This window comes from Ahaetulla prasina, chromosome 2 (assembly GCF_028640845.1).
Source record: "Ahaetulla prasina isolate Xishuangbanna chromosome 2, ASM2864084v1, whole genome shotgun sequence".
Classification (NCBI taxonomy): domain Eukaryota; kingdom Metazoa; phylum Chordata; class Lepidosauria; order Squamata; family Colubridae; genus Ahaetulla; species Ahaetulla prasina.
In genome coordinates this window covers 241,617,238-241,905,595 of record NC_080540.1, presented here as the reverse complement: position 1 = coordinate 241,905,595, position 288,358 = coordinate 241,617,238, and the positions used below count along the sequence as shown (strand labels likewise).

General features: G+C 39.1%; 5 protein-coding genes across 12 annotated transcripts; 3 read left to right on the top strand and 2 right to left on the bottom strand.

Annotated features, from left to right (window-relative positions):
- The first annotated feature begins 8,123 nt into the window (after window positions 1–8,123).
- On the top strand, window positions 8,124–19,413 carry LOC131190718 (uncharacterized). Its single transcript, XM_058168073.1, has 7 exons — window positions 8,124–8,348; window positions 9,714–9,803; window positions 13,991–14,070; window positions 17,509–17,617; window positions 18,125–18,220; window positions 18,919–19,029; window positions 19,351–19,413. Exons 1-7 carry the CDS (start codon window positions 8,217–8,219, stop codon window positions 19,411–19,413), a joined length of 681 nt encoding a protein of 226 aa, XP_058024056.1. The 5' UTR covers window positions 8,124–8,216.
- A 69,824-nt stretch (window positions 19,414–89,237) lies between these two features.
- SEMA4D (semaphorin 4D) lies at window positions 89,238–211,098 on the top strand. Of its 7 annotated transcripts, XM_058166130.1 has the most exons (17): window positions 89,804–89,975; window positions 102,682–102,859; window positions 136,532–136,608; window positions 182,812–183,191; window positions 185,972–186,117; window positions 188,731–188,793; window positions 190,743–190,841; window positions 193,615–193,708; window positions 194,339–194,452; window positions 195,118–195,269; window positions 197,857–198,032; window positions 198,123–198,279; window positions 200,229–200,451; window positions 201,945–202,060; window positions 204,234–204,406; window positions 207,224–207,267; window positions 208,815–210,702. In XM_058166130.1, the coding sequence occupies exons 4-17, from the start codon at window positions 182,915–182,917 to the stop codon at window positions 209,729–209,731; spliced, it is 2,751 nt and encodes a 916-aa protein (XP_058022113.1). In that variant the 5' UTR covers window positions 89,804–89,975; window positions 102,682–102,859; window positions 136,532–136,608; window positions 182,812–182,914; the 3' UTR covers window positions 209,732–210,702. The 7 variants fall into 7 exon arrangements, with proteins under 7 accessions (XP_058022112.1, XP_058022115.1, XP_058022113.1 ...); XM_058166129.1 differs by lacking the exons at window positions 89,804–89,975; window positions 102,682–102,859 and adding an exon at window positions 89,238–89,781; XM_058166134.1 differs by lacking the exon at window positions 102,682–102,859 and having other exon boundaries at window positions 210,560–211,098.
- Window positions 211,099–211,276: 178 nt separating this feature from the next.
- Window positions 211,277–223,532, top strand: LOC131189758 (uncharacterized). The gene is made up of 3 exons (XM_058166135.1): window positions 211,277–211,631; window positions 221,727–221,930; window positions 222,541–223,532. Exons 1-3 carry the CDS (start codon window positions 211,277–211,279, stop codon window positions 222,816–222,818), a joined length of 837 nt encoding a protein of 278 aa, XP_058022118.1. The 3' UTR covers window positions 222,819–223,532.
- A 3,659-nt stretch (window positions 223,533–227,191) lies between these two features.
- Window positions 227,192–255,707, bottom strand: SECISBP2 (SECIS binding protein 2). Of its 2 annotated transcripts, none has more exons than XM_058166125.1 (18): window positions 255,553–255,707; window positions 252,572–252,720; window positions 251,413–251,656; window positions 250,762–250,930; window positions 250,061–250,293; window positions 248,837–248,900; window positions 248,292–248,449; window positions 247,670–247,819; window positions 246,364–246,465; window positions 244,528–244,665; window positions 244,235–244,373; window positions 242,516–242,685; window positions 240,976–241,147; window positions 239,421–239,580; window positions 234,987–235,207; window positions 234,655–234,809; window positions 229,579–229,777; window positions 227,192–227,315 (listed from the first exon to the last, which is right to left on the bottom strand). In XM_058166125.1, exons 1-18 carry the CDS (start codon window positions 255,580–255,582, stop codon window positions 227,206–227,208), a joined length of 2,763 nt encoding a protein of 920 aa, XP_058022108.1. In that variant the 5' UTR covers window positions 255,583–255,707; the 3' UTR covers window positions 227,192–227,205. The 2 variants fall into 2 exon arrangements, with proteins under 2 accessions (XP_058022108.1, XP_058022109.1); XM_058166126.1 differs by having other exon boundaries at window positions 252,572–252,717; window positions 255,553–255,699.
- A 2,397-nt stretch (window positions 255,708–258,104) lies between these two features.
- Window positions 258,105–260,067, bottom strand: CKS2 (CDC28 protein kinase regulatory subunit 2). The gene is made up of 3 exons (XM_058169963.1): window positions 259,897–260,067; window positions 259,016–259,143; window positions 258,105–258,536 (listed from the first exon to the last, which is right to left on the bottom strand). The coding sequence occupies exons 1-3, from the start codon at window positions 259,953–259,955 to the stop codon at window positions 258,484–258,486; spliced, it is 240 nt and encodes a 79-aa protein (XP_058025946.1). The 5' UTR covers window positions 259,956–260,067; the 3' UTR covers window positions 258,105–258,483.
- Between the last annotated feature and the right edge of the window lie 28,291 nt (window positions 260,068–288,358).

The following is a 288,358-nucleotide window of genomic DNA, read 5'->3' as shown; positions in this document are numbered from 1 at the left end:
CACGCTGCTCGTTTGCATTTCTATGGAGACCTCACACAATAGCGGGAGGTCTGGCGTGTGGCAGTTTGGAGGGCAGACAATTGAGGCTTTCTCTTCATAGCTGCACTGTCCACCTGCCACTGGCTGAAGATTTGCTTTGGACTGAAGGGTGGAGGGAGGTTTGCGAGGAGGGAGGGAGGGGGGCACAATTGCATTACTCTCTTGGGTCGCCCAATCTGCTCCTGCTGATGAATGTCTCCACTTGCGTGTGCAGACACACGCACACACATTTCCAAAGTGCAATTGAATTTGGAGGCCTTCGGAGCACGCGATCCGTCTCCGTCTCAAAAGGCTCCGTTATTCGGCCTTTGTCTTTGCCCCGGGGCCCCCGTGCTTTCATCAGCCTTTGTCTTTGCCCCTAGGCCACGCATTCAGACATTGCAGGACATCGTTTAAGCACACTTGGCCTGTGGCCCTCTCCGCTTGACTGGGCCAGTCTTAATGAAGTGGAAAGCAAAAAAGGGCTCTACACCTGTTCTCAAAAAAAGGTGGGCTCCCAACTTCGTCTTTGCAAGTGAGAAATGAAGATTCAGATCCAAGTGAAAGGAAGTTCTCTTCTCGGGGGAGACCATGATTCTTTTACTGAATTCATTGCAACAAGGTATAACAGGCGCCAGCTAGGAAGATAGGAGGCATATCTTGGACGAAGAAATGCTGACTCAGGAATTCTGGGAGTCCACAGGTTGCCCACCCCTGTCTTGAACAATGAGGTTATCAGTGGCTTGTAGGCTATGCAGGATGGCTAAATATTCCAATGTTAGTGAATGGGGAACAAAAGGTGCAAGTTTTATACTGTCCTCCTGGCCTGCTTATAGAATTTCCACTGAAGGTATAGATTGTTCTTCAGGCTGGAAGAGTATTCTTTGCAATTAATGAGGGAGAATCCAGTTGTTTCTTTATTGAATTATTATTTTTTTAAAAAAAATTCAAATAGAGAAAAGAGCACAAATAATTTCTTTTGAATTAAAGAAATGAACATCTTATTCATACTGAGGTCTCTCCCCTGCTGATTTTTTCACCTTGCCTCTTAGCTTTCATTTCAGCAATTTTAGGTTAACAGCGCTACCTGCTGGATGATTGATGCACGTCTTTCGGATTGTAATAATTGACTACAACTCAAGTTTGTAAGAGAAGAAAAAAGCCTCCCAGTGGATAAAATGCAGGCTTTATTCTGCTTACAGCAGATTAAAAAGCCCGCGTTAATTCTTTTTGCAAATTCTCCCTACCCTCTGGGGTTTGTAATCTTTTTGTTCTGGCACATGAAAGCAGTGTCTCTATGTATTGGCTCCTTTGAAAGGAGAATCTTTGCTATCTGAAATAGAATTGTGCCATCTTGTGGATATATAAGATATACAGAAAAAAAATGGATGCAATTTAGCTTGCAAATTCATAACCAAGTTCTGTTGAAAATATGCTCCCAAAAGTATTTCAATTACATACTGTAGATAAGAAATGTCACAAGTTTATACAGTCAATTTATGTAGTCGTCTGGTCCTAGCCAGCACTCTCTAAAAAGAAGAGAGGCAGGTGGAAACTTTCAATCAGAGCAATCGTACTAAAGAGCAAATAGGACCACAGACATTTATCAGAGAGAGAGAGAGAGAGAAGTATGCTGGTCTCCCACCTCCACAGGTATCGTGCCAAAGTGAACTTAATAACCATGTGAGGAACCTAGGGATCCAAATGTTGTAAAATGATATATGGCTTTTAGAGCATAGAGTATTTAAAGAAGGAATTCAAATTGTCAGTAATAATTAGCAAGACTTTACCAATACTAATTAGTATGGGGGGGGGAACCTGAGGACTGGGTGATTTGCAATTAATGCAGTGTGGATTAAGTCATGCATTTGAGCTTAGGGGAGTGAGGTCTAAACTCTGAAGAAACCAGTTTCTTCCACTGAAACAAAGGTAACTGAACTATAGCAAAGAAATATACAAATAAGAACTTATTGAATCTAGTTGTTTCATTCAATTCCCAAGATACCAGCTGTTAGGGAGAACAAGGTCTTAAGGAAGAAGGACATCATTTCAAGTGTAAGAATGTTTCAGAGAAATGGTCTTTGGATGATGAACTCATTCTATCGTCTTTTGGAAATGGACAACTTTTGGTTGTGGGTAGCTTAATCATTACAAATTATCTTTGAGTCAAGATGAGAGTTTTAGTTTAGTGTTTAGTTGCACAAGAGAACAGATATTTTCTGTAACAGAAGCTTGGTAGCAAAAATTGAAATAGTAGAACTATGAATACTAGACACAGACTTTAAAGAAAGAACAAGATTTAAAATGCTATTATATTTATATCAAAGAAAGTATACAATTTATTGTAGTAGAAGACGTTGCAAGACAGAATCACAGTAGATTGCAGTAACTGGCCACCCATATACCTTGGATCTAGAAATATATCTGATCACATGCAAATTTAAGAAAAAGAAGCCAGAAAGGCACTTAAAGGAGAAATTATTGGAATATTGATTTTTACATATATCCTCCCATAGCTTTGGAATGTTTATGCTCAGGCTGCTCTCTCAATAATCATGGAAAAAGAGGACATGTCCTTTAATGCAATTTGATTCGGGAATTCTGGGAATTACAAAATTAGGTTTGGCTTAACCTTTGGATTGGTTTATACAAACAAACTGAAGTTGTTAGATTGATTTCTTTGTTTTCATTGTTAAAATGATATTGTTTCTCATGTTAAACAAATGCAGGCGATGCACGATAATACCATTATTATATCATATTACTAATATCAAAGAAATTGCATAGCATATTCAGTGGCCACAAATTAAAACAACAGATCCAGATCACCTCTAAGAATCTTTTAAACTGGGTTCAGATTGGAAGATGGAACAGTTGGTTTTCTGCAAAAGCAATTAAAGTGCACAACTAAGATCAATAGCACAACATGTGATATTACACAAAGCTCAGGCATTTGTTCACTGGAGAGAATTTTATGTTTGGCTCATTCATCTAAGAAAGAAGTGCTGCATTTGATTTCTTCCATCTACAACAGTCAAATAGTAAGGCTAGAACTTTAAAAGGCATATTTAGAGGTAGGTTGAGCAGATGGGAAATTGTTCAGAGACCGTATGCTTTGCCTGACCTAAAACAAATGACACAAAAGAGAGGTTTCAAAGGTCACCAAATGACTTTTTCTCGGTCTGCATTTCTCTGGCTATAAAAGGGCCATTAGCGAACATTTTTTAGAGCACTGAGAGAAGGAAAAGGAAATAATATATTCAACAGGGACATATATATCTTCCCTTTCTGTTGAATATGATACAACCACCAGCATCTGGGTTAAAAACAAAAGGCATGTTGGTTTTCTTTAGCAGAACCTCAACTGGAAAAAATGAAGAGTTCAGTTCACATTTATTTCTGAGTTAATTAATCAGTGGGTATGCCTTTTCATAGAATCAGAAGAGAGCATTTAGGACATCAGATCCAATTTCTTACTCCATGCACCTTTCCAACCTAAAACATATACAATAGATGCATGCTTGAATGTATCCAAAGAGGGGGTGCTTACGGTAATAAATAAATAAATGGAATTATTAATAAACAAGTAATATAATTATTCATAGAAATTCATCCTGATATTACAGTTACAGCCAAAGCCTAATTTCTAATTCTGTTCAAACTTAAAATTTCAAATTGTAATATAAACAAAGTATCTTAAATCTGACACTTGATTCCAATGTTGAACTTGGTTACTGTTAATGTCCCAGTTGAAGTGGAGTCTACCTTTCTGTAATTTAAACCAATTATTCCAAGAAATGTTGACCTTTTATGTAACAAACTTTCAGATACTTTATAAGTTACTTGATGACCCTCCTTTCAGTCTTCTCAAGGCGAAACTGCCTTAATTTCTTTATACTTTCTTCATAGGACATAGTTTGCAAGTCTCTGCTCATCTTCTGGGCCCTTCTTTGAGCACGTTTTAGTTTGTCCAACTCATTATAAAAGTGTCCAGTTTTGGCCACCCTACTTGAAGTCAGTTCTGCCCAATGCAAATAAAATGGAGTATCATAATATGGACTAGACCAGGGGTCTCCAACCTTGGCAACTTTAAGCCTGGAGGACTTGAACTCCCAGAATTCTGGGAGTTGAAGTCCTCCAGGCTTAAAGTTGCCAAGGTTGGAGACCCCTGGACTAGACTCTAGTCACAAGAGGATGGTGCAGCATAGAAAAGAAGGAGACATTTTAAAAAAGTCATTATACAGCACCCTGAACATGGATTTTTTTTAAAAATAGGGGGGGGAAACACCTTGGGGCTAAACAGGGTAAATGCTTAAAGTTGCATCAGCTTGGTAAGGCTATTGTGACCTCTTTTCTGCTGTGTCACCATTATGATAAGGTCTCCATTGTGAAATCATCTTCTGATCTCCAGGGTCAGAGAGGCCCTTTGATAGTCTTCTGGGCCAGTTGGATCTGTGAGCTTTTGAATGACTTCTTTTCAATATGTTATTTACATATTTATCATTATTGATTAGCTAGGATGCTTGAATTTATATATGTATGTATGCGTTTTTTATTTATCCATTTTCTTCATAAAGGGAGTAATTTATTCCCTTGATTTATTACATTACCATTTTACAGCTATTTGTTGATCATGTATAAGTATTTATTATTTAGGTCTGTTTGTTGATTGGTTGGTTTGGAAAGACAAGACAGTGAAAGATACACAAAATGTAAGTACAATTTTTAAATGGCTTCTATATTCCAGAGCAGTGTGGAAAAGGAGATAAGAGCAATAGCAGTCATAGGGAGCCTGAATTGTCTGTTCAAATACATTTTTTTCCCTTCTGTGGCTGCTCCCTTTGACAGCCCCCAATTATGAGTTAAGAGTTCTTCTCTCTGTGGAGATACATTCAGTGGTGGGATTCAAATTTTTTAACAACTGGTTCTGTGGGCGTGGCTTATTTTGAGGTGTGGCTTGGTGGTCATGTGACTTGGTGGGTGTGGCTAGCTGGTCATCTGACTGGGTGGGTGAGCCTAGCTGCTCATGTGACCGGGTGGCCCTGGCTATGGGCATAGAAACTACTTAGAGGGCTAAAAAAAGTCATTTCTGACTGGTCCTCGCACTTATGACCATCCTCACATTTATGCCCATTGCAGCATTTTTAACAACCATGTCACTCATTTCACAACTGCTTCTCTTCACCACGGTTACAAGATAGGGTGCAAAATGTAAAATGTGAGGACAGTTGTAGGTGTGAGGACCGGTTAAAAGTCTAAGGACAGGTCAAAAATAACTTTTTCAGCCCTCTGAGTAGTCCCTATGCACAAAATGCTGCAACAGGCATAAATGATGACCGGTCATAAGTGTGAGGACTGGTCAAAAGTGCGAGAACCTGTCAGAAATCGCTTTTTTTCAGTCCTCTGGGTAGTCCCTATCTGCATAGGGACTACCCAGACGGCTGAAAAAAGTGATTTCTGACAGGTTCTCACACTTTTGACCAGTCCTCACACTTATGATCGGTCATCATTTATGCCTGTTGCAGCATTTTTAATAACCATGTCATTCATGTCACAACTGCGGTGCTTCATGTGACCGGTGGCCCTGGCTATGGGCATAGAAACTACTTAGAGGGCTAAAAAAAGTCATTTCTGACTGGTCCTCGCACTTATGACCATCCTCACCTTTATGCCCATTGCAGCACTTTTAACAACCATGTCACTAATTTCACAACTGCTTCTCTTTACCACAGTTACAAGATAGGGCGCAAAATGTAAAGTGTGAGGACAGTCGTAGGTGTGAGGACCAGTCAAAAGTGTGAGGATAGGTCAAAAATAACTTTTTCAGCCCTCTGAGTAGTCCCTATGCACAAAATGCTGCAACAGGCATAAATGATAACCGGTCATAAGTGTGAGGACTGGTCAAAAGTGCGAGAACCTGTCAGAAATCGCTTTTTTTCAGTCCTCTGGGTAGTCCCTATCTGCATAGGGACTACCCAGACGGCTGAAAAAAGTGATTTCTGACAGGTTCTCACACTTTTGACCAGTCCTCACACTTATGATCGGTCATCATTTATGCCTGTTGCAGCATTTTTAATAACCATGTCATTCATGTCACAACTGCGGTGCTTCATGTGACCGGGTGGGCATGTCCAGGTGGTCATGTGACATAGCTTCTTTGCCCTAATGACTGTTTGCTGCAATGTTCTTAAGTGTGGAAAAAACAGTCATAAGTCACTTTTTCAGTGCCATGCTTGTTAAACCAATTACCAGAACAAATCCATTCTCCCTCCCTCTTTCTCTCCATCTCTTTCTCCCCCTTTCTCTCTTTCTTTCCTTAATCTCTTTCTCCCTCCCTCTCTTTTTCTCCTTCATCTTTCTCCCCCCTCTTTCTCTCAATCTTTCTCTTCTTAATCTCTCTTTCTCCCTCTCTTTCTTTCCATCTTTCTCCCCCCTTTTCTCTCCATCTTTCTCCCCTTCTCTCCTTCATCTCTCTTTCTTTCCATCTTTCTCCCCTCTTTCTCTCCTTAATCTCTCCTCTCTCTTTCTCTCCTTCTCCTCCTTCTCTTCTCTCCTTCTCCTCCTCTTTCTCTCAATCTTTCTCTCCTTAATCTCCTTCTCCTCCTCTCTTTCTCTCCATCTTTCTCCCCTTTCTCTCCTTCATCTTTCTTCCCCTTTCTCTCAATCTTCTCTCTTCTCCTCCTTCTTTCTCTCCATCTTTCCCCCTTTTCTCCTTCATCTTTCTCCTCCCTCTTTCTCTCAATCTTTCTCTCCTTAATCTCTCCTTCTCCTCCCTCTTTCTCTCCATCTTTCTCCCCTTTCTCTCCTTCATCTTTCTTCCCCTTTCTCTCAATCTTTCTCTTTCTCCTCCTTCTTTCTCTCCATCTTTCTCCCCTTCTCTCCTTCATCTTTCTCCTCCTCTTTCTCTCAATCTTTCTCTCCTTAATCTCTCCTTCTCCTCCTCTTTCTCTCCATCTTTCTCCCCTTTCTCTCCTTCATCTTTCTTCCCCTTTCTCTCAATCTTTCTCTCTTTCTCTCCTTCATCTCTTTCTCCATCTTTCTCCCCCCTTTCTCTTCTTCAACTTTCTCCCCCTTCTATCCTTCATCTCTCTTTCTCTCCTTCATCATTTTCTGCCCCCCTCTTTTTCTCCATCACTCTTTCTCCAGATGGGGTAGGGTAGGCTGGCACTGCGTGGGTGGGAGGCGGCCGCAGTACAGTCCTGCTGGGTTGGCAGCAGGCTGAGGCGATTTATTTATTTTTATTTATTTATTTAATCAAATTTTTATACCGCCCTATCTCCCGAAGGACTCAGGGCGGTTTACAGCCTGATAAAAACACAAGAATAAATACAAGATAAAACACTATTAAAAAACTTATTACATTAGGCCAGATTTAAAATTATAATTAAAATAATAAAAACCCCATTGACACACGCTTCGCTGCCCACCCGATCCAAGCTCCTCGCTGGCTGCGCTTTAATCGCTGGCTAGAGAGACGCTTGGATGCAGGCACGCTTCTGTCAGATCGGATCCATGCACCTCACTGCCCACCCGATCCAAGCGCTGTGCGATCCAAGCGGCCACCGACCGAAGCCTGCCTACATACAAGCGTCTCTCTAGCCAGCAATTAAAGCGCCTCGCTTACCGGTGTCTGCCGGTGGCCGCGTGGCGCTTGGTTGGGGTGGGCAGCGAGGCCACCGACCGAAGCCTGCCTGCATCCAAGCATCTCTCTAGCCAGCGATTAAAGTGCCTCGCTGCCCACGTGGCCGCCGACAGACACCGGTAAGCGAGGCGCTTTAATCGCTGGCTAGAGAGACGCTTGGATGCAGGCAGGCTTCAGTCGGTGGCCTCGCTGCCCACCCGATCCAAGCACCACGCGGCCGCCGACAGACATCGGTAAATAATGGTGGGGAGGGGAAGGGCAAGGGGTGGGGCGAACCGGCAATTTAACAAATGGTTCGGCCGAAATGCCTAGAACCGGCAGAATCCCACCACTGGATACATCCCAACACAATTAAAGATAGTGACATACCCGCAATCTCAAATCCCGAGGAAGCATCTGCAAAAAAATCTTTCCATTAGGATCTTTCCATCATACTTGATGTATTGAATTACAAATTAATTGCTGTTGTGTACTGTCAATGAAAGTGCATTAATTCCTGTTGCTCATTCTCTTCCCCTGTTGTTCTAGGATAGAAGTGTGGTCCTTCTTTCGCAAAATGACATCAAAGGTTTCCCCACTTCGGAAAGAAGGAAAAAATAATCAAGAAAAACACACCAACAAACAGGATAACGGGGGGGATATTCCACCAGCATATTCCCCTGATATTCAGATAAATAATGGAGAAAAGGTATATTAAAAAAAACCCTCTCCCGATGGGTGGCTATTCTGGGGAATGGCAAAGTGGTGCAAGTTAACATCACACATGTCATGACATCATTGTACAAGTGATGCAAGTTATATAACCTGCTTCCTTTCTAGACTGACATAATTTACATAATTCACAACAGGTGTCTGATCTCATGACTCAGGTGGCATCACTACTGTACATTTATATCTCTCCCCAGTAGTATAGTAAAAATAACAGTAGGGCTGGGGGGAAAATATTAACTACTGGAAACTTGCACTGATTTTCTAGCTAAGTGTCAGCCTATGCCTACCTACAGCTGCAAAACTGCAGCAGATTTATGGTGGCTATTCTCCTTAGCCAAATCAAGGGATCCTGCTTCTTGGGAAGCAGCTTCCTGCTTTCCTGGTGATAATGGCAGCAGAAAGTGAACAGGAAAGCTGGCTTCCTTCTTCCTTCCGGTAAACTGGTTAATTCAGGTTGGGTGAAATTTTGCAGTCATTTGTTGCTAAACTGTTGACACTAATACAACAAAGAGAATGTTGTGTGGTCAGTGAAATGTGGCATTAGCCATTTGAGGTGACTGAATTTCTGCCAAACAACAGCATTGAAATGTGGATTCCCCGTTTGGCATTTATCAACTGATTTTAGAGGACTATGATTAGTGGCTGAATTAGCTAGATTTTACATTCTGTTGAGTATCAGGTCAGACTTCTACATCAATGGGGATTGCCATCTTGTGTTTTTAATTACCTGCACTGCCTGTGCATTTACCAATTATAACTCTTTTCCTCTCTTTGATGTATAATTATATAAGAGGTAAAAGGATGTCGTCTTCATTTTCTTCCACTAGGTCATGTGTATTCCCAATATCATTCTTAATATTGAATTAAAAATAATTTGTAATAGGTAATTAAATACATCTGTGAAGTTATATGTGGCAATATGTCAAAAGCACATGGTGGACTTATTCATTAATTTTGCTCGATTCTCTACCTCCCAAACAAGGAATTATGTGATTAATGAGATAGCTGTAACAGAACAAGACTTATATACCGCTTCACAGTTCTTAATATCCCTCTCTAAGCGGTTTACAGAGTCGTCTTATGGACCCCAACAATCTGGGTCCTCATTTTACCAATCTCGGAAGGATGGAAGTCTGAGTCAACTTTGAGCCGGTGAGAATTGAACTGCCGAACTGCTGGCAGCTTGCAGTACTACATTCTAACCACTGCACCACCACGGCTCAGGAAGGAAAGAAGGCAAAAATCTGCACCAACTTCAACCTAATATAGTCAATAATTATAAAAAGCATACTTTGATCCTTTTTAACTTTCTGACTAAAATTCTGACTTTTGTAACTTCCAGGGCATTGATATATTTATCAACTTTTTGAATGCCATGAATACGGTCTATGGCCCACTGGCAGAAAAAGGAAAAATAGTAGAAACAATTGTAGTAAGTGCATTCTTCTGTACCATTTGTACCAAAAGTATCAGAGCTATGATGATATCAGTCATATAATGGTAGCCCTCAGGTAACAGTAGAACTTGGGATCAGAATTTCTGTAGCTACGTGCTGTGGTCATAAAGCACGATGTCAGATAATTTCCAGTTGCCATTGTTAAGCAAATCACTACAGGTTGTTAAGCAAGGGCATCGTGTTTCCATTTGCAACTTCCTGCCAGCTTCCCTATGCTTAACAACCTTTGTTAATAAGGTCAGAAATGGTAATCTTGTGGCCATGGGATGTGACCGACATAAGTATAAGAACTGGTTGTGAGAATCACTTACTCAGCACATTGTAAGTTTGATCAACTATAAAAGTTTATGCACACAGAAACGTATGCCTGCTTACCTTGTGTGAAAACATTGGTGATCAGTTTAGAAATACCAGTTTATTCTGTTCCTTTGGAGAAGAGAAGGTAGTAGAAGGCAATGAACAGAAAATACCACCAATATGCAAAGTCACTGATGTAGGTGAACATTTTTGGATTGATCCCAGTAGCCTAATAGGGGATGTTACAAGTTAAATGTTTGAGGTTTTGTTTTCTTTGATTACCAATAACCAGGCAGACCCAAACCCAAAAGACACAAAGCATGAAAATTTGCACAATTGATCTGATCTTTGACTGTCCCTTCAGTGGCTGGTGTGGGTGGAGATGTGCATGCTTGTTTTACAAAAGGAAAGCTTACAAAAACTAGTACAGAAATGAATATCAATAATAAAACAATTTTCTATTTACTATACATCTATTTACTATAAACTATCTACAATATGTGCTGTAAAGTCCAGTTTCACTATATTCCCATCTCTTACTTTTTTATCTATATTTATGATTGTCTTCTAAATTTGTGTTGTTTAATCCCTGTATATCTCTATTGTCACTTTGTATACAGATATATAGTACAATTTTCCTATAAATTCAGTCTGTCTTTTATCTTGTCTTTTTTTTTTTTTTGGTCTGTCAAATTCATCATTTTTTCCCCGTCCTGGTTTATTCTCGGCTGTTGATTCTCTTGCTCTCCTTCCCAGGGAAACAGCTTGAAAAACTTTTGGTTTCAGCCTATTCATTTTGACGCCAGTAGCTGCAGAGACCCATGGCAGCCATCTTGTCTTTCCTCCTCCTCTCCTCTTCCCCCTTCTCCCTGTCTCTTCTTAATGCTGCTGTTTCATTGGTAACTGCTGTTTGATTGACAGCTGGGTCATCCTGACAATGGGTGGGGGGAAGCCAAGAAGAAAGGAAAATGGGGGCTCATTCAGTCTCTCCTTCCATAGGATCCAGGATTCACCTCTCTTAGGTCTTTCCTTGAGGGAAGGGGATTGGGGGCCAGAGGTTTTTGGTGCGGTCAAGCCAAGTTAGAGGTTCCTGTCAGAATCGGATGGAGTTTACAGCAGAGATTGCAGCCTGATGGTGAATCATGGATAGTGAAATCTCTCCAGAGAAAGGAGCAATTGTGAGATTGCCTATAATACTCCGTACAGCTGCTCCTCATTAGTAGATGGCAGAAATTGAGGTTTTTGTGGTTGCTTTGTGAGTCAAGCAACTGGGAGTCAAGGGATTCCATCTAAGCTCAGAGTCTTAATACAGCCTTTATGGCAGGGGTGAAATCCAGTGGTGAGATTCAGCCAGTTCGCACCACTTCGGGCGAACTGGTTGTTAACTTTCTGAGCAGTTTGGCGAATTGGCTGTTGGAAGAAATCATTAGGGCAGAGAACCGCTTGTTAAATTACTTGAATCCCACCACTGGTGAAATCTACTCACCTTCCTTACCGGTTTGGAAGTGCACGTGCTGCGCAGACCTCACATGTGCGTGCACATCCACAGAAGGTTAAAAAAAACATTAAAACCAGGAAGTAATGACACCTGGGTGGGTGGGCGGAGCTTTGCTCCACCATCGCTACCAGATCACCGAACCAGTGCCCACAATCACTACTGGATCGCGCAATCTGATCCAAACTGGGAGCATTTCACCCCTGCTTTATGGACAAAAATGGCCTCATTTTTTAAATTGTGTTTGAAATGATTTTTTAAAATTGCTTTTGAAATATTATGAGCTGCAAGTTTTGATCATATTCACTGGTTAAACTGTTAAACATATTCTCTTTTGTGAAAGAAGCTTAAATATGAGTGTAAGGATTTAGAAAAATATTATGTTTTGGAATGAAAAGCAAAAGGGTGTGTAATGTATTGATTCTGGAAAGTTAAAAAATGCATTAAGGAACCAGTTGGATTTGGAATAAGAATTGAAATTAAGTACAGGTAGACTTCAACTTACAAACACAATTGAGTCCAAAATTTCTGTTGTTAAGTTAGACATTTTTTAAATAAGTATTGCTCCATTTTACGACCTTTCTTGCCACAGTTATCAATTGAATCACTGCAGTTGATATGATGTGAATCTGGCTTCCCCATTGATTTCACTTGTCAAAAAGTTACAAAATGTGATCACATGATCTTGGGACACAGCAACAGTCATAAGTATGAGTCAGTTTGCCAAGCATCTGAATTTTGATCACATGATCATGAGGATCATGGTAAGTGTGAGAAGTGGTCATAAGTCACTTTTTTCAGCACCGTTGTAATTTTGAACAGTCACTAAATGAAATGTAAGTTGAGGACTACCTGTATAAGAATCCTACCCATGGGGAACTAGTTATTTTGTTTTTGAGGGAAAAATTGACGGGATTTTGAATGTTGGACACTAGAAGAAGTCAGAAGAAACTAAAGATTACAATTAAAGGAGAAGAATAACAGTGATAGCACATGATAGCAGTATTCCAACATCTAAGATGCTATCTCAAAGAAGAGGAGGTCAGTCTATTATTCAAAGTACCTGAAGGCAGGACAAGAAACAATGGATGAAAACTAATCAAGGAAACAACCAACCTAAACTAAGGAAAAATTTCCTGACAGTTAAAACAATCAGTGAAATGGCTTGCCTCCAGAAGTTGTGCGTGCTCTAATACTGGAGGTTTTTAGGAAGAGATTGGACAACCATTTGAAAAGGTATATAGTTTCCTGCTTGAGCAGTAGATTGGACTAGAAGACCTCCAAGTTACCTTCCAGCTCTGCGGTTCTGTTCTATTCTATTCTACTCTAATCTTATCTACTCTACTCTAATCTACTCTGTTCCGTTCTGTTCCTCAGAATTAGAATAGTGATACAACATGGAACAAAACACCTTAGTGTGTAGAGATGTTTATGGAGATCTGTAAACTATGGACTCTGAAAATAATTTTAATAATGTCAAACATCATAGATGGATGGTGTGCCATTGTTGTTAAAGAAGAGGAACAAACTTTACCAGATAAGACTGAAATGTATTTAAATGTGGATTTATACATAACAAGTTGCAAGAACAAAAGATGAGATAGTGGGATATACAAATGAAACTGGGTCATTTTTTGATATGGACATATCAAGGACATATAAATATTAACCAAAAAAGTAATTTGGATATTTTTTTTAACTTAACTTAACTTACAAAGCAGTTTTGAAGGATTTGCTGAGAGGAGACAAAGAGAAGATGAAAAGAATGTTTGGGGACATTATTTCAAAGATTAAAAGACTTAAAAATACAGGGAAAAAATATAGAGTTGGTTTAATTGATCAAATAGACATATAGTTAAAGTAGACATGTTTTCAAGTAATTTTTTTTTGAACTTTTGCTGACTAGGAGTGAATGACAATGCTCTAAGATTGTCTTTATAGTTAAGATGTGAGTTATCATAAAAAAAGAGAGCATCTATGATTTTTAAGATACAGTAATAAGTTACCTAGTTCTTTGCTTTTCTATTTCTTCCCCCTTTTTCTTTTCTGTTTTTTTAAAATATTTTTTAGTTTATATTTTTAATTGCAATCATTAATAAAACCATTTCTTTAAAAAAGGGAAAGAAGATTTGGCCATTAATTTTTGCTTCTACTGGTATGAAAACAGATTTTGGTGCAGATTATTTTCTGTGGGGGGTGTGGAAGTCTGGAAAGAGAACAGCTTCCTAAAGAAAAGAACATCTAGAGTAGACTATCTGTAGTATTTTCTGTTTTGGAAATGCTGGAATATCCTCAAGAAGTTGTAGGAACATGGGCCAATGCCTGTAATAGGCACAGAATTAATTTTCTCTTTTCTCTTATTTTATTCTAGGAAACCTTGGAGGAACACTATAACCACCCTCTTGTTCTTTTTCTTCTGATAAATTGTATGAATGCAGTTGCTAACTTAAGGTGGGTTTTATCTTCAACAGTCCTTCTATAAAGAATATTAAAGTGATGAGTTTAAAATTAAAATTAGTTCTCTGGGTGACAGAAAGTTTTGCTTTTCAGGAAAATAACCAGAAGTAAAAAGGAAAAACAGCTAACAAATCAATGAGGACGTACCTTAATATCCATAAATGTTGACAATTCAACAATTGATGGCAATAAATCGAATATTTTCCAAAGAACCAAATTTGGTTCTTCCAACGGATTTAAAGATAAATTCTGGATCCTCAAACTTATTGTTTACAACAATATGTAAAAAGAAAATGTGCCTCAAGCAACTTCGCCTCCTCCCCCTACCAAAATGGATCAAGTCTGTTCATTTGTTCATATAAAGATTTCTAATCCCTTTTCTATGATGAACACACACAAAATTGCATGTATTGCAAAAATGCAAGAAAGAAAATATTAGAATATGTACTGCATATCTACATGTAAGCAGAATAATGTTGATTTCAACAGAGCTGCTCCCTCACAAGAAGGAATATGAACTGGGGAACTGGAAGCATCACGGCGATACTGGTTGGGAAATAGCGAAACTCCGATGAGCTTTGCGAAAACCCAACCAGACAAACCGCTGTCGGGGGGGTCTTCGGACCGGAACCGACTTGGAGGGACGGGGAAGAGAGAGAGGTGCCTCGGAAGACCAAGAGGAACAGGCAAGTTCCTTGAAAGGTCAAAGGCAGCTCTTTGATCCGGTGGCAGGGGCCATTGAAATGGCCGCTACAAGCTGGAGCAACCAGGCTAAGTTTTGAGCAGGAGTGGTGATTGAATGGAGTATTGTTACGGGGTGAGCAATTGGCTGACTCACAGGTAAGGAGACATTTTTAAAGCTTGAAAAAAGTCCCAACCCAAAATTAGCAGCTAATTGGCACACAGGAATTCAAAGTGAAGGGAAACAAAAAACAAAGAGGAACTTTAAGATCAAAGCCCTAAAAGAAAAACTTTCCATCTGGATTTAAAATTGGACTTGGAAGAAATTAAAAATAATAAAAGAAAAAGAAAACTGAGGAAAAGCATTCTTTAACAACAAAAGTATTTAATTGAAGAAAAGGAAGTAATTATCTTTGTGGATTAACAATTGACATTTTGTTGCCGGGGGATTTGTGAATTGGAGAGAGACATCTGCTGGTGAAAAGAAAGCATTGCATTACTTAGACCACCGTGGGAAACTACCTTGAGGAGTATTTGTTTAAACAGCTGGAGCATGATTTCAAAAAGGAGTGGAAAGAATAAAGATTCAAACTGGAACGGTTTAAATGTACATTTGAATTGGACATTATTTGGAAATAAAAGAAAAAGAAAACTGAGGAAAAGCATTCTTTAACAACAAAAGTATTTAATTGAAGAAAAGGAAGTAATTATCTTTGTGGATTAACAATTGACATTTTGTTGCCGGGGGATTTGTGAATTGGAGAGAGACATCTGCTGGTGAAAAGAAAGCATTGCATTACTTAGACCACCGTGGGAAACTACCTTGAGGAGTATTTGTTTAAACAGCTGGAGCATGATTTCAAAAAGGAGTGGAAAGAATAAAGATTCAAACTGGAACGGTTTAAATGTACATTTGAATTGGACATTATTTGGAAATAAAAAAGAAAAAAGATATGATATGGACTTGAATTTGAATTATACATAAGCTAAAATAATAAATTCAAAAATCCTTTATCTTTAAATTGATAACATGGAGAGTTGGGAGCATGAGTATGAGGAACTAAGAGAGATGTTTCAAAAGGTGCGAGAAGCGTTTAAGAGAAATAAAGAAGCAGAGGACTGGTTAGAATATAGAAAAAAAGGAAAAAGAAAATATGAGTGAGAAGCAAGAATACAATGTTGAAAAGGAAATGAAGATAAAAACATAGATGATTACACTGGGATTGACAGTGACAGAATAAAAATGGATAGGGGGAAGTATCTCTCCAAAAAGAAGAGAGGAGAAGGAAATGGGAAAAGATTGAGGGGGAAAATTAAAAGAGTAAAAATTAGAGAAAGGAGGCAGAAAGGAAGATACAAGAAAAAGAAAAAGATAAGAGAATGGGAGAAAGGGAGGAAAACATTAAGTAATGGAATTCTGGAGAGACTGAAAGAAAATGGTTAAAAGGGGAAGAAAAATGAATAGCAGAAAGGAAATTAAAACATCAATAGGTTGATTTAAGGGAAGGATATTAGTAGTAGAAACTGTATGTAAGAAGTAAATTAGAAGAAATATATAGATTATTGTAAAAGGGAAGTAAGCAAGGATGAAATGAAGTGTATGTAAGAAGCAAAAAAAAAAAGAAATACACTGTTTAATGGAAAATGGAGTAGATGAAATGTGAAAGATAAAATGGTTTGTAGGTGAAAATAATGGAAAGTGAGATATAAAATTGAATAAAATTGAAATGTTAGTAAATGATGTATGCTAATGAAAGAGAAAAATAATTATTGAACTGGGAATAAGAATTTAAAGAAAATGAGAGGTGGAAGATTGAACTAACTAAAAGGTTGTAAGGTAAAAATGAAATAAGTGAAAATACATTGTTAATAATTAAAAATATATGAGGGGAATTTTGAGAAATACACTCAATAAATGGAGGAAAAACCGGGGTTGTCTGGACACCATAGTGAAAAATACTGAACTGAAAATGAATATAGCAATAGAGAGAGATAAGAAGGAGTAGAGAGACGGAAGAAAGGGAGAAGGAGAGAAAGAAAAAGAAGAAAGGGAAGAGGGGAGGAACAACGGGAGGGGAAATAAGAGTAGGAGAGAAGGTTAGATAGGAAGGAAGAAAGGAGGGGGAGAAAGAAAGGGGAAGTAGAGAAGGAATAGGAGAGGAGGGAAGAAAGTAGGAAGGATAAAAGAAGGGAGGGAGAGGAAAGAAAAAGAGAAGAAAGATTGCTGTAAAACAAAAAAGATGAAATGGAAGAAAGGCAACCTTGGACATGTTTGAACATATCAGGATAAAAACTGAATTATCTAAAAAATAATAAAAGAGAATATATATCAGGAAAATTGGAGAAATTAGAACTTGAGGGCGAAAGAAGATGTGATTTATATAAACAAGCATAGAAATATTAAGATATGATTAAAAATATGGAAAAAGAACACTTTGGCAGAAATTGTAACTAAGTAAAATGTATTTGGATATGTTAAGTTGTATAAGACATGATATGGCCAATACTCTGTTCATAAAATATGTGGGTGTGTGTGTGTGGGGGGGGAAATCAATAAAAACTGATTAAAAAAAAAAAGGAATGTGAACTGTCTAGGACCATGGTCTTATAGCAGATTCATGAGCAGATAATTAGGCTTTGGGCAGCATCAGGAGCACAGAGTCTCTCCTAATAGCAGACTTTCTGTATATGTATATAGTTACAAGCTCTGGTCAGCATCTTGTTAACTCAGAATCTCACACCTCCTGCCAGCAAAATCCAGCCACCCATAACCCCAGACCTGGAAACACGGTTGTTGAATATTGTTTTAAGACGTCTCATAGGAAATGGACCTGAACGGCAACTAGAAATCTGTGATAAGGTAAATTTCTATTAAAATTGAATATATTATAATGTGCATCTATGATACTTGTCTGATTAAAAGTACAACTTTATATTTAATATTGAACTAGAAGGGAATTTTGCATCTTTCCGGTAAAGTGAAGAAGGCAATATACATACTCCACTATTGTTACCACATGATTCTTATGGAATAAATCTTTTTCCAAAATAGGATTTCATTTCATGAAGCAAAACAATCTAGTTTTCTATAGCATATTCCTGAGAACCTATTTGGCACAGGGCTTTAAGATAATATTCTGGGAGACCATGAATTCTAATCCTGATTTAGGCATAAAGCCATCTGGATAACTTTGAGTCAGTCACTCTCTTTCAGTCCCAGAAAAAAGGCAATGCAAACAACTTCTCTAAGCAATCACCAGAAGTCAAGACTAACTCAAAAGAACAACCACCACCTGCATAACTCAGATGCACTATTTCTAGAGAACAACCCTATAATTCAGCAATGATTTGCTCTGTTTTCTTGCAGACCCTATATAGACAAGCTTCCATGGCTTTTGCAGCAATGCTTAAGGGCTTGTTGGCTGAGGCACCAACAATAGAGCATCTCCATAACATCCTGGGGGTAAGTATTTAACAAAGATGAGGGTGAATAATAGTCTGTAAATAGATAGGGAGGGGTCAGCAACCTGCGGCTCTGGAGCCGCATGTGGCTCTTTGTCCCCCTCTGCTATGGCTCCTCAAATATACGTCACAACCGCCAATGTGCGACAACTGCTGGCGGGTGATTTATTGAGCTTTTCAACCCCCGGTAGGCCAACCATGGATAAATCTAAGAAAAGAAAAGTTTAAGAAGAAAACAGAACGTTTAATTCAACTACATATGCTAGCTTCGTGGCCACTCAAGAAATAGTCAGGCATGGGAAGGGTTTTGTGGCTCCCAGTGTTTTCTTTTCTGCAGGAAACAGGTCTTAATGGTTCTTTCAGTATTTAAGGTTGCAGACCCCTGAGACAGGAAGAACCAACCAGGTTCTTAAATCTCACTTCAGCTTTTTGTGCTGTAGGAACAGAACAGAATAAGTGCCTGAATTGTTCTGAATAGGAATGCTGGTACAGTTGGAAGGACCTTGGAGGTCTTCTAGTCTAACCCCCTGCTGAGGTAGGAAACCAATGAGAGAGCAGGCTTGGCATGTGTCATCGAAACTTTTCTGGGCAATGATGGAGGGGACCTCTTTTGGAAATTCATCTTTCATGTTGCAGCTAACCCCTGGAAAGACATGTGATTAAATTATTCTGAAATAGGTTTTTTCCCTTCTTCCATAGCATTTCACAAAGTACATAACATCCAGCAATCGTCTAGAAAAAGTCCAGGCTATTAAGGCCACCAATTATCTATTTATGGAAGCTTATCATAACCTTGGTCTTCATTATGATGTAAGTACCTCATCTTTGTACATGAACCTGAAGATCTAGGATGGGAAACAATTATAGAGATGAGTTCAAAACATCTCTGCTTCCACTTAATCTATGACATCTACAGCAATGGAGGGCGTTCCTAGAGATGGCTTTACAGGCTTTGATGCTTCCCATTTGGAGAAGGCAAGTCAAATTAGTATTTTTCCAGGCAAACCTTAATTAGCAGACCAAAAAAGTAATAGGAATAGAAAATTTATTATTGTTGGATAGAAAGTAAAAAGTGTTCAAAGGTTGGTTGAACACTTCTAATTCTTCGTTATTTTCTCTTCATTCTTCCAGGCTTATGAAATGAGAGAATATTTGGGGAAAATCTGGCACTGTCCGAATAAAGAAAAACAATGAGAAATTTTTTTCCTCCTTATCTACCTGTTTTCTCCCTCTCTCTCTCTCTCTCTCTCTCTCTCTCTCTCACACACACACACACACACACACACACACACACACACACACACACACACACACACTTTTTGTTTTCTCCTCCTTAATTTCTTTGGTCCTACCTGCCAGCTTTCTCTTGGTTTTCATATCACAGAGGATTCACTTCTAATCCATTTTTCTTAGCTGAAATGAGATAATTATATCCTTTAATAGCCAAAGGCTCAGATTACAGTTTGGTGTCTATAGAGTGTTCCTCTGCTACCCAGCAGGCTTTCTGTCTTAAGATTTTTTTTAAAAAGTTGATTGATTCTAAGTAAATTGTGTGTGTACATGCATGAATTTAGGATTTTTTTAATTTTTTACTTTCTGTGATCATCATCAGCAGGAATGCCTACAATATACTTTCCAAATTCCACGTGTCCCCACAGTTCTAAAAGGAGCTAGGAACTATTGCTGCAATGTTCTAGCGCCCAATCCACATTAGGGATCAGGGATGTCCATAGGGAGCGATGAAAAAGTCAAGATGGCAGCCGTGCACATAAAAACCAGCTAAAGCTTTGATTGCACTGTCACAGCTGCTATATTGACTTTTTTGATCACACCTTGTAGACACCTTGCAAGAGCTTCTTTGGTATATTTGAGTTCAATATAAAGCAGTATTTTTTTCAAGTGCAGTTGCAACTTAATGGGTAGATGACAATAAAAAGTAACTTAATAACAATAACCTTTTTTCATGGGTGGTTTGGATTTGATACGCTCAGTTCTGATCATTTCTTCATATGGGGAGAGGTAGAAGAGAAAACTATAATCATCAAATTTTATACTATACATTATACAGGTAGTTCTTACAATATTTCATTTAGTGACCATTCATAGTTACAACAGCACTGAAAAAAGTGACTTATGACCATTCTTCACATTTATGACCTTTGCAGCATTCCCATGGTCACATGTTCAAAATTTAATGCTTGACAAATGGTTCATATTTATAACGGTTGCAGTATCCTAGGGATTTGTGATCACCCTTTGTGATCTTCTGACAAGCAAACTCAATGGGCATTCCAGAGTCATTTAACAACCGTGTTACTACTGTAGCTTAACAAATGCAATGATTCGCTTAACAACTCTGGCAAAAAAAGTCATAAAATGGGACAAACTCACTTAAAAATTTCACTTAGCAATATTGTGGTCGTAACTTGAGGACTACCTCAAGTACATTATATGAAGACTGTTTTCCCCTACAACTATCTTCTGTCAACCTGAGATTACAACTGTGGTCACTACATTAAAAAAATATATATTTTTTTCTATTCTATGAAGAATTTTTATTACCTTCATAGTGACTTGATTTCCTGCTACTAACCACTAAAAAAGATTGCCTAGAGAGGAATTTTCTAATGAAATGAGTCTGATTAATGTATTTGGCTTCAAATTTACTCTATGTCTCTCATGGGCATCTTTTCGTCAGTAGTTCACATTTATCTTACCAGCTTGAAAACATTTAGACCACAAAATCCAAATTAGAAATGTAAATGTTCAAAGGTATAAATGTTCCAGAGTACTTCACTCCTATAGAAGTTTGGGGTCAATTCCTCTGCAGGGCATGTTCCTTTGTTGATACACTGCTTTTTCTTTCTTCCACCTTCCAATGGTATAGATCTATAGTATCTCCTGCTCAAGTTGGGGGTTGGACTAGAATAGGGGTCCCCTACCCCCAGGCGGTGGCCTGTTTGGAACTGAGCCACACAAGCGGCCAGCAGGCATGTGCACATGCGCGAACCCTCCATCACATGAGCAATGTCCACTTCGGTCACGTGCTAAATTCCCCTCATGTGAGAGGCGGCTGCTTGCACTTTCCCGCCACTCACACAAATGGAGCTGTACGCAATCACACATGCTCACCTGCCACCCGCAGGACCTATCCCCTCTCCCCCCACACCCCGTGCAGGTCCTCCAAGCCAGAAAAGTTGAGGACCACTAGACCAGAAGACCTCCAAGGTTCTTCCAACTCTGTTATTCTATGTTCTATGTTTCAAGTGCCTGAATTGTTCTGAATAGGAATTCTGACATGAACTGTACTACCGGTAGTATCACTTTCATTTCTTTATGGATTCAATTACATGCTGGAATAAGGCTTAAGATAAATAAGTGTAGTGCTTTTAGGGTGAGCTAGGCTTAATGTTAAATATCACTGAGGTTAAATTTATTGCAAAAATTAGTGCTATGATGCATATTTATGGCTAGTGCTGGGTTTAAGTTACAGTTGAGGCTGATGTTGTTACTAATGGAGCTGTGGCTGGGATAAGGGTTAAGGTGAGAGGGCTCAGATTTATATCATCATGAAAACCATCTCAGCACACATAAGAGGCAATGCAAAAGCCTTTTTACATGTAGATATAAACATCTGTAAAGGACGCAGTGGCTTAGTGGCTAAGACACTGAGCTTGTTGATCGAAAGGTTGGCAGTTCAGCGGTTCGAATCCCTAGTGCTGCATAATAGGGTGAGCTCCTGTTACTTGTCCCAGTTTCTGCCAACCTAGCAGTTCGAAAGCACGTAAAAAATGCAAGTAGAAAAATAGGGACCACATTTGGTGGGAAGGTAACAGCGTTCGGTGTGCCTTTGGCTTTTGTCATGCCGGCCACATGACCACGGAGACATTTTCAGACAGCGCTGGCTCTTCGGCTTTGAAACGGAGATAAGCACTGCCCCCTAGAGTTGGGAACGACTAGCACATATGTGCGAGGGGAACCTTTACCTTTATCTTTTTTTAACATCGGTAATGATTGTAACACGAAGAATGTAAAAGACATTAGAGGATGATATTAAATAAAAATGTATTGAATAAAACTATTTTGTGAGAAGCAAAGTTTTGGGTTGGTTTGGTCTTTTTATATTCCTCTTTCACCATGATCTGACAAAAATTTTCCTTAACTAGAATACTTACATTAGTTTTTATATTGTGAGGTAAAGACAGCTTTGTTTGTTACCCTTGGCATCAATTTAGATTTGTTTCTTTTCACTGATAAGCAGAACTGTTCACATATATATGGTATATATTTTTAAATGCTATTAATATCCTTGTAGGGAGTAATGTGGAAAATCTTTTTCAGAAAAGAAATTTGTACAATTGTAGAATTACAACTTCTAGGTATTTCAGCTTTAAAATGGTACCGCACTAAATTTCCATTAACTCCATTGCTTTCCTCTGCAACACTATCAATTTCATAGCATATGGTATACTATTGAATCTGAATTATAAAGAAAATTCCAAGTTATATAGTCAATGGAGATTACTCTCATTTTGATATACATAGAACCATCTCCTTTGGGTGCATATTTATCCTCAGGTGTTAATTCCGCATGATCCAGTAGTATTTACTAAGTAAACATCCCTGGCTAATTCCTTGATAATAAATACTTAATAGAGCTTTTTTTTTTAATAGAGCTTTTTTTTTAACTTAATAGAGCTTTTTTTTGAGCATTCAGTTATAGAATAACAAACTTTATCATCAAAGTCACTCATTTCCTCTTAAATAACATTACTCAATTTCCTCTTCATTTAGCTGTGTTTGATTTTAATTCCCATTATTACCCATCCCAAAGATCATGCTGGTAGGAATTCCAGTAAATGAAGTCCAAAACTTCTAAAGTACCAACTGAGGATGGCTGCCCTATAGCATGGAAAATGAGTCTATTCCAGTTTTTCCTGTGTCATACAGAAATATAGCTCTGTAACTCCAGTATGTCAAGATCTGACCTGGCTACATAAGCTATTATTGATTCCCTAATCTATTGAACCTTAATTTAATTACACATAGACTATGCTACTGCAAAAAAGTTTCCAGTTGCCAGGAGACATGCTAGGGAGGGGGGGAAATTGATTTTCTCAGGTTGAAAATATAAATACTATATTTGACCATTAGATGGCAGAAGAGGCATATTCTTTCTTAACAACAAATCCCAGGAATATAATGATTTAGGGTGTTACAGCCTGAAAGGAATCACTTTTTAATAAACCTTTAATAAACCTTTAATAAACCACCTTTCCTAAAATGTTAAATGAACACCCAAAAGTTTAAATGTAAAACAGCCAGATTCACTTTTACTCCATTCCTAGAAAAGCTTTGGTTTTATTTTCATGTTATTCAATCTATAAAGTTCTAAGTGAAACATTCTATCTTATTCTAATAAAGGAATCACCACACTTGCGCGAAGTATTTCACTGATATATAGCACAATCTTATCCAATTTTGTCTACTGATATATTATGGTGTGTGTATCTCACTTTTCACGTAGGAGCTCAAGAAGGTAAACTTGAGGATTTCATCCCATGTTAGTTTCATAATAACAACCCTGTTGGGAGAAATATCCATCTGGGTTCAGTTCCAAGTGGGAAGATAGACACTGGAAACATGGAGACTGCTTGGAAAGATGGTTTAATGGTGGACAAGACCACATGGTTTGAGATCTTGGGCCAAAAAAAGCACATGGTTGAGAGAGGGAGAAAGATTTATGCCCCCTGTTGGGCTTTGAACTAGCTTCCTATTCCTGTGGCAAGAAATATATCCTGATTGGTTGTCAGATTCCCATGGGGCCATGTCGGTTGTCTTGAGTTCCATGCTTGGTTGAATCTTGCTGGGTGAGGTCATCTTCCCAGGTGCCATGTGGTAAGGTGGGTAGAGGGCAGGGGTGAAATTCAGCAGATTCTGACAGGTTCTGGAGAACCAGTAGCGGAAATTTTGAGTAGTTCAGAGAACCGGCAAATACCACCTCTGGCTGGCCCCAGAGTGGAGTGGGAATGGAGATTTTGCAGTATCTTTCCCCTGCCATGCCCACCAAGTCACACCCACAGAACCAGTAGAGAAAAATTTTGAATTTCACCCCTGGTAGAAGGCTTATCCTATTATGTCCTGAGAGTGAAAGTCTTTTGTGTTGTAGATAAGCTGGCCCAGCCTTTCTGGGGCTATTAGCAAAGGTGGGGACTGTTTCCAAGAACATGTTTCTCCTTTTCTCATCTAGGGAAGTATAATATTCTGCCTTTTTAATATTTCCTAGAATATTTCATTCTTTTAGGAGAGGGGTGGGTGCTAACTTTCTACACCCGTATGAAGTGGTTGGGCTGTAAGATAATACGTCTGTAAACTCTTTAGTTAAGTTGAACCTGAAGCTGGATTTCCTAGTCCTGTTGATGTGTTGTCTAAACATGACTATGTAAAGATTGGAAATAGAGTAAGTAGTTGGGAATGGCTAACCTCAGTACCTTAAACATAGCACCAAGAGCTTAAATTGGCTTTCACTTTAACAAAACTCTTCAATGAGAGGAAAAATGAGGGTCCAGAATAAAATGTAACATAAAGTTCTGGACTAAGCATTGGAGCTCCTGATCTGACAGAAATAAGCTAACCAAAAACAGTCAGTTCATAATGTTGGCTGAGTTGTACACAAGGAAAACCCTTTTTTTTTAAAAAAAAATTGTGGTTCTACAAATGCTTCGTAGAGCATATTTACTTACGAATAAACATGCACAAGGTTGTACCCATATGCCTTAAAACACTGTCCTGTTAAATGAATCAAGTATTTAAACTTTCCCCTGCCCATTAAAGCTTTTTTCAAGTTGTACAGATTCATTCTCCAAATGTTGAAGTCACAGACGTATTGCTAACTTCTGAATGTGCAGACAATTAAATGATTATGGCTCCCATTTGATGACTGCCAAAGATGCAACACAATATTCACAATCTGCTCACTATGTAGATCAAACACACTGGTGATAAGGTTCCCCGGAGTCTACTGAACCTTGTGTGACATCTCCTCAGCTAAATAAAAAGCTGTGAGTAATGTTCAGAGACTTCCATTTTAAAGGCCTAATGATGAATGGATTTTGAGTCAACAGCTGCACTAGCAGCTGTAAGTACTGGTAGGAGGCTGTCTTGGCATAAATATGTAAGTTATCTGTCTAAAACTAAGAAACAAAGAAAACACTTTAATATACTGTTTCTACAGTAAGACGAGGCATACATTTTGTGCTTTCATATCAGAACATTACTGTTAAGTTCGGGAAGTAACGAGGCTGGAGACCAGGGAAGTGACAACAGCTCTTTAATATAGGGTGAACCCAGCAACAGGCTGGGGCAAAAACCTCTCCTTTTATACAGTTCTGTTGAGGCTTCGCCCAATCAGCAACGTGCTGATTTCCCGCTCAAATATTTAAAGGCACAACTGTTAATACATAACACTCCTCCCCTCCCAGAAAACACTTGGTCTTATTTACATATTTATTCACATGTTATTTTTCGACGTAGTCACGCAAATAACCTGGGCGTCTCCTAGTTCTTTCTGACCTGCGCGGTTCAGTTCTGGGTGGTGTTTTGAGCTGGTCGGAGGGGCTGTTTTCTCCTCCCAGCTCTTTCTCTGGGCCATCGGGCTCTGGATTATTGGCCGACTCTTTTTCTTGGCCATCCGGCCTTGGATTAATTTTGGAATTTTCCTTGCTGTTTCCCTCGGGGACCTGATGGCGTCGCTGGAACTCTGGGACCTCAGCTAAGTCTTGCGCCTCCCCCGGGTCATTGTCGGCTGTGGATTCAAAGTGGTATTGGTCATTACCTGTCTCTGTTGGTTTGGTTTGGCCAGTTATTCGTTTCCTTAACTGATCTATGTGGCGCCGCCACATTCGGTTGTCTGGTAGCTCTACCACGTACGATTTTGGCCCTGTTACTTTTGTTACTTGTCCGGCGACCCAACTCGGGCCGTCCCCATAGTTTCGGGCCCACACCCGGTCGCCTATGCTCATTTCCCTTGTTTTTTCTAGCTCCCCCTTGTAACCCTCGGGTGTGTAATGGGGGTTCAAACGGTCAAGTGGGCACCGAGTTTTCGTCCCATTAGCAATTCGGCTGGGCTTTTCCGTGGCTGTGCTTGGGGTCCTGTGCTGGACGGCTAGGAAAAAGCCTATTTTGTTTGCCAGTCACCTGGCTTGAGCCTGGACAATGCCTCCTTAGCGCTCCGGACGGAACGCTCTGCAAGGCCATTCGACGCAGGGTGGAAAGGTGCAGAGAGGGCATGTCGGATGCCTTCCTCTGCCAGGTACTCTTCACACTGGGCTGCCGTGAATTGGGGCCCATTGTCGGACACCAGAGTGTCCGGCAACCCGTGAGTTGCGAATAGGTGGCGCAGGGTTGCGATTACTGCTTCGCTGTGGTGGACTTCATAAGTATGATCTCTAACCATTTGGAAAATGCGTCCACCACCACTAGGAACGTTTGGCCGTGGAAGGGGCCAGCAAAGTCAATGTGGATTCTTGACCAAGGCCCTTGGGGCTTTTCCCATTCTCTGACTGGGGCTGTTGGGGTAGCGGTCTGGACTCTTGGCAAGCTTGGCATTTCCCTACCCTCTCAGCAATCTCTGCGCCCATGAGTGGCCACCATACATAGCTTCTAGCTAACCCTTCATCCTTACGATGCCTGGGTGACCTCGTGGAGGAGGTCCAATACCTTGCCCCTTAACTTAACAGGAATTATTACACGATCACCCCATAACAGGCACCCCTTGAGCCGAGAGCTCATCACGCTTTAACAAATTCTTTGAACCGTTGCCCGGCGCAGCTGGCCACCTCTCTGTACCCAACCGAGTACAGTCCTTAACACAATGTCCCGGTATGATGCCCGAGCCACTTCCTTTGATGTGACTGGGCCAGAGTCCAACGAGTCAATAAGGAGGATGGGTGTCCCGGAGTGGGGTCTTCGGTCGCCCCTGGCAGTGGGCATCGGCTCAATGCGCCTGCATGCCCCACTTCTTTCCCGGTCGATGCTGCAGCTTGTATGAGTAAGCGGCTAAAATATAGTCCATCGAGTCAAGCGTGGCGAAAGTGCCACAGGCGTTGGCGGTCGCCAGCCAGTAATCCCAGTAACGGTCTGTGGTCAGTCACGATTTCAAAATTCCGCCCAAAGACATACTCATGGAATTTTTGACCCCTGATACAATGGCTAATGCTTCTTTGTCTAATTGGCTGTAGTTCCTCTCTGGGAGGACATCGTTCTAGAGTAGAACGCTATAGGGCTTCTGTGCCGTTTGAAGTCTATGGCTGAGTACAGCCCCACCCCATAAGGGGACGCATCGCAAACCAGCACTAGGGGTAGTGAGTCGTGATATTGGATGAGCAGGCTATCACTTGAGAGCAGGTTCTTTACTGCTTCAAAAGCCCTATTTTCTGACTTTCCCAAGACCAAACAGTATTTTTCCTAAGAGCCTATGCAGCGGTTCCAACGGTTGCTTTGTTCTTTAAAAGACCGCGTAAAATTAACCAATCCCAGGAATGCCTGCAGCTCTGCTTTGTTTTTGGGCGCTGGAGCCTTCCTAATTGCCTTAACTTTGCTCTCAGTAGGGTGAATTCCTTTCTTGTCTATCCGTAGCCCAAGAAATCGACCGATTCGACCCTATCTGACATTTATTTGTCTTGACTTTTAATCCGCTGTCCGGAAAATGCTCAAGACCTTTCTTAACCGCTCCCCAATTCCTCCATGTTTTCCCTGAAATTAGGACATCATCAAGTAGGGAACTACCCTGGGAGCCCTTGCAGTAGTCGTTCCATCAGGTTTTGGAACAGCCCTGGTGCCACACTAACCCCAAATTGCAATCGGTGCACTTGAATGCCCCCTGTGCGTCACAATCGCTTTGGGCTTCGCTGTGCGGGCGTCTACTGGCAGTTGTTGGTAGGCTTGGGCCAAGTCTAACTTTGCAAAGACTTGCCCTTGCCCCAAAGAGTGCAATAAATGTTGCACCACGGAACCGGCACGCTTTTCTGTAAGGCTTTGTTAAGCGTCGCCTTGTAGTCAGCGCAAATTCTAATTGACCCGTCCGATTTGATGGGGTGACGATTGGCGTCTCCCACTTTGCGTGATCGACTGGCACCAAAACCCCTGATTTATGAGCTTGTCCAGCTCCTTATCAATTTTTGGTTTTAGGGCAAAGGGACTCTCCTCGCCTTAAGCCTAATGGGGCTACCTGGGGTCTAAGTTGAAGGAAATAGGGGTCCCTTGTACTTGCCCAGGCAGTCCTTGAAGACATCTTCGAACTCGTTAAAGAGAATGTCTTTCAAATTGCAGTCACTTCTGTAGATGCCAGTCACCCCATGCCCAGGGCACGAAACCAGTCTAGTCCCAACAGACTGGGCAGAGTTCCTTCGACGATCGTGATGGGCAGGGTCTTTTGTGAGGGCTGCATCGACTCGGACGGAGGTGGTCCTCTAACAGGGATGCGATTCCCTGGTAGTCGTGGCACTGTAGCCGCTTGTGCTTGCAGATGGCGCCGCGACGGACGGCAGCGACTTCGCCAGGGTGTCCCAGGACATGATGGTGATCGCTGATCCCGTGTCCACTTCAAGCCTGCACCGTACTCCCTCGATCTTGGGCTTTGTGAAAATCTTCTTCCACTTTGGTTGAGGCGCGCCTATAATGACAGTCGTTTGGTTAGACTCGCCTTTTTGTTTGAACCAATCGCGGGCCGCCTTTCCGGTTCCGCTTTGATTGGCCGATTTGAATTTTCGGCGGAAGGTTGGGCCGCCTGCAAACCTGAGCTATGTCCTTTCTTCCCACACCGCCGCATCTTTTAAACCTGCAGCGTTGGCGCTGATGTTGCCTCCGCAGCTTCCGCACTCGCCACGGTCCTTGTGTCGCTCGGTCCGGCAGACCCTTCCTCATCCTCGCCTCACCTTCGGATTCGGACTGAATCTCCTCCTGGTGTACTGGCGTTGGCTTTGCGCCGCCTTGGATTGAAGAGGCTTTGCAGAGTCTCTGCTGCTTTAGTAGACATTTCGTGTGCTCTGGCCTCGCCCAGAGCGGTGGCTAGTGTCAGGTTGCTCCTGGCTAGCAGTCGCCAGAGGCGGATGTCCTTGACCCCTCGGATGAGTTGCTCGAGTAGCACTCGCCTAAGTCTCGGTATCCGCAGTCCTTGGACGCCTTCAAAGCGCCATGTAGTCACCGATGGACTCGCCCTCCATCTGTCTACGTCCGAATTCAAACCGCTGCACGTATTTGGACGGCGTCGGTGCGAAATGGTTCTTCAGCAAAGTCTGCAGAGTCGGCCACGATACCGATTGTATCGGCGTTGGCTCTGCCAGGGCTTCCGCAATCTCGATTACCTCTGGCCCGCAAAGGCTTAGGAAGGAAGCCCGCTTGCGGGTATCAGGGATCCCTGTAGTTCGTTGGCTTCTAGAAAGCTTTCAAACGGGTCATATATGTTCCCATTTCTCCTTGCCGGGTTGTACGGTGCGGGTGGCGTGTTTGCCATTTCCGCGTTTCTGCCCTGAGGTTGCTGGGTTCGGGACTAGCGTGCTTCAGCTCGGTTCTGGTTCTCCTTAGCCTCGAGATCCCACCTTCGTCGCCAATGTTAAGTTCGGGAAGTAACGAGGCTGGAGACCAGGGAAGTGACAACAGCTCTTTAATATAGGGTGAACCCAGCAACAGGCTGGGGCAAAAACCTCTCCTTTTATACAGTTCTGCTGGAGGCTTCGTCCAATCAGCAACGTGCTGATTTCCCGCTCAAATATTTAAAGGCACAACTGTTAATACATAACAATTACATTCATCAAAACATCATTCAAGAATATTAAATGTCTCCACACCGCGTGTAAACTGAGAATTTGATATCAAAGAGATAACCAAAAAATGAAATTTTATGCATTGTAAATAATTATTTGTAGCTATCCAAAAGATGTTAATCAGATAAACTCCTTCTAGAGAAAAATGCTTTCTTTTCTTTTCTTTTCTTTTCTTTTCTTTTCTTTTCTTTTCTTTTCTTTTCTTTTCTTTTCTGAATCATTTGGAAATTTTCTGGCACATTTCCAGTAAGGCTAATTGGATTCAGAGTAGATTTAGATTGCATTAAAGGCTCTTCTCAAATTTGCTGGGAAGAAAAAACATGCAAATGTGTGCCTCATATTTGGGAATTATAAATTCCAGCTGTTATGGTTACATTTTTATATTATTTATCTACAGTATTGTCTTTATCTATACCAGGCGTAGTCAACCTTTTTATACCTACCGCCCACTTTTGTATCTCTGGTAAAAGTAAAATTTTCTAACCACCCGCCAATTCCACAGCAATGCGCCGTGTATCGTTGTCTGCGCATGCCTCTCGCGCATCGTGGATTGGGTTGGGGGGGCGCCAGCTACCAGCTCTGCTTGTCTGTTACAGCTGGGTGGTCTGGGGGGAGATGCGTGAGCTATTCTGGGATGAGGCTCTTTCGTCTGCGGTCGCACTATAGCGCCATTTAGTTTCACTTACGTAACGCGAACTAAACTGATGCGCGGGTGATACAAATAGTATATTTTCAGAAATTTAAATTGTCACGGGGAATTTTATGAAAACCTAATGAAAATGTTATTAAATAATGCTATGAATTTTTTTTAAAGTCAATTAAATTAAAAAAAAGGAAAGTGCTTCAGTATCGGACAAAACCCCTACCACCCACCATGAAAGCTGGAACGCCCACTAGTGGACAGTAGGGACCAGGTTGACTACCACTGATCTATAGCATTTTTCTATGCTCACTGGCCTCTAGATTGGTGGAGTACACTTCTCATGGCATATAATAATGTAATATAACATATATGGAAGATATTAAGCTGGGAAAATCTGCTTTAAAGACTAAAAACTGTTGTAAAGTTAAGCTTGATTCCTAGTGACTCTATGCACAAGTCTAATTAGATCCTTGCCAACAATGTGGAACAATATTTCTGCTGCCTATTTCCATTTTTTAAAACAATTCTCCATAAATCATATAGGAGAAGTAAAAATAGAAATCTTCTTATACTCTACACTAGATATTTGTCCAGATCAGTTCCCCTATATTTACTTTAAAATAATATTTCTCAATTTTGGCAAGTTTAAGATATATGGACTTCAACACCAGGAATTCCCCACTCTGCACATCTTAAAGTTACCAAGATTGGGAAACTGTTTTAAAGTAAGACAAGATACAATATACAATTAACTGTGTCTTGACAATAGCATGTTAAGAGTGTCTTGTATCCCTTTGCTTCCATTTAGTGGTTGATTGGATTTCTGCAGCCCACATCTGGTAGAGTTTATTTTATTTTTGTCAATCATATATAAGATAACAGGTAAAAGTATAAACATAATTTGGATACATGAAAAGAGTAAGTAAAAAAGGAATAGTAGGACAGAGACGGTAGGCATGCGGGTGCACTTATGCACACCCCTTACAGACCTCTTAGGAATGGGGTGAGATCAATATTAGACAGTTTAAGCTTAAAGTTTTGGGGGTTTGGGGAAGAAACCACAGAGTCAGGTAGTGCATTCCAGGCATTGAACACTCTGTTGCTGAAGTCATATTTTCTGCAATCAAGTTTGGAGTGGTTTACCTTGAGTTTGTATCTATTATTTGCTCATGTATTGTTGTGGTTGAAGCTGAAGTAGTCATTGACAGTTAGGACATTGTAGTAAATAATTTTATGTACTATACTTAGGTCAGACTGAAGTCTGCATAGTTCTGAATTGTCTAATCCCAAAATTTGGAGTCTGGTGGCATAAGGTATTTTATTGAGAGCAGAGGAGTGGAGGATTCTTCTTGTGAAATATCTCTGGACTCTCTCAATTGTATTTATGTCTGATATGCAGTGCAGGTTTCAGACAGATGAGTTGTATTCAAGGATTGGTCTAGCAAATGTTTTGTATGCTCTAGTTGTTAGTACAATATTACCAGAGAAGAAGCTGCACAAGATTAGGTTAACAACTCTTAGTGCCTTTTTGGCAATGTTAGGTAGCCCTAATCATAGTGAAGATAGCATTTTGCACAAACTGCTAGCACTCAGCAATTATTTCCTTGCTCTAGTGGCCTGCTCTCAGGTATTGGTGCAAACATACCTTGGGAATCTTAACACCAGAATCCGCCCCCACCCCCCGCATTCGAAGGCTGCAAGAATAAAATACTCAGCACATTTTTATCTTGTAGCCTTCCTGAGTACACTTTAGAGTCCTTCTTTGAGGGGGGAAGTATGGTTCAGAAATGTGATTGATAGAAAATAAATAAATAAATAAATAATAAACAAACAAACAGGAAACTGATGGAGGTTTCATATCTACTGCACATATTTAGTTGGCTATGCCTGAACAATGAAGGATGAGAGTGCCAGCAGGGCTTCCCAAGTGGAAGGATGGAGTTTCCCATTACTTTTCTCCTCTATACCCTGATGTGGAGTCATGCATGCATATGCAAACACACACAAAATGCAATTTCCTCCTTCCCTCCTTCCCTCCCTTTCCCCCATCCTCAAATTATGTAATTTTCAGGCAATTTTATGAATATTATCCGGGACATCTGAATTCTCTGAGACCAGATTGAAAATATGGGCATCTTTCAGGAGTGTTGAGGGGCTGGTGGGGGGCAGACGGCAAGACAGAATCATGTATAAAAGAGGTGTAGTACAAACTCCACATGCCAGTATGCAGATTTTGCTGATTTCCCCCCTAGATGGCCTGGGAAACTTTCTCCCCTTCCAAGCTGTTGCCTTGAAATGAGATTTCCTCTTTCAAGGAAACAAATACAAATGGTTTGTAATGAATAGATTCCACAGTTCAGACCAAATTGCTGTCTAATAAGCATCAATAAACAACGGCGCCAGATGAAATCAAGAACAGAGCTTGGCTACTACACCTGTTCTAATGAATGCAAAACAAATAGCATATCAAACAAATAGCATATCACCTAAATGTGCATTGCGCTCTCAAAAGGCTGCTCTAAAACATCATTGATTTAGGAGGTAAGAGGTTTCTGAGACTCTATGCAGCTAATTTGTGTAGGCTGCAACCTCAAATCTTGTGACAGCTAAACCTGTACGTTGAAGAAATTGGAGCAAGAATGAACTTGCTTGAAGTAGACACACACTTCATTTGATGCAGCAAACTATTATCATTCCAAGTCAGCTGGATATGAAGTTGTATCATTAAAATCATTTCCTACCTCACCCATGGGCTGTTCAACCCTTCACAGCTAGATGATATACAATTAAAGAATGTATTGCCTGCAGCGCAGCCACACCTTGGTTCAGTCAACTAAAGATTAGTATGTCAACTCGGGCCCCCTGCGCATATTTTGAAATTTACTACCCCTGCAAAATTGCGCAGGCACACACCCAAATTTATATTTGGATAGACATTTACTCAGAAATAAGTCACAACCAGCTAGGATTTTAAACAAAATGAACACATACATTGTTCATCATGTAAATCAGAAATGGCACTTCTTTGTTCACAGCAGGGAAAGTATTGGACAGGTTAGCTCACCTCATGTACTCGGTATGCCTATATTATGAAAAGTTTGATTAACTTTCAATTAACCAGAGGAATGGCTTGCCTCCAGAAGTTATAGGTGCTTCAACACCGGAGGTTTTTAAGAAGAGATTGGACAACCATTTGTCTGACATTTGTATAGGGCTTCCTGCTCGAACAGGGGTAATCTAGAAAACCACCAAAGTCCCTTCCAATTCTGTTATTCTGTGTGAAATTTATTTATTTATTTAATCATATTTTTATACCGCCCTATCTCCCAGGGGACTCAGGGCGGTTTACAGCCAAGTAAAACATACATATAAGTACAAGTTAAAACCCCAATTTAAAAACTTATTAAATACGGCCGAATATTAAAACCACAATAAAATAATAAAACCCCATTAAAACCAAATTTAAAATGTAAAATTCTAGTCCAGTCCTGCGCAGATAAATAGATGTGTCTTAAGCTCGCGGCAAAAGGTTCGAAGGTCAGGAAGTTGGCGAAGTCCTGGGGGAAGTTCGTTCCAGAGGGTGAGAGCCCCCACAGAAAAGGCCCTTCCCCGGGCGTCGCCAGCCGGCACTGCCTGGCTGACGGCACCCTGAGGAGTCCCTCCCTGTGAGAGCGCACGGGTCGGTGGGAGGCAATCGGTGGCAGTAGACGATCCCGTAAGTAACCTGGCCCAATGCCATGGAGCGCTTTGAAGATAGTTACCAAAATTGAGCGCTGCAAAGGCCACAGGTAGCCAGTGCAGTCTGCGCAGGAGAGGTGTCACATGGGAGCCACGAGGGGCTCCCTCTATCACCCGCGCAGCCGCATTCTGGACCAACTGGAGCCTCCGGGTGCTCTTCAAGGGGAGCCCCATGTAGAGAGCATTGCAGTAATCCAGACGAGATGTCACGAGAGCATGAGTGACTGTGCACAAGGCATCCCGGTCTAGAAAGGGGCGCAACTGGCGAACCAGGCGAACCTGGTAAAAAGCTCTCCTGGAGACGGCCGTCAAGTGGTCTTCAAAAGACAGCTGTCCATCCAGGAGAATGCCCAAGTTGCGCACCCTCTCCACTGGGGCCAATGACTTGCCCCCAACAGTCAGCTGCGGCTGCAGCTGACTGTACCGGGGTGCCGGCATCCACAGCCACTCTGTCTTGGAGGGATTGAGCTTTAGCCTGTTTCTCCCCATCCAGACCCGTATGGCTTCCAGACACCGGGACAGCACTTTGATAGCTTCGTTGGGGTGGCCCGGTGTGGAAAAGTACAGCTGAGTGTCATCAGCGTACAGTTGGTACCTCACACCGAAACCACTGATGATCTCACCCAGCGGCTTCATATAGATGTTGAACAGGAGGGGTGAGAGAATCGACCCCTGCAGCACCCCACAAGTGAGGCGCCTCGGGGTCGACCTCTGCCCTCCCGTCAACACCGTCTGCGTCCGATCAGAGAGATAGGAGGAGAACCACCGATAAATGGTGCCTCCCACTCCCAATCCCTCCAACCGGTGCAGCAAGATACCATGGTCGATGGTATCAAAAGCCGCTGAGAGGTCTAATAGGACCAAGGCAGAGGAATAATCCCTATCCCTGGCCCTCCAGAGATCATCAACCAAAGTGACCAAAGCCGTCTCAGTGCTGTAACCGGGCCGGAAGCCGGACTGGAACAGGTCTAGATAGACAGTTTCATCCAGGTATCGAGGTAATTGACATGCCACCACACTCTCTACAACCTTCGCCGCAAAGCGAAGGTTGGAGACCGGATGATAATTACCTAATACAGCTGGGTCCAGGGAAGGCTTCTTGAGGAGAGGTCTCACCACCGCCTCTTTCAAGGCGGCCGGAAAGATCCCCTCCAACAAGGAAGCATTCGTAATCGCCTGGAGCCAGCCTCGTGTCACCTCCTGCGTGGCCAGTACCAACCAGGAGGGGCACGGGTCCAGTAAACATGTGGTGGCATTCAACCTCCCCAGCAACCTGTCCATGTCCTCGGGAGCCACAGGGTCAAACTCATCCCAAACAGCCTCAACAAGACAGCCCTCCGACATCTCACCTGGATCCATCCAATTTTGATCCAGACCATCCCGAAGCTGAACAATTTTATTGTATAGATAACCACTAAACTCCTTGGCACATCTCTGCAACGGGTCATCCCGCTCTCCCTGTTGAAGGAGAGAGCAGGTCACCCGAAACAGGGTGGCCGGGCGGTTATCTGCCGACGCAATGAGGGAGGAGACGTAGCAACGTCTCGCTTCCCTCAAAGCCACTAGGTAGGTCCTACTATATGACCTAACTAGTGTCCGATCAGCCTCCGAACGACTGGACCTCCAAGAACTCTCTAGGCGTCTTCTCCGGCGTTTCATCTCCCTCAGCTCCTCAGAAAACCAAGGAGCTGGTTGAGATCTGCGCTGGGTCAGAGCCCGCAAAGGCACGACATGGTCTAAAGCCCCAGCCGTGGCCAGTTCCCAGGCCGCGACTAGTTCCTCAGCCGTGCCGTGGGCCAGACCCTCAGGGAACGGCCCAAGCTCCGTCTGGAACCTCTCCAGGTCCATCAGGCACCTGGGACGGAACCAACGTATTGGTTCCATCTCCCTGCGGTATTGAGTGGCGGTCAGAAAGTCCAGGCGAAGGAGAGAGTGATCTGACCATGACAAAGGTTCAGTGACTAAATCCCTCAAGTCCAGATCCTTCAACCACTGACCAGAAATAAAAATCAAATCCAGCGTGTCTCCCCCAATGTGAGTAGGGCCATCAACTACTTGGGTCAGGTCCAAGGCCGTCATGGAAGCCATGAATTCCCGAGCTGCTGTCGACGACATGCCGGTCGATGGCAAGTTAAAGTCCCCCATGACAATAAGTCTGGGGGTCTCAACTGCCACTCCAGCAAGCACCTCCTGCAGCTCGGGCAGGGCAGCTGTCACGCAGCAAGGAGCCAGGTACGTGACAAACAAGCCCATCTGACACCTATGGCCCCACCTCACAAAGAGGGATTCTCTGCATCCCATAAGGATACAATTCTATTAGTGCCGGACGGAGCTTGGGCCACTTCCTGAGGGTCTGGCTCACGGCACGGCAGAGGAACTAGCCGCAGCCTGGGAATGGGCTGCGGCTGGGGCTTTAGACCGTGTCGTGCCTCTGCGGCCTCTGACCCGGCGCAGATCCCAACCGGCTCCTTGGTTCTCCGAGGAGCTGAGGGGGATGAAACGCCGGAGAAGACGCCTAGAGAGTTCTTGGAGGTCCAGCCGCTCAGAGGCTGATCGGACACTAGTTAGATCCTATACTAGGACCTACCTAGTGGCACTGAGGGAAGCGAGGCGTTGCTACGCCTCCTCCCTCATTGCGTCGGCAGATAACCGCCCAGCTGCCCTGTTTCGGGTGACCCGCTCCCTCCTTCACCAGGGGGAGCGGGATGACCCGTTGCAGGGACGTGCTGAGGAGTTTAACGGTTATCTATACGATAAAATCGTTCAGCTTCGGGACGGTCTGGACCAAAATTGTGGCGATTCGGACGGGGCGTCTGAGGGCGGTCTTGGTGATATTGTCTGGGATGAGTTTGACCCTGTGGCTCCCGAGGACATGGACAGGTTGCTGGGTAGACTGAATGCCACCACGTGTTTACTGGACCCGTGCCCCTCCTGGCTGGTGCTGGCCACTCAGGAGGTGACACGAGGCTGGCTCCAGGCGATTACGAGCGCTTCCTTGTTGGAGGGAGTCTTTCCCGCCGCCTTGAAAGAGGCGGTGGTGAGGCCCCTCCTCAAGAAGCCTTCCTGACCCGCTATTTTAGGTAATTATCGTCTGTCTCCAACCCGCTTCGGCGAAGGTTGTAGAGAGTATGGTGGCATATCAGTTTCCTCCACCTGGAGGAAACTGTCTATCTAGACCTGCTCCAGTCCAAGCCCGCCCGGTTACAGCACTGAGAGGGCTTTGGTCGCGTTGGGGGATGATCTCTGGAGGGCCAGGGATAGGGGTTGTCCCTCTGCCCTGGTCCTAATAGACCTCTCAGCGGCTTTTGATACCATCGACCATGGTATCCTGCTGCGCCGGTTGGAGGGACTGGGAGTGAGAGGCACCGCTTATCGGTGGTTCTCCTCCTATCTCTCCGACCGTCGCAGACGGTGTTGACGGGGGCAGAGGTCGACTCGCTGCGCCTCACTTGTGGTGCCGCGGGGTCGATTCTCGCCCTTCTGTTCAACATCTATATGAAGCCGCTGGGTGAGATCATCAGTGGCTTCGTGTGAGGTACCAGCTGTACGCTGATGACACCCAGCTGTACTTTTCACACCGGCCACCCCAATGAAGCTATCAAGTGCTGTCCCGGTGTTTGGAAGCCGACGGGTCTGGATGGGGAGAAACAGGCTCAAGCTCAATCCTCCAAGACGGAGTGGCTGTGGATGCCGGCATCCCGGTACAGTCAGCTGAGTCCACGGCTGACTGTTGGGAGCGAGTCATTGGCCCCGATGGAGAGGGTGCGCAACTTGGGCGTTCTCCTGGATGAGCGGCTGTCTTTTGAAGACCACCTGACGGCCGTCTCAGGAGAGCTTTCCACCAGGTTCGCCTTGCGCGCCAGTTGCGCCTTTCTAGACCGGGATGCCTTGTGCACAGTCACTCACGCCTCGTGACGCCTCGCCTGGATTACTGCAATGCTCTCTACATGGGGCTCCCTTGAGGCATCCGGAGGCTTCAGTTAGTCCAGAACGCTGCTGCGGGTGATAGAGGAGCCCCTCGTGGCTCCCGTGACACCTATCCTGCGCAGACTGCACTGGCTACCTGTGGCCTTCGGTGCTCTTCGGTTTTGGTGAACATCTTCAAAGCGCCCATGGCATAGGGCCGGGCTATTTACGGGACCGCCTACTGCTACCGAATACCTCCCACCGACCCGTGCGCTCTCACAGAGAGGGACTCCTCAGGGTGCCGCCGGGCGCCAGCAGTGCGTCTGGCGACGCCCAGGAAGGGCCTTCTGTGGGGTCCGCCTGGGCGAACTCCCCGGACTCCGTCAACTTCGGACCTCCGAACTTCATGCTTAAACGCATTTATTCATCTGCGCAGGACTGGGTTAGTTTTTTAAATTTATGGGTTTTAATTGGGTTTTTATTATTTATTCTAAATTTTTAATTTCGGCCCAATTGAATAAGTTTTTTAATTGTATTTTAATTGTGTTTATATTGTAACATTATTGTGTATTTTATTTGGCTGTGAACCGCCCTGAGTCCTTCAGGAGAAGGGCGGTATAGAAATTTAAATAATAAATAAATAAATAAAATAAATAAATAAAATAACTAAAGGTAAAGGTAAAGGTTCCCCTCGCATATATCTGATAGTTGTTGCCGACTCTAGGGGGTGGTGCTCATCTCCATTTCAAAGCCGAAGAGCCAGCGCTGTCCGAAGATGTCTCCGTGGTCATGTGGCTGGCATGACTCATCGCCAAAGGCGCATAGAAAGCTGTTACCTTCCCACCAAAGGTGGTCCCTATTTTTTCTACTTGCATTTTTACGTGCTTTCGAAACTGCTAGGTTGGCAAAAGCTAGGACAAGTAATGGGAGCTCACCCTGTTACACGGCAGCACTAGGGATTCGAACCGCCGAGCTGCCAACCTTTCGATCGACATAACTATGAGTGGGTTATTATTCTGTATCCTACTTTTTTCTATATCTACTCTAGTTGTTTATATCAACCTATAAGTATGAGCCACTCCTCAGAAAAACCAGAAAGGCTAGGTAACCTTTTTATGGAGGCATCCCTGCATGCATTTTTTTTCCTCACCCACATTATTTTTCACCCCCTTATCGCAGTGTTATTTATGTGAAATAAGATGGTGGTGTTGCCTTTGCTAATTGTAACCTTTCTGAACATCATCAGTTGATAAGATATCTTCTGCCAAACACCCCATTGGTGTGAGTGGAGTAGGTTTTGAAATCTGACTACACCTGCAGAGGTCAGGCTTGCTATCTGTCATTTGATTACCTCCTCAAGCCCAATGTATAGCTGATTGCTGAGTTAAGGAATGCTGCGTAGTAAGGCTCTCCCTCTTTACAGCTTCCCTAGCCTGACAACTATTTTGTGTAGAGAGCTTGTTTTGAGGTCACACTTAGCACTTTTTGTGTGTGTGTGTGCCAAACCTAATGTCAAAACAACTCCATCCAGGTCATTGGAACTGCCAGGTAAAGCAGGATAACATCATTTCTTTGTCCTCCACACCTCCCAAATCAGCTACTTGGTGGGCTTGTTTTGAGTGTGGATTTAGGATTTATTTTATTTATTTATTTATTTTATTTATTATTCACACTTTTATACCGCCCTATCTCCCTAGGGACTCAGGGCGGTTTACAGCCACTTAAAAAACATATATATATATATATACAGGATAAAACATTAATTTAAAAAACTTATTACATAGGCCGAATATTTAAAATAGAGATATAACTAATAAAACCCCATTTAAAACCAGATTTAAAATTTAAACATTTAAAAATTTAAAATTCTAGTCCAGTCCTGCGCAGATAAATAGATGTGTCTTAAGCTCGCGGCGGAAGGTTCGAAGGTCAGGAAGCACTTCCAAAACACATTAGATTGTTGATTTGAATACTGGGACATGGATAGCAGGAGAGCCCAATTTGAAAAAGCAATTTCTTCTAGCTCCCCAAATTTAGCTTCCCCAAATTGGTCACCACATTACAAAAAAGATGCCAAAATTTTGGAAAAAGCGCAAAGCAGAGCAACTCAGATGAATAAAGGCCTGGAGACTAAAACATATGAAGACCAATTGCAAGAAAAGTGTTTCGCTAGTCTGGAGAAAAGACAGACTGGGGGAACGTGATAACAGTATTCCAGTATTTGAGAGGCTGCCACAAAGAGGAGGCACTCAACTTGTTTTCCAAAGCACCAGCGGGCAGGAAAAGAAACAATGAATGGAAACTAAGGAGAGAAGCAACTTGGAATTAAGGAGGAATTTCCTAACAGTGAAGACAATTAACCAGAGGAACAGCTTGCCATTAGACGTTATGGGTGCTCCATCGCTGGAAGTTTTTAAGAAGGGACTGAAATGCCTGAAATGGTATAGAATAGAATTTATTGGCCAAGTGTGATTGGACACACAAGGAATTTGTCTTGGTGCATATGCTCTCAGTGTACATAAAAGAAAAGATACGTTCATCAAGGTACAACATTTACAACACAATTGATGGTCAATATATCAATATAAATCATAAGGATTGCCAGCAACAAGTTATAGTCATACTGTCATAAGTGGAAAGAGATTGGTGATGGGAACTATGAAACGATTAATAGTGGTGCAGATTCAGTAAATAGTCTGACAGTGTTGAGGGAATTATTTGTTTAGCAGAGTGATGGCCTTCGGGAAAAAACTGTTCTTGTGTCTAGTTGTTCTGGTGTGCAGTGCTCTATAGCGTCGTTTTGAGGGTAGGAGTTGAAACAGTTTATGTCCAGGATGAGAGTGATCTGCAAATATTTTCACGGCCCTCTTTTTGATTCGTGCAGTATACAGGTCCTCAATGGAAGGCAGGTTGGTAGCAATTATTTTTTCTGCAGTTCTAATTATCCTCTGAAGTCTGTTTTTTTCTTGTTGGGTTGCGGAACCGAACCAGACAGTTATAGAGGTGCAAACCTCTAGGACAGTGATGGCTAACCTTTTTCCTGTTGCTTGCCAAAAGGGGGGAGGAGCGCGGGGGGGTCATGTGCGCGCGTGCCCACACCCATAATGAAATGCCCCCACATGGCCTGCCCCTGCACATGTGCACATGACATCTCCCACTGCGCATGCGCGCACACACCCCCGCGCATGCATGCCACACCCCACGACATTTGTTTTGGGCCTGGCAAATCTCCCTGAAACCTTCTGGGACCAAAAACGGGCTGCAGGGGGTGCCGCTGGAACCCGGAAGAATGTCAGTGAAATGCCTCCCCCAGACCGCCACCAAGAACAAGCCGGCTCAGCCACCCCACCTCTTTTGCCAAGGGAGAGCACCTGCTTCCCGGCTAATGTGACTCTTACCCTGGTGCCGGACAGACATTCCTTTGACAGTGCTGCTTTCCCCCCCCCCCGGTGGCTAGAGAGGGGGTGGCGGGGATTCTCTTGCAGAATCCCAGTCACAAGCGCAGGGTGAGAAGCGCCGCATAGTGCTAGGAAAGTAGCAGGGGAAACGCTGCTTTTTCCCCGGTGGCTGGAGGGGGGGGGTGGATTCTCTTCCAAAATCCCAGCCACAAGCGGCAGGGTGAGAAGCGCTGTGCAGCCCCGCAGCCCTAGGAAAGTAGCGGGGGAAATGCTGCTTTTTCCCCGGTGGCTGGAGGGGGGGTGGATTCTCTTCCAAAATCCCAGCCACAAGCGGCAGGGTGAGAAGCGCTGTGCAGCCCCGCAGCCCTAGGAAAGTAGCGGGGGAAACACTGCTTTTTCTCCGGTGGCTGGGGGGGGGGGGGGATTCTCTTCCAAAATCCCAGCCACAAGCGGCAGGGTGAGAAGCGCTGCGCAGCCCCGCAGCCCTAGGAAAGTAGCGGGGGAAACGCTGCTTTTTCCCCGGTGGCTGGGGGGGCGGTGGATTCTCTTCCAAAATCCCAGCCACAAGCGGCAGGGTGAGAACCAACATGCAGCACCAGGAAAGAGAGTGGCATTGCTGCTTTTTCCCCTGTGGCTGGAGAGGTGGTGACGGTAATTGTCCTCCTGAATCCCTGCCATCCCCTCCCCAGCCACCGGGGAAAAAGCAGCATTCTTTCTGCTGCTTTTCCCGGTGGCTAGAGAGGGGTGGCGGGATTCTCTTGCAGAATCCCAGTCACAAGCGCAGGGTGAGAAGCGCTGCGCAGCCCCGCAGCCCTAGGAAAGTAGCGGGGGAAACGCTGCTTTTTCCCCGGTGGCTGGAGGGGCGGTGGATTCTCTTCCAAAATCCCAGCCACAAGCTATTTTCCTAATTTTTCACTTTCTAAACCAGCTCCAAGCAAGCAGTTCAGGCGACGGCGCAAGAGCTGCTGAAGTTGTGTACTTGTTGTGTCTTGTCCGCTCTCACCGCAACCGGGGTCTGCTTATCTGCTTCCGAACGCTGAAGAATGTCCTCCCGGCCCCAGCCCTGGCTCCATGCCCAGACAGGCTGAGGAGGGGGCATCTCCCGGCCCCAGCCCTGGCTCCATGCCCAAGCAGGCTGCAGAGGAGGGAGCACCCCCCGGCCCCAGCCCTGGCTCCATGCCCAGGCAAGAGAACAGCTAGACTCTCCTCCACAGCATGTGAGCCTGAGAAAGTTTTTCAACAGCTGCTGATTGGAGTGACCTCGCATCAGAAGACTGCAGGCGGAGGCAACAGAAGGAAGGAGCAGGCCTTAATGAGTGCTGAGTCATGGAGCCACACCCCATGGCCTATATAAAGGATCTGCTTTCTGGCAGTCTCTGAGTCAGGCAAAGTCGAACTTATCTTGCTGAAGTCACTTTCTGGTCTCCTGCCTGCTCTGAGGACTTTGCTAGGACTTTGGGCAGAGCTGCAGAGGTAAGCCTGATTCGGATTTCCCTGACCCGGCCGTCAGCGGAGGAGTGGGACATGACAGTACTGCTTGCTTGGAGCTGGTTTGGAAAGAAAAAAAAATGCAGCCGAATTAGGTGGGACACGCCCCCCCAGATCTCTCCAAACAGGTCTCCCTATGGTAGCCTCCCCGCTGAAAAGCTTTCCTGTTTCTCCTCTACCTGCATGCTGTTACCAGCTCTGCACATACACACATCCTAAGACCAACAAGACCCTTTGTTGTTGTTAGTTTCGAAGTCATGTCCAACCCATTGCAACCCCATGGACAACGTTCCTCCAGGCCTTCCTGTCCTCTACCATCCTCTGGAGTCCTAAACTCATGCCTACTGCTTCTGTGATTCCATCCAGCCACCTCGTTCTCTGTCGTCCCCTTCTTCTTTTGCCCTCAATCTTTCCCAGCATTAGGTTCTTCTCCAGTGAGTCCTTCCTTCTCATTAGGTGACCAAAGTATTTCGGTTTCATCTTCAGGATTGGCCTTCTAAAGAGCAGTCAGGGTTGATCTCCTCTAGGACTGACTTGTTTGTTCGCCTTGCAGTCCAAGGGACTTGCAGGAGTCTTCTCCAGCACCAGAGTTCAAACGCCTCAATTCTTTGGCGCTCAGCCTTTCTTATGGTCCAACTTTCACAACCATACATTGCAATTGTGAGAACCATAGCCTTGACTATACGCACTTTTGTTGGCAGGGTGATGTCTCTGCTTTTTAGTACGCTGTCTAGATTTGCCATAGCTTTCCTCCCCAGGAGCAAGCATCTTTTAATTTCTTGGCCGCAGTCCCCATCTGCGGTGATCAAGACCCTTACAATGGTAAGAAAGAGGCATTCAGAGAAATCGGGAGCTTTGCCGAGAGGGCTTCCCAGGGTGGTTAGTATGTGGCCAGCCAGGCCTGACAGACCCTCCCTCCAGGCTCCCCACCCCCCGTGGCAACACACCTCGATCCTGGGCAGCACCCTGCCACACACACCCCCAGGCCTCCCCCTCCCCCCTCAGACCACCTGCAACTTACCAAAAATTAGGAAGGCGATGGCAGTCAAGCCCTGTGGTGACAGGAAGCAGAGAGAAATGAGAGAGCAGCCAAAAGTCCAGCCTCACACATGTGGTAAATAGGCATATGCATGCTGGGAAAAAAACTTTTAGGTTCTGGTGCAGGCATGTGTACTGGCCAGCTAGTCTGATGTGGTATATGAACTTCGGGTTACGAACCCAGAAGACAAATGGCCGATGCTGCTTGTGCCAGGCAAAATGGCTCCGCGTGCCACTTGTGGCACGAGTGCCATAGGTTCGCCATCACGGCCCTACACCATTTTAGACAAATGGTTATCCAACATTTTCTTAAAAATTTCTAGTGTTGGAGCATTCACAACTTCTGCAGGCAAATTGTTCCACATATTAATCGTTCTAACTGTCAGGAAATTTCTCCTTAGTTCTAAGTTGCATCTCTCCTTGATTAGTTTCCACCCATTGCTTCTTCTTCTACCCTCAGGTGCTTTGCAGAATAGCTTGACCCCCTCTTCTTTGTGGCAACCCCTGAGATATTGGAACACTGCTATCATGTCTCCCCTAGTCTTTCTTTTCATTAAACTAGGCATACCGAGTTCCTGCAATCGTTCTTCATATGTTTTAGCCTCCAGTCCCCTGATCATCTTTGTTGCTCTTCTCTGCACTCTTTCTAGAGTCTCAACATCTTTTTTACATCGTGGTGACCAAAACTGAATGAAATATTCCCAGTGTGGCCTTACCAAGGCATTATAACGTGGTATTAACATTTCACATGTTCTTGATTCTATCCCTCTGTTTATGCAGCCCAGAACTCTGTTGGCTTTTTTGGCAGCTGCTGCACACTGCTGGCTCATATCTAAATGGTTGTCCACTAGGACTCCAAGATCCCTCTCACAATTACTACTATTGAGCAAGGTACCACATATATGGTACCTGTGCATTTTGTTGTTGTTTTTTGCCTAAATGTAGAACCTTACTTTTTTCACTGTTGAATTTCATTTTGCTAGATAGCGCCCAATGTTCGAGTCTGACAAGATCCTTCTATAACTTGAGCCTATCTTCTGGAGTTGGCTATTCCTGCCAGCTTGGTGTCATCTGCAGATTTGATGAGTTCCCCATCTATCCCCTTGTCCAATGACAACTGGAAGGAAGGGAACACTGTAGGAGAGGAATAAAGTGTGTATACAGAAAACGAATAGAAGTGTGCATGGACAATAAGTAACTTCATCCTCGCAATTTGTTCAAAAGACTACAGGGTGATATACTACACATTAAATCCTAATTCACTCAATGCTGATACTGTCAATCCTATACATTACTGTGTGACTTTTCTTTTTTACTTAAAGGCTCATCCATAAAGCAGATGGGAACCATACTGATGCAGTCATCAAATAATCCAATTCCTCTGCAGCTTTTAACCTCTAGGTCTTCTCATTTCAAATGCCTATCCTTAGAAATGTTTTTTTTTTCCTTCATTTTTTTTTTCTTCCCACAAAGTTAAAGACTGTGTTTTGGGCAGCATAATATCTATAGAGGTTTTCCTTGAAACTAAGAACAACTTTTTATATTACAGAGTACTGGATGCTTTAGTTATTTTAGCAAAGCCTCATCGTTAAGGATGGTGCAGAGAGCTTGCTTGTTTGTTTTTCTAACAATTTTTGTTTTGTTTTCTGTTTTAATGCTGTGTGGAAGAAAAAATTCATTTTACTTCACAAAAGCTGCCAAATATTCTTTTTAAACATTAAGATGTAACCAAAAGATTGGGTCTGGGACAGTAGAAGGACAGTTTAAATCGGCTCGCAGAGATTTCCATTAGGAAAAGAATGGGTTTTGCTACAATTAAGCTAATCGAATCAGAGAAACACAAGTAGAGTCTTAGGTCATCCTGCTACCCTGTGGGGCTTGTGCCTCAAGGTTTTGTGTTTTTCCACCAACCTAATTTCAAGCATTCTGATCTGCTAATACTTATTGTTCTTTGATAAATGTCCACTGGAGTGAATAATTTATGCTCCGTTGTATATATATTTTTCAAACACGAGGCCTAAAAACCTCTTCCATTCACTGAATTGCAAACCAAGCAAAATTATCAGCAACCCGTGTAACCTCCCCGATTCCCTCTCTCCCTCCCTCCCTCCCCGATATTGCTCTGCTAGGAACCTGAAGGCAGCTCCCTTTCAGGGGGAAAAAAACGAAGTGGTTATTAGAGACCAAACGTCAGCCTTGAATTGACTGTGTTACAGCATCAGTTGTTTAATATTGCAGGGTATCTTCTAGCATATATTTTTGTCCTTGTGCAGGTTATAATCATGTTAGCAAAGGCAAACTACTGGCTGTTGAGACACTCCCTTCCCTGCCTCTAATCTGCAGCCAATGACATCTGGTGAAATCCGCAGAGGCCGAGCTAACAATCTCATTTCCATGCATACCATGGCAAGGAGAAGGGATTATGCTGGCATTCCCTCGGAGGTGTGGACCTGCTGCGTTAATTGTTAACCCGCCCTGTAGACTCTGCATCAGCTAAGGAAGAGAGGAAATTGGTTATTTGGGTGCTTCTATGCCTTTACAGCACCTTGAGCTGAAAGAATCTGGAGAGGAAAAAAAATCAGATAGAGTCTGGTATCACCTTTTCTGACTAATACATTTTATTAAAAGGCATAATCTTTTGTAAATAAACATTCACTGTAGGTGGTATTTTCATAGCAGTAGAGGAAAAATAAAAATTATCTTCTGCTAGTGGCTGAATCCAAACAACATGCCTGACTGATATGTGGTTGGCTTGTTTGTAGTCAAGAATGTGATGTGGTATGAGCCAAGCCAACTAGTTATTTCAATAAGCCATAGTTAACTTGTCATGTAAACACAGCTATTCCAACTCCACCTGCTGTTAGAAGGATTTATTTTTTTAATGGTAATTTTAGGCAGAATTGCCTATAAAAAACAACTAGCAGAAGAGCAGTTTTTCCCTAGCAGGTGATCTCTGAAAATGTTGATCTACAATTCCCATTCCCATTTTCCAATTGTGTGTGTGTGTTAATATACTATATTTAAAAAAAACCCTCCCTTTTTATGACCCTGTAATTCCTTAATTCACAGTAGGGTCAGAGCAATTGGATGGAGCTGAGTGTTTACTGACTGGATGCCCTTCCTGATGCCACATGGAATTTGCAGCAGATGTTTTTTCTTTGCACCTTAGGATAGAAACATTGGCCTCTACCTAGGCTTGAATTCTCAACCTTCCGACTAGGAAGCAAGTGTCTTTACCACTAGGCCACCAGACCGCTATAAATATACTATACATCTATATCTATATAACATATGTATATACACAGACAAATACACAGACATATAGACACACATACAACTTGACTGCACTTTATATGCCACTGAGAGATATGAGTGAATTATATCTAAAAGTGTATAGTAGATAAAAAAATGTAAAAAGTTCCCCTCGCACATACGTGCTAGTCGTTCCCGACTCTAGGGTGCGGTGCTCATCTCCGTTTCAAAGCCGACGAGCCAGCGCTGTCCGAAGACGTCTCTGTGGTCATGTGGCCGGCATGACTCAATGCCAAAGGCACACGGAACACTGTTACCTTCCCACCAAAGGTGGTTCCTATTTTTTCTACTTGCATTTTTTATGTGCTTTCGAACTGCTATGTTGGCAGAAGCTGGGACAAGTAATGGGAGCTCACCCCGTTACACAGCAGCACTAGGGATTCGAACCACTGAACTGCCGACCTTTCGATTAACAAGCTCAGCGTCTTAGCCCCTGAGCCACCCTTGTGTAATAGATACTCAGTAGTTATTTTTATATTAATGACTAAGGCTTAAAATTATGGACCAACTATTACATATTTCAACTGATATAATTCCAAATGAATAGAGAGAGAGATCAATGTGGCCATGTCTTACCTACAGCAAAATAAATAAATTGTAAAGAATCTTTGTGAAATTGCTTAAATTAAATCAAGAAACATCAGAAGACTAAGAAACAAGCACTGACTTCTATATTGCTTTTGAGTGAGGGGAGACTTCCTGCCATTTCCTTTGAAGATAAAACCCTTCTGAAACTTAACCTGCTGAGGAAATCAACAGCTATATGTCAACTGCTTTTTTTTAAACTTCTCTTTAAGATTCCATATTGTGTAAACCCCGTCCCAATTAAGGGGAAAAGATTTTAAAAGATAGGACAGGTTTCATGTTCTTCATTTGAATGCAAGGTTTGAAGTTCCACCACAACTCTTCAGAGGTTTCAAAAATCAGAATCTGAAAGCAAAAAGGCGGCCATTCTTCTCTGTGTAAGTTTTACAGCAGTGATATCCATTATCCCTGAATGCATGACACCTTCTACTAGCAAATTCATCAACCTAAAAAAATACCATCTCAATTATGAACTGCAGATATGGGAGAGCAACTAACATTAACTAATCTCAAAATGTAAACTGGGTTCAAACTTATTAGTACTTTATGAGGCACCATCAGAAAATGCCAAGCTGGACTGGAAAGTTAAAAAAAAATCCAGGAAGACAACAATGGCAAATCACTTTTATATTTTTGCCATGAATGCAACTGGTTCAGGGGTGAAATCCAGATTCTGGATGGATTTAGAATGGACTTCAAGCCATTGTCTTTTGATATAGAAGTGACTTGTTTCTGACAGAGAAGCAATCCAAACTGTACATTAGCTAGGGATATGGAAGAGTGAGAAAGCTCTTTGGCCTAATAAGCAGCCAATCAGGTGGATTAACCTGCAGGTGCCCAGTCTTGTTCACATAGTGGTGAGATAAATGAGGGTGCACTATCCTGATTGGATTGCAATATCCATATAGCAATAGCAATAGCACTTACAGTTATACCGCTTCATAGTGCTTTATACAGCCCTCTCTAAGTGGTTTAGAGTCAGCCTATTGCCCCCAACAATCTGGGTCCTCATTTTACCGACCTCAGAAGGATGGAAGGCTGAGTCAATCTTGAGCCTGATGAGATTTGATCTGCCAAACTGCTGGCAGCCGGTGATCAGCAGAAGTAGCCTGCAGTACTGCACTCTAACCCAGTGGTGAAATTCAAAAACTGGGCATGGTGTGGCTTAGTAGGTGTGGCAGGGGAAACATATTGCAAAATCCCCATTCCCACCCCACTCTGGGGCCAGCCAGAGGTGGTATTTGCCAGTTCTCTGAACTACTCAAAGTTTCCGCTACCGGTTCTCCAGAACCTGTTAGTACCTGCTGAATTTCACCCCTGCTCTAACCACTGTGCCACCGCAGCTCATATACTGTAGCAATGAAATTAACTTCCCATCCTCAGTTTTTACTCTCCATCATTTCCTAGTCAAAGATGCTGGCAGACTTTCCAAACCTGGTTGAATGATGTGGAAGTTGGAAGATCATCCTCTTAACAGTAAGGCAGAGGCCCCTTCTGGTATATTTTCACCTTGTGAGATAAGCCAGTAAACATAAGATTTAAACATTAAAATTGGGATGCTGCTTCCATTTTTCTGATCCTACATTGATAAAGGGCAGAGGTTTTAATATGGAAATACTAAGAATAGAATAGAATAGAATAGAATAGAATAGAATAGAATAGAATAGAATAGAATAGAATAGAATAGAATTTTTATTGGCCAAGTGTGATTGGACACACAAGGAATTTGTCTTGGTGCATATGCAACCCATTGTCCTGCCCCACTGCACAACCACATTAACAAGTATTTCCAAGCAATCTCAGTGTGCAAGGGAACATGTTCCTTTAAAGATGGAAAGGAATTCACATTGATGAGAGAATAGAGGAACAAAACAGTGAGGCATGAGATAGCATAAGAAATCATGTAACACCCTCCCTCCCAATGTTCTAACTAAATGTATAAACCAAAGCAAGGTAAACCTATTCAGGGTTCTTGATATTTATTTTCTTGTCCAGTGACTTCAGATACAAGATACAAGCTAGGAACCTCAGGAATAGGAAGGAAAAACCCAACCACTATGGGCCTCTGGCTAGGTTCTGTGCTGTTCAAAAGGGATGACTTTAATTGACAGATGTCTGTTTCCTTAGGCAATGAAGTAATTATTGTCTATTTTTTTTCTTTGGTAGGTGTGAATGAGCCAGGAAGTAGCAACTTTCTGCCAGTCAACTTTGTGTATTTGTTGCAAAGAAATGTTGGCAGAAGTGAATTGAGAGACCAGACAATGAAATAGCTTTCCCAGACAATTCAGAAGAGGTTTTAAGCATAGCTGGCCAGCTAGGATTCAGTTTCCTCGCAGAAAGGTTAAGTTAAAACAAAATATATTAGAGAACACCTACCAAGGGATTGATGGATAGAAGAAGCTGGCTCTTCACTCCTGCTGTAAATAACCTCATGTTCAGCCACATCTATAGACTTGTTTTAAAAAAAGCAATATCTGTCTATATGAACATGATTATGCCTGCCAAATTACATGGAGGTTAGGGAAGTTAATACTGTGGGAATGAGATAAAAAAGATATTTGTTGAATAAAATAAAACAATATAATATCAAGAATAAATAGGTAATGAATGAATGTGTATTGAATAGAAAAGTGACCAGTGAAAAATAAGTACTGTAGGGTTGTTGGTCATACAGTCTAGAGAGAATGAACGAGAGAATGAATAAAAAATAAGAAAGGAAAATCTGGAAAGATTGTGGTTAAAGGGAGCTATGTGATCTTCAGAAAGGAAAACTGAGAGGTTCATGAAAGAGCATGAAAAGTCAAGGATGACTTGCAAAGACAGGAAAATATGGACAGGTATACAAAATGGTTTGGAGTAAACCAGCTTTTGCTGTATTTCTTACCCTTTTATATCTCATGCCATAATTAATTTGGCTGCTAAGTTGGGATTTCCCACTTTTGTTTACAGAAGACAAATAGGTTTGTGATTATTCTTTGCAATGCTCCATGCCAAATCTATGTGTAGTGTCTAATCTTAGAAGCAATTAGACTACATGAATGGTACACAAATCTCTTTCCTGAAATCCAAAGCACACAGTGGTTTTTTCCAGCAAGTGGCAGGGTTGCAATCCATCTAACACTTGTTTTTAAAGCTGCAGCTAGAAGAAATTAACACACCCATCTTAAATCAAATCATATTTGCATTTACAATACAATAGCCAACATTAAGAAGCACAAAACATGTTTATGGATAAATTATGGATAAATTATATTTTTCTTCCATCATTTCATGCACATAAGCCCAGTATGTAATTCTGCCTCTTCACTTCCACTATCCGCTGCTTCTTCACTTTGCATAAACAGGATTAGATTTGCTCTTGGTTTCATTTCCTCAACTATACTATTATAATATAGTTAAATGTGTCAATGTATTTCTTATTATATGTAAGCTGTTTATGAGGCATATCTTGGGTATTTGAGAATAGTACTTTACACTCATTCCAAAACTATGTTCTCAGGTACAAACCTAGCACCTATCTCCAACTCTATATCGTTTCCAAGGCTGACCTAGGAGCTGCAGGGACAACTGCATAATTGTAAGAAAAGATGGCATCTTTAAAGATTTGCAGACAGGTATCATATATGTGCTCCAGTAGTGAAATGTAAAATTTGTTACTACTGGTTCTGTACTGGTGTGATAATTCTGGGGGGTGGGGGTGGAGGTAATGTAACTGGATGGGCATGGCCAACTTTTTTTTTACTACTTTTTTTTTTACTTTTAAAAGCATTTTTTCTACAACCTCTTCGGCCAAAGAGGTTGTTAAAAAAATACTTTTAAAAGGCTCTGGAGATCCCAGCTGAGTTGCCTGATCATCAGAGGCTTTTCTTTTCTTTTAAAAGCATTTTTTCCCCTTTAAAAGAAAAAAAAAGCCTCTGATGATCGGGCAACTCAGCTGGGATCGTCAGAGCCTTTTAAAAGCAATTTTTACAACCTCTTCAACTGAAGAGGTTGTAGAAAAAAATGCTTTTAAAAGGCTCTGATGATCTCAGCTGAGCCGCATGATCATCAGAGCCTTTTTTTAACTTTTAAAAGCATTTTTTTGCCCGAAGAAAAAATGCTTTTAAAAGTTAAAAAAAAAACTCTTATGATCACATGGTTCAGCTGGGCATGGGAGGGGTCAAGGATATTTGCTACCAGTTCTCTGAACCACCCACTGCCATCACTACCAGATCGGGCGATCTGGTCTGAACCGGGAGCATTTCACCCCTGATGTGCCCTAAAGTTCTCTTTGGCCTTATCCATCCATCTGACCATCCATCCATCTATCTATTCACAGTAATTCATATCTTCCAACCCAGGACAGGGTTAACTTTAAAACAAAAAAGCCAAAAAAAAATGTTACATCATACTGAAACTTTATAGAGGTTAGCTAGCAATTTGTCACATGCTCTACAGGCAGGTTGCTTTCTCCAGGAACTGTTTTCAGGCAGAGCTGTATTACCTTTGTGCATTTAGCTATCCAAAAACCCATGGTTCTTGTTATACAATTTCCATTAAATCATCTAATCCTGTTAAAACCAGCTAAGCTTGTGGGCATGTTCATGACACGTGGTAATGAATCCTACAAATTGGCAGGTCTTGAGCCTATTGCCAGTGAACTTAATTGGGTAATTTCAATCTTTTAGTATTGCACTCTGATGATTCCACGTAAGATGTTATGCAAGAAAGACTTCCTATTTGTTAAATAACAAACCTATACAGAGATTTCTTTTTAATTAGCATGAGCAGATCTGACTGTGTGCTATTGAAATGAATGGCAACCCCTCTGCATATGCATTAGAGTGCCTGAATCTATATAGACATTGTAGTTTGTCGAACTTATGACTACTAAAGAAATATGATAAATTATTCTGCAAAAACACAATAACTGCATAAGCTAATACATTGGGATTCGCATTTCTCAATATGAAGCTAATGGAGCTACTACAGTCCAAAATGCAAATTAAAAACCACAAGGAAAAATGTACTTCCTGTTTTGGAACCTGATATATGTTGGCAGCAACATACCCAAAACATTCGCTCTTCTTCCTCCATCAAAATAATTAAAATAACTGATTAGAAGAACTTTTGTTATCACATAATTTTAAAGCAATAAATGGAAAAAACGAGTGCATTTTCCAAAACATTGTTTCTCAAGCTTTCTGCATGCATCACTACATTTGTTTAGAAAATGTGAATACCACTGACTGAAGCCCACCCTACCTCTGAACATCTTTGACTTAAAGAGCATAGAATTTTTTTTTTCCTTTGCAAATAAGACAGTGATAATGGTGGAGTGATTTTTAAAGGTCTGTTTAATCATGTTCAAAATATTCACTCCAAATGTACTTAAATTATTTTATCTACTTCGTACCATAGACACTACTATTAGCACAAACTTGCTGGAATCTTTGAGTAATAAGGAGTTACAAGCAAGTGGATGTCCAGTCCAATAAACTCCCATTTTAATATATTCATTTTACTGGAACTGCTTATGCAAGGTCACAGTTCCACTTAATAAATTATATATGGATTCACAGTTAATAACTGCAATTGAAATCTGTTAGCTATTATCAGTTTTCTGAATTTTAATACTCAGTCTTACTTGTAGTGTACTTCAGAAACCATCTGACTGCTAGTGATTGCTAGAAGGCTGGATTGGACCGCCAGATGACCTATCTTCTCAGTATCATTCTTGTAGCCTGTCATTTTTAAATCCACTTTCAAATCAGTTTCAGCCGTGTCAGATAATACTTGTTCCCAGTGGGGGGATTCAAGTAATTTAACAACCGGTTCTCTGCCCTAATGATTTCTTCCAACAACCAGTTTGCCGAACTGCTCAGAAAGTTAACAACCGGTTCTCCCGAAGGGGTGCGAACTGGCTGAATCCCACCACTGCTTGTTCCCCTTCCATAATATTTTTAAATACATTCTTTCTATAGATGCAGATATTCTTAACATTAACATCTTAACATTCTGGGTCCGTTGTTATCTGGATCCTTAGTCCATGTGTAATTTCCAAAAACCAAAGTTTTAATTACCCTGTTGCTGTTTATTCCAGAAAAAAATTGGTCAGTCCTTCATTTTTTTGTATTTAAAACTGGAAACTTGCTGATCCAAAGGTTCCTAATAGCTGAAAACCAGTTAAGTAATTGGCAGAAGTGATTAGTAAAAAAGATATGCTAACCCAGCATCCTTTCAAAGGCGCTGACCACAGTTTGAGGAAGATGGCCATCTTATTCTCTGCCAATGTCCTTAACCCACCGGTGATCACTGTCTTTTGGATTCCTTGTGGGGAATACTTGTCGGCTCTTCCCTCTGCCATGATCATCTGCTGAGCTTTTGGGGGAGCTGTCTTCAAGTTTTCTCTTTCTTCCCCAGAAATCCCCCATGCTAGGGGTGTCTCAGTAAAGCAAACTGCATGAAGTGCAGGCCAGGCCATTGTTCAGAGCCAAAATGTTTTTTTAAAAAAATGTCATGGATGAGCCTGTTTTCTTTTAACAATTGATATATTCAGTATACCTTCCTACTGATGTATGCTCTCTTTCTCATTTCTAGCAGTTTTCTTGTTTATAGCATCCTGCTCCAAAGATAGTCAATGAAACAGTATGAATAGAATAGAATAGAATTGAATTCTTTATTAGAATAGAATAGACTTCTAGAATAGAATAGAATAGAATAGAATAGAATAGAATAGAATAGAATAGAATAGAATAGAATAGAATAGAATAGAATAGAATTCTTTATTGGCCAAGTGTGATTGAACACACAAGGAATTTGTCTTAGGTGCATATGCGCTTAAGGAGAATAAAATATATTCATCAAGAATAAAAAGATACAACACTTAGTGATAGTCAGGGTTATTAATAAGCTATCAAATCGTACTAGGAAACAAATAAAAACAATATAATTGAAAGATATAAGCAACATGGTTATAGTAATAGGTGGGAAGAAATAGATACTAGTAAGGAAGAGAAGAATAATAGTAATATTATTTGACAGTGTTGTGGGAATTAGAATTGTGGGAATTGTGGGTTAAGCAGAATGATGGCATTTGGGGAAAAATTGTTTTGGTGTGCAGTGCTCTATAGCGTCTTTTTGAGGGTAGAAGTTGAAACAATTTATGTCCAGGATGTGAGGAGTCTGTAGATATTTTCACAGCTCTCTTTTTGACTCGTGCAGTATACAGATCCTTAATGGAAAGCAGGTTGGTAGCAACATTTTTTTCTGCAGTTCTAATTATCCGTTGAAGTCTGTGTTTGTCTTGTTTGGTTGCAGAGCCAAACCAGACAGTTATGGAGGTGCAGATGGGAAGACTCAGTGATTCTTCTGTAGAACTGAATCAGCAGCTCTTTGGACAGTTTGAGCTTTCTGAGTTTCCACAGAACGAACATTCTTTGTTGAGCTTTTTTGATGATGTTTTTGACGTTAGGTGACCATTTTAAGTCTTGAGATATGATAGAACCTAGAAACTTGAAGGACTCTACTGTTGATACTGTTAAATACATTTAATTTAAATAATTATATATTTAAATACTATTAAATATACTGTTGAATACAGTTAAGAGCTATTCCTACTTGGCTATATAGTAGTAAAAAGAGAGAAACTGTCATTACTTAGAAATATATACATTTCTTAACTTTCACAGTTGCAATATCGTGATAATCCGGCTTCAGCCCAGATCTGATAGCTCTAAATATGTTGTTAAAGAGTTCTGCTTTTTTTGCCATTACTAATTAGCTCCTTTTATTCCAGGAAAGTTTAGCCTGCTTGTGTGGTTGCAAATACCAATGTAGGCAACACCAAACTCAGCCTTATTGTCTTTTTCTGATTAATGAAAGACTGGAGCTTTCATATTACAGGTAGTCCTTGACTTACAACCATTCATTTAGTAACCATTCAAAATTATAGCACTGAAAAAAAGTAATTTATGACCTTTTTCACATTTATGACCATTGCAGTATCCCTATGATCACATGATCAAAATCGGGATGCTTGGTAACTGGTTCATATTTATGATGATTATGGTGTCCTGGGATCATGTGATCACCTTTTTGCGACCTTTTGACAAGCAAAGTCAATGGGGAATCCAGATTCACTTAACAACCAGGTTGCTAACTGATCAACTGCAGAGATTCACTTAACTGTGGCAAGAAAGGTCATAAAATGGGAGAAAATTCACTTAACAACCTACTTGCTTAGCAACAGAAATTTTGGGCTCAGTTGTGGTTGTAAATCAAGGACTACCCATAGTTAGTACTGGGAATGGGAATAGGTAGTCCATCTTTGCGATCCCTCCTTTCCCTTGCAGCTCTTGTGCTTTTCAAAGAGTTCTCAGAAAACTGAAATGCCCTCTCAAATCTTCTGAGAGGCTGACAGAATAAAAGAGAAGAGACAAAAATGCATGCATGTTTCCTAGAGTTCATGGAATCCAAGTCAAACCCTTGATATCTAGGGAAGATCAAAGTAATCAAATATTTGTAATTGTATGACAGCAGTTCTTATAGCACATAACTGTTCTTGTGTTGTTGCTGGTCTCTGTGAGTTAAAATAAATGCTATGTGAACATCTGTGGAGCCTCAATTATTATGGAATAGAATAGAATAGAATAGAATAGAATTTTTATTGGCCAAGTGTGATTGGACACACAAGGAATTTGTCTTGGTGCATATGCTCTCAGTGTACATAAAAGAAAAGATACGTTCATCAAGGTACAACATTTACAACACAATTGATGGTCAATATATCAATATAAATCATAAGGATTGCCAGCAACAAAGTTACAGTCATACAGTCATAAGTGGAAAGAGATGGGTGATGGGAACGATGAGAAGATTAATAGTAGTGCAGATTTAGTAAATAGTTTGACAGTGTTGAGAGAATGATTTGTTTAGCAGAGTGATGGCCTTCGGGGAAAAATTGTTCTTGTGTCTAGTTGTTCTGGTGTGCAGTGCTCTATAGCGTCGTTTTGAGGGTAGGAGTTGAAACAGTTTATGTCCTGGATTTGAGGGATCTGTAAATATTTTCACGGCCCGCTTCTTGATTCGTGCAGTATACAGGTCCTCAATGGAAGGCAAGTTGGTAGCAATTATTTTTTCTGCAGTTCTAATTATCCTCCGAAGTCTGTGTTTTTCTTGTTGGGTTGCAGAACCGAACCAGACAGTTATAGAGGTGCAAATGAGAGACTCAATAATTCATCTGTAGAACTGAATCAGCAGCTCCTTGGGCAGTTTGAGCTTACTAAGTTGGTGCAGAAAGAACATTCTTCGTTGTCCTTTTTTGATGATGTTTTTGATGTTAGCTGTCCATTTTAGATCTTGCGATATGGTAGAACCTAGAAATTTAAAGGTTTCTACTGTTGATACTGTGTTGTCTAGTATTGTGAGAGATGGAAGTATGGAAGGATTTCTCCTAAAGTCTACCACCATTTCTACGGTTTTGAGTATATTCAGTTCCAGATTGTTTTGGTTGCACCACAAAGCTAGTCATTCGACCTCTCATCTATATGCGGATTCGTCATTGTCTCGAATGAGACCAATCACTGTTGTGTCATTTGCGAACTTCAGTAGCTTAACAGATGGATCGTTGGAGATGCAGTCATTGGTATACAGAGAGAAGTGGGGAGAGCACACAACCTTGGGGGGGGGCTTGTGCTAATTGTACAGGTATTTGATGTGATCTTGCTTAGCTTCATCTGCTGCTTCCTGTTTGTTAGGAAGCTTGTGATCCACTTACAAGTCTGTTCCGGTACCTGTAGCTGGTTTAGCTTAGTTAGAAGAGTGTCTGGAATGATGGTACTGAATGCTGAACTAAAGTCTATAAAGAGGACCCTTGCATAGGTCTTTGGAGACTCAAGATGTTGTAGGATGTAGTGCAGAGCCATATTAACAGCATCATCTGTTGATCTATTGGAACATAACACACCAGATATCACGGTTGTTGAGGGCCGAAGCGTACAGTTTATTGATATCGCTGTACCAAGAGATGCCAGAGTCAAAGAAAAAAACTGGGGGAAAAAATCACGAAATATTGCGACCTGGCCATCGAAACTACACAGCTATGGATGAAACATGTAACAGTGATGCTCATTGTCATTGGGGCACTTGGTACCATGTCCAAGAATTTTACAAAACACATCAAGAAATTGCAGCTTCCTGCAATAACACCAGCGGAACTGCAAAAAACTGTGCTACTTGGAACATCATACATTTTAAGAAGATACTTGGTTGATACTTAGGATGCTGGCAGCAACCTGTATCAACCATTAGCACCAGTCAATCATATTTGTGACATATTTTTAAATGTTCAGTTGACTGAGTTTCATATTTAATGAATAAAAGAGATAATAATAAGAATAGTAGCAGCCTTATTTTGAGGAGTAGGGATAAAAAGCCTAGTAAAATCAATCCCAGGAAGCCTCTATCTCAACTTGTCAGTATCATCTTCTACTGCTCCAAACCCAACTCAACCCAAACCCAACCAGAAGTAAGACCATTTTTGAGTTAAGAGGAAAAACAACCCAAAAACTGCCGATTGTTGGAAGCAGCTCCTTGGAGGTAATAGTCTACTTTAGTCAGAAAAAGGCCATTGCATCAGCCAATCCAGAAAGGAATAGCTGGGCTTAGATAGAAGTAGAACATTCTGAGGTCAAACCCTTTGCTGGAGCCTGTTCATACGCTGAAGCAATATCTGAGGTAGCTTGAAATCAGTTCCTGCTCAGTTACCTGGATAAATTGAGAGTTCCAGCAGAAGTCAATTTGCTGACTTATTTGTCTCATCCTCTGTCTCTTGCTTCAGACATGGAACCAGTAGTGGGTTTCAAATTTTTTTACTACCGGTTCTGTGGATGTGGCATGGCTTGATGGGTGTGGCAGGGGAAGGATACTGTAAAATCTCCATTCCCTTTCCAATCCAGGGGAAGGTTACTGCAAAATCCCCATTTCCTCCCAATCAGCTGGGATTTGGGAGGCAGAGAATAAATGGGGGCGGGGCCAGTCAGAATTTTTACTACCGGTTCTCCAAACTACTCAAAATTTCTACTACTGGTTCTCCAGAACTGGTCAAAACCTGCTGAAATCCACCTCTGCATGGAACCCTTTTATCTTTGGACCAGAACCATTTAATTTGTTTCCTAGCTATCTCCAGCATGAACTATTTTTTTATTATTATTCTTTACAACATCTCCCTGCCTCCCTTTCTTTGAGTAAACAGCAGAGCTGGCCCTTCAAACTGGGTGGATATCAACACCACTGTTTTAAAATGAAAACTTGGGAATATGTGCAGAAGATACAATCTGTACTCACTCTTTGCTTATCTAGATCAGCTCTGGAGTAACAGACTTTCAAGTGGCCCCAGCTGCCAACTGAGGCAGGTACCAGCATATCTACCTGTTAAGTAATCAGCCTCTCTATGCAACACAGTTTTGCTAATGAAAAGGCAAGAACTGTTTGTAGAGATCATTTACTGTAGATACACATACAAACCAAGTAGTTTCACATTATCAGTTTGATACCCAGCCAGCCACCTGCTTATAGAAATTCTACTCTCTACCCAGAAATGGTAATATCTCCTGACAATGTAAAAACAAGCACGCCCTTTTCAAAACCAGAACTTGTTTATTTGCAGTAATTCATAAAGTTTAACTGTCTTTAAACTCTGTTTGCTGTTATGTATCTTTCATTTCCACTTTGGCCTTTTTGCATATAGTGGTCTGGCTTTCAATAGGTAGAAAAGGTTTCTACTTAGAAAAATTTAACCGAAAAAAGGTTAAAATTAGAATAAGGGTGGAGGGAACTTTTTTAGAAATGAAAAGATTCTTTTAATAATGAAGTCAAGGAAACCAGAAAAACAAATTGATTTTTGCTTCATTTTAAATTTAAAGTAGTTGAATCTGAATGTTGGTACTTGGGCCCAATCCAGAGTAATGTACATACATCATTGGACAAAGTTCTAGTAGACATTCCCCTCCTCACTTCTAACCATTATCATCATTTTAGCTATTGTCTATCCCAGGGGTCTGCAACCTTAAACACTCAAAGAGCCATTTGGACCCATTTCCCACAGAAAACAGTGGGCGCCACAAAACCGGGGTGGGCATAGCCAACTCAATGTCACTCCCACCCAGTTACATCACACACACCCAGCCATGCCTACCCGGGTTTTGTGGCTCCAGGTGTTTTCTGTGGGAAAGGGTCTCTCTCTCTCTCTCTCCCTCTCTCGTTTTTCTCTTTTTCCTCTCCCTGCCTCTCACTCACCTCTCACTCGCTCACTCGCTCACTTGCACTGTTGTTACTTTGTCATGCTGTTGTTTATGGTCAGTCTTTATGATCTTCTCAGAGCAACTAAGTAGTCTATCATTTCCTGAGCTTCTTTGCAGAGGTGGCATTTGCTGCCTTGCCTATTGCTGTCTTCTCAATTGTGGTTTTGTATACATTTCTTCTTATGGTTTGGTCTTGGGCAGCCAGAATTAGGCACTCTCTCTCTTCAGTTTTCCTGCTCTTAGCCATTGCCAGTTCTTATTGTTATATGCTTGGCCTGCTAGCTTGTTTTTTAATGTCCTGTAATACTTTGCCTTGCTATGTCTATTTTCTAGTCTTCATTTGGTCTTTCTTGTAGGCCAGTTTTGGTCTGCCAATACTTAGTAAACTTCATGATATACCAGCTTCAGTGCATCTTCTTCACTGTCCTTTAGATATTCTCCCAGTACCCATTTTTCCTTCTTCAACTGTATATATGTAGGTCTTTGGTTATTAGGGTTTTCTCCCGCGTAAAATTAGAAGTGTCTTGGCGACGTTTCGACGAAGTCTCATTCGTCATCTTCAGGCTTCAGCTTCGTGCTTCTGGGAGCAATGTGTGACTGCAGCTGTTTCTTCCTTTTTAACTGCTAGTGGGGGTTTGAACTGATTGGGTGGGAGCTTGGCTGTGCTCTGATTGGATGGGGTTTTTTTGTGTTCTGATTGGCTGGGGGTGTGTCCTGTTTGGGTGGGGGCTTGGTTGTGCTCAGTCTAGTCTGTGCTGCAGGGGATTTGAGCTGGTGAGCTGCATAGCTGTTGTTTGGCTTTGTGGTGCTACATCTTCATAGTGGGTGTCAGTCTGCTGCAAGAATGGATTGGAGGGGTTTGAAATGGCTAATGTTGCAGCTGTGGTCTGGCTTCTGGTCCTTGGTCGTGCTTCATGATCAGTGTGGGTTTGGGTCTGCTTTCTGGGTGGATGTGGTGGTGACATCCTGTGTGGACCTCGTGAGTGTGGGTCTGGTGTCATTCCTCGTGTTAGGGACTCGTTTGTCAATAAGGGTGGGTTTCCAAATGGCTGGTAGGCGGAGGTATCATCTCGTTTGTTCATGCTGTGTGGCGTTTTCTCAATGGCTTCTCTGATTATTCTGTTGTTAAAGTGTTCAGTTTTGGCGATAGTTCTGGTCTTTTTAAAGTCAATATCATGTCCTGTGACTTTAAAGTGTTGGACCAGGGAAGAAGTTGGTTCCTCTTTTTTGAATGAGCCAAGCTCCCACCCAATCAGTTCAAACCCCCACTAGCAGTTAAAAGGAAGAAACAGCTGCGATCACACATTGCTCCCAGAAGCACGAAGCTGAAGCCTGAAGATGACGAATGAGACTTCATAAACGCCGCCAAGACACTTCCAATTTTACACGGGAGAAAACCCAACAACCAAAGACCTACATACAAACACCCGTGAAAACCTCAGAAAATAAATATATATATATATATATATATATATATATATATGAAGAAGAAAAGAAAACAATAGGACAGAAACATGGGGTGAGGTCAATAGTAGAAAGTTTTTGGTTAAAGCTCACAGAGTCAGGTAAAGTATTCAAAGCACTGATGATTCTGTTACAGAAGTCTATTCATGGAGCTTAGCGGACTTTCTTTTTCCCCCCACATTGCATCTTTCAAAATGTTGCACAATTTATCCCAAACTCAAATCTAGTTACTCTACTATCGCCATTCACACATCATTCAGTTATCACCTGCCTATGGATTCCTATTTTCATACCTACCCACAACACTGTAAATTCATATTTTGGACATAGGCTTTAGGACTTTTGTTTATAATCAAACCTACATCATCACTTTCCTGGATAGTTTCATAAAATCCAGTACAGGCCATTTTCATTTAAATGAATTATATTCTTCTCCTTGCTCTTAGTTTCACAACTATGCAATATGTTTTATTTTCATTTTACTTCCTAATCCATGCTGTTTATCATGTTTGCCTCTTACACTTCAAGTTCCTCCTCCATATAACCCTTTTTTAAGATACAGGTTGTCCTTGGCTTACTATCACAATTGGGACCAAAATTTCCATTTCTAAGCAAGGCTGTTGTGAAGTGAATTGTGTCCAATTTTATTTTTATCACCATGATTGTTAATTGAATCAGTACAGATGCTAAGCAAATCATGCAGTGACTCTGGCTTTGCCTGTTGATGGGGGAAATCACATAATCCTGAGACATTGCAATACATGCTGGTTGCCCAAGGACTGAATTTTGTTCATGTGACTGTGAAGATGCTGCAACAGTTGTAGTGCAAGGACTGGTGATAAATCACTGTTTTCAGAGCCATTGTAACTTCAAACGCTCACTAAATGAATGGCTGTTAAGTCAAGAACTACCTATGCAGAGTTGATCTTTGTCTATTATATAATAGGATTATACTCCAAGAAGAATACAGGATCAGGACAAAAAGCTTTAAAATACATGTACTGAATAGTTTTATTAGGTCATATTAAAAGATAATAATTCAGCAGAAGTATTCACAGAGGTTTTCGAGGCTCTAACAAGGATTTGGGGTGGGGGGACATACTGGAGGCTTCATTGAGCCATTGAGATAGAAAAACGCCCACACAGCATAAACAAACGAGATGACACCTCCCGCCTACCAGCCATTTGGAAACCCGCCCTTATTGACAAACGAGTCCCTAACACGAGGAATGACACCAGACCCACACTCACGAGGTCCACACAGGATGTCACCACCGCACATCCACCCAGAAAGCAGACCCAAACCCACACTGATCATGAAGCACGACCAAGGACCAGAAGCCAGACCGCAGCTGCAACATTAGCCATTTCAAACCCCTCCAATCCATACATGCAGCAGACTAACACCCACTATGAAGATGTAGCACGACCACAAAGCCAAACAACAGCTATGCAGCTCACCAGCTCAAATCCCCCTGCAACACAGACTAAACTGAGCACAAACAAGCCCCCACCAACACAGGACACACCCCAGCCAATCAGAGACAAACCCATCCAATCAGATATATATATATATATATATATATATATATATATATATATATATATATATATATATATATATATATATATATATGTATATATATATATATATATATATATATATATATATATATATATATATATATATATATGTATGTATATATATATATGTATATATGTATATATGTTGTAAATGTTGTACCTTGATGAACGTATCTTTTCTTTTATGTACACTGAGAACATATGCACCAAGACAAATTCCTTGTGTGTCCAATCACACTTGGCCAATAAAATTCTATTCTATTCTATTCTATACTTTGTATACTTGCAATATTTCGTGATCATTATTTTCATTGATAAGCAGAGTCTGTCAACATAGCTGTGTGGATGAAGGGGATGAGTCATTGTCTTTATTTTTCTGATCTCCCTGTCGAGGCTTTTTCGTTCTGCTTGAGTCCAGTCCACTATTTCAGCTGTGTATCTAATGACTGGGATTTCCTAAATGTTAATTGCCTTGATAGTATTTCCACTACTGAGTTTGGCCTTTATGATTTTCATTCTCATGATATATTCACTTTTAACCTTCTTGACTTCGGTGTGTTTGATGTTGTCAGCTTGAAGGATGCCCAGATATTCACAGTGATTGTCTTCATCCAGGCCCTTGATGTGATTTTCATAGGGCATCTTGTTTCCATCAGTTTTCACTATTTCCCTCCTTTTGATGGTGAAGGTGGCACTTTTGTCCAGTCTAAACTCCACCACAATATCTTGGCTATATATAGGGACAGTGTTGAGTAGCAGTTCTTTTTCAGGTGGTGTTTTTCCATATAGCTTCAGATCATCCCGATTAAGGAGATGGGATAGCCTGGCAGATGTTTTTGATGTTTGATAGCCATGGCCTGAGTTATTCAGTATTGTTGACAGAGAAACCTGTGCAATGACAAACAAGTATGATGATAGTGAGTCTCCTTGAAAGACTCCTCTTTTGATATTAACCTCTTTCAATCTATCACCATTGACTGGCAACTTTGTTTTCCATTGTGCCGCTGATCTTTAAATAAAGTTTCTGAAGTTTCTACTGACTTTTGTTATTTCTAGACAATTGAGTATTCAACCATGTGGCAGTGAGTAAAATGCCTTTTTTGTAATCAATCCAAGGTACATTCAAGGTGGTCTTTCTTCTCTCTCAAAATCATCTTATCAATTAGGAGTGATCTTCTGTCTGTTCCCCCATTTTTTGACAACCATTCTGCTCAGGTGGAAAGAACGTGTTTTTAACTAGACACTATTGAATTCCATCAGCTACTATGCCAGTTAGTAATTTGAAAGTCATAGGTAAGCTGGAAATAGGTCTCTGGTTGAATGCTGTTGCCACATTTATTGTATCTTTCATTATCAGATAGGTTTTACCAGATGTTAACCAATCTTCATTTCATACCTCCTTGTAGTATGTTGTTAAACTGCTTGGAAATAAGTGGGTGCAGACCAGCCATATGATGTCAACTAAACTCTATGCAGTTCATCTTCATCTGATGCTGACCAATCCTGGTTCTTCCTTGCCCTTTTCTCCATTATGTATGTTGTTGTTATAAGTTCTTCAGTGTCTTTATTCTTACCTACCTCCTTTATTCAAGCTGCGTTCTAGTTGTATTATATTTCTTTGAATTGTCACAACTGCAGCAAGAAATTGCATTGTTTCTTCTATGGTAGGTGTTGACTTATTAACACTACGGTTTCTTCATTGATGGATTGCTAGAAATTTTTCTGATTTGGCTAAAATTGGAGATTTGACCTAGTGTGCAATTTGAGGTTTCTATCTTGGCTATAGCTGTTATTTGCTGCTTTATTGTTTCCAGTGCTTCCTTAATCTTCCTTGTTTCTAGCCGATATTTATCTGGTATTCTTTAGTCTTCTTGCTCTTTAGCTTATTTTCTTTCATGTGTTCTAGCTGGCTTGCATCTGATCTTCGCATACTGATCTTATTTTCCAGCCTGATTTTCCATTTTGGTTGTGTACTGATTGTCTGTTTTTCTTCTTACATAGTATAATAGCTTTTCACAGTTACTTAGATTTTAAACCATGTGGCATCTATCAAAGTTGCTTCTGCTCCTTGCAGGCTTGTACCCTAGCACCCAAAAAAATGTAAAATTGTTTTCAACATCATTTATTTTTGCATTGCAATCTTTTAAGACCTATTGTTCACCATTTTTACATGCTAAGCAACTCTTCCAGTCAAATAGAAAAGCCCATTTTAAAACCAAAAGCAGAATACATACTCTTATTCATGTAAATTTACAAGATAATAGCCCAATAAAAGATATTATCATTTTCCCATTACAACACTGAATGTTTATAACAATGTTGAAACAGTTTAATCCTACCACAAACCTCACCCTCCTCCCTCACTATTATTTCAACATTTGGCATTTGGATCTTGCAACTTCAATGCGACCTCCTCCATATTTACATGCAGATTCTGCAAAACAGAGATTGTAGCTTCTCCTTTATCTTTCAGAAGAATTCCAAGATCTGCTAATCAAAATCAAAATGGATGTGGAGTGAGGGAGATTGTCTCTTCCAAAATCAATAGTATCAATCTTCCAAGAAATTCCTAGGTCTAAAAAAAAACCCGCCAGTAGCAATTCAATTGATCTCTCTTCCTCCAGCACCCCTAATAATTCTCAGCAATTTATCAATTGCTTTTTTGTTTGCTTGTCTTCTTGTTCCTATCATGAGTGTTTTAATCTCTTCAAAGTCCAACATTCATAAACAGCAGATAATTATTTTCAGAATCAATATAATCAAAAAAAGTTGGGCAAATCAAGTCTTGCTTTTTTTTCACATTCCAAGCTAAAATGGCAATAAAGGGCAGTATATAACATTTGAATTGGGGAGGGTATATCTTAAGGGGCCAGTAGAAGATAAGGAAGTCACTGACCTTACTGTGCCACTGTCATCCTCATCAATCATATTCTTTATATGGTAAGGTTTATGCCAGAAGAGGAAAAATTACACCAAAAATGCAAAACTTAAAGACAAGTTTTTTCAAACTTGTATCTTAGATGTGAAGAACCCTGAGTTTAGAGACCTGAACTTTTAGTTTCTGTATTTTGTTAAATCACTAGGAATTAGCAATACTTCACTGATTCTGATGCAAATTAATGTTAGAAAACAAATGTCACCTCTTAGCTTTTAGCTGGGATCCATCTTCCTGTTGGGTAAAACCATTAATCTGTGCTGTAAAATCTGGAATGTTAGCAAACCAAATTCTGGCATTCTACTACATAAAATAGGTGACCAATAGAATAGAATAGAATTTTATTGGCCAAGTGTGATTGGACACACAAGGAATTTGTCTTGGTGCATATGCTCTCAGTGTACATAAAAGAAAAGATACGTTCATCAAGGTACAACATTTACAACACAATTGATGATCAATATATCAATATAAATCATAAGGATTGCCAGCAACAAGTTATAGTCATACAGTCATAAGTGGAAAGAGATTGGTGATGGGAACTATGAAACGATTAATAGTAGTGCAGATTCAGTAAATAGTCTGACAGTGTTGAGGGAATTATTTGTTTAGCAGAGTGATGGCCTTCGGGAAAAAACTGTTCTTGTGTCTAGTTGTTCTGGTGTGCAGTGCTCTATAGCGTCGTTTTGAGGGTAGGAGTTGAAACAGTTTATGTCCAGGATGCGAGGGATCTGCAAATATTTTCACGGCCCTCTTCTTGATTCGTGCAGTATACAGGTCCTCAATGGAAGGCAAGTTGGTAGCAATTATTTTTCTGCAGTTCTAATTATCCTCTGAAGTCTGTGTTTTTCTTGTTGGGTTGCAGAACCGAACCAGACAGTTATAGAGGTGCAAATGACAGACTCAATAATTCCTCTGTAGAATTGGATCAGCAGCTCCTTGGGCAGTTTGAGCTTACTGAGTTGGCGCAGAAAGAACATTCTTTGTTGTCCTTTTTTAATGATGTTTTTGATGTTAGCTGTCCATTTGAGATCTTGCGATATGATAGAACCCAGAAATTTGAAGGTTTCTACTGTTGATACTGTGTTGTCAAGTATTGTGAGAGGTGGAAGTATGGAAGGGTTTTTCCTAAAGTCTACCACCATTTCTACGGTTTTGAGTGTTTCCTGGCTCGATTTTAAGTGCTGGTAACAAAGTCCTATATCAGTGATGGCGAAACTTTTCAGCACCAGGTACTGGAACGTGCGTACATGTGTGAGTGCTGGAAATCTGAAGACCAGCTGGCCAGCACCCATATGGCTGTTTTTTGTCCGTTTTCAGGCCATTTTTCTGGCTGTTTTCTGGCCACTTTTCTGGCTGTTTTCAGGCCACTTTTGGGGCCATTTTCAGCCCGTTTTTTGGGCCATTTTCAGATCATTTTTCTGGGTGTTTTTCAGGGTGTTTTGGGCCATTTTCAAGGTTTTCATTTTTTTCATTTCATTTTCATTTTTTTTAGGATGTTTTCAGGGCATTTTACGGACCATTTTTAGGCCATTTTTCTGGCTGTTTTTGAGGGTGTTTTTGGGATGTTTTTGAGATGTTTTTCTGGATGTTTTCGGGGCATTTTACGGGCTGTTTTTAGGATGTTTTTCAGAATGTTTTTGGGGTGTTTGGGGGGCATTTTTGGCCCAAAAAATGGCCTGAAAATGGCCAGAAAACACCCCCAAAATGGCTTGTTTTTTGGCCCATTTTCCAGTGCTCCAGCGCCCACGAAAACCTGCTGGTGACAGCATGGTGCCCACAGAGAGGGTTCTGCGTGCTACCTCTGGCATGCATGCCATAGGTTCACCATCACGGTCCTATGATATAGTTCCAGACTATATTATGCCCCACCTTAACACAATTGAATTCCCTATCTGGGAAGAACATTTCAAGAAAGCCTGCTAACAGTTCCCATTCTATCTAAGGCAGAGGTAGGGAATGATGGCCCTTTAGGACTTGTGCGCTTCAATTCTCAGAATTCTGGGAGTTGAAGTCCACAAGTCATAAAAGGGCCCTGACCTAATCTAAGGTTGCAAGGACATATATGAGACAACAGGATTTGTATGTGGTGGCCCCTGTACTTTGAGACTTCCTACTGCTGAGATTTGCAATGTCTCTTGCCTCTTGACATTTAGAAGATCATTGAAGACAGTTTTATTTTATCTACTGTGTTTCCCCAAAAATAAGACCCTGTATTATATTTTTTGAACCCTGAAATAAGCACTTGGCCTTATTTCCATGCGTGCAAAAGCTCGATTGGGCTTATTATCAGGGGATGTCTTATTTTGGGGGAAATGGGGTAGTTAAAAGTTATATAAGTCCATCTGAAGGGAGATTTATTCTTCTTATATAATTTTATATTAAGGTTTTATTAGAGATTTTAATTGCAATAATAAAAACTAATACAAGTTAAATTCTTTATTCTTTATAAATATTTTATAAATAAATTATTGATTATTGATTTATTTAACATATTTTAAAATGTTCACAAGTTGCAACCTACTCTTTTGATTTGTGAGGCTATAAAACAAATAACTATTTCTTTTCTCAGTTGTCTTTTCTCAAGGCAAAGCATATCCCGATGGCCCAGTTTCTCCTCTATACCTTAGCTGTCTTTTTTGCTTTTTATCTTCTTTATCTTTCTTTGATCTGCTCCAGTTTGTATGAATCCTCATTAACATGACCAGGCTAGACATATCCCCAGTGGTAGATTCTAAGCAGTCTAAGGCACTCAGCATTGCCAATATTCTCATGCATACCTGATGTGTGGTATGAGACTGTATCTCATATATCAGGCTCATGCTAAATACTGCTACAACTTTCAAAATAAATTTTGGCAACTTTTAGCATCTAATAAGTATTAAATACTATTTTAAGACCTTAAGACAAGCTCATTAACATATTAATTCTCTTGTTTATTGGACACCTCTGAATGCTTGAGAAGAATTGGGTGTCAGCATTTTTATAATACAGATATAATGTTTTGAGGAGAGTTTGTTACATATGGCTTGGTCCTTTTCTACAGCTGTTCTGTTTTGGTCTGGTAGTCAAACTATTGTTAATATAATTTTGTCAATGAAAAACAAAATTTAAAAATGTTAATGTGATGTTAAACTATTGGAATGTAAGAAGTTAGCACCCACCCCTCTCCTAGAAGAATGAAATATTCTAGGAAATATTAAAAAGGCAGAATATTATATCTCCCTGGATGAGAAAAGGAGATATATGTTCTTGGAAAGCAGCCCCCACCTTTGTTAGCAGCCCCAGAAAGACTGAGGCATCTTATCTACAAGACAAAAGGCTGGGCCAGCTTATCTACAACACAAAAGGCCTTCACCCTCAGGATGTAATAGGATTAGCCTTCTCCCCATGTCATCACATGGCACCTGGGAAGATTACATCACCCAGCAAGATTCAACCAAGCCTGGGATTCGACAACCTACAAAGTCTCCCCTGCATGGCTCCATGGGAGTCTGACAACCAATCAGAATGTATTTCTTTCATAGGAACAGGAAGCAAGTTCAAAGCCCAAGAGAGGATATAAATATATCTCACTCTCCATTCCATGTGGTCAGCTACCCAGCACTTCAAACCATGTGATCCTGTCCACCATTAAACCATCTTTCCAAACAGTCTCAATGTTTCCAGTGTCTTTCTGCCCACTTGGAATTGAATCCAGATTTCTTCCAACAGGAATTTTGGGATATTAAACTTGGAATTTATTAGTCTGACCTTAAATCCAAGAACATGGTTTTGTTTTGTTAGAGAGTGACTATTACTGTACTTCAGCCTTAAAATATTGGATTGAAGATATGTGTTCAATTTCACTCTTTGAAACTGGGTCTTTGCTAATGAAAAAGATCACTATTCCATATGGCAAGATTTAATTTGTTGTTTAAAACTGAGTTGCGCTGTAAATCTATTGTGGTAAATGTAGGTTGATTCTATTTTTCTTCTTATTTGTTTGTATTTGTCCCCACCCCCCAATTTTGGTAGTATACATATTATAGTTACATAATTTTAAAATTTTGAAAAATCCCTCTCACTTCCTATTTCTTCTTCAGTTTATTAATTTTATTTATTGCTTAAATATCAGGTAAGATTAGCTTCCCAAAAGGCTTAAAATTAGCAAATGAACATTACATGTAGACAGGTAAATTGTGAAAAGAGTTATTTCTGAGCAAATCTTGTGGTGATAGTCCAAACCATTTTTCTTCCATGGAAAAAAGCAGGAATTACAGGTAAACTGGGTGACGATGGACAGAATAATCAAACCTCCCACCTCATCTTACTTAACTCAGTGTATGCAAATAAAATAATGCTTTATATTAAGTGATGAAATGCAAAATGTTTGTTAAATAAAATGCTTATATACCCTGTTTAACATTGCCAATGTTTTATCCAAGAGACCTCCCATGAATTTGATATTTAGATGCAGCCTGAGTCCTCAACATTGCTTTTTGCTGCAATGAATCAGATATATATTGAGCATTTGGCAATGTTAACCATATTCCTGGGTTAATGTGCAGAAATACACATAGAATAGAATATAATTCTTTATTGGCCAAGTGTGATTGGACACACAAGGAATTTATCTCCAGTGCATAAGCTCTCAGTGTACATGCAAGCAACAAGTGATAAATCATGGTCACAAACATAAAATACAAACATAAATCATAAGATACAAAACTCAGTGATAGTCATAGGATAAAAGCAATCATAGGATAGAAACAAACAAACAATAAGTTATAGTCATAAGATGCTAAAGGAATAGGTAATAGGAAAGACGAAAGACGAAAAAGATAATAATAATATAGCCCTACTATATGGTTTGACATCCTGGGGCAGGGGTGTTAAACTCGCATTGTCATGGCGGTGGAATTTGATGTATCACAATTTTTTTCCCTTTACTAAACTGGGCATGGGCATGGCCAGCACGTGACACATCCGGTCCATGGGCCGTGTGTTTGACAGCCCTGTCCTAGGGCACAAGATAGTGTTGTGGAAATTAGTTGTTTAGACAGTGACTTTGTAAAGCAGGTTGGGATATGGACCAGTGAGGCTTCACAAAACAGGAAGCAGTATTGTTTCTATTACAGCCAGCCCCAATAAGCGACATGCTTATTTTTTTAAAAAAGGAGAAAACTAGTTGGCCTATTTAATATCTTTTATGTGGAGTAAGTATTATGAAATGGGCAGCATTTCCCATCATCTTTGCTTTAGACATAAAAATAATCTTTTGTGGGCAACTTTACTGTAGCAGACCAACAGTAAGGAAGTGGCTTCATATAAACTATCCACTGAACGCCAGTAACCAGGCAATATACTGTATATTTATTGTAATTCATTTGTTGTAATTCTTGAGATATTGGCTAAACGTAAAAAGTCACAAACAGATTTTATATCTGCTTTTTTAATTGTACTGCCATTGTGAAAATTATTGTACCATTTGAAAACAGAAAGAAAACAACAAATAATAGAGATAGAAAAGGAGGTTGTCTTTTTGGTTGGGTTTTCTTCAACAACTGCTTACCAAATGAAAAGACTTACTGGCAACTAGTACATTGATTGTATGTTACTTGCTACATACTATACTACTGGGTTAAGTACAATGCATTTACAGTATTATTCATAAAGTTGCCCCCAAAATGGATCAACTATAAAATTATTTTCAAATTCTTGATTAAATTTTGACTATTAGATATTCAGTTGTATTTATTTTGTTTTTATTCAAGTCTATTTATTTTGTTGAGGTGTTTTTTTTCTTTTTCTTTCTTTTTCCTTTCCCCACCCTCTAACACAGCGCAAGAATGCCTGAGGGATGGGTTTGTCTCTGTCAGTGAATACAAACAACACAATGATCTTTTCTGGAGCCTTTCTCTGCTTCATACACAGATACCCTGTTCAGCTATGGAATTCTGGCAAAAGAAGAAGAAAACTACTAAAAATAAAATAAAAAAATAAAAAACCCAAGTGGAGCCCTGTGGCTTGAGTTGGAGAGACAATAAATGTCCTACAATATACATAAGAACCTTCATGTTTGTGCCAGTCCAATTTTGCTAAAACTACACTTGTACAGCTACAGATTACAGATAAATAAAAGCATGCTTGTTTAGGTAGCAATAAATTGCCAGTTTAGCTAATTGCAAATGCTAACACGGATCAGACCTGGTTATTAGTAAGATGGGAAACAACCAAGCAATCCTAAAGCTATAGGCTAGATTGGGGTAGAAAACCACCAAGAAAAGCTCAAAACACCCATACAACAGATACACAAACCAACAAAAAAACCACAACATTATTTGTTGCCAAGAAATCTTATATAGATAAGTCCCTGGAGTTAGAAGCTGCTGAGCTTCATTTAAAGTGTACAATAAACAAACAAATAAAGGTTGTTCTGTATGATACTCAAAAATAAATATTGATTGGTTATATGTACATGATTCAGCAAATTTCAGTCAAAAATCCTCTCCATGGGGATAGTTCTTGGTATGTCATGGTTCAGTAAAGCAGCTTGAGTAGTTTACACAGATATATTTATTTTCCAGGAAGCATTTATTTGCTTTAGGTTTAGCTTAATGCTTATGCAAAGAGGAAAAAAGATATTTAACTATTTCCACTGTACAAAAAAAGAGTGCAGATTTTAAGTGCAGTTCTCCAGTTTTACTGTTTAATCTCAAGGGGGCTGGGGGGGGGGAGACGGAAATCCTAATAAAAATTTCCTTACTTCATTTAGTTAAGCAGAGGAATCTTTCTTTCAAACAATATTCCTATTTTACTAAATGCAAATCTACCAGGAAAAAAAATGTCTGAAATAGTTTCAAAACAATGTGCACTTTCCTTAGTGACAATCCACCAATTAAAAGTGGCCATTGTCAATTACTCCACTCATTAGTAGCCAGTAATTACTTAAAACTTCAAATGCATAAGTTGCAGTTTAAATCATTAAAACTTGTAAGCATTGTAGCATATAAATCTTATCAACAGTTGAAGGTGAAAATAAAAGTAAACAGGAGAACTCTATAAAGAGAGAAGTAAAAGCCTGAATAAATTTTCTTTGATATCCACAGAATTGAAATCTAGATAATCCAACTCTTCATGACCACAGTTATAGGACAGAGGTTAAGCCTAGTTGTGACCATTGATGATTCCTAAAAGGTACTAAGGAAAGTAAATGTTGTTTCTGCAATTGAATGAGTAAAATTTAAATGAGCTACCCATAAATTCTGAAGAGTTTTTCCAGTCTTTTCCAGTTTATTTTTTTATGCATGGGAGATTCACTCTACATTTTATGCCACAATAAAATGTTCTTTTATGTTTTGTAATAGCTCTTCATCAAAGGGCTGATCCTTATCTTTCTGAGTCTATTTTATGAGTCTGCGGCAGTCAGAATTCTGTTCCCAGAAGATTTGTTTGTTCAAGACAGTCCCCCAGAAATAAATAAATAAATAAGTCCTTAGCAAACTATCATGTAGCATTGTATTTAATTGATGCTGGAGAGGTAATGAGATAGTGCACTACTGTTTGTTCTTTCAAATAAGAAACTCAATAAACGCTAGTGGGGGGAAAGTAAAGTCTTTGCCTGACAATAATAATAATAAACCTCTTCCCATTTCCAGAAAAGCTTCTGTAACTCCATACTTGATGGAACAATGACCTGGTTTTGCTTAGGCAAAAGGGATTCAATTAATAGGGCAGCATGTTATATCAGGTCTTTGCATGCCTCTCAACTGAGGACAAAGATCACAGAGACTGAAATCCTGCCAACACAACAAAGGCAGGTTAAAGGAAGGGAACAGATGAAAAGGAACTCTTCCTTTCCTTTTTATTCGCTGGGCTGTTTATTTTATATATATTAGCAGTTTGTTATGTAAGTGTAATGTTACATTTATCAATTTTATTCAATTTCCTCAAACGTGTTCCTAAGCTTTACAGAGCAAACAACGTGGTGCGTTACAGGGCTGAAGCACTTTTATACAATCCTGCTTTACTGTACCCACTCTTAGCATTTTGAGCAGATTATTCTTCACTGAAAAGTATGATTTCAGTTTTAATTTATTTGTATTTTGCCAAATCCAAATAGACTCACAGATTTATGAGACAACTGACAAAAACACCGGTCATTAAAAAGTTCACAGTAACTAATTAACCAATAAAACTATAACTGACAACTGATGAAAGCTACAGTAATACAATGGAAAGTTATAATAACAATGATAAATAAAACAGATAATCACTAATTCGAATAAAATATCAATAATTAAATCAATGTGAGCAATTCAAAGGGAAATAAATTAAATATGGCAATAATGAATGATTCAACGAAATGATCTTTTAAAGGATTTTGGCTTTAGTAGTTCCTAAAATATTAGAAGGATAAAGCAAGCCTTAATTCTAAGATGAAGACATGCCATATAAATCCAGACTATGAATTCCTGGCCTCTCCTCCCATTATTTCATGAAAGGATGGTACAACCCAAGAAGAACATATCAAGTGGACCAAACCAGATAAGAGAAATAGTTCTATAGGTACTACTGTAAATACTAAGACACATACAGCTTTATAGTTTGAAATAGTCTGTATTGAAATAATCTATATTCTAGAACTTTTGATAATCAATGAAAAGTTCAAAGCCAAGCAGCTTTGGTTAAGCAGCTATATTTTATATACCAATTACAATTTCAATTTAATTTATACCAATTAGCATCAGATTGGACACAACTTTGTTTTCTGCTGCTATCTTAAACTAAGGTCTAATCTAGTACATCAAGAGTTTATATTTTCAGGTTATACAATTGTTGCAAGGAATTGTAGCAAATTTATATACCTGCTATAAGACAACATTTGAGTGTGTGTACCGGCACATGTATGCATTTCTTTATAATTGGTGGAGAATTAACTGTCTACTCGTGGAAGCAATGTTGTTTTTTGGATTTTGAATTTGCAGTTCTTATAATATACCTACAAATACTGCTGAAAGGAGCTTCAAGTGATAATGATAATGAAGATTCAGCTCTTCATTCCTGTCAAGTTGTCAACTTATATTTTGTTATGTTGATCCATAAGGAACTAATATGAGAGAGATACATGAATAAGAGTTCAATCACAGATTCAGATGTCCTGTCATGCAGACGTTTTTGAGTTTAATCTGTCCCTTGAAAACAACAAACCAGCATTTGATGCCAGCATAGGATAAATTTTAACAGAATTTTCTTTCATGTGTTGATTTTATATTTATACAAAATTAAAGTTTATCAAAACATCAGAGCTATAGAAAAGAGACTGATCGTTACAACTCAGTCACACATGCGTCAGCATTCATCATTTTTGGGCAGACTTTCCCAACCTAGCATGCCCCTTTCTTGATGCATTACATGCATTGCAGATGAATTGCAACTCTTATTCTTTTTGGAACTGTGGGGTTTGTGGCTCAATGCATTTGAAAACAGTAGGTCAGGGAGGGTTGCTTAATATGTCCCAGTAAAGGTGGCAGTCTTGTTTTTCTATTCACTGGGACGTGAATAAATCAAGCTCACAAGTGTCACTTAGAGCTTCATTCCCTCGTTTTCTTGATAGGGAATGACAAGTGTGGAACTTTGCACTTGTCAGAAATTCACACACTAAACTTTTTCATCTGATGTGATTCCACAAATATATTTTGTTCATTTTAAACAGCAGACTGCTAATATTCTTTGCTAGGAAAATCCTATTGTCTGTGTATCAAAGTCCCAGCCACTGGGGAGTTGTTTTTCCCTTGTTGCAAACAGTTAAATATTCTGCAAATGAGATACTTGCATTGAATTGTCCTTCCTCCACTAGAATTTTCAACATTGTCACAACTAAAATGTTTGTCATTTTGGTGTGTCGTTCCAATTTGAGAGTCTGCCATTACCAAAGCCTATGGGCATAATAGCTTCTATTCAGAGTGTGAGGACTTTTTATATATGTACATTCAGGCTTTGTAGATTACTTTAATTCAGGTTTTCATTATTAATATCTGTTGTATCTAATGTGCAGAAAACACAGTATTTAATTAAAGTATTTTTATTTGCCTTGGGATATAAGGCTCCTCTGAAACTTTAAGATTAAGAGATATGTTCCAACTGAACCAAACTCTGAGGCACTTATTCATAACTATTTAATATAATGTGTGTAGCTTATAATGGCATTTAATTACATTTTCTATATTTTAGAGGTTAGTTGGTTAGTTAACCAAACTAACATTAAAATCCTAGCTTTGCAAGATTCAGCAGAAAAGCTATGATTACTGCCTCTACCTGACTTGTCTGGTCAGTCATTAATCTTTTGAAATGTCTGTGGTTACTTTAAAGTATTAGTTAGGAGTCAGCTCCATGTCACACATCATATTATTAATGATCTTATCACTACTCATTCTGCAGAGCATGACTGAATCATAGAGCTAAAGGACCAAAGATGCGTCTTTGGATTAGACAAGCTAGAATTTAGCTGCCTTTCTTTTATGACACATCTCTTGGCATCATGAGGAGACAAAATACTGATTTTTTTCAACAGTTTTCAGCTGTATTGTCTTAAGACTGACACAGCCAGGTACTGAATGGTGATGTTGATTATTTTGCAGTTCCAACGTATTTTGTAAATTTTTATTCTTGCTCTAAAAATACAATGAATATTGGGCAAATGACATTAAATTTTGCAGCTGAAGCAAATGAGCACAATATATATTGCAAGATGAACAGAAGATTATGAGTTGCATCTAGGAATTCAACTTGAGCTTAATAAACATATTTCTGCTTTCTTACTAGGAAAAATAGAGGTTGTCACAGTAAATAGCCTCCATTCAATTTGGTAGGGTAAATGTAGGTCTGCTTTTGCACCTCTCAAATTTAATCATTGGAATTTTTCCTCTGCATGGGGGCATCCATGGGGCAGGGAGGTGAATAGTCAAAATGGCAGAATTAGTATATTTATTTATTTATTTATTTATTATTTGTCAACAAATAAGAAAACAAGTAACAGAGTAGACACAGACATGGACACCTGAAAAAAAATTGGCAAAAAAAAGGATATAAATAGGCAAAACATAGCCATAAACACATAGAATGAGTACATATAATTGGGAACAGTAGGACAGGAACAGCAGGCATGCTGGTGCGCTTATGTACGCCCCTTTAGGGACCTCTTAAGAAACATGAAAAGTCCACAGTAGACAGTTTACGGTAAAAGGTATGGGGATTAGAGAGACTAACAACAGTATCAGGTAGATTGTTCCAGACATATACTACCCTATTGCAAAAGTCATATTTTCTACAATTAAGATTAGAGCGAATTACATTGAGTTTAAATCTATTGATGGCCCTTGTATTATTATGGTTGAAATTAAAGTATTCATTTACAGGTAGAACATTTTATTTATTTATTTATTTATTTATTTTTCAAATTTATATACTGCCCTATCTCCCTAAGGACTCAGGGCGGTTCACAGGCAGTTAAAATACATATAAATACAGATTAAAAAACAACAATTAAAAAACTTATTCTATTGCCCAAATTTAAAATAGTATAAATAATAAAAACCCCTTAAAACCCATAACTTTAAAATCTAATCCAGTCCCGCGCAGATAAATAAGTGTGTTTTAAGCTCGCGACGAAAGGTTCGGAGGTCCGGAAGTTGACGAAGTCCTGGAGGGAGTTCGTTCCAGAGGGTGGGAGCCCCACAGAAGGCCCTTCCTGGGTGTCGCCAGGCAGCACTGCCTAGCTGACGGCACCCTGAGGAGTCCCTCTCTGTGAGCGCCTGGTCGGTGAGAGGTATTTGGTAGCAGTAGGCGGTCCCGTAAATAGCCCGGCCCTATGCCATGGAGCGCTTTAAAGATTGTCACCAGCACCTTGAAGCGCACCCGGAAGGCCACAGGTAGCCAGTGCAGTCTGCGCAGGATAGGTGTAACACGGGAGCCACGAGGGGCTCCCTCTATCACCCGCGCAGCTGCATTCTGGACTAACTGAAGCCTCCGGATGCCCCTCAAGGGGAGCCCCATGTAGAGAGCATTGCAATAATCCAGGCGAGATGTCACGAGGGCGTGAGTGACCGTGCATAAGGCATCCCGGTCTAGAAAGGGGCGCAACTGGCGCACCAGGCGAACCTGGTGGAAAGCTCTCCTGGAGACTGCCGTCAAATGATCTTCAAAAGACAGCCGTTCATCCAGGAGAACACCCAGATTGCGCACCCTCTCCATCGGGGCCAGTGACTCGCCCCCAACAGTCAGCCGAGGACTCAGCTGACTGTACCGGGATGCCGGCATCCACAGCCACTCTGTCTTGGAAGGATTGAGCTTGAGCCTGTTTCTCCCCATCCAGACCCGTATGGCTTCCAAACACCGGGACAGCACTTCGATAGTTTTGGTAAATAATCTTATGAACTAAGCATAGGTTGAACATATGATTGAACCTTACCCCCTTTATAACATGCAACACATACATGTAAAAAGATAGAGATTTGGTGGAAATTATAGGTTCTTCAGTTCAAAGTAAAAGGCATACAAGGCTGATCTGATTGGTTTTGGCTGAGATCTTTCGAACAACAACACATAATAAGCATGTCTGCATGTTCAGGAGAACCTACAGAGACCTGTCCTTGAAAATTACTCAGAATCTATAGATGATCCAGAATGTGGCACTGCAGGCAATGTAATCCAAGGTGCTAGATATTACTAGATATTACTTCACAGTAAAGCCCTTCACAGTATAGAGCCTGATTACTGAAGAAATTTCTGTAACAACTTTTGCCTGTCTGATAAGATCCAACAGAATGGATGTGCATTAGGTGCCCTCTATGAAACAAATATTATCTAGTAGGATCTTGCAAGTGTGCCTTTTCTATCATAGTGCCTGCTTGCTTGAACGGTAACCCCAGATATCTGTATGGCTCCCTGCTTGAAGATGTTCTGGAAGGCACTGAAAACTTTGTTATTTTCTTAAGCTTTGTGGGTAGGGTAATGGTGAGCCCCTGTAAAGTTTTGTATGGTTTTATTCTATATGGCTCCTCTTTTAGGAGGAAGGCACACATCTCTTTGTTTTTTATCCTTGCTCCTTTATAGTATAAAGTACCCAAAGTTATTGGGAGTTGGTTGTTTTTAAATCTATATGAATGAATGAATAGAATAGAATAGAATTTTTATTGGCCAAGTGTGATTGGACACACAAGGAATTTGTCTTAGTGCATATGCTCTCAGTGTACATAAAAGAAAAGATACGTTCATCAAGGTACAACATTTACAACACAATTGATGATCAATATATCAATATAAATCATAAGGATTGCCAGCAACAAGTTATAGTCATACAGTCATAAGTGGAAAGAGATTGGTGATGGGAACTATGAAACGATTAATAGTAGTGCAGATTCAGTAAATAGTCTGACAGTGTTGAGGGACGAAGAGACTCCTTAGTAAACTGTTACATATCCTTTCAGTTCAACAAAACAGCATGGAAAATTTGTCATTGAATCACTACTCACTTGATATATTCTTTTGAGCTGGTCAGTGACCAGCTGAGTCCTAGTTCCATGCCCTCAATTTATGTATCCATACCAGAAAAGTTAGGGAACATTGCATAGCATGGCTTCTGAATTGCTATAAGTCTATAAATTAAAATGGCCTTTGCAGAGAGGTCTAACCTTAGGGTGCCGTCGGCCAACCAATGTCGGCTGGTGGCCCCCAGGGGAAGAGCATTCTCTGTGGGGGCCCCGGCCTTGTGGAACGAGTTGCCAGTGGGACTCCGTCTTCTCCCTGATCTTCGGACCTTTAAGCGCGAGCTCAAGACTTTCTTTTTTCACCAAGCGGGGCTGGCTTGATTGATTTTAACACTGAGGGTTTTTAGTGGGTTTTTAACAGGGTTTTTATCTTTTGTAATTTTTTATCTAATAGTTTTAATTATACAGTGTTTAAATTAGATTTTTAAACTTGTTATTGTATTTTAATATTTTTGGATTATTGTTGTTTTATTTGTTGTACACCGCCCTGAGTCTCCGGAGAAGGGCGGTATAAAAATGTGAATAAATAAATAAATAAATATCTTTCCTTGATGTGCCTCTATGGGTGTGTTTATTTTTACTTCATGTTACAATTGTGTGGGGTTTGATTACATGTGCTCTGAGAAATAGGCTGCAATCCACTCTAGTTGATGTGATTACAGGTAATTGGAGAAATGAGGCTTAGAATGGAGCAATAGACAACATTCAGAATTGTTGCTCATTGTCTTTTCCAAAGGGATGCACTGATGACCTTTTTTCTGAGTTTTTCAGTAAGTATTCAGAAGCTGACCAAAAAAAAAAAAAAAGATTAGAGTTCAAATATACAGCTTTAAGAAATATCTACCCCATTTTTGAACTCAGTTTTTTTTCTGATAGCTTCTTCAAGCATAACCAAATTTGTCCTGTTCCATTCTGGTTTGAAAAGTTAGTCTGATGAGTGTCTGAAGGCTATCAGAATCTGGATGGAACAAAACATGCTCAGATTAAATACTTTCAGGACTGAGTTGCCTTTTGTCAATAAACATTGAGACAATCCATTAACAATGATATACAAAACAACAAAATACCTTATACCAATAGACTTGAAATCCTGGGATTAGAAAATTTACAACTCCGTCGACTTCAACATGACCTGTGTTTAAAACACAAAATCATCTATTGCAATATCCTTCCTATAAAAGACTACTTCAGCTTCAATTGCAATATTACAAGAGCAAAAAATAGATTCAAGCTAAATGTCAACCGCTTCAAACTTGATTGCAGAAAATATGACTTCTGTAATAGAGTTGTTAATGCTTGGAACTCATTACCTGACTCCATAGTCTCTACTCAAAATCCCAAAATCTTCAACCAAAAACTGTCTACTATTGACCTCACCCCATTCCTAAAAGGACTATAAGGGGCGTGCATAAGAGCACAAAAGTGCCTACCGTTCCTGTCCTATTGTTCTCTTCATTATATCAAATTAATATAGTTATTGCATATTGCATATATATATTTCTTCAAGATATGTTGTTTTATCTTTGACAATTGTTTGTGTATACTGTTGTGACAAAAAGAAATAAAAAAAAATGATGCTGGTAGTTAGTCTCGATGGAGTTGTGCTTTACCTAAAGGAAGTCTGCTCTGCAATTTAGTAGCTCTTTTGGACTAAAGCTGTTGCTTAATCCACAGGTGGAAATAATTGGCCAGGAGAGTATCATTTGGTGCATCAGTTGACCAGGATGCCTTGGCAACAGTAATTCACGCCTTGGTCATCAGGTGGTTGGAGTACTGTGGTGCACATAGTTGGGACAGTCTTTGAAGACCCTCGGGTAGCTCTAATTAAAGCAGAATGCAGTGGCCAGACTGCTAGCGGAACAGTCTCTTCATTGCAAAGTTGCTGTTCTGCCTTCCTACAGTATTAGCTTAAGGGCCCAATTCAAAATCCTAGTTATTATTGTAGGAATTTAGCACCATCCCCCTCCTAGAAGAATGAAATATTTTAGAAAATATTTAAAAAGGCAGAATATTATATTTCCCTGGATGAGAAATGGAGAAACATGTTTTAAAGACAAAGCAGCTCCCTGCAACTTCCTGCCACCCCCCACCTTTGTCAATGGGCCATTAAAGCTTCAGCTAAGCTCACTCATTTCCCCCCACCTTTGTCAATGGGTCAGAGGTAGAAACTCATTCTCCCCACCTTTGTCAATGGGCCATCATCATCTGCAACATAATAGGACCCATCTAGCAACAGAAACTCACCACATGATACCTGGGAAGATTACATCAGCCAGCAAGGCTAGCTAAGACTCCCACCCCCTGGGAGTCTGACAACCAATCAGGATACTCTTCCTGTGCCCCAGGAAATTCAAAGCTCAGAGAAAGCATAAAGCCAGGGAGCGCACAGGATCTCAGCCCTTTTCTGTTCAGGAACTCAAGCCATGTGATCCTGACCACCATTAAACCATCTTTCCAAGCAGCCTCCATGTTTCCAGTATCTTTGTCTCCACTTGGAACTGAACCCAGATGGATATTTCTTCCAACATTATTTATAAAGCCTTTTTAAGGATAGCACCAGCTTCTATAAGGCCCTGTCTTGCCAAAGTTTACCGTATCCATGTAGTATGGTTGTCTCATGAATCCTGCTTGGAGCGCCTCCTTTTTATAGATTAATGGGACCTGGATGAGGTAGCAGGCCTGTGAGATGCATCATCCTTTAGGAAGACTTTCTAATCTTTGAGCTCCAGTTGATTGGCTACGGACATGTATCTGAAATTTCTCTGCAATGTCTGGTATGTTACATTAATTTTTATAATTATATACTTCCCCCAGCAAGATGATTGGATCAGTTAACAAAGTAGGCAAATCAGCACATTAAATTCATTAAAGTAATATAAAGAGGGGTGCCATGGGATAGAGTGTCTCAAACCTATTTACATAATTTCCTTCTGATGTTCACTTGACTTGGAAACAATATTTTTAAAATCCACCAGGTTCTTCACAAACTAAGAGGAAAGGCCACTAATGTAGTGTCTTCCCTCTTTTATGTTGCATGAAAACAAGTGTTTCTGAATGTTTTTCATTGCTTGGGGGGAAATGTCACATACAGTTTGCTGGAAAGCAGTTCAAGGAAAAGAAATTAAGAAGTATAATGATAAGGACTAATGACCCATAGAAGCTTCCCACTCACTGTGCTGGCAAATCTCCATTGCCTTTCAGACCTGTGGCTCATAACACCAGCATTTCCTTACAATGAAGCCCAGAGTAGGAACTGGGATGAGGCAAGAATGCCTCATACTTACCTTCTCACCCCTGAAAGCACAAACTGCCCCTTGAAGGCCAGGAAACCAGCCTTACCATTTCTATAGTAACACTTGCTAGGCTTTCAAGAGACTTCCCCATTCAACTATAAAACAGCTTGACACAAGAATACCACACAATTGCAAAGGCCAGTGAGGATGCTACGCAAATGGCTAAGACTGCCTTGTCATCTGGAAAGCCTTTTCTTTGAAATGAAAAGTATTTCAAGACTACACTTAATTGCACTGTCATTGCATTTACTTAGTTCCATAATGTGGGCTTTCATCAAAGATAATTTAAAATGTTCAACCCTGAGAAATTGATGGCAGAACTTTAGCTGACTCTGCACAATCACATTCACATCAAACCATCCCTGAATGTGCCTTTAGCTTCTTCGTATTGTTTTATCCGCTCCCTGTAACTCTGAAGTCCAGTTTGTTTGTTTAAATGGAACAAGTTACTAGACATCATTATTGTTTGCCTTACTCAGGAAATGAGATGATCTGGGAAAGTTTCCAGCTATCGACTGAGGCGTTCCACTCTTTCCAATACTGTATTCCTTCCCTTTGTCTCTATTCCCTAACCTTGCTGCTTCTTGCTCACACTATTTAGCAATTAACATTGATAAAACAAACACTACTTTCGATGGAATTTCTTTCACCAAAGTTGTTTTCACAACTGCCAATGCTGACACCATTAGCACTACATGGCCAATCTAGTGCTACAGTAAGATTTCCTGAAAAAATATAAGGATATGAAGCAGTGGTGAAATCCAATTTTTTTTTACTATGGGTTCTGTGGGCATGGCTTGGCTTGGCAGGGGAAGGATACTGCAAAATCTCCGTTCCCACCCTACTCCAGAGGAAGGATACTGCAAAATCCCCATTCTCTCCCCGCTCCTGGAGAAAGGATATTGAAAAATCTCTGTTCCAACCCCACTCTGGGGCCAGCCAGAGGTGGCATTTGCCGGTCCTCTGAACTGCTCAAAATATCTGCTACCAGTTCCCCAGAACCTGTCAGAACCTGCTGGATTTCACTCTTGATATGAAAAATATTGTTATCATCCTTATAGAAATCCAAGCACTTTTGGAATACATGTGTAACATGAAAGGGATTATACAGAGAAAACAAGAAAACACAAGATTATCCAAGATACATAGAAAAGGGACAGAAATAGGTTCTCCTCTTTCTTCGTAATTCTGGGGCTGTTTCCAAGTGAGACTTTTAACATAAAATTGCCTTACTTTGGTGAAACCATTATACAGGGAATCCTGATAATATCTCCTACTTACAAGTCTCTCATGTTTTCCTACTGCTTTTTCCATCCTTTTTTCTTACCACAGAATAACCCATTAGGGAAGGTGGGGGGAGGCATTGTTACACAATGTCCTTTGATTGGTAGCATTAGGAATCCTCTTGAAAAGGTCAATAAAATTGATTGGCAGATTCAGGATAGATAAAAGAAAGCCATTATTTGGACAGTGCTTCAGCCAAAAGACACAGTGATTGCAACTCATTTAGATGCCTTTAAGAGAGGATTAGTATAGCTTTGGAAGACAGCTCTATTAAGGGATATTTATGATACATGAAACCTCCTAATTTGAAAAAAATATCATTTGCTGAAGAAAAGCTAAGAACATTCTGTTTTCATGCGACATTTGTGACTTTCATAGAGGTATCTAACTGGCCACTCTGGGAAGCTGGTTTGATCCAGTAGTAAGGCTATCATCATCTTTTTTTAATCAAACTAGTAGTTACCTAATTTAGAATATTTTCTCTTCCTGTGGTGAATTGTGGCTTTCAGGCAGAGAGGAAAGAGGAGAGGGGGGGGAAGACATGTATAATTTGCTTCTACTTTAATTGGAAATTCACTTTACTAGATTGGTCTGTTTGTTTGAATTTGTGGGAATAAACTTAATGGAAGCTATAGTGGTTCTCCAATTTTTCACCTGGACACATTCGACAGATACGAGTTTAGCCTCAAGTGTGCATCAGATTCTAAATTCTAATGATCAGTGTAATACAAAGTGAATTGCCATGAAGTTTCCGTATCAGATACTTAAAAAATAAATTACTATTAGTCTTTGCCCAAATAATCAGTGTAATACAATGTATTGCCCTGACGTTTAAGGCAAGCTTTTTATAAGCAGAGGCACCTGTAAGATCAAAACTGTCATCAAAACAATGCAAACAGTATTGCACCATCATGATGAAAAACATACAAGAGGGCTATGACCATTTAATGAACAAGTGTTGAAAAAAAAATTACATTGTTAAATACACTACTAACTTTTATTGGCCTTTTAAATTCAAGAGAAGTATGACTCTTCAGTTAAACTGACCTACAACCAATCCTCACATTTATGACTGGTGCATTGTCCCCATGGTCACATGAACCTGATTCTGGCATTTGACAACTATTTACGATGGTTGCAGTATCCCAAGGTCATGTGATCTCAATTTCCCACCTTCCTAACAGGCTTCCAACAGAAAAATCGGTGTGAGAAGTAGATTCGCTTAATGATTGTGTAATTTCCTTCACCACTGCAACAAAAAAATGTTGTAAATTGTTTAGTAAATTCACTAAACAACCGCATAGCAAAACAAATTCTGGTCTCAAATGTGGTTTTGGAAGCCAAGGACTATATGTAAGGGTCATTTGCCTCTCCTTCTCAACTCCTGCCCCTGAAAACACATCTGCCTATCAGTGACCAAGCAGAAAGGAGAGAAAAGGAAAACATAATATCTTGATCATTCTTACACTTATTTCTATGGTTTAGTCACCTCTGAGGATTAGCCAACTTTATTCTGTGGAAGCTAGTAAATGGTCAGTGATGTAACTAATATGCAAAATTTCCAACAAGCAGGATGGTATCATAATTTAACTATTTTGTGAAGATGGAAAAAGCAGACTTTGTTAACAGGGAATTTCCCCTATGTCTGAGAAAAAAAGGGAAATGAAAAAGAGACCGAAAGCCAGAATTAGTAGTATGAGAAAACTCAAGAACAAATTGACAAGAGATACTAAATATGACTCAATGGTACTACAATAAAAGCATTGCCCAGTGAAATAAAGCAAAACATGGTAATTCACACTTTGCTTGTACTTATTAGGGTTGATTGGTCTCTGGCATGTTCTGTTTCATTTTTGTTTGCAAATGCCCCCCCCCCAAAAAAGCCTCTGGTGATCCAATCAGATAAGTTGGGGCATAAAGACCCTGAAGGCTAAAGATTTTTTCACCCCATTTTTAAAATAAAGTCTCTGCGAATCAGAAGGAATAAGAAACAAAAGTAGAATAGCACAGAATAGCTCCACTTTGCAGCAATGCAAAGTGACACTGTGGTTAGAACTTCCACCTAACCTCAAAATGACCGTGCTTCTATGTTGGGATGATACAGTAAGCAAAACCACAAAATAGTATGGTGTGCCTTATGAATATGATCTATGTCTGGGTCAAGCCCTACTTAACCATCATGCTCATTAGATAATTGGGCAACTCATCTTCTTGTCCTAATCTTGCTCAAAGAGAGAATTTAGGAATAAAATGGAGGGGTGAATATAAACACCATCTTAACTATTTTGAAAGGAAAACACAATATACAAATGATAAGTCCTACCCTTAATATTTAAAAGGCCAGCAGTATATACTGTATTTAACAACTGAATTATGTTGAATACTGTGACAGCCATATACACCATAGATTGTTTGCTCCACTCCCCCCTCTATTTCGTTTAAGAGTTGCATATTGAAATGTTGTGATTTTAAGAAAAAATCAAACAAGAGTGGATTTAGTTAGTACTTGAATAAAGAATAATATAGATTAGACTTGAAAAAAGTGACAATGACACACACATTTGGATAAATTTGACTTTTTCTACAGTTTTGGCAATAGGCATGTTCTATGTTTATCAACCTGGATATAGGCAGATGATTTTTCTACCAAATCAGACTACTGACACATCTGTTCCATTATTGGAGAACCTCTGGTCCTCCAGAATTTGCTGAACTGTAATATCCTATATCCTCCACTGCTAATCCTAATGGATGAGTACTTGGCGTTTGGTGACATTTGGAAGGCAAAAATACCCTCTTCAGTATAGTTCTAAATCTTCCATGCCTTTTGACTGTCATTGGCTCTTCTGGGTTTAAGACAAAAATATTTCATAAGGTAAGAATAGAATAGAATAGAATTTATTGGTCAAGTGTGATTGGACACACAAGGAATTTGTCTTGGTGCATATGCTCTCAGTGTACATAAAGGAAAAGATACGTTCATAATAGGAAATGCAAAACATGCACTCTACCATTTAGCTTACCAATTCACAGTAATGATGTGAAGATATAGCAACTGCATTTTCTGGCCAAAATGCAGATTTTAAATGCACAGAAATGTGACTGGGGGGGAAAGGATAGTTAGCAACCTTAACATGGCACAACTACTGTGCCAGATTCAGTGGAACTTTGTATCAGTTTCAAAAGCAAACTCTCATACTTTCAAAGTATTCTCCGGAAAAAGGTGATTAAGACACAGAAAAGTTTGCTTAGCAAACATTTGAAAAAATATAAGGTTGCATCACATTCTGTTAGTAAAACAACAGTGTATTCTGGAAGACCAGATTTGGATGTTACCTGTTGTGTAAAAGTATATTTTTCATCATAAAATAAACTTTACTTGCCCGTATAGGGCTTTTTTAGGAGGCTTTGCAACTAATACAGCAACTGTAAATTTTTACAAAAATTGCTAGTCAGGAGAAAGTCACTAAAGATTGGTTTTTATTTTCTCCATTTTACCAGCAATAGGGCAAAGGCTTGAAGACTTCTGAGGGAACAGACTTCCTGAACCAACAGGTTTACTACAGGTGGTCTTCAACTTACCACAATTGAGCTCAACATTTCTATTGCTAAGTGAGACATTTTTAAAGTGAATTTTGCCCCATTTTACGAGTTTTCTTGCCACAGTTAAGTGAATCACTACAGTTAAGTTAGTAACACAGTTGTTCAGTTAATCTGGTTTCCCCATTGACTTTACTTGTCAGAAGGTCGCAAAAGATGATCTCTTCACCCGAGGACACGGCAACCTTTATAAATATATATAAATGTTACCAAACATCCAAATTTTGATCACATGACCACAGGGGTGCTGAATTGGTTGTTAAGTGTGAAAAATGGTCATCAAGTCACTTTTTTCAGTGCTGCTGTAACTTTCAAATTTTTGTAAGCTGAGAAGTACTTGTATTCTGGTTTACATTATTAGCAAGGATAAGCCAAGATTCTCCCACATCTGTGGGGCAGGTGTGTAACTAGCAACTAACAGGACCATTGGAATAAAGATTGTGCGAGCAAAGTCTTAACAGACGACCAGTTGAGTCTAGTTTACCAAGAAGCTCGCAGTTTAAGGAGCAAGTGCTTCTTTCTTAATATTTCTTTTCTCAGGATTCTGGGAAATGGAGGCCTTTTAGTCATTGAACTTTCGGGGAGGGGGAGGGGAGAAGATGGCCGCGTTATGGGCAAACGGTGATTCAAAATGAGCACCTCCTAGGACAAAGTGTAAATATATAACAGCAGAAACAACTGACGATTATGGTTGCTTGCCTTAGCATACAAACGCTCCTAAAAAAATTAAGGGCGCCTTTTTTTTCTCTTTCCCCCCCAAACTTTTAAGTTCTGTATACTAATAGCAAGAAAATAGGAAATGCTATTCCCCCGCCCCTATGAGGAACGGACCATTCCTGAGCGATCCTTGATCCTTGTTTGCAACACACCTACGTTGTGCAATACCTTCGCCTGTCTGCACTCAGTTCCCAGAAAAATCACCAGACAGACCAGTAACAATAGCACGTGAATCGAAGCCTTTGCTTTATAAGCAAAGGGCTGTTGCAATCTTCTTTTTTTGGGGGGGTGGGAAAGAGAGCCAAAGATAGATGGATGCGTATGACTGTGGATCTCTCATAATCTCTCATAGTCTTCCCGGTACGAGCCACCTCCCTCCCCAAAATCGACTTTCGCTCATAGGATCTCGAAGATCGGTTGTTGGCTTATTATCATCATCATTATTTATTACGATTACGATCCTGATCGGAATTGAATGAACGGAATGGGAAAGGAGGGAGGAAAAATCCCAGCCTAAATAAATCCAGTCTTATTCCCTCTGTGATTCTCCTCTCCTCAACCCCTGCTTTTTAAATCTCCGCCCCCCACCGCTACTCAAGGCATAGCCCCCCTTTCTCCAGGGGCTTCTCTCCCCGAAGCGGATCGCTGGAAGGCAGAAAAGCTGCTGTGGGCCGCCCGCTGTTGCATTGGCTCGCTCGGCCTCCTCCTCCTCCTCCTTCGCTGGAGCCACCGCCGCCATATCTGCGGGGCAACCCAAACTTGTTACACACTGGCACCAACTCCTCCTCTTTTCTCGGTGCGGCCGGGCTCCTTTTTATTTCCCATCAATTGACGTGCGGGCGGCGAGGCCCGGCTGAACGGTTCCTTACAACCGGGGGCAGCGGCGGCGGGGGGCGGGTTCTTTACAAAAGCCGCGACTAGCGAAGTTGGAAGGCGGCGTAGCAGGTAAGCTCCTCTCCGACGTATCCCATGCGTGCCGCTGACCGCAGTCTCCCTCTTTCAAGCCTGCTGCAGCGGAGCGCGGGGGCGGGAAAGGGAGGAGGAGAAAAGAGGCGGCGAGGAGCAGCAGCAGCTCTCCGGCTTTGCAAGCCCCTTCAGACACTGGAGGATCTTGTGAGAGCGGCGAGGCTTTTGCCCAGGTTCGTATTTGCACAACGCTGGAGCTCGGGGATCGTGGAGGTGGGGGGGAAAGAGAGGGTATTTTTTTTTGAGAAACACCGGGGCGACGTAGGCATTTGAAGCGAGCTGGTGGATAGTAATCGGTGTGCGGTCGGTTGTAGCTACGGGAGAGGCGGGGTGTCTGCATTGGAAATGTATCCCCCGCCAGGCGTGGAATAAACAGATCCTTGGCTTAAAAAAAGAGGGACAAATCGGACCCGGGAACGCAGAAGGTGTTTTTTTCCCTACATGATCGGAAACAAACGGTCTTTGGAAAATGGTAGTGGGTTTGGTGGTCTTTTTTTCCCCCTCCCCTGATCTAGTTTGCAGGGAGTGGCGGTCATTTGGCAGTGGCGGGCGAGTATAAAGGAAATGTGGAGTTGCAGTGGCTGGCCGCCCTAGTTTTCTACTACGGAGAGTGGTTGGTAGACCCATGATATTTGAAATACATCTCCTTACCCTTCCCCATGTGGGGATCGCCTTACAACGAACACCAAAACGTTTCCACTGCTTAATGGATTAGATTTGGAGGAAGAAAAAAAGACAACCAAGAGTGCTGTGCTGCATTCGTGCGTTGGGAAGGGGGGGGGGGTTCTCACTGGGGGGGGCGTTTTAATTGCTTTGGGGTCTGCATTTTCTATTCAGTTTATTTCACTCTTTTTCCATAGGATGGTTGACGCCCCCTCGCTTTGCTTTTGCCCAGAAATGTCTGATGACGTGACCTTTGGCTTTCTTTCTTAGAAATCGGTGTTCATAGGTTCACCTGCCTTCTATAATCTCCAAAAAAAAAAACCCTCCCTCTTTTTAATAGTCTGAATCGTGCAATCCCCTTTGTGTCTAGGGTTCAATGGAAGACGTGGATTTCCACTGTTGCTCTGTCATGATTTACTGAGGCCGCTCAACCTTACACTGTCCCTAACCATTTCAAAGACCTTTTCTGCTGCCCCAGTGACACTTTCTTTCATAAGGCGAAGGTTGAAAGGAAAGGACCCTTTGTAAAGATGGAGATAATATTGGAGGTGGGGGTGGGGAGATATACAGGAGGAAACAATCAATGTGAAATCCTGTTATGTTAGCTTTACATTTAAATTTGAGTTATACCATACTGCTACCTTAAATTTCTTACGCTGTTATTTGTTACCTTTTCGTTTATGGAGCTCAAGAGCGAAATGCTGTTTCTAAACAGGGGTGGAGAACATCTGGTTCTCCAGATGTTTTCTGAACTAGAAGCCCCAGCAGGTGTGGCTGGCATGACCAGTGTGAAGGATGCTGAAAGGTGCAGCTCAGCAATTTCTGGAGAACCCATTTCCCACCGCTGTGCTGAAAGTGGTAGCCTCAAACTTCACTAGATTTATTGGTTTTCTTAATGGTAGTAATAATTATATATTTTGACTAGTCTGTGGATAGATTTGTTTTTAAAAGAGCGCCTAGCTATTTTAAAATGCTGCTTTACTAAAGAGAGTAAAAAAGAGAACCTTCCCTGACCTGGGACCTTGGCACATTTTGTGCAGTGGGAGTTGGTATTATTTGGAGTTGTAATAATATCCTCAGGAAGCTGGGATGGATAAAGCAAAGAGCGCCTTCTCAGCCTGTGTTTCTTCAGGTCATGAATAGAATGTTTTGGAATTTGCTGTTTCAAACAGAGGAGGGGATGTGGAGTGTGGTTGAGCTGCACCTGTTGTTCACATGGGTCTATCCTCCAGTGAGTTCTTGCTTTATTGGCAAAAAAAGAAACAAACCCTTCTATAATTCATGAGCCTGTTTTTACCCACTCCTCAAAGCCTGAAAGAACTTTATTAATCCTCACGCTAAACTGCATTCTATCAGTGTGTTATTTTTTTTTCTTCACATTCATTCCAATTAAGTTTAATTTGGCTATTATTTTAAAAATGTGATCATTTGGTGTGGTTGGATTTTGAACCAAACTCTTGGCAGTGATCCTGACATTAAGGCATGGAAGACATGACATTGTTCTAAATGTATTTTATTTATTGATTTTTATACATTAGGTTGTATCTCATTTCCGGGTGAGCTTCCATGGCTGTGGTTGTCCCTGAGTTTCAGCTTAGTAGCAGCTTAGACATTGTACCACATTGGGTTCTGATGGACTCCAAAGCGGATATAAAAACTTCGCTTATAGCTGTCCCTTATGTGGGTGTGATCTGATGATGCTGTGTAACTCCCATATGGCAGTTTTGCATCTCCGCAAAAAGTACTATGTATAACTTTTATACCACAAGGAGTGAATATTGCTCAGCATTAAAAGGCTTTGTCACGTGGGTGGTGCTATAGTGTAAATAATCATGTGGCGTTGTGGAAGAGATCTTTTTAGCATTACGCACAAAGTTTGGTCTTAAGTGTGCTCGTTGGTCAGAAAATGCGTTTCTTAAAAAATTAGCATCGTATTTTTGAACGGTTGCTAAATGAGGTAGCTGCCAAACGAGGAGTAACTGGTAGTTATAAAGCAAAGGTTACTATTTTCGTGTCTTAGTTTTACCCCAGATAAAATATGAACACATCACTGCTTATGCATTAGATCATGGGTCTCCAACCTTGGCAACTTTAAGCCTGGGGAACTTCAACTCCCAGAATTCCTCTGGGGAATTAATACCTCAGCCAGGATTAAAGTTGCCAAGGTTGGAGACCCCTGCATTAGATGGTATGCTATGAGGGATTATGATCGGGATGAAATGCTCCCGGTTCGGACCTGAGCCGCGTGATCGTCAGAGCCTTTTTTTTACTTTTAAAAGCATTCAGTGTACACTGCGCATGTGCGCACGCAGCATGCACGCACAGCCAGAGAACCGGTAATAAACTGGGTTAGATTTCACCACTGATTATGATGGTGCAAAAATTTATTACATGACAGGGATAAATCAGGCAAGCGATTAGTGTAACAAACTGTGAAGGCGGCTACAAATGGACCAAACATGATATTTAAGGTTGAATAAAAGGGAATAAGATATAAAAGGGATTCCTTGGTTTGAATGGCCTTAAGCCTAACCCCCCTGTCTGTTTCAGTGAAATAATAAATTATAGTCTAGTGGCCTTCAACATTTCCAAATACAACAGTAATGTCTTATCCTAATTAGTTCCATAATGGTCTCCAGGTTTTGCTTTTTTGCTTTCTCTCTTTTCTGTCTTTCAAAGGTTTGAGAAACATCTGCATGTTGCATGGAGGTTTGGGAAATCTTTGAGATATTGAGTAGGGGGCTACATGCACATATTTGCATAAATTCATGTCCACTAGACTTAATAGTATAAAGAGACTAAAAAAAGACAAGGAAACTGTACTTGTATGAAAAAAAATTGTTTCTGATATATCTCTTTTATTAAAAAGAAAGTCTAAACAAAAATTCTGTAGTTTCCCCTGTCATATCACTGAGGAGGGGGTCTAACTTGCTAGACAATGGTATTAAAATAGGAACACAGAAATTACTAGACTGTGAAAGTTTTATTTTAGCACTTGGAGCTGGAAAAACAGGAAGAGCTTTGTGCAACCCCTAATGCTAACTGCATGCATTCATTTTTGAATGAGATGTTTTTCTCTCTCAGTGATGTCCCTTGCTTCTTATAGAACAATGAACCAGTTTATAGATAAGGCTAGCAGACTTCAGTCTATTGGTTGCAGACAAATGTAGATTTATGTTTTTTAATATTGCCTTTATTACTTTTATAAATAACTCAAGGCAGCAAACATAACTATAATAATCCTTCCTCCTATTTTCCCCACAACACCTTGTGAGGCTGACAGAGAGTGTCTGGACCAGTCATCAAGTTGGCTTTCATGCCTAAAATGGGATTTGAACTCACAGTCTCCTAATTTTTAGCCTGGTGCCTTAACCACTAGATCAAATTGATAAATGTATGAAGTAGCCTTCCCCACCCTAGAGTCTTCAGTATATATTACTCTGTAATATCTATCTTCTCCATCTGGTAGAAAGTAATTTTTGCAGAACATTCTTTTTTTTTTAAAGATGCTTTCTTGAGCTTTCACACAAATTAAGTTTTATTGTCTTGGCTTCAAGTTCTTTTCCTTAACTACAGAAAACATACCAGAAATTATTTTCTAGATTAAAGCATAAAATGGCTTGGGATCTCCAAGCCTGGAAGGCAGGTGACTTCCAGGACGTTCAATGAAATAATTTGCTCTTAGGAGTTTGCTTACTCATTATATTTACTGGAGGATCTAGTTCAATTCAGTACTTCAGATCCCTCCACCAGTCTTCACCTTCATGCTAGACATACAGTCTTAAAATGTCCTGAGGGCACCTGGTTGGGAAAGACTTCTGTACTGTTTTGATTCCTGTTATTCTATAAGGCAACTCAGCCTGATAGAGGATCTGTGTAGATCTTTCTGGTTATGTAATTCAGTTTCAGGCCACTGAGGAAATTATAAATGGGTACATGCCGTTCTACAATGCAGCTTTCTCATTGTTTTCATACCTCTGTCTCCCAGTTTGTTCTGATACCTTTTTGTATCAAGTTTTTTTTTGGGGGGGGGAGTTTCTCCCCCTGAACAAGTTAAAAGATCCAACACATAATTGGAAATGACATCTAATAATACTGAAGTTTAGTGGAACAAAATTTGTCATGAGTTGCTCATACAAAGACAAAATCTATTATCTCTTAAATTATTATCTTGAGTTTTAGTTAAGATATCCTAAATTGGTCATGTGGGAATATTTCATTTGCATTTTCATCACCTTTCATATCCATCAGTTTTATTATTACATTTTTACTTATTATTTTTAGTTTTAATAATGTGATGTGAGACATCCATAGGCTTTTGAGTAGAACAGAGTAAAAATGGAATAATACATAATAGTGCAGAATAAGTATGTTGGAGTAAAGTTGTGCTCTTACTAAGAAGGAAATTTTCCTCTTTGATTAAAATTCTGCCTCTGCTCTAAACTTTTTCTCTGCTGCTACGTTGTTTTTCCAATCATTGAGTGTGGGAGCTTAATCATGTGACAATGGCTAGCATACAATTAATTTTGATGCTACAGAGGTGACCCATATGAATGCCTTCAGATATTTTTCTAGATAAGAATAACTTTCCACAGTAAAAGGAAACACAAACATACTATATTCCACGACATTTAACAAGTGAAAGTTCCTTTCTGATCAAGAAATAACAATTAGTTGTATTCTAAAACAGACTATTTGTCCATTATTTAATCAGAAAGAATGTCTCATGCCCTGATAACACTTGTGAAAAACAAAAGATGTTGCAAAGTGTACCAAAATTTCTGTCATTGTTTTCCCAGAACATTGTATTCCACTTTATCAGTTCTCTGTACTTTTGAGAAATAAACTTTGACTTAGCAGTTTAAGAGAGAGACTATTCTACCCACCATCATGTTTAAAATAGTACGGTATTCATAGGTAAATAATAAAACATTAAATCACGTTATCTAATTTTGCTGAGAAGAACATGTATAAACACAGTAAGTACAACATTCCCTTTTTAAGTATAGTCCTATTTCTAAAATGTTATATTTAATCTTTGTCTTCATTGTGTTGAATATAGGCATTTTGCACAATTTACCTGCTACACTTCAGTAATAGCTTGTAACTTAGTAAAATACTCAGATTTTAAAAGTTGAATGGTTAAAAGATTTTTATATGCAACTTTATTCTCACTGACTGCACTGGAGGTTCATGCAAAAATAATATTTCTTAGCTAATAAATTAAAAGTAAGAGATGTCATTAAATCCAGAAACACATTAACATTTAAACCACTGCTAAACAATGAGTCGTAAAGTGTGACTGATAATTTAGTAATAGCATTCCTTGCTGTCGTAATTGCCATTGTTAACTGAATCCCGCAGTCGTTATACAAGGCAGCTTCCTGATGGCTTCCCACATCAAGTCAGTGGGGAAGTTGCAGGTCCCAAATGGCTCACAGACAGGCTGGCAGGCAAGGCAGGTAAGTGGGTAGTCCCAGGTGGGTGTGAGGGAGATGAGGGTGCACTGAAGGGTAGATGTTGCTGTTGAAGCTTGAGTGTAGAAGGGCTGGGAGAGAGTGAACACGTGTTGGGACTTAACCTAGTGACTTGCAACATTTCTTGCTGGTTTTCTCATTAATTATCTGGGAAGATGGTAGGGAAGGTCACAGGCTCCTGTAACTATCATATGTGCAAACTGTTTGGTAAGCTCCCAGATCACAATCGTGTGACTGTAGGGATGCTGGGACAGCCATAACCCTGAGGACCAGTTGTAACCATTATTTGTTCAATACTGTCACAACTTCAAATAGTCACTGAACAAATGGTGGTAAATCAAGCACTACCTGTAAGGCTTTAGAAGTCAAAATCAGTGCTTTGAAATCTTCTTGGAAACCTACTAGCAGCTATACAGCCTCCACACTTTAGATCATTGGTAGTCAACTGGGTCCCTACCGCTCATTAGTAAGCGTTCCAGCTTTCATGGTGGGCGGTAGGGGTTTTGTCTGATACTGAAGCACTTTCCTTTTTTTTAATTTAATTGACTTTTTAAAAAAATTTCATAGCATTATTTAAAAACATTTTCATTAGGTTTTCATGAAATTCCCTGTGACAATTTAAATTTCTGAAAATATACTATTTGCATCGCCTGCGCATAAGTTTAGTTCACGTTACGTAAGTGAAACTAAATGGCGCTATTGTGCAACCGCAAACAATAGACCCTCATCCCAGAATAGCTCGCGCATCTCCCCCCACATCACCCAGCTGTAACAGACAAACAGAGCTGGTAGCCAGCGCCCCCCCAACCCAATCTACGATGCGTGAGAGGCATGCGCAGACGACGATACACGACACATTACTGTGGAACCTGTGGGGGGTTAGAAAATTTTACTACTAACAGATACAAAAGTGGGCGGTAGGTATAAAAAGGTTGACTACCCCTGGTTTAGATGTTACAACCTTGAAACAGTTGTTGCCTATCACCAGGTGGGTTGCTGCATTCTGCAGCAATTAGAAATGTCCAAGTAGTCCTTAAAGGTAGCTGCAAGGAGAATAAGTTGCAGTAATTCACTCTCAAGCTGGTGAGGGCATGAGTGGTTGTCCCCAAAGGTTCCCATTTCAGAAAGGATTGCAATTAGTACGTCAACCAATACTATGCAAATGTTCTCCTAATCAAAATCTCCACACGGTGATCAAATGGAACCTATGAATCTTAAGATAAATCATAAACCTATTTCTTCAAGAAGAGTACTGTCCACAGATGGCATAGGAGCCTCTGCTCAACCTCAGCTTTAACAGAAGTAACAGAGTTGGAGATCTTGATCAGAAAGAGACCTCGGAAATCTTCCAGTCCAACCCCCTTCTCAAGCAGGAGACTTGATACCAGTGATTCTATACCAGACTATACTATACTCTATACCAGACTCTATATGGACTGAGTGCCCAAATGTGTGTGTACACGCGAATGCGCGCCTGAACTTGCAAATGCCCCTGTGCATGCACCCCACCCCCGGTGCATGCATGCGCCCCACACATCACCCTTCCCCCTGTGCATGCGTGCTTGCCTCCTGCGGATGCCTGTAGCCCCCTGCATGTACATGCAGCCCCCGCATACAGCTCCCCACATGCGCCCCTATGCATGTGTGTGCAGCCCCCTGCAATGCCCCTGTACAGGTGCGCACAGCCCCCCACATGTGTGTAGCCCTCCGTGCATACACAGCAGAGACTCAAAGACCAGCTGGCTGGTGGGAAGCGTGCGCACATGAGCGGCAGAGCTGAACTGGGGCAATGGCTCACTTGCCACCTCTGGCACGAGTGCCATAGGTTCGCCATCACAGCTCTATACCATTTTAGACAAATGGTTGTTCAGTCTCTTCTTAAAAGCCTTCAGTGATGGAGCACCCACAACTTCTGAAGGCAAGCTCATCTGCTGGTTAATTGTTCTTACTGTCAGGAAATTCTCCTTAGTTCCATGTTGCTTCTCTCCTTGACTAGTTTCCATCCATTGCTTCTTGTCTGCCTTCTGGTGGTTTCGAAAATTGGTTGATCCCATCATCTTTGTTGCAGCCACTCAAATGTTGGAACATTGCTTTCCTGTCACCCCCAGTCCTTCTTTTTAGTACCCAATTCCTGCAACCATTCTTCCTATGTTTTAACCTCCAGCTCCTTAATCATCTTTGTTGCTCTTCTCTGCACTCTTTCCAGAGTCTCAACATCTTTTTATATATTGTGGTGACTGAAACTGGATGCAGTAGTGATACTAACGCTAAATGTGATCTTGATTCTGTCCGTATGTTAATGCAGTGTAGTATTACATTGGCTTTTTTGGTGGCTGCAGCATACTGCTGGCTCATATTTAAGTGGTTGTTTATTAGGATTCCAAGATAGCTCTCACAGTTACTCCTGTTGAGCCAGGCTCCACTTATTCTGTACCTGTACATTTGATTTTTCTTGCCTAAGTGTAAAACCTTACTTTTCTCACCATTGAATTTCATTTTGTTAAATAGGACCCAGGGTTCAGTTATGTCAAGATCCTTTTGGATCTTGACCCTATCTTCTGGAGTGTTGGCTATTCCTGCCAGCTTAGGTCATCTGCAAATTTGATGAGTTCCCCTTCTATTCTGTCATCTAAATTGCTCTGTCTTACTAAATTCAATTGCAGTCAGTTCTTATCATCTAGTCATTAACTACCTCCAGGCATCGTGTAAAATTGCTCACTGAATTTTCTTTCTGGTTTAGGGTAGAAATATATAACCGGTAATATACAGGTAGTGCTTATTTAGAGACTACAATTAAAAGTTACAACCAACTCAGTTATTCAGCAAAGTTGTCACTAAGTTAAACTAACTGTGCTTAAGATCTTACTTTAGCTTTCCTTTGTTTTAAAGACCTATGAAAGTTGTAAATATGAGTTTCATTATTGTGGTAACTGAATGGTCATTAAAAAAGGGAATCACTATGTTAGGACTTCCTGTATACTGATCATGCTTCAAGTGAATAAACTCCCCAAGGAGTTTCATGTAGACATTAAAGAACCGGAAATAAACTGAGGCTTGTGTATCCCATACAGGAGGGGCCATGAATTCCATAGCTCTCCTCTTATTATCATTACGTGAAACCAACCAGTCAGTGGGTGCCAGGCCCAGTAGGTAGACAAGATCAGAAAAGGTAAAATTACTTTATTGATCTTGGCTACAATAATAGAATCTTGAAAGCCTGATTGTGCAATATCTTTGTCCCTTTCTTACACTAGTGCAGTGGTCCCCAGCACCTGGGCTACAGTATGTGCAGCTCCATTTGTGTGAGCAGTGGGTGCATGTGTCTGCTGCTTGTGCAAATTATTGCTTAAGCAGCTTTCAAATGTTGTTATTTTTCTGGACTTTACCCCACTTCCTCCTTCAAGGCAAGAAGCATGACCCCCTCTGTCTATGAGCCACTTATCACTTCTCTATTCCAATTGTACCCCTTTAACCAGCAGAGCAAAATCAGATACAGATCTAATTCATAGGTGGCTTTTGAGTACCAAAACCTGTCTACTTCCTGATTTCACAAGGTCAGAAGAAGTCCAGCTTCCTTGCAAAATTTGATTTAATTACCTCAGTTCCTGTTCATGCTGGTAGTCATTGAAGCATGCATTTTTAGGCTGTACAGCTTAGCACTTTTATGAACAAACATATAATATACAAGCTTTGAAAATTGTTTAATTGAAAAGTGAAAATCTCCCTCACACTGAGAGCTTCTAGTGATTTCGTACACACATTCATGCAATTTTCTGGACTTAACAGTATGAAATGGTTTGTTTGACTTCTCCATTTAGCCTAAATTCTGGTGGTCTCCTATCAGAATCCTAAATGGGCCTCATCCTGCTTATGTTCTGAGCCCAGATGTCTACCCATTTTGTGAGGCAGATTCATTGTGTAGTAACAGAAAATGTTATTTGATATGCCTGCAGTTATCAAGCAACTGGTTTCAACCAATGTATAATTGCACAGATTGTCCTGCTCCCCCCCCAGTATTTATATTGTCCCCTCCTTCCCCCTCAGTATTTATACTTTTAGTTGCTAAATTGCAAGGGTTTTGTCTTCTTGCTCTTTCTTATTGTTCAGAGTTTATACTGTAAAATAAACAAATAATTGGCAATGTGTAAATATCAGAGGTGGGTTTCAGCAGGTTCTGACTAGTTCTGGAGAACCAGTAGCGAAAATTTTGAGTAGTTTGGAGAACCGGTATTAAAAATTCTGATTGGCCCAGCCCCCATCTATTCTCTGCATCCCAAGTCCCAGCTGATTGGGAAGAAATGGGGATTTTGCAGTAACCTTCCCCTGGATTGGGGAGGGAATGGAGATTTTACAGTATCTTTTCCCTGTCACACCCACCAAGCATTGCCACGACTACCAAGCCATACCCACAGAACCGGTAGTAAAAACATTTGACACCCACCACTGGCAAATATGGTGTTTGCACATCACACCTAGAGTTTATCTTACTGTTAATTAGTGAACACAGCTCAGTCTTGCAGGCCTATTAATATATGACTTGTTAATAACAGAGACCCTTAATTTTATCTAGTTACAGCATGAAACATATTTCTAAGAAATTATCCTGGAATATAGTTTAATTTATTTGTGGGTAAATATGCTTGGATATATACTCAAATGCATTGAGTATCAAGAGCTGTGCAATGGTTAGAATGCAGTATTGCAGGCCAATACTGCCGACTGCCAGCAGTTTGAGTCTCACCGGCTCAAGGTTGCTCAGCCTTCCAACCTTCCGAGGTCAGTAAAATGAGGACCCAGATTGTTGGGGGGCAATATGCTGATCTGTAAACCGCTTAGAGAGGGCTGTATAAAGCACTATGAAGTGGTATATAAGTCTAAGTGCTATTGTGATTTTTTTGAAGGCTGATACTGAGTAAGAATGATTTGCATAAGCATGTATTTTGTTCTAAAGAAATAGGTATCGTTTCTGCATTTTGCAATACATTTATCGGTTTAATGAAACTGGCACACAGCTATTTTCTAAGACAGGGTTTTCAAGCCTTTGAGGCCCCAGAACATTTTCATAAAAAACATGTAGCCTTAATCTCTTTGATCAATAGATTTTGGAGATTTTGAACGTCAGCTGTCAACCCTTTCTGTTGTACCTTAGAGAAAAATCTATGGGCATCCCTGGAGCAGTGTCCATATGAAAGTGGATGGCTGAGTGGAGTGTGGGTCTCACCCCCCCCCCTTATTGCCTTGTGAAGACTTTAACACTTGTGCCAGGGACTAAAGAGTAAAAAATCTCAAACATACTCACCATCTCCTCTTGCCGCAACACTGCTTTTCAGTGGTGTCCATAGCAATTGCTCTAAGAGGCTAAAGGGAAAAAAACTGCGCACTCTACAAGAGGCTAAAAGAAGAGGGTTTTTTTTTCCTTCTGTGGCACTAATTTTAGGGAGCCTAGTTTGAGAAATAAAAATTCTAGGACATTATCTGATGGCATGTATGCTTGCTACAGTTAAATACATCCAGTTCAATGGAGAAAAGTGGGCAAAATCCAAGGAAAATGTAAAGTCGAAACGTTCTTACTCTTTTAGATTTGAGCACTTTTGCTTGTTTTATCCAATAATAATAAATAATATATAAACTATGTTTCTAAAGTACATACAGGAGAGATACACTAATGTTGGGTAATCCTGTATATAATTTAGAAATTATTTTCCTTGGGTATGGAACAAATGAGTGTTTCTATTTTACTAATTGCATAAGCCACATAGATGACAAATATATTTTGAAAAGCTATTGGAGCTTTATTTCCTGATGAAATTCTGGGAATATTTTATTGTGTCTGGTGAGTTATATGACAGAGTTATGGGCAGTCCTCACTTAGTAACTGCAATTGGGACTGGCAACTTTGTCAATAAATGACTTTAGTTGTAAAGTGAAATATCACACAACTGCACTTGATTTACAGTTTGACTGTCGGTTTGTTTGACTGGCGTCAGTTTGATTGGCGTCATGAAGCAAATAACTCATTTGGGAGTAACTGCCAGTTTGCCCCTCCCCCATGACATTGCTTGTCAGAAGCTGGGTGTGAAGGATGCAAATGGCGATTATGTGACTGGACCACTGTACTGCCATAAATACACTCTGGTGGCCAAGTGCCCAAATCATAATCACATGATCACTGGGAAACTGACACCTGCATTTTTGAGGCCAGTTTTAAGTCCCCTTTTTCAGCAATGTCATAATTTTGAATGGTCATTTGAGTGGTCACTAAGCAAAGACTATCTGTATTGGACTAATGCACATGAATATGCTAGGAATTGAAAGATCTCTGACTGATTTCTGCTTGTACTCTTTCATAGCTCGGTGTCTGCAATATATCCTGAACTAGTTCTGACTAACTGAGTTTTTAGGAATATTTAATGTTTGTGCAAAAGGAGGGACAGGGTGAAATATGAATGACAAAAATGTAAACAATTTTTTATTTATTTTAAATAATTACGGTAAATTGCATTGTTCAATTGTCCCGCATTGAGTTGCCTGCAGCCAGTTGGCCATGGTGAGTTGGCCGTGGTGTATTGGCCATGGTGAGTTGGCTGTGACAAGTTGTCCCATTCCAGCTTCTAATGGTGGTGGTTGAAATTTTATTTATCAGACAGTTATATAACAATATTAAGGCATTGATAGCATCTTAATATATAATAAGGACCTTTTCATCTGCTTTTTTTATCCTCTTTCCCTTTTCCTTTAGTGGTGTTCACTTGCAGCTGATCTGGCTTCATGGGTGTGATGTTTGCGATTACCAAATCCATATCTCAATTGATGTCAATTATTTGGGACTTAGGAGAGGTCATTATATGATAAGATTAGAGCAAGCTGTTGGGAACAAAAGTACTGTAGAAGCTACAAGGATCTTCTTTCCTTTGAAGGTGCTGATTTTAACCCTTTTGTATAACAATTAAAAAGTATTTGTTGCCTTTTTCTCCTTCCAGGTTCAGGTTCCTTTTATGTAGCAATGAAGGTTTGATTGAAAATAGGGAAAGGAATGCCAAATCAGTAAAGAAAAGATATTTGAATCCAGAGAAAATAAAAAGCTTCAGAAAGAAAATAAAAATATTTCCCCTTTCATTGGCTTATGCTTAATTTGAAGTAGAGAAGGATTTTGACAATTTTAATGAATTATCATTGTTACGGTTAGTCAACAGTCAGACAGATGATTAGACTGGATTTTGCATTTGTGTCCATCTATTGAGGCCTTCCCAAGGATCTTGCATAGGCAAATATTATTTGATTATATCATCAAATAAAGGTCTATTATGGGTGTCAGCAACCCACAGCTCCAGAGCCACATGTGACTCTTTGATCCCTCTCCTGCGGTTCCCTGCTGTGCCGGTTGCGCGACCTGCCCCATAGACATACATGGCTGAAGCGCCCCTAGCGTTTTCTCAGCAATGCCTGCAACCGGCTGCTTTTTGAGATTCCGCGTCCTTTGCAGGCACCTCTGTGCCAGCTATGGTCCCCTTCATGTCAGCTCAGGAAGGAGGGGAACGTGGAGGAGCAGCCGCCACCGCCAGATGCAGGGAGGCAAGTAAAGCTACTTTTTGCAATTGACTGAAAGTGATTTTGTCAATGCCGAGGGTGTTCGTCACATAGTGCTCCAGATGTTTGGGATTGCACCTAAGATACCTATCATTATTGGCACTATCTTTGGCTTTTATTTATTCTATTATTTTTTACTTCTATTTTCAGTTTGAATTCTAAAATCCTGAGCACTTTCGCTGCTTCTTTTGCTATCATTTTGTCTATTTTGTGGTCCCCCCATGTCTTACTTGCAGGCAGATGGTATTTCTTGCGGATGTTCCAATGCATAGTTGTTGCTACTTTGTCATGCCGTTATCTGTAATCGGCTTGTGCGATCTTCTTGCAGCAACTAACTAGGTGGTCCACTGTTCCTTCAGCTTATTATTATTAACATCCATTAAAGTTCTTTTTAAATTGCCTAATGACTCTTACCTGTCTCAGAGGCTGACATCTTGTTTCTCTCTGTTTTACTGTTTTTGTTTTTTATTTTTCTATTTAGTGTTCTTGCTGCAGGGAGGGGAATATGCATGGAGTGTGCTTTTGGGTGTGAGTGATTTGCATGATAGAATGCTTGATATATGCAGGTGGGGGCCCATTCGTCTTGTAAATGTGGTACCTTATTTTCCAGGCAATTAATTTTAATTAGTAGTTATTAAAATGATTATTCAGTTAGTATAATTTTTCATCCTTGCCCTGTCTTCTGGCAGAGGTGTATGCGTATGTATATAAATACAGATGCATACACATTACCACACACAAACACATGCAAATGTGTCACATGTACATATTCATTGAGTGGAGAGCAGAGGGAGTCTCTGGGATTGATTTCAACTAGGAATGGTAACCTGAGGGGAAAGCTGGCCTTTGCACATGGCTTCCATCTATGTTCATATTTCTTCTTTCTATTGTTTCTGAGGTCTTACATTCGGTTCTCTGTGGGGGCTCCGGCCCTGTGGAACGAACTACCTGTGGGGCTACGTCTTCTCCCTGATCTTCGGACCTTTAAGCGCGAGCTCAAAACTTCTTTCACCAACCAGGGCTGGCCTAATGATAAATTTTAATTGAGGGTTTGTTAGTGGGGTTTTTAAGGGGGTTTAATTTGGTTTTATAATTTTACTTATTTATTTTAAATTCTCAGCTCATTGAATTAGATTTTTTAATGAATATTGTATTTTAAATTTTTTGATATTTATGTTTTATCTATGCTGTACACCGCCCTGAGTCCTTGGAGAAGGGTGGTATAAAAATACGAAAAATAAAATAAATAAATAGTGTGCTTCATCAAGGCAAATGTGCTACATAGAGTGGGGGGTTACAAGGAATTTTATTTTATTTGCATATAAATCTTTCTAAGAGAAGCTGACACATCCCTAAATCTTTCATAGAAAATATAGGGGTAAAAAGAACTGAAAACTTCAAGAATAGTTCTGAATAAGGGATTATCTAGAACAGTTTGAATTTCAATTTACATTGGAAAATATTTTGACATTAATTTCTCACACATAGTTTTAACTCAAGCACCTGAAAATATTCATTTAAGTTTCAAATTGCCAAATATGTCCAATGCAGAATTAGAATTAGCAGAATGGATAGTTCATACCCATTCCTTATTATCAATGAATGAGCATGGGTAGTGGTTTTTGGTTGGGTTTGTTTTTTTGGAGAAAGGAATTGTTGGAAGAAACACCCATCTGGGTTCAGTTCCAAGTGGGGAAAAAGACACTGGAAACATGGAGACTGCTTGGAAAGATGGTTTAATGGTGATCAGGATCACATGGCTTGAGTTCCTGAACAGAAAAGGGATGAGATCCTTTGCCCTCCCTGGCTTTATGCTCTCTCTAAGCTTTGAACTTTCTGGGGCACAGGAAGAGTATCCTGATTGGTTGTCAGACTCTCAGGGGTTGGGGGTCTTAACTAGCCTTGCTGGCTGATGTAATCTTCCCAGGTGTCATGTGGTAAGTTTCTGTTGCTAGGTGAGTCCTATTGTGTTGCAGATGATGGTCCATTGACAAAGGTGGGGAGAATGAGTTTCTGCCTCTGGCCTATTGACAAAGGTGGGGAGAATGAGTGAGCTTGGCTGAGGCCTTAATGGCCCATTGACAAAGGTGGGGAATGGCAGGAAGTTGCAGGGAGCTGCTTTGTCCTAAAAACATGTTTCTCCATTTCTCATCCAGGGAAATATAATATTCTGCCCTGTTTAATATTTTCTAAGATATTTCATTCTTCTAGGAGTAGGGTGGGTGCTAACTTCCTACAGAATTATTGGATTTTTTTTTCTGAAAAAAACCCGTACTGAATTACTTTTCCATTGAATTTTTTTTAACTCTGCAGTGTAAAATTGAAGGAGGAAGAGACCTTATCCAATTCGTTCCATAATGCAGCAATTCAGGAATGGCAGCAGGTGTCCAGAGATTACCCATTTTTCATGTACTGAATCTGCACGTAGAATTTATGTTTTAGCTACATGGGAATGCTTTTCACAAAGAAAGTCCTTTTTGATGTTTGAAGTAATGAAGCATGCAATCATCTTCTAGGCCTTTTCCAATTTCTTTTTAAAACTATTGGCTGATGTTTCAAATCATACTGGTAGAAAGCCTATACAGTTTGAAATAAGAATACAGTTCTTATTTCAGAGTACAGAGCTTTAGTGTTATTTTGGTAAGTATATTTAATGCTTTGGTACCATGTCAGACTATTTTTAAAAAGCTTTAAAAATAAGTGGGCTATGGGAGAGCACCTCATGTAGATGTGTGCAATCAAATCTCCTCTTGGATTGACAGCAACACAGTTATTTTGGGGAAGGTTTTCTGATAGCTGTTACTCTGCCACTTCCTGTGGGGCTGAAAATGACAGGTGAGGACAGGAGTTAATGGTTTTCGGTGTCCTCTGTTGGAAAGATTGTATTTCTTTCTGTCAGACAGAATATGGGTATGAGTAACTTCAGTAATTTGCTAGATTATGTTTAAGCATGCTAAAGTTTATGCACATATATTTTCAGGGCAGAAAATGTGTTTTGAAATCACTTCCATAGAACCTTTGGATTGGGACACGGTTGTGCCACAAAGACAGGGACACTTCCCATCTGGCGATGTGGGTTATTGACATACAATAACGGTTAGAAGAATTATTGTAATAATTGGAATGAATCTTTCTGGTGTTCAGGTTCTCTCACAGCTCTCTTTGTCTCTGCAAAAAGAGGGATTTATGGCCCTTCAGGAATTACAAGAAATACCCAGAGCTTCTGTTCAAAGTGTTTGTAAATATCACAGACTTAAGGTGATTAAGACAGTTGGAAACATTTGGCATCTTAAATATTGTAACACCTTTTCAGGATTTATTTGCTATATGTTGTAAAAATGAAAGTTCTTCTGAATCAGAGGGCTGGAAAAGACCTTAGAAGTCTTCTAGTCCAACCCCTTCCTCAGGGCAGAAGCCTTCCCAGTCAAATTATTATCCAGTCTATTCTTGAAAACCTCCAGTGATTTAGATATATTTAGTTGCAGAGGCCCCACTATCACTAGCTAATACAATCTGGGAAGGTTTATATGCTGGCCATGAAGTTGAGAACACACGAGAAAACCGAAGACTGGTGATTTCTGAGCTGTGATTTGCTAAACAACTCCCAACTGGCTCAATTCTCAGAATACTCTAAACGAGGGGTCTCCAACCGTTCAGACCTCAGGGAGCACTAAGTTCATAATTTTAAATCCCACGGACCACTAATATGATCTGCCTAATGACCGGCTGGGTGGGCATGGCTAGGTGGTCATGTGACTGGGTGGGTGTGGCCAACTCCTCGCCTCCGCGCCTGGGCTCCTTAGGTCCCCAACAGGAAGCAGTTGTTGGAGCTAAGCAGCCACCATGAGAAAGAGCAAAAGAGCTCAGTTCAAATTGGATCTGATCCAGGGGTGAAATGCTCCCGGTTCGGACCACATTGCCTGATCCGCTAGCGATGGCGGGCGGTTAGGAAAACCAGTAGCAAAAATCCCTGCCCCCCCCCATGTCCAGCTGAGCCGCGTGATCATCAGAGGGTTTTTTTTTACTTTTAAAAGCATTTTTTCTTCAGCCGAGTTCTTTGGCTGGATGCTAGCCAAAAAACGGGGGGGGGGGAGTCCATTTTTCCTCCCAGCAGGTTTCAGGGAAACTTCAGGGAAGCCTACTGGGAGGAAAAACGGACCTCCCCCCCCCCCGTTTTTTGGTTTGCCTAGCACAGCCTGCTGGGCGGAAAAACGGACTCCCCCTCCGTCCGTTTTTTGGTTTGCCTAGCAGAGCCTGGTGGGAGGAAAAATGTATTCCCCCCCTCCATTTTTTGGTTTGCCTAGCAGAACCTGCTGGGAGGAAAAACGGACTCTCCCCCCTCCATTTTTTGGTTTGCCTAGCAGAGCCTGCTGGAAGGAAAAACGGACTCCCCCCCACCCTCCCATTTTTCAGTTTGGCTAGCAGAGCCTGCTGGGAGGAAAAATAGGGTGTGTGTGGGGGGTCATTTTTGAGAGAAAGAAAGGCAAGGAAGGAAGGAGTACAAACCTGGCACTAGAGGCAGCTTCAGCGGATAATCCAGGGCTGGAAGGGACCTGGAGGTAATCTAGTCCAACCCTGCTCTATCAGGACATTGCTAGTGAGTTTCTGTCTTTTGATCCCCCAGTCACATAGCCACGCCCACCCAGTCACATGCCCCCCACCAAGCCACGTCCACAGAACCGGTAGCAAAAAAATAAATAAATAGATTTCACCCCTGATCTGATCGAGAAGGAGGCTCAGCGGAAGCACCTCACTGAGGACTATGAGCACAGACTTTCCAAGCAGAGGGAGGACCTGCGGGAGTGCAAGACCAGGTACCGGCGCCTGGAGGCTCAGTGGGCTGAGATGGTCAGCCAGTTCCAGGCCATGGAACAAGGTCCTCCGGCTCTTCACCACCAGCGGCACTTCCCTCCAGCCTTCGCCCAAAGCCCTACACCAGGAGGCCGAAGCAGATCCCAAGTCGGAATTTCTGCCCCCCCTCTGACCCACACAAAAAGACCTTGAAGGGAGAGACTCTGCAGCAACACAAATGTTCATTGCACATATCCGTCCCAGGGGCCGTAGTTTGAGGACCCTTAATTTAATGCAATGTTAAAAATGCAAATAATTTTTTCTGCAGACCACCAAAATTTTCTCATGGACCACCAATTGGTGACCACTGCTTTAAACCAGTATTTCTCAATCTTTTTCTCTGTATTTCTCAACAGTACTGGCTGGAGAATTCTGGGAGTTGAAGTCCACATGTCTTAATTGTTAAGACTGAGAAGCATTGTTCTAAACCATAAACTATACAAATTTATAGTATGAATTAGGAAGTAACATTGACTGACTAATTTGCTGCAGAAATTCAAATAGAGAAACTAAAAACTGTTAATTTCCAATTAGCAAACACAGACGCTTTTTAAAGTAATAGCCATAGTCTGGACTTAGCAAGTTTGCATACAGTATAATACCTTCATAATTATAGAATCGGACATAGCAGACAGCTTTTGAAACTGCAAGGTCAAATGTTGGGAAGAAAAAGCTTTAGGTGGTGAGAATTTTGTGACATTTATTGCCCTCAAAACTAACTTGTATGTGTCATCAAATAATACATGTTGTGTTAAGTACTCCTTTGAGGCTTTTTGTCATGCTTACCTTATGCCAAAACTTTTTATAGGATTTGTGGGGAGGAGCTAGATTTCAAACAGTAGTGCTTTTTATTCTTTTAAACATTAACTTTTATTTTCATCACTTTGTCTGCATGGTTTTTGCCTACTTCCTTTTCTGGCAAGCTGGTGCAGTTTGCAGCAGAATGCTGATTGTATCAGTGCTTGCTGAAAAATATTAGAATATGAGATCAATTATTATTATAGATCTTTATTATGTACAAAATAATTTCGTTGAATATAATATGGGGCTGGTAGATTGGAGTCAATAAATGATTCAGGTGTCCCAAAGGTGCTTTTTCAATTGGACTTTCTTGTTTTCTTTTGAAGACGTTTCGCTTCTCATCCAAAAAGCTTCAGCTGAAGAAGCTTCTTGGATGAGAAGCGAAAAGTCTTCAAAGAAGCATAAGAAAGTCCAGTTGTCTCTTGAAAAAGCAAGTTTTGGACAGCTATGACCTGGATGACTGGGAATCACTGGGAACTTTTAGGTGTAAGTTCATGTATATTTTTACATCACTTTATCAAGACAAACATTATGTCACATTAAAGATCCAGAGGTGTTTACAAAGACTTCTCATTTTTTTTCTTTCTCTTCCCTGTTCTTTTCTTTCCCTATAATGCTATACATAAACCACAGATTTGTCTGCTGTTGATTCATATGTTCCATATTATGATTTGCTGGTTTGGGTTTAATGTATTGAGTTCCATTGCTGTCCTGTCCTTTTGTGAAATGGTCTGAACTCAGAACTGTCCAGTTTCATGCTCAGAATATTATGAGATTGGCCAGAATATCATTGGAGTACTACTGTTAATTTGTAATAACCCATCATGAAATTGAAGAAATTGTTCTGGGCTCAAAACTTGTACAACTCTAAATTTTAAACATCCCAAATCCTATTTCAGTCATGGCTTTATTGTTTTGAGAGGAGGAGAAAATGATCTGGGTTAAATCTAGATTTTCTGATTTAAGGGTTTAAAGGTTTCTGTCTTGAGGTTTTAAAACATTAGCATGTTGAAGGAAAAAAGAAAACTTCACTTTCTATGACCCTTTAGTCCCTAAAACAGGGGTGTCAAACTGGATTTTTTTCAGGGCCGGATCAGCATTGCAGTTCTCCTCTGGGTTGGCTGGGGTGGGGGAAGGGGAGACGGGATAGACGCTTCCTACAGCACTTTGCTGGCCAAAATGGGCCATTCAGGGGCTGTGTGCAGCTGCCGTGCATCCCATTTTTGCCCTGGACAGCCTCCTGCAGCACTTTTCCTGGCAAAACAGCAAAGTTTCGGCTACCAGAGGCACTGCTTTGTCCTTTGCTATTTTCAGGCCAGCACCACAAGCCAGATTTAAGCACCCCATGGGCCAGATTCGGCCCATAGGCCTTGAGTTTGACACTCCTGCCCTCAAACATATTGAAATTGATGCTGATTTTTCATTGCAAATGAATGATCATTTTAATTAGTTTAAATCCCTAAAGGAGCTTGGGTGATTGATAGTTCCAACTTTACGTTCCAACTACTTCCTTAGTTAGACTAGGCTAAAAATGTATATCAGTTCCAGAATTGCCTATTGAATGAGAGCTGAAACTTTATCTTCCCGTGCTCCTCTCTCATGGACCCATGTTAATAATCTGTGTCAAGCAGAGATGAGTGATGTCTCCTTCCTCACATTGCATTGGCTTAGAAGGGAAACTTTCATAATTGCAAAAATATGAGATGATCACAAGTTCAATCCCTGAGATTTCCTGTCAGAAAGATCTACATCAAAGTGGGGCTTGATGGACAGATATTAAGGCATTTCTGAAATAGCATCATAAGCAGTCAGAATTTATGGGTTTGTTATTATGTACGTATTTCTTAGTTCTATATCTCATTTCTTACTTTATTTGTGTTTGAAAGGAAACTCATTTCTAAAGCAGGATGACAGCTTTTTCTGTTTGTTTGCCAAATTAATGATTAATTGCTCTTGGTCACTTGCCCAAATTTTGATGTGTTTTGCCTTGATTGAAACTTACCATAATTTATACAAAATTCCTATGAATTCATCTTAACTTTTGGAGTAAAATGTACACTTTCTATTTCAATAATCACTGTTCTGATAGTGTTTGTACTTTCTTGTCCCTGTTCTTCGTTCTATTCTGATGCATAATTTGTCAAGTGCAGCTGACTACTCAAGGAATACTTAGAATTTAAGGAGAATGTTTTATTGTATCAAGTCATTATCACAAATTTATTTTATTTACATTTAAGAGCTACTCATGTCCCTCCCAAAGGGACTCTGGGCAGAGTACAATAAAATATTAAAAACATAAAAAACAGTATATAAAGTTTGAAAGAGCCAAGGAATGTTAAAAATTAATTAAAAGACGGGAAGGGCTTTCAGGGCACTAACCAGCCTCATAGCTACATGCTACATTGCACACCCCACGAAAGGCCACAGAGCAGTGGTGAAATCTGAACCGGTTTACTACCGGTTCGCTGGCTACGCCTGCATGTGCGCAAGCACAGTGTGCACCATGCACCAAATACACGCCAAAAGAAGACATGGGGTAAGTAGAACAGTGCGCCAGAGGGCGGTGATCAGCTGTGACACGCAGTCTTTTTTTTCCTTTTAAAAGCATTTTTAAACAACCTAGTGCCGAAAAAGTCTCTGATGATCGTGCAGCTCAGCTATGAACCACCTGCCGCCATCACTACTGGATCGGACAATCCAGTCCGAATCGGGAACATTTCACCCCTGCCACAGAGCCATCTTTTTACACCTTTACGGAAGACGAGGAGAGGGGGGCCCACCTCATTTCACTAAATAGTTGAACAAATACCATTAAAGGACATCTTGGAGGATTAGATAGAACTTATATCTTCCTGCTCATGTCAATCTCTTAAAAATTCTTGGCTGAATTTCCCCCTGTAATTTTCCTGGTGAGGTAGGTTCATGTTTTACTTTATGACATAATTTATTATATCCATAATTTATTATATACTTATTGTTGAATAAGTAACTTGGTACACAGTAACACTAAGCTAAAGATCCTCATTCTTTTGAGCCAGATACCACATTTTGAATTTTGGAAACATGTTATATAATCCCTCAAACGATAACAGTTTATCAGTAGGTAATTTGATTAGTTTACTATGTGCCATTTCTTATAGAGTCTCTTTCTGCAATTGAACTTCTTTTAGGCATTTTCTGCATAAATATATATATTTTCAAAAGACTACCACTTTGGAGTCGCCTATGTTTATTTTCTAAGAATATGCAAGATGATAAGTGATATATGCAAGATGCAGAATTCTTACTGAAATTAATTATGTCTGAGATTTCATTTTTCTGTAGACTGTCAAGAACCATTATCTAAGCAAAAGCCACCCAGAGTCACTGGTTGAGGTGGGTGGCTATAGAAGTTTAATAAATCAATAAAAGGAACTGATTTTTTAAATCTTGAGTCTATCAAGTCAGGCTAATATCATGAGAGACTTACCTCTTTACAAAATGGCTGCCACGCCACAAAACATTCACATCTTGAGAATGGATGCGTACACAATCTATTACAGTACAGGTATCTTTTCATTTAGCACTACCTTGTTCAGCAGCCATTTATTTCAGTTATGGTAGTGATGACAAAGTAACTTTATGACCAATCTTTGGATTTATGACCTTTGTAGGGTGTAAACCCAAGGAAAGCTGAAGTAAGATCATAAGGACATTAACTTACAACCACTTTGCTTAATCACTGAGTTGCTGGTCCCAACTACCTATAATGGCACAAAATAGGCCATAACGGGAATGTGTATGAAAACAGGAAGGGTTCATGTGTGTCCATTAATTTACAACATATTTTGTGGGAAGTTTCATGATTTAAAAGAAATCTCTCATCTGATAATGTGAAATCTTGTTTATCAAGAAGACTAGATTGGCTAATATTTGATACTGGCCCTACTACTTTGAAATGATTCTGCCAAAAGGTTGACACAAGAGTTTAAGACTTGGAATTGTTTTCCATAAAGCTGTGCAACCTTACTAATAGGATTGATTGATTGATTTGATTTCTATAGCTGCCCATCTCAACAAGTGACACCGCATTATAAAATGTAAAAACAAAAGTAATGTTGTGTCTGCGCACCCCGAGCCGGGCCCCCTGTCAAAAAGGACTCGGAAAGTGAGGGGGAAGGGCCATCAGGACTTACCTCTGGAGCACCGGCTCCTCTGGCTCAGCTCCAGGAGCCAGAGGCAGGCCAGGTAGAGGAGATAAAGAGGCCTCCGTCCCCTGACTCTCCCCACCCCAGGCCACGCCTCCAGACCTGGCTGATGGCAACCAGGCCTGGCTAGATCCCAGGTTTCGGAGATACGAGAGGCGACTACAACAAAGGAAGGGGTGGGGCAGGCCTAGAGAGTGTTGAGTCACGGAGCCACACCCCACAGAGTATAAAAGCAGCCCTGGCTGCTCTTCTGCTCCGTGATGAGCAAAAATTGAGCTGAACTCTTTGACTCGTGGAGAATTGAGCTGAACATTTGGCCTGGATTGCTGACTTCCTGGTTGTCCGGCAACCCCAAGATAAGGGAGACTTTGGCAGGCAGCTGCAGATTCCCTGCCAGGACTGATAGCAGCTGTGAACTCAATTACTGGCTCGTTTAGCCAGCTCGCGTGGCTGAGGCCAGGAGGGGACAGAACAAGTAAGGCAAATATGTTTAATAATAGTGAGCACATCCACTAAATACTTTCCTTGTAAAATAAATGCATATACAGTATATTAGGATTACCAGATCTAGACCACAAATATAAATGACCTCTAGATGGTGTCAGAGAGTTTGAGGTTCATATCTTTTTGCTGCCATCTTGCCGTCAACCAAATTGATTTTTGCAGTCCAGGACCAATAGTCTTTTATCCACAATTATCCAGACCCTTATATGTATTTCAAGTGAGAATCTTATGCTGCATTAGGACATATTTTTCTGTTGGTGGGCAGCTTTAAAATAGTGCTGGGAATATGATAATCGACGTTTATTCAATTTCTAGATGGAAAGTGAAATATTTTGGAGCCAGTATATTTCTCTACTGAATAGAGAAAAAAATGCTTCTAATTGCTCCTTTTCTGGCAAGTGATTAGAGACTGACACTGACTACTTCCAGTGGGAATCTTACAGAATTCATTTGGAGCCAGAGAGATAATTACGATATACAGTTTAAGAGAGGAGACAGTGAGGCCCAATTACATTTTTGTTTCCATTCTTACACAAATGAACAAAAACTGAGCTGCTTAATGGGTAATTCCCTGTGCAAGATTTAGATAACAACCCAACATATGCTTATTATGTATATTAAATTTAAAGAGACTTAATAGACTCTTACTTAATAGGCTTGAGCTCCGCCAATTAGGTCAGTGATTTCAATGATAGATCGTTAGAAGAAATGTCATTAGAATTCAGTGAGGCTTTTTAAAATCATAAATGTACTTTGGATTATTAGCAAAATTCAATAACACATAGGGATTACTTTGTTAACTTTAATTTATTAATTTAATATAAAATGTGATAGTGTGATCTTCTTCCCATCATAATTTAAACAGCGTTGCCAAGGTAGGTACAGTCACAACGAATGTTTGACCTTTCTCTTCAATATTGGATTTGTTTTCCTTTAAAGAAAGTAGTATTGATTCAAATGCTGTTAGACTGTAAGGGATTTAAAATTTAAAATAGTCTTTAGAATCTTGTCATTCTCAGGAGTTTTCTCAGGCTCTTTCCACTCGATAGCAAATCTCAGTTGCCTTGATCCAAGTAAGCCTTTATCTTCAAATGGTCCAAACAAAACATGAAACAGTACAGTTTATTGCTGTATAAGACGCTGAAAGCATTGGTATTTGCATAATTCTGCTCAAGTAGAAAGATTACAAGGAACCAGGCTAAGAACCATGCAAATAAAGGTTATTATTAAATTGCATTAGGTTCATAGTTATCCCAATGTAGATTCTTTTCAAACATTTGATTTGCGTTCATGAATTAAATATTTTTGTGCATTTAAGCTGCATGAGAAACAGCTTTTAAAAAATAAAATTATAATTAAGTTACCAAGAAAAGCATTTCATTTAAAACAGAGGCTTTACTGAGGATTGTGTTTGTGTGTGGGGGGGAGGAGAGGGAGAATGTTATGGGCTAGGGCAGTGATGGTGAATCTTTTTGGCACCGAGTGCCAAAAAGGGAATGTGTGCGCTTCGCATGCACGCACTTCACACATGCCGCAACTTGGAAGAGCTGCTCAGGGACTATGCGCCCCCCCCCCCAAAAATGAATTTCCAGTTTCTGGTGTGCACATGCGTGCCGGCCAGCTAGTCTTTGGTTATTGGCACACATGCACGTGCGACTATCAGCTGGCTGGCGCGCATGCTCAGGCAGGAAAATGGAAGACCAGCTCTTCCAGTTTCAGGCACTGCTGCACACATGAAGGCCAGCTGATCGTCACCAAGCGACATGGCTCCGTGTGCTACTTCGGGCATGCATGCCATAGGTTCACCATCACGGGTCTAGGGTTTATATAACAAAAATATGACTACAAAATTGGATAGGATGAACCTACTGATATTTAAGTCTTTTCAGAGTGAATTAATTTTTTTTTTAATGCACAGACCTTTCAGTAAAGCAAAGCATTTTGACATAATTTAGGCTTAGTATTAAGCCTGAACATTTTCCCTTCTGATGGGATCAAAGAAGATTGAATTTTTTAAAATTTCTTTCTTTATTGACCACCATTTAGAATAAAAAAAGTAACATTAACTATACTAATTGATTCATAAAATATAGTAAAGATTAGATGAATTACTACATTGTCCTAAGCCTGTAATGGTGAACCTATGGCACGCATGCTGGAAGTGGCACGCAGAGCCATGCTGCCCAGCACATGTGGCGTCAATCATTCCTCTTCCGGGTTCCCAGGGCACACATGCGCACCAGCCAGCTAGTCTGCTCGTTACTAATGCGTGTGTGACGATCAGCTAGCCTTAACATATTAGTGTGCATGGGCACCGGCATGCCATCATCGCCCATATGCAGCCCTGGGACATCCACCCATTGCCAGCCAGGAGCACTGCTGCCAGTCGCTCCCTTGCGCCTGGTTGCCTGCCTGCCTCACCACCGCGAGGAAAGGCCCCGAAGTTGCGCTGCCTGGGATATACATGGGCTGCCACAGGGGGAGGCCAGGTATGGCTGGCTGGCTGGATGCTGCCCGGAGCGTGAGGCTGGCAGGAGGAGGAACCGCCGCTGCCTCTTAGCCAAAGTGAATAGCCTGCTGCTGCAGCCTGCCGTTGCCCTCTCTCTCCCGCCAGCTGCTCCTGCCACTACCAGGGAAGCGGCTGTGTGGAACTGCCACTAGGGGTGAGGGGGCGGCAACAAGGATGGGCGGGCTGGGGCTTCCCTGTCTCCCCACCCAAGCGGGCTTCTGGCATAGCCCCAGGCCTCTGGGGGGAGGGAAGGATGGAAGCCCCGGCCTGCTGCTCCTGCCGCTGCCACCCCCTCACACCCAGCAACAGTGATTCTCTCTGCCCCGCCAGGAGCAGCTGGCGTGGCAGAGCGGGCGATGGCAGGCTGCAGTGGCAGGCCATTCGCCAGCTAAGAGACAGGCTGCTCCAGGAAAAGAAGAAGTCAGCGGGCAGGCGAGCTGCTCCAGGAGGACTGGAGGAGAGCACAGCTCCTCACTCATGGAGATCCACCAGCGGGGAAGTGATTGTGGTAAGAGATGCGCCGGCCAGGAAGTGGTCATGCTCCCTGGCGGAAGAGTGTTGCACAAACCTTTTCTGGAGTGAATGGCCTGCCCGCGCTTTGCACAAGTAATACAATCCCTAGCACCCAGATTAAGCCGAATCCAGACTATGTTAGCATGGTCTTTTATTACTTTATTCTTTCACAGTTCCCAACAAGCTTGGTCATTAATCAACCTTGTTGGCTGGGAATTATGTGAATTAATGTGTCTGAAAAGTCAGAGCAAAGTAGACTTAGTAGTGTGTGAAGTGGTTTCTCTTAAGGAGCCAGAAACTGACTAGAAGAATGTAGAAGTACCGGTAATTAAGTTAATACCATCTAGAAAATTCACCACCATGGTGGTTCTGATCACATGAAGACAGTTGCAGATACTTTTTCATAAGATCAGGATTTTACAAGGGAAAATTTAAATTTTTTAAAAAGTTTTCAGAGTTCAGTTCAAATAAATAAGGTGGAGAGAAAGATTGATAGTTCTATCTTCCTTTTTTCTCATTAAAGCAAAATTGCTTATATATTAAGCTTTAAAGGCCAAAATGTCTTGATAAAGTACGTCTGCCTGAAATGTGTTTCTATAAATTAATATTAGTTCATGCAGAAACTGTGGTAATACTCGGTAACGAGAATACTTCTTGTCTATTTTTAAAAGAGTTAAATTTAGGATAACTTGTTTTAAATGTGTGCTACAGGCATGTCTCTAGTAACAGGGCTTTAGCATGTTTAATTGATCGGAACTATTATATTCATTCTCTCCTTTTGATTGTAGTAGGAGAAAAGAATATCTTTTAATATGCTTAAAAATCTATTCAGACTTTTGCATAATTACATTTCTGGAAGCATTTGAAGGTACATATATAGGATATAAAATTGAGAAAGTATATTCACTTTTCCAATACAGTTTAGCATTGGTTAAAATAATAATTTTAATAATTATTAAATAATTACTGTTTATTACACTTAGTATTTAAAAGTTGATATCCAGTGCATCATAAAGTTGCTGATTCATTTTTTATTCCTCTTTTTTAATTTACCTTTTTATTGGTTAATACTGTAGCTATATGCCAGGCAGAACTTTCCTTGGATATGTGTATATAGTGATATGTTTTTGGTTGAATTCCTTCTTGTCAATTTCTGAGACATGGATTATGAAAAGAAGATAAAATTAGTCAAATCTTTTGTTCCTTGGTCTAGTACAGGAGATAAAGAGACTTTAAAATATCCTAAAGATCTTACAAAAAATTGAAATTTTTTTGGAGTAAACTTTCCCTTGAAGTTCATTTGGGACCAACTTCCAGGATTCCCAGCAAACGCAGACAACTGCTGGATAGGAATTTTGGAAGGAGCAATCCTAGCATCGCCATAAAGGGATCCTGGATTGGCAGTGCAATGTATTAAGCATGTCTTGCCCATCATGATTATCTGTTTAATAGTTTGTTGAAAGAAGGAAAGTAATTTTACTTCATAACCTTTTATTCTCTACCTCAACATTGCAAATTTCCTAAATACATATTGCATTACATTAACATTACCTTTGCCTGTCCCAGCAACTCTGATAGAGAAGACATGATGTAGCTTCTGCCCATCAGGGATCTATTTTTTATTTTAATATACTGTTGTACACTTTCCAGAATCATTTTTTTTTGTAAGATGCATGGCTATATAAATCAGATATGTGGAGATAGATATTTTATTCTGAAGTAACAGAATTCTGCTTTCAATATTTTCAGTAAGCAGGTCAGAAATCTGAAATCTGTTATGACTTTTCAAGTTGTGTAGCGTTCTCTCCCTCCCTCTCTCCCTCTTCCCCCCCCTCTCTCTCGTGATTAATTTGTTTGAAGGAGATAAAGGAAATAATGGCATTCTGATATTAACAGCCTTGTTTTCCTTAGCAGGCGGAGTGATAACTTCAAATTGCCATGGAATCAATTGGAGTCATCCCTTTAAATAACTCAGGGCTAGTGAATCATCAGCACAGATCTATTGTCACATACAGCATTATTAAGAAGGCATTTCACCAATAAATAAACTCAAGATTTATTTAAAAACTCAGAAATGATAGATTATTTTAATTTAAAACAAATAGATTTTTTTAAACTCTTGGTATATTACCTAATTACTTCTTCACAGTGAAATGTTAAATATCATTTCTATAGTCAGTGATCCTTCAAACCTACAAAATAAAAATGTGTGAAAAAGGAATAGAGGGAGAAATAATGACTGGTTTTCTGAAGTTGGACATTATAAACCAGGGCTGTCAAACTCCTGGCCCACGGGTCAGATGTGTCATGTGCTGGCTACACCCACACCCAGTTTAGCGAAGGGAAAAAAAGTCCCGATATGTTACATGATGCTACTGTGAGTTTTATACCCTTGCTATAAGTAACCTCATAAAAGTTTGTTTATTTGGAAAATGATAAATATTTGATCCTGAAAGTGCCTATGTACCATATTTTTCGGACTATAAGAGGCATCGGTGTATAAGATGCACCAAGATTTTGAAGAGGTAAGCAAGGGAAAAAAGGTTTTACCCTCCCCAACCCCCAGGAGCACTCCACTAGGCTCTCAAACCCTCTGTGTGCCCCGTTTTTGCAAAAAACAGGCCCATTTTTCGCAAAAACTAGTGTTTTTGCCCTCCCCAGCCCACAGGAGCACCCTGCGGGCCTCCCAAAGCCTCTGCACACACCATTTATGTGAAAAATTTGGCCGTTTTTTGCAAAAACAGGACACGCGGGGCTTTGTGAGGCCAAAAATGGCTGTATTCAGTGTATAAGTCGCACCAACATTTCCACCCTCTTTTGGGGGGGGGGAAGTGTATCTTATACTCCTAGAAGTACGATAATTGTTGATTTTATGTTTTTATTATTTTAATTTATATATCACGGAGTAGTAATAAGATGCTTATTTTTACTAAATCTATGCTGCCTTGCTTAACTATTTCCATAGTACGGGGGTTTCAGATTGTTCATGGACCAAATACTACTTTAACAAATCAAAATAACAGTAATGGATATTGGGTAACCCTGCCCTAGAGGAAGACCTGCCTAGGTTTCAATGTGTCAGATGTCTATTTCCGTATATTCATATTGATATTCCTATGTTGCTATTCAAAGCTTTGCTTTTAAGTGCCTGATTGTTATTACAGTATTGAATTCAAAAGTGTGGTAAGGTGAATAGTTTACCTGTCTTCAAAGTGTTAATGATGGTACTTCTTTTTTGGAGGCCTTCAGTCTGTCCCTGGTTATCTGTTGGTACACATTCATCTTATTTTTTTCAACAAAAACATGAAACAAACATAAAATAGGCCAGACTGAATATTTTTCATGATCTAATTTTCACCTCCATGTTTTCAGTAGCTAGGTAAAAAAATCTAATTTCCTGCTAATTTTGCCAATTGCATTTCTTCCAGGATATTCTTCTGCCTGCCATTCAGACAGGCTAGGGTTGAGGCCCATTGAAACCAGAGTTGGCTATGTGTGACATATTCTAATCTGTGTTACAATTTAGCAAAATCTAGGGTTGAGGGGATCAGCAGCAGACAAAACAGTAAAACATATTCAAATAAGAATCTTGTGTGCTGAAATTTAGCAAAATGCACCATTGGAGGAAAGAAAAAACTACCATGAGTTCAAAAGGGCTGCCTGCTTTTGTTTTGGCTTTTGTTCAAAAGCTTTACAATTTAACATTACAAGAGGGCATGAGTAGCAGGAAATGCCATTATTCCTAGGAGTTAAGTTGCTGTCTGTCCTTTGTCATGTTGCTTAGTCACACAATATTACCTGGAAGAAGGTGAAGACATTAATTTACCCCAGAGAACTGTTGCAAGAAAATATTTCATGTGGTAACTTGAAGGCTTACAAATTTCAAACTACAGTTTATACAGTAATGAATTAGTCAGTCTTTAACTAAAATGCCATTAGACTCTTCTTTTTGATAGCCTGAGGTGTGGTAATGCTTGTAGGCATGCAGATGATTTCATGACTCAGCCATAATAAATCTTTTTATTTATTTATTTATTTATTTGCATTTATATCCCGCCCTTCTCCGAAGACTCAGGGCGGCTTACACTATGTTAAGCAATAGTCTTCATCCATTTGTATATTATATACAAAGTCAATTTATTGCCCCCAACAATCTGGGTCCTCATACTACTAATACCCTACCTGCAAATAATTTAAATATTCTGCCTTTTCTATTGACTATTTATCTTTCTGCCTAAAAGGAATGGGTATGGTTGAAAAAAAAGCCACAGGCTTCAGCATGTACTCAAAAATGTTTATAATCCATTTAAACTGAATTGCAGATTTGTGCAATAGTGTTGTTTTATAGGTATCAGAAATATGTCTTGTTATCGTTATGATTACATTAAAGGAATAGATAGGTATCAAGGCTAAGAGGTTGGATTAATCTGCCTATCAGTGCACACGTCCAAATTCACCCATCCTTGTGCAAAGAAATTTATACATCATAATTTGAGATAAATGTTAAATTGCATATTAATATTTTAAATGTATTTACTGCCTGAAGCCCAGTGATTCTGGCAGTTTTTAAATTATTAAAAATATTTAAACAACACACACACACCCACCCACCCCACAAAGCAAAGGCTAATACATCAGTGCATTTCTGTCTTTGTTTGCAACAGAATAGTGCCATATTCTACAGATAGAGTGCTTTTCTAGTATAAAAAAAGAAATTAAGTTTGAGATGGTACATTACAATAGAGGTAGAATTCCAGATTCCAACTATAGTAATCTGCATTTGTTTTGGGTGTTGTGACCTGTGAGAACAAGGCAACAACCATTCTTGGTAGTCCAGTCCAATTTCCTATTTGACAGGTTGACTGAGCAAGAAAACACCTCTGTGAACCTGCTCCATAGCCCACTTGTTTGTGTGCAATTTCCCAGTTTAAATAATGAATAAACAGCAATTTAAAGATATTACAAACTAAGAAAAAGAAGTTAAATACCAGATCAAATTAAGTTAAACATCATTCAGTTAGCTGGGGTTAGGGATGGTACATCAGAACAGGTAATTTTAAATCATAAAATTATATACAAGCAATATATTAGCTACAGAAGCAACTCAATTGTATACCTGATAGGAGCTGGAGAGAAAAGCAGGACTCTTGAATCACATTTTCATGGAGAAAGTAGCTGCTGTTTGTTTTTCCTCAATAGCAACTGTCATTCCATTACAGTATCTGCTCTACTTCTGTCCCTGCTGGGCATGATAAGACATTTAAAACTGATAATCAACCTTGTTTTAGTCTTTCTTCCCATTTTGGGTTATGTGTATTATTCCTGGTTATGTCTTTTAGACTGTTAACTATAAGGTAGGAACTATCTTACTAATTAGAGGCTACATTTATACACTCGGGAATACAAGTCAACTTCTGCTTGAAACCTTAAAGAGACAAGAGTGACCTTTGGTCAGGAGGACTGCTTTGGAAGCTGCTCAACAAGTGAGTGCAATTTGCAGACACCAACACACACAATGCCTGTGTAGCCGCCTGCTTTACCTTGAAATGTGGAAAATCCTTCTGTGGCAATTATTGATTTATTGAGCCCTAAATCTGAATGAAACCTGTTTTGAGAATTTAATCTTTTTGTCAGCTTTCAACTCTCCTTTTTCACAGGTGTATTGAAGGTATCCAGGGACACGGTGGCTCAGGGGCTAGGACGTTGAGCTTGTCGATCGAAAGGTTGGCAGCTCGACGGTTCGAATCCCTAGTGCTGCCATGTAATGGGGTGAGCTCCCGTTACTTGTCCCAGCTTCTGCCAACCTAGCAGTTTCAAAAGCACGTAAAAATGCAAGTAGAAAAAATAGGGACCACCTTTGGTGGGAAGGTAACAGCGTTCCGTGCACCTTTGGCGTTGAGTCATGCCGGCCACATGACCACGGAGACGTCTTCGGACAGTGCTGGCTCTTCGGCTTTGAAACAGAGATGAGCACCGCCCCCTAGAGTCGACAACGACTAGCACGTATGTGCGAGGGGAACCTTTACCTTTACTATTGAAGGTATTTTCTAGCTCATTGGGATAAATAGCAGCATTGTGATTATTTTCAATTTCCTCATTAGACTTGGGCTTCTATGTATGTATAAATGAAAGCCAGTTTGATGCTTAAGACATCAGTCTAGAAACTGGGAGACCGTATGTTTTAGTCCCTCCTTGGGAACAAAACTAGCTGGGGTGATATTGGGTCACACAAGCTCATGCACTATCTCAGCCCAAAGAAGCAGGTAATGGCAAATCACTTCTTAAAAACCTTGTTAAGGAAGTTACAGGGATCTATCCAGGAAGTCTCCAGGAGTCGACACTGACTCAAAGCACACCCCTGCCAAATAGTATGTGTATACACATACAATTTCATATATGTATGCAAAAAGAATGTTCACCAAGGAGAACAATTACTATTTTCAACATGCAAATGATTTAGACAGTTTGTCCATTGGTATTTTAGACAAAGTAATATTTATTCTTTCCACCATGTTTATGTTGCTTCAGCCTGTGTCAAATGATGCTCACAGGGAGCATTGAGAAAATGATTCTCCCATAGCAAGAATCCCCAATTGTTAAGCTATCATATGGTTTCAACAGGAGCAGATGGATTATAAAGCACAGCATGCCAGAACAGGATCCAATGCTTTAATTGTTAAACGTTCTATAAAATACTACTTGTATTGTCATCCTGTCAAGTTGGTTTCCAGAATGGCACAATTTTAGCAATGTATAAGATTTTATCGAAAGGAATGGGTGTATTTTGCTTAGCTTTCTAGCTTTGCAAAGTGCTGTTTGCCAAAATAGATTGTCTGTCTTAGCATCGAGGCCTGCAATTGAAGCTATCTTTTCAGTCTTAATAAGGGGGCAAGTTACGGAAAGTGGTTGATGGATTTTCCTGGTTTTGTTTCCCTTCCCACTAGGTATCATCTGTGAGTTAATATAATATAACAAGTAAATGATTTTAGTGTAAAATCTAGCCATATTTATGATCACAGTGGGGGAGTTAATGAGAGCTGCTATGGTATACTTGTTAGATGTCAGATTATTAGATACATTCCCAGTCAAGACATCAGCCATAGAAAAGCATAGATTTTTTACTTTCACCCAGTCAACCAATTTTGCAAGGGGTGTTGTAATAGGAATAAAATGAAAAGTAAACTGCCTTGAGTTTTCAGAGAAAAGATGAGATACTGATATAACAAATTAATTAAATAAGCTCAAGCCTAATTGGGAGATTCTGTAATTTGCTATTCAGTTTGTGATTTGGGGTAACTCAGCACTGACTTATTTATGCATTGATTGTTTTTAACATGAAATCACTTTGCTTTGAGGATCAGTAACAATATCTGAAGGTCTGTCTATTTTCATTGGCTGGTTTGGTTTTAAAGCACAATTTTGTTAGGGATGAAATATATAAGAAATAACTACATCTCTACAGAAATAGAGCACAACAATGATGAAAATCATCTTGAATGTATTTGGGTCAATATAAAAGGGGTGAAAAACGATATTGCCATAGGTCTATACTATAGGCCACCCAACCAAACAGAGGAAGTAGATGAACTTTTTGCTAGTCAGCTAACTAAGGTATGTAGGAAGCACATCACAGTAGTAATGGGGGATTTTAATTACCCTGACATCAACTGGGAAACAAACTCTGCACCAAGTGGAAAATCCAACAGGTTCCTAACAAACCTAGCAGACAACTTTGTTTCCCAAAAAATAGAGAAGGCGACAAGGGATCAGCCATATTGGACTTAATTCTCACTAACAGAGATGAAATGATAGAAGGTGTTGAAGCTACAGGAACCTTGGGGCAAGTGACCACGCAATATTGGAATTCAACATTAAGCAAATACAAGTAGTAGAACAAAGTCAAACTAGAGTCTTGGACTTTAAGAGCTAATTTCAATAAACTTAGAGAGATCTTGAGAAGGATTCAATGGATGAGAATCCTCAGGGGGAAAACAACTCAAGAAGCTTGGGAAATTTTGAAAAGTGAGATTATAAAAGCACAGTCTAACACAATACCAATGAAGAAGAAAAATAGTAGATCACAAAAGAAACCAGCATGGATGCATAAAGAACTATCTGACAAATTGAAAGACAAAAGGACAAATATAAAAAGTGGAAAGAGGGCAAATAACTAAGGCAGAATATCAGCAAATAGCCCGAGCCTGTAAAGATGAAGTGAGGAAAGCTAAGGCTCACAATGAACAAAGGCTAGCGACAAAAGTAAAAAATAATAAAAAAAGCTTCTTCCAACATGTTAAAAACAAGAAAAAAGTCAAGGAAACAATTGGCCCATTGCTGGGAGAAAGTGGAAAGAAGATGACAAGCAACAGGAGAAAGCAGATCTACTTAACTCATATTTTGCATCTGTCTTTACACAAAAGGAAAAACAATCCAACCTATCAAAACAGCACTACAAAAAACAGATTAGAAACACAAGTTAAAATAGGGAAGAAAATGGTAAGTGAACACCTGTCTACCCTAGACAAGTTCAAATCACCAGGACCGAATGGATTACACCCCCAGGTTCTGAAGGAACTGGCAGGCGTGATCTCAGAACCACTGAACTATATCTTTCAAAGATCCTGGAGCACAGGAGCTGCCAGAGGACTGGAAAAGAGCTGATGTAGTTCCCATCTTCAAAAAAGGGAAAAAAACAGATCCAGGAAACTACAGACCTATCAGTCTGACCTCAATACCGGGGAAGATTCTGGAAAAGATAATCAAGCAACGAATCACCGAACACCTAGAAGCAAACAAAGTAATAACCAAAAGCCAACATGGGTTTGTCAAAAACAGATCATGCCAGACTAATCTTATCGCATTCTTTGACAAAATGACAAAATTAGTAGACCAGAGGAATGCTGTTGATATAATTTACTTGGACTTCAGTAAAGCATTTGATAAAGTAGACCATAACCTACTACTAGATAAAGTAGAAAAATGTGGGTTAGACAGCACCACCACCAGATGGATTCGTAACTGGCTGACCAACCGCACTCAACGTGTAGTCCTCAACGGAACTACATCCACATGGAGGGAAGTATGCAGTGGAGTACCCCAAGGCTCTGTTTTAGGCCCAGTACTCTTCAACATCTTCATCAATGACTTGGACGAGGGATAGATGGGGAACTCATCAAATTTGCAGATGACACCAAGCTGGCAGGAATAGCCAACACTCCAGAAGATAGGCTCAAGTTACAGAAAGATCTTGACAGACTTGAACATTGGGCGCTATCTAACAAAATGAAATTCAACAGTGAAAAAGTAAGGTTCTACATTTAGGCCAAAAACAAAATGCACCAGTACCGTATATGTGGTACCTTGCTCAATAGTAGTACCTGTGAGAGGGATCTTGGAGTCCTAGTGGATAACCATCTAGATATGAGCCAGCAGTGTGCAGCAGCTGTTAAAAAAGCCAACACAGTTCTGGGCTGCATAAACAGAGGATAGAATCAAGATCACGTGAAGTGCTAGTACCACTTTATAATGCCTTGGTAAGGCCACACTTGGAATATTGCATCCAGTTTTGGTCGCCACGATGTAAAAAAGATGTTGAGACTCTAGAAAGAGTGCAGAGAAGAGCAACAAAGATGATTAGGGGACTGGAGGATAAAACATATGAAGAACGGTTGCAGGAACTGGGTATGTCTAGTTTAACAAAAAGAAGGACCAGGGGAGACATGATAGCAGTGTTCCAATATCTCAGGGGCTGCCACAGAGAAGTGGGAGTCGGGCTGTTCTCCAGAGCACCTGAGGGTAGAACAAGAAGCAATGGGTGGAAACTGATCAAGGAAAGAAGCAACTTAGAACTAAGGAGAAATTTCCTGACAGTTAGAACAATTAATAAGTGGAACGACTTGCCTTCAGAAGTTGTGAATGCTCCAACACTGGAAATTTTTAAGAAAATGTTGGATAACCATCTGACTGAGATGGTGTAGGGTTTCCTGCCTGGGCAGGGGGTTGGACTAGAAGGCCTCCAAGGTCCCTTCCAACTCTGATGTTATGTTATGTTATGTTATGAAATCTTAATCTTGTTAGGGATGAAATAAAACTAGGGAGAAAAAAAGACTTGAGTTAATTTAAGAAAACTTGACTTTTGGAAACGTTCTTTTCCAAATAAAAAACTGAACCTCTGATTATTTATCATTAACAACTATACTAATGAATAATGTGACTTTAATTAATAGTATATTAGTATGGACATTTTTTTCAGGGGTAAGATAAATACAGACTCCTCTGTTCCCAAACTATTATCAAGCTGCAGAACTAAAACGTTTACTTTCTCATTTATTATTAAAAAATAAATGTGTCCTAATGAAAAGAAAGCATCAGGTCCTCAGCACGGTGAATCTTAAGTGATGAACCTCAGGAAAGATTTTCATTCTAAAGCATTTCCTTTCACAGGGACTTCATTAAATAGCTTGGATATTTCAATTAAGTAAAAATTACCTTGACAATTGCTGGGAGAAAGTGGCAAGAAGATGACAAGCAACAGGAGAAAGCAGATCTACTTAACTCATATTTTGCATCTGTCTTTACACAAAAGGAAAAACAATCCAACCTATCAAAACAGCACTACAAAAACAGATTAGAAACACAAGTTAAAATAGGGAAGAAAATGGTAAGTGAACACCTGTCTACCCTAGGCGAGTTCAAATCACCAGGACGGATGGATTACACCCCAAGGTTCTGAAGGAACTGGCAGGCGTGATCTCAGAACCACTGAACTATATCTTTCAAAGATCCTGGAGCACAGGAGCTGCCAGAGGACTGGAAAAGAGCTGATGTAGTTCCCATCTTCAAAAAGGAAAAAACAATCCAACCTATCAAAAACAGCACCACTGTTCCTAAAAAACAGGTTAGGAACACAAGTTAAAATAGGGAAGAAAATGGTAAGTGAACACCTGTCTACCCTAGACGAGTTCAAATCACCAGAACTGGATGAATTACACCCCAAGGTTCTGAAGGAACTGGCAGACGAGATCTCAGAACCACTGAACTATATCTTTCAAAGATCCTGGAGCACAGGGGAGCTGCCAGAGGACTGAAAAAGAGCTGATGTTGTTCCCATCTTCAAAAAAGGAAAAAAAAACACAGATCCAAGAAACTACAGACCTATCAGTCTGACCTCAATACCAGGGAAGATTCAGGAAAAGATAATCAAGCAATGAATCACCGAACATCTAGAAGCAAGCAAAGTAATAACCAAAAGCCAACATGGGTTTGTCAAAAACAGATCACGCCAGACTAATCTTATTGCATTCTTTGAAAAAGTGACAAAATTAGTGGACCAGTGGAATGCTGTCGATATAATTTAGTTACTCAGTTCAACTTATATGTATATAATATGTATATATATGTATATAAATAAATAAACAGGACATGCTGCTGTTACCAGAAAGTAGCAGGGAAGATTCACAATACATTTATTTTACCATTGGCCTTCTCTTCTTGGAAATAATACTGAAATAAATCATTTCCCCTCAAAGTTCTTCTCAGTTGTAGTCCAGAACAGCCTCCAATCTTTTGGACATCAGGGTCTAGTTCCATGGATTGAGGTTTTTCGCATGAACTGGAGGGGGCTTGGGTTTGCGTGCTGCCTATATCCCATGTACGGGGCTTTGCTTGTTTGTGTGGACTGGATTGGTGTCGGTCCATGAACTGGGGGTTAAGGACCCCTGGTCCAGAAAATTAAGACCTATCTTGAAAAAGTATATAACTCCTGCAATGAGTTGCGGGAACCCTGGGCAAGAAAAGATCAAAATTTAAAAACAGACAAACAGGATGTTTTAAAATTAGGTGTTCCCTTAGCACTGTGGATTATTTCTATTTATTTCCAAATATAGTCTTTTTAAAAAGCAGTTGTTTTAGCTTGGGCAATCTTGGGTTGTTGTTTTTTTTCATTTGTACATACCTAAGTTACTCAGTAGTATAACCTTTTTCACAGATTATAATATCTTTGTAAACATCTGTATTAGTTTAAGTGAGTAGTAAATTCTTTTCCTGCATGATTCATACTTAGTCTTTCTGACAGCTAGTTTAAGCCATCACCTGGAATTGATGTAGCCATTCCAAATACCCTTCAGAAACATAATGTTTCTGCTTGTTAGACTTCCTGACATAGATAAGAAATAGTTATTTGGAGAAGATTCTAACTAACACATTGGCTCAGTAGAGGCATGCAACTTGTTGAATGAGAAATGAAGATTGCAGTTCCAATTGTTCATGTTTTCTCTTGCTGCAGTGACTACCTTGTAAATTTGCCACTTATACAGAAGGGAAGGGTGAGAAAATGCCTTGAGAACTGGTAGCAAAAGGATGTCCGAGAAAAAAGATGAGAAGCAAGAAGGAGTTTGATATGGGGTGGTCCCAAAAGCCCCTCTATTGTAGGACATTGCTTAAGGCATTGTTCAAGTCCATTTCCAAGTTGTGTGGTGTCTCAAAGCTTGCTCTATCTGCCACTTGGAATTTTGAAAATTCCCATTAGCCTGGGAAAAATTGGTTTCCATTACTTTTCCATTCTGCTGCTTTTGTGAAGTTATCAAAAGTCACATTGAGCAGACCAAAACTCATTTCTTTTTGTCTTCTTTGTTACTAGGATATTTCTATTGAAATGAGAGCCTGTTTGTGAATTGTAGGCCTCCCTTAGGCATGTGTGTGTGTGTGTGTGTGTACACACACACACACACACACACACATATATAGTAGAATAGGAACTGTGTTTTTGATGTGCTGTGGAAATCTTTGGTTATGATGTATGCCAGTTAGGTTTTTCCCCCCCCTCTTGGTACAAATAGCTCAGGAGGAAAAATATTGCTAGTTGTTCATAGGAAGGCTTCTTGAACTTTTTGTCATCATCTTTTCTTTAGTGTAATGTTCAAATTTCTCCTAAAAATCTAAAAAAAAATGCCATTTATAAATAAACAATGAAAACAATAGAATAAATTTTGGGGAAATGTGGACTTATAAAAAAGTACAACTAAAAAGGTTCTTCACACCTCCCCTGGACTCTGTATGCACCTCCCCAAGGAAGTACACCTCTTTGTTGGTTTGTATCCAGCCTTTATTATTTTTACAAATAACTCAAGGCAGCACACACATCCAACTAATCTTCCTCCTCCTATTTTCCCCACAACAACAACCCTTGTGAGGTGAGTTTGGCTGAATTAAGAGTGACTGGGCCCAAAATATTTTACTAGAAGAGTTCTTAAATCCTCTGCTCGAAATAAAATTTCCTATACCACCAGGTTTGAAATTTTAGGTCTAGATAGCCTCGAATTACGTTGTCTACATTCCAACCTATGCTTAGTTCATAAGATTATTAAAATGTTCTACTTGTAAATGAGTACTTTAATTTCAACCATAATAACACAAGGGCTATCAATAGATTTAAACTCAATGTAATTTGCTCTAATCTTAATTGTAGGAAATACGACTTCTGCAATAGAGTAGTAAATGTCTGGAACATTACCTGATCCTGTTGTTAGTCTCTCTAATCCCCAAACCTTTTACCTTAAACTGTCTACCGTGGACCTTTCATGTTTCTTAAGGGATGTGCATAAGCGCATCAGCATGCCTACCGTCCCTGTCCTACTGTTCCCAATTATATGTAATCATTCTATGTGTTTATGGCTATGTTTTGCCTATTTATATCCATGTCTATGTCTATACTGTTACTCGTTTCCTTGTATTTGTTGATTGATTGATTGATAAATAAATGAATAAATAAATAAAATAAAATAAAATCACCCAGCTCGCTTTCATGGCTTAGGCAGGGGTTGATTTCAAGATCTCCACTGCCTTAACCACTGGTTTATAGCTATTATGAGTTGATGCAAAGTCGCTAATGGGCCTAAGGTTTGTAGTTTAATATTATATTAAGAATCCTTACAAAGCTTAATAGTATTTCAAAATTTCTTTAGAAGAAATAATATCATTTAGATTTGAAGAGTTTGGGGACATGTACATATCTTAGATGTTTTGCTATTCGGGTAATTTCAAAAATAAATGGGTGTTTCCCAATAACTGTTTCATATGGCTTTCTGACTACATGAGACTAGATAAATATATCTGTGGATTAAACACTTTGCATTGTATTGCATTGCAGCACAAATGGCTCTGTGCAACAGCATGTTTTCCTTCTTATTTTGTGGTGAGAGGCTGTTGTGGACATGATGAGGCTTGACTGCTAAGAAACGCTTAAGTGGGGAAAAATGAATGCATTTGGGCTAAACTATGTGACAATGCAACATTTTCAGCTTTTGAAGTGTTCTGACCTGTGGAATAAAAGAAGGTCTAAAAGATGAATGGTGTTTCGACTTGCAGAAAACAGATTTGCCAGTTTAAAGTGTTCAAACTTGCAGTTGTGTGACAGCTGATCAGAGACTGATAATTTCCATTTGATTCAGTTCCAAATGGATTGGGAGGGGAGGGGGACATATGGTGACCTTGCAAAGTTACTCTGAATCTTTTCTATTAACATTTGGAAAGTGAGAAAAAGCGTGTTGCTTATTAAATCAATTAAGCTTTCCAGCTTCAGCAGGAACATTTCTAAAGCAATCAGAAATAGCAACAAAACTAAGTAATTAAATAGGCTTGCTTTTTTATTTGTTATTCTAGGAATGCTGTAACTTAAAGAAAAAAGTATATTTATTGACTGATTACACTGTTAATAATATGATCTGAATCAACAATATGCATATAACACCAAAAATAAATTTTTTAAAATTCTATTTTTACTTGCTTCATTATTTTGTTACTATTAAAATGTTTAATTTTAAAACTGACTTATTTTGGATATTAAGTCATCTTTCTCTAACCTGTCGCCCTTCAGATGCATTGGGTACTGTAATTTGGGAATAATTAATAATGGCACCTTCTAGTACTGAACGAGTACTAGTGCTCACGTATGGCATGAGAAGCTGTCATTAGTATTACCTGAAATTAATTTAAAAGCAGGGGTATATGTGGAATGGAAAATATGTTTTGTTTCCAACCTGGAACAAACTATAGGTAGTTCTCCACTTACAACAGTTTGTTTAGTGATTGTTCAAAGTTACAACGGCACTGAAAAAGTGACTTATTACTGTTTTTCACACTTATGACTCTTCCAGCATCCCCTTGGCTATGTGATTAAAATTCTGATGCTCAGCAACTATTTCATATTTATGACTGTTACGGTGTCCCGGGATTTTGCGACTTTCTGACAAGCAAAGTCAATGGGGAAAGCCAGATTCACTTAACAGTCGTGTTACTAACTTAACAACTGCAATGATTTACTTAACAACTGTGGCAAGAAAGGTTGTAAAATGGGGCAAAACTCACTTAACAAATGTCTCACTTAGCAGCATAAATTTTGGGCTTAATTATGGTTGTAAGTTGAGGAATACCTGTATTAAGTTTGAGAAATTCTGCTAAAGAGTCTCAGTACCACCATGTTTAGAGGAACTGTAACGTAGGATGCTTTGTTCTGGGTTCCGGATGAAGTAATAGTTTGCCAGACAAAATAGAATAAAGCTGGTGTGTAGGACACTATCTCTCTCACTATCTCTCCTCAGAAGCTCCTATCCCACCAGCTCCTCCATACTCCAGTGTTTTCAGCACCTTCCTTACCTCCCTCCCTTCATCCACTTACAAGTGTGACAAAAAGGTTGCCTGGGAAGCCTCTGGTTTTTTTTTTATTTACATTTATATCCCGCCCTTCTCCGAAGACTCAGGGCAGCTTACAGTGTATAAGGCAATAGTCTCATTCTATTTGTATATTTACAAAGTCAACTTATTGCCCCCCCAACAATCTGGGTCCTCATTTTACCTACCTTATAAAGGATGGAAGGCTGAGTCAACCTCGGGCCGGGCTTGAACCTGCAGTAATTGCAGGCTGCTGTGTTCTAATAACAGGCTTCAACAGCCTGAGCTATTACGGCCCTGGTTGCAGCTCCTTTGAACAACTGGATCTCTTTCTCCAACCATTTGTCCACCCTTTGTGGCTTCAGTGTGATTCCAGGAGAAGATGCATCCGGCACGGGAGTTGCACTTGCCAAATCACCTTTTTGCCCTCTGATGCAAAAGGATGCACATCTCTAAAAGACAAAGTGTTGCTTATAGTGCCATAACAATCTCTCCTTTGGCAGTCTTTTATTGAAGCATTCACAAAACGCTTTTAACAACATAGTGAACCAGAAGGCCAAACAATTGCCTACTTTTCATGCAACAAATATTATTTACCCTGTTACTGAGGGTCATGGAGATACGCTTCTTTATGGCTGTCAGAAAAAATATAATCCTAACTCACATCATTTTCACTTACAGTTGATGAGAATTAATGAACATTCCTCCTTGGTGGAGTTGTTTTTAACAGGGTGTCTTTGTGCATGGGTGCTGACAAAGGGGAATGGGCAAAGCTGCCTGAACTATATGAAAATAGGTGAACCAGTCCTCTATCATTTCTAGCTTCCAAAGAAAGAACAGTTCATTGTCTTTTTTTTTTGAATCCTGTACACCCAGAGCCAGCCTAAATAATAGCATTTCTGAACATCATTCTTCTATAAATGCTGTGTGCTTTATTTATACATACAGAGAATTACCCCTTAATCAATGTATCACGTGTTCAGCTTGAGATGTTTCTTAGGGCTCATATTGATTTGCACTGTAAAATGGCAAAAGAAGGCAATTGTTGAAAGGATTAATAGTTCTTTATTATAGAGGAACAGAGAAGGATTATTTGTTGAGCAGCAGTTTATCAGCCAAAAGCTGTGACAGGACTTTCCAGTTTTTCCTACAAACTATAAGTGAAAGGACTAGTTTTTAGATATAAATTGCTGTATAGAATATCATCTTAGACATTTTAAAAAAATTCTTCATAATGTGAAACAATTTATATGCTTTTAAACATAAATGGTGTAGTTTTTCAAAGCTGGCAAAATTCTGAAACTTCAGAAAAATGATTCTGCTTTGGTTTTAGTTTAATTATAAGTTGCCATCATTTCAAATAAACCATAATAAACAGAAAAGCAGAGTGTTGTTGATGGCTGTGTACAGATGGTACGGGAGGTGATATTTTTGTTCTTTCTGTAGTTCAGATGTCAGCAGAACATTTAAAGGTTTTCCTTTATTTGAAAGTCAGCACTCCCACCATATGTTCCTTTTTTAAAAAAATCTAATGGGTCAAATTATATTACTTTCAAGTGCATCAGAACACTCTGTTCTTACGTAAATAACCTTACCTTACTGAATTTAATTTTGATGAACTATGGTGTTTTTTGGAAGGATCATAAAACATGCTTTTTTATAAGAGCTACAGTATAAAGGGAGTCTGAATAAGGCTTATCTTTGGAATTTAGGACATAGATTTAATTTCTCATAATAGTTTTATTTGTAGAATTTAAGTATCTTGGCATCTTCAGGTAAAGCACTCTTAGTTTTGACCTTGTGCTGGGTTTGTGGAAGGGAAGAGATAAATCTTTTGTTCTGAAGCAGTGCCCGGTGTGTGCTTGACCAAGGAGGAAAGAGAAAAACTGTCAAACTAAGAAGTAAAAAATACTATACAATACTACACAAATACAGTATGAACACAAATATGGAAGATCAGTGATTTTAGTGTAACAGCCTACTTTGTGAATTGGGACTTCAAAAGTGCCAAATTGACAGGCTGAGCTGGAAGTGATCTGTCACACTGTCTTTAGATTTCAGACACAAAAAACTGAGCAGCAGCTACCACAGGCAAGGTTAATGTGTCTCAGCCTGTCAAGATAGTAGCAAACACTCCAGAGACCTTTGACTTGAATTTGTTTCAAAAGAAGTATATTTTACTGCCATACTTCACAGTGGGTGGAAGAAGACATAAAACCAAGAATCAACACATAAGGGTGTTTGTGGTATAAATTGCAGTGGTGGAAAGTTCCTGTATCTTGTAAAATTTATTCCTTCTCATAGTGGGAAATTGCTTCAGCTTCTGATTACAATCCACTATATAAAATCAGAATTCTGAAATGGGTGGTTTTATAAATCTGACTCCTTTTGCACATTGCTTCCTAGGTAGTTCCTTCCCTTTTTTTCTTTTTCAATTTTAAAAAAGTAATGCTCTACATCACAGGTGTCAAATTTGCCGTGTCACCTTGCCATGTGACATTTCGTGATGTTTTCCCTCTTCATGGAGCTGTGGTGGGCGTGGCCTGCATGTGATGCATCTGGCCCACGGGTGTCCAGTTTGACATCTCGGCTCTACAGCAAGGATGGGCAGTTTTCCCAAGGGGACACATAAGAAAATGGAACTGTTGTGGAGGGCTAAACCAATAGACTGAATTTAATTTAAACTCAATATTAATTTTATTGCTTTAAAAAGAGCAGTAAATGATACAGTTTTGATTAGTTGCTACTGGTAAGAATATATTTCACGTCTTATGTATATTTGATTTCTGATTTCCAATTGACATCATGAGGGCCAGACAAGGACAGTCAAAGAGCTGGATGTGGCCTGGGAGGCCGTAAAAGTCTGCTTTAGAGAAATAGAGGAATAAATCTATTGTAACAGTATAGATGTAGGTGAAAGTCATAAGTGATGTATTATTAGAGGCCTTTGTTGCGTGATTGTAGATTTTAATAATGCTATAACAAAGATCAAAGATCTTGGAGTTCTTATATCAAATGACCTAAATGCCAAAGCCCACTGCAACTACATAGCAAAAAAAGCACGAAAAGTAGTAAACCTAATTTTACGCAGCTTCTTTTCCGAAAACTCTACACTACTAACTAGAGCATACAAAACATTTGCCAGACCTATTCTTGAATACAGCTCATCCGTCTGGAACCCATACCACATCTCTGACATAAATACAATAGAACGCGTCCAGAAATATTTTACTAGAAGAGTTCTTTGCTCCTCCGAAAACAACAAACTACCTTATACCACCAGTCTTGAAATCCTGGGATTAGAAAATTTAAGAACTCGGCCGACTTTGACATGACCTGTGTTTAACACACAAAATCATCTATTGCAATATCCTTCCTATAAAAGACTACTTCAGCTTCAATTGCAATATTACAAGAGCAAAAAATAGATTCAAGCTTAATGTCAACGGCTTCAAACTTGATTGCAGAAAATATGACTTCTGTAACAGAGTTGTTAATGCTTGGAACTCATTACCTGACTCCATAGTCTCTACTCATAATCCCAAAATCTTTAACCAAAAACTGTCTACTATTGACCTCATCCCATTCCTAAAAGGACTATAAGGGGCGTGCATAAGAGCACAAAAGTGCCTACCGTTCCTGTTGTTCCCTTCATTAATATAGCTAATGCATATTCTTTACATACATACATACATACATACATACATACATACATACATACATATATATGTATATATATTTTCTTCATGATTTTTTTTTTACTTATGACAATGTTTGTGTATACTGTTGTGACAAAATAAAAAAAAAGATACTTAATAATGCTTATAAGAAAGATGTACTTAGCATTCCAAATTTCTCCTGGGCGTAAATATCTCTTGAGATCAATTTCTTTGAGAAGGCGTTTTCACTGGAATGGCATTACTAACAAGACATTGTCTCTTTCTTTTTCTCTTTCTCTGAATCTATTGTAGGATTGTTTTCCTCATTGTGGCTTCTGGGGATACCATGTGGGAAGATTCCTTCAGCAGCTACAAGGCTTTTGTTGCCAGTAAGTTGCATTTTTTGTCTGTCTGTGTGTCTGTCTCTCTCTCCCCTCTTTCAGAACCTTTGGGAATAAAGGATATTATTGCTTCAGTCTGTGGAGAGGGAAGGGCAGTTATGATTCTGAAAACACAAATGTGATGAGGGAGCAGAAAATGTTAAAAGAAACTAATGTAATAGAAGATGGTTGGATAAATTCAATTTCTATTCTTTATTTGATACGTTTGAGAACAAAGGAAAATACCAGTTTATACAAAGACTGTTTTCATTTAAATTGGAGAAACATAAAGCTTTTTAAATGACAATAAATTTCATTGAGGCTTGTTAGCACATATAGTTAAATAGCTTTAATTAACAAAATGAGTATCCTTAGGCTCTTCAAACAACTGATCTTTAGAATTTTTGTTACCTTTATCGTTCATTGCTTTATATCCCTTCTTTCTGTTTTTGAAAAAGAGGGGGAAAAAAAGCTATTTTAATACCTTATTCAATGAATAAAACACTACCACTGCTGGGGTGTTGTTGTTGTTTTTTTGGGGGGGGAGGATAAAAATCTGAGACTAATATATTTAGATGAAATGTAATTATAGATTATACATTTAAATTATTTTTGCACATAAAGTTTCAAATGCAGTTATCCAGACCATCTACAACCAGTGTGACTACACAACAACCAAGAAGTCTTGCGTGTTGCTAGTCATCTGGGCTGTAACCTAAATTTATGAATTCAGTATGAACTACTAAGAGCAAGATGAATAGCCTTTGTTTTTCCTCAATTCTGTAAATTGTTATTGATCTCATATCTTACTCAACCATTATGCAAGTAGTTTTATTTTTAACTTGGCATGGTGGGTAAATGGTTTGATTTAGAGCAGGCGTCCTCATACTTTTTAAACGGGGCCAATTCATGGTCCCTCAAGACTGTTGAGGGGCCGGACCGGCTGAGTGGGGGTGGCCAATTTAACAGTTCATTAAACAATGCACACAAATTAAACTTCAATTTGTTTTGCTTCTGGGGGGGTTTATTTGCTTTTTGTTGCTCTATTGGTTGACCAAGGAGCTTGAGAAATCTCTCTCTGTCACTCCTCTCTCTCTTCTCTCTCTCTCTCTCTCTCTCTGTCCCCCCTCCCTCCCTCCCTCTGTCTATATCTATCTTCTGGAAGCGGGGGAAGTGAAAAACAGGCTGTTTTTGCCCTTTTTTTGGCCTCCTGGGCCCGTTTTCCCCCGCCTCCAGAACATCTCTGCAGGCCAAAATTGTTGGCCTTACCTTTCAGTTCCAGCCCACGGGACTAGGGAAGGTAAGCCCTTTGGCCAAGCACCCTCTTGCGCTTGGCCGAAGGGTGGGTGGGATGATTTGGGCGGGGCAGCCTCATGGTCCTGTGTGGGCTGGATTAATGGCTTTGGTGGGCCGCAGTTTGAGGAGCCATGATCTAGAGCAAAAACCACAATTTGGTTGACTTTGTGATTGCAGGTATGGTATAGTGTAATGTGTGAATGAGGAACATAATTTGTAATTTGCTTGGATGTTCCTATTTGTTTCATGTCATATTCAAATCTGATATTCTTAAGATACAAAAAGTCATAAAAATAGCCAAAAGTGGCCAGTAAACTGCATATAAACTGCAAACTATATAAATGTGTTTTTGCAGAATTTATATACCTTCAACAAACCATGGTTAATTACTTTTGATTGTAATTTTATGTTTATTGTTTTTAGAAATATTTATGTTTTACCATTTTATAGCTTGTAATGTTGAAGGCATCCAAGATGGACAGCAGATAAATTAGATAGGAGGGAGGGAGGGAGGGAGGGAGGGAGGGAGGAATAGATAGATAGATAGATAGATAGATAGATAGATAGATAGATAGATAGATAGATAGATAGATAGATAGATAGATAGAAAGAAAGAAGTTTGTTATACTTCAGATCCTTGTTTAAGGCTTCCTATTCTTGGCATACCTCAAACTTTTAACAGCAAGTTATCTGAATTTTGATCATTCCACCCTTTCTGAGAAAAGAAAGATTAATCAAACTGCTAAAATATAGCTTGAAAAAAAACTGTTATGCTGTGGAAAAATATCTTTTATTCTAGTCATATTTCATTTTGGAGTATGCTGGCTGAGAATCTTGGGAGATAAAATTCTGACATACCTGTGTGGGAATCAAGTTGGAAAAGAACTTCTATAAATTCCTGAAGAAGCCAATGGAGATGGAATGGATCATAGAATTAGAATGAGATGAGAAATGTGAGCATTTGATTTTTGGCAACACTAGTGGCTCTAGCTCAGGGGTGTCAAACTCACGTGTCATGAGGCGTATCCGGGACTTTTCCCCACTTCACTAAACTGGGCATGGGTGTGGCCAGCGTGATGCATCCGGCCCATGGCCCGAGAGTTTGACAACACTACTTTAGCTTCTTTGGGCAAACAGTCCACTTCACAGTTTTGCATCAACACAATACTGCCTATACATTTTCTAATTATTACCTATAACATGTTAAATGCAATAAAATAGGATGTAACTATTTCCTAATATTTTTGGTTTTTAGTAATAAACTTAGTTAATAAACATAGACTTTGTGAAATCTTTTAGAAAGTGTGTGTGCTCTAAGTGGTATTTTGGGATACAGTTTGAAAAGCAAAGATCTGTTCTTTAAAATGATGAATTTGCAGTTTGTGCCTACTTTCTAGATATCCTTTGACTCAGACATTGCATTAACTTTTGTTACTGTGGGAGTCTGTACTTAATTAGAATCAATAAAATGGCTGATATGAGCAGAAAAAAATGTCCTTGTATTTGAAGGGTATACTATGATCAATTTATTACAAAATGGCCCCTTCATCATCTAATTTATATGTGCTGCCCAGACTTTGATAGCTATCATCCTTTTATAGTGCTGAGAATTGAACGAACTTTAAATACTATTAAAAGTATTCACTTTTAATCCCTGATATTGCTGATTTGGTATTTGAGACACAATTTCCTTTCCCAAATTGATTTTTAATCTATAATTGTATATTATAGATTAAATATATTATCTGGAGAGAAAAGCAATGCCATGATGTTAGGATTGTTACAGTAATTTAATGAACTTTACTTAAGGTCAGTTTACACTTGGAGACAGCCTATATGGCAGCGTAATTTTATGGCAGGCTATTAGGTTTTAAGCATTTTCCTTTGTAATTTGGAGATGTAACTGCTGCTTATAATTGGTCTTTATTGTACTACATGAAGAAATACATAATATACAAATTGTCTACTTTATGGGAAATAAATTTCCACAGTAAAATTTCCTGTATCTATCCAGTTATTGCAGAATCTACTTGCAAGTACAGGTAATCCTTATTTAGTGACTGCAAAACTCAGTTGTGAAATAAAGTGGTTATTAAGTGAAAAATCATTGGAGAGGAAGGGATTACAAGAGAGTAAGCAGGCACACTGTGGAATATACAGTTTTAGCAAAGTGCTAGTACTGGCTTTTAAAAAAATATATATTTTTGAGCTGCTTAGGAGACAAGCTTTAGTTTAAAACTGACTCGGGTCTTGTCAATTTGAGGCAGCTGCTGCAAGCTGGCTAATTAAGGTCACAGCTGAGCCTGTTACTTTGCCATTAGCATTTTTTTAGGGAAGACCTTGCTGCAGAGAAGAAGGAAGTGATAGCTTGATTATACATTACATCTCTGCTCTACTAGGAGGGGAAGGAAAAAATGGGTCAGAGACAGGAGAATGGGTACTAACGTATTGCATTGGTGAAGAAAGACGAATGCGAGAGACATTGCAAAGATCAGAAACGCAGATGTCTGTCACAAAAGTTACTTTTTCCATCACTGTCATAACCGCAAACAGTTACTGCCCAAGGCAGTCTCTAAACAAGGGCTATCTGTATAGCCAATATTTGATAATTAGAATTAAGTTGCCCCTGGTGATATTTCACAGTTTACCATCAACACACAGGTAAAAATGTCAGTCTTTTTCAGACCACTTTCTGAAAATTGAGCATTGCCTCTACTTCCTTGAAAACGGCAGTCTTTCAAAATTCATTTGAAAGCCTCAGAAGCAAATTCTCCCCCCCCCCAATTGAATGTTAAAGGCTGAAGAATAGAGTTGAACAAAGGGATAGTTGGCCACCACTGCCACTTGATCTTTCAGGAGCAGTAGAGTAGAAGATCCAACAGCCTCATGTCATCTTTTAGAAAGAACAATGTAGCTTCCAGAAGAATTTACAATCTCAGTCATGGGCTGGATGATTTATTGAATTGAGCTACAGTTTATTTCACACATGTCTTAATTTCTCACTGTCAAACTCACGCTGTCACGTTTTTGTCACGTGATGTATTGCAACTTCCCCCCCTTTGCTAAAATGGGTGGGTGTGGCCAGTGCGTGACACATCTGGCCTTTAGGCCGTGAGTTTTGACACCCCTGTATTAGCTGAAAAGTAAAAATAAAGTTGTTTTCAGTTTGGTCATTTGATCTAACACCTCCTCCTAAATTCAATGATCTCCTATAACTTGAAAATATGTTGGAAATAGGGAACAAAATATAGAATTGAATGCAAAGGTGATTTCTCAACACAGAAGAGATCTGGATCTGTGTCAAGGAATGTTCCCATCCCATCTGGTTTCATCATGCTTAATCTTCTTTTGCCTCTTTTCAATTACCAGGTATGTTGATTTCATTTTTCAAGAAAATTCCTCATTAATAAATGAATTTATTTATTATTTATTTGATTTTTATACCGCCCTTCTCCCGAAGGACTCAGGGCGGTGTACAGGCAAGATAAAACAATACAATATACAGATTAAAATACCATTTAAAAAACTTATTTAAATTAGCCTAAAATTAAAAATTTCCATACTAAAAACCCCGTTTAAAATTGATAAAAGATAAAATTCAATTTAAGACAGCCCCGCGCAAATAAAAAGATGCGTCTTCAGTTCGCGACGGAATGTCCGAAGGTCAGGTATTTGGCGTAAACCGGGGAAGTTCGTTCCAGAGTGTGGAGCCCCACAGAAGGACCTTCCTGGGGCCGCCAGCCGACATTGTTTGGCGGACGGCACCCTGAGAAGTCCCTCTCTGTGAGGCGTGCGGGTCGGTGGGAGGCATGTGGTAACAGCAGGCGGTCCCGTAAGTACCCAGGCCCTAAGCCATGGGCGCTTTAAAGGTCGTAACCAGCACCTTAAAGCGCTCGAAGGCCACAGGCAGCCAGTGCAGTCTGCGCAGGAGGCGGTGTTATATGGGAGCTACGCGAGCTCCTCTATCACCAGCGCAGCTGCATTCTGGACTAACTGAAGCCTCGAGTGCACTTCAAGGGAGCCCCATGTGAGAGCATTACAATAATCCAGGCGAGAGGTAGCAGGCGCATGAGTGACCGTGCACAAGGCATCCCGATCAAGGAAGGCGCAACTGCGAACCAGGCGAACCTGGTGGAAGGCCCCCTGGAGCGGCCGTCAAATGATCTTCAAGCGACAGCCGTTCATCCAGGAGGACACCTAAGTTGCGCACCCTATCCTTTGGGGCCAATAACTCGCCTCCAACAGTCAGCGCGGCTGCAGCTGACTGAATCGGGTGCCGGCATCCACAGCCACTCCGTCTTGGAGGATTAAGCTTGAGCCTGTTTCTCCCCATCCAGACCCGTCGGCTTCCAAACACGGGACAGCACTTCAACAGCTTCATTGGGGTGGCCTGGGGTGGAGAAGTACAGCTGGGTGTCATCAGCGTACAGCTGGTATCTCACCCAAAGCCACTGATGATCTCACCCAGCGGCTTCATATAGATGTTGAACAGAAGGCGAGAGAATCGACCCTGCGGCACCCACAAGTGAGGTCCCTCGCGGTGACCTCTGCCCCCTGTCAACACCGTCTGCGACGGTCAGAGAGATAGGAGGAGAACCACCGATATCGGTGCCTCCACTCCCAATCCCCCAACCGGCGCAGCAGGATACCATGGTCGATGGTATCAAAAGCCGCTGAGAGGTCTAATAGGACCAGGGCAGAGGAATAACCCTGTCCTGGCCCTCAGAGATCATCCACCAATGCGACCAAAGCTGTCTCCGTGCTGTACCGGGTCGGAAGCCGGACTGGAGCAGGTCTAGATGACGGCTTCATCCAGGTATTGGGGTAGCTGTCGCGCCACAGCACTCTCTACAACCTTCGCAACAAAGCGAAGGTTGGAACTGGGCGATAATTACCCAAAATAGCTGGGTCAGGAGGGCTTCTTGAGGAGGGTCTCACCACCGCCTCTTTCAAGGCGGCAGGAAAACCCTTCCAACAAAGCGTTGATAATCTCCTGGAGCCAGCCTCGTGTCACCTCCTGAGTGGCCAGTACCAGCCAGGAAGGACACGGGTCCAGTAAACATGTAGTGGCGTGAAGCCTCCCCAACAGCCTGTCCACGTCCTCGGGGGCCACAGGGTCAAACTCATCCCAAATGGACTCAACAAGGCGTGTCTCCTCTCCCTCGCCTGGATCATCCCAATTTGGTCCAGACCATCCCGGGCTGGCGATTTTATCGTATAGATAACCACTAAACTCCTCAGCACGTCCCTGCAAGGTCATCCGCACCTCCTGATGAAGGAGGCGGGTCACCAAACAGGGCGGCGGGCGGTTATCTGCCGGCGCAATGAGGGTGGAGGTATATGGCGCCTCGCCTCCCTCATTGCCACTAGGTAGGTCCTAGAATAGGACCTAACTAGTGTCGATCAACCAGGCGGCTGGACCTCCAGGTGCTCTCTAGACGTCTTCTCCGGTGTTTCATCTCCCTCAGCCCCTCGGAGAACCAAGGGGCCAAATGAGATCTGCGCCGGGTCAGAGGTCGCAAAGGCACGACACGGTCCAAGGCCCCAGCCGCGGCCCGCTCCCAGGCCGCAACTAGTTCCTCAGTCGTGCAGTGGGCCAGATCCTCAGGGAATGGCCCAAGCTCCGTCAGGAACCTCTCGGGGTCCATCAGGCGCCTGGGACGGAATATCTTTTTGTTTATATATTGTATTAAAATATTTATTGTTGAATATGTTACAGTAGATTGGATTCATATATTTGTTAGCACATATATTGTGGTTGACATACAATAGTTAGGTTTCCACAAGATTGTAAACCAAAGCTAAAAAGAACTAAATGTCTTAGCACAGGGGTGTAAAACTCGTGTCCTTGGCCCGGATACGTCACACACTGGCTACGCCCACTCCCAGTTTAGCAAAGGGAAGAAAGTCGCAATACGTCACGTGATGACAAAGTGACTCTGCGAGTTTGACACCCCTGGCTTAGCACAATGTGAATCCCATCTGTATGTATTAATATGAAGATACTCTTTCTTAGAAAAAGTAAACAATGTCTTAACTCATGAAAAATTCCATATTGTTTCTGGCATCCTCCTAAAGAATCTAGTACAAATTTAGGCAAAAGAGATTCAGAGATAGGAAAGGTAGTAATATTCATACTCTAAATATCTAAAAGAAGATGCCTTCTTTTCTTCGTAACAACTCTGGTTAATTATGATTCCCATGATCAAGTGATTACGAGTCTTATTGGTTCAAGGCTAATTTCCAAGTTGTTTCAAAGTTCTAGGTGCTATACAGGTAAGTCCTCGACTTATGACCATGATTGAGCCTAACATTTCTGCTGTTCAGCAAGACAATTAAGGGTGTTTTGCCGCATTTTATGACTTTGCTTGCCATAGTTGTTAAGTGCATCATGGCAGTTGTTAAATTAGTAACATGGTTGCTAAGTGAATCTGGCTTCCTCACTGACTTTGCTTGTCAGAAGGTCACAAAAGATGACCACAGGACACTGCAACCGTCATCAATACATTCCAGTTGCCACACATCTGGGTTTTGATTATGTGACCATGGGAATGCTGCATCGTAAGTATGAGAAAATGTCATAAGTCATTTTTTTCAGTGCTGTCGTAACTTTGAATGATCACTAAACTGAATGGTTGTTAGTTGAGGACTATCTGGATAGAAACACGTTTTGTGCATGTGCTATATCTCCTTTTTGCTTTGAATCTCCATTTATGAATCAGAGAAAGAGTGTTATTGTTAGATAAAGGAACTGGAAATATTTCAGGGCAAAATTTAGACAATAGTATCTGTCTGGTGTGTAGTTTAAACATAGAGCTTTGCCAGTGTATTTAAATGATTTTGTTCAGTAAACTTAGCAGGTCCTGTACTTTTTATTTTTAAAATCAGTGTCAAGTCCTAGTAACAAATGTCCTGCCCATCTTACAAAAGACAAACCAGAAATCATGAAAATGAGATAATTTTCAGTGCAGGTGCATAATAATGTTTATAGTCAGTTTATCCTGATGCTTGGAGTTAGATGCTGAGATTTGAAGTGATGCAGCCCCAAATTAAAAATTCTCCCTCTGTAGTAAGGACTAAAGCATTAGCAAAGCCCATTCCTGCAAAGAATGAATGTTAATTATAAGAAACACTTACACTGTGTATAAAGTATGCAATGCCCAATAGCCTTTTGGAAGGAATGTTTCATCACTACAGAAACAATAACACAAACATTTCTTAGCATGCCCTGAAGGTGAACTTGTAATTTAATGGTGGGGAAAAAAAAGAGCTCCAAGTGGGTCTATGTATGTGTGTGCCCGCTCACTTGGTGCAGAAAACTAAATGAAGCTTGTCTTTTAAAATGATTTAAGCATGTGCCTAATAAATGATAATCAACAAAATGACCCCGAGGATGAAAGGTTTCCTAGCAACAAGTGCTAGGATAAATTGAAGTCTGAATTTAGCTGGTTTTTGTTTTGCTTGGTTGGATTAGTGTCATAACCCAGTTTGTGTGGGAAGCAGACTTGCTCACAATTAGAACAGAGAGAAATATTTCTTCTTTAGCCACCCACCCTCCCCCCTTTTAAATGGCATTTTATTGATTGCCAATTAGGTTGGCGAATTCCGGCAAATTTGAAATTATACAAGAGAAAATTTTTATATAATAATTTATTATGGTAGTGTATGTGTTCTATCCTGGGAACCCCTACATTAATTATTTGATTTTGAGGGAAATAGCATTTTCAATCTGTTTGGAAAACATGTTTTGGTAAGAAAACTAAGGGATTTGTAAATTTAAAATTGTTGTGATTTGTGTACCATTCCGAAGTTAGTGAGATTAGTCAAACTATTTTGACAGCATTGTTTTTGGCTTTCCAAACATGAAATGCTTAGATGTAATTTGTAAAAAAAAATACTGTTCTGGAAAAAAAAATAGGATAAGCAAATCCACATGTTTTTTATATTCTGATTTTGAAGAGCATCTTCTTTTTGTAGGATAGGTATGTTTTTAAGGTTTTATTCCCAGATACAGTCATCTCTATAACAAGATATTTCCATAGGTGTTTCTGGGGGAAGGGGGCTTTTGATACTCTGCCTCAGTATTACCGTATTTTTTGCACTATAAGGCGCACTTCCCCCTCCCAAAAAAATGGGTGGAAATGTCTGTGCATCTTATAGAGCAACTATTGCGATGTGGGAGAGGGGAGTTGGTGTGGCGGCAGCATTTGCTGCTGCCGTTCAGCGCTGGTAAGGAACACTGAAGCCTTCGCTGCTGAGCAGCTGATCGATGGATGGATCAGCCTACTGGAATACTGCCGATCAGCTGTTCTAGGTGGTGGGGATCACGACCTATTACCTTTCTCCGCCAATAGCTGCTGATTGCCACCACCGAATGGCGGTGATAGTGATGGCGGCGAACAGCAGTGGTGATCCCTGCTGCCTAAAACAGCTGATTGGTGGTATTCTGGGAGGCCAATCCAACCGCCAATCAGCTGCTTGGCAGCGAAGTCTCCAGCATTCCCCGCTGGCGGCAGGAGCTCAGCTCAGTTGGCCGGTGGTGGGTGAAATGGAGCAGAGCCCTGATGAGCCACGTGCTGGGGCTGCGATAACATGCTGAAGCTGACCAGGTTGTTTGTTGCAAGGATTTTTCTCCTGTAAGGCTAATGTGCATCTTAGGGTCCGGTGCATCTTACAGTGCGAAAAATATGGTATTTATTCATTTATTTATTGTATTGAAATAATAATATTTGTTTTCAGTTATAACCTGCCTGTGTTTTGCATCCCTTCTTCTGTCTTTTTCTTCCTGCAGAAAAACTGGGCAACGATTTGTATTAGAACCTCTAATGTCATTAATAAATTTAATTACATGCATTTCATCTGATGCCCAAGGCTAATTAATTATACAGTTCCCAACACAATTTCCATTGCCAGTGCTTGCCTTTAAAGCTATTTGTTCAACTTGGAGGCAGTTACTCAACGGAAAGTCTGCTTTCATATCAGCCTTTTTGGGTGTTGGATCGGCACCAGAACCCCCCCTCAGGAGCGTAGTAGGTCTTTCCCAGTGGTGCCCTCACTTCCTATTTTTTAGATTTCTTGCTCCAGGAAGGCTCATTTGATGCTTGCTTTGCTGTTGTTTCAGTGCCAGGCCAAGACCTTATTTTCCTTGATGTTCAAAGCTTAAAGGCCGAGATAAAATAATGAAGTTTCTAATCTATGCCAAAAATATGTAGCATGCCCTTTAGATTTGACTCTGTGCCAGAGTTTATAGAGGAAAGAGGAATCTGAATCATTTCCTCTGAAAAAAGATTGTAATATTTGGATTTATTTTTTTTAAATTTGAAGGTGAATGGTAAGGCAATGACGATAGGGAGAAGATAACCAGGGGGAATCTTATCTCATAAACTAGAAGCCAGAGTCATCCAGTCAAGCTAAATTATGGGGTATTTGTTGCAAATGAAAGCATTTTTTTCACACCTTATATAGTCAATGTGATAAGGGAATGACACACGTTCATATTAGATAAAGCTGTCTGGCTACTCATCATGATGACTATATGCTATTTCTCATATCAGAGGCAATCTCTCTTTCTCAAGTAGTTGTTGAGATTCTCCAAAAAAGGTATGATTGCGTTCCTGTGTATTTCTGGTAAACATCTAATTGATCATAAGGGGAATAGTGTTAGAATGAGCAATAGTGAACAAGTCCATTCTGCATATGAACACAAACACCCTGAAGACTGCTATCTTGTTTTGCGTCAAACATATTCTAATCCTTTAACTGTTCCTTGTAGGGCTTCATTTCCAGATCTTAAATAGCCAATCCCTTAACTTGTTCTAGTTTGTCACTGCCTTTTTTTAAAACTATGATACCGAGAACTGGACAAAATATTCAAAATGGAGTCTGAACAGAGTAGTTTGTTCTCGTGATCTAACTTTATGCCCCTGTTAGTGCTGCCCAACATAGCCCTTTATTTTGGAGCAACTGCTGTGCATCACTGATCAACATGGATATTCAAATGCTTTCCCCAAAAATAAGTGCCAAGTCAAGTCTTCCCCCTTCCTATCCTGGCACCGTATATTTTTCTTACCTAGGTGTAAAACTTTGCATTTCTTGTTAAATTACATCTTGCTTATTTCAGTGCACTGCTCAAACCTCACTATATCTTTTCTGAGTATTCTCTGTTTTGTATAATGTTAGCCACTCCTCGCAATTTTGTATTCTCTGCATTATAGTTATAAGCGTCCCTCAACTCCCTTGGCCAAGCTATTGATAAAAATATTGAACACAGTTTCCAGCACAAAATCCACCAGTATTTCCATCTAAGCTGCTGCTCAATATATCCATCCAAGCTGAGATGGAACCATTAGGTGCAGTTGCTCAACCAATTATGAGTCCATCTAAACTAGCAATAGCACTTAGATTTACCGTATATACTGTTTCATAGTGTTTTACAGCCCTCTCTTAAGCATATTGCTCCCAACAATCTGGGTTCTCATTTTACCGACTTCAGAAAAATGGAAGGCTGAGTCAACCTTGAGCTAGTCAGGATCGAACTCCTGGAGTGAGCAGTTGCGTTAGCATGCAGTATTGCATTCTAACCACTGCACCACCACATCTTGAGTAGTAACAGTGCTATTATCTCATCCATACCCACATTCTAAGGCTAGTATCTCATGGTATTCAATAAAAAAGGCTTTGTTGCAGACCAGTGTACAGTAGTCTGTACTGTACGCTGATCTGCTAAGCTAACTCAGTCAAAGGTGAAGATAGGGTTAGCCTGACCTTTGTGACCAACTTATTCTAGTTCCTGTTAATCATTGCAGATCAATCCAAGTTCATCCACAGAGATGATGCTTTATAAACTGTACAAAAAATGTGCTTGGCTGCGACATCAAACTGATGTGCCTGTTCTCTGGATCCTTCTTCTTTTTGAAAATCAGTTCAAGAAGAAGAAATACCTAGTTTTGTATGTGTGGATTTTGTACTAATATTAGATGAAGGCGGGGTGGTGGTGGAGTAAATTGGCAGGCTTTAGCTAATGTTGTAATATATTCATCATTAACATCCCATCAGAGTCTAAACTGTGTTTAAATCAGATGTAGAAATGTGAAGAGGAGGGATGGAGTGATCTGTGCATCTGTATGCTGCACAAAAATTCCATGCTTTAAATATTTCAAATTCCATAACTTAAATGGCCAGATAACGAACTACACTTAAAGGGCTATATTTTTCTGTTTCTAAATCTTTTCCACAATTGCGTAATCTAGTGTGGTGGTTTAGTAAGTTGGAATCTTGCCAAAGATTTTACAAGCTTTCTGGGTTTGCTGATAGACTGAAATTTGCAAATACATGGGAACTGCCAAGGACCTTCCAGGTGTCAGAACATCTGGGGCAGGCATTTTTCAGTACAGTGGGTAACAAGGTGCACAAGACTATTTTAACTGAAACAAAATAGAAAACTCAATTAATGGTATAAAATGGCAAGTTGTTATTAAGTGGGAAGGTCGGAAAGATTGATATGCTTGAACAAGAATAATCAAGTTATTGTGGTGCATTCTTTCCGGGGCTTGTTCTCAGGAAAAATTAACACAATGCAATAGATTATACACCTTGAAATGTGAGGCCGTACTAGTAACTTAATCTGTGAATTCTTTGCTTTTGTATATTCACGTGGAGTACAAAAGTTTATGTGGGACAGAAGAATGGACTTGATATTTGCCCCAACTGGTAGATCCTTCAATCCAGGCTATCTTCTCGGGTAATCCCTAATTTTATTTTACGTTTTGGTTGACATGTTGGTTTACATGTGAAATTTACAATATGATTGCCACAGTTCTGTACAAGCCATGAATCCTTTTAAAAAACGTGCCTCTTTTTCATAGTTAATCATCAGCTTGCAATATGCCTCCACTCACTGTTATTCAGTATTGCTGAGCAGTAGTGGAGGAGAGGTCAGTCCTTTTGTGTTTGGCAGGACTCAAATGTAATGCCACTGAGAAATTTCAGCAGGCAGAGGTTCTATTACTATAATTCTCACATAGTCATGTTCTCCCATAATTTGATACCAAATCCAAAGTGTGTATTATGAAAGATCTGCACCTGGATTTCTGAATGGGAAATGGGTGGCATGGCATAAAAATTCAGTACGTCATTAACATAAAGTTCAAAGTGACCTGTATTTAATCCCTTTACAATGGATTAAAAAACCCAATAGTTCTTTTTGAAGTATTATGATTAATATCACTGCTTACTTTGAATAGGTAACATTAATTCATAAAGGAACACTGGTCCTATGAACAGCTAGCTTGAACAGCTATAAAGCATTCTAGTTTGTTGTTTAGGCACGTTATCCTATGCTCAACTACTTCCGTTTTATATTCTGAAGAATAACTTGTTATTTTTGTACTACATGATTCTGCATCTGAAACTTCTTATAACTAAACCCCAACATTTACTGAAGATGGAACAACATTAGAAGAGATTAAGCCAGTGTATCCTGACTGCTTACTTGGTCTTTCAATACAAATAAATAATTTCCAAATGCATAAAAATATAATTTGCAACTCAGTGGTGAGAAAGATCAAGGTTGTGTTTGCATGTAGGCATCCAAAGGTGAAATATTAGATGAAGAACAGTCAATAAGGACAAAAGGTTCTCGCTTCTGTTCAAGGCTCTTTTTTAAAGCTTAAGTTATATATTGAAGCCTCAAAAGAACAAGATTTTGCTTCTTGGGTTAAGAGAGCCAGTTTAGATAATCCAAATGGATAAAGTAAAAGAATTTCACATCAACAAAATGTTTTAGTATCTCTTCCTTGACAATAAATACCAGCAAAAGCCACACTCGCACATTTACACACTTGTATTATTGTTTAATGAGCTGAATACTATATGGCAAATATGGAATAAAAATTGGATGGATGGGAAGGAATAGATGACAATTCAGAAATTATTGTATCTCAGTCTAGTAGTAAAGGTATATCAGGATTACAATAAATAAAAACATGGATGTTTATTTTCTTCCATCTGATTTTTCCCCCCACATGCGCATATGGAGAAAGAGAGAGACGTGTTTAAAAGTTCATGAACTCTTGACCATTGAGAGTTCAACCCTAGGTAGTGGCAGATGTTTCTTTCCTAGGGTAAAAAAAAATACCTATAAATTCCATGAAGGCAACAGGAAGGATAGCCAGCCAGTAAATGCTTAGTTCCACCCAGTCACCAAGACTTTACCTGTATCAAGGGACTACGGGATGGTAGGTAGGTAGGTAGGTAGGTAGGAAGGAAGGAAGGAAGGAAGGAAGGAAGGAAGGAAGGAAGGAAGGAAGGAAAAAGAAATACATATATATATATAAAATTGATCTCTTCTCAACATATATCTTGTCCATTTATTTATTAGTGAAAATAATCCAAAGGTGTGTATTTGTTGTGGCAAATTTATGTGAACCTATAGATTATTGGAAGGGGAATATAAGGTCAGATGTTAACAATCAATGGTGTGGTAAGTGTGAGTATGAGAAGTCCTAAAGAACATTTATTGTTGATGCTTACCAAATTGGAAAAGGCTACAAAACTACTACCAAACTATTTCGATGCCACCAATTCAGTCCCAGGCAGATCATGTACAAATGGAAACAATTCAACACTATTAACACACTATCTAGAAGTAGTCAAGCAACCAAGGTCACACCAAGAGCAAGGCATATAATAATCTGGGAAGTCTCAAAGAACCACAGGATAACATCTTCAGAACTCCCTTGCAATGCTAGCCTTCATGAGATCACCATAAGAAAAACACTGAACAACAATGATGTGCATGGCAGGATTGCAAAGAGAAAGCCACCACTCTCCAAAAAGAACATTGCTGCCTGTCTATAGTTTATGAAAGACCATGTTGATAAGGCAGAAGGCTACTGGAAGAAAGTTTTGTTGACAGATGAGACTAAAATAGAGCATTCGGGTTTGAATGAAAAGCATTGTTTAGCAAAAGGCAAAGGCTGCATTCCAGCATAAGAACTTTATCCCATCTATAACATGGTGGCAATATCATGATTTGAGCCTGCTTTGCTGCCTCTACAGCTTACCATCGTTATTGGAAGTATGAATTCTGAATTATACCAGCAGTTCTACAGGGAAATAGGGTAAAATCAGGGTGTCTTATCTGTGAACTGAAGCTTAAGAGAAAGTGGGTTATACAGTGAGTGAACATGAGCCGCAATGATTAGAGTCCAGTACTGCAGGCTACTTCTGCTGACTGCCAGCTGCCTGCAATTTGGCAGTTCAAATCTCACCAGGCTCAAGATTGACTCAGCCTTCCTTCCTTCCGAGGTCTGTAAAATGAGGAACCGAATTATTGAGGGCAATATGCTGACTCTAAACCACAGAGAGAGTTGTAAAGCACTGTAAAGCGGTATATAAATCTAAGTGCTATTGCTATTCCAAAACAAATAAGTTGTATGACCAAAGAATGGTTAAAGCAGAAGAAAATCAATGTTTTGGAATGGCCAAGTCAAAGTCCTGATATTCATCCTAGAGCAGCAGTCCCCAACCTTTCTGGCTTGGCAGACCAGTTTTGGGGGGGCCCCTGGAAGAAGGGGATGGTTCTTTGTGAGTGACAGCCATAAATGCCCATAGCTCCATTTGCACAAGCAGAGAGTATACACGCTTGCCCCTTGTGTAAATGGAGCTTTGAGCGTGGACTCCCACTGCTCATGCAAATGAAGCTTTGTGCATGAACGCCTGCCACTCGTGCAAGTAGAGCGGCGCTTGCTCACTCGCTCGCTCACCAAGCCCAGTAGTGGGCCCTTGCCGGGGGATTGGGGACCCCTGTCCTAGAGAATGCTATGGAAGGGCCTGAAACAAGCAGTTCGTACAAAGAAGCTCACCAGCATTTTCAAACTGAAGCGGAATTCTAAGACAGAATGGGCTAAAATTCCTTAAGCTGATGTGAGACTGATCAAAAGTGTTATCAGAATCATTTAGTTGCAGTTGATTACTACTCAAAAGGGGGTACACCAGTGAACTGAAAGCAAAGATCACATAGTGGTTGCTACACAGCTATGGGTAGCATTTGCTCATTATCCTCAACCAATAAACAAGGATAATGTTTTTGGCACCTTTGTTATATTGGGTCCTCTTTATCCAGTTTTAGGACTTGTGTGAAGAACAGATAATATTTTAGGTCATATTTATGTAGAAATATTGAAAATTCAAAAGGATTTCGAGACTTAAGCATCACTATATACATTGTTTTCCTCAGCTGCTCTCTCAGATACTGAACTTTTCCAAGAACTTTTAATTTGGCAGTGATTTCAAATTCAAAAGCAGTGCAGTGAGTAGGATTTAGCTGTCGGGTGTATGCCTGTGCCATTCCAGTGAAGAGGCATCAACAGGAAGCAAAGTATCTGTGTGTGTGAGAGAGAGAGAGCTATAAATGCTTTAATTGTCACTTGGAATTGAACTTACTTGGATTTTTTTAGACTTGCTGAACATTGCGCAGTAAAGGTATAATAATTCCTGTCTTTTTAATAAACCCAGAGCTTTTATTTCAATGCTTATAATGGAGCCTTGAGAAAATAAAGTTTCTTTTGAAGACCGTAATTATGCTATTCCATTTAAGTAGTTCCAGGCTTTCAGTCATTCATATTCAAATGGATTTTCCTTAGAATCCTTGTGGGTATGTAGTTGCCAAAATAATTAGCAGTTTATTTTTCTTCATGAGTAATAATACGCACAGCTCTTACAGTATATCAGTGGTTCTCAACCTTTATAGTGCTGTGACCCCTTTAATACAATTCCCCACGATATGGCGACCCCTTTAATACAATTCCCCACGATGTGGCGACCCCCAACCATAAAATTATTTTCGTTTTGAATTTATCGCGCCTGAAGCCATATTGGCTAGCGATCTGAACTGCTTGCGATCGCCTTGAGGACGGAGGCATTAAAGCGGAGACTCCTCCCCTATTAAGTTAATCGCGCCTGAAGCCAGATTAGGCTAGCGATTGGGAGTGATTGCAGCTGGCTTGAGAGGGAGACAGCAGAGCAAAGATTTCTCTCTTTTTTAATTGATCACGCCTGAAGCCGAATTCGGCTAGCGATTTGAAGAGCCCTCAGCTGGCTTGTGAAGTCAACCATTGGAGCGCAATTCTTCAACTCACAAGTATACTTCCCATATTTCCGATGGTCTTAGGCGACCCCTGGCAAATCGTCATTCGACCCCCAATGGGGTCCCGACCCACAGGTTGAGAACCGCTGCAGTATATGTTTGTGTGTGAGAGAAAGAAATTACCAGCAACAGCTATTACTACTGTTTGATAATTTGATCTTTAACATTCATCACTCCTGATCAACAGTATCACAAAATGTTTTGATGTTAGTTATTGCACTGCATAGCTGTATAGTAGCCTTGTCCGTCATAGGGATTTACTACCATTATGAGGCTGCCCTTAAATTCCCAGAGAGTATGCCTGATTTGCTTGAAAATTGTGGGAATTGCAGTCCAAATTTATGTACAGCAGCAGGTTAGAAACAAATTAATTTGTTTTGTAAAATTGTGCAAAATAGGACAAGAGAACATAAAAAATTCCTACAACTGTTGTTTAGTTACTATGTATACTTAGAGAAAGACCTTCTGTGGATAATCTATCATTTTTTAAAATAAAAATACTATGTAAATATGCCAGAAATAAGTCAACCCTCTAGATTTTTGTACGTTTTCACATTTGGTTTATCCAAACCCACGGATTATACATTTTTCATAATATTTTGCCTAAAGATTTGAAAGTCAATTTATTTGCAGGTGGGCTTATCTGCAAGCATATATGGGTACTTTTAAACAACACAGGTAGTCCTTGACTTACAACAGTTCATTTAGTGACCGTTTGAAGTTACAGTGGCATTGAAAAAAGTGACTTATGACCATTTTTCACACTTACAACCGTTGCAGCATCTTCGTGGTCACATTGTCAAAACTGAGACGCTTGGCAAGATCCCCTTTTGAGAACTTCCGACAAGCAGAATTAATGGGGAAGCCAGATTCATTTAACAATCGTGTTACTAACTTAACAATTGCAGTGATTCGCTTAACATCCATGGCAAGAAAGGTGTAAAATGGGGCAAAAACTCATTTAACAGCCGTCTCGCTAAGCAACTGAAATGTTGGGTTCAATGGTGGTCATAAGTCAAAGACTACCTGTGTCGCCGTATAGGTTCTCCTTGACCTGCACCTATTTGTTTATAGCAGGGGTAGTCAGCCTTTTTATACCTACCACCCACTTTTGTATCTTTTTTAGTAATAACATTTTCTAACCGCCCACCGGTTCCACAGTAATGCGCCGTGTATCGTCATCTGCACATGCTTCTCGCGCATCGTGGATTGGGTTTGGCAGGGCTACCAGCTCTGCTTGTCTGTTACAGCTGGATGGTATGGGGGGAGATGCGCGAGCTATTCCGGGACAAGGCTCTTTTGTTTGTGGTCGCACTATAGCGCCATTTAGTTTCACTTGCGTAACGTGAACTAAATTTACGCGCGGGCGATGCAAATAGTATATTTTCAGAAATTTAAACTGTCACGGGGAATTTTATGAAAACCTAATGAAAATGTTTTAAAATAATGCTATGAAATTTTTTAAAAAAGTCAATTAAATTAAAAAAAAGGAAAGTGCTTCAGTATCGGACAAAACCCCTACCGCCCACCATGAAAGCTGGAACGCCCACTAGTGGGCGGTAGGGACCAGGTTGACTACCACTGGTTTATAACAACCATTCAAAATTCATTTCAATAGAAGCAGCCCTGATTTAGCTTATTTAGCAGGTTGAATATCCTTCTGTGTGAGCAGTCTTACAAAAAAGCACCTTTGCTCTACTCTCTCTATAGCCCACTAAGCTCTTGTGTTGGGAAGGGTTGATATTTCTGTCCACTCAACTTCAGAGAGCTACCACTGTTCGCCTTCTGTACCTCTTCTGCCTGCTCAGAAGGCAAGTCCACCTGATGGTTTTGGAGTAATGTTAGCAAAGGAATGCTTGCTTGCTGAGCTGATTTGGGGAGCCACATGGGGCTGGGGAGGGAAGGCAACTGGTTGAATGAATGCTTGCTGGCATTTGCTGAGACTTCCTGGGGTGTGGTAAGCAGCTACAAAGCTATGAAGTTCTGTGGTTGCTTGCTTGCCATCTGGCAAAGCAGGGTGCCTGCCAGCCAAAAAGAGCAAAGATTAGGCAGAAATGGGTGGGGAGGGGGAGAGAGTTGGAAGCTGTCCCTGTCAGCCTCCCAGGTAAATCAGATGGGAAGCATGACAAGATGAACTTATTCTATTTTATTGTAAAGACTACATTAACAGAATATATCAAGTCTGAAAGTACAGACTTTCTGCTGCCACTTTTAACTTCTTGAACCAATAGGACAGGTCCTTCCTAAGTTGCTTCGTCTGACTGTCTATGGAGATTCTCAGTCATCCAGGTCATAGTTGTCCCAAAGGTGCTTTTTCAAAAGGCAGCTGGACTTTGTTTTTCCTTGAAGACGTTTCACTTCTTATCCAAGAAGCTTCTTCAGTTCTGACTGAATGGTGGAGGCTGGAAGGATTCATATTCCTTGCAATCATCTGGTCGTTAGCATTCATTCTTAGAGTTGTTGAGGCCATTTAGAGCAGGGGTCTCCAACCTTGGTCCCTTTTAAGACTTGTGGACTTCAACTCCCAGAGTTCCTCAGTCAGCTTTGCTGGCTGAGGGACTCTGGGAGTTGAAGTCCACAAGTCTTAAAGGGACCAAGGTTGGAGACCCCTGATTTAGAGATTTATCTGTCCCCTCAGGATCACCTGTATAGTGCAAATGAGTTTGGAACCTTCTTAGAACTGATGAAAGGAGGACGACTTCCGGTATCCGGTGGCAACGGACGTCTGGAAGGCTTCTCCTGCCTCCAGTGTCCGAATCCGGCCGCCGAGGCCCTTAGGGGCCAGGTGTTCGAAAAGGACACCTGCCGCCGCAGACGGCTCGCCAGGGTCTCCCAGCCGATATACAGGACTGGGGGGCCCGATGCTGGCGCGTCCTAGGCTCGGCGGGGTTCGGAGGCCACAGGCCGCGGCCATTATTTTGGTCGTCGCCTGGGCGCTGTGCCAGTGACACGGGGCTTTGGATTTATAATTGCAGCAGCCTGGTGGTGAACAGGGAGCGGAGAAGAATTGAGGAATGAAGAAGGAAGGGATATCGGCAAATGTGGTGGAGTACTCCGGTGCGGGGGTTTTCTCCCCTGCGACTGGAAGAATCTGAATCACTTTGGAGAGAGGAGAACTTAAAATAACAAGATTACGGTTTTGTGGAGCTCTGGAGAAAGAGGTGATGGAGAAATTTAGGAGGGAGGTTTGAGGCCCCCCTCCTCTGAGGAACAATGGTGGCGTCCAGCTTCCGCCTTCACTATGAGAATCTTGATGACATCACTTCCCTTGACTTCCTGGTTGACTAACTGTACTCTGGACTCGTTGCTCCTGTGAGTGCCCCTGGTGGATCCGGAGGAAATTATAAGGATACTGTGCTTGCCTGAGGATTTTAAAATTTTTTTTTTAAATGGCAAAGGTCAGAGACCAACTGCTGGAGAAATGGAGAATTCTGGAAAAGTTATCTAATATGGACAAGAAACTGGATGAAATAAGAGCAGAAATTGTGACTATCCAAAAGGTTTTAAAGGATACTCAACAAGTCTCAGCAGAAAATAAGCAGAAAGTGGAAGGTCTGGAGGGTGAGATGCGGGCAGTGCAGAAAAGAGGGGAGACGACAAGCAATGCTGTGCTTGGACTACAGATGGATAAAATGTCTTATTTTCTTAGGTTTCAAAATTTGGAAGAAGTGGACCAAGAAGACTTGAGAGATGTTGTGACTAAACTGTTGGGAGAATTTCTTGGGAGAGGTGTTGATTTTATGAATTGGGATGTGGATCGAGTTTATAGAGTTAATTCACAATATGCACGCATGCAGTTCCTAGAGAGGTTCATGTCAAATTTGTGAAAAGAGAGACGAGAGATGAAATTCTTAGAAAACATAGGAGTGGGGCACTGACTTATAGGGGCAGGAGATAGCCATTCTGAGGCAGATTCCCAGACAGGTACGTGAAATGAGAAAGAAATATTATTTTTATCAAGCAAATTGTACCAGAAGGAGTGGGCTTCAGATGGCTGATGCCAGAGGATTGATGATTTTCCGGGAGGGCATTACGAAAAAATTAGTACAATTGCGGAGGCTGCGGCCTCGTGGAGGAACACAAAGCCCTCCTGGATTTAGATGACCCAGGAATTGAAGAAGGGAGGTTATAGACCATGGGGGCGGCTGCCGCTGTTATGCCCTGGAGTTGGGTCAGGCTGAACCCAGAGTTCTGAGATCCAAAACTAGGAAGTGACAAAGATATTTGGTATTGTGTTGGTTTTCCTTATTCTCTTTCGTATGATATTCTGATTATTCTTGACCCTTCCTTATTGTGTAAGATTGAAACTTAGCTACTTCGTATCACCTGCTTGCCATATGGCTGCTGTATGTGTTTAAAATTTTGAGTAAAATTCTTATCATGTATAAGAAAAATGAAAATTTACCATACCTGATATGTATTTGCATAAAATTTTTTTGACCAATAAAAACTTTTTATAAAAAAAAAAAAAAAAAAAAAAAAGAACTGATGAAAGGACTATGTAAACAGGAGATAGGTGATGTCCTATCTTCCTCTGACTGGGACTCCTGCCTCTCTTCTCCCGATTGCAGCATTTATTTCCTTCTTTCCCCCAGCTCATCCACATATTAGGGTCCCTTACTTTACTGAGGCTCAGGACTATGAGGGACCAAGCCTGGGATGTCTTGAATGGGGTGGGTACTCATTTAACAACCTTAATTCTCAGTAATGACTGCAATAGGGAAAACCAGAATTGCCATTGTAGATCAATGCAGGTCATGCTGATGCTTTACAACCGTGATGGAAATTCCAGTACCAGTTGTGGTTATAATTTGAAGGCTATTTGTGTATACTACCAGAGAAACCAAACCTAGTTTGGAGGGATATATTTTGGCGCTTAAAATTCTCATCTTACATGTGAATATAAATGTTATGTTGGGTTTAATATGTGTGAAAGTCTAGTTAGTTGAAATTAAGCCACTGGAATTTATCCTGTTTTGAAAAGATTGCATACCCCTTGAAAACTCAACATTTTAATCTATTCCTGAGTTGACTCCTGAAACTCTCAATTTCCCTTCCTTCAGAGGCAGACTACGCTTAGCCTTGTTTGGTCTATGATTCTTTCAGTACAGTTTTATCTACAGATTAGTAGGCATACTGACTGAGCACAAATAAGTTTTTGTACATTTTAAAAAACATTCCTAATTACTTAAATATATATGACAGGGCTGTGCAAATGATTTGGAAGAGGTGCTTCACAAAGGATGTTAATGCAAACAAAGTACCTTTCTTGGAAAGTGTTAAAGCAATCACATCAGGGGTGTAATGCTCCCGGTTTGGAGTGGCTGCTGGTTCGGAGAACCAGTGGCAAAAATCCCTGGCCCCGCCCTCCCTGCCTCTGCTGAGCTGCACAATCAGCAGAGTGGTTTTTTTTACTTTTAAAAGCAGTTTTTCTTCAGCCGAAAACATGCCTTTAAAACTAAAAAAAAAAAAAAAGCCTTTGAGGATCCCGCGGCTCAACTGAGATCGGCAGAGCCTTTAAACTCTTTTTTTTAAAAAAAACAGTTTTGAAAGGCTCCTCTGGCGATCTCACTTGAGTTCCTCATCAGCAAAACTTTAAAAAACATGTTTTCTACAAGCTCTTCAGCCTAAGAGCTTGTAGAAAACTTTCTTTTAAGAGATTCAAAGGCACTTACCTGATTAATGATCTAACGCATGGCTTTCCCAGCCTGAAAGGAGCAGTTTCAGCACAGACAAAATCAGTTGCTAGCTAATCTGTTTCCTCAGTGAGCAACTCATCTGCCTGTTTTGCTGGCTGAGGAACTCTGGGAATTGAAGTCCACAAACCTTAAAGTTACTAAGGTTGGAGACCCCTGATCTAAAAAATATAAATAAAATAAAATAATAAAATAAAATATTTGTGCAGCTTTCTGGGATTTGGTGTGTTTCTGTAGTGTTTCACTCTAACTACACAAACACACAAAATCTCAGAAAGCTGTATGTGGCATTTTGTGTGTGTGTGTGTGTGTGTGTGTGTCAGTTGTGTTGTGTGTTTGTAAAGTGTGAAAGTTGGTTTTTGAGCTTTTTGTGACTGTGTGAGGTTCCTGCTTGTTGCAGGGGCCATTTTGGGTGAAGTGCAGCTGTTTTTACATTGTGTGTGAGTCAGTTGTGTTGTGTTGTGTGTGTGTAAAGTGTGAAAGTTGGTTTTTGATACCTCTTATTGTTTTTTATACTTTATTTATTATTTTTATTATTTATTGTTATTGGCCATACCCACCTAGTCATCTGACCACCAAGCCATGCCAACCAATTAAGCCATGCCCACAGAACCGGTAGGGAAAACTTTTAGATTTCACCCCTAAATCACATCCTTTGGACGGAATGGGACAACTCTCTGCAGCAAACTTGCCACGGTCAACTCGCTGCAGGACAACTCGCTCTGGGACAACTCAACAATTCAATTATTTAAAATAATTTAAAAAATATTTTAATTTCATTCACAATTTATTTTGTCCCTTCTTTGGTATCCTTTCTTTAATGATTCTATTTGACTATTTCTTCAATATTAGTATAACTCTTGTCCTGCAGTGAGTTATCCCGCAGCCATGGTGAGTTGTCCTGCGGTGAGCTGATTGTAGTGAGTTCCCTGTAGATCCTCCTTTGGAAGGCTTAGCTTGTCCTGTTTGAATGGAAAGCTCATTGTGCTGAGGTCTGGTAAATTGGGGTTTCATTGTATAACAGTGTCAGTAATATTTAATTAAGAAATTTTTTTATTTCCTAAACTGATGCCTTTTTGTTATATCAGGTTAACAACCAGCAGAATTCCCTATCCCACCCTATATGGTTCCTATTCAAAAATCACATTTTTGTTTTGTGCAGGATTCATGTTGTGCAAGGTTATATACCAGTGTGGGTTGCTAGCGGTTCGCCCCGTATCAGGCGAACAGGTAGCGGCAGTGGCGGGAGGCTCTTCTCACCTGTGTGGATGCTTCTCCGCGCCCACAAGAAAACTGGTAGTGACAGGATGTGAAACCCACTACAGCTATATACCCTTGAAGGAACAGACATATGCACAGACAAAATAGCATAAGCATAGGATAATCTGCCATTGTGGTCAATTATGACAAAAATAACTGTTTTTTTCTATCTTAAGATTCCCCCCCCCTTAAAGCCTTTTAAAAATCAATTGCATTCTATGCATTTAAATAGCTTTCTCCCTCCCTCTAGAATAAACTCCCCTGAAAGGCTTACTTGACAGTATCTTTATTGTCTTTTTGGCAGTAGGCAGACATTTTTACCCTCTCCAGCCTCTTAATTACGATCAAAATCATAAATGGACATACCATTAATTTTTTTTCTGTTATCAACTGCTTTAGAGGTTTAATTGCTTTAAATTAGTCTTTTTTTCATGAAAGATAGTGCATTTTGCAGTTTACATTTTTAGTTAATGTATCCTTAGCTTCTTAAGGTAATTTTATATTTTGAGTGGGTAAATGTAATTAAAAATAATGATGAGTGAACAAGGTAAAAATACATAGCCCGTTCATGCAAAAAACTGAATTGCCTCTGCAGTTTTTTAAATTAGTAAGTAATAATACTTAAAACAGAACTTGAAAACTTGTGCAGTTCCCAACTAAATATTTATGCAAGTAAACACAATTTATAGGCAAGTACCTCTTGATTTAAGAGCATATATGTTGCAGTAGGAAAGTTTGTAGGCCTGAAGATGGGCAGACATTTAATATCTAATGCTATGTCAAGAGGATAAATTTGTGTGCAATATATTTTTTGGAAATTTCCATCTGTAAAGCTGTGTTCCAAGAGTGGAGTCATTTTGCTGTATCTCTATCCTGTACAGATAATCCTTAATTTAACGACAATTTGAAGTTATGATGGCACTGAAAAATATGACTTATGACTGCTCCTCACATTTATGACCATCACAGCATCCTTGTGGTCATGTGATCAAAAGTCAGGTGTTTGGCAATTAATATGTATTTATGATCGTTGTAGCAGCCCACAACCATTTGCAACCTTCCCAGCGGGCTTCTGATATTGTATTTATTTGTTTGTTCATTTGTTTGTTTCCTTATATAACTCAAGGCAGCAAACATAATCAACACTTTTTTGTCCTCCTATTTTCCCCACAACAACAATCCTGTGAGATGAGTTGGAGTGAGAGAGAGTGATTGGTCCAAGGTCATCCTACTGGCATTTATGGTTCAGGCAGGTCTTGAACTCATGATCCCTTGCTTTCTAGCCTGGTGGTGCCTTAACCACTAGACTAAACTGGCTTTCTTTGACCTGCAAAGTCAATGAGGGGATCTGAATTTGCTTAACGATTACACAATTTGCTTAATGGCCATGGTGATTTGCTTGATGATTGTAAAATTGGATGTGATTCATTTATCGACTACATCACTTAGCGATGGAAGTTCTGGTCTCAATTATTTATTTATTTATTTATTTATTAAATTTTTATACCGCCCTTCTCCCAAAGGACTCAGGGCGGTGTATAGCCAAAAGATAAAAAGCACAAAAATATACAATTAAAACAACAATTTAAAACCGAGCATATTAGAAAAAATGGCCAACATTTAAAAATTTAAAATTATGAACCCTAAAATAATAAAACCCCAGTTAAAAATTTAAAAATATTAAAAATATTATGCCAGTCCCGCTTGAATAAATAAGTGCGTTTTCAGCTCACGGCGAAAGGTCCGAAGATCAGGCACTTGACGTAGTCCAGGAGGAAGTTCGTTCCAGAGCGTAGGAGCTCCCACAGAGAAGGCCCTGCCCCTGGGGGCCGCCAGCCGACATTGTTTGGCGGACGGCACCCTGAGAGGACCCTCTCTGTGAGAGCATACGGGTCGGTGGGAGGCATGAGGTAACAGCAGGCGGTCAACAGCAGGCGGTCCCGTAAGTACCCGGGCCCTAAGCCATGGAGCGCTTTGAAGGTGGTGACCAAAATCTTAAAGCGCACCCGAAAGACCACAGGAAGCCAGTGCAAGCCGCGCAGGATTGGTGTTATATGGGAGCCACTATTACCCGCGCAGCTGCATTCTGGACTAGTTGCAGCCTCCGGGTGCACTTCAAGGGCAGCCCCATATAGAGAGCATTGCAATAATCCAAACGGGAAGTGACAAGAGCGTGAGTGACCGTGCATAAGGCATCCCGGTCAAGGAAGGGGCGCAACTGGCAGACCAAGCATACTTGGTAAAAAGCCCTATTATAGTCATAGGTTTAGACCCGTGATGGCGAACCTGTGGCATGCATGCCAGAGATGGCACATATAGCCCTCTCTGTGGGCATGTGTGCTGTTACTCCAGCTCAGACAGTTGGTCAGCAGGTTTCCAACATGTGCATGCGCGCTAGCCAGCTGGTTGTCAGGTTTCCGGCGGTCTGGCGCATGCGTGCACAAGTGCATGTGCGCACACGCACCTTCAGGTTTGGCCACTCTGTGCCTAAAAGTTTCATCATGACTGGTATAGTCTATCTGTATTAGGAAATTAGCAGCATGTAAAGTCTTAATTCTGCATTGCGAAACAATAAGATGGTTTTGAAGCTTTCTTTGTATTTGACATTCTGGATGTAATAAATCTGTATCTATCCTAAATACAGAATTGAAAGAAAATGAACAATTTTTATTTTAATTTGCTTCAGTTTGCCCATTTTGCTTTCTTTGCTTATTGAGGATACATTGATACCTAAAGTGTTACCTTGTCATTATCGCTCCTATGAAGAATTGCAGTGGCAATGCAGGTCAATAATTATATTTAATCATTCATTTGAAGCTGTTTTCAGTTGTTAAAGCTATCAAACAGCAATAGAAGTGGTGCAAATTTGTCCTATTTCTGTTTTTAGAAAAAAAATATAAGGTTGTATGGCTGAATAATCACAAGTCATACCAGGGAAGAAATAAGATTGTGAATGATTGCTGCATTGTATATATAGTAAGAAATATTTGTTTCATGTTATATAACGTCCATACTAGCTATAAAGAAGAATACTGTAAAGTTTTTCATTCCTTCAGTGCAAACATACAGGTATTTCAAATTTATGATAGTAGGAAATAAAAAATGATAATTATTATTACTGTAGAGGTTAGAATGTGATCTTGTGCAAGTTATTTATTTCATTTCACAATGAAAGAATTACCAAATTTAGATCATGTTAGCTCTTGCCTTTTTTCCTTGTTCACATTTTGTTAATGCAGCAATTTGGTCAATGTAGAAATAAAAAAGAAATATATAATATCAATCATAATCTGGAAAAATAAAGATATATATACAAGTACACACAAAGACATCTCCAGCTTGTGTTCATTAATTGAAAGTGAAACATCTTCTCTTACTTTTTAACTTAACAATAATATCTAAAATTATAGGTTGTAAGATGAATTCGAACAAAATCTCTTAGAAAGTAGATTTATCTTCTGAAACGCAATAGCTTACTTGAATTTAATCATCTCCTATAGAGTCATGCTAAAGTTCAGTTCTCTTGTAGCAGCTGTTTCATGCCATTTATGATCAATCTTGTCACAAATTACTGCAATCTGATATTGTTGTAGATATTCAAGAGACTTTAATATACTTAATGGTGCGATTATTTAAGAAGGTCTATTACCTTTGTAATAGCCATAAAAATGCTTTGATTAAAAAAAAATTATGAACCACCTTGGATGGGGAACATTAACTGCAGACATAATTGCAAATTAAACAGCTACTAACTTGAAAGTGGTGAACAATGACTGCTTTTACTTCATTCTTAAAATGGGCTTTGCTAGTTAGCTCATCATAGTGGCAGCTGATGTTTTAGCTTTGCTTGGCTTCTAGAATTAAAGGCATAGCAGACTGTGCACATAGTTAAGTGGGAAATTGTCCTTTGCAACTGCAATTCCTATTAAAATGAATTTAATCCTTGATGCATTTAGTTTATGAAAAGTTTTCTTGCCTTGTCTGTTCAATAAATATATATGTATATATGCTGAGACACACTAAACTTGTGGGCAAGAATCTATTCAGTCCTACTAACTATAATTAGAGATTAAAGGGTAAGAGAATCTATGCAATAAGAATATTAAAGCTTCATGGATGCATGCAGAAAGAAAGAAGATACGGAATAACAAAGGTTTTTGATATGGCACCCAGTGTGCTGATAATGATAGGGACCATGGCTGGTTTGTAGCATACTATCTCTTCTGTAAATGTAGAAGAAAAGGTTCTTGCCCATTAGGTTGTTGGCCTATACTTTACAGCAGATAATGCATCATTTTCCAAATCATTCTCTTGGCCCATCATTTGTAATTCTACTTTCAGTACTTGTCAGATAATTTTGATATAATCTGTCATTCCGTCATTGACATCTTTTTGAGATAATATATTCATTGAATCAGACATTATTACTGACACTGTTAATATTTGCTCAAAGATCTCATTTAATATTTTCAGTGTTATGATCTATGTAAATCCCAACTGACACTTGGCTTGTATTTTTTTCTTACTACTTAAAATATTTATTCCCCTATTATGTCCAGTTTCTAAAATCATAGAATTGCTTATCTTTGTTAACAACCAAGGTAGCCAAAAATAAGGTAGCCAAAAATAATTCTGACGCTCACAAGAAGCTCTTTACTTTTTATAGTTCCAAAATGTTATAATAAAAGTCAGTATTCTAAATTTAACTAAGAATTTCATTCATGTAAGCCCTGTGACAGTTGAGACAGATGGTTAGATAGGAACTAGTGTGATAAGGATGTTTTTGCCAGCTGATCATCATGGCATGCAGAGACAAGGCTGAAGAAGCCAATTGACTTTGGCCAGTGAAAGTGGGGAAATTTTAGCAGACCATCTGGTAGACTTCTGAGCACAGTTTGAGAATCCCTCTAGGAATTGCTGTCCTAGAGGAATTGTTCAAGTCAGTGTTGAAAAATGCCCTTGAGGAAGGTCATTAGATGGATAATTTTCATCTATGGATTTCAGTTACATGTTTTTCTGGGAAGAATTCCACTCTCTGTATCTGTGTGCAGTTTGTTCAGATGTAAACGTTTCAGGTTCTGTAGCAATAAATGTACAGAAAGCAAGACACTAATGAATAGTGTCCCTTCCTATTCATTCTAAACAGCATTTTAGTTTTTCCTTATCCTTTTCTTGTGGGATCTTTTATTAGCACTTGATTAAAGTAAGTAAGTGCCAATTCCCCAAGAATTTCAATTCATAGGGACAGAAAGATGGTTAATTGGTGGGAAATAATTGGCTATGGCTGTGCTGACAAATTCCAGAGACAGACCATTTCCAGTACTAAGACTCACAGAGAACAGTCAGAAGCTAGCATGAGTCAGTTCCCAATATATGGAGGCCAACCTACTCTGCCATGAAACTTGCATATGATAATCCATGTAATATATAATATGTAAAAGTCCAATTTGGAAGAAGTGAGATTCAGTGAAACTTAAGTGTCTCTTATTTGTCAGAATTATGTCAGTTGTTTTCTCTCGATAAAACATGCCATAAGCATCACACTGGGAAGCAAAACAAGATTTTAGGTGAATTTCTATTCACAGTAGAAGGAGAATATAATGGAGGTAATTCTGCTTGATAAATTTTCCTTTGTTACTGAGGATTCATTTTCAAGATAGATTCTCACATTTAGAAAGCAAGGTTTTGCAACCCTAGAGTACTCAACTTTTCAAATAGATAGTGGCAAACCAGTTTTTCTTTCATTGCATATCCTTTCATCTCTAATTTATCATGTAGCCTTTGGGATTTGAAAGCAAAGCTTTTGTGTCAGGAGGATGGGGCTTCCAGGGTTGTTTGAACTTTGGAATTTCTCACTTCAATGTTAAAGCACTGCAATAAAAGACACCCCCCCAAAACCAAAACATACATTGAGTAGTAAAATAGTGCCTACTTTCTATCAAGGAAAGTGACTGGCAGATTTGTTTAGTTCTCAACTGAAATGCCAACGTTTCTTTTTCTCATAGTTTACTAAGAGCAAAATAATAATTTTATTAAGAAAAATAAAATGTAAAACAATGCACCCTTTTATTTCTATTTTAATAATAGCACTGAAGATTTCTGGGCTATAATGTTGGAGTTTGCTATACAGAAAATATACTCTGCCCACCTAGCAGTTCGAAAGCATGCAAATACCAGTAGATTAATTTCCACTTTGGTGGCCATGCTGGCCACCTGATCACAGAAATTGTCTTTGGACAACGCTGGCTCCCTTGGCCAAAAAAATGGAGATAAGCACCATGCCCTAGAATCAGACACAACTAATAGGTAATCCTTCACCTTTTACATTTACAGAAAACATATGCTTAAAAGTAGTTGATTCATGAGTGAGAAACTGATAAGTTCCAAATGGTGACCTTTCTTTCTTTCTTTCTTTCTTTCTTTCTTTCTTTCTTTCTTTCTTTCTTTCTTTCTTTCTTTCTTTCTTTCTCTCCCTCTCTCTCTCTCCCTCCCTCCCTCCCTCCCTCCCTTCCTTCCTTCTACGTTTTAGTCTATAAAGGCATTTTGTCACTTTTAATGTCCAAGTGGTACAATATCTGAAGTGACAAGTGTTTTGATGGGATTTTGTATTAGAATATCTAAATAGTCTTAGATATTCTAATAGAGAATCTCTTGCATCTTTCAGTAGCAGTGCACTAAACCTGGATAAAATGATCATAACATCATGTTTTTATATAATAATCTTTGTTCAATAAAAATAAACTTTAACTCAGCTTCTCCCGAAAGCTTGATTCAGAATTGAAAAAAATTATGAAGCTAATCTCAGGGGTTGCCACAAAGAAGAACTGAACACACTCAAAACCGTAGAAATGGTGGTAGACTTTAGGAGAAACCCTTCCATACTTCCACCTCTCACAATACTAGACAACACAGTATCAACAGTGGAAAACTTCAAATTTCTAGGCTCTACCATATCACAAGATCTAAAATGGACAGCTGACATCAAAAACATCATCAAAAAAGGACAGCAAAGAATGTTTTTTCTGCGCCAACTCAGAAAGCTCAAACTGCCCAAGGACCTGCTGATCCAGTTCTACAGAGGAATTATTGAATTTATCATCTGCAGCTCTATAACTGTCTGGTTTGGTTCTGCAACCCAACAAGACAGACACAGACTTCAGAGGATAATTAGAACTGCAGAAAAAATAATTTCTACCAATCTACCTTCCATTGAGGACCTGTATACTGCACGAATCAAGAAGAGGGCCGTGAAAATATTTACAGATCCCTCACATCCTGGACATAAACTGTTTCAACTCCTACCCTCAAAACGACGCTATAGAGCACTGCACACCAGAACAACTACAAGAACAGTTTTTTCCCGAAGGCCATCACTCTGCTAAACAAATAATTCCCTCAACACTGTCAAACTATTTACTAAATCTGCACTATTAATCTTCTCATCGTTCCCATCACCCATCTCCTTTCACTTATGACTGTATGACTGTAACTTTGTTGCTGGTAATCCTTATGATTTATATTGATATTTGTAGCCTATGACCATCATAAAGTGTTGTAAGTGTTGTACCTTGATGAAGGTATCTTTTCTTTTATGTACACTGAGAGTATATGCACCAAGTCAAATTCCTTGTATGTCCAATTACACTTGGCCAATAAAAATTATATTCTATTCTATTTCTATTCTATTCTTCAAAGCACCTGAGGGTAGAACAAGAAGCAGTGGGTGGAAACTAATCAAGGAGAGAAGCAACTTGAAACGAACGAGAAATTTCCTGACAGTTAGAACAATTAATCAGTGGAACAACTTGCCTCCAGAAGTTGCAAATACCCCAACACTGGAAAATTTTAAGATGTTGATAACCATTTGTCTGAAGTGGTGTAGGTTTTCCTGCCTAAGCAGGGGGTTGGACTAGAACATGGGTCATCAACTTTTTGGACCTCAGGGACCACTAAATTCATAATTTAAATCCTGGGCAAATATTATGATTTGCCTAATGACCGCCTGGGTGGCCATGTGACTGGGTGAGCATGGCCAACTCGATGTCACTTACGTCGAGGGGCGCCTCGCTGGCCTCTACTCACCCTTCCCCTCTCAACCACTCCTCGCCCGCCCACCTGGGCTCCTTAGGACCCCAACAGGATGCAGTTGTTGGAGCTAAGCAGCCATCACGAGAAAGAGTTGGCAAAACAGCTCAGTTCAAATTGGATCTGGCTGAGAAGGCGGTTCAGGAGAAGCACCTCACTGAGGACTAGGAGCTTAGGCTTTCCAAGCAGAGGGAAGACCTGCGGGAGTGCAAGGCCAGGTGCCTGGAGGCTCAGCGGGCTGAGATGGTCAGCCAGTTCCAGGCCATGATGCAGTCCCACTGAACAAGGCCCTTGGGCTTTTTGCCACCAGTGGCACTTCCCTCCAGCCTTCATCCAAAGCCCTGCACTAGGAGGTTGAAGCAGACCTCAAGTTGGAATTTATGCCCCCCCTCCAACTCACACAAAAAGACCCTGAAGGGGGAGACTCTCTGTAGTAACACAAACGTTCATTGCACGTATCTCTCCCAGGGGCCGTAGTTTGAGGACCCCTGATTTAGTGCAATATAGAAAATGCAAATAATTTTTCTGCAGACCACCAAAATTTTCTCACGGACCACCAGTGATCCACGGACCACCAGTTGGTGACTGCTGGGCTAGAAGACCTCCAAAGTCCCTTCCAACTCTTGTTATTCTATATTCTAAGTTGCTAATATATATACATAGAATATATATAGAATAGTTTCTAACAAGTTTCTTTTATCAATAATTTTTGGCTCAGTAAATTTTCTTCTTTACCTTCCTGATGTTACTTCTGCCTTTTCTTTATCTATTATAAAATAATTTTTAAAAGGCAATGACATATGGCTGCATGTTGATGTTAATGTACAGTATTAAAATATAGGATAGATAGAGAGACAGACAGACAATTCTTAACATCTTAACTGTTTTAGGCTGGTGCTACTGTAAGAATTTTCCTGGCATCTGTCATTGTACAAAGATCAATCCACATAAATTATCAAGTGGCTTTCTGATAACCCTTTCCTTGTTTTTAAAAATAGATTCATGTACTACTCCAATTTTGCATGGAAAACTATAAAAACAAAGGTAGTTTCATCCTTAATCTGTTTTTTTAATAGAAAATCTTGAGGAGAAATTGGGTTGAGGAAAAGGAATGATGTCATTTTTCAAAAGTGGACTTTTGGTTATTGAAACTATAATACAATATTTTTCAGACATCTCTGAAATTTTATACTTCAGCAGACATAATAAAATCCTTTCTATTTCTTTTATTTTTGGCTTTATTTTGGCTTTTACTTATTTTCTTCCTATGGCGCCACTGATTTTTTAAAAAACTGGCCTTGAAGGGATTGCTCTAACAATAAAAGTGGAAATTGTGCAACTTTGTTAAAATCAGACCATTTGTGAGGTTTAACCCATCCATTAGTTACAATTTGTCTGGATCTTCCAAACAATCATATATTTGTATATGCATACCTCCAGTCTCCAGACTGTTTTGGCTTTTATTTATTGTGTGGCCAAGGTTTGGGAATCCTGTCTGACAGATTTGCATGCACCTTGGCCCGCAAGCTGAGAATATCAGAAATAAGGCAGAAAAAGGAGACAAGTTTCCCAAACAAATCAGCAGTAATTTCTTCTGACTGTTGAAAAATACAGCTTCTCTTTCTGCCATTAGAAATCATTGCACTGAAAACAACATGAAAACCTGTCTGCCTGTACGTATTGAACTTATGGTTTTGACAACCATATAATTAAACAATTACCGTTCTGGAATTGTATTTGGGGAAATGGCTTTCTGTATTCGCTTGTCTGAAAAGACTGTCATTTGTGCATGGAAATGAAGGATGACAAGTATTTCATGGCAACTAATGTCTGACAGATAGTTAACTTTAGCCCTTTAACTGATCTTGACAGACAAAAACACTGAAGGCCTTGTGGCCAAACATTCAACAGTGTAAAATCCATTGCATTTTCCTTTCTACACAACCCTCTACTCTTCTAGCAGCATGTAAGAATCCTGCTGCCTGAGGAATCCTTGTCAAAACATTCTGTTAACTCTTAGGAAGGCAAAGGATTTAAGGCTTTGTTTTCATGAATGGCTGCTTTTGAATTCAAACTGCCAATCTCCTACCCCCACCCGTACCCCCACCCCCCCAGCCTGCCTCTCAACCTCTGTTGGATGATCCCATAGCATTGCATGGAGTACAGTTTTCAGAGTCTAAAGCCCAGCAACAAAATCCATCCTTTTAATGGTATTCAGAGTATTGATGAGTATCTTTTTCTCTATTGGAGGCATGCACTATAGAGTAGGCAGTTTTTTCTAAAAGAAAATGAAAAGTGTTGGGAATGGGGAATAAGGTTTTTTTCCCTTCAATCACCCCAACTGAAATCAGTTCTTTTTCTAAATTATGATTATAAATAAATACAAACCAAAACGGGGTAACCTTCCATGCATTACAAATGAGAGGCAGGAATAATACATTTTACATACTGTAAGAACTCAACTGTGTCTAAGTTGAATTGGTTCAGCCTGTAGATGAAATATTTATTTTTGTTAATGTATTTGTATGATTTATATAGGTTTATATGAGAGGGTGTGCCTCCATATACTGATAATGCCACAATACTTGTTTATGAAGAGAAGCTTCAGCCATTCAATATGTCAGTCAGCTAGCTGAAGCAATCCAGTTCACATATGAGAACCAAGTTGTTGCTTTTGAAACATGCATTCTTGCTGGAGGAAAGCCAATGGAGAACTTACTTTGTGAAATTTCCTTTCAACAGCCATCCAGTCTGTTCATTTTAAAATTGTATTATAATTGGAAACCTGTCATCATTTCAAAAGTAATACCCTACTATCAACCACATATGAATGGAAGAATAGATTTATATGGAATTATATCAAGCACCAGGGAAATCAGGAGATTCAGGCAGTTCAAATGAGTATAAAGAGTAATTGCAAGCTTAAACTCTCTACAAGAATCTGAACTACTATTGGCCAAGGGAAATTAGTGGGAGTTAAGAAAGGAGGTGGATTTAGATATTTCTGAGCTGGACTTAGATAATTGTGGGTGTGTAGGGACTCATGATTGATGATACTTTTAACCCCCTCCCTCAGGCTCAGCCTGGTCATCTCCAACAAATTCAACATCTAATATCCTTCAGAATGACCAGCAATTGTATTAAAGCAAGGAAAATCCCCAAAATTTACATGTTTAAACATTTACACCTGATGTATTTTTAAAAATTTGTTTAGGTAGTATGCAAAGCTAGATTAAAAAAAAAACATTTTGCATACATAAGAAGTTCTTGACTTGCAACTACAACGGGGACTGGAATCTCAGTCACTGAACAAAGCAGTCACTGAGCAAGCAGATGTCACATGACCATTTTACACACTGACTGCATTTCTGGTAAGCGATCTCATGAGTCATTAAGTGGATGGAATCAGAGGTATGGCGTGCGGGAGGTGCCTAAGGGAGGGGGGGCAGCATAGACTAGAGGGCTCACCGGCATGCAGAAATCTGTGGCCCAGGAGGCCTTGGGCAGCTACAGGTCCAGCCTAGCAAGCATAGGTTACACCCCTTCTGCATGTTTTCTTCAGCTGCTCACAGACACATATACCTGTCGCAAGGTGCAGTCTTACCAAGGCCATCTTGTGCCATTCTGCATGTGGGCACCATTCACGTGATCATTCAAAAGGGTCCTTCTTCAAATTGGGCAATTTGGTGAAGGAGCCTTCAGAACAATTGCAAGGATGGTGCTTACATGCAGAATGGCATGAAGCAGTCTCAGGAAGGCACACCTCACAATAGGCTGGCTGGGCGTCCCTGCCAACAGCTGCAGAAAAACATCAGAGGTTGTGGGGCTTCCCAGGTGTGATGATCTGAGTAGGTGGCAAAGATGGCAGGGCGAGATAAATAAATGGGGGACATTTCAGTGCCCATGTAGTCATATTGTGAATAGACTGCCAAACCCTTGAATTTTTATCCTGTAAACACTGGGGCACTTCAACAGCCATAACATTGGGCACAAATAAGTCCCTTCGTTCATCATGTTGCAATTTTGAATGGTCACTGAACAAATAGTCATAAGTGAAGGACTACTTGTATTTATTTAGCACTTTCTAAACAGTAGCTTTTAATAGTATGATGAATTGTCTCCTACAATATTTCATATAAACCGAGTATGTTTTGTTTTGCACTTAAAACATAAAACATTCAGTATGCTGCTACTTAACTGGAAAGCACTACAAGATACTCCCATTTTCACAAAAGAGCCTTTCAACAAAATTATTACCATGTGTTTAAGCTATGATGGAAACATTCCAAAGTCTAACTTTTTCTTTCATAGCCAAGTTTAGAGATGCAAAGCCCATTATTTTGTCTTTCTGTCCTAGATGACTTTAGCAGCACTTGATACGCATACTTGAAAAAAGGTACTCCACACCCAAGGGCCACATTAAACAAGCTCTTGGCTGGGAGAAGATTTGTCAAACAGATTTTATTAAGCATCAGCAATTGCCAGATTGCTCACCAATAATAGTGTATGGCTATGTTGTAGATACACAGCTGCTTCGCAAACAAAGGATACGCTTGCTACAGTGAAGTGCTGTTCACTGGTTGACAACCTACAAATCTTGTATAAGCGTATTTCTCAGAGCCACATTATGTCTTCATTAAATACATATGTTGAGCTGCAGCAGTTAAAACGACAGGTTTTTTTCTTAATGCTACTTATGTCCAGTATTGGCTATACATGTGGAAAAGACAAGATCTCCTTCCTTTAACTTCGCCTGGACCAAGAATACTTATGAGGAGTGTGTCCCTTGCAACCCCTCAGGGAGACTGCAATACATTCTCTCTATTGGCAAGCTTACTATTTCCATCAAGGAAATGTGTTGCCTGCTTGTTGGAAGCCCATGGCTTGAGACTGTACTTTTTAGATGCTTCTAAAGACGCTATTGCATCCATAAGAAATTAGAACTTCGTTACAAAGATATTCTTATAAGATGGTGCATAACATAACATTATTTTTTTGTTATTGCTCCATCTTTCCAGTTATTAACTGTGGTTGGCATTTGAATTCAGAGATATTAAAAAACATTGCTGATATTTAACCTCATTTGTTTGCAAGCCTCCCAGAACCATTTCTTCTATCCTTCTATAAAGAGGCAGTAATTTAATTCAGCTAGACATTTCCCTTCTCAATTACTGTACTTTTCGGAGTATAAAACACAATGGAGTATAAAACGCATTTTGGGGAAGAAAATAAGGGAAAAAATTCTGCCTCAGCCTACCAGGTATTCATCTGGCTAGCATCCTTAGCCTGGTCAGCTTCAGCACATTAGTTCGCTGGTTATGAGCGCGCGGGCTGATAAGCAGCTTCGAGGAAACAGCTGATCATCGGAGGGAGCTTGCTTTGCTCAAATGTACCTCGTTGGGGCTGATAAACAACTTCAAGAGCACAGCTGAGGCACTGCTGAGGCGGCAGTGTGCTTTGGTGATCCCTGCAGCCTTGAATGGCTCTAAAACAGAGTGTTTGGAGGCTGAAAGCGCAAGGCGTGGAGCCCCAAAATGCAACCCATTGTCTGTGGCAATCTCAGCAGCCAGGAAGAGAACACATGGAGGCCGAAGGGTGGAGGCCAGCAGGTGGGCAGGGCTACATTTGGAGTATAAGATGCATCCAAATTTTCAGCCTCCTTTAGGGGGGGAAAAGTGCATCTTATACTCCAAAAAATACAGTTTATGTTTGTCTGTACACTTGGTTTGTTCTTGCCTGAAGTAGATGCAAACACTTCCAATGTGTGGTTATTTCGATTACTACAATATGTTTGAAATATTTGGTGATTTAATTCAAGTTACAAGTTGGTATATGTATACCTATGGATAATTGTAATAAAATTTAACCAACATCTTAAAATAATTTTGTTTTGGACGGGTTTATGGAGACTTTAAAAATGGGTAGATCATTTGCAGTAGATAACTCTGCTTAACTATAGCAGCTGTTTCCTTGGGTGACACATACTAATTTATCCCAAAACACAAAGATTATTAGTTCTGCCATTAAACTACTCCACAATAAAAAAGATAAATATATTTTAAAAAGAGAGTCAACACATTCCATATCCATCTGCCTGGCTTCCAATTATGTGCAGCACAAGATTATATGGTAACACAGATCTCCTGTCATGCAATTGAGAAGAGAGTTGGATTTTGTTCTAAGTGTTTCTCTGTTATTTTAATGTCTTTGCTTTTTGCATGCAAAACTTTGGATAATACTTACTCTTGTTCTTTCTGGTCTCATTTCTCATTTTTATTACCCAGTGTAGGCAGGCTTAATCACATGTATGCTTTATTTTAAGTTTCTAAACCTCTGAATATGTGAAACTTCATAGGTCCAAGGAGACTAGCAGGTGATCTGCCACGTTCCCCCCCACCCAACACACATTTATTAGTCTGACTTGGTTTTATCCACCTCAACTCCAGGGTTCAGTGCTATTGAATTGGCTAGTCTTTCTGAGATGAAAGTTTTAGTATTCAGGGATTTCTATTGAATATTCTTTATGAGCAGAGAAGACTCATAGTAGAGTTGTTTATAAAATATGGTATACACTGTTGGAAGAAATATCCATCTGGGTTCAGTTCCAAGTGGGGACAAAGACACTGGAAACATGGAGGCTGCTTGGAAAGATGGTTTAATGGTGGTCAGGATCACATGGCTTGGGTTCCTGAACAGAAAAGGGATAGAATAGAATGAATAGAATAGAATTTTATTGGCCAAGTGTGATTGGACACACAAGGAATTTGTCTTGGTGCATATGCTCTCAGTGTACATAAAAGAAAAGATACGTTCATCAAGATACAACATTTACAACACAATTGATGATCAATATATCAATATAAATCATAAGGATTGCCAGCAACAAGTTATAGTCATACAGTCATAAGTGGAAAGAGATTGGTGATGGGAACTATGAAACGATTAATAGTAGTGCAGATTCAGTAAATAGTCTGACAGTGTTGAGGGAATTATTTGTTTAGCAGAGTGATGGCCTTCGGGAAAAAACTGTTCTTGTGTCTAGTTGTTCTGGTGTGCAGTGCTCTATAGCGTCGTTTTGAGGGTAGGAGTTGAAACAGTTTATGTCCAGGATGCAAGGGATCTGCAAATATTTACACGGCCCACTTCTTGATTCGTGCAGTATACAGGTCCTCAATGGAAGGCAGGTTGGTAGCAATTATTTTTGGTGCAGTTCTAATTATCCTCTGAAGTCTGTGTTATTCTTGTTGGGTTGCAGAACCGAACCAGACAGTTATAGAGGTGCAAATGACAGACTCAATAATTCCTCTGTAGAATTGGATCAGCAGCTCCTTGGGCAGTTTGAGCTTACTGAGTTGGCGCAGAAAGAACATTCTTTGTTGTCCTTTTTTAATGATGTTTTTGATGTTAGCTGTCCATTTGAGATCTTGCGATATGATAGAACCTAGAAATTTGAAGGTTTCTGCTGTTGATACTGTGTTGTCAAGTATTGTGACAAGTGGAAGTATGGAAGGGTTTCTCCTAAAGTCTACCACCATTTCTACGGTTTTGAATGTGTTCAGTTCCAGATTGTTTTGGTTGCACCACAAGGCTAGTCGTTCGACCTCTCGTCTATATGCGGATTCGTCATTGTCTCGAATGAGACCAATCACTGTTGTGTCATCTGCGAACTTCAGTAGCTTAACAAATGGATCATTGGAGATGCAGTCATTGGTATACAGAGAGAAGAGAAATGGGGAGAGCACACTTCTTGGAGGGCCCCTGTGCTAATTGTACAGGTATTTGATGTGATCTTGCTTAACTTCACCTGCTGCTTCCTGTTTGTTAGGAAGCTTGTGATCCATTTACAAGTCTGTTCCGGTACCTATAGCTGGTTTAGCTTAGTTAGAAGAATGTCTGGAATGATGGTATTGAATGCTGAACTAAAATCTACAAAAAGGACTCTTGCATAGGTCTTTGGAGACTCAAGATGTTGTAGGATGTAGTGCAGAGCCATATTAACAGCATCATCTGTTGATCTATTTGCTCGGTATGCAAATTGCAAGGGGTCTAACAGCGGATCCGTGATGGTTTTCAGGTAGGAAAGCACTAGCCTTTCAAAGGTTTTCATGACTACAGATGTTAGAGCAACTGGTCTGTAGTCATTCAGTTCCTTGATGGTGGGCTTCTTCGGCACTGGGATGATGGTAGAGCGTTTGAAGCAAGAAGGAACATAGCACATCTCTAGTGATTTATTGAAAATATGGGTGAAGATGGGGGCCAATTGGTCAGCACAGACTTTTAAGCAAGAAGGAGTTATCTTGTCTGGGCCTGGAGCTTTTCCTGGCTTTTGTCTGTGAAATAGGTTCTGCACTTCCTTTTCTGTGATCACTAGATGAGATCCTATGTGCTCCCTGGTTTTATGCTTTTTCTGAGCTTTGAACTTTCTGGGGCACAGGAAGAGTATCCTGGTTGGTTGTCAAACTCCCAGGTGGTCTAGGGGTCTTAGCTAGCATTGTAGGTTGTCCCTCAAGCTTGCCTGAGCCTTGCCATGTGGTGAGTTTCTGTTCTAGATGGGTTCTATTATGATGCAGATGATGGTTGACAAAGGTGGGGGGTGGCAGGAAGTTGCAGGGAGCTGCTTTGTCTTTAAAACATGTTTCTCCATTTCTCATCCAGGGAAATATATTCTGCCTTTTTAAATATTTTCTAAAATATTTCATTCTTCTAGGAGGGGGGTGGGTGCTAAATTCCTACAACACAAACTAAGACAAAGTTTACATTTAAGAGATAAAAAACACTTAATTTTGGATTAATTTTGAGTCAAAATTTAGTTTTAAAAGATCTTCAAAATGGGACAGGAGATGGGAACTCACACAGTAATCATTATTTTATTTACCAGAAATTATGAATTTCTCTTCTGTTAAAAAACCAAAACAAGAAAGGGATAATATCCACATTTTCTGAACATTTATTTAATGATACTATCTTAGAAAGTTTGATGTTCCCTGCTTTATATATTATTTAATGCATTTGTTTAACGCCAGCAGTATTTTCAGAAGTAATATAAAATGATGCAAAATTACCAAAAACATTTTTATCATTTTATCCCAGTTTTCAATATAAAGCATTAATATGGTTGTCAATGAAGATGAAAATAAATAAATAGCTATCAGAGAAGGAAGTAAAATAGTAGATCAGGATTTTTAATTTTTCAAAGAAGAATTAGAACTAAAACATAGTATTCAAAGCTTATAATCAATTTCAGAGGAAGTCCTAATTCCAACAAATAATCAAGTTCTTCAAAAAGTAAAAAAAAAATTATTTTTTATCTTCTTCCTTGTATCCTAAGATTGTCTTCCACATTCACCCAGAGGTGCTACTCCAGAAATAAAATACACACAAAACATTTGTCAATGAGCTAGTTTCATAACTGAATTTGCCATTGAGTTGCTTGTCAACTACTGCTTTTGTGGATGTGATAGACAGGACTTCTCTCCACATTGCCTCATGATTTTAAAGAACTGTAAACATTTAGGTTATTGCATAATAAAATGTTTGCAATCTAAATCATATTTTATGTAACAAAAATACATAATTATCTGAGAAGCTTCAACATATATTGAGGTTTGTGCTCATTTGTAGGAGTAAAGGAATAGCATTAAAAAGCCATATGCTGTTATGCTGTATTAACTTTTGGAGTATATCAAAATATGTTTTGTCAATGCCATCAGTTAACTCTTTAAAAAAACCTCTGAGAATTCTGTGGAACAGGGAAGTCGAATAGGGGTTTTCAGACCATAAAACCTGTTTGTTTTGTTATTTTTTTCAAGAGGCAAAGCTCTAGAGATGGAAAACTGGCAACAAAATGAAAAATAAAACATTTATTATAAATACAAAATTAAAATTTCCAATATCCCCAATTCTCCCCCACACACACCCAAAGACCCTAGAATTTCACAGTTATTGGGAGGATATTATTTTAGCAAAACAAATCAGGGTTCTGTGATGGGATGTAATTGTTTTCTTTGGATAAAAGTTTAGTATTTGGAAAGATTAATGCTACTTGTAAATACCTTCTGTGTTTAGCTTGCTTCTGTAAAGCAGTATAAAGAGAAGTTTTTCTCACAAAGGACATTTCAGTAGTTGACTGGCAGTTTCAGGATATTTTTAAAAAAATCTTTATCCAGAAATTAATAGGTTTTACCACATGAGGAAACATTTGTCATGTGAAATCAGATGAATTTAATTTTAATTTCTCAAAATTTGTGTCAAATTAATTTGGCTTTTTGGCTGCCATCTGCAATTATACCAGTTTGTAGCCAGTGATCCTATTTCTGGAAAAATGTTCACATTGCATAAATATTTACAAGGCTTAATAAATATATATATATATATAGAATAATATATATCTGGAATGAATGTTGATGGCACAGACAGTTTTTCTTCTGAATGCCAGGCTGGACCTAAGAGCAGCCTTCTTCTCCTGCTTGATTTTGTTAACCTCATCCTCATGAATAATTTGCTTCCACAGAAGTCCGACTTCTGAGGAGGGTATTGCGGCTGAGTAGTGTAGTCCTAAATTTCTTTATTAATTTCCCCAGCTCAGTAGGGCTTGCTTGTTATAGGCACAATATGCCACTTTGATGATTAAGTAAACCTTTTGGAGACACACATCTGCATGCACACAAATACTGTCCTCAACATGTAAAATGAAGAGGAAGGGACTCATCAGTTTTGTTTGAAGGCAGGAAGGTAGTCTGGTTTTGTGTATTGCATGTGGCAAAAGAAAAAAAACAGCTGTCTTATGTGTGGATCACAGCTGTGGTTCATGACAAAAACTGCTGATGTACTTTCTGTGAGAAGGGAAGAACAGTGTTGAGAAGCCGACCGATGGCCGAATGTGCATCTGAGATCAATGTAGTTGTGGTTTGCGTCCTCACAGAATTAAATTTAAATATATAATACAAATTTCATGATGGTTTCTCAGTTTTAATTTTTACGTACTCCTTATTCATGCATTGCAGATTATTCTTTCATTACACTGTTACTTTTTACTATGTTAAATTGTAAACAATATTGAAGTGCCAATGTCTCTGTCTTCTTCCTTCCTTTTATCCTTATTAGCAGTATCCTATTGGTCCTGAGAGAATAGAAGGTGGGATTTGATTAAATTGTTCTGGCAAAGGATTAATTGGATCTTCCACTGGTCTGAATACATTGTTATTCAAAGTGTAATATGTGTCAAATTCTATAAAGTTTGGGTATTATTATTATTATTATTATTATTATTATTATTATTATTATTATTATTATTATTATTATTATTATTATTATTATTATTATTAGCATTTATATCCCGCCCTTCTCCGAAGACTCAGGGCGGCTTACACTATGTCAAGCAATAGTCTTCATCCATTTGTATATTATACAAAGTCAACTTATTGCCCCCAACAATCTGGGTCCTCATTTTACCTACCTTATAAAGGATGGAAGGCTGAGTCAACCTTGGGCCTGGTGGGACTTGAACCTGCAGTAATTGCAAGCAGCTGCTGTTAATAACAGACTGCATTAGTCTGTTGAGCCACCAGAGGCCCTTTTTTTTATCCTCGAGAGTTTAGCCTTTCTTGCAGATTTTGTTCCATTTTGGAAAAAAATGTGGATACGTCGTTTAGTTATTTTCCTATGTATTATGGAAGGTGTAACTCTGATTTTTTCCCCTCCAATTGATGTTCCAGAACAGGGGTCTCCAACCTTGGTCCTTTTAAGACTTGTGGACTTCAACTCCCAGAGTTCATCAGCCAGCTTTGCTGGCTGAGGGACTCTGGGAGTTGAAGTTCACAAGTCTTAAAGGGACCAAGGTTGGAGACCCCTGTTCCAGAATCAGCATCAAGTCAGGCTGGGCATTCATTAGGTAGATTGTATAATATACTAAATTATATTAACTTTAGTAGATACAGTGGTGATCATAATAACAGTAATAATGTTAAACTTGTGTGCCACTTGACTCTCAGTGACTCCTCATACCCATTGCATGCCACAATATCACAGTACTTTTTAGTTGTTCTGGTTACATCTCCTAATTCACCTTTTATGGAGGTATAAAAGAAAATGAACCAGAACAAACAAAATAAGGAGGAATACGCTTTTGCCTAGAAACATAATTATAACTGAATAACTTATTTAGGCAACAATTCTGTACATGTTTAATTGCATTCTCAGTAAATTTTCTGAGATTATTTTTAAGTATGATATGATATGTATGATGTTGAAATGGATAAAAACAACTTTGGGTAGAAACAGATAGGTCACAGAAATATTAAAACACATTGTTATAATTATTTTTTTTGGGGGGGGGCACGCCTTCCAGTAGATGATGTCATGTGTATTTAACACATCTATATTTTATGAACTGCAATATTGACCCTTGTGGAAAGAGGAATAACTTCACTTGGTAGTCTTTCTTGATTACAAGACTTATCTCCCATAAAAAGAATCACTGCTTTTGTCTCACCTAATCCCAGCCTGCCCAGTAATGTGATGAAGTTGGAATCTTAATGCCGCAGGGCCTTGACTCACAGGCCCTGCAGGCCATTACGGGCTACAAAAGCAGTCCTTAATATATATGTAGCACACAGAGGTTTAATTTTAACTTGTATCCCCAGCATGGAGCCCAGGAAGGATAATTTGTCCACCATGATATTTCCTGATGCCCACCACGTTTTCTAATCTGGTAATCCTCAATTTACAACAACTATTGGGACCAATACTGTTGCTAAACAAGCTGGTTGTCAAGTGATTCGACCCAATTTTACAATTTTTTTTTTTGGCATAGTTGTTAAAACAAATCTCTGCAGTTGTTAATAGAATCATGAGGTCGTTGAGTGAATCTGGCTTCCCCCATTGACTTTGATTATCAGAAGCCAACTGGGAAGGTTGTAAATGGTGATCGCATGACTCCAGGATGCTGCAGTCTTCAAAAATACCTGCAGGTTACCAAATGCCAGAATTTTGATCATGTGACCATGGGATGCTGCAACAGTTGCAGGTGCAAGAACCAGTTGTAAGTCAATTTTTTCAGTGCCATTGTAATTTCAGACGGTCGCTAAACAAATGGTTGTAAGTTGAGGACTACCTGTACTATTTTTTTTAAAGAATGGAAACTTTCATGTTGTGACACAACACCAGCACCTGCAGAATAATGAATATTTCCCACAATATCCTGGATCAGAGTAGTGACATTATTTCATCAAATATTGGGTCCTGGCAAACCTGTACATTTTTTATGGATGTTGTGTAACTGCTAACACTCATAAACATCTTGTGGCAATCTTTTCGTGAGAATGTCTATAATGTGACCATAGATTTGAAACTTTTAGCAGTTTAGAAACCATTACATGATATATTTGTGCAGAATTCAGAGAAATACCTCAAGCTTCCTGTATCTCAAACATCTGAGTATGCGAGTATACTGTATATGATTTATTCTATTTTGGGATTTTTCAAAAAAAATTAAACCACATCTTTTTCCTCTGTGCAAATGTGTGTCTAAATATATTGAACTTCTATTCATAAATAAATTACAAGACCACATGGAAAATATTATTGTCAATTTCCTTTTTTTTAAAATGAACTAGTCTTTCCTTTTATAAGATCAGTCTTCTGCTATACTACAAAGAACGGGAGTAGTTTGGAAATCATTTGTGAAAACCTTTACCCACTTCATTCCTTCCTTTTCTTTTCTTTCTGCAGTTTTATATTCCAGTCCAACTAATCAGAAGCATGTGCTTAAGAAGCAGAAGAGTTACTGAGACTCCTTCTGGAAGCTTCTTCTGTTCACCATTGTGGCAAATATATGTTTGTCGGAAGAAGTGATCCAATAATAGACATTTGCAAACACCCTGACAAGAAATCAACAGCATATTTAATTGGATTTCTATATTTGCACAAGCTGTTTAAGTTAAAAGGCTTTTTTTTCTGCCAGATGAACATTTTGCTGCTGCACTTACCCATCTACAATTATAAAACAAAAATCTTTGACATGGCTCTTGCTCTATATGGGATTATGAGTTTATATCTTGGAATGTCAGTGGCATTAGGTCCAATGCCCCGAATCTCCTGGGAACATAAAGGTAAGAAATAGTTTCAGATTATGATAATGATCCATGCATTTAATGAATTCTAATTATGTTGCTTGCCTGCCTTTACAATTTATGGAAATAAAAATGCTAGGTAAATCTTACTTGCAAGTACTGTGTAATACACTGAATGGATGATATTAAACTGTTGTAATATGACAGTTACATAAATAAATGGGAATTTAATTTGGGCCATTTGTGTATCTTATTTAATCCTCTTTTCTTTGTGATGAGACACAGTACTGGAAATAATGTTCATTTAGGAAAGAATGAAAACTTGGCTGGGCAAGTAGCTTAGTGACCAATGTTTCATTCCTAAACTCACTACATGGAGCTTATTTTCATATAACTGTTTTTGCAAAAGAGAAGCATTGTACGTGTAGAAGCAAGCAGATATAAAGCATGATGAGTTCCCATTATGTAATGGCAAGAGTTAAATGCAAATAATTTCCATGTAATAAGGGCTGGAATTTTATTCTTATTCCCTTCCCAGAAATTCAGTATGGATATGGCAAATCTATTGGTTAAGGAGAAATCCTCAAGTGATAAGTTATTTTAACTGGTAAATGTAACCCAATTGGTGGATATCCGTTTGAGCGACGATGATAGTCCAATCCATTACTTGGTTCACAAGGAAATGTTTCATTATTAAGTTGTCCACTTGAAGGGTTGGCTTCATAAGCCATTCTAAAGGAAAAGAAAAATCAGAACTTGATGATAGATTATTCGATACACTGCAGTTCTCAAGGGAATTAAATAGAACAGGGGTCTCCAACCTTGGTCCCTTTAAGACTTGTGAACTTCAACTCCCAGAGTCCCTCAGCCAGCTTTGCTGGCTGAGGGACTCTGGGAGTTGAAGTCCACAAGTCTTAAAGGGACCAAGGTTGGAGACCCCTGAAATAGAATACAAAGCCAAAGAGGGACACATTTTGTATATTACATCCATTGGCAAACAGTTCCTTTTAAATAGCTGCTATTCAAAAGACCTTGTAAACTGAAGGGTTCTGTAACCTAGTCCTCAACTGGTGTTCTTACTACTTGTTTAATTGCTTATTCAATGTTTCTTCGAGGAAAGCTGCCCCAACAATTTCTCTTGTAAGCCCTCAGAGATACATTTTCAGCCCTTTGCTCTTCCTTTAAATACACTGTACCTGGGTGGCCTCATTAAGCTTCATTGGTGTCAGCACCATGTTTGGGGTGCCCAGCTGTACTTACCTGCTCCCAAGTTCCGTTTCAGTATGTCCATATCTTGAAATCCTTATATGCAGGTTTTATTTCTTTGAAATTCATTAACATCCAAGATAGCATTTCTTGCATTGTCTGCAACTATTCCTTATGGATTGGACTAAAATATCCTTAAATCTATATGTTGGATCAATTTTTTTTAATACCCCTATCAAATTGCTTATCCTTGCTTTCAAATCAAATTGATAAATAGCTTTCTTTTTAAAAAAATGCAGCTAGTTTGAACACATTGAGATTTCCTTAATTATTTTCAACCATATTTTCATTCATCGTGGAAGGGAGGAGTTAAATATGCTGAAACAGGGCAGTATTGTATTTATATATCCATAGAACTTGGCTCAAAACCAAAATAAAATCAATGGGAATGCAAGTTCCATTCAGAAGTTTCTAACAAGACTTGGAACTGTGACAGTGTACATAGAAAGCAACATTATAAGCTGCCATTTTATCTTTGCCTTTGGTTATTCCTGAGTGTTTTCGGAGGCAACCTTGAAAGGCAATTCATTGTTACTTACGATTTTTCATTTCCCCTATTTTTTCAGAATACAATTCATATTACTATTCAGGAACATAATGAAACAACAAAATATGAATAGAGTTTCAACAATAGGACAGATAATTAAAGTTCTTCATTCTTCAAACTGTTTGTAAAGAAGTTTTTATAAAAGAGTAGGAAAATTGATTAAAGCAAACTAAATCTGATAAATGTTTGTATCCATCTCCTCCCAAAAAATCAGACTTTAAAAGAATAGCTGTACCATCTAAAATAAATTAGACTTTATTTATTTAGACTAATCTTCCATCTAATATAGGTGGCCCTTTTTATTCCATTGGGGTTTTATTCCAGCATTGAAACTGCTTATCATAAACCCGTAAATAACAAGTCCTTGAAAAAAATATATGGTTAAGTGAAAGATTGTTCTCTACTTATTGTAAAGTGACAAAAACTAATCTAAAAAATTGGATATATGAAATCTTTCACTGCAGGTCACAAGAACTGGTCTCTTTTGAATGAGGACCATTTGAATGAAAGCTAATTCTCTTTACATTTGCTCTTTGACTTGTGAAGAATAATTATGGTCAGAGAACCAAATACTTAATAATTGTTATATGTTATGTTACACTTTAAAGAAACAATTACTGCTTTATCCCAGTAGCATTCTAAAGTCTGTCTCAAACGATTTTGACTTTAAATTAATCCTAATATACACGCTAATATTTGTACTCCAGTATTTCTGGTTAATTGTTCAGTATCGGATCCTCCTTTTCCTCATGCTTGCTTTTCAGTAAGAGGCCCAATCTCAAACATCAGGTTTCTTCATATAACTATGAGCTACAAATTTATTTTCACAAAGTTATTTTTGCCTCTTAGCTTTCCCTAAATCCTAGTTAGTAGATTGTGTTGTTTCAATGTGACATTGTAGGAGTCAAAATGCAGAATCTAACAAATTCTTGTTTTGATTAATGTTTGCCTTAAGATTGCCACGTTTTGAATTAACATTTGCTCTGAAATTGTTGTTTATTAACAGAAGTTCATCTGGTACATTTTCAAGAGCCAGAAATCTCTAACTACTCAACCTTGTTACTAGATGAAGACAGAGATATTTTGTACGTGGGGGCTAGAGAAGTTATATTTGCTTTGAATTCATTCAACATTGTGGAAAAAAAGGAAGAGGTAGGTATGCAGTTTTATGGTTCTCAGATTTTTCTGCCCGAGACCAATGACGCAGTCATACATATGCTTACTCAGAGATAAGACTCACTGAATTTAATATCATTTGCTTCCTAGTACCATTTTAGAGCAATATTAAGGTTTCTGTGGTTATAAAGATGTCCTGAGTAGAAGCACACTGCTAGTGAAAGTCTGCTAGCATAATAATTCTGGCATAGATTTATGAAAAGCTTAAAAACTCAATCTAGATGCTTTTATTGGGTGGAACTTGTCAGCTATTTTCCAGCTGCTGAGTCTTTGATTCACGGTAGCCTTTTATATTATTGCTTTCCTGCTGCTTATATTGCCCATTCACTGGAGGAAATGTCTCCAAGCATGGAGAAGGACCTTTTAGTTTCAGGGTATAATGAAGCACTGCAGAAATTCATTCAGTATAGATTAGAATATATAATGTTTAATAATTTTGCCATTTGTTGGTGTTGCTAAAGCTTAGTAGGTGTTGATATAGCTCCAGAATAGCAGATATATGCAGAGGTGGGATTCAGCCGGTTCAGGAAAACCGGTTGTTAAAATTCTACCCAGTTCAGCACACCAGCTAATCCCACCACTGGCTGGCCCTGCTCCTGGCCGTTTTCCAGGCTCTTTTTCAGCCATTTTCAGGCTGTGTTTCGGCTGAAAATAGCCCGAAAAAATGGCCTGAAAATGGCGGAAAAACAACCCAGAAAACTGCCAAAAAAGTAAGGAAGGAAGGAAGGAAGGAAGGAAGGAAGGAAGGAAGGAAGGAAGGAAGGAAGGAAGGAAGGAAGGAAGGAAGGAAGGAAGGAAGCGGTAGATCCAGCTTTAGCTTAGTCTCTTTCAGAATTTCCTGCACAGAACTATTGTCAATCCTTCTCCTTCTGCTATTTATATATTATTTTTGGAGCACAAATGGGCTTTAATTGTAAATTGCTCCTGAGGAGGCAAAGGGATTTATTGCCTCTGCCACCTCAGGTGTGATATGTTGGCTGTTATGACACTATGTTGCTTTTTAATAAGCTCAGCTTCTCAGATCATCAGTGGCTTCGGTGTGAGGTACCAGCTGTACGCTGATGACACCCAGCTGTACTTTTCCACACCGGGCCACCCCAATGAAGCTATCGAAGTGCTGTCCCGGTGTTTGGAAGCCGTACGGGTCTGGATGGGGAGAAACAGGCTCAAGCTCAATCCCTCCAAGACGGAGTGGCTGTGGATGCCGGCATCCCGGTACAGTCAGCTGAGTCCGCGGCTGACTGTCGGGAGCGAGTCACTGGCCCCGATGGAGAGGGTGCGCAATTTGGGCGTTCTCCTGGGTGGACGGCTGTCTTTTGTAGACCACCTGGCGGCCGTCTCCAGGAGAGCTTTCCACCAGGTTCGCCTGGTGCGCCAGTTGCGCCTTTCTGACCGGGATGCCCTGTGCACAGTCACTCACGCCCTTGTGACGTCTCGTCTGGATTACTGCAATGCTCTCTACATGGGGCTCCCTTGAGGGGCATCCGGAGGCTACAGTTAGTCAGAATGCAGCTGCGGGTGATTGAGGAGCCCTCGTGGCTCCCAGTGACACCTATCCTGCGCAGGCTGCACTGGCTACCTGTGGCCTTCGGGTGCGCTTCAAGGTGCTGGTGAACGTCTTTAAAGCGCTCCATGGCATAGGGCCGGGTTACTTACGGGACCGCCTGCTGCTACGAATACCTCTCACCGACCCGTGCGCTCTCACAGAGGGACTCCTCAGGGTGCCGTCGGTAGCGACAGTGTCGTCTGGCGACACCCAGGAAGGGCCTTCTCTGTGGGGCTCCCGCCCTCTGGAGCGAACTCCCCAGGACTTCGTCAACTTCCGGACCTCCGAACCTTTCGCATGAGCTTAAAACTCATTTATTCATCTGCGCTGGACTGGGTTAGTTTTTTAGTTTATGGGTTTTATGGGTTTTAGTTCTAAATTTTAATTCTGGCCAATTTAATAAGGTTTTAATTGTATTTTAATTGTATTTATATATTATTTTGGAGCACAAATGGGCTTTAATTGTAAATTGCTCCTGAGGAGGCAAAGGATTTATTGCCTCTGCCACCTCAGGTGTGATATGTTGGCTGTTATGACATAAATAAAATAAATAAATAAATAAATAATAAATAAATAAATGTTTTACTTTCCTTGGTGATGGGAACATAATGCTTTGCTGGTCTCTCCCCATCCTTTCACTGGTGGTGGTGGTGGGGCATTTGCACCAGGAAACTGAAGGTTGGTTAACGCTTTGATTTCTGGAGGTGTTGTGTATAGGCCCAAGGCATGGGGAAAGGGAGAATGGCCGGGAGGCGGGGCTGGGTGTGATGAGTGACGTTGAGGTGGCCACGCCCACCCAGTCACAAGATCACCCGGCCACACCTATCCAGCCAGTCATTAGGGCAGAGAACTGGTTGTTAAATTATTTGAATCCCACCACTGGATATATGTGAGAAAGTCCTTGTCAAGAGTGTACCTATTTAGTCTTGAGTTTTCATTTATGTTTGTTTTGGAATGCTGTCTATTTTCTGGCTTTCGTGTTAATTGCTGAGAGCAATAGCATCAGGAAAGCCTTTTGATTTGTTCTTCTTTTTTTCCTCCAGGTGTTTTGGAAGGTAACAGAAGACAAGAAAACGAAATGTGCAGAAAAGGGCAAATCAAAACAAGTGAGTAAATGTTGTTGTTTGTCCCATATCCATTTGACTTTGAAGAAAGCATTGATATGAAGAAATCATTTTATTTCAGGTGGCCCTTTAATCAAAATTGCAGTAGAGTGAGTTTCCCATGGTAAATCATATTGCTAAAAGTGCCATATTTGTGTACATATGTATGACAATAGTTGATTTTTTTAAAACCACAAAGCACTGCTTTGTGTGTTCTTTAAATGTGGTAGAAGCAGTATCCAACTGGGACAGCCACTCCCTTAACCAGCTACTGCTTCTGTCTGTCGTCTTCTCCTTCCAGTATGTATACAGGCTTGGCTTTGTGTTGCAACAGTTTGGAAACACTAGTGTTGAAGGATTGGTAACCTATTGGGGAAAAAAAAACCCAGGTATTTGCTTTGCGTCTTCTTTACTGCTGCTTTGGAACCAAATGGGAGTGATTTTGTAACCCCACCCCCACCCCTACTAGGATGATAAAATTCTCTCCTTTTGCCTGTTAACATCAGTTTTTGATTAACAGCACAACAATCCATCATTTGGCATCTCTCCTTTCTTCCTTCATTTGAAATGTTCCCAGCTCCATGCTGTGAGGCAGTGGTTAATTTGTGAGAGTATGGATGCCTGAGGAAATAGCCTCAAAAATGAAAGAATGCTCAAATAATCATTTTTCACTCTTTGCAATCTTTTTGGTAGGTTCATGCAGTGTTTATATAGATGCAGAATTTCAGAAAAAAAAACAATTTGACAAATGCTTGTGGAAAAGTTGTTGGATATCAGTGTTAATTTGTTAATTTTCCATTATCTTTCAAACGATTTTTAAAGATTTGGAAAGTAGGAAACTGAATTCTGAATTTTTGTAGCATCCTGCCATGGTTGGAAATGTTACTTAGATTGGCAGCTCACTAAAAAAATACAATGAAACTATATTAAATTAATAAAGCAATAGGTTTCTGTCTTATAGTTACACATGTGGTGAAATCATAATGCATATTTAAACATCAATAGGTATACAGTATATTCAATGCATGCAGTATACTCAAGCTATGAGAATTATTAAAGAAAAGATTTTAGCTATAGAAAGTAAACAGAGATTAGCTGTATTTCATCCCACTTTAGAGCTCATACAGCATACCCCAGGTGGGAATTTGGCAGATATTACCTATGTAGTTTTTTCTGCCCAATGAAGAACCTTATTTAGGACTAAATGTGATGTCTTACTTTCACAATCGTCAATGGGAGACCTACTAAAGCCCCGTGTTTAAAAATGTTGCCTAAAAATGGGCTAATATACTGAACAATTTTTTAAACTACTATATATGATTGGCTACTATTTTAACCCATGGTTAATCTTTTAAACATTGGCTATTTGCTCCAGTTATTGATGAAACAATTTTTCTTCCTCTTTTATTGTATTTTTTCTGACTTTATGAAATCCTTTCTTTTTTATGAAATCCTAATAGTGTATTACAAAATTCTTTAGGAGAACATTGTTTATTGAATTGGTTATTGGCTCAGTGTTCTAGCATCTTAATAACTATATTTCCTATCAGCAGTTTGTTACTAATACAGTATTTTTAGCTCTTTTATTTTTCCTAGTAACATAATCTGTACTCTCTTTCATCTTGAAAAGCTCTCAGAGCCACAGAATAATACAAAAAAGCATTTGTGCCTTTAGACTTTACAGTTTAAAAAGTCAGTCCACAAAAGAAAAGGTGAATAGCAAGGGGGGAAAGAGGCAATAGAGTTACTAATCCTTTTAGTAACCAGCTGTAATAGCAACAGGATGCTCAGGGTGGTTGAGATGAAATTTACCTGTGTGCACAACTTAAAGCCATTTGTGTTACCAATTTGGAGTTTTTTCAAAACCATTGAGGTTTTGATTTGATTTTATTTTTATTTTTATTTTTGTCTTTATTTTCTCTCCTGTCATTTTTTTTGTTTTTGTTTTACAGACAGAGTGCCTTAACTATGTTCGTGTCTTACAATATTTGAATGATACTTTGCTCTATGTGTGTGGAACGAATGCATTTCAGCCTATCTGTGATCATCTGGTAAGTGTGAGAATAAGATTTATTTAGGGACAACTTGGAAAATTATGTTCACTAGGGTAAAAAGCAAAACCCCGTGTTGCATGATTGGAGTTCTGTTAAAATTTCTTAGAAAACATATGATAATAAAGGCTTGTTCTAATTTATGATTATTGTTTTGCATGCCTGATACTCTTTTTATTTGCAGTTCATTATTATCGATCATTATTTTTCAATTCTGAATCCTTCAGAATGACATCCTTCCTTTTAATAAAAATATACCTGTCTACCTTCCATACATCTTATTCTATATTATCCTTCTTTATTTGGATCTTGTTTTGCTCTCAAGGATAAAATTCTTGTGAACTTTCTTTCTTTAACATCACTTCAAAAACAATGTCAACTTTTTAAAGCCAAGTAGTTCCCATTTCTAAATTGCAGTTTTGTTGCTTTAATGGGTTTCTTTATTATTAGAAGCGTTCTTTAATATTCTGGATCATGTATTGACATTCTGCCTTTTTTTCACTTCCACTCTTTTGTCTCTTAATTTTTATCATAATTTTATCCACCAATCTCCTAAGAGTTAGAATACTAATTTCTTGGCATATTAAAAATTGAATTTGTATAGCTCTCTCCCCCCACCCACCCCCAAATACATGTAGTCAAAATCAGTATTCTTCACATTTAATCCAGGGCTCTAAACATTTTCTTATTTTATCAAAATTGAGAAAATGATGTTACCTTCAGAACAAACCAGGATGTCAAAATAGTTATAAATGATATTGATTTCAAACTGCTAATCAGTTTTCTGGTTTGGATGGCAACAAAGTTACGGTAATAAAAGGCTTCCTACATATGTAGGCAAAATACTTTTGCATATTTCTACCTGAGATGTGAATGAATATAATCAATAATCTCCATAACGTATCAACTTTATTTCTGTTGCATACCCCAGTTGTCCATATCACTCTTCCCTGAATCTTTGCTCACATCCTCTCTTGTCACTCTTAATTTTGTTCTAACTGCAACCTTTCTTTTTCTTTCATTTGGCTTCTAAATGAGGACTCAACCGTTCATTGTTTATTGCAGACAATTATAGATTCTAACACATTGTGAAAACAGGGCAGACACAAACATTCTCAAATAGAGGTGATACTCTGTTTGATCACCATCCACAAATAGAGGCCAACTGTTTACAGCAAATACTGTCCAGAATCACTGGAATTTCTCTATAGTCTTACAGGTCCAGAATTCCACACAATGCAGAAAAACATTAGCAGAGAATAAGCAGTTGGCAGCAGCATTCCCTCTCTACGACAACTTGCTGCAGCCCACTCAACTTGCAGCAGCCCACTCGTTGCAGAACACCTCACTGCAAGATAAGAGTTGCACTAAAATCAGTGAAATAGCGGAATAGAATCGTTAAAGAAAGGATGCCAAAGGAGGGACAAATGAAATGTGAATGACAAAAATTAAAATAATTTTTAATTATTTTAAATAATTAAATTGAATTGTTGAATTGTCCCATGGCAAGTTGGCCATGGCGAGTTGGTTGCAGCAAGTTGGCTGTGGCAAATTGTCCCACTCCGCCCTTTCTATGTAGGGAAAAGGTAGAATGTGAATGAAGAAGGGGCAGAGATGTCATTCAGTTCCAGGTCTTTGCCAGAAGACTGAGCTAAGGTTGTGGTTCGTTTGAAACAGCTTCCTTACACATGTTCCTGTATACGCAGTGGAAAGTAACAGTGGTAATTTATTACAAAAGCAAATACTTTATGATTCAGAGCACACTCATAACATTGAATTGGGTTCATTTGTTAATTAATATAGCAGTGTTATAGGGTTGATAAGATTCAGTGATTTCATACAGTACAAATATGTGAGTCCTGCTAAAGTTAAACAGTTTTGGATTTTGTTCAGTTTTAAGGACAAGGCTTTTAGTTTCATTAAAATAATTACAGTTATTCTGAAATTTTAAAAATGGCATATTTAAGATACCAAAAAGCTGATTTTCTTAACACATTTAAATTCCTTTCTTCTGTGTTGAGATGATGGCATGGAGAAAGACCCATATTGTTTTATCATCTAAGATAGTATCTCTCATTTGTTATTTAAATTAGGTCTTGGGCTATTTACTAGGAGAAAAATGGACTGAAGTCTGGAATGAGTTGAAACAGTTATGAATATTTCAACAGATGATTTAAAAATTATGGCATGAGTTTGATCTTTGTATATTCCAATCCCACTGATATTTTATTTATTTTGTTTTTGTTGTTTGCCAATTTGAATTGCCTTTAGCAATAATTAAAATATTTGAATAAATTGAATAATCATGACAGCATCCTTTTGCCAGTTACTGACCCAAAAATGAAATGTTTTAGCTCTGTATGTGTCTATGTGCATTCTAAATGTCTTCCATTTGTAAATTCTAATCTCTCCCCCCCTTCTCCACTATATCTTTTTTTTTCTTATCATGGAGATGGAATAGAAATATGGTACAGTGTGGAATAGCAGCTCAGGTATTGAATTAGGATCGTACTCTCAAGCATAGAAACTCATTGATAATTCTGAACCAATCATCCTCTCTCAACCAAATCCTTTCTCACAAGATTGTTGGAGAGAAAAATGGAAGGAGGAAGTATTGTGCATACTATTTCAAAAGAAATAAAACAATTAAATAAAAACAATGCTCTTTCAATTGGTAGAACTGAGAAATATTCCATATGTTCATAACTGTAAGGTGGAATGTAGCTATTTATATTTCCAATAGAAAATTTAAAAAAAATTAAACTGTTTTTAGAATCTGGCAACATTTAAGCTTATGGGGAGAAATGAAGATGGTAAAGGAAGATGCCCATTTGATCCTGCACAAAGTTATACATCAGTCATGGTTGGTAAGTATTTCAACAACGTTATTCTTTAAACAAAATCAAGAAGAGATACATGTTTGTTTAGCAATAGTCAAGTTTCTTTCAAGCTATTTTTTTAGAATGGAATTTTAAAAAAGGTAATTTAGCACAAGCAATTCTTATTAAATTTTGCTTTCCTCATAATTTTTTATAATCTCTCGCTCCTATTTGTACACCAAAGAATTCAACCAACGAATGCAAAGTTTATATAGGAATAGAAAAGAGGTACATTAGAAATAAATATGTAATTGAATAATAATAGCATTAAATAACTATACAGAATTGTAACTAATTACATTTAAAAGATTGCACCATTTTATTTTTCTTTTGTTAATTTTTTCCCACTTTAAAAAAAAACATTTTTTCCCCCTTTTCTTTGACAATGCATGTATTTTTACCTTTTGTGGGTTTCTTCTATTTCTATGTCATTATTTTAAAAGTAATACAAACTAATTTAAAAAAAAATAGAGAAATGGTATATAGAGATTTGACAGGTAGGAAGAAAGCAGTTTTAAGTTTTGTGCAGTATTAGTCAGGATGGGAAAGCAAAATAGCATGTCATATAATGTTTCAAGGGAATTACATTTAGTTTTATTCTGTTTTATTGTTCTACAGATGGGGATCTTTACTCTGCAACATCTTACAATTTCTTAGGAAGTGAACCTATTATTTCTAGGAACTCACTGCAAAATCCACTAAGGACAGAATATGCAATTCCTTGGCTTAATGGTAAGGAAATTTAGAAGGGGTTTGATCCTAGATAAATTTAAAAAATGAATTTAAAAAAAACTACACTAAAATGTTCATCAACAAACTTCTTCAAATGTTCTTCAAATTTTATCTGATGTAGATTTGTTCTATTTTTTCTAAAAAGCAACAACCAGTGTTTCTTTCAAACCCACAGCTGCAAAAAATAACCTTTTTTTCTGAATTTTCCATCTATGTTTAAAAGAGATGCCAAATACTGATTTCAATATTTAGACGCTGATTTTGATTTAGGCAATTTGGTTTTGATTATGAATGACCTGGAGACTTTTCAACCAGCAAACAGCAAGGAAAATAACCTGCTCAACTTGTTATTTACATACTGTTTCTGCAACTCTCTTCCCCATAAAATATTGCATTGGGTTTCATCCAATGCTATTTTATCAAAACAAGTTTTGGGAGCTACGTATGTATTTGCCACTTATTTTGAGAAATAAAAGAATTTAAATTGGAATCACTCATTCAATCGGGCACGTAAATCTTGATCTCTGAGTTTAATCCATGAAAAGAGTTTGTGGTTGTCTCAGAGTTTTTCCTGTTAGGTTTGTGAAACATGGAAATAATAAAAAGTATCCAATGAACCATTACAGAAAATGATAGTCAATTTTGTCTGTATTTTCTTTATATAGAACCAAATTTTATTTTTGCTGATGTGATAAGAGCTGATCCAAAAAGCCCTGATGAAGATGACGACAAAGTGTACTTCTTTTTCACTGAGGTGTCAGTGGAATATGAATTCCTTAACAAACTGATGATTCCAAGGATAGCTAGAGTTTGTAAGGTGGGTCATAGTGAAAACATTTTCTATTTCTTTCTGGGATGGAGGAAGGAACCAGTTGGAACAAGAATTTGTTTTGTCAGTCCAGACATGTCTTTTCTTTCCAGCCTATCCCCAAGGGCAACAGTGTTAGTCTGTTTGTCCTTTCTACTTAAGAGCCAAACTTTGCCATTCTTTAAATTAGATCTGCTGTGCTTCCAACAGAGCACTATAACTTAAACTGGACTGTTTGTAGACAGCCATAATTTCCCTGGCTTGCCAAATGTTGCTAACTCCTGGCAATCCCAGCCACCATAGCCTATATTGAGGGATTTCAAAAGCTGTGTTCATCAGCATCTTGAAGGCCATAACATGCATCGGATAAAGTTGTTCATGGGAAGGAAACATTTTTTTAAAAGTCCAAATTACTTTCAACAATTAATGCTTAGTATGCCTTTTTGCTGAGAGAACAGAATTGCTCACTAGAATTGCTAAATGTCTGTGAAAATTGGGGGGCGGGGAAGGCCTAAGGCTTAGTATGGTATCCTGAAAAACCAATGGCTTTTATGATACTATCACACATTTTTCCCCTCACATATGTGCTTATCACTCATTGTCAGCCTGAGGGAATTGAGAAATAGTGACCACTTGGCCATCAAGGTATCAAACTTATTTGACTGGAATGTGACCTTCTATGCCAGGAGAAAACTACTGATAATTAATGTGCTTCTGCCGCTCTTTATGTGAGTGCAGTAAAAAAGTTCCTTTTACCATGAAACAATGTGATCCCTCCCCCCAAGAACATTTAATGCGCTTGTCACCTTGTACTTTTATTGTGGGTGGAAGGGTGCGGGAGTTTGTAAAATATTAGACTCTGCATTTAATTTGCAACATGTAATTAAGCAATTCAAGCTGATTGAAGCCTGCAAGATTTGTGAAATCCCAGCAGTTTTACCAAATGTGCTTTGGTGTGGCAGTGATGGTTCTCCTGCCCACTCACAGCTTGTCATTACTTTGAAGTAGTAGCACAACTAATATATGATCTGGATTCCCATTTTTTTTAATATGGATTTATACAGAAGGGGATAGGGAAATATGAGAGCAAGCTTGATTAAGGCACCAGGCTTAGAAACTGGGAAGCTGTGAATTCTAGCTCTGCCTTATTCATGGAAGCTAGCTGGGTGACCTTTTGCCAGTTGCTCTTTCTTAGCCCTAGGAAGCAGGTAATAGCAAACTACTTTTGAAATCTTGCCAAGAAAACTCCAGGGACTAGTTGAGGCACTCATCAGGAGTCAACAATATTTGAAGGCACACACATACATGCATGAAAATATGCATATCCTTTTTTAAAAAAGTGTGGTCGCAGCAAAGGCCAGAGACCAGGGATCAGGGATAAAATGCTCCCGGTTCAAACCGGATTGGCCGATCTGGTAGCGATGGCAGTGGGTGGTTCGGAGAACTGGTAGCAAAAATCCCTGCCCCCCCCCCCCCCGGTCCATGTCCACCCAATGCCTAGTCACCCGCTTCCCCGCTTGCTGCTTCTTTTAAAAAATACTTTTAAAAAGTAAAAAAAAAAGACTGACAATCACAGTTGAGCCGCACAATCATCAGAGCCTTTTTTTTACTTTTAAAAGTATTTTTTTATAACCTATTCAGCCGAGTAGGTTGTAAAAAAATGCTTTTAAAAGTAAAAAAAAAAAAGATTGTGCCCCACAGCTGATCCTACCCCCCACCCACGCTGTTCTACTTACCCCATGTCTCCTTTTGCTCACACACACACCTTCCATTTGGCATGTGCGCGCGCATGCGCAGCCAGCGAACCAGTAGTAAACAGGTTCAGATTTCACCACTGCCAGGGATATTTTAAATTATAATTCTTTCAGTGTTACACAATTCTCCTTTGGAAGCTATGGCTTAAAATTCATTCATTATTTGGAGGTTGAGACTTCTTGTTACTTAGCAAGAGCATAATTCTTCCTGTATCACAAAGGCAGAGGGAAACAAACATTTTCAACAGTTTGATATCAATTTAGTTGCACAGGGAGAAGACGCAATTCTTCCTAATGCCAAAGTTATTTGGGGTATGGGAAAAAAGCTTTATTTATCACAGCAGCCCTCAAGTCATTAACATTATAGAGACCCTGAATGGCGTTTATTAATATATAATTATGTGAAAGCAGAAACTGCCTACAGGGCCTTATTCATTTATTTGAAAAAATTTGTTGTGATGGTCTTGTGTGTGTACAATATGTTCTGAAGTCAAAAGATTTCAATTCTCAAATCTCCAATTCTGACTATTAATATCATGTTGAAACTTTGGCGAAGACATGCTCCAGAATTGTTTTAATCCCCAGACAGACCATTGACACCTCCATATTGTAGCAGAAATGTCTATGTTGTCATCAGAACATTTCTAGTTAAATTTGGATATGGATATTTTAAGCTTGGAACTTTTCTTCAGTGTTTGGCACTTTTTAAATAAGTGCTTAAAATCTAAAAGTGGCTTGGTGAATTTCATATTTTTATACATACTGATGCTTTAACCGTGCAAAACTGTTTTTTTTTAAATATTGATCTTGGACAATGAAAAAGCTTTTTTTTTTCTTTCAAGGGGGACCAAGGAGGACATCGAACTTTACAAAAAAAATGGACTACCTACCTCAAGGCTCGGTTGTTTTGTTCAGTGCCAGAGAAAAATTTATTTTTCAACATTGTCAATGATATTTTTATCCTAAAGTCTTCAAATTTAAAAGAACCAGTGATTTATGGGGTTTTTACTCCTCAGTTGTAAGTAATAGCTTTTTGTTTTAGAGGCCCATTTGTTACTACAGGAATGTAAAAAGTTGAATAAGTTTCCATCTTTTTTTTTTTTTTAAGGAATAATGTGGGTCTCTCAGCAGTATGTGCCTACAATATTTCTACAGTGGAAGATGTTTTTGCCAAAGGAAAGTACATGCAAAGCACCACAGTTGAACAATCCCATACAAAATGGTTGCGATACAACGGAGAGATTCCTAAGCCACGGCCTGGAGCAGTAAGTTCTGGATAACCTGCAAACTCCCTCACCTTTATTTCTAAAAAACAATTGTAAGGACAGTTTTTTATTCGATGTTATAGATGCACTTGTGATGGTGTCTAACTTTAATAGTGATAATCCCCAAACAATAGTAGCACCAGTCTGAGTAAGTGAGTTGTTTCTTACACCTCTTGACAAGATAGATAAAGCCAACTGGACAGTTGCAAGTTTCATCTTTATTTAAACAGCAGGAATAATATCAATAAGTGCTAAATTGTATCCCTGAAGACCACAGGGGAGGATTTTAAGAGAACCATAATCTTGGTCTTAACACTATAATTTATATTTATTAGGTTAGTCTTAAGTGATAGGGATGTCCTTTTGCCCCTTTAGCTTAATTAAGAAGTACCGATAAAGGAGAATATTTGTAACTTGTAAGGGCCGGAATAGCTCAGGCTGTTACGAAGCCTGTTATTAGAACACAGTAGCCTGCAATTACTGCAGGTTCAAGCCCGGCCCAAGGTTGACTCAGCCTTCCATCCTTTATAAGGTAGGTAAAATGAGGACCCAGATTGTTGGGGGGGGGGGCCAATAAGTTGACTTTGTAAAAAATATACAAATAGAATGAGACTATTGCCTTATACACTGTAAGCCGCCCTGAGTCTTCGGAGAAGGGCGGGATATAAATGTAAACAAAAAAACAACAACAAACAAAACTCAAGACTGAAATGAGAGGTCCTTGGTGCTCTTTGAGCTTGGTTACTTTCAACCTAGTACTGATGATGTAACCTATTTGGGTAATGAATTCTCTACAAGAAAACAGCCAAGCTCAGAGAGCAACAAGAACGTCTCAATTTAGCTAGTTTAAGATTATTATAATGTATATTTTAGGTTTGCTTGTTTGATGTTAATAACTAGACATGTATAGAAAATAATTTTGATGAGAAAATTGAGTAAGAAATATGCTTATCTATTTGATTTATATAACCGTCCAGCTGAGATGATGTAACTATGTGACATGCATTGCAAAAGAAAACAGCACAAACCATTAAAAAGCATGATAAATTCCATTTTCATTTGATCGTATGTTATAAAACTCCTGGTGGCAGAGTGGTTAGGGTACAATATTGTAAGCAAAGTATGTCCACAGTCTGGAACTTAAGGTTGACTCAGCCTTCCATCCTTCAGTAAAATGAGGACCCAGATTGTTGGGGGCAACATGCTGACTTTTGTAAACTGCTCAGAGAGTACTGTATAACACTAGGGAGCGGTATATAAGTCTAAGTGCGATTGCTATTGTTATAACTTTATATGTTAAAGTTTCCTAATGTGCTATTTCATTTCCAAAGACTATTTTTTAAGAGAATTAAAAGGCATATGAGATAATTCCCCCATTGTTGAAGTTAATTTCATCTAGTTTGGAAAGTCATTTTACCTCTTGAAAAAATACAGAAATTACTTCATACAGCTAGATAATTTTTGCAATAGAGACTTTATTTTAAAGCTTGTAAATGGTAGTCCTCGACGTACAACCACAATGGAAGCCAAAATGTCTGTTGTTAAATGAGAACATTTGTTAAGTGAGTTTTGCCCACATTCTACAACCTTTTTTGCCCACAGTTGTTAACTGAATCACTGCAGTTGATATGTAAGTAACCCAGTTGTTAAGTAAATCTGGCTTCCCCAATGATTTTGCTTGTCAGAAGGTCTCAAAAAGGGATCGCAAGACCTTTGGTCACAGCAATGGTCATAAATATGAACCAGTTGCCAATCATCTGAATTTCAGTCACATAGGGATGCTACAAAAGTTGTAAGTGTGAAAAATGGTCATAAATCACTTTTGTCAGTGCCGTTGTAACTTGAACGGTCACTAAAGGAACTATTGTAAGTCGAGGACTGCCTGTATTATTCCTTTTTAAGTGTTCACTAATCATATTGTGTCTTTTTGTTTCTTATTCATGGAACAGTGTATAAACAAGGAGGCCAAAGCAGAAAATTTCAAGAGTACACTCAACTTACCTGACAAAACCTTACAGTTTGTCAAAGACCATCCTTTGATGGATGATTCTGTGACCCCGATAGGAGACAGACCCAGATTGGTCAAGCGTGATGTGAAGTATACCCAGATTGTGGTGGACCAAGTCCGTGCATTGAATGACATGTTATATGATGTCATGTTTATCGGGACAGGTGAGTTTTCCATGGTTTCAAGACCACGTTGTATTAAGATGAGGTGGCTCTTCAGTGAAGTTGAATAGGCCAATCCAGTGTTGTGAGTTTCAGTATACTGAAAGTGGGAGAAAAGTGGGCCCGAGGTTAATTAAAAGTGCTTCTTTGCATAGTCCTCTAATGACTTATGACTAGTTTAATGACCGTTAAAAGGCACTATGGATTTTTTTAAAGCTACTTACAACTCAGTCCTTGAAATTACAACTGCCCTCTTGTTCATGCGATTGCATTTCAGGTGCCTGGCAACCAGCTTAATTTTTCAACTGATTGCAATATTCCGTATCGGTGTAACCACAATGTATGGCATTTTTCAGTAGAAAGTAGCAAAAGCTGCCCATTCAATTTGCTGGGTTCTATTAATAAACACACGGTTCTCTTAATGACCATGTGACTCGCTTAATGACCATGATTACTCATTTTAAAATGATTGTAAAATCAAATTCTCCCAGGTGGTGCCTTGATTTATGACCACAACAACTTAAGATTTAAATTCCAGCCTCCATCGTGTCTGTAAGTCAAGGACTTACCTGTATGCATCTTCAGAAGTTCTCCTTTGTGTCTTCGAAGACCTTAACTGAAATTCAGCAATTAAGTAAAAGAAACATTATCTTTTCAGTCTGGGAATTATTACAAAATGTCCTGGTTGTGTCATTGCCAACTTTCTATCACTGGATGAAATTTTATTTTTATCTGGGTGTTTCTGGGAAATGCAGTAGCTGCTGATACTACAGTTAGTCCTCAACTTACAACAATCTCTTTAATGATCATTCAAAGTTATAACAGTACTGGAAAAAGGGATTTATGACTGTTTTTTCACACTTATTACCACTGCATCATCCCTATGGTCATGTGATCAAAATTTAAACGGTTGACAGCTGACTCATATTTATGATGGTTGTAGTGTCTCAGTCATGTGATCAGCTTTTGCAATCTTCTGACAAGCAAAGTCAATGTTGAACTTAGATTCATTTAACAACCATGTTACTAACTTATAAACTGCAGTGATTCATTTAACAATTGTGGCAAGAAAGGTTGTAAAATAGAACAAAGGTCACTTAACAATTGTCTTACTTAGCAGCAGAAATTTTTGACTCACTTATGGTTGTAAGTCAGAGACTACCTGTATATTGTTGTGTGTTCATTTGGTAGAGGTGTGGGATATGTTATATAATCCATTCTACTTTTCAAGAGATGCATACATAAATCACTGCAGTTTATCTAAAATTAAAACCAACAGAATGGAGATAAAAGATGAGGCAAAAATTGGATCAGAGGTAAAACTGCTGAAGCAGGCAGTTGTATAATAAAGAGCAATACGTAAAACATTGAAAAAGCAGAGAAGGCTAAAAGGTTTTGAAATCTCTTGTGAAGAAGGAATCTGTGGACTCCCAAGCATGGTCAATGTGTGTTTATTTTTACACGGCTGCCAAAAAGATTGCCTTCTGTCATTTCAGATCAAGGTGCTCTTCACAAAGCAATCAGCTATGAAAATGGAATGCATATTATGGAAGAAATTCAGCTCTTCCCAAATTTTGATTCTATTCAGACTCTTTTGCTTTCTTCAAAAAAGGTAGGGCTGAGCGAGGTCAAGGAAATTGTAGTAATCCTGGGGGAAAAAGAAGCCCGAGGGAACCAAAGCTTGCAATATGTAATGATTGGGGGGGGGGGGGCAGGAATCAGCTGCTGAATTCAGAGATGATTGCTGGGAATTCAGTTGTCTGTTAGGTTGCAAGACAGATGCAGCTCCCTAGGTGAGTCTGTCCCAAGACTCAAAGACCCAAATAGACTCTCTTAATATGCTCACTTTTAGTTGTGGAAGCATCAAGTTGCAATTGTTTGTATTCATGCAGCCGTTCAGAGACTACAGATAGTCTTCAGTTAACAAGTACTTGTTCAGCGACCAAAGTTACGTGTGGTGGTTTCAACCAGTTTTGATGTTCCAGGCATCCCAGCACACTCAGGATTATGTGGTGCCTGGCAACTGGCTCCCACTACGATGCTTGCAGCATCCCATAATTATGTGATCACAATTTGTGATCTTCCCTGCCATCTTCCCACCAGAAAATTCAATGGGAAACTGACAGGAAAGGAGACAAATTGCTTGGGTTAATCTTCCTCACACATGCACATTTACCCAGCCCCTCTGTGCTGGTGCTGTGCATCACCAGTCACCTGCACATCTTTATGCACCTTCCCTGAGCATTGCTGCACCCATACCACGCCTCCCCAGCCACTCTTGCACTTTCTCCCGCCCAATAGCACCTCCTACCCTTGTGCCTCACCTATTCTGTCATTCACATATCCTCTCCCATGTGGCAGCAGCTGTGCTGGCACCACACCTCCTCTCCTACTTCCTCTCCTTTTTCCACCCAGCAAAAGCCACATAATCCACCTGCCAGCCTATTTGTAATCCACCTGGGACTTGCAATGCAGTTATGTGTGTCATGCTTTACAACTGCATCCCTTCCCAATTGCAGTCCTAAGCTAAGGATTACTGTATAGCTTTCTGATTTGGAACTATAGGAAGGAAGGAGTGTGATCATTCAGAGATAAGTCAATATTTGCATGAAGAATGAAAAGTCTAAGGTATCTTAATTTATTCTCTTGGCTAATAGCCTGGAGAACTAATGTCAGAGGGTGCGGATTTACTAGATGGACAAATAACAAATAATCTGACATGATTCAGCTTTCTGTGACCGAGTTCACACTCAGTACTGAGCCACAATTTGTTTATCATACTTCGTTGAACAAACCATTGTTGACATCTTGAAATTCAGTGGCAAATTTCAGCAACATGAATATTATCTATTTTGTTTCTCAAAAAAAATGCTACAAATGAGAAAAGACAGACCCCCTCCCATTTCCATGCTCACCCACGAATCTTTCCAAAACATTTTGAAATCAAGCCACACTAACATGGCAATTTTGCTACTGAATTTAAACAGTAAGTTGATTGAGAAATGGGCTTAAGAGTGAACGTATGTTGGCTACCCGGCACCTAAAAACCATGGGCCCTCATTTGTGACCACTATGTCACCAAAGGCATCGTAGTTGCATTCATAGCTCAGAAGAAGATTATCCATCCTTAATCTTTGACTTACAAACCATTATTATTGAGGTTACACAATAAGCCAAGCCATAAATAAGCAAACTACATGGATGGTTTAGAAGGCATGATGGATGAATCCTGCTTGTTACAAGCTCATTCGCATTGTTTATCTACCTCCTGTTTTTTAAACCATGGAGTGCATATCTTAAAATAATGATAAGCTATTTTAGTTATCTCTTTTAAAAAGATTAGGGCCGGGAGCTTATATTAACATCCGAATAACCTCTTTAAAGGAGAAAAGAATGTTGCAACATCAACAGCTATAGGAATATAGAGTAAGGTCTACAGTTGCCTTAATACTCTGTCCATAAGACACCATAGATGTTTGATGTTTCTATTACTCCTCCCGTTCTCAGTAAAAAAACACACCCCACAATTTATTAAGTGAAGGTCCTTGGAATCAGTACAAATTGGAGGTCTGAAGTTGTATTAGGCAGCTTAGTCCCATAGCAGCCCAATATTGTTAGTTTTGACAATGGTTGCATATCTTGGCTTACACAGGCTGATCATTCACAACAGCACAATTTTCTTTTGAGAAATACTGTAGCTCAATCTTTTACAAAGCTTCCTTGCTTCCTTGAGGTGGGAAGGGAAATATGCCCTCTTCTACCAATTGCCTTGGTATTTTCTGCAGGGAAAGCAATACCTCTATGCAGGATCCAATACAGGAGTAGTCCAGTCACCTGTTGCATTTTGTGAGAAGTATAGTACCTGTGTGGACTGTGTCCTGGCAAGAGATCCATACTGTGGTTGGAATCCCCATAAATCGCTTTGCAGTGATATCTTCAAAGAAAGTGAGAATAACAGGTAAAAGTACTGAGATGCATCTACATTATACATTACAATGTAGATCAAATGTGTTTATGTGGATCAACTAATAAAATGTCATTCAGTGAGCAGTTCTAAGCATGCATATTGCACAAAATACAACATCTTGAGCATCCTATATTATTTTTATTCTTTTGAAACTATTTCTTGTTCTAATTCCTTCTACCTCCTCTGGAAAAAGAACTTTTAAGCACGTGGATAGTTAGTGAATGAGTTAGGGATGGGATGAAAGAGAAAAGATATCTGAAAAACTTTATTTATAACACTTTACAAAAAAAAACCCTCACAACTTTCTAGTGAATAATGATCAGAACACTTAATAAATAGTTCTGTGTATGTTTACTTAGAACTAGGTCCAGCTGAGTTCAATGGATCTTACTCATAATTTTAAAAAAACTATATAAATGGCAACTTTTGACTTTTTTGTAGAACTAGAGAAAATAATATGAATGGAAGATTCATAGGGATGTTGTAATTTTCATAAAATAGATACAACTTAACATAATTTAATTCTAAACCAAACTCTCTAAAATATAATGCAGAATATATAAAATGCAAAGTAAAAATACCTTGAATATTTTGCTTTGTGAAATCATGATTAGTTTAGCTTAGGTATGCCTAATGCGCAGCCTACAGGTCGCAGACAGTTCTGGACAGGACCCACAAAATAACTAAAAATAAGTTATTTATACATACTGATAGAAAGTTTTACATTAGCTATATGATATATTTTGTATGTGGCCCAAGACAATGTTTTAGTATTATATCTAAATTCTAATTTGCAATTAAATTAAGCTATATTTTATGGAAATAAGCCAGCTTCATAAACCATGCTTTTGAATAATATTAATAAGAGTTTGCCAGATTTGGATGATATGGCAAACTGTCGTAAATGAAAAATACAACCTTTAATTGTATTAGAGAGGAAGGGAAGAAGTGAGAAAAAAGAAATTAAGATTGTTCCTATCTAAATACTGTAATTATTATTTTGTCATCCCAGTTTTGGCTGTTGTGTTCTGGATCTTTTACATATTTATTTTCATGCATAAGCAAGTTAGGCTATAAGAGAACAAGTTGCAGAAATCAGAACACACCTCTTAGATCAATTTCCCAAGTCTTCAACTATAGACTACACTAACCAGCCTTACTGTTCTTTCCAAACCAACTGGAACTTTCACCTTTATTTGCATTTCATAGAAGTGTACTGCAAGGCATATTATCTACATAATGATTGTTTACAATATTTTTAGGAGGAAAAAACATAGTTTCTTACTTTAAATTGAGATCACCCATTTGTGCCTAGTATAAATGGAGAATAAGGAAGTTATGAAAATGGCAAGTATCAGCCATTTTGTCTATCCTAGACGGGTCTTATTTTGCTTTGGTCGTTTGCTCCCCTCCTCTCCCCAAAAAAGGATTTGTTTTTGTTTACTATGGATTGTTCTGATTTGAAGAATTATTTCAAACCCTCCAGATGGACATATTAAAGCAGTGGTCACCAACTGGTGGTCCGCGAGAAAATTTTGGTGGTCCGCAGAAAAATCTTTTGCATTTTTGCATTTTTTATATTGCACTAAGCCAGGGATCCTCAAACTATGGCCCCTGGGCAGGATACAACCTGCCAAAGCAATTAATCCCGCTTGCTGATGGGATGGGGTCCTTCAGGCATTTAGCTTGGCTGCCTGTTTAGTAGCTCCAGCTTCTCCCTCCCTCCTTGGGAGTCCAGGTGCTTCGGGGCCGGGATAGCTCAGGCAATAGAGAAGCCTGTTATTAAAAACACAGAGCCTGCAATTACTGCAGGTTCGAGCCCGGCCCAAGGTTGACTCAGCCTTCCACCCTTTATAAGGTAGGTAAAATGAGGACCCAGATTGTTGGGGGGGCAATAAGTTGACTTTGTAAAAAAATATACAAATAGAATGAGACTATTGCCTTATACATTGTAAGCCGCCCTGAGTCTTCGGAGAAGGGCGGGGTATAAATGTAAACAAAAAAAAAAAAAGTCAGCAGTGCATGAAACTTCAGCTGGGCTCCTCAAGAGACAGAGTTTGCAGGGGGGGCATCTAGCGCCCAGGCTGGCTACAAGACAAACATTCATTCTTGGTCATATTTGAGATTTCTAGCTGCAATGGACAGCAAAGCTAGGGTTGACCCCAGGTGCTTCTCTTTGCTAACAGGCAGCCACGCTAAGTGCCTGAAGGACCCCCTCCCGTCACTAATTCATATTAGTGGTCCGTGGGATTTAAAGTTATGAATTTAGTGGTCACTGAGGTCTGAAAGGTTGGTGACCCCTGTATTAAAGGAATGTACACAGACACATACATTGGCTTCAAATGTTCTCTTTTCCTGTTTGCTTTTCTGTACTTAATGTCACACTGGTGCATGATGACTCTTCCATGCATTGGAAATTCCCCCCTTTCTGTGAAGATGTGCTAGGAGAACCAAAGGCTGGTGGTTGAAAATAGTAAGCGGCGCACACCATTTTTCTTCATTGATAAATCATAGTGAATGTCTTATCCAGTCATATATGTCACTATATCACCATAACAAGACAAATTATCAGTAGCATTGCAAATTATTTTTTTCCTTCATGAATTTGGTTGTTGCAAGGAGCGGCTGCTTATAAAAAACCAGCATAATCTTCTGCAAACATGCTTCTTCCCTATATTTATTTGAATATTATTAGCTATAATTAGTGCTGCATTTGTGTAACTTTAAAAAGTTCTGATGATTTTCTAGTAAAGTTATACCTACGGGATATGACAATTCATTGTGTCTCACACTATCTATTGTTTCTAGGGATTGGATTCAGAATATAAGTGGAGATGCCTCCTCTTGTTCAGGTAAGCTTTGGTTTTCATAAATGATTGAATAACACAGAATAAATGTATGTATGTATGTATGTATGTATGTATGTATTTATGGCAATATTTCCCATTTGCATATAATATATAGATGATTATCACATTGCTTATATTTTTAACATGCTCCATATTTTATTCTGTAACTACCCCTAAAAATCTTGAAGAAATGAGACAGTAATCATTTCTGGATTCATAACCAAATCCATGATGGAATTGCCCAATTGCATAAACCAGGAATAGCCCACAAATGAAATCATGGGGCCTTATAAAAAGAAACTCTGAGAAACACCAAACAATAGCCTTACACAAAGGCTTTGTGTGAGTCTGCCTACATATGGATCAATTAGTAGACTATTTTTAATCTAGCATGGCTTCAGTGTTTTTATTTAGTTACCCTAAATTGTGAGCTTTTTATAGGCGTTTTTATAGATTCTTGTTCCTCAGCCACTGAGAAAGAGTTTCCAAATGGACAAAAAAAATATACTTGAGAGATCTTGCTCCCCAAAACAAATTTTCTATGTCCACAGATGATTATTACTGTTACATGGAACTGTTTTGGCTGTAATCTGTTTTCAAATTCTGGTCAAATCTCCGAATAGTTTTTTGCAATGTAGCCTTTTTCCAACTCCAGTGCATCCATAAGCCTGTTTTGTGTTCAAAGTTGATAAAAGTAACATTTGGCATAGTATCTGACTTTTAAAACAACAGACATTCCTTAATTAGGCTATGCTCTGAACATTGAAAGTCTGTCTATCCAGTGATGCTGTTTCTGGTTTAGATTGTATATTAACTAACCTATCAAAAGCACCAAGAATCATAAGAGTTGTTTTAAAAGCATTAACTGTTTTAAACTACAGATTGTTCTATACAAGAGTATTTAAACACAAGGTTCCTTTTCAAAGATTGTAATTCTTTTGAGATAGTCTGTCTTTCCAAGTTTGTGTTATATTTGTTGTTTGTTTGTGTTTAGGTTAAGCCTGTATATCGCACTTGTTATTATGATCTGCTCATTATACAACTTAAATATGTTAGACTTTTTTCCTCTGATCTGTTATGATCATTCATACATTTTTCCCTGTGCCTCCTCCACTTCCAAACATAAGAGCAGAGAAGTTCTACCCATATTTGTTTAGCTGAACCTGGGTATAATACGTAGTGTAAGTTATATCTTGTCTCGCATTAATAACGGTCATATCCATTTTGAAGTCTTCTGATGGAGGCATTCATCAACAGAATAAACAATGATTTTTTTTCCAATGATACCATATAACTCTGCAGGCCTTGTGCCATCTTCTAAACTAGTCCATGAATGCCTAGCATTTGAAGGACCCCATTCGATTGTATTACCCTGATTGATGCTTCCTGTCAACAGAAGGATACCAGTTGGATACTGCCATAGGTGTGGTGTGATAGGCTACCTGCACTGACATTATGAGCATTTGATCTCCCAACGTGGCTGAATTGGTCTCCCTTTCTCTTCAAAAAGTCGTTTCTGATGTGGTTTCACATTTATTTTGCCATTTCAGATAAAGTCAGAGAGCATTCTCTGCAGCACATTTTCGGGCATGGGAGCACTGCAGAATTAAAATGTTCAAAGAAATCCAACCTGGCACAGGTGGTTTGGAAATTCAAGGATGATGTGCTAAAGGTGGAAAGCCCTAAGTATCGTCTTCTGGAGAAAGCGTTGCTCATCTTCAATTTGTCTGAGGGTGACAGTGGCGTTTATCAATGCCTGTCAGAGGAAAAAGTGAAGAATCAAAAGTTTTCACAAGTGTTGGCTAAACATGTTTTGGAACTGAAAAAAATCCAGCATACCACTCTGGGCCCAAAGCAGCCTATTCCACAAACAGAAGGTAACAGAGAGGCATCTAAAATGGCTTCTTTTCCTACTGAAGGGTTAGCTGTTCACATTCCAACAGTACCAGTACCAGTCTCAACAGCCAGGATAGAAACAAATCCTCTTGTCCCAATGCTAATGAGCACTGCCTCCAGTCTTGAACGCACCAAGTCGTTTCTTGAGGTCCCTGAAAAGACCATGTTTCTAAAATCAAATGATAGTTCCCTTTTGATGTTTCTCTTTTTGTTCTTTTTTGTGCTGTTCTTGAGTCTGTTAGTCTACAATTGTTACAAAGGATATTTACCAGACCAGTGTCTGAAGTTCCGCTCTGCTATGATACTTGGGAAGAAGAAGCCCAAGGCAGATTTTTCTGATTGTGAGCAAAGTGTGAAAGAGACCTTGGTGGAGCCAGGCAGTCTTATGACCCAAAGTGGAGAACATCCAAAGCCAGCACATGACACAGGCTATGAAACAGAAGCAGACTATGGAAATGGCCACATTCAGCATGACGAGGACCATTCGCAATCTTACAAAGATGTCAAGGACAAACCTTTTGATGTTAAATGTGAACTGAAGTTTGCTGACTCAGATGCTGAGGCAGATTAAAGGCAACAGGTTCCAGTTTTTCTGATGAAAGTTTGATTATTCTACATTGAGTTTTTTTTAATACACTGCATTTGAAATGTGATAACTAGGCCACAAAGGGCTATCTATAAGGGTCATCGTTCTGTATGTGATTTGTCATTTCACAACTGGATTGAACAAGGAACTATCTGCTCTGTTCTAAAAAAACATTTTGTTCCACATTTATTTTTCTCATTTGTTCATTGAATTTTTATTTTAAATGGCCAGTTGCAAATTTGAAACATTTTTTTCTTGAGGTTGATTTAACATTTGCACATACTTCTTTATTTCCTGTTTCCATAGAAAGTAAAATTAACTCTTTTTGCAGATCCATGCCAAAAAGGATTTAAGTAGCTACAGCTTACATATATTTAACTGCTGTTAAAAAATCTAATTTCAGTTTAATTCCAAATTGGAAATAATATTTAGTTTATCAGATTGGTAAATTATAGGCTTTTTGTCCAGTTTTGGACATTTCTTTGCATCTAGTGATTTATAATGCTTAATGTACTGCCGTCATCGTATTTTGTCTGTTAACTATAGTTGATGAAAGAAGCATTTAAGTTTTCCCAAACAGTTTGTGTACTTTTTGTAGAATATGCTATATATTGGGACAGGTCTGGATAGATTTGCATAAGGTTCTCAGGGATACGTTTTGGTTAAATGATTTTGTTTTATTATTTTTAGAGATGCTATGGTAATCACTATAAGTGCTCAATTTTGGATTATGGGGAAATGTAGCTTAGAAAAGAGATTTAAAAAAAGGTGTTAGACACTGCCACATTAACTACATTTTGGGGTTTTTTTAAGTGGACGATGGGAGACACTGTCACCAAACTACACACATTTTGAGAGCCTTGTGTGTTTACACTGCAGAATTTGACAAACATTTGATGGCTGTCCCTGAAGAGGTGAGAGAGAATACTTATTTTTCAACCTTTTTCATAGTTGGAAAGTAATCAGATTATACCACCCAAAGCCACTTTGCGAAATGTTTTCACACTTTTATCACATCATACATCAACATTTGAAAAAAAGCAAGTGAAGAAACAAGACAGACAAACCAAAACTGCCCAAAAACTGTTTAATCTCTTCATGGATTAAAATACATTAAATGTGGTTCACGGTGGCACTATTTGTATGTAAAATTCTTTTGTGATGTACAGTTTTAATACTTGTATTTTGCTGTCTCTGTGTCTCTCCTTTGTGTTACAAGAAACAGGGAGGTTAGGAATAGCAAGAAATCTCCTTGCTCAGTAGGCAAATTTATCCCCAATTTTTTTTTTGTTAACTCCCCAACCACTCTTAGATGGTATTGCTGTGAATAGTTTTATATTTTGTATGATTCATTTTGCTTTTATTTTTCTATCTTACCTATGTATATGTGAAAAGGTTATGGAATAAATATTGAAATTAATTGCATTCCATCTTTATTATTGAACCTTAGATTAATTTTACCACAATAAAATCCACAAAGCTTTGGTTTCTTGTTTGGTGAACACAGAATGGAGTCAAGACAGGATCTCCATGGCTTTCCTTTACATTTCTGTTTTCTATTTTTTCCTCTTCTTTTTCTTTCGTATGCACATCATTTCTTTGGCATGTGAAGTGTTTCTTTTAGACTTTTTTCCTCAGTGCCCTTTTCTTCTTCTTTTTCCTTTTCTGTCCTCTTCTGCCACAGCTTCCACTTCTGTAGCTTTTCCTCCTACTGGTACCTCTTTGTCCTGTGTTGGAAGTGATTTCCCTTCACCCAGCTGCCTCCAGCCTGAAGTTTGGTCTAACACAGATCATGCTCCAGTTACACTGCTACCACCTTTCCTAAGTGACCAGATCCTGCATGTTAATGCTCATAGCACCTTCCTCCTCTTTTGTCAAGCCATAGGTAAGTCAGAAGATCCTTCCAGCGGCCACTGCCCGGTTTTGTTTATTCACCAAAGTGCCTGTGTTACATTTTTGTGACATGCCATCTTAAGCCCTCCAGTGAGTTAGGAAGAAGTTGGGGCATTAATTTCTTCAAGCTACCCCAATGATTCTCAACCTGTGGTTTTTGTGACCCCTGGAGGGGGGGGCACGATGTCACAGGGGGTCCTCGAAAGCTTGAAGAAATGTTATGATTTAAATCTTGAGTTAAGTCTTGGGGATCTGTGGCCATAAAAGGTATTTGAAGGGGGTCCGTAGTAAAGAAAAGGTTGACAACCATTGAGCTACCTGATTTATGTCCTACAGGCATGTGAGTATAGCTCAGCACTTGCTTTTAAGCTGCTCTGAACACATAAATGTAACTAGGGATGTTATAAAAACATTTACCTGACCAGAATGTATTCTATAATTTTGATTTCTTGGTTGTTTTGTTTTTTGTCTCTTGCATACATTTACACACACACTCACACACAGAGAGAAGTGATTCTTAGCACTATTTTAATAACACACTCATACTGTATCTGAATTAGAAATACTTGATTATGTTTGATAGAATTATTAAGTTAGCTTTTGGCAAGGTGTTAATTTTACCTTTTAAAGTGAGATAAATCACACTTCTCAGAATAGGAATAGAACTCTTTATTAATGGGTTTAGGATTCCATAGAATTATAAAATCTAAGGGTGGAAAGGGACCCCAATTATCTAAGCCATTACTTTCCAATATAGGCAGCTTCCAGATGTGTAGAAGTTCAACTGCCAGAATTCTCAAAAATGGCCATAACAATTCCGGAAATCTGGACTAGGGCGTTTTGAGCTCAATTGTGGAGAACTACCTGGATTCCATTTGCTTTTTCTGCAAATGCTCCAAGACACCCGGATCTCTTTCATATGTGCATCCCTGGCATGAATAATCTAGACTCCTATTCTGATGCCTTTTATTGTTCCTGTGGTAATGAAGGGCTTTGCATTTACATTTTAATGCTTTCTGCTCATTGTTGCAGCTTGACAAGGTTCTGAATTTTGATGCTGAGGTAGGAGTAACCAAATAGCAAGGGGCCCTGAATCCCCAGGAGATCTCCAGCAACTTAAATTCACAGAATTTCTTAAAACTGAGGAGGCTTACACAGGCAAAACAGGGAGCAAAACTCCAAATGAAAGCTAGGAGATTACTAAATCTGTGGGCAAAGCCACCTGTCAAAAGCATCCATAATTACAGCATTTATTTGCTTTTATTCATGATGCAGATTGCACAAATTCACTTATCACATCAGGAAGTGCAAGGTGTCTCATCCCTTCTTTTTTCCCCCCAGAAGTGATGATTACAATCAGGTAGCAATACTATCTTTGAAACTTTTTCTATATTTAAATTTTCCTTTGCTGAAATATTAAATCACTCCTTACACGCTCTCGTCTCTGATCATTTACCTCTGTTAATACTTTGACTCATTGTAAATTAGCATTTAGTCTTGATTTGCTTATCTTTCAACCTCCCCCTCTCTTTTCCCAGAGTAATTTGTTCTGCTTCTTCCAGCTGCTGTCTTAAGCCATTTGTGTTGCCAGTCGTCCTAGTGTCTAGAAGAGCATTATCTGCATTTTCTACCAGGCTTGACAATTTCTTACCACCTGGCTCCACAAATATCTTGGTTGTTTGCCCTTCCTTGCAATTACCAAGGTGTTTTTAGAAGCTTTGTGTACAATGCCTGGATCTCAGTACATGCTGTTTACTTGCCTTACCCATAAGGCTACTTTTTTCTTTTAGTCTGTTCTGCCCCTTCTGAATAAGTTACATCCGACCATTCTCTGCATTCTATTTCATGATTTTTAATCTCACCAGGTTTCCATAATGCCTACTAAACCAGGTTCATCTCCCTGCATTGAGAGTTCTAGTTCTTCATGTTCCACATGTCCATTTTAATTGATGGCTGGTGTGTCCTGATTACTATTTAACATCAGTTTGAATCTGATTGGTTCATTCTGAACACAGCCACATCCCTACTTATAAGAGGGTGTGCACACTTACACAACCACGTTCTGGTAAGTTTTATTTATCCCTCCCTCCCCCCCCAAAAAAAGATTTCAGTTTATTTCTGAATTTTTACAGCTGATATGTTATATTAAAGGTGGGAAAAATTCTGCAGTGATTTATCATCTTCATCTGATTTTTTTTTTTACATCTCAAAAACCTGGCATTTTAATAGTGTATAAATTTTTTATACCTACTGTAGTCTTGCATTTTTTTGCTTCCACTTCCAGAAAGAGTTTCTCAATCTGCTTATTAGCAGGTGTAGGCAATGTTACTCACTTCAACCCTTATTTGCATATTTTGCAGAAACATTTTATCTATTTTTTTATAATCACTAGGTATCCCAGCTCAGAACATTTTGACATAATTCAACAACTGGATGTTGTTTGCATGGAGTGATTGTGGATTTAGGATTGTTTTGAGTGTCATCATGCATGTGTGATTTATTTCACAAACAGTTATTACACATAAGCAGAATCTTGCTTCTTGGAAGTTCTCTAGGATGCATTAGTATTAAATAGCATACTTTTGTAGACCTTCAGAACCAATAAAAAAGGTAAAGGTTCCCCTTGCACATATGTGCTAGTTGTTCCCGACTCTAGGGGGTGGTGCTCATCTCCATTCAAAGCCGAAAAGCCAGCGCTGTCCAAAGACGTCTCTGTGGTCATGTGGCCAGCATGACTAAACGCCAAAGGCGCACGGAACGCTGTTACTTTCCCACCAAAAGTGGTCCCCATTTTTCTGTTTGCATTTTTTACATTTTCGAACTGCTAGGTTGGCAGGAGCTGGGACAAGTAATGGGAGCTCACCCTGTTATGCGGCACTAGGGATTCGAACCGCTGAACTTTCGATTGACAAGCTTAGCGTCTTAGCCAGTGCATCCCTTTTGGAACCAATAACTCTCATGTAAATTAAAAACATTTTTTAAAAGTATTTAATTTCTCATTGTACAAAAAAGAGCAATTAGCTTTCAGAGTTTTATTTTAGTCCTAGAACTGAAGCTAGGAGTTAAGGCAGTCTGTAATTTCCAGCATCTTCCACTGCAAAGATGCCTTAAATTGCTCTGCCTTGAATTTTTAAAGTGAGGCACAGAATTCTTACTTTCCTGCTATCCCTATTTCTACAAATGCCTCTAAAGCAGGGCTATCTAAACTGTTTCATTGATGGTCGCATCAGGGTTGTGTTTGATCTCGGGTGGTGGTGGTAGGGTGGGTGTGGCCAACTTGACGTCACTCCTGTCGGGGGCGCCTGTGGCGGCCCGAGTGCTCTGCCAGCAAAAATGGGCTCCCAGGCCTGTGTTCACTGGCAGAGCATTGCAGGAGGCCGTGGCAGCTGAAAACAGAGTTCGGGAGCTTATTTTCACTGGCTGAAGCACCATGTTGTTTCTAGGGTGGTCCCGTGGGCCAGATCTAAGTACCCTGTGAGCCAGATCCGGCCCCTGGGCCTTGAGTTTTACACCCCTGCTCTAGATTCTTCGGATTCAAAACCCTTTGTTCTGCACTTTTATCAACAACTCTTTAAAGTAAGGAATGGATCTCAGTACTGCTCTCTGCTGAGCTATGGAGGTTAGAGGAAATAGTGGATGATGAAGACCTTGGGAGTGGTTCAAAGGATGAACCACAGATAAATACTGTAAAAGGGATTAGAAAAGGTTTGAGGAAAGCTCAATAGAGGAGGATGAGGTGTGTACGTGTGTGTGTGTGTGTGTGTGTGTGTGTGTGTGTGAGAGAGAGAGAGAGAGAGAGAAGCAGCATCAGCTTGAGTACAAGAGAAAACAATGGGGTATTCTAGGGTCGTTGAGGAATGGAACAAAATGTGTATTTTGATGCTCAAGTTACACTTCCTTCTTGTATTCAAGTTCTTATTCTTTTAACTCCATCTATTTGGCATTTGAGGAGATGGGAACCTTAAAGCTAACCACACCCATTGTTCTGTGAATGAGCATTTCCACACCTTAATTTGTAACCAATCCTATGGTAGTTTTTCAATATTTCAAACATACTGGTTGGCCCAAAATGGGTACAGTCCCATCCAGAATCATGATGTCAAATTGAACAACTGCGAATTGGGAATCGTAGGTAGACCTGATTCCCAGAAAATTAAACTGTTGATTGTAGCTCATTAATTAAAAAAAAAAATTCTGGGATGGTGGGAGTTGAGATTGTAAGGATTGCTAAATGCTTCTTGGTTATCTCTCAAGTTAATGCTGGGTGTAGAGCCTCCTGCTATGATTAATTTTCAGATGATGTTTTATTGTATGACTGACTTCCCCATAGTCATCAGATGTGCTGAATCAGAGATTGCTGTTTTTTTTCTCTTACCTGCTGTCTATTTTTGTTAGGGAGTTTCTAAGGCTGAGAGACTCAGGAATAGGAAGTTTGTAGTCTATACATCATTTACTTCTCACTCCAGCATATGTCGAAAGATCTCAAGGAATATGTCCTTTGCTCTTTGATCCTCTTTAGAGCTTCACTTCCCACCAAGCAAAGAAGGGAGAAAGGTCACCTGGCTCTCGGTTTATGATCCAGTTTAAAACAGTCTTTTCCTCTCAGTTTTGAAGATTGTAGGACTTAATTAACTAACCATCTCCTTATAAGGGAAATGAGTGGCATGCAAATCAAATCAATCAATTAATCTTTACTGTACCAAGGATGTTAAATCATTATCTTTCCTATACTGTTCACAATACTAGCACTGCACACCAGAACAACTAGACACAAGAACAGTTTTTTCCCGAAGGCCATCACTCTGCTAAACAAATAATTCCCTCAACACTGTCAGACTATTTACTGAATCTGCACTACTATTAATCGTTTCATAGTTCCCATCACCAATCTCTTTCCACTTATGACTGTATGACTATAACTTGTTGCTGGCAATCCTTATGATTTATATTGATATATTGATCATCAATTGTGTTGTAAATGTTGTACCTTGATGAACGTATCTTTTCTTTTATGTACACTGAGAGCATATGCACCAAGACAAATTCCTTGTGTGTCCAATCACACTTGGCCAATAAAATTCTATTCTATTCTATTCTATTCTATTCTATTCTATTCTATTCTATTCTATTCTATTCTATTCTAGAGATGTTTATTTTTTCTATTTCTTTAGAACAAATAATTTGCCACCAGATCTCTTGTTTAATAGGCAGATTGAAGAAAACATGAAATAAGTTGATTTTCTTTCCACATTGTTTTACCCATTGGAAACTAAAGTATGTTGGGAAATCCAAAATACTGAAATAATTACTAGAATGTTACTTTAATTGATGTAGTGTCTTGAAGGAAATAACTAAATCCGTTTGACTATTTTAAATATTCAACCATATTCTCGGTGAGGCCCATTCCATACGTGGGACCCAAGGCAGTTTTCCTCACCACAATCTTTCCTAAAGAATACCCAACTTGTATGGCTCCTCTTTTTTCTTCTCCTCCTGGAGTATAATTTTTAATTATTGTCTTCTGGACCAATTAAGCAGTTACAATTCCTGAATCATGCCAGTTTGTGTCTTGTTGAGTAATAGGGAGAGAACCCTTATTTGGGGTTCAATAATTGCTGGGCAGAGTCAAAAATTAGAATAGAATAGAATAGAATAGAATAGAATAGAATAGAATAGAATAGAATAGAATAGAATAGAATAGAATAGAATAGAATTTATTGGCCAAGTGTGATTGGACACACAAGGAATTTGTCTTGGTGCATATGGTCTCAGTGTACATAAAAGAAAAAACACCTTCATCAAGATATAACATTTACAACACAAATGATGGTCATAGGGTACAATTTAACCCTTAATGATAGCAACAAAAAGTTACAGTCATAAGTGGAAAGAGATTGGTGATGGAAACGATGAGACGATTAATAGTAGTGTATGGCCAAGATGGTGGCCATAATGGCATAATCAAAGCTCCAATTGTTGTTTAATGTGTATCATGTGTCACACACAAAAACAGTAGGAGCCATCATGGCCACCATATTGTCTTTTTCTATAATCCCCGTGGACATTCCTAAAGAATTGCTGGCCTGTTTCCCATGTGCCCAGAGTAGAAATTAGAAGAAGACATAGCAAATGGTCCTTTTGTGTGAAAAGAGCTTTCAAATTTCAAAGGGTTACAGCTTTTTTGTTTCTTTCACAGTGGTTCAGCTCACAGCAAAATGAGAGCCCCTCTCTGAGGGAGGTGTACGGTTCAAAAATGTGAAAAATAAATAAATGAAAATTTCAGCGGATTCCTTCAGATGCAATTTTCATTTCTCACTTTAAATATTGTTATGGTGAAGCATATCTTTTAGATTCCCTTTTTCACAGTGTCTCTCCTGGAGCCATTTTAGTCTGAGAATGCTGATTTTTAAAAATAGTTTTGGTTTTCTTACAATCTACTTAAAGATATGGTGCTCCTAAGCATATTTTCTAGAAAGTGTCATTTGCTACATCTGCTAATGTGTGATTGATACACACACACACATACACATACAGAGAAGATAAGGCACATAAATTGTCCCAATAAAAAGTCCTTGGCTAGTCTTCATTAAATTTTCACTCATGCTACGTTTCCATGTTGGGATGAGGATTCTTCCATCAGGGAATTAAATTTATACACAAAAAATGACTTTAAGAACCCAGGCATAATCATTTAATCCAGCGGTGAAATCTGTCCCGTTCTATCCGGCTCGCACGAACCGGTAGCGCCTGCGGCGGGAGGCTCTGCCCACCCGCCAGGACGTCATTACATCCTGATTTTGATCTTCTGCGCATGTGCAGAAGAGGCACGCACGTTCACACTCCCGAACTGGTAGCGAAGGTAAGTGCATTTCACCGCTGATTTAATCTCTTTTATTTTTATTTGGCATTTCCCTTGTGCTTCTGCCTTGATTCTACTCTTCTCATGTTGATTTCCATCCTCAATGACCTTATTTTTTCCACCTTCAGCGAGACCTCATCCAACTGAAACTAGATTGACTCTAGCAATGTCTTCTATTGTAAATTGAACTAACAACAGACCTGCACCCCAATAATTTTAGTTTTGAGAAGATTCACTATCATAACGGTTTTTCCTGAGCAAAACATTGTGAACTTATAATACTTAGCAGACCATCCTTTCAAACTTTGTTGTAAGGCGAATGGTGCTTTAAAGTGTGCTTCTAAATCTGTAACAGTTGCAGGATCTTTCATCATTTCAGAACAATACAGAAATTTAGTGTTCTGTTTGTAATGGAAAGTACATTTTTTTCTCCATAAGCAGCTTTGCAAAGTGTCATTTATATTAATAGCTCATCATCATCAATAACGGAAACATGGACTAGAAAAACGTAACCTTTGAAATGAAACTTTTGCATTGAAACCTATGAGGAAAATGGCAGATCACATTTTGGTTTATTCAACAATAACCCTTACCCTCATGCAAATATAGATAGATCTGCAGCCTTAAAAGCGAGATGCTAGCCTCTGCATCATGACATGAAGCGCAGCTTAAATCATATCTGCACTGGAATTCCTCTGGTGTGAAATGTCGCACTTGACTCAGGTGTTGCTGTGCAATACTGGAGCCCTAGTAGACTTTTAGATACAATCAGCTTTGTATTTAAATTCAATTTAAATTTAATGCATAAAGAACTACAAATGTGCTTTATATTGAAAGTGTATGCCTCCATATTCTGCATATTTATTACCCTCGGATCGAAAGCCTTTTCCCCCTTCTGTTTTCTATTTCATGCAGTATATGTACCTGCAAAGGAAATGTGGGATGCATATGCCAGTAAACATTAGAAGAAATATGTTGATAAGCTTTCCTTTTGCTGGGAGTTATTAAGCAGTATTTGGATGGTCTGTAGGCATTCCAGGCATATAATTCCAGATCTCACTTTAATATTTTAAATTGACATGTGATTCCTGCATTTGATAACCATTAATATTTTTTTAATTCTACAAGCATCGCTGAAACATGAAGAAAAATGAAAGTAAGTACATTGATTTTCTTTTAATGAAAGATGCAAGTATCCAAGGCCATCCAAATGGTTTCAGTTTAATGGTTCATTGCAATGTCCTCGTCTAGAAAATCATTTCTACTAATGCCATTAAGCCAAGGTTGAATTATATCTTACAAACATAAATTCAAACACAATACCAACTTCTATATCAACTGGGAGCCTAGTTAATTTGCCAAAACATTTACTGCAGTAAATCTAGTCAGTATGGCTTGGAGAGCTGATTGTACACAAATATCGTGCACCAATATTTCTTCTGCATGTTGTCAATTTTTACAATTAAAAAGTTCACATTGCTCTTTTCTTTTTTTTAACATACTATTTGCCAACCACAAAACCCATGGCCATTACCTATGGAGTGTTAGGAAGATGAGAAGTTGCAGTCTAATATATCTGGAATACATTAAATTGCAGCAGTGATAATGGTTGCACGTGTCGGAATAAAGTATTTTTTTAGATATGAATTGTGCTCACTCTCTTTTTAATTGTTGTGAGGGATGTATTTATGCAATCAAAAATTAGGTATTTATGAGCCCTTCATCTAAAGTTAAAAAAAAAAGAAAATTCCACTCCTCCATGACCTGAAATGAAGGAGTATTGCTGCCATTGAGAAAATAAGAAGTTGGTTTGTGCTGAAACAAGGGAAAATCCTGTTTTCGGGACTCTGAAACCTTCATGGGAAAATGACGAAAGCTGCCCGATTAGCACGTCTTCAGTCACACCCCAAGGTGCTGCTTGGGAAGCTACCAGAAGGGTATCAGCTGCAAAAGGGTGTCAGCTGCAGAAGTTATCCGCAGGTCAGATCTGAAGACATTTGTTTCTTTGGGGTAGGCTGTTTGAGAAAGGAGTTGTAGGAATGAAATGTTTTTGAATGGCTCCCAAGAGTACTGATGGTTTGGGAAAATAACCTGAGATTGTGGTGTTTGAAACCGCAATGCAATGATTTGCACCCAACATGAATTCCTTTCTTCAATTCTCAAAGCTTAGGTGGAAACCTCTCCCCAAATGCTGGAAAATAGGAAAGGATTTCAACCTGATGCCACAAAGTGTTTGTATTTTACCTATATGTATTCAACACTCTGCTTAGAGCATTATTTCAGTGCCTTCCATAGCAAATTTTGAGATCAATTTAATATGATATATTATAAATTGGGACTCATCCAATGTAAATATGCTTTGGAGCAAGCATGTGTAATGTTTCTATGAACAAGGGTCAATCTGATTTTTTAAAAATAGTATATCAGGGATTATATTTATCAAAACAGATGTGGTCTCAAGACTAAAGAAATTGACTCAAAGACAAAATTAAATATACTACAAGGATGACTTGGCAGCACTTTTCTGAGCAGTTGTGAGGGTCCAATCTGTCATTTATAGCTTTGGGATTTGTGCTCATTCTACTATATCTTCGGTATTTCTTTCTCCTTGTACCTTTGGAGAAAGGCTAGATTGAAAGTGCATTTGCTTGTACCCTATTCCATGTTGACCTCTTGGATTAAAGGTAGGATTAAATATACATTATCTTAATTGAAGGACTAGAGAAATCATTGGGAAAAAGAATACTTACAACTAAACTGACGTCTTCAAGATGATAATAGTGGAAAGGTGTTGTCAGGGGAAGCATCACTGTATTATGGCTTTTGGATGGTGGCCCCTGTCAATTCATGGAGCAGTTGGTTTTCGGAGAGGAGGGGCGGGAGGAAATACCTTCCTGTTATAGTTAATAAAATGGGTTTGTGCCTAACTAACCTTTCAAACCTGTTTTTATCTGGAAGATAATGAACACAGAAGGCATGGCAATGGGGTTATGACATGCAGGTGGGTGAAGGGAAGAAAGGGCATTTCTACGGGAAGTTCAGTTAATCACCAAAATATCTGGGAAATAGGTTTCTTTTACCAATTTTTCTCTAGACTTTGCTTGGAAGATCTCAGGATTTCTACCAGATGCAAAAATGTATTATTAGAGTATCCTGTTCCAGGGAGACTTTGTAATGTCTTTAGACTTTGCACTTGTCCTATTTGTTTGACTGACCACTTTTCCACAGGGTCCAGAGACGCACATTTTGTATGGAAAAAAAATGGGCAAAAGATGGCAAACTGTGTGAATGAGCAAACCCACATGCTGTCCAATGGGCGAATGCACCTCTTAAGTTGGGTGAAAGATGCCGTGGCACAGGATTCAGAATACACTTGCCTGCTGATCTCAGAATCTGGGAGCAAAGCCTCTACCTCGTCTATCACTGTAGAAGGTAACGGGGTCTCTGCTGGGCAGTGGCTTTTTTCAGATTTCAAGATGTCACACAGAACTCTAAAACCAAAGAGCCCTGAGGCAGAAAATCCTAAGCTGAGCAAACCTAATGGGCCAGCTAGACTGCTCATTTCAGGTAACTAAAAGGGGACCTAGTGGGAATACACAGATTTATGATCTCAGGAATGCTGACTTGTTCCAACATGAGCAAATTGGCATCTCTGCAAAATTATCATTTGTGGTTAAAGGATGCAGCCGGATTACTGCTGAGCAGAAGAAAACTTGGCAGGCTCTCGATAATTTAACACTAAGCAGAAATGAGCAAGTGTGGATGCCTGTGCTCTACCCAGAAATATTTTCTATCAATGTTATTGCACAATATACTAAGCTGCTTTTAAGTACCGTAACTCCCTTTTATCTAAATAAACTTACAAAATAAGTAAGACCCTTGTCAATTGATGATTTGAACTGTATAAATGTTAAATATTCTCATAGCATCACATGCTTAGCTCTAGATCTATATAAGAGAACATATAATTTTTAAAAATACCAATATTTGAATGTTTAATAAGCACCTAACCCAAATCCCTCCCTCCCATTGTTTACTTTAGGTAGCAACTCTCAAGAGACCTGGTCAAGAGACTTTGCTAGCTGGAGAAGTGTTATTGGTCAGCATGAGAAACTGTTGGAAAATTGGAAAAACACATTGGTAGGTATTACATTTGGGGCAGGTGGATTTTCATTTTGTTTAGACGAAGAAAGGACATTTTATTTTTGCAGGGTGCCTGGAAGAAATTGGCAAAACTGTCTTAGTTTGTGCAGAACCGTTAGCATTTTCGCCACAAAACAGGAACACTGCAAGTCACAAAGTACTTTACAATATTTGTGAAGTCTTGGGCTGGTCAGTTACCATTTCTAAATTCATATTAGTTGGTTTGAAACCCGGCAAATCAACCTGTAACTTTTGTCAATTGCCACATTGGCAATTGCTAGAGATAGTTTGGGTGTTTTTCCACATCTGAATGATCTTTCTTGTACTTTCATGAGTCACCCTTAGGCACTCCACTGTATTCATATTGCCAAAAGCAGCAAATGCACTGAAGACACCTGGTATCGTTAGCTTACTTTCATCATAAAATCCTTATTCTAGAGTGCTCCCAGAGCCAATTCAAAAGACCCACAGCAGTCTAATATGACCGTAGTAGTTCAAAGTGCACTTTTATGAAATGCACACTTGTCAGTTTATTGAGAAGTTGCTGTGCTGGTCCATAACTGTAATAAAGACTGAACTGAAATTGAGATGAGCATGCAAAGTCTTACGTCCCTGTAGAAAGTAAGATTAGTAGACTCAGGGACAAGGTATTACGTTTATTACTGTATAATGATTCACTCGGATTAAAAGGCTTTTTCTGGTTTGTATTTATTTAGGACAGTTGCAACAAAAGTAGCACCGTGTAAGAGGCTAAAAGTGTTGTTGAAAAAGAAAAGATACTCTGACATCGAACTAGCTCAGGTATGACCTGTGTGCCAATCATTCTAAGCAGAAGATAGCAGGGAAACTAGCCTGTTGCTTTATCAGCTGATGTGAACCGTGTGTATTGAAGAGCTGCCATCGGGTACTCTGTAAATATCTCCATGCCAAGAAAAAGAAAAAGGATGTTACAAGATGTGCACGACCTCATTACCTGATATTTAACGAATCCCATGACCGATGACTTCGGTCTTTGCCTATTCGAAAGAACAATTCCAGCTGCACTAGTAGATGGAAAGTACATGAAATCTCACTGCACTATACATTTATTAAGACAGTATAATTCAGGCAAGGTAGGTTCTTTCCCTTTAGTCTGGTTACTCGGCTGCGGGATCTTTTGAGGAAAACGGATTATGCCTGCAAATAACTCCTGAAAAATTCAACTATTTCTTCAAATGGATTTTTGCAATCATAATTTCATTTTGAAGCCTAAAAATGGCTGATCTGCTGAATCAGATAATAAAAAAACAGGTTTTAAAAAAAAATTGGTAAATATATATTTTGACAAAGTAAATGAAAACTCTGTAACTGCTACAACTACACTATACCTAAAGGTGAAAATGGAGTACCACTAGTAAAAATTGCACAATTATCTTGTTCAGAGCGAAGTTATGCTGATTCGCATGCAAAACACTTTGCTTCAGTTTACAAACTTCACTTGGAAACCTGGTACAAGAGTTGCTGAAACATATTGTGTGATCAGCCCTCTACGGATATGTGAATACAACCATGTATTAAATCAAGTCATCCATTCAAGTCAAACAAGATCTGCTTCCCAGGGTTTTAAATTTCTGTTAGCAGGATTCACAGAATTCTCACAGAATATGCAGAAATTCATAGTGATGTCGTAAATTACAATATTCCTAATTATCAGTAATCTTATCAAATCATTGAGGCACACTTGCTAGCCCCATGCTGGACCCTTAGATTAAGGGTTTTCCTGTCCCCCCATTCCATTTTTAAAACTACATATTTCATTATATAGAGAACCCAATTAAAATTCAAACGTCTTGATAACTTTCATTTGCTAGGAAATGTAGAAAGTGTTGCTGACTAGAAAGATACTACAAATAATCAGTGTCTGAGCTATATTATGCTATCTCCAGTGTTATAACATACAGCAGTGACTTCAAGATATTTTATTATAGATTGAGGTAGCTTAAGACTACCTCCAATTCTCTTTTTCTGCATCCACCAGAACATCTTCCAACCACAATTGTTCAAAATTAGTGATGCAGTTTCAGGCACATTAAAACATAAAACTGTTACTAAAACCCTGTCAACTTTTTAAGTAAGAAAGATATGTTTTCAAAATTTGATGAACAATGAAAAAAACCCCACCATTCTTAAAAAAATTTAAGTGCATTCCTTGGCAAAAGGCAACTTGCCCCAGTACCCTAGCATTGATACAATAAAAATCTTATTTCTTTATTATCAATACCCTAGCATTGATAATAAAGAAATAAGATTTTTATTGTATCAGTTTTTGTTGAACCAAGCACTTCTATATCTGTATTTTATGCAGGTAAAGGCACAGGAAGACATAAAAACTTTAACCAAATTCTCTTACCAGTACTTATTGATACTAATAAAGGAGCAAATAGCATTTGGAAATCAAAGCACTGGAAAATACACCTGTTACTAAATTGCAAGTGTGACTGGAATGTTATGAAAATTACAATGAAAATTTCCACGCTTTTTAAAAGGCACACAAAGAAGTACATAAGAAAAGCAGCATTTTCTCTGTGAAACTGCCCAGTAATAGCATCAATAAAATACCTGATGTTATTTTAGTGCAAATGTCTTTTGCAATATAAGAGGCATACTGCAAAAAAAAATTGTTTTATACAGTAGTTGTACAATTATTCAATTGTCTCGAGACACCGAAATGTTGGAAAGCTTTTCATAAAATGGTTCAAAATGGAATAATCCTCCATATCCCTCTGGCAAAAATAAAAATGGCTAAGCCTTCTGAGCAGGGGTGTCAAATTCCCACACAACAGTTGGTTCTTCTGGTTGAAACGAGACCCTCTGGCTCCACTGGCGAAGAAAAATGGTTATGCTGATAGATCAAGCTAACCTCTCTCCAGCTTCTAAGTTTATTTGGCTATTGAAAACTTAATACAAAGGACTGGATTTTTTTTTAACATTCTAGGACAGGAGTCTCCAACCCCCGGGCTGCAGCCCACTACCCGGCCATGGCCTGTTTAGAATCAGGCCGCACAAGTAGTGGGTGAGCAGGTGCACATGTGTGAAGCTCCCTTCATGCAAGCGGTGCTGCTTGCACAAATGGAGCTGTGTGTGCTCGCACATGCTCACCTGCCATTCACAGGGAACTATCTCTTCTCCCCACCACTGGGTCGCCAAGCCAGAAAGATTGAGGACTGTTGTCCTAGGACACAATGACCCTTCACATTTTTCTCTCTGCTTGGTTAAACTGCGCCTTTAGCATGGATATATGAGAAAAGAATGCTTTATAAACTCAGTCATTTCACATTGCCTGCTTCTTGTCTTGCACTGCTGCCACTTTCTGCACCACAGAATCCTGCTAGCTTTCTAAAGATCGCCATTAACAGAGAAATTACTTTGTATGCAAAAAGTAAGCTATTTTATGGCAAACATTTTCTGTATCTTATGACTATAATCTACCACCAAACTTCCTTTTACGACCCTGTAATCCCTTAATTTGGGGTACAGTTAGGTCAGTGTAGCCGAGCGTTTTACTGGTTGATGCCCTTCCTAACACCATGCAAAGTTTACAGCATTTTTTTTTCTTTGCAGAAATATCTGATGCTACCTTGGATTAGGAGGTGAACAATTTCACCGCTTGGCCACCAGGCCACACATGACTATAATCTACCACCAATATATAATAAACTGAAGGTTTAGTTGATAGCCGAGAGAATCCCATTCAGGATATTTGCAACAAATGTATCTGTCAATTCCAAGGCTGTACAAAGCCCTTCAAAAGTTAATATCAAACTGTAAATGGAACAGAATAGGAAAATATAGCACCAATAAATTAATGATTATTCTCTATGTATTTAATAATTCCACTTTGCTTCTACCACCTTTTAATGACACACCCACGACCTACACCAAATTGCTCCATCACAAAATAACCCAGCTGACAGCATTGCACTTTTGTTTTGCTAATTTGTATATATATCCAAATGGAATCGTTATATATTAGTATATTATATATAATATATATTTGCAATAATGTCCCAGAGAAAATCAATGGTGTTCCTTTCTCTTTTTTTCATTCTATATTATTTTATGCACAGTTGTGTATTCTATCATAAAGAGAAAAAGAAACCACTTACAAGCGCAATGCAGTTCATTGGTATCAATCCAGTGATATAATTATAGGAAATCATAAGAACAGTGATTGGCGACTCTGTACTTAATTAAACGGAGCAGAGGCTAGCTGTCTGGCATTATGCTAAAGGTGCTTTCTTTACAGTATTGCTATATGAAAATACAAACAAGCCCGATTCAATTCCTGTCTCATTCTGTATTCCATTTGGATGAACCAAGCGCTTTCACTGAATCCGCTCTTGGAGGGAAGTTATTGGACAGCTCTGAATTCTTTGGCATTAAATTATCTCAGAAATTCAACTGTGGGTTTTCTATCTTATATTACAAATAATTAAATTTAGGTAACTCACTATTTACAAGTCTATATACACTCAGACACACACATAAAGTAAAAGTCAATAATGCCAAAGAAGGTAGTCTTGATTTACTGAGGCTCCTCAGCACCCAAGGGCAACATGTCAGTGGTTGACAGTTTTTCCAGCTCCAGGATGTAGGGATTATACTCCTCTTCAAGCTTTTGCTTCCAGATCTTAACTAGAGGTGCAAACAAAACATAAAAAGATTTTCCTCTGGGCAAAGACATATTAACAACAGTTATGGACTATAATTCTTACAAAGGCTATAACACAAAAGGTAGGAATGCAATGTAGGTTTACTATACTTTTGAGAATAATAAAGTTGGGGAAATGGTTCCTCATAGTAGCTAACTAGTAACTTTCCTACGCAACACTTGCAGCTCTTGAATTGAGTTTTAGGATCACAAAAATACATATAATCATTCATAAATAAAATGATAGCTTTCTAATGAAGGAAACTATAAATAACAATCCCTTATAATAGGACTATTTTTTAGGAAAGGAAAAGTTTTCATTTATTAAGAACAGAGATCAACCATATGCTAAATAACAGTTTGGCTAAAATAGTATTTTTAATTGTCACTTTAAAAGCTTTGCTTGCAGGTCATCCATGTTCCCAATAAAAATCCAATTAATTCATCATTTGAGACAATTTATCAGATAAAGTGCCCAAACAGGTGGCAGAATTTAGCTAACCTTGGATATTCACAAAAAGCAGGGTTGGAAAGGTTTAATCTGAAAAGGATCACCTGGGCTAGAATGGAAAGACCAAAAATAAAAAAATAAAAAAAAAATTGCAAGCCATTTCTATATTGTTGCATGAAATCTAGATTAATGCTTCCATAAAATTGTCAGAAGTTGAACTTCACACAAGGGATACTTGACTTAATTAGCAAAAGTAGAAGGGAGTACTATACAAATACCATCAAATGCTGCTGATGGCATCAATAACAACTCTAGAACATGGAGGGGGGAAAAAACTAGAAAGGTTTTTTGCCAGCATTCACTTATTAGTTGAATGGTTCAGTACTTCAGGCACAAGAATTCTTGAAGGAAGTGAAGAGCAACACATAACTCATCATATAAAAAAATAGATGCTAATCTGTCCTATCTAATGTATTAATGCTGTGGTGCCCATACTTTCCGGCACCAGTGACCAGTTTTGTGAAAGACAACTTTTCTATGGATTGGGGGGGAGAGGAGATGGTTTTGCAACAGATCCCATACATGCATTCTCTTCACTTGCTTTCCCGCTGCTTGCCCAGCCCAGTTCTTAACAGGCCATGGACCAATACTGCAAACCGGGGGTTGGAGACCCTTATATTAATGTATTTCTTGGTCAGTACAGCACAATATGGCCTGCATTCAGAAGAATTACTGCTATCAGAAATGAAGAAATAATACAAGTATATGTGGTGGTGAAAGAATCTAGAGCACTGATTCAAACTTGTCATATAATTGATACCAAACATTACACGGGAGGCTCTACCACTCTGAGAAGGGTATTCAACTTTAAATACACATTTTATCACAAATGAGATCAACAAGGTAATGGTGGTTTACACTTACTGCTGCCTGGAGAGGAAAGGACTGGGAAGCAAATGTGACTAGATTTCTTCTTCTTGATTGTGCCACGTAGCCCAATGAGGGAGTGGCCTCCTCTACCCTGACTTCCTGAGCTCGTCAAAAGGTAAGCGAATGGTGATGGGGGGGTTGGGAGGAGTGCATGGAAACCAGTATGTTGGCAAAGCAGGCCCAGCGCCTCTGAGAACCTGGCTGGGCAGGATGGAGGGAAATAGGTGGGTGGATATGTTGCAGCATCTCTGTGGTCAATGAGAAGAGCGAATGGCCACAGGGGCACTGCAGAATTTGTAACTTTATAACCGATTCGTATTTAACTTCTGAGGTGTGTGTTGTAACTTCGAATGTTCATTAAGTGGCCTGTTGTACCTCAAGGATTACCTGTATTTATTTTTGGGTATTACACTATTTTAGTTATTCTGCTATAGTAGTCTCAAGGCAAACTGGTTTAAAGCCAGTCACTGACATCACTCTAAAGACTGAAACACAAACTGCAGCAAGAATTAACAAACCAAGATTAGCACGATCAAGATTTGAAGAATTAAATGACATATTCAGCTACAACAAAGTAATGTGCAATTCTGCAATTGGAAGAATATTCCAGAATATTCTGTTCCCCTGGAACTCAATGTCTGAAGCTTCTAAAACTACTTCTGGTTTAAGAAATTTACTTTTGAAAATTCTGAATTACTCCAAGGATGCCATAGTTGTAGTGGGGGAGCAAAACATTCTTGAGTCATCTAGAACATTTTGTAATCACTAAATTGTGGTATCTCTATTATAAAAACTGTTTACCTTAAAGATGAAACGAGGAACTAAAAACAATTTACGTATTTTAAACAAAGACCCTGAAAACTCACTGTAATTTGGGGAATCCTCTTCAGATTCTTGAAGGGGCACTACACCATTATCTAGTGCACAATTCTCTTTCTGATGGGTTTGGAGTGCACAGTCACTTTGTTTTACTTCTTCACTTGACTCCTTCTCTAAAGTTGAAATCATCTCCTTGTATGCCAGCCTTGCTTCCATTGTCAATTCCACCATTTTGTGAAAGTAGTCCTAATTTATAAGAATTGGAAATTTTACATCGACATTAATTTTAGAACTTTCTCATCAAAATATAACTGATTATCCCCAAATAGCATACTTCCACGTTCAGGGATTTAATACCTCAACAGTATCAAGCTGACATGTGTTTCCATGTTCAATAGTATGTGGAAATCAAGGGTTGGTTTGATTTTTTTTTTAAAGGCTAAAACACCAAAACCAAGGGACTACAAAAATGATTCTGGAAAATAGCATTTAATAAAGTAATAAAACACATAGGAAATTAAAGTGCTTGAACTGCCTACTGAAAATTGTGTAATAGAGAATACCAAGTAACATTATATAAAATTTGCTAGCAATCAGAATCTTCAAGCGCAGCACACTGAAACAAAAAATGGTTGAACAAAAACGGCAGTGATTATATTATAGTGTCTCTGTATGTCTCTGTGGCCAAGATCCTAACCATATGTAAAAACTAACTCTATTTACATGAACAGGGCATGATACAAATAAAACTGTACAGATAAGTAAGACCAGTTTGCTTATTTTTGTTTCAGAGAAAGTTAATCTTAGGCATTCTGAAGCCATGAAACTTCTTGATTCATCAGTAACCTGCACAGTATTTACAAATGGGGTCTTATTTGTAAGAACATAGGGCAACTCATCATACTAATAGTTTTAATAAGTTGATCATCTACAGTAGTGCAGTGATTAGAGTGCAGTACCGCAGGCTACTTCTGCTGATTGCCAGCCGCCTGCAATTTGGCAGTTCGAATCTCACCAGGCAGAAGGTTGACTCAGCCTTCCACCTTTCCAAGGTGGGTAAAATGAGGATCCAAATTGTTGCAGGCAATATGCTGACTCTGTAAACTTAGTGAGGACTGTAACGCACTGTAAAGCGGTATATAAGTCTAAGTGCTACTGCTATCATCTAGGAATATAAAGTTAAATTAGGCAGCAAAAGATTTTATCCTCTTCACAAACAGCCCTAGATGCTGCACCAATATAAGGGAATAGACTGATGCTAATAAACCAACAAGTGTAATTACTGTTGGATACTGAAATACTGGGAAGGCGATACTAAAATTAAATGGAAAACTGGAGTTTTTTCCACTGACTTTGGGAAGTGGGGACAGTTGGGAAATATGTATATCTTCGCTTTGAAAGGACCTTGGATTAATCACTTGTCTGTTTTTTAATATTTTATTTTTATTTTATTTTATTTTATTTATTATTCAAACTTATATACCGCCCTATCTCCCAAAGGACTCAGGGCGGTTTACAGGCATATAAAAACATCAATATACAAATTAAAATAATCATTAAAAAACTTATTATAATGCCCAATTATTAAAAAACAGAAATATAAATATTAAAATCAATTTAAAACCCCTCTCAATTTAAAATCTAAGCCAGTCCTGCACAGATGAATAAATGTGTCTTGAGCTCATGACGGAAGGTTCAAGATCCGGAAGTTGACGGAGTCCTGGGGAGTTCGCTCCAGAGGGCGGAGCCCCACAGAGAAGGCCCTTCCCTGGGCGCCGCCAGACGACACTGCCTAGCTGACGGCACCCTGAGGAGTCCCTCTCTGTGAGAGCGCACGGTCGGTGAGAGGTATCTGGTCGCAGTAGGCGGTCCCAGATAACCCGGCCCTATGCCATGGAGCGCTTTAAAGGTGGTCACCAAAACCTTGAAGCGCACCCGAAGGCCACAGGTAGCCAGTGCAGCCTGCGCAGGATGGGTGTTATCACGGGAGCCACGAGGGCTCCATCTATCACCCGCGCAGCCGCATTCTGACTAACTGTAGCCTCCGGATGCCCTTCAAGGAAGCCCCATGTAGAGAGCGTTGCAGTAATCCAGGCGAGACGTCACGAGGCGTGAGTGACCGTGCATAGGGCCTCCCGGTCCAGAAAGGCGCAACTGGCGCACCAGGCGAACCTGGTAGAACGCTCTCCTGGAGCGGCCGTCAAATGATCTTCTAGAGACAGCCGCTCATCCAGGAGGACGCTGTTGCGCACCCTCTCCATCGGGGCCAATGACTCGCCACCGATGGTCAGCCGCGGATTTAGCTGACTGTACCGGGATGCCGCATCCACAGCCACTCTGTCTTGGAGGGATTGAGCTTGAGCCTGTTTCTCCCCATCCAGACCCGTCGGCCTCCAGACACCGGGACAGCACTTGATAACCGTTGGGGTGGTCCGTGTGAAAAGTACAGCTGGGTGTCATCCGCGTACAGCTGGTACCTCACACCGAACCCACTGATGATCTCACCCAGCGGCTTCATATAGATGTTGAACAGAAGAGGCGAGAGGATCGATCCCTGCGGCACCCCACAAGTGAGGCGCCTCGGGGCCGACCTCTGCCCCCCTGTCAACACCGACTGCGACCGGTCGGAGAGATAGGAGGAGAACCACCGATAAACGGTGCCTCCCACTCCCAATCCCTCCAACCGGCGCAGCAGGATACCATGGTCGATGGTATCGAAAGCCGCTGAGAGGTCTAATAGGACCAGGGCAGAGGAACAACCTCTATCCCTGGCCCTCCAGAGATCATCCACCAACGCGACCAAAGCCGTCTCCGTGCTGTAACCGGGCCGGAAACCGGACTGGAACGGGTCTAGATAGACAGTTTCATCCAGGTGCAAGGGAAACTGATATGCCACCATACTCTCTACAACCTTCGCCGCGAAGCGAAGGTTGGAGACCGGACGATAATTACCTAAAACAGCCGGGTCCAGGGAAGGCTTCTTGAGGAGGGGCCTCACCACCGCCTCTTTCAAGGCGGCCGGAAAGACACCCTCCACCAAAGAAGCGCCAGAATCGCCTGCAGCCAGCCTCGTGTCACCTCCTGCGTGGCCAGCACCAACCAGGAGGGGCACGGGTCCAGTAAACATGTGGTGGCATTCAGCCTCCCCAACAACCTGTCCATGTCCTCGGGAGCGACAGGGTCAAACTCATCCCATACAATGTCACCAAGACCACCCTCAGCCGTCTCACCCGTATCACCGCAATCTTGGTCCAAACCATCCCGGTGGACCGATTTTATCGTATAGATAACCGTTAAACTCCCCACCACGTCCCTGCAACGGGTCATCCCGCTCCCCCTGGTGTAGGAGGGAGCGGGTCACCCGAAACAGGGCGGCTGGGCGGTTATCTGCCGATGCAATGAGGGAGGAGGCGTAGCTACGCCTCGCTTCCCTCAATGCCACTAGGTAAGCCCTAGTATAGGACTTCACTAGTGTCCGATCAGCTTCTGAACGGCTAGACCTCCAGGAACTCTCTAGGCGTCTTCTCCGGCGCTTCATCCCTCTCCGCTCCTCGGAGGACCAAGGAGCCGGGTGGGGCCTGCGCCCGGTTTGAGGGCCCAAAGGCACGACCCCGTCTAAGGCCCCGCCGCGCCCGCTCCCAGGCCGCAACAAGTTCCTCAGCCGAGCCGTGAGCCAGACCTCAGGAAATGGCCCAAGCTCCGTCCGAACCCTCCGGGTCCACCAGGCGCCTGGGACGGAACCAACGTGTCGGCTCCGTCTCCCTGCAGTGGTGAATGGCGGTCAGAAAGTCCAGGCGAAGGAGAGAGTGATCTGACCATGACAAAGGTTCAGTGACTATTTCCTTTAAGTCCAGATCTCTCAACCACTGACCAGAGACAAAATCAGGTCCAGAGTGCCACCCCAATGTGAGTAGGGCCATCAACTACTTGGGTCAGGTCCAAGGCCGTCATGGAAGCCATGAACTCCCGAGCTGCCGTCGATGACGAGCCGGACGATGGCAGTTAAAGTCCCCATGACTAAAAGTCTGGGGGTCTCAACTGCCACCCCGGCCAGCATCTCCAGGAGCTCGGGCAGGGCGGCTGTCACGCAGCAAGGAGCCAGGTACGTGATCAGCAAACCCATCTGACACCTATGACCCCATCTCACAAAGAGGGATTCGCACCCGGCAATCTGAGGTACAGTGGTCTCCCTCGGTTCTAGACTCTCTCTAATCACAACCGCCACCCCCCCACCCCTACCCTGAGCCCTCGGCTGATGGAATGCACGGAAACCCGGCGGGCACATCTCCACAAGGGGCACACCCCCTTCCGTGCCCAGCCAGGTTTCCGTAACGCCTATAAGGTCCGCAGCGCCCCCCTGAATAAGGTCATGTATTAGGGGGGCCTTATTAACTACGGACCGTGCAGTACATCTTGTTTGCAATTGTAATATACTATGTTCTGAATTATATGGAATAACTAGGGCATGGGGAAAGTGCAATGATTTTTTTCTTCAAACAAGTTAGAAATAATATTCTGCTACAGCCAAAAAGGCATTTCTGTAGGAGTATGCAGGAAAGCAAAAAGAAAGCAATTTGCTGAAGTTTCAAATGTAAGTATAATTTTCCTCATGTTACTCAATAATTATTATAATGGAGTATATGACAAATACACATTTGAGACAAAATCATCTTCTCACTACAATGATTCCTGCTTGCTAAGCAGTTCGTGTATTCAATGCAGAGCCCTGACTCAATAAAAGTCAACTTTTATTTGAAAAAAGTTGCTTCTGAGAGTGAGATGGTCAGCATATAAATCTAATAAACAAGGTTAATGGTAGCCATGCACACAAAAACTTTCTTTCTACAGACATCTGCACTGAACATGTAAGTTAACTGCATAAAACTGACATATTTGCTGGGTGGCAACATGGTTACTACAAATAATCACAAACAAACCATTCTGCATTGCTGTAATACTTAGAATACACCAAGTTACCTAAGGGCCTAGAAAAATACCCGGGAGTATTGATTGGCATCTTTTTAAATGCTGGCAGTAGCTGTTGTAATACTAATAATTAAGACTTTTAAAAGCTGAAATATTAACTGAAGTGGGCAAACAGTGGCTATAATAGCACAACTCACCTGAGCACCATCGTAGCTGAATATTCCCACCACACTAACAGGCACTAATTTGTTCACACAGTGCCCTAGATCTTTGCGACTGAGAGCAAAAACAAATGGAATATTCTGTTCACATGCAGTGTCAATTATGAGATGCAGAGTCTCATCCAATCCACCTGTGATAAAAAATATATATATCTTAAAAGAACGAACCATTAAAGGAATTTTGCTGACAGAGTAACTAATTTCTCTTCATTTATGTCCTGAGAGATTTCCCAATGTCCCACTAAACTACATTACAAAAGTCATCTGTTTGCTTTAGGTAAATAACTTTTTAATGTAAAAAAACATACCTTTTGACTGAATTTTTTCACAATTTGGAGAAATGATTACACATTTCAGCTTCTTCAGCTTCAGGTGCTTCAACACTTCTCTGAGTCCCAGAACGATTCTGCGTTTCGTCTTAGCCTTCACAGGGTCTTTCTGATACAAGCGATCTTGGAAACGAACCAACTCTTTTAGGAGATCTGTAACGCAGCTGTCAACCTCTTTACTAAGCACCTGGGTACAGTAGCTAAAGAAAGAATCGACTGTTTCAGTATTTTAGCAAAGGCCTAAGATTCCCATCTACCTTCTTTCTTATTGATTCTAATCAAAGATACATACAAATAAATAAGAAGACGTGTTCAGAACAAATAAGTTCTGAACCATGAAATAAAGTACAAAAATACTGACTAAAAATGCCTTAGAGAAACATTCAGGAGAAATATATATACACATACATACATACACACACACACACACACACACACACACAAAACAACAAAAACAACAACCAGGCAAATTGTCCTCATTTAAATTTTTCCTTATGTAGACATAGCTATATCCTGATTAGATTTCTGACATTCAATATTTGGAATAGTAAACCAAAATATGCTATGCAATATTCATGTGGCACCCTCAACAAAATGGACCTCACTGAATGTAAAACATCAGAATAAGATCTCCGTTATAACTTTGGTGGACTTGTAAGGACATAAAGGCCTTTTGGATAAAAATTTGGTGGATTTTACAAAATGTTTTGAAAAAGAAGATAAAGTTCCTGCCGCAATTTTTCTTGTTGGGAATTATTACGGATTGTACAGTAATTGAGACTAAATTGATTTTAAATCTAATAACTGCAGCAAGATTACTAATAGGACAATATTGGAAGAAAAAAGAAGTACCAACAATAGAAGAATGGATATTGAAAGTTGCCAATTTGGCTGAGATGGCGAAGATATCAGCCTTTTTGAAAGACAATACGCAAGAAAGATACTTAAAGGAATGGAAAAAATGGATTGACTATATTCAACGAGATATCAGACTAAGAGTTATCAGACTGTTTTGAATGATTATGATGTATTATTTTGATTGCTTTTGGGGAAGTTAGGAATTGATGATTGGAGGGGTATAATTAAGTTGGGACGAAAATTTTTTAGCATGTTTGTTTTATTTTTAACTATACCTTGTGCTCGTTCCGGGAAGTCGGGGGGGGGAGGGGGGTTGTGAAGGGAGGGGGGAGGAGGGGGGGAAAGGGGAAAAAAAATTTTTGTAAAACTTTTTGAATAAAAAAAAAAAAAAAAAGATCTCCGTTATAACAGGAAACAGACAATAAAAAAATAATAATTTGTTCAGCCAGGTGAAGATTCACTTCACTTCCAGGTGAAGATCGTGGAACAATTCATGGATTATTGATGTCAAATATACAAGTTAAACTTGAAAAATCAAATAAATGCTAAAGAAAGTTTTACTGGGAGAAATACATTCAGAAACTAAGTTCAGTTAACAGAACAGATGTAATACACTTATACGAAAGTGAACCTGAAGAGAGATCTGAAGAAATAAGAGACCCTGTAAAATTCAAACATTTCAAAGAAAAAAATATTCAAATGACTTGCAGATCAAGCAACATGATAGCTGGGAAAAGACAAAGGATGAAAGCTAAAGCCTCTGGCAATAAGAAAGATTTATGATAAGTCAACAGACTTTCAACATCAAGCAGGAAAGGATTTGATAGTTCAATAATGTAAAAAAGATAAGAATAATGTAAAAAAACTGGCAAATCTTAAGAAAGTAGAAATAGCTTTAGAAAGATCACAAAAATCATGGGAGGTTTCAGCCAAGTTAGGGCTTTTTAAGAAGAAACATGGAAGAAATTGCATAGAAACAAATGAAGTTAATAGAAATTGGAAAGCTAATACCCAAATCTTTATAAAGAGGATTACAGAATAATAGAAACATTTCTTTCAGAGGAATATATTCAGGAACTGACTTCCCTAGAAGTAAAGGACAAGAGACATTAAACCAGCTGTCAAAAGGAATAGCACCAAGCATAGATGAAATTCCTACTGAATTGTTTAAAGTTACAGAAGAAACGGATAAGATATTACGAAGTTTTACTTCATATACAGAACAACACTATGAGGCCCAGAGATAGGAAAATATAATTGCATAGAAATAACTGAATAACTCCCTTCAATCCTCACACAATCAAAATTTTGCTTAGGATCTTACAAAGAAGAATAAAGTTCTCTGTGGAGAGAAAAATGACATATCAAAAGACAGATTTCCGAAAATGGAAGAGGACACGAGATAGCTAAAATGGGACAGATAGTAAAGTTAATTAGATAATTTAAGCTATCTTGCTTCATCACAGTACTGCTATGACTATAAGTCTTGCCAGAATGTGAAATATATAATAATGCCAGAACATCCAATTATTCTCAGGTGAACCTTTATAATGACCAAGAAGCCACTGTAAGAACTACATGTGGAAAAAATAGTTGTTCAGGATTGGGAAGCAAGTATGAAAAGGATACACATTGCTCAATTTAAATCATACAGACAATCTATATAATAACGGAAAGACTAGACCGTTGAAAGAATAGACCTGGAAGCTTGAAAATTTGATATGTGCATAAAATGCTCTCTTCGTTTGCCGAAAGTAAGGAGACTTTATAAGAACACATTACTTAAAAGAGAGGCACACAACTATCTGCTTATAAAACAGATGGTTTAAAATAACCTGTGATTAATAGATACATACATATTTCAGCCATTTGGGTGCCTGAATAGGCACAGACTGAAACTTACTGTTCCAGGTTGCAGTAGTTCTGCAGAAATGGGAGAATAGGGCGAAAAACCCCAACAACACTGGTAGCCAAGAAAAGAAAAGGAAGGCCCTAAGATGCCCATGTGGCAGGCATGCTGATGGAATATCCTAAGAGGAGAGAGAATTACAGCCTTGTCCTACTAACCCCATCCAGATTTTATTTTGCTTGAAGCCTGGAATAACGAAAGTATTTCTCATTTCAGTTCTATAGAATTGTTCCTGGCTTAAAATTATTTCATGGAACATCCAGAACGTGATGGCTTGTTCTGGACTCAAAACAACATTGAAATAAAAATAAGTGAAAAAAATATGGGTTAATGTTAAATAGTAAGAAAACAAAGGGCATATCAATTCATATACTTTGTGAACGTACCAATGAAAGCTGAAAGAACTGAAGGTGGTAGATAATTTTGAAATTTGGGGTCAAGAATAAAGATGGACAGTGTACTACAGAAATAAAGAGTAGATTACCTCTAGCCGGATGGCAATGGCAAACTGACATCACGAAGAATGAAGACATAAACATGTTTTTTCCCCAGCAGAAATGTAGAGCAATTTTAATCCTGAACACTAACGTAGAGTGAAAGAATGAGGATTACAGATTTGGAGACAATTTTAAGAATGCTGTGAAGTACAATAAGAACCAAACAGTTTTGGACTAAATAAAGTCTAATGCCTCCCTTGAAAAAATGATCAGCATAGAATACTTTGCATAAGTGGTATGATGGACTAGGAGGGAGCACTGAATGAAGTAGAAAAATGAGAAAATACCAATTAGATGAAAGGGTAGCATTAAGGAAGTTGCTGAAATGTCTTTGGAAAAGCCATGTATTATCTGGCACAAGTCAAGATGTAAGGTATTTGTCCCTACTTATACCAGGGGGTCGAACCAAATTGACACCTAATTAACATCACCAGAACCAAATGGTACATATAAGGGTAAAACAGTTCAAAAATGTCAATTTCTTCTTTGGTGAACCAAAAATTTACAGTGGCCAAGCTTATTCAAAAGTGAAAATCCACCATTCCACCCTAAAATGTAATTTGAGTACAATTAAGGTTATTCCAGAATTTTACTAATCCAGCATGTAGCTGAATATATGGAGAAAATCAAACTGGATACAGAAGAGGGCCACAGAAGCAGCTCCATCCATCTCTGATCTTCAGAAGTTTGGCTGGAAATCTTAAGTTAAAATTACTTTTTTGTACATCAGTGAAAAAAAACATAATTTTGCACTGCATGGGAAGCTGTACTAACATTTCAGAGCAGTATGAGTAGCGCTTCCCTTCAAACATTCACATTACACAAATTGGGGAGAATAAGAAACAATACCTTCTATATACTCTATCCCAAGGGTTTGCAAACTTGGCTCTTTTAAGACTTGTGGACTTCAACTCCCAGAGTTCCTCTGGGAGTTGAAGTCCACAAGTCTTAAAAGAGCCAAGTTTGCAGACCCCTGCTCTATCCAGTTTTAAAGTTTTTACAAATTCAGCTGAACATTTGAACAGGCCCTGTAAGGATTCTATTCAGATTGTATCTTTGTGCCAGAACTATCACCAGGCATCCCGCTTCCCAGAGCTCCCCGGCCCAATACAGAAACAATGTCTAAATGATTGATACCAATGTACTTACTCCCTAAATCTTCGGCTATGGATTTTGGGAAAGCTGGGTTTCAGCTGTGATGGAGCAATGGAGTTTTGCATGGAGCAACTAGATTCTGTACATTTCAAATCCGCTTCTGAACTACTCTGCGTCAGAAGTACTGGGTCCTCTGCAACTTCTTTTACAACATCTAAGTAAAAGGAAGTTGTATACACAAACAGTTATTTTTTTCCCTTAATAGATCAGAAGCCTTAGAAATATTATTGACTAATTTAGGCCAGTATAAATCTATTAAGGAATTATTAAAGTTAAACTGGCATGAAAAGTGATGGGCCACATGAGGAGGAGAGATTACAGAAAGGAAAATCATAGAACAGGACATCTTACATATTTCTATTTAACATTTAAACAATCTTTGTACATAAAGCAAACAGTTAATATTTAAAATGATCACATCACCATCCTTCAAAGGCCAGATGATTCATATTTATGACTACAGGTAGTCCTTGGCTTAGGACCACAATGGAGTCCAAATTTATGTTGTTAAGTGAGACATTTATACGCATTCTGTCCCATTTTACAACCTTTCTTGCCCCAGTTGTTAAGTGAATCACTGCAATTAATAAGTCAGTAATCCAGTTGTTAAGTGACTCTGGGTTCCCCACTGACTTTTCTCGTACAAAAGGGGATCACAAGACCTTGGTATACATATTTATGGCAATGGTCATAAATATGTACCAGTTGCCAAGTATCTGAATTTTGATCACATGATCATGGGGATGCCACAATGGTCATAAGTGTGAAAAACGGTCATAAATCACTTTTTCAGTGCCATTGTAACTTTGAAGGGTCACTGAATGAACTGTAAGTCAAGAACTACACGTAGTGAGTTAAAATCAATACCAAGTAGGAGAGTGCTCAATCCATTCGTCTGAATCACCATGCAATATTTGAAACACAATTACTAACAATTTTTTTATTTTCCTTTATTCTATGTTCTCATTGCATTTTATATTTAATTTATTGTTAAACTTTATATATTGCTTGAGAATGGAATGAAGAATGTTATACACATATACTAAATGTATATAATGTGCTAAATATATATATAGTTATAGATTTTAAATGCATAATTAATTTTAAATGTAACTATAAGTTATCGTTATCGTTATATTTACATTTGAAGTTACAGTTACATTAAAAATTTGATTAAAGCATAAAATAGAAATATTATCTCTTCCTCGCATTTTGAAGCTCTTTAGGTTCTGTGGAAAGGTAATTCTTTACTGTTCCTGTTTTAAATTGAACAGTGCCTTTTGCATGTAGAAAACCTGGCAATCCCAGATGCCAATTTAAGATATAAGCCTGGTGGAATGAAGACCAACCTTGTCCACTGCAGGTTTTAACTATTTACAAAAGGCTCAAAGGTGGCAATTACATCTGCAAAAGGAAGATGAGAATTTTTAAACAAGATTTTTTGTGCACTGTAGGAAAAAACAATCTCTGGCTTACGTGCAGTAGCAGCTGTATTACAAACAAGCCACACCAATTATTCATTAACATATTTAAAAAAAAATACAAGCACCTGGACTTGACTGGTTGCCGATGGACCCTGTACCTTCTCCAGGGGCTTTACAAAATTGCTCATCATCGGGAACAGATTCTGCATTCTGCTCAACAGTATCAGCTTTCTTTGGTGTAGCCATCTGTTCTAAAATGTGTTGCTGTTTTCGCTGTTCTCTCTCCTTCAAAATAATCTTAAAAAGAAAATACTTGCATTAGGCTCTCCCCAAATAAGGTTAACTAGTTCCTGAAATGTTGGCAGGCAAAATTTAACTACTCTAGCTAGGATCCTTTTTTCTGACTTTCCATGAAAGGTAAGGCAAGTGAATAGATTTTAAATATGTAGAAATACTGAATTCCTGTTTCATGTGCTCAATGGGATGGGTTGAAACGAATGCCTTTAGTATTGTAGGCTTTTAGAGATTCCCATTAGGTCAGATTTTATTCATGTTGACCCACTGTGGGCCAAAAATCTAGAGGGTCACTTGTCCAAATCCCTGAGGAAGAACAACACCTCTCTCTTAGCACCTAAAGAGCGTAAGAGAAATTGGCTAGACGTTTTTCCTTTCTTCTTCTGTGGAATTGTCTTGGGAGCCATGACTAACTGTGAAGAAAAAAACTGCGGAATCTAAGCTCAAGTTGTGAATGAAATCTTCCAGAGTGCAGAAAAGAATCTGACTTATGTGTATTCTTAGTAAATTTTCAGTACTATTTTAAGCAGATATATTTTGCCACTTTACGTCTTATGTAGATTACAATGTGGTAACATGCATCAGGCATCCTTGGTCTTTACAGACTAAAAAAACCAGGTATTCGTTTAAACGCCCTTAAATTCCTTCAATTGCAAAAAAGGGGAAGACATTTTCATTCTTTTGGACTTACTGCTACAATCCTATTTAAGAAAAAGCAAACAAAATAGTGGCAGCAAACACTAAACTGAAGACTATTTGTTACATCACCCTGAACTGTTCTATTGGCAGACCTGGTGATGTAGTTTTACAGTAGAAGGGCTGTTATACATCTTTGACAGACAATTGCTAATTGCAACATTTAAATTAACAGAGAGAGAAATCCTATGAGAAAACTAGGGCATTATATTATCATGAATAAGTATCTTTTAATGTTAAATTAAAAGGTAGTTCACAGGAGGATACTAATGTTATGCTACAGTGTCAAAATAAGCTTATTCATTTGATATTCCTGATCATTTCAACAGCCTGTCCCCAAAAAACTCTTTCAGCAATTCTACCTTAACAGTGAATTCATTCAAATTCTATCTTACCCACATCCCTAAGGATTAATGTATTAGTCCTTAATATGTTTTTTATAGCAACAGTTTGAAGAATATAATATGTATTAAATATTAAAGAAGGCCAAAGCATCCATAACAGTGTTTCTCAACTACGGCAGCTTTAAGACATGTCAACTTCAATTGCCAGAATTGTCCAGCCAGCCTGGGGCATTCTGGGAGCTGAAGCTCACACATCTTCAAGTTGTCATAGTTGAGAAATGCTGGTAGGTCAAAGGAGCAACAGTTACACTAAACTGTACTTGGAGTGTACCTTTTTTAGTGATGTTGGCTTTTTTGGCTTTGGGACTTCTCTCTGTTTCCCCTTCTTGACCAATGGAGAACTAGAGTCCAAGGGATTGTGTGGAGTATTTTTCTGAATTGACGGTGAAGTTTTTGTCACTCTGGGAGATTCCTTTGTGGGCAATATTACTCCACCACCAACTGAAACAAATATAAATATGTAAATATAATCTGATGGAGGCTTTAAATCTGAAGCCATTACTTACATTTGAGTGTAATTCAGGTTTAGCAGTGAACTCATCACATGAATTCAAGAATGTATAACAGAACAGCTTCCTTTCTTTATGTAGCAATACATTACACAAGCCTTCTCTTGGGAATATGGTAGTTTTAGAAAAGTAAACTGCTGCCAATTTCTTCTGCCCTGTTCCTACCAATTTTAGCTAAAAGTAAACTTGTTTATATCACTGCTATTTTTTTTAATGATAAAATATTATGGTTTGTTCTCTCTCTTGCACCTTCATCCACTCAACTGCAGATTGCTCCGGTAAGTTTATGGTCAGTCTTACCTTATTATTGCAAATAAACCAGTTTGGTGTTTAACTCTAAATGTTTAAATTACCGTATTTTTCGGATTATAAGACGCTCTGGACTATAAGATGCACATAGATTTTTGGGAGGAAAATAAGAAAAAAAAATCTGCCTCTTCCTCCCAGCATCCATTGGGTATTCATCTGGCCCGTTCGCCGCGCCCATTCGCTGCAGCCCATTCACTGTTGCCGCCGTGGCCTGTTCGGTGCAGCCCATTCGCCGCTGCTGGTGCGACCTGTTCACTGCCACCGCCACCTGTTCTAGAACAGCTGATCGATGCCGCACCAACCCCCCCGCCACAGTATTCGCTGTATAAGACGTACAGACATTTCCACCCACTTTTTTGGGGGGTAAAGTGTGTCTTATATTCTGAAAAATATGGTACATTTAAGAAGTCATGAAACTTTTCATTGAAATTCAGTGAAGTCATTACCACTTCGCATTTCAGATCAATAACAAAGTCTGACCACACTTATTGTAACATCTTGTGTGATATATTCAGATTGCTCCCACAAACTTTATCCATCCAGTGTTTAAGTCTGTCAATCTAATGGTAGATTACCCACAAATCATGATAATAATAATTTATTATTATTTGAAAGGTGGAAATACTATCAAACCCATCTATACTTGGGCCTTACCTATGATATAAAAGTGGACCATTTAGACTGAAAAACATTAAAGCTAATGAGCTATGCAATATATCCCCATAATGGTTTTGATAGATTATACCTGCCCCACATAATGGAGACAGTGGTTTACTTAAATCAAACGAGCTATTGAAGAAGAAAAGCATGCACTGGCTGATTACATAAAATACAGCCAAGAACAAGCATTGATGCAAATTAAAAATTGAAGCTTGTGTATAGGAAAACAAAACAAATATTGAAATAATGTAATAAAAACAAGGGCAAAATACAGGCAAGAAAAAGCATTACATGGAAAAACCTGATGCATATGACACCAGCTAAAAAACTGGTAGCTTTGACTTCAAATTGCTGTGAATAAATAATAAAATAATATCCTTTCTCTGAATTCTTTCTTTCTATTCCTTCTATTGAAGTCTTTCAATAATTACCTCACCTTAGAAGATAATACAAAATAGAAAGAGTGATAGATTTGAATGTCATCATCTAGAGAAACAGTATCAAAAGCATACCTGAAAGCACCAGAGGTTTAAATGATTGATTTAATTTTTCTGCATGCTGTTTTTCTTCCAAAACTGCCAGCATACCCCCTAAATCAAGCTGTACGGGAATCTGACTCTTTTTTCTGTTTTTCTTAGATGGCAGAGTACCCTGTAGGAAGTACAAACAAAAAACAAAAAAAACAACCCCACAAATTTTCTCCCATTCCAAATTTTATCTAAGAAATACAATGTGAGCATACCTATCCAGCAATATTTCTATAATTCACAAGCAAGTTAATGTAACGCAGAAAGAAAAAAATTACCTGCATTTTCTTTTTTTCTATTATAGCTGGTGAATCCTGTTTGCCTATTTTTCTTGTTGATAATACATCTGGCTTAGGTATTAATAATTCCTTTGGAGGAGAACGGTCATGAGACTCAAATGTCAGCTTTGTGATTACCTTGGAAAACAAATACAATGAAAAAGGTATGAAGAGTGAAAAACTATGGCTCAGTTGAGTAATCTAAACACAAGTAGTCCATGTTTAGCAGTTGACTTGTTTCACAACAGTTTGTAGTTACAATGGTGATGAAAAAGAAACTTTGCAACCAGTCTTTTTATTTACAATGTTTGCAGGTCTGTAAAGCAAAGGAAAGCTGAAGTAAGAACATACATATCGTTGCTGTTTCACTTAGTAACCACATTGCTTAATGACTAAGTTGCTGGTTCCAAAACGAGGACTACTTGTAGATTTTAATTTACTGATCTAAGTTCTTATGAGGTATTATTCATGAGTTAATAGGATTTTAGTTACTAACTCCAAAATTATGATGACAGGTTTGGATTCAACTTTTTTTTTTTTAATTTTACATTTATATCCCGCCCTTCTCCGAAGACTCAGGGCGGCTTACAGTGTATAAGGCAATAGTCTCATTCTATTTGTATATTTTTTACAAAGTCAACTTATTACCCCCCCAACAATCTGGGTCCTCATTTTACCTACCTTATAAAGGATGGAAGGCTGAGTCAACCTCGGGCCGGGCTTGAACCTGCAGTAATTGCAGGCTGCTGTGTTCTAATAACAGGCTTCTAACAGCCTGAGCTATTACTGATTTTCCATGGATGCTTTCACATGTGCATCTATTCCTGCTTCAGTTCTTTAGTTTCACATATCTTTCTGTGCCATATGTAATAAAGATTGTCCATCCTGACGAGGTGGCTTAGTGGCTAAGACACTGAGCTTGTCGATCAGAAAGGTCAGCAGTTTGGCAGTCTCTGTGTGAGCAGGGGGTTAGACTAGATGACCTCCAAGGTCCCTTCCAACTGTTACTGTTTTAAAAAATCCCATCTTGCACGCATGGGGATGTCGTCATGAACAAACAACTTTGGATCCAAGTAATTATCAAAGCTTTTCTAATGGGTATAGAGCAGCAATGCTTAATACATTGGGAGCCATGAAGCAGTTTTGAGACTATAAGGTGTATGTTTCACAAAATACCTTTCATGGGAACTTACCTATTCACAAAAATTGCCAACCATAAAATTAGCAAGACACCCTTTTATGAAAATGCAAAACAGCAAGGATATTTTTCCAAATTTATTTTCTAATGCTGCAGCTCTCTGTTATTTTTATTTTCTAAGAAACCCAATGAGGAGTGTTTGCAGCCTTCAAGAATTTTGATTAAGAAAGGTGATATTGATACTTTATATCATATCACCTTCCTGTTCCCTGGATTGCAGAACTGGTGGAGACAAAGGAAATTTCGGTCAGTGTATCTTCCTCTTATTTTTATTCCCAATTTCTTTATTATGACTGATATCATTTATTAGGGAACTGATAAATGAAGTCCACTGCATTTATTTTTCATGATATTTAATACACTTGAGCAAAGTGCTCAGGACCAATTTGAAATGAAAGAATAAACCCCAGCCATTTAAAAAAATGATGTTAAATTTACTTGGCATTGGATCACCTTTTTCTCTCTTTTTTCATATGCCATTTTTTTCTTTTTTGTTATTAGGCCTGGACATATGTTTTTGTTTTGTTTTGTTTTTCTGTTTTGTATTTTACCTTTTATGATAAAACAAATATACATAAAAAATAAAAATAATGAATACTCATTTAAAAGTGAAAATAGAGACAAATAGTAACTCTTACTTTAGTCTTCTCCATAATAGGTGTTAAACAAGGAATATTTTCAGTAGCCTGTTTATGTTTTCTGTCAAAAGCAGCTGCTAAATCTGGGAATTCTTCAACATCCTGTGTAAATCAAAGTAGATTGTTTGAGTAGATCTGGGTAGGAAACAATTTATTTATTTACAAATACAATTCAGAGACTGCCTAACTCCCTGCGATTTTTAAATGACTTACAATTAAAACAAGAACAATACCACCCACCCACCAATGAATCATGAGTGGTTCAAAGACAAACATATAAATAAAAGACCCATCTAAAAGAAGCTCAACCATTGCTCTGCTCCAAGTTTTGGGTAGACAGTTACGTCTAATAGCTCCCTGAATATCACCAGGAAAGAAGCCACTTGAATTTTCTTTCTCAAGGCAACACAGTCTTTTCTAATCATGCTGCAAATATTGGTTATATGTTTTCTTACCATTTTAAAGTGCGAAACACAAAAGAAAAGGTATAAGCCACATAAGACAGAAAAACCCCTAATACCGCCACCAAAGCTCAAACTGAAGTTCAAAGAACTATTCATGTGAATGATACAGTTCTAGCCTACAGTGGCCTTGGCCTCCAAAGATTATTTATCTCTGGTTTAAGCTGTATTACACTATTCCCTAGAAGCAAACCTTCCTTTTCCCTCTCTCTCATTATAGTATTATGCCGGGTTCTACATTCTGAATATTTTTCCTTATTTTTATGTGAAGTGATTAAAAAGAGAAGCGACATCTGTCTTATGTAAAGAAACAATATTTTTAATTTTGATATAATTAAGTAACTAAGTTGACGTAATAACTAAGACTCTCCAATTTCCGATTCTGAATTCTCATGATTGCATCTCACATCTTTCATATATCCACTAGGCATATATCCACTAGGCATAAAGGAATATGGAACATATATTTTCAATAGTCTTGTGTGATAAGTTATGAAGGATAATGTACTTGAAAGTTTTTGACCTCTAAAGCAGAAAATAAATACAAAACTAAAGCACATGAACTAGCCACTAACCATTTTCGAAAGCTATTATTTATTAAACTTATGTGTTTAGTAAGTTTCTTTCTCTCAGAAGAAACCCGAATGAGAGATTTAAGAATGTGCAGCTGAAATCAGTTGAAGTAAGTAATAAAGCAATCTATTTCTAATGTAATATTAGTTACGCTCTAAGATGAATTTTCAGTGGGTTTTACTAAGCTAAGGGCATCAAGCAAAGCCATAAATAAATAAATAAGCACATAAATAAATAAATAAATACTTGAGTCAGATAATTAGCTTTAGCACCTGAATTCTTGGAGGTTCTTGAATTAAAATCCTCTGGATATGAAGTTTTTCTATTTCACTGCATGATCTGGTTTTCTTTTTTTTCTTCTTTTTCTTCTTTTTATTTGCTGTTTCTTCAAGATTACCTGCATTTTCTCTTCTTTCTGATTGCTGTATAAGTAGAAATAAATATAATTTCTTAGGAGATATAAAACAAAGCCAAGACTGTGTTGTAGCAAAGAAACCTTTATTTATTGGTTTACTGTTATCATGAGTTGCCCAGAGACATTTAAGATGGGCGGACATATAAATCTAAATAGATGTAGATAAATAACAAATATAAATAGAAGAGGTATGTAGTGAAAATCAATGAAAGTTGATCAGGAGAGTCATTATGCACAGAAAAAGAAAGAAAAACGTGGGTTACTTAATTTCATATATTTAAAACATTTTTATACCACTTGTATTAAAAATATTCTAGAGAAATAGATTTCATTAATTCAAGGCAAGAGTACAATTCATGTGTTTGATTTTTATCACTATTATCATTGTTACAAATCCATGCATTTAAATATTTTATATTGCAGGTTCACTAAAGTTCTGGTTAATTATAAAACAGTGAAAGAGCTTGGAAACTTCATACCTTGTAATCCTCAGGCGTATTATCTATTTTTTTACTTCCAGAATGATTGCTTGCCAGAATTGAAGCTGGAACTGGAACAACTTTTTTGGGAGTTTGAGAAAGCACAGTGGCCCAAGATAAGGGTATTTCAGTGAAAAGGTCTCGATGTGCCTGAGGAACTGAGAACAGACAGAATATTTTATTCAAATTAATACCAGAGTAAACTTAACAGTTGAAATTAGGGGTCTTTGGTGCTCTTTGAGCCTGGTTATTTTCTTGCCTGAGGAACTGAGGATTATATTATTCAAACTAATATCAGAGTAAACTAAGAGTTGACCTCATATGAAATCATGATTTCTATTTTATGTATAAAATGAAAACAGGAGGGCCCCAATGATTAATGTATATGTTGAAACAACTAATTACATGTATGGATATTTTATCTACAGCATGAATGGATTTTAAGCACATTAAGAACTGGAATGTGACTTAATGCTTTAAATTCTAAAGTAGCAGGATACAGCATCAACGTGAAGCCAAGTTATATCATGCTGGATAGTGCTTACCTCCGGGATCTGATGAAGAACTTAAGGGTCTTGTTGGTAAATGCTTTTTCCGATATACTTCACCCTATAGTAAATATGAACACCTTGGTTGAAAATATGTACAACTTAGTGTAATTTAAAAATGATTTATCACATGCACCTCTGCTCAAGCGTCAATCAGAAAGTAAAGCCTCACCATGATAATAAATTAAATAATAGTTCATAATAAAATAAAAAAACTGCTCCAGAATAGCTTCAGTTGTTGCAGAAAACATCTTGCTTCATTAAAGGAATTCTTCGGGATCCAGTATGTAATTTATGTACAATGGAAAATCCATATTTAGTTACGTTCAACTACAAATTACAAGAGCCATTGAAAATAAAATACAAATACATACATACATACAGCGGGTTTTTTTGCCACACAGGCATAAAAATCTTATCCTTTTAAATCCTTATTTTTAAAATCTTTAAGTCTCTTATACAAAATTTGTTGGAAATAGATGGGTTTATATTTTGCAAATTGGTCATTACTACTTATAACTCTGAATTTCCTATCTATTTGTATGTAATAAATGAAGCTAAACTCATAAAAGAAGGGGGGGGTAGTAAAAAGGACTGAAGAAATTAAATCTTTTAACTGAGCAAAACTTTTTGAAAAAAAAAATCTATGGCTGAAGTTTGATTTATAGACCCATTTAACACAACCACCATACACCAAAAGTCACATTTGCCCAATAAATACTTGGCTGTCTTAATTTTTTTATTTAGCAAGCATGATTTGTTAATATTTATTACCTGCTAGACAGTACAAAACTTAAGCTATATTAATGCATTCAATGCATTGATCTCACTATGAGATAACTACAAAATTATTACAGAGCGGAATAAACCAACCAATACAAAAAATATTATATACACAAGTGTAAAAAAAAATGAATCATTTTTAGTTGCCAACCCAACTTTTTTTAATATAAATCAAACTAAGTTTTTGCTTTTTCTCCCCCAAACAGGATAATATATAAAATGATCAGAAGGTCATTTTAAGAAGACTTAGAGGAACATTTTTGGTAACTAAGAATTCAGTTCCAAATTTTATCTAACATGCAATGGAATTGACATTATTGATAGAGATATATTTCTATTCATTTTTCCTTAAAAGAGATTGGCAGTTGTACTGATCAGCAAATAGTTTTGTATCAACACCTCTATGTTCAACATCTCAAACACTATCCAGTGGCTAACCTCTTTGGTTATGTTTGAAATTGCAAGTTTTCCTGGAGGTGTCAGAGGCAGCTTATCTCCTTCTGCTGAGCCCACTGGCCCCCATGCATGCTTTTGAAGATCCAGGAGATTGTTACTTTCTAGGTCTTGGAGTTTTGGGAAATCTGACAAGGTCATTTCAAAGGCAGGTTCTGGTAGATGCTCAGCGTTTGGAATTTGCTTGAACTTCCCATTCATAACTTTAATAGGCCTATCTAATTTAAAACAAAATGTAAACACTAATGGTTACCTTTTTCAATAGCCATAATCAGTTTACTATTTTAAAGTTATTATATTTAGGCCAAATCCTGAAACAAATTATTCTGTTAAAAGACTCAAGCTGCTGCATTCTACCACCCTGTATACTATCTTGATTTTCATCTCTTTCCCCAGTCAAGCCAGCCGATGATTATATCCGCACTAAGCATGCTCAGTTCTAATTAGGTTGTTTCCCTTCATTCCCCTCCCATTTGATTTAGGTGTCAAATTTGTAGATGCATACAACTGTGCCCTGTTTCAGCTACGTCCAAAATCTGATATTTTTCTCTCAAAGACTTCTCTATGAACTTCATTTCAATAGAGAGAACATTTCAGAATAATTTTTCTGTGTAGATGGGAAAGTTCTGCATTTTAACAATTTTTAAATATATTGTTTAATATATGTAATCTAAAAATGATCTCACTGTGTATCCTGGCCTCTTTTTTTCCAATCATGTGAGTCAGTATATCACATTTAATAGGATTCCTGCTCTGCAGAGCAATATAAGGTGAATTTTCTGTTGATCTGCAGGTAAAATCACTTCCATTAGGCCTTTTATCCTCCAGTCTAGTTTCATTATTTTTCAGTTGTCTCTGTACAAAATAACAAAGAAAAACAATACATATTCCAATGATTTTGAAATCATTTAGAAAATATGATTTTTCTAAATGATTTCCCTATTTATTCCACTTATATTATTTACATTTATTCAAATACTCAACAGTTATTAAAATAAAACATGCAAAATAAAATGAACATTTTAAAAAAACACAAATTACGCTAAAGAAAAGACACTGACAAGAGAGTATATTTTTCCCTGGGATTAATGTAAAAGGCGGCCCTTAGGTCACAGCTGAAACAGTGAATCTAATTGTGTAATCAGGCTCTTTATCTTTATTTAGGAGTCATTATTTGTGACTCCAATGACAGCTAAGGATCAAAAAGCATGCCGGAATGCGGACCACAGGTTCTCATTCTGGCAGTGTTCAACAGTATTAACTCCTTTAAAAATGAAGAGCAAGAGGTGAGAATACAGAAAAAACAGAAAATGGCTATCTAAGCTGTTATCACTTACCCTGGATAAAGTAGCGCATTCTTTTCTGATCAAAGAAGTGTGTTGTATGTACTCTCTACCCTGTTTACTAGAAATGTTCTGACTCTGGAAGCTGGAAACTGCATGTGTTCTTGGTGTGGCAGTAAGAGAATATGGAGAATTGGTGCACTCCTCAAGAGAAGTACATCCTGTAAGATTTTGAGATGCACGCTGAGAAAGACAGGTCGAGGTATCCCATGGTACTTCTTCAATATATAGCTGTTGTCTTAAACAGAATAAGCATATTTATTTTTAGTGGAACAGGTTACTCAAACATATCAACATTTTGTAGTAGGAAAATAATCCCACTGTAGAGGTATATTTTTATTTTATATTATCGCATGCGTGGTATTCAAATGAAACAATTGTTATAATGCAGAAACATGGCTTTCTAAAGTTGTCACAAATCACTTGGTTTATTTTGCTACGATTTTTTTGAGAAGAAATAAACATAAAGCAACATGGTATACGGAATGAAAGCTGATTCACAAAATTCAAAAGTACATGTGTTAGGTTACAGATGTAGAATTTCTTCCATAAATTGCAAGCAGTACTATACCAAGAAAGAAAAGAGGATAGCTGGAAAATATTTCAGTTCTAAATGCTAGCACTAGATGTTTAGATTTCTGATCAACATATAACAGAACATTATAATGAAGATCACAAGTTGTGAAAATATCAATATTTATCTGTTTCTGGAAATGAATTGTTTTATATAAATAGGATTTTCCCTTTAATGACTAAAAGGTAAGCTATATTTTTGTTCCAACAGCAAAACAACTAACAAAAAAAGGAACTGGTATCTCAAAAGTTTTTTTCTTTATCTTTAATTATCTTCTCTTCTTTCCATTTAAACTTTGTTCTTATTCTTATTCCACAGATAATAAAAGTAAGGGATGAGAAAAAGCCCTAAGTCAATCATCAACTCTGAAGTGTCTCATAAGAAATACACTAAATACTGTAGCCTAAAATATTGAAGGAACATTTCAATGATATCACTCAGAATTATTGTTGAAATGGGGAGCCATATAGATTGCTTAAATAAATAACCAATAAATGTAGTTCACCAAATTTAGAAAATTACATTCAAGATCTTGGGAAGTTAAGTTTCCTCAAAATTGAGACATAAAGGTGTACATACTTATTCACAGATGGCTCCTGAACATATGGGTAGCATGTTGTATAATATCCAGGAAAGACACATGCTTCTGAGGGTTCTGGCCATGCCACTGTTACTGCTGCAAATTTGGGGACAAATGGTTCGACCTCTGCTGATAACTTGATGCCCTGCTTTAAAAATAAGTTTTGATTACATACGCTTTCAGATTATCTACAATCAGTTAAAACGTTATGCATGTACATGGGAAAAAATATGATTCTTCTGCTCTTCAAACAAGAATGAAGACATTAAAATGCCAACTGTATATTCTCTTGATAATTACAATCAATAGCAAAGATATTATAGACAATAGATACACATATTCTTCTATCTCTGCTATTAAATTAAGTTAAAAGACTTTCTATAGGCTTCAGGGAGTTCCTCCCTTTTTGCAATCTCTCTTCTTTTGCAGGAATCTCGCATTTACCCCAGTTGCAGTCTTGCATTACAAGTTTAAATGTCAGATGTAATTTAAAGTAGAAGTTTGGGAAAGAGGAAACATGTGATCTTATTACACACGCCTAGCAAATGTACCTATGCATGTTTGTATATGTAGAGAGAAAGAGAATATCAGCATGGTGTAGCAGCTGGACAAGTAGGGAGATAAGATTCTAATCCTCCCTTAAGTACAGAAGTTGCCAGGTGACTTTGGGCCAATCACTCTTTTTCACCCCTAGTTAGGGCAGTTAAAAAAATATCTAACAATTCATACTAGACCACAACAGTAGATTATAATCTGTAACATTCAGTGAAGAAGACCTGTAGTTCATTGATTTGAGCTGAAAATAATAATATGCATATACACTGTGGTATGTTTGCATTGGCTCTATGTTAACTTTCATTTATAAAGCAGCGACCAAACTGAAGCAAGTTATTCAGCTAGCAGTTAAATGCCCATTCACTGTGCACCCTCTAGTGGTTATTTCTAGAGACACTGCAGGAAACTTAAGGGCTTTCGGTCAAAAATATGAATTATTTATTTTTGCAATTAATGCAATCATAATCTGGCAAATTTATATTGCCTGTAAGTGCCCATTTAATCAAAATTTGAAATATACACATTAAATCACATTGCAAAAAATATTAAGCTAAAGTATGCTTATTGAATAATTTTTACATTTCTTTGACAATCTGAATACGTTGAAATAATTAAATATTTTGAAAATTTTGCAACTTTACATCACAGATTTTTTTCAGCCACTAGCTAATTATATCCTTTTGATGAAATAAATAATTCATAAATTAAAAACTGAAAAGAACATATACTATACAACCTTAGCCAAAGTGTGTGTGTGTGTGTGTGTATGTGTGTGTGTATAAAAGCCCACCCCATCCGAGTGAAATATTAAATATTTGTACCTGCAATTCCCCTTGTTCTATACCATGTAATGAGCCAAGAAATTAGACTCAGTTATCTTTAAGCTTCTAGAACATTCCCAATCATATTGTTGAAGTAAATTGGTTTATTCTGTCAGGAATCACAATACATATTGTTAATGTGCTTGTATATGTTCTATTAAACCATATGAAACCGCATACTTGCTGGTTCTATCTCCACGTAGAATAACTGTCTGGTTCATTTTGAATGATTTTGAATCTTAGCTTAATGAGAGAGGATGTGAATAAACTTAAATAATAAGAACTCTCTTTGACTAGGAGTGTCAGGCAATATGGCAAAATTAAAGCAGAGAATACTTTTTCCTGGATGCATTTTGCTCTCAGAAGAAAAGCTAGTAAATTCACTAAGAAGCAATACTAATGATCTATTGCATCATCTAGTTTTAATTTGGCTACAAATATTATTTTAAATAATATTTTATATATATGCAAAGACCATTACTTGCTGCCATCTTTTTCTGATAAAGTTATCTTCGGCAGTTTTGCCAATGCTACTCTTATATTATAATTCTCTCTCCCTGCCTCTTTAAATAGTTGTGCCAATATTTTTAATTAAACTAGGTTAAAATTCTGGAAGAAGACAATGGCAAACCATTTGTATATTAATATCAAGAAAATGATATTGTTGCACATTATCTAATTCCTGGGTGTGGAGCTCAATTTCAGAAGCTGTTCAGCTTATTTGAAATTATTTACATTTACAAATGAAATTACAATACGGTTTTATATTGTAAGGTACCTTATGTTATCTGAGACAAATCTTGAAAGTCAGATAATAAATATATTCAGTGAACAAAATAGGTTCCTTTTATTGGAAAAAGCCCTGTCTCCTAAACTTTAGCTTTTTGTGGGAAGTTTTGGCATTAAAATATGACTGTCCTTGAAAAACGAACAAATGGAGAGGAATGGCAACCCTTTCACTCCTTTAGAGAACAGAAATTAGGTGCAAGGCCAAATACACTACTGAAAAAAAAAAATTCCAAAGGCAAAATTCATTTTAATTTTAGCCACCTTGGAAGCGGAATGGAATCCATTAATTTCCTGTAATGATAATGTTTACAGTATATTTGCTACGCTCACATATTTTAACAGTAAGCCATGGTTAACAAACACGCCAGTTTGTATTCAAATAACTTGATCTAAAACGAAAATAACTACACTACGGTTTAATGTGACGCATTTTGTTTGGCTTCGGACTTTCCGCTACAATTCATTAACTACGATTTAGCGGGTTGTGAAAACACACTGGAGATGTGCCTTTCCTAAGGGCCATTGGCTGCGCCCACCAGATCGATCTTCGCTTGTATTTGCTTTTCCTTCCGCAGAGAAGGAAGGACTCCCCATCTTACACCTTCACTTCGAGGCTCACGTCGTAAAGCAAGCGACGTGGTTTACCAAGGCAGAGGCTTCCTTTTCTTTCTCTTTACCGGGATCCCGGTGGTGGGGGGAGGGGAGTTTACTTTTCGCTGCCGGTTACATAACAACGGCCAGGGCGATTTAAAGAAAAGCCGGTCTTTATTTCTAGTTCTCCGCAGACCCAGCCTGACCGCCGTTTCCCCGCTTACCTCATTGCCCGCTCCCCGTTCTGAAGTCATGGCGGGGGGAAAAAAGAAAGGGGCAAGCAAAGGTCAATGCCTCTCTAACGGCGACTTCTACCCTACCCTCCACCACAAACCTAGCTAGCGCGCACAAAAGCCGTCATGGAAGCGACACCGGAGCCTCCGGGGTCACGGCCAATCAGCAGCAGTGTAGTCGTCCCGTGACGGTCGTCATGACGCCAGAGCCAAAGAGAAGCTTGCAGGCGGAAGTGTTCGAAGGTTCTCCCGAAGAAGTCGCGCCGGGTCGCGGTTGAGCGGGCGGGAAGCCGCATCCAGCTACAGAGGCAGAGCAGGCCGTCGTGAGAGCTTTCGGTACGCAATCTCCGAGAGGAAGTGACAGAAACCTTGGCTACAATACAACGCTATTCTCCAATTTTTCTGGAAGTTCGTGTCAGTAGACGCTTTTTCCTCCTTCAAAATTAAGTCACATAAAACCCTATACATCTGAATTGCCCTGGGAAGCTGCTCTTTCATTTCACACTTGATATTTTGCAAGCCTATACTATGTATTACTAAGATCTCATCTATAGTTGTTTGATTTTTTTAAGCAGAAGACATTCTGGGGACCTGTTTGCCTCATTAAATGCGCTGCATGTATTTTAAGTATATATTTCAAATTTTATGTGGAGGGCTTAAAGTAGCATGCAGTATACATACAGTTTCATTCATCCTCTTCAGTATTCTGTGAAATTGTGTTGAATAAGTTCTAGATAAATGGGGATTGGAGACAGACTCCATAATGAAAATTCATTATTGTTCAGTACAGGCACATCACATAAAGGTTAGGGGTTAGTTCAGAAAAGGGAATCAGTATTCCAAATGCTGGGAGAAACACTTAAGACAGAAAAAGTGGCACTACTCACAAGTTTCAGTCTTAGAAAAGGATATTCTGTCATGCTCTGAAGTTTTAGTAGGACTGTATCATGAAATCATAAAGTTGGAAGGGACCATAAAGATCTAAGCCCAGCCCTCTGATGTGCAGAAAAACTAAAACATCCATGAGAAATGGCTGTCGTTATTAAAAATGTCCATAGGTAGAGAATTCACAATCGCCAAAAGGAGCCTGTTCCACTATTGTAAAGCTCTATTAGAAAGTTATTTAAACAATATACAGGTAGCTGCAACTTATACCTATTTCTGGTCGGTTTCTGTGGCCATGGAAATTTTCAACCATGTTCTCTGCGACTTTTCTTTTTGTTCTATATTATCATGCCTCCCTTGGTTCTCCCCACCCCCAGACGACTGGGGGGCTGTGGAGAACCAAACAACTTAAGTTCCTTCAGCCTATTTTCATAAAGCATGTTGTCTCAATACAATTTTTATTATATCCTCTGAATCCTTTCAAGAAGACATGTCAAACACACGTCCCACAAGCTGGATCCAGCTTGCAATAGGCTGTGGAGTTGGCCTGCAGGGCCATCCCAGACACAGCAAGACCGGCCCCAGCCATGATGACCAGGCCACGCCCATCCCAGCCCTCCAAAGGGGAAACAAACTCCTGATGCGGCCCAGAGGAGTTTGACACCTCTGCTCCATAGCATGGCTGTCCAACCTTTTAGCTTGTCTCAGGCTGCAAATAAAGTATGTAATAGAGTTTATATAAATATCACTAAAATCACATATTACATAACTTTACAAACTGATAGCTATCCAGGACCACATGCAATTTGTGGGCTGGACACACCTGCTGTACAAAAACCTATTAATATTATTCAGGAAATGTAAAGCTCTAAATCAGACATGAAATTCCAGATGTCATTGCACCAGTAACAAATGGAATGACTTCATGCACCCTTGACACAATTCTTAAAATGCAAGCCAAGTCTGTAACCTACCTTCTCATGGGTGTATCAGAATGCTGACTCATCTTGCCAATAACCACACCCAAGTCCTGTTCAAATGTAGTGTTTCCAAACAATTATTTCCCTGTTATATGTAGCTCCTATATTTTTACCATCTCTAAATGTAATACTTCAACAATTAGCTATATTAAAGAATATCTTGTTACTCTCAGCTCAATCTTCCAGCCTGTTGGAGTATGAGATTGATAAACAAGGTGATGAAATGTGCATTTCAGTTTAAATCTCCAGAGTCAGATGAATTGCATCCTAGAGTATTTAAGGAATTTACTGTAGTTTAGCCAAATATTTATCCTTGAGAAATTCTCAAAAACAGAATACATTTCCAGAAACAGTAAGACTCATTCTATCATCAATACTGGGAAAGATTTTTGAGGTAACAGAGCAATTGATCCATAAGCACTTTGGAAACAAGTTATTACCACAAATCAGTATGATTTTGTCAATTGGTTTTACCCATAAGTCTCATGTTTTTGAGAGATGGACAATTTTCTTAGTTTCACAGCAGGTGATATTTATGACTAGCTGATCTATTAGGAAATCTCAGAAATATAGGCAGGATCTGAGAAATAAGCCAGCTGTTATTAAAAAATTTGGACAAGTTTTCTTATGCTGTATGGAAATTAGATTAAGAAATTAACATCCATGAAATACATACCATTATTTAATTTCAAAAACAGGTTTATTTCTTCAGACCTATTTTAGGAGTTGAAAAACCACAGGATGAATTGCTCTAATAGTTATAGAAAGATACATTGCTAATATAAACCAAAGATCATTGAAGATTTTATAATCAACACATTACATGTAAGTTGTAAACTTTATTGAACAAAATTGACAAGAGCAAATAGGCACTTGTTAACAATGAGAGTTCAAGATCATAGCAGCCAACTTAACTTTGCATTTTACTGAGCTCTGTTGCTGTGAATAATACAGCTCATGCACAGGTAATGACTTATTTGTACATTTTTCTCAAGTATTCACTGAATACTACCAACATATATACATTTGTACATAAAATTTCAGAAATTTAGAGAAGTTATTTTTGTTGGCCTTTTGGAAGTGGTCTTCTAAAAAGAAGGATATGTGGTTCTGCAAGAGAAAAATAGAAATTTGTTTATGCCTGTTATGAAAGCTTACACTTGCCAATCATGCCGATTAAACACATCCCTTTATCACTGCCATTCTAACTGACTTGGGAAGGATAATCCCCTTTCAAATATAGACTTTCAAATAGACTTTAGTCCAACATGTTCAAAACAAATTGTGAAGTCATAGCACAACTAAATATTTCACATTTATTAAGACATGTAAGTTTGCTAAACAAAATGTATTCAAAGTATTTTGTATCACAAAGCAAGAACTATACAATTTAGCTTAATTGACATAAGACACTCTATTTGTATTTTTCCCTTCAATTCCCGGATGATAGAAGGGGAAAAAATGTTGACCACAAAGGAAATACACAAATATTTCAGTAGATTATGCAAAAACTCACCATTCACATCAATGCAACATGAAGTCTACAGGGAAAATATTTTTTAAAAATGTAAAACCTGCATTTATTTTACCTGGTTCATGAATCATATAGTGGACCCAGCCAAGACTCTGCTGAACACCAAGCCTTCTCCATTCTTCCTCAGTCATTAGATGTGTTTTTGGTACTTGCTTTGAGAGCTCTCTTGGCAACATCACATGCCTATTACAGTTAAAACGTATACATCAATCTCACACATAAAATGGTTAGTTTTGACTCCATATGCATGAACCCAGTTATGAGTAAAATAAAGTTTCCTATAAAAATCCATTACTTTTTGGAAGTGATTGAAATTCTTTAGAATCCTGCTTCGGCTGAAGTTACGTAATCCACAATGGCAGCATTCAGATACTTTCAAAGGATTATCTAATATTACGTTAAATTTGCAGTTCCACAAACAAATATTCAATATTCACACCATGCACAATCAAGCTATTTCCCTAAATCTAGAAGATGCACAAAGAAAGAACCATTCCTGCGGCCAACGCCCACTCAGTCATTAGGTTTCCCCGAGAGCTAACCCCGGATCAGCCAATTCTTTATTATTATTTTTCCCAAAGTTGCGGTCAGGATAGAGTTCAGGGTGGAAAGCCAGAAAAGTTGCTCCCTCAGAGATCGAGTGTATGAAAACAATCAGGCGGTTACTGTACTTTAGCACTGGCGGCTTCTACCTATAAAGGTGATTTTGGTGAGCATTGATGCCACCTTTCACTCGGCGTTTCCTAAATAATCCCTGAAGCTCCCCAGCTCTCCTTTTTGTTACAATCTCTGAGGCGGCCAACCGCTCGTTGTTTCGCTTCTGTGTATCCAGGCAAGGGCAAATTGATCGAAAGCCGACTTCAGCCATTCCCCCCCTCTCTCCCCCCCACACGCCCCGGCACAAACGAAGTAACACGAGCCTCCCCGTTCCCGTACCGGTATTCGTAGTTTTCGTCGAAGTATTTATCCGAATAATAGATCTGCTTATGAGCCATTATGAGAGGAATGGCGGCGACCACAGCGAAATCCCCCTCCGGCCCCAGAGCTCGTCACTAACCGACTGCCGTGAAGGCAACACAGCACCCGACCCAATTTGAATCCGACATCTCACCGCTGATTGGAAGGGAGCCCCGAACTAATGGGAGCGCGCGCCGTCACGTGGTCTCGGTCTGTTGCTATTTGACTCTCTCCTAGGTTTGTCTCCGTTCCCACCAATCAGAAAGGCGAGGCGCCAAGGCGCAACGCGGGGTGGGGCGGCGGCGGTAAATACACTCGCTTGCAATGTTCAGACGTTGGTTATTGGGACCTAGCGGGTTTTGTCTGTCTCCCTCTGACGGAACGATATACGATTACAATATCTCCGGCGGGGTGGTGGCCAAGAGCTGCTTTTTTTTTTTTTTTAAACTATTGTTATCGTAATGGCTGCTCTTCGCGCATAGCTACCCATCTTTTGCATTTTGTTTTCAGGACAGCTTTCTGCCCGCCTCGTTTCATTCTTCGGCGTGTTTCATTCAAGAATTTAGTCAAATGAATTCCGGAGTCCAGAACTACAATCAAAAGTGGGGTATTTAAAAATAAAACTCCACAAGGATCACATAGTAATATATTGGGGAATCATTTCTTTCCTAAAGTCACCGAGAGATAGTGTTGGAAAAACCTTCAGACCTTTAAAAAAAAATTATGTGTCTCATTCCCTCTACTGAGTGCCCTCAAAGAGGGAAGTGATCCGAGTCTTCTGTTGGGTGTGGCTGCAAGGGTGCAGTTTGCACCCCTACATCGGCTCCAGCATCTCCGACCAGAAATCCTTCAACTCTGCACCATTGAGAGCTGATTTAAATCTTCCTCCTACGGGAGGACTTTCCAACGTTGGGAAATGATGACTCAGTCAGCCTTTCTCAATTTAGTGAGCTCTGACAGACTACACAGGTAGTCCTCAACTTACAACAGTTCATTTAGTAACAGTTCAAAGTTACAGAGGCACTGAAACAAATGACCCATGGACGTTTTCACAGTTACAATCTTTGAAGCATCCCCATGTGGTCAGGTGATCAAACTTCAGATGCTTGGCAACTGGCTCATGACCAGTGCTGATCCCAAGGTCATGTGATCCTTTTGCACCCTTCTGACAAGGTCAACGGGGAAGCTAGATTCACTTAACTAAATTCACTTAAGGTTATCAACTGAAGTGATTCACGTAACAAGTGTGGCAAGAAAGGTCATAAAATGGGGCGTTAATAACTTAACAAATGTCTCACTTAACAACAGAAACGTTGGGTTCAATTGGTTGTATACCTGTAGTTCTAATCTCCTGTTTTGAGTGTCTGAATGATGGGAGTAGCAGTCAAATGCTTTGACGGTGTTGACTGGAGAAGTCTCCTGAAAAATTGTGTACAAATAGTCCTCGGCTTACAATAGTTCATTTAGTGACCATTCAAAGTTACCAGAGCACTCAAAAAATGGTCACCTGACCATTGCAGCATTCCCATTGTCATGTGATAAAAATTTGGATGCTTGGCAACGGACTCATTTATGGCAGTTGCAGTGTTCTGGGCTCATGTGATCAATTTTTGCGAACTTCTGACAAAGTCAATGGGGAAGCCGGATTCACTCAACAACCATGTTACTACTACAATGATTCACTTAACAACTGTAGCAAGAAAAGTTGTAAAATGGGGCAAAACTCACTTAACAAATGTTTCCCTTAGCCACATAAATTTTGGGCTCAATTGTGGTTGTAAATTGAAGACTACCTATACATATTTTCACGCTCACTGTTTTCAGCAGGCCCAACTTTTTAAAATTTCTTTAAAATTTTCTTCCTCACATAACATTTGAAATGTGGGTTTTCTCTTGTTTCCCTTTCTTCCTGCCTTCTACTTGTCTTAACTTTGAAGGTTTCTATTTTTCTTTGTTAAAAGTTTACCTCTCTGTTCAGACATGACCTTTCCCTTGGCAGTTCAAAGGGATTCTACTTACAAATGATTATTTTTTATTTTTTCTAACAGATAACATTTGGATAGCATACATACTTCTTTTTAAGTTGTACTGTATTCTCGGCGTTATCTGCATAGCTTTAAAGCTTTTTCATGAAATCTTTAGCACAATCCCTAAACAATAGGACTTGGAAGTTAAGTACTAGTGAATTCAGTGGAGCATACTCCTTAATAAGTAAATTTAAGTTTTTAGCCTTGTAGCACTTCCAACCATTACTGTTTTTACTTTCAAACACTCAGAATCATTCTGAACCTTTTTGTCCTCACCAGGGCTGAAGTTGAAACACAGAATAATCCATGAGCTGTTCCTGATAACCAGTAGAGAAGAAGAAACAAATCTAATCAGACTTTTGTCTCTATCTGTGTCTATGAATTAACACACTTAATTTTGTCATTTGTTACTTTTTAAGAGAGTTTAGCATTTGCTGTTAGAGCTGTTAAGGCACTTTTTCTCTGCTCAATTTAACACATGTAAAGTTATTTAAAGAGAGAGTTTGGAGGCAAGAGTTTCCATCAATAGAAAAAAGATCTGTTCCAACTACAACATTTCTACTCATAAATTTTATTCACAATGGTTTTTAAATCCCAATTGAGTAGTTAGAAAGAAATTAGTTTGCTATCTAATGGATATGACAAGAGGGCATTACAGGTATGATGCTTATTGGAGCAACCAGAAATACTATGTGGAGTTGCCAATAATCTTTATCTCCTGCCATATCTTAAATCTAACTATATTTAAATTCTTCTTCAATTTCATATTTGAATATCTCAATCAGAGCAATAATCTGAGATTTCAAGAATTCTAACATAATTTAGTATGGATTAATGTACTATTAAACATGACAAGTTTTTTTCCAAATAGTATTTTTGTGATCTTTGTGACCATATCTCAAGTAATTGTGTTCTCTTTGCTGACGATGTCAAACTATTTAACACCACTGACAATACATCTACCATTCAAAAAGACCTTGATCATCTAACCGCTTGGTCTAAAACTTGGCAACTCCAAATCTCAACCAGCAAATGCTCAGTCTTACATATTGATAAAAAGAACCCAAACACTAAGTACATACTTGATGGACATTACCTTACAGATGACCCCCATCCTGCTAAAGACCTTGGAGTTTTCATATCAAATGATCTAAGTGCCAAAGCCCACTGCAACTACATAGCAAAAAAGGCTCTAAGAGTTGTAAACCTAATCTTGCGTAGCTTCTTTTCCAAAAACACTACACTACTAACCAGAGCTTATAAAACATTTGCTAGGCCAATTCTAGAATACAGCTTGCCTGTCTGGAACGCTCACCACATTTCTGGACATGTTCACAATTGAACATGTCCAGAAATATTTTACAAGAAGAGTTCTTCATTCCTCTGAAAACAACAAAATACCCTATCCCACCAGACTTGAAATCCTAGGCTTAGAAAACTTGGAACTCCGTCACCTTCGACAAGACCTAAGTTTAACTCATAGAATCATCTATTGTAATGTCCTTCCTATTAAAGACTACCTCAGCTTTAATTGCAATAATACAAGAGCAACCAATAGATTTACCGTATATACTCGAATATAAGCCGATCCGAGTATAAGCCGAGGTCCCCAATTTTACCCCAAAAAACTGGGGTAAACTGGGGACTCGAGTATAAGCCGAGGGTGGGAAATGAGGCACCTACCGGTCGGCGAAACCCTCCCTCCCTCGGCCGAGAAGGCTGGCGGCTCCCCGCCCGCCTCTCACTGCACCGGCAGGGCTTCCTAAAGCAAAAGCCCGCCAAGTTCGCGCCGGCCGGTATAATGTGAAAAAAAGAAAAAAAAAAACAAACTCGAGTATAAGCCGTATATACTCGAGTATAAGCCGAGGGGACGTTTTTCAGCACAAAAAACGTGCTGAAAAACTCGGCTTATACTCGAGTATATACGGTAAACTTAATGTTAACCACTTCAATCTAGATTGCAGAAAATATGACTTCTGTAACAGAATCATCAGTGCTTGGAATACTTTACCTGACTCTGTGGTCTCTTCCCATAATCCCAAAAGCTTTAACCAAAAACTTTCTAATATTGACCTCACCCCATTCCTAAGAGGACCATACGGGGCATGCATAAGAGCACAAACGTGCCTACCGTTCCTGTCCTATTGTTTTTCTTTTTCTTCTTCCTATATATATATATATATATATGTTTTCTGAGGTTTTCACGGGTGTTTGTATATAGGTCTTTGGTTGTTCGGGTTTTAAAAGGCACCACAGACAGAACGAGTCCCTAACACGAGGAATGACACCAGACCCACACTCACAAGGTCCACACAGGATGTCACCACCGCACATCCACCCAGCAAGATCCTCCACAAACACAACATCAAGACAGCATTCTGCACAAACAGAAAAATATCCACCATCCTAAGAAACCCCAAAGACAAAATTGAGTTAGAAAATCAAGGAGTATATGAAATGCCATGCACCGCCTGCCCCACCACATACATTGGACAAACCAACAGAAGAATAAGTGCACGCATTGAAGAACACAAGAACTCATTCAAAAAAGAGGAACCAACTTCTTCCCTGGTCCAACACTTTAAAGTCACAGGACATGATATTGACTTTAAAAAGACCAGAACTATCGCCAAAACTGAACACTTTAACAACAGAATAATCAGAGAAGCCATTGAGATAGAAAAACGCCCACACAGCATGAACAAACGAGATGACACCTCCGCCTACCAGCCATTTGAAACCCGCCTTATTGACAAACGAGTCCCTAACACGAGGAATGACACCAGACCCACACTCACAAGGTCCACACAGGATGTCACCACCGCACATCCACCCAGAAAGCAGACCCAAACCCACACTGATCATGAAGCACGACCAAGGACCAGAAGCCAGACCGCAGCTGCAACATTAGCCATTTCAAACCCCTCCAATCCATACATGCAGCAGACTGACACCCACTATGAAGATGTAGCACGACCACAAAGCCAAACAACAGCTATGCAGCTCACCAGCTCAAATCCCCCTGCAGCACAGACTAGACTGAGCACAACCAAGCCCCCACCAACACAGGACACACCCCCAGCCAATCAGAGCACAGAAAAACCCCCAGCCAATCAGAGCACAGCCAAGCTCCCACCCAATCAGTTCAAACCCCACTAGCAGTTAAAAGGAAGAAACAGCTGCGATCACACATTGCTCCCAGAAGCACGAAGCTGAAGCCTGAAGATGACGAATGAGACTTCGTCGAAACGTCGCCAAGACACTTCCAATTTTACGCGGGAGAAAACCCGAATAACCAAAGACCTACATATATATATTTGTTTTCTGAGGTTTTCACGGGTGTTTGTATATAGGTCTTTGGTTGTTCGGGTTTTCTCCCGTGTAAAATTGGAAGTGTCTTGGCGACGTTTCGACGAAGTCTCATTCGTCATCTTCAGGCTTCAGCTTCGTGCTTCTGGGAGCAATATATATATGCTTATTCCTCCTAATATTTACTCATATATATGTTTATATACTATATAATCTTTTTTTGTATGATACTTATATATATTGTTGTGACAAAAATAAATAAATAAAAAAGTATTCATATTATGCCTTACTTTTTAAATATAAATATTTATATTTATATTTTAGCCCTCTAAATACACTGCAAAATTATGCCCAGTGTAGGGATCCATTCAATTTATAATAGAAATCTAGTTAAATACTTCATGTCAAAGTAAGAATTCTGAACTCTGGATCTCCTGCGTTCTCTGAATAGAACACGATAGTTAATCTTCTCTAACCAGATCAGAAAATTGATTTAAGGTAGCTGGAATAGGAAATGTTTTTTTACTATCTAATCCATGCCTCTAAATATCTGACAAAGGGTAGTTGATAACCTTAACTCTACAGCAGGGGAGTCAACCTTTTTATACCTACCGCCCACTTTTGTATCTCTGTTACTAGTAAAATTTTCTAACCGCCCACCGGTTCCACAGTAATGTGCCATGTATCGTCGTCTGCCCATGCCTCTCGCGTATCGTGGATTGGGTTGGGGAGACGCCGGCTACCAGCTCTGTTTGTCTGTTACAGTTGAATGGTGTGGGCAGAGATGCGCGAGCTATTCTGGGACAAGGTTCTTTTGTTTGCGGTTGCACTATAGCGCCATTTATGTAACGTGAACTAAACTTATGCGCGGGCAATACAAATAGTATGTTTTCAGAAATTTAAATTGTCACGGGGAATTTTATGAAAACCTAATGAAAATGTTTTTAAATAATGCTATGAAATTTTTTTAAAAAGTCAAATTAAAAAAAAAAGGAAAGTGCTTCAGTATCGGACAAAACTCCTACCGCCCACCATGAAAGCTGGAACGCCCACTAGTGGGCGGTAGGGACCAGGTTGACTACCACTGTTCTACAGCATTCTAATAATGACTGTAAATAATTTGGTTACATTTTGCCTAAAACTTGGCAAGAAAGTTATCTGAATAGAATTTTTTTTTTTTGCAAGACCACAATAAGAATAGATAATTTATATAATTTGTGGACTGGAGAAAAGCTGACATAGCCATTTGGTGAGTGCAAGAAATTTTATGACACTATAGATTCCTGCACCAGATTGGGAACAGGAATCTACTGGCATATTAATATTTATTATTTAAATTTTTTTTATACCGCCCTTCTCCCGAAGGACTCAGGGCGGTTCACAGCCAGATAAAAAATACACAATAATACAATATAAATACAATTAAAATACAATTAAAAAACTTATTAAATTGGCCAAGATTAAAAATTTAGGATAAAAACCCATTAAAAACCCATAAATTTAAAAACTAACCCAGTCCAGCGCAGATGAATAAGTGAGTTTTAAGCTCGCGACGAAAGGTTCGGAGGTCCGGAAGTTGACGGAGTCCTGGGGGTAGTTCGTTCCAGAGGGCGGGAGACCCCACAGAGAAGGCCCTTCCCCTGGGCGTCGCCAGACGACACTGTCGCGCCGACGGCACCCTGAGGAGTCCCTCTCTGTGAGAGCGCATGGGTCGGTGAGAGGTATTCGGTAGCAGCAGGTGGTCCCGTAAATAGCCCGGCCCTATGCCATGGAGCGCTTTAAAGACGTTCACCAACACCTTGAAGCGCACCCGGAAGGCCACAGGTAGCCAGTGCAGCCTGCGCAGGATAGGTGTCACGCGGGAGCCACGAGGGGCTCCCTCTATCACCCGCACAGCTGCATTCTGGACTAACTGAAGCCTCCGGATGCCCTTCAAGGGGAGCCCCATGTAGAGAGCATTGCAGTAATCCAGACGAGACGTCACAAGGGCATGAGTGACTGTGCACAAGGCATCCCGGTCTAGAAAGGGGCGCAACTGGCGCACCAGGCGAACCTGGTGGAAAGCTCTCCTGGAGACGGCCGTCAGATGGTCTTCAAAAGACAGCCGTTCATCCAGGAGAACGCCCAAGTTGCGCACCCTCTCCATCGGGGCCAATGACTCGCTCCCAACAGTCAGCCGTGGACTCAGCTGACTGTACCGGGATGCCGGCATCCACAGCCACTCCGTCTTGGAGGGATTGAGCTTGAGCCTGTTAAACTCTGTAGCTTACATTAGGGCCGCCTATCACAGAACTTGCTTCTGCCTTTAAATATTTTCCCTGTATAAATGCTGGCAGCCTTGAAAGTTTTTGGTGCTCAGAAATCCCATGTACCAGGATATATGCTTCCAAGGCAATCTTATCCCACTAAGCATCTAGTCAATTTGTTTACTTCATGTCCTTGCCTGTTTGTTTACATTAGTTTGCTTTAAATACTTTCCAAGTTAATGGGTAAATATCTAATCACTGTGTATTGCAACAGATTTACAAGATGTTTGGCAAGATTTTAAGAAATACATTTAAATCCTTTAAAAAAAATAGCTTGAATAATATAGTAAATTACATTTTATCCCAAATTGGAATTAAAATAGAAATACTAAATCTGCTTTTTAACCAAAATTAAATGTATGTATAATATGAATAATTTACACATCCCTAAAGGTGTGTCACCTGGAATTCTGAAGATCCAGGTTAACAAATTGGTCAGTGATATCGTTTCGTTCTCTTTTTTAGTTTGGTATTAGTGAGTTGTGTTAATTTGGCTGATAAGCAGATTTTTCAAGAAATTAGGACACCAACATAACATAATCCTAATCAATACTATTATACTTCAATTTGAAATTTCAATTTTGGATGAATGGATTTTAATTATTGTATGTATTTAAGATAGAATGATCATGGCATTGTGTCCAATTTTTTAATCCTTTACAGAGGAATACACTTTGATTTATCTACACAATATTCAAACTGGAAATAACAATAGCTTTAGTGTTATTGAACTTACTGGTATAATAGATTGCAGTCAGAAAAACAACAACACTCTTTGGGTATTTAAGTAGAATAAATCTCAAGTATTCTGATTTTTAAGGTTCATTTTTTTGTGTAGAAAAAAATATTTCTCATGAGATGTTGATAGTTCTACTGCTTGTATCCCCTCAATTAATTTTACTTAACAAACCACAGTGTTTGCTTAACAAGTGCAGTGATTCACTTAACAACCACCACATAAAAGTTTAAAATCAGATCAGTCATATGACCTTTTTCTATAACCATCATGGGCAGGCTTCATTACAAATGAAAATCAAGGATTTCCTGTAAATCATTTTTATATTCATATAGTGCTATACATGTGCCAGAGCTCACTCTTTTTTTTTTTATTTGCATTTATATCCCGCCCTTCTCCGAAGACTCAGGGCGGCTTACACTATGTCAAGCAATAGTCTTCATCCATTTGTATATTATATACAAAGTCAACTTATTGCCCCCAACAATCTGGGTCCTCATTTTACCTACCTTATAAAGGATGGAAGGCTGAGTCAACCTTGGGCCTGTTGGGACTTGAACCTGCAGTAATTGCAAGCAGCTGCTGTTAATAACAGACTGTCTTAGCAGTCTGAGCCACTCAAGGACTCATTCTATTTTTAAAAAAAGTGATTTCATTTTGCCTCAGAAATTTATAACCAAAAAGTCCATTTTTTTCAATCTGCCACTACTATCAGAAGTTATAAAAGTTCACATGTATAACTTCAGAGTAATATAAATTAACTAAAAAACGATGCATACAGACTCTATTGGTCTTCATTTGTTAACATATTTAGTAGAATTTGATTTTGTTAATGCATCTAGTAATGGATGATTTTGTTAACACAGTAATTGATGAGACAAGGTCAGGAATTTATCAACAGCAGACCGATATCAAAGTCACTGGCAATCTAGTGGGAACCAGAAGCAATTGCAGGACTGTCTTCCTTTTAATAGTTAGCCCAGCATTTCCACCATAACCCGGTCAAGAACGCAATCTGCTTTCCTATCTTTTCCCCATCAGGCTTGTATTCTGATATCAGGAAGACTGATAGATCCTAATGAATCATCATAAAGGTAAAGGTTTCCCTGCACACGCATCCTAGTTGTTTCCAGCTCTAGGGGCAGTGCTCATCTCCGTTTCTAAGCTGAAGAGCCAGCGCTGTCTGAAGACGTCTCTGCGGTCATGAGGCTGGCATGACTAAATCCCGAAGGTGCATCGAGTGCTGTTACCTTCCCACCAAAAAGGTCCCTATTTTTCTACTTGCATTTTTTACGTGCTTTTGAACTGCTCACTCCATTACATGGTGCTAGGGCAGGGATGTCCAAACTTGGCCCCTTGAAGAGTGGTGGACTTCAACTTCCAGAATTCCCTAGCCAGCAACTTGCTCATATTTATAGCTCATGATGGCTGGGGAATTCTGGGAGTTGAAGTCCACCACTCTTCAAGGGGCCAAGTTTGGACACCCCTTGGCTAGGGAATCAGACTGCTGAACCGCCAACTTTCTGATCGACAAGCTCAGCATCTTATCACCATTACCCCAAGGCTAATCCCATTCACGCCTCACATGCAATCTGGTACAGTAGCAACTTGGCATAAGTCACTCTGGCTTCCTGATTTCCTCACACTAAAACTTTACATTACATCTCTATTGATTTGCATCAACTTCCTTATCGCCTCTACCTCACTCACATCTCCCTCTTACAAGAGTTGGATCAAGAAGAGTCGCTACAGAGGAGGCCTCTCAACTGCCCTCTCTTATTGCCAGTTATCTGCTGAAGCTTCTGATCACCATAGTACAAACTGGTCAATGTGCCAGGTGATCTCATGAACATATCCAAGGCCTAAATCTGAAAGTGGTTGTCTCGCTTCCCTAGGAGGATATGTAGCAATCATAGTGCAGCTCACAATTCATGACTGCAATACCAGGACCCCAGCCCAACAACTCAGATTCTGGTCCTGTGTGCTTAGCCCAAATCTGGGTAATTCCTCCAAGTATGCCTCCCAGGTCCAGCAGTCTTTACCCTCCCATACATCCTCTCAGTAAATGTACCCTTTAGATCTCTGATTGATGATCTCACTCTTCTCATGTTGTGCATTCCTCATTTCTGATGCAATCTTCTCCACTGTATTCAGTCCTCTCTTTTGAAGGACTTTGCATTCCTCCACTTTATCTCCAGTCACTTTCTAGCTTTCCACAAGGTTCAACTTCCTCTTTTTCCCCTAAACAACTTCTTTTCACATTTCCTTCATCTCCCTAGACTTCTGTTTTTTCTACCAGCAATTCTTTCTCCAGTGAATGCTACTCCAGTCCAGTAGTGGAGTTTTTGGCTTCTCCACTGGTGAACTTGCATCAGTGATACAGTACCCTAAATATCATTCTGGATTCCTGGTAGTGGCATACTTGCAAAATCTAGCAGCTGTCAGGACAAATATCAAATCCAAATACACCTCAATTGGTATAAATTATGCATAGAAATTGATCACTTTCATTTACAGTGTTGGTGATAAGGAAAAGCACATGGTTTTTATCGATCATCTACACAAGATGCTATCTATGATTGGTTATGTTTTGGCAAAGAGATTCTCTAATAAACATAGACCACATCATATTCAGTTCACCCTCAACCCTTGAAGACTCTTTTCCTGCTTTGGTTTTAAGATGATGTTTTCTAGCTCCTTCCAGCATAAACTATGCCATTTGGTTCATCTAAGCTGAAGTGCATTTTAGCACTTGTCCAACTCCTTATTAGCCATCTGAGGCTTCTGCCGACACAACTGCCCCTCTAGTTTTTAGCTACTTATTTTTTTATTTTATTTTTTTGAATTTATATCCCACCCTTCTCCGAAGACTCAGGGCGGCTTACACTGTGTTAAGCAATAGTCTTCATCCATTTGTATATTATATACAAAGTCAACTTTTATTGCCCCCAACAATCTGGGTCCTCATTTTACCTACCTTATAAAGGATGGAAGGCTGAGTCAACCTTGCGCCTGGTGGGACTTGAGCTTGCAGTAATTGCAAGCAGCTGTGTTAATAACAGACAGACTTAATCTGCTGAGCCACCAGAGGCTCATTATTGACAGTAGCACTGTACCCACTGTGCCCACGATGTCTCTATTTTACTTCTGCCAGTACCAGTGGGAAGAGAAGAATGGGATATAGATCTTTGGGAGGTCAGTTCTGCCAGCACTAGGAAGATTCAATTCCCCTTATGAAAGGGAGAACAGGGACAATAGAGTATTCTGATGTCAGTGAATTATTGGAAGCAGTCCTGCAACTGACAGTCCTGCAATGAAGTGGCTCTAGCATCACTGTGGGGGATACTGGTTTTGTAGCTGACAGTCACACAGTGAAATTGCAGATTCCTTTACTACAATGCTGTGGGTTGCAAAGCTCCATATCTCTTCCCCTGTGAGTAAGAAAACAAGGGCTTTATCTACCCGCTGCAGAGGGGAAGTGTGTCTTTTGGGTGTTGAGAGAACTGACACCAAAAAAACCTGAGATCCCTGCTTCCCTCCCCCGAATTTTGCCATATTGGCTATTAGAAGGAGTGAGGGCTCTGTTGTTGCACTTCTCTAATCCCATGGAGGGACCACTCCATTATGGGCTACAAAGGAGGCATTCCTCACCCTGTGTCTTACTCTCCCTCTTCTTCTGCAAACAAAACCCTTGTTCTGCTAAGACACAATAGGAATGGAAGCACAGCTGGAGCTCTTTGAAGATGGCATACTTTTCTGCTGGCTCCACCATTGGATTAACACTGAATAATCACTGCTGCTGGGTAGAATAGCCCAGGCTGGTACAGCTATTGCTATGAAGGCAGGACATAAGCTGCAGAGCTAAAACAGCATGTCTCCTGATGACTCATGCCTGCATTCTCTATGGATTGCAGTGTTTGAATGAACGTGCCAAGTTGGTGATATTCTGAGACTACCTGAGGCAGTCAAATGGGATCGTCAAATCCAGGGGAGTGCCATTTTCTTGCTTTTCTTGGCATTAAATGGGGGGTGGCTGCCAATGGCAATATCAATCAATCAATCAGAATCAATCAATCAATCAGAATAGAACTGCAAGGGACCTTGGAGGTCTTCTAATCCATCCCCCTGCTCAAGCAGGAGACCTATACCATTTCAGACAAGTGACTGTCCGGTCTTATCTTAAAAACTTCCAGTGATGAAGCACCTACAACTTCTGAAGGCAAGCTGTTCCACTAGTTAATTGTCTTCACTGGTAGGAAGTTTCTCCTTAATCCCAGGTTGCTTCTCTCCTTGATTAATTTCCATCCATTTTTTCTTGTCCTGCCCTCTGGTGTTTTGGAAAATAAAATACCAAATTTTATTTTCCAAAGCTGCCGCTCTCCTGAAGGCTGATAAACCAAGGAAGCAAGCTAGATGTCTATGAAGACAGTACCTCTCACCCTTAGCTGTTTCAGAGCGTAAGGCATAGAGTCGCACTGACAACTGACAGTTGGAATTTATCTCCAACAGTGTTTCCTCTAATAAAATCATATTTGAACAATTCTTATAATGTACTGTATCTGAAGGGGAAAGGATGGGGAACACCTACTTTGTTGGCTGACATCTCCCACCCACAGGTTTGCATTGCTATGGCAACATTCCAACCCACTCATATGACGTCAGTCTCACCTTGGACAAGACAGAATGTTAAAGGGGCAGGCCATAGTTATTCAGGATTGCAGCATACCATACTGGAAAAGTCAGGAATGCTCCTCATCTGAAATTTCCATTATAAATTATATAGAGAGCAAGAACAAAAGAAGCAATAAAGCATATTGGGACTGCTGTGTGATTCAGTCCAGAAGAAATGAGTATAAATGAGTCCTGACAGAAATGTATGACCCCAATTTTTTTACTGCAGATAATGAAAATATACCCACCCATGAAGTGCTCCTGTTTCTATAGAAGGAAATTGTAATGAGCAAGTTGATAGATGCAGCTTACCCTGTTACATATCATGGAGGCCTTACTGTATATTTCTCGTATTTCCTGCTTTGCAGTTATTTAAGATCTTGACCTCTGTTTTGTGGCTTTAAAAAAGTAAGAGTAAATTCATACACAGCATTGATGTGTTGTGAAGGGAAATGGAAATGGAAAGCAGAAAGTAGGTTAAAGAATAATCATATAAGTATCATAAAATCAAATGAGGACCCAGATTGTTGGGGGGGCAATAAGTTGACTTTGTCATATACAAATATACAAATAGAATGAGACTATTGCCTTATACACTGTAAGCCGCCCTGAGTCTTCGGAGAAGGGTGGGATATAAATGTAAACAAAAAAAAAAATACTGATGTATAAACAACATTGACAGTGTGTGACTGAGGACAAATTGTTAGGGCAGCATATGTGCATGATTGGTTACGTAAAAACTCACCATTTTTTAATACTGCTAGCTAAGGCCAAATCCACTATTAAGTCAGTGAGGAAATTGCCCTTAAAGAAGAGAAATAATAACCATCTTTATCATCAGGAAGTATATAGTTAAACCAGAAGCTAAACTCAGTAGTGATGTCTCCCAGTATTGTTCGTCCACTCACTCATACAGAAATGACATGTTCTCCAATCTGTTCCCTTTTCATACTGTTCTTTCCAGACTGTTCCTTTCCTTCAGTCTGGAAATGACTGAAGTGCAGACTACTGTACTGTCTTTCCTGTAATATTCCATAAAGATTGGACCAAGCAGTCTACCAATATTAAACTCTGAGAAATCAAGTTACCAAATTCTATATTTTTATTTTGCTTCTCCTTACAGAGGCAAAATAAATGGATTTCCTGCCAATAGCTAAACTAGGGTGCCTGTATGAAAAATGCCAGGCACAGGTAGATTTTCAGTAGTTTGCCTATTGAGTGTCATTTTATCTACAATTCAACAGTTTTTCTCACCCTGACATCTGATTGGAAAAACTGAAACAAAACCAGGAAATCTATTATATTCATATGGCCTTATGGAATAATAAAGCATAATAAAGAATAATAAACTGTTGAGTTAAGAAAGAATAATATGTCATCCAAAGAGCTCTATAACTGGATCTACCCAATTTATGTCTAATATTTTGACTTCACCTCTCCATAGATTTTCTATATTGGTAAATCATCTTTTCTTTATCCATCATATTTTGGTTAGATTTTATCATGCCTTGACTCAAACTGAATGGGGTACCATTATCTGTTTTTGTTTCCTTCAGTAGGAATTTCATTGAATCAATTTTAATTTTGTTGCTTTATGGTTTGCCTCCCAAAGTCCACTGGAAATCGATCAATCCCCTAAAGAACATACATACATAAATTACCTTTTGTTCTTCAAATTTCTTAACTGTCTGTTTCTTCATCCCACAAATTCTGCCTCATTACAAGTTTTTAGTCTTCCCTTTCCTCTCAACCTTCTTAAAAACTCTTTCTTCATATATATTGGTTTTGCAGTTTATTTCGCATTCATTCTCCATGACAAACCATCTCAAATATACTTCCTTTTGCATTGAATTTTTGTACTCAATTTTCATTCTTTTAGCACTCGTTCATTTTCTATCAATATTTGCACATCTTAAAAATTCTTCATCCATTTTCTCATCTTTATAAACATTCTAGTAAAATACACAAGTTCACCCTGCTCTAGATTTTTGCCACTGGTATATGATCCACTTTCTTCTTGATCACCAACATCTACAGCGTTTTTCCAGTTTCATTATCATCTGCATGCCTTAACCTTTTTTATTCAATACTTGTTATATTTTGATAATTTTCTGATGTTGGTCAATATCATCTTCCTTTAGTTTTCTCTTGAGTCATTTTAAAAAGTAAGAGGATATTATTTCAATCAAAATTTCAATTTCAATGCTTAGTTAAATTCTTTTTAAGAATTAAAAATAGCCTTTTACAATTTTTATGATGCGTAAAATAATGCATTATAATGCAGAAAGTTGATGTTTGGGAAAGACAAGGAAAGGATGACCAGCAGCAAGGTGAATAAACTCAATTACAGTGGCAATGGGAACACTATTGGAGGAGCAGAAGATCAGACTAGGGACAGATCATCTTGGTGAAAATCTGTCTACATGGTCATTAAGAGTCGACAATGACTTGTTGGCATGCAATCAATCAGTGTCTGGAAGAGGGATGCTGCAATCTGCTAGAGGCATGGGATTATAGCTGACATCACTCCCATAAACAGGGAGAGCTTTTCTCACAGTGCCACACCCATCATATTTCAGATTTGATATCCTCATAGATGTCTATGATAAGGAGAAGGCGGCTTCAGGGAATAAAGTTGAACCAGCAGGTAAAAAGAAAATGTTTAATGTAAAGATATTAGGGAGAAAAGGTTCAAATTAAAAGCAATCACACTTGAAAGTAATTCAGTTGATTCTTGTCTGTCACAAAGGACCATAGTTGTTTATTGTTACTTTCTCCCAGACTGGTATCAGATTACTTTGAAAGCATTATTTTTTAAAAAATCCTTTAAAATATTTTTAAAGAGAGGAATGCAGACTTTCAATTAAATGAATAAATAAATAATGCAAGACAAAGGTAAAGATGAAGACAGAAAATAAGATTCCTTTGTAAGGAAAGAATAGTCCTTAATCACCACTCAGTATTTTTGAGAGTTTGCTTGAGCATAATATCAGCCCTTGGCTCAGACCACATCCTGAATACTCTGTTTTGTTATGTTTGAAGCACCATGCTGTTTACACATAGAATCCTTTTCTCTGTATGCAGCTCAGGTCAGCACTGAATCCTGCAACTTCCCATTGTGGTTCAGGTCATGTAGCACTGAATGAGCCCAGTTGCATGAATAATATACTTTTTATTTAGCTATATGGCTGAATAAGCTAGATATAGCTAGATTTCCTGTCTTTTTTATCTTGCATTTCTTTGGTCTACCATTTCTACATCCTTTCTGTGCTTTGCTTTAATGCTACTTACCCAAAAGAGAATAGAGTGATGGATAAGTATATATGCTTTTGTTCTTTACTCAATGATTGGATGAAAACAAATGCTTTCCACACCTACGTATATGCATACTCCATTGCTTCCTGCATGCGTATTCTTCCTGAAGCTTTAATTATTTATCATCAGAGAGAAGTTGACAGTTACAAATAGTCACGACTCCACCAGATTAACTCTCCAAGCACATCTCATTTTCATACCAAGCAAGCTCAAATATGCTTCATAGAATCCAAATCCTCATAGCCTAAAGGCAGGATAGCTTATTAAAAAATAAAACAGAGTCTACCTAAATGGTTGTCTATGATTTAACTGCTTGCCTTTGATTGTATCTAAATTAATTTAAATTTTGCTCATTTTAATTGGTAGACATGGAGTGTTTGTAATTCATAAGCATTTTGAAAAGTAAACTCAAGCTTGATGTTTTTGTGAAAGCCTATATTGGTTCAAGGGAAGATTGCCCTGCTCTTCTTTTACTAAAAAAGCAATGAATAAGGAATAGGAAGGAAAACCCAAGAACAGGTCGTTAAGCATAAACTCCAGACTTCAGACATAACAATAACAAAAAAAAGGCAGACAGTGTTTAAAATCGGGTATTGTTCATATGTATAGTATGTATGTATGTATAAGAACTTCAAGTATTATTGCTTCCTTTTTGTTGGCTTTTCTGATCATGTTGGATAAGAGAAAAAATCCATCTAATTTGGTAACAGTTTTCCTAAAAGGGTCAATCAAATCCTACTGGAGTAACTTCAACCAGCGTATGATGATGCCAACAGTTCCCAAATGTCATTCAATGGAAAATTGCCTTTGATATCAAAGTCCCAAATAGATGTCAAGATTAGTAGTCATTGTAAAAGTTATCAATCCTGAATTTAAAATTCCAAACTGAATTGAGTACCTAGGCAAAAGTTCATCATATAAATATCTGATGCAAATATAATAGATCAGTTTGCATTCTTAACCTTTTAATAAATATACTATTGCCAATAATGAAAAAAAGATCCATGGTTTGGGGGAATTCCAGAAAAATTTCTGAAAAAATATGGAAGTAGTGATCCCCAGTGACCTGAAAAACCAAAACGCTTGCCTGATACATTAGTGATTGCATATGCTAATGGATTGAATTAATTCAATGCATTCTGTGCTGACTTCAGATGTGATTAATGTCTATGGTCAGAATTTAAGTGAGCATGTGCAGATTTAACTCCCTCTCTACAATTATTTTAAATTGTAAACTTGATGCGGTACATCACATATGTTTATTAGATGGTCATCTACTGCCATAGACATCATCATAAAATATGCTTATGCAATTATATAAATTTTGTCTCTGGTGTGACATCATGCTATTTGTGACATCACTTTCCCCTTCTCTTCTTTTGGAATATTGATGTTGCCTTTCAAATGTATTAAACTTTGAAGAATATTTTTAATAGAAATTTGATGGTACTAAAAGGCGCAGCAAATGCTTTGTAGACCTAAATCAGGTAGACAGCTCTCTTAGGAGAAAAGACATACAATATGGTAATATTCTCAAAAGAACACTGTATGGAGGAGAAGGTAAATGTCCCATGCCAATTATATTATGGCAGCCATCCTGATAGATAGATAGATAGATAGATAGATAGATAGATAGATAGATAGATAGATAGATAGATAGATAGATAGATAGAGTTATAAAACATTTGTATGAAATATGGAATTTTAGTTCTTTTCTAAAAGCATTTTTGCCTCCTAGGAAATTGTTTAGCAAATCTTCAGAGCAGGCTGGTAATTTACAGTCTCTGCATAATACAATCCTTTTTCTACCACCTGTAAATTCTTTGGACATAAAGCTTTGTCTAAATTTTCTGGCTTTCATGTCAGCATTTTGTACTGTATTCCTCAGCAGTCAATTAAAACCTAATTTACCCTAGCGTCTTCTACATGGAAAATCTATGGAAGGTAGTGCTTGACTTGCAGTCGTTTCTTTAGTGACTGTTTGAAGTTACAATGGTATAGAAAAAACTTACGACCATTTTTCATACTTATGACTGTCACATGATCAAAATTCAGATAGTTGGCAACTGACTCATATTTATGGGGGTGTGAGTGTCCGGCGTCATGTGATCCCCTTTTGCGACCTTCTGACAAGCAAAGTCAAGGGGAAGCCCGATTCATTTAACCATATTACTAACTTAAAAACTGCAGCAACTCACTTAACAACTGTGACAAGAAAGGTCATAAAATGGGTCAAAACTCACTTAACAACTATCTTATCAACAGAAATGTTAGGCTCAATTGAAGTCATAAATCGAGGACTACCTGCTTATTGGGTGAGCTTTTATCAGTTGTGAACTAATGACAAGAAATAGAATGGAGCATCTTGTGCATCTTGTTTGTATGTTCCTGCCTCTCTGGCAATAATAACAAAGTGAGTTCATTGTTAGGATTAACTTAATATCCTGACATATTAACTTGGTACAGAATAACACACACACACCCTGGTTACACAATGTATTCATGACAGCAGCTCATGCTACAAGATTCGAAAATCTTGCAATGCTTTTTGTTGCTTCGATGTAATTGCTCTGGTGTCCTGTTTGTTCAAGAACAACTTCCACATGAAGATTAAACTATGATGTGTTTATTGGGTCCACCCTTAGCAACCAGACTGCCATGGAAACAGTGAATATAAATGGAGAAGGAGCGAGAATTTTAAACTGAAAGGCTGAAGTCTGAAGTTGCAAATCAGGACAAACCAAAAAATGTATTTCTGGTGTATGGTTCTTCTTCATGTGGATAGTCAACAGCAGTTTTGTATCTTCTCATGCAGCAAGAAGAGATGTAAATGCCTGTGTAGGGGAAATTTGAGGGCTTGTTTATAGATTTGTATTAACCAGAACGTTTTTTATTAAAATACTCATAGAGCAGCAGCTCTTTTTTCTGAGGAAGATGGAGGCTCTAATTTGGAAATTCACAGGACTGGGCATGAGTTTTAGACAAAGCATATGAGATAACAGCAATAGTCATGTTAATATCATTGAAGGCTTAGATTTGCTTGATTTTTAAAAAAACAATAAATTGGATGTAGTTGGAGTTGCCTTTTACCTTCTCTTCCCTAAGATGGCTTCCCTAGCTGACAAAAAATTCAACAGTATTGTCTGGAAAATCCTAACAGTGGACGGAAGAGGAGACATTCACACCAGATATTCACGAGTGGATCTTGTTTTTCCAGATGACTTTTGGAGACACCTTTTCTTCTCTAACCACATTGATCCACTCCTCTGTGTAAGGTTTTTGCTGGGCTGGAAGAACCTGTTTTAAATCTCAATCCATTTCAAGGAGAAGGAATTCACTGCTCTTAGAACTTAGAAGTCATTGATAGACTTCTAGCTTTGCTTTGCTGGTTGGAGACCCCTGCCATATAATATATTATTATATACTATACCCATGATGGCGAAGCTATAGCATGCGTGCCAGAGGTGGTACGCAGCGCCCTCTCTGTGGGCACGCGAGCCATTGCCCCAGCTTAGGTCCACCATGCATACGTGTGCGCCAGCCAGCTGGTCTTTGGGTCTCTGCCACACATGGGTGGGGAGGAGGGCGCATGTAGGGAGCTGTGCGCGCAAGCGCAGAAAGTGGGGCGTATGTGCGGGGCTCACGTACACATGTGCGGGGTGAGACACATGCGCATTGCATTTTGGGGGTTTGCTCATGCCCTTTGGGCATTCAGTCCGGAAAAGGTTAGCCATCACTGTACTATATTATATATATACTAAATATATATGTGTACTAAATACATGTAAACATTCCAGTTCTCTTTAAAGTTACAGAAAAAGAAATGTTCAATAGTTGCCTTTAGTGCAGAGTTATATTTATGCACTGGCTATGATGACTATGTCTTGCTTTAAAAAGAAAGCTCTGCAGTCAAAACATCACATCTTTCCTCTTTTTTAAAAGAACGGTTTTAAATTTGCAAGGTGCTGTATGAATTGTGTTGTGCCCACAACAACCCCATGAGGTAGGCCAGTCTTTAGAAGTGGAGCTTGCCAATATTTTTTTTATGGTGGGGGCCTGGGCTTACTTTAAATAAAAATAAATAATTCTCCAACATTCTTGAGTTTACTGGAATCTTATGCTTAATGAAAACATCACTAACTAAATTTCTGCCTGTTTGATGAAGTGTTAAAATAAGGATCACCAGATTTAAAAAAAGGCAGGGATGAACTGTTGGCAAAACTAGTTTTTACTTTCATGGGGCCTATAAAGGATGCTCTTTCAAACCATCCTTTCTGTCAAATGTTTCCATTCCCTTCTCCACTTCCCTCCCCTTTGATTAAAATAAGTGAAGCGCTGCTCATTATTATTCTACAGACGCACAGTGTACCCCAAAACAGAGTGCCCATTTGGTGAAGAAAGAACTACTATTAGGGATAGTGGGTGTGATTTTCTCTCCTCCATGGCATTTCCAAATGCCTTGCTTTATATCCCATGTGAGTGAATGTACTAAAAAGCAGAGACATCAACCTGCCAACAAAAGTGCATATAATCAAGGCTATGGTTTTCCAAATTGCAATGTATGGCTGTGAAGGTTGAACCATAAGAAAGGCTGAGCACCAAAGAATTGAGGCCTTTGAACTCTGGTGCTGGATCCTGAAGATGAAACTGAAATACTTTGGCCACCTAATGAGAAGGAAGGACTCACTGCAGAAGAGCCTAATGCTGGAAAGATCGAGGGCAAAAGAAGAATGGGATGACAGAGAACAAGGTGGCTGGATGGAGTCACTGAAGCAGTAGGCATGAATTTAAATGGACTCCAGAGGATGGTAGAGGACAGGAAGGCCTGGAGGAACGTTGTCCATGGGGTCGTGATGGGTCGGATACGACTTCGCAACTAACAACAAAAATGTGAGTGAATGTTAGCCTGTCCTTTTTTGTAGGAGAAAGTAAATTGAATGAAATTGTTGCCTTGTTAGCTTAAGTATCAACTCATTTCTCCTTTCATAGTTTTGCTGACCGCTACACTATTCAGCAGGTTCTGACAGGTTCTGGAGAACCAGTAGCAGAAATTTTGAGTAGTTCGGAGAACCGGCAAATACCACGTCTGGCTGGCCCCAGTGTGGGGTGGGAATGGAGATTTTGCAATATCCTTCCCCTGCCATACCCACAGAACCGATAGTAGAAAAAAAATGAATTCCACCATTGCTCTACACACTTTGTACTACAGAATTCAATAGGCACCACTTGAACAAAGTCAGTTGCTGTCTGATCCACCCAGCTACCGAGAAGTCTTCTCAAGACTGTTACAAAACTGATTGACGTCAGTGATGGAAAAACACCTAATGTGCTACCACTCTTAAGGACAACAGAGGAGATCAAGACAGCCTGTGCAGATGTAATGTGACCATTTATCTTATATTCTACTAGGAGCTACAGGTAGTCTGCGAGTTACGACCACAACTGAGCCCAAAATTTATGTTGCTAAGTGAATCATTTGTTGTAAAAGTTGTCCCATTTTACTGTGACTTTTCTTGCCATGTTTGTTAAGTGAATCACTGCAGTTGTAAAATTAGTAACACTGTGAAGTTTTAAGTGAATCTTGTTTCCCCATTAACTTTGCTTATCAGAAGGTCACAAAAGTGATCACATGGCCCCAGGACACTGCGACCGTCATAAATGTAAATCAGTTGCCAAGCATCCAAATAACTATGGGGATGCTGCAACTGTCTAAAGTATGAAAAATGGTCGGAATTCACTTTTTTCAGTGCCGTTTTAACTTCGAACAGTCACTAAGTGAACTCTTGTAAGTGGAGAACTACCTGTCTATGATGTCTCAACTATAATAAGCCCTATTCACTATATAAGCATTGGGAAAGTATTACTTCAGGAATTCTCTCACTGATGCTTTCCGTCAAAATAATTTGGGGAGCAGGCAGGGTGGGGAGGAGAAATTATCTGTTAGTCTCTTCTTTTAAATCCTCTATGCAGTGGAGGGGAGTGTCTATTGATTCTACTCTGTTTATACAATACAATACAATACAATACAATACAATACAATACAATACAATACAATACAATACAATACAATACAATACAATACAAATTTAAAATTTAAAATTTAAAACTTTAAAACTTTAAAACTTTAAAATTCTAGGTTCTATCATATCGCAAGATCTAAAATGGACAGCCAACATCAAAAACATCATTAAAAAAGAACAACAAAGAATGTTCTTTCTGCGCCAACTCAGTAAGCTCAAACTGCCCAAGGAGCTGCTGATTCAGTTCTACAGAGGAATTATTGAGTCTGTCATTTGCACCTCCGTAACTGTCTGGTTCGGTTCTGCAACCCAACAAGAAAAACACAGACTTCAGAGGATAATTAGAACTGCAGAAAAAATAATTGCTACCAACCTGCCTTCCATTGAGGACCTGTATACTGCACGAATCAAGAAGAGGGCCGTGAAAATATTTACAGACCCCTCGCATCCTGGATATAAACTGTTTCAACTCCTACCCTCAAAACGACGCTATAGAGCACTGCACACCAGAACAACTAGACACAAGAACAGTTTTTTTCCCGAAGGCCATCACTCTGCTAAACAAATAATTCTATCAACACTGTCAAACTATTTACTGAATCTGCACTACTATTAATCTTCTCATAGTTCCCATCACCAATCTCTTTCCACTTATGACTGTATGACTATAACTTGTTGCTGGCAATCCTTATGATTTATATTGATATACTGACCATCAATTGTGTTGTAAATGTTGTACCTTGATGAACGTATCTTTTCTTTTATGTACACTGAGAGCATATGCACCAAGACAAATTCTTTGTGTGTCCAATCACACTTGGCCAATAAAAATTCTATTCTATTCTATTCTACAATACAGTAACAGAGTTGGAAAGGATCTTGGAGTCTTCTAGCCGAACCCCCTGCTTAGGCAGGAAACCCTACTCCACTTCAGACAAATGGTTATCCAACATCTTCTTAAAAACTTCCAGTGTTGGAGCATTCAACTTCTGGAGGCAAGTTTGTTCCACTGATTAATTGTTCTGACTGTCAGGAAATTTCTCCTTAGTTCTAAGTTGCTTCTCTCCTTGATTAGTTTCCACCCATTGCTTCTTGTTCTACCCTCAGGTGCTTTGGAGAATAGTTTATAGTTTATAAAGAAAGCCAAAACTGCCCCCTTGCCAACAAGCTCAGAGCATAAAACAGGAAGAACAAAACCAAATTACTCACTGATACTTTTGCTTTATTAGCTAAGGGGTATATGTATTGGCAAAGGGGAGGAAGGAAAAAAATGGCACAAGAAATCTCCTGCAAAAACAGCTCCTCCTGCCATTATTCTAGCTATGCATTTTCTTTACCTTTTCTACATTTCCAAGTTTATTCCTTCTCTGGTAAGTAAAACAATGATGAAAGTGGTATAAATGAAGACATGAGAAGATTGTAATTATAAAATAATACTATGTGGACCACCTAATCTCTAAATTGTGATTAATGAAAGCCTTTTTAAAAGGATAACCAATTGTTCTGGGCCCTTACTGAAGAGGGCATTCATCATGTACGGTAATTCAGGATTTAAAATGGTTTTATAGATCAATAGTTTTGGTCAAAGCAGCAAAATAGTCACTTAACATGCAGCATTTTAAGTTCCCCCAAATACTCCATGGGTTTTGGGTTGAAAAAAAAAATTAATCAGTGGAGAAAGCAGTGAGAAGATAACAGGAGGGGAGGCTCAGGTCTCCATCATTTTTAAAAAGCCAAAAGACTTTGGCTATGTTAAAGTAGAAACGTCACCTGAAACTCTGAGGGACATTGGCTAAACAGGGTTGGAGAAAAAGAGAGAATATGAACAACATATGAAAATGTGAAAAGGTAGGAATTTTAGTGTTAGATTCGGTAAAAAGAATTGAGAGAATCATCTATTGTGAAGAAAAGGGATCTCAAAAGTGGATCTGTGGGAATTCCTTGTCCCTGAATGTAGGTATGCAAACATACATACAAATCTTCCAGCTTTATCCTTTACCTTTCCATGATAAGCATTATGAAAAACAAGAAAAGGAATAGGGAATGTTAAAACAATTTAAGCATGAGATCAAAAAATGCAAAGGACACACAGCTAAATCTTGATTATATCAAACATTTTGTTATATCTCCCCAGAGCTTTTTATTTTTGCAAAACGTATGTGATTCCTCCATATTCATACAATGCTTCATGCATCGCCTTTGGCTTTTTAAATTTTGCATATCTTGCTTTTTAAGGAATTCATCATTTTACTAAGACTTTCTTGTCTTCTTCCTCTCAACCCATTTACCCGTATATACTCGAATATAAGCCGATCCGAGTATAAGCCCAGGTCCCCAATTTTACCCCAAAAAACTGGGGTAAACTGGGGACTCGAGTATAAGCCGAGGGTGGGAAATGAGGCAGCTACCGGTCGGGGAAACCCTCCCTCCCTCAGCCGAGAAGGCTGGCGGCTCCCCCGCCCCGCCCTCTCACTGCACCGGCAGGGCTTCCCCGCGCTAATGCAAAAGCCCGCCAAGTTTGCGCCATCAGGTATAATGTGAAAAAAAGAAGAAAAAAAAAAACTCGAGTATAAGCCGTATATACTCGAGTATAAGCCGAGGGGACGTTTTTCAGCACAAAAAACGTGCTGAAAAACTCGGCTTATACTCGAGTATATACAGTACTTTTCCTTAACACATTTGTTTTGTGATTCAGTTCTCACTGATTCCCTTTATATGAATAAACCACTCAAATATACTTCTTTTGTACTGCTCACTGTTTGTATGTAATCCGTATTCATTCAGTGCCTATTAATCTGCTCCTTCTGATTCATCATCTGCGACATGCATAATTCTCACTTCTACATAACAAAATGAGAAGTACATTCTTATGTATAGCCCTTTTGTGAAGTATCTGTTCCTTATAACAGACCCCGTACCACCTACCACTTTTCTATTAGTATTTGTATATTTGAAAAGTTCTGCTCCCATTTCCCTATTTTTAGTAAGCATTGTACTGATGTATATTCTGCTTTTATCTCTTTATGTACAAGCTGCACTTGTTCATTCCATTTCCCTATCAAGTACTTGGTTTTTGATATAATAGTTTTCAGATCCATACTCTTATTGCAGCATTCACTCTATCTAACACGCACTGAAAATCATTCAGGTTCTTATCCAGGGACAATCATTCTCTACATACAAAGTCACAGACAGATTCATGTCCCTAACAATAGCATTACCACAAGCCTTCAGTTGTTCCATAAGCAAACCACATTCATAAGTTAGCATTTCTCCTGTTATACCATCCATTCATGCAGTCTTAGCCATTTTTAATATTCTCACATTATGTATGTCCTTGTCATCAACTTTTCCTTGACCGCTAACATTTGTAGCATTCATTTTTATCGCCCCTCATACAAATCTCTCACTTCACCCAGGTAATCTATTCATTGCTATGTTATATTCTGTCACCACTGAGCTATACTTCCTCTCTTAATTTTGACTGTTTTTCAATCCCCTTGACAATATTCTTTGAAACTTTTCCCCTATGTATGCATTATATAATTTGCAGCAATCATTCCCTGACATGCATTTCCCTCTCATTCACAGCCTCTTTTACTTCATAATTACCGTATATACTCGAGTATAAGCCGAGTTTTTCAGCACGTTTTTTGTGCTGAAAACGTCCTCGCTTATACTCGATATCTCAACTTTCTCTCAGTTTTTTCCTTCTTTTTCACATTATGCGGATGGCGCAAACTTGGCGGGCTTTGCATTAGCGCGGGAAGCCCTGCCGGTGCAGTGAGAGGCGGGCGGGGAGCCGCCAGCCTTCTCGGCTGAGGGAGGGAGGGTTTCCCCGACCGGTAGCTGCCTCATTTCCCACCCTCGGCTTATACTCGAGTCCCCAGTTTACCCCAGTTTTTTGGGGTAAAATTGGGGACCTGGGCTTATACTCGGATCGGCTTATATTCGAGTATATACGGTATATCAAAATTCCTTTTTTTCTACTTCATATTAGTATCATGCTTGTCAAATCCCACACATCTGACAAACTAGAGGCAAAAAAAACCAAGGGTTTTAGAAGGGAATCTTTAATGCCAATTTGGGATTAAAAACAGGTTCTCAAATCTTTAAGAGTAAACTCCCAACCAGAGTTAAATGAAAAGATTCAAATGAATCTTTCAAATGCCCAAACATTAAAAAAATTTTTCCAAAATTTAGCCCATTCCAAAATTCAATATTAAGAAAACTCTAGCATTATGTTCCCCACCGTGGAAAGCAATACAGTACCATCTAGAGCTGTAAATTCTGTGTAGAGGCTTAAGCACAGTGAACCTTCAAAGTACCTTCAAAGTTGTGACAACTGTTTATATCTTTTAAATTCTATTCATTTGGAAATAATGAAAAGTAGTCATTATCCTTAATATAATTATATAAATGTCCATGCCAGTTTGAGCTAAAGTGCCAAGAGAAGTTCCACACTATCTCTGATAATTGTTTTTTGTTGCTTCAATGTAGCAGAAACAACTAAAACTGCTTGGTGAATCTGCCTAGGAACATTGAAGAAACACATACATGTAGAAATGTCATGGCATGCTAAGTGTACATACAATGCACTAAGATGACCGTTCCATTCAGTTCATAGGTGTTACCACTTTAGCTTCCTGTTTTGTATGAACTGATTTTCTTCAAATAATTACAGGAAGACCATGAAGGGCACAGATCTTTCACTGCAATCGTTATTTGGAGGGAAAGTGCTTTTTAAGCTATAGATAAGCTTTGGCCATCTTGATTAATAGCCATTTGTGGCTCTATCCCTCATAAATTCGTCGAATCCCCTTTTAAGCCATTTAAGGTTATTTGCTGCCTCCATTTTGTAACATTGAATTCAGCAGTATGCAATGACTATGCATTGTTCGAAGTACAATCTGTGTTGGTTGATCTAAATTGTAGTATTAAGAGAAAAGCTATGTACTTCTCCACTTCATGCATAATCATATGCATTTCCACATCCCCTCCTTACTCACCTTTATCATAACTCCAGATTCCCAATAATCCTTCTACCCAGGTTGGATCATGCCCAGTATCTAGTATACTTGCAGTAAGAATTCATAAGCATCAAGGTATGTATGAATTTATTTCATTGTCCAGTAAACATAAACCAGCTAAATGAATTTTGAAGAACACACATAAACACACACCATATACTGGAGAAAAAAATTGCAGTAATCTATTCATTATTTACTTGGAGACATGTATTAATTCCTAGTTGTGGATTGGATACGTATAGAAATATCTTACCTGTGTGTGAAATGGAATCTTCCACTATTTAGCAAGCCTTTGTTGAATGAGTCATCCTGGCTGCATCTTATTGGTTCACATAGTTAGCATCCAAGGAATTACTGCCTGGTAGAGCCTGCCAGGCCCTGCTTCATTCACAGAAATGCTGGTATGCTAGCCAGCTCTTTCATTCACATATACAGAAATCCATTCATATTTTCCAGTTGTGTGGTTTTTTTTTAAATCTACTTTTCATGAAGGGAATAATTTCTGAATGACAAAGCTTGCGGCTTATTGCAGAACACAAGATCAGAAACGATCCATACCATGTATATTTGCTGTTGCTAGGGTAGCAGGAGAAAAGGAAAAAAAAATGAATGCAGTGTGGAAGCTGTAGCAGGTTTGCAGTGTGATGAAAGGCTATTCTGCAGATCACTAGAAATTTGCTTTTTACAATGAATGGGACATTTTCATTGATCACTGCTTGGATCAGAGGTGCTGCCTTCATTTATGTATCATCAATTTGTCTCATTAAATACCTGCATTGAAAGATGCTGTTGTGTGATTGCTTTTTTTATAATTCAGCCTTTACTGTGAGAAAATTGTCATCTGTTCTCTGGATAAAATATTAAGTTGTGTGCTGCCGTTCTCTTTTCTGTTTTTTGTTTAAGCTGGAATAGGATTAATCTGAAATTTGCCTTTTTCAGTATAATAATTTGAAATCATAGTTTCAAATATAAATACATTAATTTAATGAAACATTAGTAAGATTAGTTTCCATAATAATGTTACATT

Bases quoted from the DNA above. Each gene is read 5' to 3' on its own strand.
- SEMA4D (XM_058166132.1), top strand. From the start codon at position 182,915: ATGTTTGTCGGAAGAAGTGATCCAATAATAGACATTTGCAAACACCCT. The intron at 198,033-198,122 runs GTAAGTAATAGC...TTTTTTTTTAAG, and splicing joins GGGGTTTTTACTCCTCAGTT to GAATAATGTGGGTCTCTCAG. The intron at 207,268-208,814 runs GTAAGCTTTGGT...TTGCCATTTCAG, and splicing joins AGATGCCTCCTCTTGTTCAG to ATAAAGTCAGAGAGCATTCT.
- CKS2 (XM_058169963.1), bottom strand. From the start codon at position 259,955: ATGGCTCATAAGCAGATCTATTATTCGGATAAATACTTCGACGAAAAC. The intron at 259,144-259,896 runs GTACGGGAACGG...TAACTGTAATAG, and splicing joins GACGAAAACTACGAATACCG to GCATGTGATGTTGCCAAGAG. The intron at 258,537-259,015 runs GTAAAATAAATG...TTTCTCTTGCAG, and splicing joins CTATATGATTCATGAACCAG to AACCACATATCCTTCTTTTT.
- LOC131190718 (XM_058168073.1), top strand. From the start codon at position 8,217: ATGACATCAAAGGTTTCCCCACTTCGGAAAGAAGGAAAAAATAATCAA. The intron at 17,618-18,124 runs GTAAATTTCTAT...GTTTTCTTGCAG, and splicing joins AACTAGAAATCTGTGATAAG to ACCCTATATAGACAAGCTTC. The intron at 18,221-18,918 runs GTAAGTATTTAA...CTTCTTCCATAG, and splicing joins ATCTCCATAACATCCTGGGG to CATTTCACAAAGTACATAAC.
- SECISBP2 (XM_058166125.1), bottom strand. From the start codon at position 255,582: ATGACTTCAGAACGGGGAGCGGGCAATGAG. The intron at 248,901-250,060 runs GTTAGCCACTGG...TATTTACTATAG, and splicing joins TTTCAAACATAACCAAAGAG to GGTGAAGTATATCGGAAAAA. The intron at 234,810-234,986 runs GTATGTTTTTTT...TTTTTATCACAG, and splicing joins TGAAAAAATTCAGTCAAAAG to GTGGATTGGATGAGACTCTG.
- LOC131189758 (XM_058166135.1), top strand. From the start codon at position 211,277: ATGGCTTTCCTTTACATTTCTGTTTTCTATTTTTTCCTCTTCTTTTTC. The intron at 211,632-221,726 runs GTAAGTCAGAAG...ACTTTTCCACAG, and splicing joins CCTCTTTTGTCAAGCCATAG to GGTCCAGAGACGCACATTTT. The intron at 221,931-222,540 runs GTAACGGGGTCT...TGTTTACTTTAG, and splicing joins CTCGTCTATCACTGTAGAAG to GTAGCAACTCTCAAGAGACC.